At 42.9% G+C, this 288,358-nt stretch overlaps 2 protein-coding genes and 2 long non-coding RNA genes across 23 annotated transcripts in view; 2 read left to right on the top strand and 2 right to left on the bottom strand.

Moving 5' to 3' along the window:
* Nucleotides 1–12,140, bottom strand: part of tcf12 (transcription factor 12) — a 295,499-nt gene extending 283,359 nt beyond the window's left edge. For 2 of the 11 annotated variants that reach the window (XM_085968737.1, XM_085968728.1), the window contains exons 1-3: nt 6,821–6,914; nt 6,034–6,126; nt 5,298–5,370 (exon numbers count right to left, since the gene is read on the bottom strand). In XM_085968737.1, coding sequence (XP_085824863.1) covers nt 5,298–5,370; nt 6,034–6,105 — 145 coding nt within the window. In that variant the 5' untranslated portion in view covers nt 6,106–6,126; nt 6,821–6,914. Of the gene's footprint in view, nt 304–5,297; nt 5,371–6,033; nt 6,127–6,281; nt 6,370–6,575; nt 6,668–6,820; nt 6,915–9,005; nt 9,108–11,034; nt 11,197–11,313 lie in introns of those variants that run through there. The other 9 variants (XM_085968731.1, XM_085968732.1, XM_085968729.1 and 6 more) reach the window with 9 other exon arrangements.
* On the top strand, nt 7,150–9,424 carry LOC147100081 (uncharacterized). The gene is made up of 2 exons (XR_015073826.1): nt 7,150–7,436; nt 8,142–9,424. It is a non-coding gene; the product is annotated as an uncharacterized LOC147100081 (long non-coding RNA).
* Nucleotides 12,141–77,772: 65,632 nt separating the features above from the next.
* On the top strand, nt 77,773–196,075 carry LOC147100082 (zinc finger protein 280D-like). 10 transcript variants are annotated; one of them, XM_085968750.1, is made up of 24 exons: nt 77,808–77,895; nt 84,971–85,074; nt 93,047–93,229; nt 97,250–98,297; nt 103,988–104,138; nt 116,600–116,695; nt 117,041–117,180; nt 118,289–118,418; nt 123,618–123,827; nt 135,797–135,976; nt 142,834–142,934; nt 143,238–143,458; nt 153,608–153,765; nt 163,364–163,464; nt 163,557–163,703; nt 167,698–167,832; nt 169,580–169,836; nt 170,609–170,749; nt 171,905–171,967; nt 173,868–173,989; nt 177,329–177,359; nt 190,285–190,330; nt 192,149–192,210; nt 192,396–196,075. In XM_085968750.1, the coding sequence occupies exons 5-24, from the start codon at nt 104,003–104,005 to the stop codon at nt 193,144–193,146; spliced, it is 3,228 nt and encodes a 1,075-aa protein (XP_085824876.1). In that variant the 5' UTR covers nt 77,808–77,895; nt 84,971–85,074; nt 93,047–93,229; nt 97,250–98,297; nt 103,988–104,002; the 3' UTR covers nt 193,147–196,075. The 10 variants fall into 10 exon arrangements, with proteins under 10 accessions (XP_085824875.1, XP_085824872.1, XP_085824880.1 ...); XM_085968749.1 differs by lacking the exon at nt 84,971–85,074 and having other exon boundaries at nt 77,773–77,895; XM_085968747.1 differs by lacking the exons at nt 77,808–77,895; nt 84,971–85,074 and adding an exon at nt 78,056–78,144.
* A 13,023-nt stretch (nt 196,076–209,098) lies between these two features.
* Nucleotides 209,099–221,288, bottom strand: LOC147100083 (uncharacterized). The gene is made up of 4 exons (XR_015073828.1): nt 220,876–221,288; nt 215,144–215,291; nt 212,955–213,140; nt 209,099–211,528 (listed from the first exon to the last, which is right to left on the bottom strand). It is a non-coding gene; the product is annotated as an uncharacterized LOC147100083 (long non-coding RNA).
* Between the last annotated feature and the right edge of the window lie 67,070 nt (nt 221,289–288,358).

Here is a 288,358-nt window from a genome sequence, read left to right on the forward strand (position 1 = left end):
TTTGCTGACAAGTAAAAAGCATTCAGTCTGAACTGCATATATTTGCACAGAATGTGTTCCACCGTCTGATAAATGCAGATTGAAGCATTTACTGGAATATCTCTGTATTTAGAACATTCATCATCAGCCACATTTTGAAGATTTTTACTTCTGCAAAAGAACAAATTTTTAGTTTGCATCAAGGTCCTCGCTGTGTTATTGTTTAGCCAGTATTTTGTTTGATTGCAGCAAGTCAGCAACTTCATTGAATGTTAACTAGGTATAAATTCTATGATTACATACTTTGCAACTAATGGAAGTACTTCCTGAAGTGTGGAGCATACAAGAGTCTTCAGGACTTCAATATTAGAGGCAATGTCCATTTCCTTTTCTACAACTTATTCACAATGTTCAATTGCTCACAAGCTAACACATACACCCCAATGTGTATAAACAAGTTCTGCTCGCAACTGGAAACACACATGATCTCCAGATTCTTTTGCTTCATTATTTATACAAAAGTCTTCTACCTCACATTTTTGTGTGTCATTGACCTTTACAAACATCTTCCAGAAGCCCAGTCCTCCAAATGTTAGCTAAAATGTTTAAATTGCACTTTGGCAAGTTTGATAGTTGCCCTTTAAATGCCTGATTGTATGCTTTTGTTGTACAAGATTCATAAGGAATAAAAGCACTAATGTTATCATGCATTCACAATGTTCTAATGCAACTTACCTGTCAAGTTTACGAATTACAAGATGCACAAAACATGTTGATTCTATCCACCTGTTGACCCATCTAATTTGTATGTTTGTCATAAATGTGTTGGTCAATTAAATACTTTCTCAAAATGTCCATTGTGATAATACAGGCTGTGTCTTAGAACTTACCCTGCTGGAATGAAGCATCCCATTGGGTAGTGCATTCCACAATCTACAGCTGACTTATTTTCTGCTTTAAATCAAAAAGTTCAAAAAGATCCATGACTGGCGACAGTGGTGCTCTGACAAGATCTGGTTGGACTATTCACCTGAAGCACTACACCTCATGCCCATGCTTCAGATGCGAGACGTCACCTCGACCACCCCTCCAATGCTAGTAAGCAAAACCTATTAACACACAACTCCTAAAGTGTGATTTTATTAATGTGAACACAAATTACATTTCAGATTCATACAGAATTCAGTTTTCTCAACACTGACGAGTTCCAATCCATGGAAAATATTCCCATAATCCCAGTAACACAAGAACCATCATTTTCCATGGAGTAGCTGATCATTTATATCTTAACTTTATTACAACCCTCATTGCCAGCTCCGTGTCTCAGGTGAGGATGTGTACTGCACGGTGTAGTACCGAGCCTCGCAGAAAAGAAATGATTTTAATTTCTACAATACCTTATTGTGTGGTTAGGATGTTCCAAAGCACTTCACGTGAATTAAATATTTTTTTAAGTGTAGTCACTGTTGTTATGTAGGCAATTATGGCAGTAAATATGCACACAGCCAAGACCCACAAACAGCAAATTAAATGAATGACCAGTTAAATCTGCTTTTGATTGTGTTGGTTATAGGAAGAATTCCCTTATGCTGATAGGGTTCAATGAAGTAGGGAGGGAAGAGGCTCCAGTGGAACATAAATTACTGGTTGGGCCGAATGGCCTGTTTCTGTGCTGTAAATTCTATGTAATTTCAGCAAGAACATTGGGAGAACTCCCTGCTCAGCGGCATGTCATCAATAACAGCTAGATGGAGCCTTGCTTTACAATCTCATCCAAAAGATATTTCCAACTGAAGTGTTAGTCTGAATTATGGGATGAAGTCCTGGAGTGGGGCTTAAACCCACAACCCGACTCAGGTGAGGATGCCACCAACTGAGCCAAGTTTACACTTGGGAATGTCTCCGGTTTGACCACTGATCTCAAGGCAAAGCAGCAAAGGGGCACAATTGGCCAGTCCAATCTTTGAGGGCCGTTACAGAAGATCACTTCCTAACTTTATTATTGAAATGGCTTCCTGTTAAAGAGTATCACTGGAAGAAAAAAATTAAATCAAAATAATTTATGAACCAGTTATTTCAAGGAAAACTGCTCAGTTTTTAAGGCTGTCTTTCAGTTTAAAATCAAAAGTGCTATAGCCCTGAAGAACATTTTGTCAACACAGCAATTCATCCCGTCAGGGGGAGAAAGAATACATATCAATAGTGTACAAGGCAGCATGGTGACCTAGACATTTGAAATGTAGCAAAAATCCCTCAGCCTTTTATTAGAAGCACAACTGTAAAAATGCCTCCCGTACCTTTCGTTGTAACAAAAATTTAAATTCCAATATATGAGATGACAGTGGAAAAAAGCACCAACCAATACAGTTCTGTTACTGCTAATTTAATATCCTATCATGGACCAAAATACATACATTGAAAGATACTAAATTAACAATTTAATCCAGCATTCAATATCCGATCTAAACATCCCAGCCAGTTGAACTATATGATTAGATAGTATTTGTTATCCAAACAGATAAAGTTAAGTGGCTTAGGATACATCTTAAATAACAGTACTGGCAAAAATGTATTTGGTTTTGAACATGCTGCATTCAGCTCATACATGACAAATGCCGTTTTTAAGACTGATCCCATTTCTTTTCCTTAAAATGGATGTCGAGTTCGTTGGCTGGAGACTGGTTAACTAAAGTTTATTTTGATCTCGTGTGTAAATTACACTGTATTTTAAATGGTTGTGAACAACTATTTTTATGCAGCCCTAGGCCTACAGCGAGGCATACCAGCATCGCCTGGCTTGCAGTTAACACAGTATTACGCCAGCTAAGATTCCATACAGCATGTATTTACTCACTCATGATCATTTTATGGGCTACATCTCTAACTGTATCTTAGTCTCAAGATATTCAGACGGTTTATGTGCAACTGTCAAACTAGAAGTATTGCTTTTATCACAATGGAAAATCACATCTTCAAAGAAAATGTGGGTTTATAAACTGGAAGTTTCTGTCGTTCAGGAGCACGAGCTCATCTACGAACCTGCGAAAAACTCAAGTTTGTGCAAATTATCACTACAGCTCCAAAAAAATTAATTATCACCGAAAGCATTCATGAACGGTGAAGTCATGACCTTGTGTACAGGAAAAAAGCTGGAAAAGCATCTGGATGTTTAATTGTACCTATAGCAGTATATGTATTCTAAAAGTACTGCCTTAAGCCATGTGGTATCTAGCCTTGCTCTGATCCATAATTATTTAAATTTCTACAAAAACACAGTAACTTTAGCCAACATATAAAGTCTGGTGTGACCTGCAGCATTTACATGCTCAAATTGATAGTAATTATGGCAATTCTACATAAATTCTAGTGCGGTGTTACTGAAACATAGGGTAACTGTGTAACTTATGCAACCCAAGACATACACTCTCAGATTACAAAGGGCATCGCTTCCTCACAGGGAGTCTGCTACAACTGTTGAAAGAGAAAAAGCTGTTTAATAACCCAAAATACAATTGATATCTCAGTAACCAGTACTAAACACACAAATCAGATACAAATTTTGTGGTGGGGAAGGATGATAAGATTCTATGTAAACACTCAATAAGCACAATCTTATGCCTTCAACAGATTCATTCAGCATTATCATACTGGCCTGTGAAAGGTTGCTCATGTGGAGAATGCTTCTGAGCTTTTATTGGGTAGTATCTAATCAAGTTTAGATGTCATACACGAGGAAAGTGAAGACATTTAAACAGCTAAACTGCAAGAATTAAATTGCTCCCTTATACACAGATATCCACTATTTTACATATTTATCATTTCTATTTTACATTGAGGGTAAAGGTTTTTGTTAAAAGCTTTCAATTTTCTCCACATCCTTGATACAGCATGACATGTAAACCAAAGGATTAACTAATGGGACATTACCCTAGAATTAATTGAAAGATAAATCTATAATTTACTAGTTTCTTATTACTACAAGCACAATAAAAAGGCAAAACATTCCCTTAAATAACTGGTCAATAATCCTGTTTAAGGTTTGTCAAAACTAGTGCAAGTATCTAAACAAGCAGCAACGCTATCCGACATATCATGAAAAAAGTCTCTTCAGTCAGAATGAAACATTTAACAAGGAAGCTGACAAATTAAAAAGCCTTCAAAGTCAATATATATATGTCCCTAGCTACCAAACATGTAAGGAGACACAGAACTGTGCAACTAGTATTTTCAACTAACTTTAAATAGTGTGCAGAAAATGGTCACCAAGGATGCACATTCCATTGAACAAAATGTAAGCAAATGGAAATATACAAACAATAAGTGAATTCCTGATAGACACAATTTACCTGGTCCAAAACTGCTCTGAGTTTTTCCATAATGTTATGCTCATTTACATTATGACTCAAGTCTGGTTAGAAGTAACTTTTTATTGATCCAAACTCACTACATAAAGTAGCATTATGATTCTGACCTAGTAAGAAGTTCCTCCCAAAAGCTCAGGTCATAAAAACAGCAATATAACCTCCAAGTATCAGAAATAGGCTCAATTTCAAATACTGAGCTTTAGATCTATATTACAGTTAATTAATTCTAATGCTTTATGAGATGTAAGTCCACTGCACAGCCTCTTCTATTAGTACGGTCACAAAGTGGAACACTCAACACCACTTTACTACTGTAGAAAATACAGTAAGTTACTACAAACAGAAAACCTAAATTAGTAACCATTATTACTCCTTGCAAGTTACAACACAAAATGCTACAAATTAAGTAACCCTGTACAAAATTGCAAATTATTCAGAAAGTAATTTCTTAAATGGATTAACCAAACTAAACATTTGCCAGATTAAACCCAGCTTGAAATACCACTAACCCCAGAACTAAAATTCAATATCCAATTTATAAAAAACAGAATTAAGCCTTTTAAACAGTTTTATTTTCACAATTGTCAGCAAAAACCCTTTACAGGATTCTATTTCAAAACATGAATCTTACTACAGTAGCTAATGCAGAACACAACACTAATCCTTAGAACCTCCAAATTAAGATTCAAGCGCTACCCATAAGAGGTTTAAGATATCCTAGTAATCTCAAACAATTGCTGGCACGACAACATGCAGACAAGAAAATTAGCACTTTTTAGACAGCACATCTGATGCGCGCATTCAGAACATTCCTACACTAAATGCACAAAGAAATCCCCCAAAAATGTTGATACATATCTGCTGTACAATTAGCATAATATTAATTTGCACAATATTAATAAAGCCATCAAAAAATGTCTATTGTAGCAACTTCAGTTTGTATTTTAGCCTTACCTGAGCCACCAAATTGACTGCTTGCAAGCGTGGTTGGTCCGTTTTTCCCACTATTAACAGGAGGAGAAAACATCTAAAAAAAAGAGTGCATCAAGATTAATAATTAATCTATACAGTTTTAGACCATGATATTCAACACATCTGAACCTATTTAATGGCAGACTCTATTGATAATAGAATATGTATCCTTCGTGACAGAGTAGTCAAAAAACAGGCTCAATGTGTCATAATGTAATAACACTACTTTTTAAATATTTCTAACACCAATTCAAAACAATATTGTAAACAGGCAACTGAATTTACTTTATTATATTATAGCTTTTACGGATTGTCCAGACTGCAAGTTGCGTAATCATCAAAAGGAGTAATTTCTATTAAAAACATAATACTGGACGATTATATATACTTGCCACTACCATTTATCTGACAACACCGATCAGTAGAAAACTGAAGGTAGTCAGAATGTCCACGGGTAACTTCAGGGAATGCACGAATTCTGAAATAATTCAATGCTGACCTGAAAATTAAGCTAGTGCTAAACGCCGTATTACTTCAAACTGTTGTCAGTAATTTCCCAGTGAACCTGCCCCTTAAAATCTACTGGACTTAAATCTAGACATAACATCAAACTTCAGGTGACTCCTTTTGACGAAGCTGGACGCAGGCAACGCCACACGCTTTTTACAGAGTGATGGGCAAACCGTGTTATTAATAATAAAGCCTCCAAGCATCATACCGCACTAAAATCCAGCAGATCGCTCAATTCCTTGTCCGTTCCAATAGCGGCCATCCGTTGCTGTGGATTCATCTTGATTTACTCTCCCTAAACCTAAGAACAAAACATAGTTACACGCATTACTCAAAAGAACAGTTTATTGATTTCCCTTTTCTTTTGTTAAATCCTCAGCGTTCAAAGTTTGCTGGGGGGGGGGGGGGGGGGGGGGGGAGAGAGAGGGATTAAATCCAAGGAAGGCTCCGACTCACTTAACAAATAAAAGACTCTAGAAAAACTTGCCGTGCAAGTTAAAGTCTACAGCAGGTTCCAAAAATACCCTACCGCAGACAGACAGCGCGGGTCCCTTCCGAAACACAAAAGTACAGGAGTTACTGTACAAGAAATGACAAGCTAACATTACTCCACATAAAGACCTCGAGTGGCAAAAAGCAAGGTAAATAAAAACAAACCAGCTCAATCGTCAGCATTAAGTTTTGTACAGAAGTTTTTTTTAAATAAAAAGAGTGGCAGTTCCCTTTCGTTTAAAATAAATCCTTGACTACCTGCCTTGGGAGTTTAAAGGCGGCTGCTGCGGGCGGGGGTTGTGACCGGCGGGGGGTTGTGACCAGCGAGTGTTTTCCCCCGCCACCACCTCCCTCCCGCTTCCTTAACCTGGGGTCCCGCCAGGCCCGGCCCCCACTATCAGCGCCTCCTCTCGACACTAAACTCGCCCCCCTTCCCTCACAGCCCAACTTTAGGCAGCGTGTGCCGGGGGCCGAGGCCCAGCTCCTCTCTCTCTCTCACTCACCCTCCACCAAACATCCAACCGCCGCCAGCGGGTAGCGCTTCAGGCCGGGGGTGAGGTGTTTTTTTTAATTAAAAAATCCTCCCACCCCCCTCCTCCTCTCCTTCTTTCCCCAACCCGCTTCCTCCCCCTCCCCGCCGCCGAGCACTGAGTGAGTGAGTGTGACAGGCGAGCGGCTGCCCCTCTCTCCGCGACCCCGCGGCTCCTTCAGGCGGACATTTTTTGGGGGGCGCTGAACCGCGTCACCACGCTGAACCAAGACGCGGTATCCCTCCGACCTGTGCAAAGAAATGGCGGGGAGGCAAAAAATCAACAAATATTAACGCTGGAAACCCCAACACCCCCCTTTCTCTCTCCAAGGTCCGAAGAGGAGAATTGCCCGTGCAATGCGCAATTTAATCTTTAAACACGTTTTTAGTCGTTGCATCTTGGCGATTGTAAGGAATGAATGACAATGAGTTAAAAGGATCCTTTGTTTGCGCGGCAGGGAGCGGTGAGGCGGTCTATGTTTTGCTCTGTCTTTGATTGACAACAGATCAGTTGATGGAATCGAATTACACCCATGGCCAATCAGATGTTACCTTTCTCCAGTGTACTGAGGCCAATATATATCCTAGGGGTAAGGTTTGCTGAATATATAACGTTTCAGAATAACTGACACAAGTGAAACAGAAAAGAACCATGTCTCCAAATAGATAGCAATGGTGCTTGCCAATGTTGTGGTTGTTTAAAAACTGAGTAACTCCCATCAAATGGTGATAAAGGACCATGACTTGTAGGTTATGCGTATATAGTTTTAAAACTTACCATCATTTTTTTTTAAATCATGAGTTAAAGTTTCATTATCGTTGCAAGATAAAATTGTGGTTTGCTGCGTGAAACTATTTCATTGTCATAAAAAGCTGTGCCACAGGAAGATCAAAATTACTCATCTAAAATTAAAACGAAATCTAATCTTTAGAATTCGATTTATGTCATGGGAATGGAAATCAGTTTATTGTACCAGCAACTATAAATCATGCATTGAATTAATAAGTATTAATTGTGTTTAATGAACATTTTTTTCTATTTATGCATAGGTGTGAACACGAGACAAAATAAATTGTACTTTCAAATTGATATGATACTCAAACACAGTATCTGTGTTAGTTAGCACCATTATAACCAATAGACGCATGGCTCTCCCCTAAAAGTTGAAAGAATTTCTGCATAAATGTGTGTTGTCAAAAAGGGAGCGAGTTAATATAAATGCTAAATGTAGAAACTAGCGCCAATGTTTTGAGTGCGAATTTTCCTGATTGTCAGTAATCTGTTTTTAATCCAGGTTCTTTCTTTTTAAAAAGAGGGTTTTACGAGTTTGCTTGTCCGGACTCTTTCTTTAAATGGTTATTTGTTTATCACCGGACGCAGCAATCCCCACGCGATCGAAAGGCAGCGGAAGAGGAGGCGATCGATCGGAATGAAGTTCTGAAGATTTATGGAGGACCATCACATCTGATGATGCGAAACGCAACATGTGACATTTGGAGAAACGGACAACTGGCCAGATTGTTTAGTTGACCCAGCGAAGGTTAAAACGTTACAAAAATCGGACAAATGCCTTCCTGTTGTATTTGCACATTGTTCTTTTCTTGCTTATTGCACTGCACCACATTCGTGTTGAAACAGTGATGACAAACAGGGAGAAAAAAAACGGAAGTTAGGGCACCAGCCAGTCTATCCCAAGATCCGCTGCTCTTTAAACCCATAAAAGAGCTTTGGAGTGACAGCGAGAGCGAGAGATGCACCGCCGAGGTCCCGACCCCGAGAGGCAGCGTCGCCGCATGATCGGTGTCGGTAACTTTGCTCTGTGAGACTGGGTCTCGACACAAAGCTCCCGTTTCAAGCGGCACGGCGGAATAAAAAGCCACTCGTTCTGCTCATCAGATTAAGACAGTTGTTGAAACCGCGGTCTCAAAGCTAGCTATTTTACGTTAAAAAAAAGCAATTTTTAAAATCAATTACGATTTTTTTTTAAAAAGTGGACCAGTTTTTTTTTAAATAGCCAATTTCCCTTCACATTAAACTCCCCAGCTTTCAGCTCCAGATTTAAAGATGGTCTACACAGGCAAAGGCTAGTTCGTTTACTCAGCTAGTTAAACCTTTGCAGATTTCAACCACTGAAATAAGTAAATGCAAAGATATCAACCTGTGACAGATAACGATCGTTTCCACCGGACTCATGCTGGAATGAGCTGAAAGACGCGTACGGTTTACTGTAGCGTCATTTTACAGACGAATGTCAAGCAGTTACCAAATTGTAAACACTTTTGAAGATCAGTTTCGGCTGGATGATCCCTCTATACAATGCAGTCAGTTACACTACAACAGCATATCGTTGATCTAAAGTGCTCCCTTTCATATGTCATACCAAATCACATCGAACAATAATAAAAAGCCTGATAACAAGTACTCCATTGGCTGTGAACCCTTTGGGACGCTCCCAGGTCGTGACAGGTGCTACATAAATGCATGTTCTTTCTTTCCTGCCCGAAAGAGGTTTGTATACTAAATTGAAGACATTGGTATGTGGGTGTATATGTAATAAATGGTATCAGTTTTTGGTTAGCTTCTGACTAGTTTAAATTAGCCCAAATTGAAAAGCATCTCGTATTATAGCGTCTATACAGAATTATAGAATCATTCAGCACAGAAGGCGGCCATTCGGCCCATCGTGCGGGTCTTTCTAAATTCTGTGTAAACAATAGAGCGATCAGGCATTATCTAAGTGCAAGTTTCATTTATTATATTTAACAGAAAAGGGAATCCATCCACCATAGATTGCCTAAAGAACGTAAAGCACCTTCTTGTATTGTTTCGGTGCACTCGTTTGGCTCATGTAGCTCGTAAACAGAGTAACGCCAGTGTCACGTGCAGATGGACAACTTGGGCGCTCCAGGTTAGGCACAAGGCGTCCGAATATATGACATTTCTCCGTTTATCGTTCGTCTCGAAATTTGTGTTTCAGAAATAACACTGAGATTGTCTATTGCTAAATAACTGAATAGACAGTGTACAAACACCGCATTTATTAACCCACTGAGTGGATTTAATCAATAACCTGCCCATTTTTTTTTAGCGACACAAAAGTTGGAATTTCAAGCGATTTATTTCATTAATAATCACACACACAAAAAAAAATCGGCTATTAAGTCCAGTTTAGTTATTCCGACAAGTTTGTCAAGAAATATGTGTACTTCAATAATGAGTCATACTAGCTCACATCTGGAAGAAATGTTGTAAATGCAAATGAAGAAATCCAATTTGCAGATGGTTGTACTACATCTCGTTTACTTATCCATTTATTCTAAACAACGATAAATATAAAACATGTATTTTACGTAAAAAGTGATTAGAGTTCCAAAATGTGCTGTTGCCTCTAGGTGCCATTTGTTAGTGAATTGACTATACGCTTTGCATTCAAATCTGATAATTTTGAACGTCATTTTCTGCTTAGATTTCAACTTTCAGGTGAAATATTTCCCAGGGTGTACACTGTCATAATAAAATAGTCAACCTCACTTGTACCCGAACATCAGAAATCCAAGCAAATGGGTGGCGCAATCCTCATGCATGTATTCACATGTTTGTGTGTCTTACTAACCGTTAATTTACTATTGCCATAGCCTGGTTATCAGAAGCATCTTTTGGGGGTTTCTGCGGATCTATTTCATGTCACAGGATTCCTCATTCATCACATTTGTTTTACACCAGAGATGCAACATACCAGGACAGTCCCGTTATTCCCAGATTTAATTAGTGGGTTGGAACTGGTTCCACGCTGGTGTATTTTTGTAAGCCTGCAGGATCACAAAATAACCAGGAAACATCAACATTTTTCATTTGTACTCGAAACGAACACTGTAGTCAGCAGATTTAAAACCAGTGTCTGTGGACTCGAGCAAAAAAACACTGTAGCCTTTTTCATGCTACACAGTATCAGTGTTGTTTTCTGTTGAAAAAAAACTGGCTGACGTTATTTTAAAAAAAAAATCATAATCCTACCGTTTGCATACCGTCAGATCATTGCGTGGGGCTTGATAGCAGACGTTTACTGTAATATATAACTCAGACTGGCCGTGTTGCTAAAAGTTGATGCCTGGCACCCGTTGCCTTTATATGAGAAGACAAAATAACGACAGCAAAGGAACATTACAAATGGAAAGTCACGCACGTACCTCTGTATTTAGAGTATTACCGCAGCGTCAGGAGGAACACTTTGTAAAGTTCTTGTCTGGCCGTGATGCAAGACGGTTTCTGCCACCAGCATCTAGTGTCACTGTATTGTTGACTGAACAAAGGTGCTCGCAGCTCATGGAGGGCGATGAGACAGGAGTGATCTGCAGGGAATCCATGCAAAATACCACACTGAAAAATGGCTGATAAGTGAAACAGGGATGTAGAATGATTAAATATATATATAAGTCTATTTGAAAAACGTATACTTCAAACATTACCTTTATAACGGAGCAACTCAAGTAACCAGTCGCTTTTTATCACTGCAGAAGGGATGTGAAGGTTAATAGTAGGATGCAGGAGTGATTTTGGTCCATACATGATTTTATTGCAAAACACGAAAGCTGTGGTTTTGTTTTATTACCTCACAAGTTATCCGCAGATGGGGAGATTTGTCCAGGATAACTCTTTTAGAAATTCAATCAAATTCTGCTCATATCTGTGGGAGGTAGACCAATTTTGTACTTCAGAATTGTTATCAGGGTGTAATTCGGTTTTCTTCTGTTCAATTGCCACAGATTTGAAATCATGCAATTAGCGTCACCTGTTGGCAGTGGGGAAAGTGGAATTTGTTGAATCAGCTCAGCCCCGCGTTGTTTTTGACCCATCTCCAGGCACCGAGTCTTTGTAGAATAGGTGTTCATTTCTCCCGCACTATTCTAAAGAGCGGCAACTTTTTTAGATTTTAGTCCAGCTTTTTAGTCTACTTGAACTTTCCTAAGTCCCGAGGAGCTTTTTCTAGTTGAATGAAAACTTGTACACTGTCTTTCATAGTTTTGGAAAGAAAAAAAGAGAGGACGTGCACTTTACGCCTTTCACGATCCCAGGACTTCCCAAAGTGTCTTACAACCAATGAAGTACTTTTGAAGTGTTGCAATGTCGGAAAGGTGGCAGCCAATTTACGCACAGCAAGCTCCCAGAAACAGCAATGAGGAGATCAGTCCTTCAGCCTGATCTTTTGAGCCTTGTCATTTCCGCGTCCTAATAGAACAGTTGACGTGGAAATACAATAGAAATCGCAGCTGAACGATCTCCTAACCCCATCTGTGTTTCAGTAGATCGAAAGACTCCGCTTTTCTACCTGCCAGCATAGCTTAAAATTCTAACCAAGAATCACCTCCGTGTGTATTCCCCAGAGTTCCTGAATTTCTCAACATTGCTGGTTGAGTAAGATACTGGTAGATTAAGGAGATCATTGTGTCACAACCAGAGCTGACTGTGAACTCCCTAATCTACCAGCCAGCTAGATTTTAATCAGCTGTGAGCGCTGAAGAAGAGTGAATTAAAGTAAAAGCTATTGGTGGCTCCAACTGTTATCCACCACTGACCAGGATCAGCCCAACAACAAGAAGCAATCATATCAAGTGCCCCAGGAAGTAAGAGCCAGAATGTGATACTGGACCATTCGAACCCATTTGAAACGCCACCTGTTGTTTGCTGAGCCACCGTACAACTAAAGTGGATAGCGACCAAGAACAGCCATGACACCAGGTGCAGTTGGCAGAGACACTGCATCTGAGATTGTTACTAACTAGCGATATACGGGTTGATTTTCAGCTCTTCACTTATCTTTTAATGAAAGCAACACTTCACAATTAAGATTTTACTGTATTTAAAAACATATCGATTTTATTCTTTGGATGTTCTTAATGCAGCGTTTGTGATGAGGGTACCCCAACAGACCAATGGGCATCAGTAGTGATGTGTGGAGTGCCACATACATAGCCAATTGGTACACATCTCCACAGAAGTTCTGTGCCACCACATAGCCTGGCCTCTGAAAACAATGACTCCAAAAATAACTACAGCAAAGGAGACCATTGGCACAAATGCAGCTGCAGCAGTGCAATGTCCGAATCAAACACACCCAACATGCACAAAGCAAAACCTTCTTTATGCTGAGCCATCATTGCGTCTTAACCCCAAGAAAAATGCCTTTCTACTCACGAGGTTCATTCTACAAGTTAGTACTTTCAGAAGAGAGCTTTGCACCAGGGGAGTGCACATCAGGGATTTGGGCACAGGAAATTCCGGATGGAAAATCATGTGGGCCACAAGTTGGTTATGCTGACCTGCTTGCCAGAATTTTTGACATGCAAAGCTCTTTGTCAGGAGCTCATAAAATGTACCTGTTTGTGATCTCTCTGAGCAAGATTGCAAATGAAATGCTGAATTGTGTATGGTTTGTGTCAATTCTCTGTTATTGGCACAGACTGAGTCAGGCGCACTGTCATTAATTGCTTAAAGATGTTTTGGTTGTACTTCCTTTGCCATATTAATTACAAAGTCATTATTTCCTTCTATTGGCACAGTGTACAAGTTCTGTTTGTGCTGTCATCCAAATCATAATCATTCCAAGGTACACGTCTGGATTAATGGGAGACCCACGTTCCACATGTCTAATACACCAAAGGGTGCCTCTAGATTTCAGCACCTGGACCCAGCTAATTGATCTGCTCCTCCAATAAGACATCCAGAGGGGTTCTGACTGGCACAGCCCCACTATGCCAGGGAGAAAAGAATTATATTATTTGTAGGTCGTGAACAAGGGTACTTCTGAAGCTGAAGAAGGACTGCAAAATGCACCTGCATAAGTAAATTTATAACCATAAAGATCCCTTAAGTTGCCCTCTAAAGGTTAAAGGCCCTATTATTAAACTTAAGGTTGTCGCAGTGAGAAATGTTACTGCACAAAGAGACTAAAACTGTTATCTATTTTTTTTAAAGTTGTTTCAACTTATAATTATGTATAAGTACAATATCACGCTATAGCTCAGCTCCTGAGTGGGAAAGACTTCAACTGTCCATGGAAACTTGCCATGTGGGAAAGCACATTGTTCCAAAATTCTGCTGTGTAACATAGTAGTGAATGATGCACTATGGCACTGAGCCACTTATTTGTGGCAGTTTAGTACAACGTTTAACAGAAATGTACATTGAACATTGAGAAATATTGAATAGTAAACTTTAAAGCAACCGTGCAAATATTATCATTGCATTTGACTTAATTTTTTTTTAAATCTTGGCTTCTGATGCTTGATAGAATATTTGCACGTTATCAGTCAACTGTACAATGGATATTATCAAAAATGATAAAGGCCAGTATTTGAGACAAAATAGAAATTTCTGGCTTTATTTTACTTCCTTTAAAGTAGTTCATTGTTAGGTTTAAAATGAAGGCTGCATGGAGGCTTCACTGAAAAAGAAATGCAAGATAGAGGCATTCATCTTAAAGGAACAACATAGCTGAAAAAAACCTCTTTGATGTCTTGTTAAAGTGCTAATGTATGCAGCATGACAGACAGATGCAAATCATGTTGTACTTCTCGCATGAATACTGCCTAGTTTAAAAAAAATAATTCTTGGGATGTGGGCTGGATTTTATTGCCCATCTCCAATTGCCCTAAAGAAGGTGGTGGTGGGCCGCCACAGGTCCTCCCAGAATGCTGTTGGGTAGGGAGTTCCAGCATTTTGACCCAACAACAATTAAGAAAAGGCGATATATGTCTAAGTCAGGATGGTGTGTGACTTGGCGGGGAGCTGGGAGGTGATGGGGATCCCATGGACCTGCTGCCCTTTTCCTTCTGGGTGGTGGAGGTTCTGCCGAAAAAGTGTTGGTGAGCTGCTGCAGTTCATCCTGTAGATAGTACATAGTGCAGCCATGGTACGCTGGGGTGAATGTTTAGGCTAGTGGGTGAAGTGCCGATCAAGTGGACCTGGATGGTGTTGAGCTTCTTGAGTGTTGTTGCAACTTCAAAGGGAAAAAGTCATTATAACACTAAAAAATTTCTAGTGTTCTTCACCAGACAGGGATGAATAAAAGTCTGCAAACAAAGAGAAGAACATGGATTTATTATAGCGCCTTTCATGACCTCAGGATGCACAAAACGTTTCACAGGTTCTCAAGTGTCAATGCCAGCTGCTGCGAGATGTATAACTTTACTCTGTAAAGAGGCCTCATCATGTAGCAAGAATAGTGGAATCATGAAACCATGCCAAAGCAGAACGTGACAGCAACAATGAGGAATTAGTTGGTGAATTATCAGTGCAGCCTGGAAGATTGATGCTTCTAGTCCAGACCTGGCACTGTTGTGCATTATTCTAAGCAATTATACATTAATACTCAACACAAGGTTTAAATCAAGCACACTGAATTAATTTCATCCACTGTGTGGTGTGAATGTTGTCAGTCTGATTTGCCATGTTCTTTCCCCTTGGTGCTTCTGATATGTTTTTGATGTGTGACACTAACTCACTACATTTTCTACATGATTTCTCTTGTGGAAGGACTAAGTGTAAAGGCTGGCTGCTGGGTTTCACCGACAGTCTGGTAGCCCAAGGCCTCCTTGTGTCATACAGTATGGTAACCCTACATCCAAATCACCCACATCCACTCCTGTTGTGGCTGGCTGGTCCTGCTCACTTTCTGACACACCAACTGTTACTTAAGCAGGGATGCTTGATGAGCTGGATATGCATCACCTTGAGAGACAGCTATCTGATTCATTCTTACCACAGTCATGCCACTGCTTCTGGTTACTCTTATTAACATGTTCACTGATCTGTGTGAGAGCAGGACTTTAGGCTATGATTTCAGCCCAAGGACTCTGTAGCAGTAGTGTGAGCATTCATGGGAGATGCTCTCAATGACCTCCAGCCCCGAGAGCTCTATTGCAGATGCCACAGGAGTTGCCACATGCTCCATTGTGGACTGCAGTGCAGATAACTGTTTGCCCATGACTGCACAGAACCAGCTACCTTTTGCCAGACCTTGCAGTATATTCTGCATGGACACAAGTGGTTCTTCGACAACCCTGCATAAATAACAATTTCCATTTGTAAGCAGACCCTTGATTATCACACCAACAATTTCTAGGTTAAAGTGGCATGACAGGATCCAACCAGAGGCAAATAAATAAGTGTAGGTATGACCCTGTTGGTTGCTTGAGGCAGAAAACAACTTGAAGAAATTGTACTGACATACAATAGACAAGTCATTTTCAAGGGCTTAATCAATGATACAACAATGTTGAATTGGCACGACAGGAGTCAGCGTCACACATCTATTGAATCCCCATGAGTGCACTGGCGATGGAGGTAGCTAGCTTTACAGTAGGTATTTATCGACTGCTGTAGTGTGTGCTTCAGGAGGAAACTAGTTAGCTTCATGGCAGCTGCGCGTCCCTTCAATCAAACAGTATTTTGGTAGATTGTAAACTGGTCTTGCACACAAAAATATTATTTACCCTTACACTGTTTGAAGATAAGAAAATAAAACAGCAAAAAGTGATATATGATGAGGCATATGAGGGAAGGAAAGCAGCAGGGAGTTTAAGGTAGAAGATATGAAGGAGAGAGCGAGTGTGCAAGAGATAAACAATGGAATGAAAGAATCACATGGGAGCTGTAAGTTCAAGTACTTTTCTCACACTAAGGATAAAGCAATAATATAAATCTTACTTACAAGATGTAGCTGGGTTTCTTTGAGTGAACAAAAATTCCTTTCTGTTATAACAGGCATTTTTTTTAAACTGGAAAACCCATGATTTTTTTAATGAATACATTTCTTGAGCTTGCGTGCGTTCTGGAGCTGCTTGAGCTCTGAGGGAAGGTATTTCTGGTTGCCTGGAAAATAATAAGTAAAGTATGCATTTCATACAAGAAGATAACTTGTATGTCTTTAGAGAACACATGCTGTATAAGATGCATTTGTTTTCTTTGCATTCTGTAATTAAGAGTTTTATAATAGAGTGCAATATGTGTTATTGCAAGAACATAACAGTTAGGATTATTCAGCCAGTTGAAGCTTCCCCCTTAGGGCCCTAACTTTCCCAGCCTCAGAACCAACTGTATTGTGAATGCTCCTAATGTCTTTGTCTTTATGACCTTTTCTGACAGTTTATTCAATACATTTAGCATTCTTTTGAGTAAATAAGTTCTTCCTAGTATTTCATTTTCACTAATTTAAGTTTATGTTCCTTGATCCTTTAACCCTGAATTTATTGAAGTAATATTCTGAGTTTAACAATGCTATTTAATATTTTAAATGTTAACCATAACCACCTTCTCTCTAGACTGCAGAGTTCCAGCTTCTCTAATATTTCCTCATGGTTCATTCTCCTTCAGACTTGGGATTGTTCCTGTTGCTCTTCTCTGCAACCTCTCAATTTTCACCCTTTTCGTTGCACAGTGACCAGAAATGAACAAATGTTGTTCAACCAATGCATTGCAAAGCCTTAACATCACCTTTAAACACTTATAATCTACTGTTCTGGCTTTACACTGTCATTTTTACACTGTATTTTTTTGCTCTGTCACATTATACAGATGTGGAAAGTGACAAATCTACTGTAACTCCCAGATCCTTAACTAAGTCTCCCTGTCCCAATTCTATTCCATTCTTTGTATACTTATGACACCTATATTTTCCCCAATATGTAGCTGTCTATTAAATTTCATTTGATATTTGTCAGACCAATTGCATAACTGATCTAAGTCTGTGCTTTTGCTTTTTACCTGCTGCTTTCCCCAATTTAGTGTGTCTGCAAATTTGATAATCTTTCAAAAGCAAAATACTGTGGATGCTGGAAATCTGAAATAAAAACAGAAAATGCTGGAAATACTCAGCAGGTCAGGCAGCATCTGTAGAGAGAGAAACAGAGCTAACGTTTCAGGTCGATGACCCTTCGTCAGAACTGGAAAATCTTACAATTGGTTTGGGAATTCAGGCCCTTTATGTAAATTCAAAGCAACAGAGGTCAAGCACTGAACCCTACCGAACTCCACTCAAGACCTTGACCCAATCTAACATTACACCTTACATTTTCCAAAAGGCATTATTTTAACACTGGCAGTCCACATCAGCATTAAAATAACACCACTGGGATACTGGCAGCAGCGTTCCGGGTGAGCTCAAATTTATGAAGGATGGAAGCTAGCCAACTTCATATGCAATTCCATTTTACACCCTGGCTTTTAGTTTAATTAAAAGTTTTTCATGTGGAACTTAAACAAACAACAACACCATATGTAAATCCAAACAAGCCATATCATAGGGAGCTCCAACAATTAATTTATTTGTAATGTTCTGAGAAAAGTGCAGGACATTTGTCATTTATATGCTTCCCCTTCTGAATCCATGTAGGCTGTTTCTTATCAAGCTATGGTGATACATGTGTTCCTCCACTCTACTCCTTAGAATGGTTACTATTATTTTATCTGTTCTTGATGTTATACTAATGGACCTATAGTTGACTGCATCAGGTCTGTCACCATTTTTAAATATAGGTACTACCTGTGCTTGCTTTCAATACTGTGGTTCCTTCATGATGATAGCCACTGCCCCACAAATTTTCTGCTTAATCTCCTTCAGCAACCTAGGATATATGAAATCTGACCCACAGATTGTGTTAGTTCTCGGTCCCTTTAATCTGTCAAGTACCACTGTCACATTGACTTCAGAATTCTCTATAATATTTAAAGAACTACAAAAGGTGGATAGTGTATAATTTTGAAAACTTAAATTTCCACTTTAAAACAAAACATAAATTCCATTATGAACAACCAAATTAGAAGGCAGCTATACTTTACAAATATCATGGAGGTAACAGCCCATTCTCTTTATGTTCCTCAGTATAATTTAATTCAGTTATGAAGTTAGGTGGCCTACGGTTTTCTCCACCTTTATAAAAATAATGGAAAAACTGGCCGCATCTTTTACATGGAGCTCACGTTGTACAACAGCAGATGCTCAAAGTGTGTGACTGTGCATGATACTAGGCTATGTATTTACTGTAAAAAAACCGACATGTCGTTTAAGTCTTCTCAAATCTCTCCATCAGAACTTATTTTCTAGTTTATCCATTTTTCTATTGAAGTTGGTGACTTATTCTCTCCAAAATGACCATTCTTCATGTTTGATCATAGATAGTAAGTACAGGCAGATTATTCAAATATTGGGGTGGGGCAGCTACTGCAGCTGAGCTCAATTCGGTTCTCACACAACGTCCACACATACACATTTCCCAGCAGTAACCGGATAGTGATCAGAAGCAAGAATCCTGGCTCAATCCTTCTCTTCTGTAGACCAATGGCACTATGGCCAATTTTTTGTGTACCAAATGGCCACCATTTCGCAAGATAAGAACACAAGAATTAGGAGCAGGAGTAGGCCATACGGCCCCTCGAGCCTGCTCTGCCATTCAATAAGATCATGGCTGATCTTCGACCTCAACTCCACTTTCCCGCCCAATCCTCATATCCCTTGATTCCCCTAGAGTCCAAAAATCTATCTCTCTCAGCCTTGAATATACTCAATGAAAATAATTACGTATAAGAAGGCCATTCGGTTCACCTTAGTTCATCCATTCCGAATGACAGTAAAGACTCCCTATTGTAGCATTCAATTGTTAAAATGATTCAGGTTTTTTGCTTCCACTGCTCGCTCTGGGAGTCCATTCCATGTATTTATCACTCTGTGAAGAAGAAATTCCTGATATCAGTCCTAAATTTGGCTTTTACCAGTTTGAACTGATAACACTTTGTCCTACTCTTGCAATTAAATTTAAAGCAGTTTCTTGATTTACCTTTTCCATATAATTTGCGATCTTGTATGCTTCTATAAGGTCACCACTCAGGCACCTCCCTTCAAGGCTTAAGAGTCTAAGGGGGTTAAATTAGATAACCCCAGAAAATGGTTGCGGGGATCGCGATGCACGATTAACCCACGCCCGTTCAATGCGATGCAGGCAGCACATCAAATTCATGGTGCCTGTTGTTTCAAATGATTGCTGCGTGCAGCCAACGCTCTCTGCACGCATCAGCAGGGGGCGATATCGCGAGTGCCTATGAATGCTGATAGGCAGCCTGTACCTCTTAAAGGGGAGGTGCATTGTGGCTGGAATAGGTGCTGGGAGTCGTTTCTGAAGTGAATCTGTCCTGTGAAAGAGTGAAGAATGGCTGTCTATGTTAGAGATCGTGCATCAAGGTTTTCTGATAATGCGCTAGAGGCCTTGGTGGAAGAGGTGGAACAGAGGAGAGATGTCCTGTAGCCTAAGGGGGGCAGGAGGCCCTCCAGACACATGCTCAGGAGGCAGTAGGAAGAAATAGCAGCGAATGTCAATGTCAGGAGTGGCGTTACTCAAACATGGATGGAGTGCAGGACCTCACATGAGTTTAATGACCTCACATGAGTTATCAAGGTGAGTGAGCTCATCTTCAAATTGCATATCCCACCAACTGCACCACAAGCCTCATCCACTGCTCAATCCCCTACACACCCATCACCCACCTACCAATAATCTCTATGAATCAGGACTCAACCCTACCATTCATAGGCTTTACCTCACCCTCACACACTTAACACTGTTGCAAGCCTTGCACTCACAACTCACAGCTCGCACACAGGGGCAACGATTCAACCATGACAGCCACATCACCCAAACATATTGCAGGACACTCACTGACACACTTCTATTACGTCCGTGAATGATTGAGACACGGACAGCAGGAGTGGAACAAAATAAGTCTTTACTGATGGAAGTCAATAGTGAAACTGAAACAACAGAGGCTCACTAGCGCCTTTTATACATGGGTGGTCACTGCCGGTACTGCAGTCTGAGACCAGTTATTCTCTTAAAGGTACATACACAACAATTCCTCCCCTTTTAGATAAACAGTACATAACATTCATTTAACAACTAAATGATAACTAATTACAATCACAATTACTGTTGCTAGATACATTGGTTAAGTTTAAGCAATTATAAGTTCAGTCTTTGAGGAGGCTTCCTGATTCTGTCTGGATAACGCCTCTTTGGGGTATCAGGTTCTTCTGGCAATGTTGAGTCGGGATCAATGTCGTTGTTTGGTTCATCTGCTTCCAATATTACCGGTTCTGCGGTAGCTGCAATTGGAACGTCGATTTCATTACCAGGTGTATCAGATCGTGGTGTGGAGTTGATGTTTTCCAGTGACTCTAGAATCTGGTCAGCATGGCGTCTTACAATGCTCTCCCCAACGTCCACGGTATACATGAGAGGTCCTTGTCGTGTACAAATCGTTCTTGGCTGCCATTTCTCAGTGCGGTTGTCCCGGGCCAAAACTGGTTGACCTATCTTAAAACTCCTGGTCGGCCTTTCATTCATATTCTGAAACTGCCTGTTCGCCACATCTCTTCGGACGTTTGGCTTAACCAAATCCAAGCGGCATCGTAGTCTTCGATTGAAGAACATCATGGCTGGAGTTTGGTTGGTAACCGCATGTGTCGCATTCCGGTAGGCAAACAAGAAGTTGTCCACCTTGTGTTGTAGGGGTATATCTTCATTACATACTGCCTTGATAGCCTTCTTGAATGTTTGGACAAACCTCTCGGCCAATCCATTAGTGGCTGGATGATATGGGGCAGATGTGTAATGCTTAACACCATTGTTCTTTAAGAACCTCCGGAACTCTTCAGACACAAACTGTGGACCATTGTCAGAGCAAATCTGTTCAGGCAGCCCATTCCTGGCGAATATGGTTCGTAAAACTGTGATAGTTTTTTCCGTGGTGGTTGAGGACATTTTTATTACCTCTGGCCACTTTGAATGTGCATCCACTGCAATTAAAAACATCGAGTCCATGAAGGGACCAGCAAAATCAATGTGCACCCTTTGCCATGGAGATGAGGGCCACTCCCATGGATGCAGAGGAGCTTGTGGTGGGGCGTTTTGGACCTTCTGGCATCCTGCACAGCTCTTGGTCATCTCTTCGATTTCTCTATCGATTCCCGGCCACCACACAAACGCTCTGGCTAAGTTCTTCATTTTTACCCCACCCAGATGACCCTCATGAAGCTCATTGAGCACTCTATCCGTCAACTTAGGTGGAATTACTACTCTGGATCCACACATCAAGGTTCCTCTGCACACTGACAGCTGTTCTCTTCTCGGCGAGAATGCTGGCAGCAGTGGTTCGCCATGTGCTGGCCATCCCTTCACCGTTAAATCATAGACCCGTGATAGTGTCGGGTCATTCCGTGTTTCCTTTTCTATGTTTGCATTCGTCACAGGGAGACATTCGACTATGGTCGAGTGGAATAACTCCATTGGATCCACTGCAAGGTCTTCTTCTTCCACCGTCGGCAACGGTAGGCGTGACAATCCATCAGCATTTCCATGCTGCTTAGTTCCTTTGTACTCGATGTCATATTGGTGTGCCCCTAGGAAAAGGGACCATCTCTGCAGCCGTTGTGCTGTCATTATCGGTACGCCCTTCTGAGGGTTGAAAATGCAGACAAGAGGTTGATGATCGGTTAGTAGAGTAAATTTTTGACCGTGCAGGTAGCAATTGAACTTCTTCACCCCCCACACTAGGCTGAGGGCCTCTCTGTCAATCTGGGCGTAGTTACGCTCGGCAGAAGTTAACGAGCGTGACGCAAAAGCTATCGACCTCTCTAAACCATCAAGGAATTTATGTGACAGTACCGCCCCAATGCCGTAGGGAGACGCATCACACGCCAGTCTGATCGGCAGTGCTGGGTTGTAGTGAGCCAATACTTCCCTTGAAGTGATTAAGTCCTTACTCTTCTGAAAAGCACGCTTACAATCATCGCTCCATTTCCATGCTACCCCCATTCGTAGCAGGGCGTTCAGTGGGTGCAGAATTGTCGACAAATTCGGCAAAAACTTATGATAGTAATTCACCAATCCGAGGATTGACCTCAGTTGCGACACATTTTCAGGCGCTGGGGCCTTAACAACCGCTTCAATTTTGTCAGGGGACTTATGTAACCCCTCATCATCAATCACGTGGCCACAATACGATATCTGTTTCTTAAAAAATTCGCACTTGGGGCGGTTGGTTCGCAGCCCATGTTCCCGTAGTCTAGTGAGCACCTGTTCTAGGTTGTTAAGGTGTTCACTGTCATCTTCACCTGTTACAAGGATGTCGTCCAAGTAACACTGAGTCCCCGGAATCCCTTGCAGGACTTGTTCCATCGCTCTTTGCCATATCGCCGGAGCCGATGCTACTCCGAATACCAATCGATGATACTGGTAAAGACCTTTGTGAGTGTTTATCGTGAGATACTTCCTGGAGGACTCTTCAACCTCCATCTGCAAATATGCTTGTGCTAGGTCAATTTTTGTGAAACGCTTCCCTCCAGACAGTGAGGCGAAGATGTCTTCTATCCTTGGAAGAGGATATTGTACTGTGTGAAGGACTGGGTTCACCGTCACCTTGAAATCCCCACAGATGCGAATCTTCTTTGGCTCCCCGGACTTATTGCTTAACGTTTTCTTCATGACAGGAACGGTGGGTGTCGCCCACTCGCTCCAGTCGACCTTAGACAACACGCCCGCCTTCTCCAGATTCTCCAGCTCTGCCTCGACGGCTGGGCGAATTGCATATGGTACCGGTCTTGCTTTGAAAAACTTGGGAACTGCATTCTCTTCTATTTTTATCGAGGCGGTTACGCCTTTAAGCGTGCCCAGTTCTTGTTGAAATACCTCTTTGGCGTTAGCTAAGATTGTTGACAATCGTCCAGGAGTGACGTCTTCATCTTTTTTACCGTCCACCGTCATTGCATGAATGGAGTGCCAATCTAAGTTTATCTTCCTGATCCATTCCCGTCCCAATAACGGTGGTCCACCATTTGGCAGTATGTAGAGATACAATTTCCGTATTTTCTTGCCGTTGTATTCGACAGGCACCCTTATTTTTCCTCTGGGGTATACTTTTTGCCCCGTATACGTCGTCAAGACGATGGATGTCTCTCTCAAGGGTATGTGTGAAAATAGCCGCTCGTAGTCTCGTCGATTCATGATGGTTAGCGCTGATCCTGTATCCAATTCCATTTTAACTTGGGATCCTGCTATCGTGAGGGTGACCCAAATGGTTCGGTGATCCTCTTTTGCGATTACATTGTGAAGTTTGAGACAGCTTAGTCTCCTGTTCCCGGATTCACTATCGCTCATCTGGTATTCGGAACTACTGTCCGTCATCTTTTGTACTTTCTTGTACGGTTCCTTAGTAGCCTTTTTGTTGTCGCTGGTCTTCTTCCCAGACCTGCAAACTCGTGCAATGTGTTCCATCTTCCCGCATTGCCTGCATATTTTGTCTTTGGACCAGCAGTCCTTCTGGTCATGGTTAGTTCTGCCGCAGCGATAACATTTTGCAAATCCCCGTGTCATTTCATGGGTGCCGTATTCCTGTGGTTTTTGTTGAATTTCTGCAGCTCCCCTGGCTGCTGCTTCATACGATACTGCCACGCTGAAAGCCTTATCTAGCGTCAGCTCTTTCTCTGAGAGTAACTTCTTCTGTGTTCCTTCACTCAGGAGTCCACAGACAAATTTGTCCCGTAGGGTATCTGCCAGTCCTGCTCCGAACTGGCAGAGCTTTGATAGCTTGCGTAGTTCCGTAAGATACTCAGTATTGCTCTCATCTTTGTGCTGAGTGCTCCTGTGGAATTTAAATCTTTCTGCTATCAACAGCGGTGCAGGGTTTAGGTGTTCCTGTAGGACAGCAACAATTTCGTTAAAACTCTTCGCCTTCGGTTTGGCTGGAGTAATCAGGTCCCGCAATAGGCCGTACATTCTAGCGCCCATTAAGTTTAGCAATATCGATGCCTTTTTCTCCTCCGCTATTTTGTTTGCCTCGAAATATACCTCGACTCTTTCCACATACGTGGTCCAGTCCTCTATTGTATTATCAAAAGCAGTGATACAGCCAGTCTTCGGCATCTTGCAAATCTAAAATGGCGCCTCCCGCGCTTTGCCTTCTTCCCCGCTGTTGTTAGCGCTGCTTTCCACGGTTTCTTGCGCGTTTAATATTTTTTTTAAATTATTTTCCCGTCGTAGAACAACCCTGTGGGACTCTTGCCTCCCTCTTCGCGGGTCTATACGCAGCCCGGCTTAAGGATCAGTGCACTACCTGCCACCAGCCCGATTAGCTGAAGAACCGTCGACAGGAACCAGGCCCCGCATCCGACAGCTTCTCCAGCAATCTTAAACTCTGCAACACAGGGCGGATGCCCACGGTCGACGCCCGTTTCTACTGTCTCTTACTTTCTTTTCTTTCTGGCCTCGACCTCTGCTCACTTCGCTGTAGGAATGGATCCCAGGAGGTGGTGCAGACTGTAGGTAGGTTCGTATCTGCTCGTCGCCAGTATTACGTCCGTGAATGATTGAGACACGGACAGCAGGAGTGGAACAAAATAAGTCTTTACTGATGGAAGTCAATAGTGAAACTGAAACAACAGAGGCTCACTAGCGCCTTTTATACAGGGGTGGTCACTGCCGGTACTGCAGTCTGAGACCAGTTATTCTCTTAAAGGTACATACACAACAATTTCCCTCTCTCTTGCAGGAGAAGGTGGCACTCAACAGGATGCAGACAGGAAAGAGTTGGATGGGGACAAGCACACCCGCATGTTTTAATCCCCATGGAGGAGACAGTGCCGGCTATCGTGGGAAGGGGCATTGCTGACGGTGAGACCATGGCCACTGGCAGCGCTGAAGTGATTGATGATGAAGTAATCTAATCCTCGCATACCTAATCCTCCTTCTCTCATTCCACTTCTCCCTCATCCCTCAATCTCTTCTGACTGAGAAGCTGCAGAGGGTGTAAGCACGCAATTCTTACTTCCTCCTCTCCCTTCACCACAACCCAACCCTTGTCCCTTTTTCATTTCAGATACCCAAGAACTGGAACCTACCCAGTCAGTGGAGGAAGAGGAAGAAGGCAGTTAAGATGAACAGACACCATCACTCGATCTCACAGTCGCAGCCAGCAGCTCAGATACTGACACTGCGCGTATTTTAGAGGCTAGGATAGTGACGGGATCTGCAAGTGCGCAGGAGCAAGGGCTGGGGGAAAGGATAGCGCAGGTGCCAGCTCGCCAGAAGGCAAGGTCACACACTAGTTCTGCTGCATAGGACTCAGATGAGGACTTCGATGGGCCAGACTACAGAAGAAGGCTGAAATAACAACAGAAAATGCTGGAAAAACTCAGCAGGTCAGGCAACATCCGTGGAGAGAAATTTGAGTTGACGTTTCGGGTCGAAAACAAAACCAAATACTTGGTGCACTGGAAAGCCTGCCAGAAAGCATGTACACAATGTCAAGGAGCACGGAGGAGTCCAGCACCAACTTGGCACAGGGCTTTGCCCAGAGATTGGAGCCCATCCTTCCCAACATGGAGCGGATGGTCACATCCATCAGCACACCTGCGGAACCCAGCATGATGCAGCGTCTGATGGCTGATGTCTCAGCTTCCATTGCAGCACAAGTAACTTCCGCTAAAGCTGCCATGCAAGCTCAGACTTCTGTCATTGAAGCTCAGAGTGCTACTATCATGGTTCTGGATACCAGTTTTCAAAGAGTGTCACAGCAGTCCATCAATATGTTATCTAACAGATTACTAGGAATGCCGAGTTGCTGCCCTGGGAGAGTGGCAGTGGCTCTGTGGAGCACGAACTTGCGGTCCTCCCTCAGGGTGACAGCATTCGTGCTCCCACCTCTGCCACTTCGCCAGTGCCCTTGCTGTTGGCCATCAGCGAGCCAGCCCAACCTGCCAGGCCAAAATGGCAGCATCTAAAGCTGGGCCTTCTAGGCCCAGAGCAGCTCGAGGTTGCCCTCCAAGGCCATCTGCAGTCTCAATTGAAGATCAGCAGCCTTCCACCACTGGGGAAGCACCTCGTAGGAGCACTAGGAGAGGTAAAGGCACACGGAAGCGGCACTAAGGGAATGCACAAGGGTGATTAGTTTGTTTTTGTGCGCATTATGTCATGATATAATTTATAAATTTGGATTGAAATGTGCTCTTTGTCAGCTTTTATTTTTGATTTGTTGGTAAGAGGACGATGTGATGGTCAGTGATAGAGGAAAGGTAAGGAGAACATAAGAAATAGGAGCAGGAGTAGGCCATCTATCATCCAGATTATCATATCTGGTCTGCATGTCTATGTAACTTGTGCTCATAATAAAATAAGGTCAAACACCCAGCAGTATAAATGTTAATGTTGAGCCTGGACTGCAGCCTGAATCTCAACATTAACAAGCTAATAGACTTTACAAAGAGCTATCGGGCATGAAACTGGGCTCAGTAGCAACCGTTGTTTGAGCATGGTGGTGAGCCGCCTTCTTGAACCACTGCAGTCCGTGTGGTGAAGGTACTCCCACAGTGCTGTTAGGGAGGGAGTTCCAGGATTTTGACTCAGCGACGATGAAGGAACAGCCAATATAATTCTAAGTTAGGATGGTGTGTGACTTGGAGGGGAACTTGGAGGTGGTGGTGTTCCCATGCACCTGCTGCCCTTGTCCTTCTAGGTGATAGAGGTCGCAAGTTTGGGAGGTGCTGCCGAAGAAGCATTGGCGAGTTGCTGCAGTGCATCTTGTAGTTGGTACACACTGCAGCCACGGTGTGCCAGTGGTGGAGGGAGTGAATGTTTAAGGTGGTGGATGGGGTGCCAATCAAGCGGGCTGCTTTGTCCTGGATGGTGTCAAGCTTCTTGAGTGTTGTTGCAGCTGCACTCATCCAGGCAAGTGGAGAGTATTCCATCACACTCCTGACTTGTGCCTTGTAGATAGTGGAAAGGCTTTGGGGAGTCAGGAGGTGAGACACTCGCCACAGAATACCTAGCCTCTGACCTGCTCTTGTTGTCACCGTATTTATGTGGCTGGTCCAGTTAAGTTTCTGGTCAATGGTGACCCCCAGGATGTTGATGGTGGGGGATTCAGCGATGGTAATGCCGTTGAATGTCAAGGGGCGGTGGTTAGACTCTCGCTTGTTGGAGATAGTCATTGCCTGGCACTTCTGTGGCGCGAATGTTACCTGCCACTTATCAACCCAAGCCTGAACGTTGTCCAAGTCTCGTTGCATGGACTGCTTCATTATCTGAGGCGTTGTGAATGGCACTGAACACATTAGTGCTTCATGCTCCTTGACATTGCACGCAGGCTTGCTGGCAGCCTTCCCAATGCACCAAGCATTTCGTTGTGTATGCCCATCAGCCTTCTTCTGTAGCCTGCCCCATTGAAATCCTCATCTGAGTCCTCTGCAGCAGAACTTGTATGAAATCACACCCTCCATCGAGCTAGCACCTGCACTATCCTTGCCCCCTGCCCTGGCTACAGCGCACTCGTGCCCGGTGCCTCTATGCTATCCTCTAAAATATGCGCAGTCTCAGTGTCTGAGCTGGTGGCTGCGAGTGTGAAATCAAGTGACGGTGCGTCTTCATCATCACTGTCTTTTTGGTGTTCCTCCACTGCCTGGTCAGGTTGCAGTTCTTGGGTACCTGAAAGGTAAAAAGCACCAGGGTAATGTTGTTGTAAGTGATGGGGGCGTGGGGAGAAATAAGAGGTGCACGCTTACACCATCTGCAGTTTGTAAATCAGAAGAGATTGTGGGATGAGGGGGAACTGGGATGTGAGAAGGAGGTTTAGATATGAGGATACCGTCATCATCAATGGATTCAGCCCCACTGCTGGCTACGGCTTCAACAATGGCAGTTCCAATAATGGCCAGCACCGTCTCCTCCAAGGTGGTTCGGAGATGCAGACGTGCCTATAACCCTCCGGTTAGTTCCTGCTGCCTCAAGTTGTATTCCACCTTGTCATGCAAGAGAGAGGGAAGTGTGTCAGTGAGTGTGGTGGAATCTGCTTGGGTGATGTGGCTGCTGACATGAATCAGTCATTCATGAAAGAAAGACTTATGAAATAATACTGAGCGGCCTTCGGGTGGCGCTGTCCAGGGAGAGTATAAATACTCGGGCACGGGCCCAGCTTGCGCAGGACATTTTTAACAGGAACTAGTGAAGGACACAACTAGACCTCCATGTTGTAAAACAGTTGATTAAAGCTTTGTTTAACGCTTAGACCAAGTGCCTAGTAGTTTTCTTATATCAGCTGCAATGACTGAATAGCTGGCAGTGTGTGCAAGCTGTGAGATGTGGGTGTGAGGTTTGCAGCAGTGCTAAGTGTGTGAGGGTGTGGTGGAGCATATGAATGTTAGGTATGAGTCCTGATTGATAGAGATTGTTGGTAGGTGAGTGATGGGGATGTGATGAATTGAGCAGTGGCTGAGGCTAGTGGTGCAGTTGGTAGGATATGGCATTTGAAGATGCATTCACTGACCATGACCACTCGTGTGAGGTAACTGAACTTCTTGCGCCACTGCATCCAGATCCTCAGGGCTGGACTCCTGGCATTGACCTCCACGGCTATCTGCTCCCACTGCCTTTCGACCGTGTGTCTGGAGGACCTCCTGCGGATACAGGACATCGCTCTGCCTTTCCACCTCCTCCACTAAGACCTCTAGTGCAGCGGCGGAAAACCTTGCGGCTCGCTCTCTCCCATGTTGTACCATTCTTCACTGTTTCCCAGGTCAGATTCACTTGCTGCGCGACTCCCAGCACCTGCTCCAATCACAAAGCATCTTCCCTTTAAGAGGTGCAGGCTAGCTTTAGGCAGTGCAGACGAGCTTTAAAAAGTGCTTGGAAGTTACAATTTTGGGCCCCCTGCTGATGCGTGCAGCCAATGAACAGTGCTGGCTGCACGCAGAAATCATTCTAATGAGCAGGCAGTACGAAGTTGGCATGCTGCCTGCACTTCAATCAACGGGCACGGGTTAATCACTCATCATGATCCCCGCGCCCGTTTTGGGGGTTATGCAATTTAGCTCCCATCATGTCTATATGGAAGCTGCTGCTAAAAGGGTGAATGTTCATCCTGGCATGAGAGGAGTCCAAACCACTTGACTGCAGTTTGAACCTGGCAGTAGAAATCAACCAGTAAATTGTTAAATAATGGACACAAATAATCAATATCTGTCACAATGAACTAAATTGCCACAATAAACCAACTGGAACTCTCAACTGTTATACTGCTATGGTCTGCTATTAGGGTCTTAAAAAGCACTACAGTAATTTCATAAATAATCAGAAATGCAATTTCCTTACATCAATCTAACAAATTGTGAGTTTAAAAAATGTCGCTGGGAAGAGAATTTAGCATGTGCAAGATATTTTAAAAACTGTTGCTTTTTGGTGTTTTCATTATGTAAAGCATAATTTGTAGTATTATTGCACACATTTTAATTTGTTTTATTGAAACTAATAGATGTACATTAATTCACAATTTCTCAATACTAATGTAGTTAAAATGTGCAACTTTAATAATGGATTCCAAACAGAGAGATTGTAACAACCTTGAACACCTTCTCAAAATGTGGTTAATGGGTACAAAGAAAAAGCTGTTTAGTAGACTACTCCAAATGGATATTAGACTGAGATGCTAAGTACCTCTGCTGGGACAGAAATGATTATACTTGGACAGTAGAACAGCTGCTGTCTGTAAAAAGCTGGAAATCAGCATCATGTTACTGATACAGGATATCTTCCAGAGCCCAAATGGAATTCAGATGAGTGATTTAAAAGAGGACAAACAGAATCAATGAATTAGAACAATCACAACAGCAAAAGAAAGCAGCAATGGAATCATTCTGTGCAAAAAATATTTACTAGAATGAGACCAGAACTGAGAGGTTATACCCATCAGGTAAGATTGAACAGGCTGGGGCTCGTCCTCTAGAAAAGAGAAGACTGAGGGGTGACCTGATAGAGGTGTTCAAGATTATGAAAGTGTTTGATAGGGGAGACGTAGAGAAGATGTTTCCACTTGCCGGCGAGACCAGAACTAGGGCCTATGAATATAAGATAGTCACTAATAAATCCAGTAGGGAATTCAGGAGAAACTTCTTTACCCAGAGTATGGTTAGAATGTGGAACTCGCTACCACAAGGAGTAGTTGAGGCGAATAGCAGAGATCCATTTAAGGGGAAGCTAGATAAGCACATGAGGGAGAAAAGAATAGAAGGATATGTTGATGTGGTTAGATGAAAAAGGGAGGAAGCTCGTGTGGAGCGCAAACACCGGCATGGGCCTGTTGGGCTGAATGGCCTGTTTCTGTGCTGTAAATAATTTGTAATACTTTGTAAATCACCAAACATGGGAGTACTGCACTTACAGTTCTACTGACTCTTATTCTCTCTTACTGTGCATACTTAAAGGCACACATGAAAAATGATTCCACCTAAAATATTTTAGAAAAGTGAAAAACAAAACTCTATTGCTTCAAAAAATAGGTATGTGCATCTCAAAACTTCATATTTCTGTATCTAGGTCTTCTAGAAAAGCAACTTCCAAGCACCTCAGTGGGAACACGCACTACATAATGTGTTGCTGAACCATATAGTCCAAAAGATCTCAGGTTCGATTCTTGGTCTGGGCTGAACTAACTGATCTCAGCTAGCCTCAGTGTCCGACACCAGAAGGAAAGGGAGAAAGTTGCGGGGAAAAAGGCATCTGATAATATAAACTGAAAAGTATGGTTTATTTTTAATACAATTACAATATGTGTTAGGTAAAGTATTACTTTTAAAACAAGTGTCCAAATCACTTTATGAAGTAAAGCCAAGTTACAGTTAATTATTCTTTAGTGCAAGAAGGCTTTTCCAACAAAAACTTGCTCCAAACACAAATTTTGCTTGCCTGGATTTTATGATCCAGGTATTTTACTCCTGCTTGGCACTCAAGTCATTTTGACAGTAAATCAGCCAATCTGTTCTCAAAATGCCAACTTGGTATTCTCTTCTTGCACTATTGTGATAAATCCTCTAGCCGCAAATTTAATTGTCTAGTCAAAAGCAAGTTACTACTATGCAAATTAATAACCGCATTTATGCAGAAATTGGTGATCTGTCCCTTGTAAATTAATCTGTAGTGTATGTACCTTTAAGGGGAGAACTACTTTTTGACAGCTCCTGTATACTGTAGTACCGGCAGTGACCACACCTGTATATAAACCCTGAGTAGGGATCTGTACTGTTAGTTTAGAGTAACCCTCATCCAGTAAACACCTGTTGATTGTTCCTCTGCAGTCTCTGTCTATTTATTGAAGGACACCATACATCAAGATTCACGGATTTAACATTGGCGACAAGTGGATTCAAACCTACCTGCAACTCTGCATCACCTCCCAGGGATTCGCTCCTGGAGAGCAGTGAAAGGGGAAGGCCAAGTCCAGAAGAGGACTTGAACATCGCAGAGGAGGCTGTGGAGAGCTGGGCTTGGTTCTCCAGTCGCGACGATCCAGCGCAGCAGGCTGGCAGCAGGTACGGCGCAGACCCTTCCCGGACAGCGGCGGCTGGAGCCGACCGACGGCACAGAAAAAGGCCGAGCAGCGTCGACGGGGTAAGAGAGAGGGTAAAGCGCACAGGGCGCAGCCGGGGTTGAAGACCGAGCAGTGTCAACGAGAGAGGGTAAAGTGCACAGGGCGCAGCCGGGGTTGAAGACTGAGCGGCGTCGACAAAAAAAAAGAGGGTGAAGCGCACAGGGCGCAGCCGGGGTTCAGGACCGAGCGGCGTCAACGAGAGAGGCACACAGGAAAACGCGCAGAGCGCAGCCAGTGTTCAAGGGCCGAGCAGCGTCCGCGGAGAAGAAGGGAGACGCCATTTTTTTTAGCCGCAGCGGAGAAGAAGGGAGAGCGCGGGAAGAAAGGAAAGCGCGGGAGACGCCATTTTGAGCCAGCGGAGAAGAAGGGAGAGCGCGGGAGATGCCATTTTTAGCCAGTCTAACCACACCCAGGGATGCCGAAGAGTGGCAGTGTCACAGCGTTCGACAATGAAGTCGAAGATTGGGCGACATATGTAGAACGCATAGAAGTGTACTGCAAGGCGAATGAAGTGCCAGATGCCAGGAAAGCACTGGTATTGTTGAATTCCATGGGTGCAAAAACGTATGGCTTACTGCGAAACCTAGTAACCCCAGAGAAGCCAGGGGAAAAGGATTTTGAAAGCATAGTGTCAATCCTACAGGACCACTTAAACCCCACACCGCTGCTGATAGCAGAAAGATTTAAGTTTCACAAAAGGAACCAGCATAAAGACGAAAGTAATGCTGAGTATTTAACGGAACTGCGCAAGCTATCGAAACACTGCCAGTTTGGAACGGGACTAGCAGATACTTTAAGGGACAAGTTTGTGTGTGGGCTTCAAAGTGAAGGAACCCAGAAACGGCTTCTATCAGAAAAGGATCTTACGCTGGACAAGGCTTTCAGCATGGCAGTATCACACGAAGCAGCAGCACGGGGTGCGGCTGAGATACAATGGAGACCACAAGAATATGGCACAAATGAAATGGCATATGGAATAGTGAAGTGCTATCGCTGCGGCAGAACAACACACGACCATATGGATTGCTGGTTCAAGGACCAAGTGTGCAGACAGTGTGGAAAAGTAGGACACATAGCAAGAGTCTGCAGGTTGGAAAAGGAAACCAGCAGCAAGAAATCTCCACAGGAGAAGTACAAGAAGGTACATAAGGTGACGGAGAATAGTTCGGACGAACAGGAAAGGGATACAGACTCCGGAAGCAAGGAGCTGGGTTGTCTGAAACTACATAATGTGATCAAAATGGAGGATCACCAAACTATCTGGGTCACGCTCAAGATAGTCGGAGTCCAAGTGAAAATGGAATTGGACACAGGATCAGCCCTAACAGTCATAAACCAAAGGGACTACAAGCGGCTATTCTCACATATACCCTTGAGAGATACAGAGATCGTCTTGAAGACGTACACGGGGCAAAAAGTCTACCCCAAAGGAAAAATAAGGGTGAACGTTATATATAACGGCAAGGAAACACCAAAAATGGACCTATATGTATTGCCAGAGGGAGGACCACCACTGCTAGGACGTGAATGGATCTGGAAGGTACAGCTAGATTGGCATTCCATACAGGCACTGATGGTAGAGGCCAAAAAGGATGACGACGTCACACCTGGACGACTGTCAAAAATGCTAACTGACGCACAAGAAGTGTTCCAGGAGGAACTCGGAACACTAAAAGGCATAACAGCGACGATCAAAATAGAGGAAAATGCAAGCCCAAAGTTTTTTTTAAGGCCAGACCGGTGCCTTATGCGATCCGCCCAGCCGTCGAAGCAGAGCTGGAAGGTTTGGAACATTCAGGAGTACTGTCCAAAGTGGACTGGAGCGAGTGGGCTACACCCATCGTTTCTGTAATGAAGAGGTCATTGAGTAATACGCCTGGGGAACCAAAGAAGGTTCGCATCTGTGGGGGCATTAAGGTGACAGTGAACCCAGTCCTTCACATGGTACAATATCCGCTTCCGCGGATTGAAGATATTTTCGCCTCGCTATCTGGAGGGAAACGCTTCACTAAGATTGATCTGGCCCAGGTGTACCTGCAAATGGAGGTAGAAGAAGCCTCGAAACAGTACCTCATGATCAACACTCATAAAGGTCTCTACCAATACAACCGGCTGGTGTTCGGGGTAGCATCAGCTCCGGCTATTTGGCAAAGGGCAATGGATCAAGTCCTGCAAGGGATTCCAGGGACCCAGTGTTATTTGGATGACATCCTGGTCACGGGCGAAAATGACAGTGATCACCTCGCCAACCTGGAGCAGGTGCTCACTAGATTGAAGGAATATGGGCTCCAAGCTAATCGCCACAAATGCGAGTTTTTCCAGAAGCAGATCTCGTATTGTGGCCACGTTATTGATGAAGAGGGGTTACATAAGTCCCCTGAAAAGATTGAGGCAGTAGTCAAGGCTCCAGCACCGGAAAATGTGTCACAACTGAGGTCGTTCCTCGGGCTGGTGAACTACTAACATAAGTTCTTGCCAAATTTGTCTACCGTACTACACCCACTGAACACCCTACTGCAAACGGGGGTACCATGGAAGTGGAATGACGAATGTAAACGAGCTTTCCAGAAGAGCAAAGAGTTGATCACATCAAAAGAGGTGTTGGCTCATTTCAACCCAGCACTACCAATTCGGTTGGCGTGTTGAGGATATAGAATGCAAAATCTGGTAACAACTCGCTTCGCATAGCCAAGGACCCTGTCAATCTAAAATGGAGGATCCTGTCAGCATAAAATGGTGGTGAAATGTTGACATCGCTGAGTCACTTGCATATTGTAAGAAATGATCATGTTAACTCAAGAAACTGTGAAGGCAGCAGGAAGTAAAATAAAAGAAGCTAAACTGATCTGTGGCTGCTAATATGGCTGGCACCCACGATGTCACACCTTGCTGGTGGAAACAGTGTAGGGCGGAGTGCAGAGGTTATACAGACAATAGGCGATCAGAAAACACATTACCATGATTGCAAACGCATTACCATAATGATTAGGTGATCCTGAAACCATTACCAGGATATTTACTTAACTATAAACCATTCAGTGAAATGTGACTTCTTTGTTTCATACTGCCAGGCCAGGAAATCAAATTAAATGTATACGTGTACAGCTCGGGATTGGTGCAGACTGTACGATGTGTTAATGTCTTCTCAAATGCAAGTATAATAATGTGGCACACTGTATGAAAGATTGCTTGCTCTGGTTTAACCTGTCGGACTCTTCTGGAGTCAGGACTGTGCTGTATCAGAGTAAGTCTCCCGGGATGACGGAATAAAAACTGTTGAACTCAACCAGTATTCGACTCAGTGTTTGTACTGAACCAGATTGAGGACCAAAAGAATCCGTTTCAACAGTGTGACGCATCACCCTATGGCACTGGAGCGGTGCTGTCGCACAAATTCTCGGACGGCTCAGAGAGGCCAATAGCCGTTGCGTTACGATCACTAACCTCAGCCAAGCGTAACTACGCCCAGATTGACAGGGAGGCCCTCAGCCTAGTGTGGGGAGTGAAAAAGTTTAACCACTATCTGCACGGGCAGTAGTTCACCTTGCTGACTGACCACCAACCACTTGTCTCCATCTTTAATCCAAAGAAGGGCGTTCCGGTGATGACTGCGCAACGGCTACAAAGATGGTCCCTTTTTCTAGGGGCGAACCAATATGAAATCGAGTATAAGGGCACGAAACAGCATGGAAACGCTGATGGGCTATCACGCCTGCCACTGCCTACTGCGGAGGAAGCACCAGCAGTGGACCCTGTCGAAATATTTCATTCGACTATAATTGAACGCTTGCCTGTAACTAACACTGATATAGAGAAGGAGACCCGAAATGACCCGACACTGTCTCGGGTATATGACTTGACGGTGAAGGGATGGCCAACACATGGCGACTCACTGTTGCCAGCATTCTCATCCAGAAGAGAACAGCTGTCAGTATGCCAGGGGACCTTGATGTGTGGATCCCGAGTGGTAATTCCACCCAAGTTAACAGAGAGAGTGCTCAATGAGCTTCACGAAGGCCATCTGGGAGGGGTGAAAATGAAAAGCCTTGCTAGGGCTTATGTGTGGTGGCCGGGGATCGATCAGCAAATCGAGGACCTGACAAAGAGCTGCTCAGGATGCCAGAAGGTCCAAAATGCACCACCACATGCCCCTCTACACCCATGGGAGTGGCCCTCATCTCCATGGCAACGGGTGCATATTGATTTTGCTGGTCCATTCATGGACTCAATGTTTTTAATAGCCGTGGATGTGCACTCGAAATGGCCTGAGGTGATCAAAATGTCCTCCACCACCACGGAGAAAACTATTGCAGTCCTACGGACCACATTTGCCAGGAACGGCTTGCCAGAACAGATTTGCTTTGATAACGGACCACAGTTTGTATCCGAGGAGTTTCGAAGATTTATGAAGAGGAATGGGGAAAGCATTACACATCCGCCCCGTATCATCCAGCCACAAATGGATTGGCTGAGAGGTTCGTACAAACCTTTAAGAAAGCAGTAAGGGCCATGTGCGATGACGACATTCCACTGCAGCATAAGGTGGACAATTTCCTGTTAGCCTACAGAAATGCGACACATGCAGTCACCAACCAGACCCCGGCCATGATGTTCTTTAACCGAAGGTTGAGATCTCGTATGGATTTGCTCAGACCAAATGTACGAAGAGATGTTGAGAATAAGCAATTCCAGCACATCAATGAGAAGCCGACAAGGAGCTTCAATGTAGGGCAACCAGTCTTGGCCCGCGACTACCGAACAGAGAAATGGCAACCAGGAACGATATGCACACGGCAGGGGCCACTAATGTACACAGTGGATGTTGGGGAGAACATTGTGAGACGCCATGTCGACCAGATCCTAGAGTCATAGGAACGAGTCAACCCCATGTCTCGCGTACCTGGTGATGAACCCAACATACAGGTAGCATCTACCCCAGAAACAGTAGCATCGGAAGCTGATGAACCAACCGACGACAGGGGGCCAGAATCGCCTCTGCACCAACAGCAAGACACTCAGGAAAGGCGCTATCCAGAAAGGATCAGGAAGCCGCCCCAAAGACTGAATTTATAAATGGACTATTTTCAGTTAATGTTGCATGTTAAAAGTGTTAATTGTTAAATGAATGTTATGGTACTGTTAATCTAAAAGGGGAGGAATTGTAGTGTATGTACCTTTAAGGGAAGAACTACTTTTTGACAGCTCCTGTACACTGTAGTACCGGCAGTGACCACACCTGTATATAAACCCTGAGTAGGGATCTGTACTGTTAGTTTAGAGTAACCCTCATCCAGTAAACACCTGTTGATTGTTCCTCTGCAGTCTCTGTCTATTTATTGAAGGACACCATACATCAAGATTCATGGATTTAACAAATCTACCATCATTTCTGCTGACTGTGGAGGCTAAGAATGGTGACCGTAAATAGGTAACAATTTAGAGCTGCTGAAAAGAATCCTACAGTACACAAATTCTTCAAAGTACTCAGAGGTGTATTTTGCTGATATAAACTTACTTGCTCTTCAATCAAGTATCGTGTAGCTTTGGCAGAAAATGATGCTAGTATCAATGCAGTCTCGTGCACCAAAAATGGAATGGAGGGCAAAATCATCTTAAGAATATAAAGTGGGCTGCCAGAGAAGTGAATGGGAAAAGCGTGACATAAAATTGTGACCTGCTGCTGGAGGAGGGGAGGGTGGAGGGGAGGATGGGATGGGACATGACATCAGTTTGGGATCACACCTGTAATATCAGTGAAATAGAACATAAGGAAGAAAAGACCATTTAACCCTTCAAACCTGTTTATTCCTACATCTTGAGCAGTTTATCCGTTCTTTGACATGTGGGTATGGTAGCCTAATAGTTATGGTGCTGGACTAGCAACTCAGTTCAAATCCCGCCATAGCAATTTGTCACACTGAATTCAATAAACCCGGTAATTTGTGGGTTAGCACCAGAAAATGACCATTAAAAAAATTGCAGATTATCATAAAAACTCAACTGAGAGGGGTGAAATTGCATAGTGCTGAAAAATGGGCGCGGGCGCCGCGATGGGCGATATGCCCGCACCTATTCAAGGAGCTCAGGCAGGACGTCAAATTCGTGCTGCCTGTTAATTATAATGGTTGTAGCGCACAGCCCAGTGCTGAATGTGCTGCTGAATACGCTGCTGACAGGCTGTGCGCTCAGCAGGGGGTTCAAGTTCTCGATATTCAGGCGAGGCTAGCTTTACTTAAAGGCAGTCTGCACCTCTTAAAGGTGAGCTGCCTTCTGTTGACTAACCCAAATGGCTCAACAGGCCAGGAAAAGGGCACCCAGGGTTTCGGAAGCAGCACTCGAACTTCATGCAGGGGTGAACACTGGAAGAGGGGGCCTCGACCCACAGTGGGCCAGGAGGCCCTCCAGAAAGAAGGAAGTGGGACCAGATCGCCGAGGCAGTCACTGCCAGCAGTGTCGCCCCCAGGATCTGGCTCCAGTGCCCAAAGAAGTTTCATGACCTCAGGCAACTGGTCAAGGTCAGTGAATGCATCTTCAAATGCCATCTCCTACCAACTGCACCACCAGCTTCACACACTGCTCAATGCACAACCGCCGCGCCCCCCCCCCCCCGCCCCACCCATCACTCACCAACAACAATCTCTACCAAACATGAGGCACACCTCGCATTCCTAGCTTCACCTCACCGCTGTGGAGGAGACGGTGCTGGCCATTCTTGGCAGGGGCATGGCTGAGCCCTTGGCCAATGGCGGGGCTGAAAGAATACAAGATGCCGGTATCCTCATATGTTATCCTCCTTTTCACATCCCATTTCCCCCTCATCCCACAATATCTTCTGATTTATAAGCTGCACATGGTGTAAGCATGCAGCTCTTGCTTTACCTACTTACCCACACCACAACCCTACCCTTGTGTCTTCCTCATTTCAGACCCCCAAAAAATCCAGCCAGTTGACCAAAAAGAGGAAGAGGAGAGTGAAGAAGAAGAAGAAACACTTTCACTTGATTTCACTCTCCCAGCCACCAACTCCTTGAGGTCGTCGTGCAAGGCCATCTGCAGTCTTCCCACTGAAAGTTAGCAGCCTTCCACCAGCCATGCTGCAGCCACTGGGGTAGCACTGCACAAGAGCACTAGGATAGGCAAAGGCACTCACTAAGGGAATGCACAAGGATGATTAGTTGATTTTTTGATATAATATTGGATGCAAACATGGATAAAGTTGGATTGGAAAGTTTGCTTTGTGGTGGCTTTTATTTCAGCATTGTGGCCAAGAGGACGCTGTGATGGTCAGTAACAGAGGGAAGGTAAGGTGTGGGACAAATGTTGAAAGGGGATTTGGGGTTGTGTTCACTGGTACTGCAGGCGGATGATTTGATCCCTGATATCCTGGCCAGAAGGGGGCTGTCTGGGTTGCCTCCTTCCTTCCGCTTCCTCCTCTTTTGCTTCCACCTCTTCTGCTCCTTCCCCTTCTGCTTCTTCCTCTTCCTCCTTCTGCTTTTTCCTCTTCTTCCTCCTCCCTCTACAAGCAGCTTGTCCCCTTTGCTGCCTGTGTTCCATCACCATGTCATGCTGCAGCCCAAGGGGGACTGCACCTAGCGCCCGCAGGACTGGGAGCAAGTGATTATCTCAGAGGCCTTCCTTTAAGAGCCAAAGCCTTGCAAACGTCCAGCAGCACTCCCTCCACTCCCTTCACACTTTAACAACTTTTTAAATGTCTTGCACTAAGCCACTACTCAAATAAAATGTAAAGAAACCAGTACAAAAGCAAAAATCTGGACTTACCTGAAAGTTGCATGTGTCCCTTTTAGAAGTGCTGATCTGGGGTCTGTGCGTGCTTTGGAGAGGGCGTTAAAAGGAGCAGCGACGTCCAAAATAGCAGGTCATGTGTCAATTCAGCGTTGCACGCTGATTGACGTCATGATCTGACTAATTTCCATATTTTCAGCGTGCACAGGCAACGGCAGCGCTGCCAACCTGCCCAGAATGGTTGCCGCCACATTCTGCGCCAGAAGTGGGCGGCTGCCATTTTTTTCACCGAAACCCTCATCAGCCGGCGCTAACAGGCCGAATTTCACGGCCTGAATGTCCTTCAGGGATGGAAACCTGCCACCCCTATCTGGTCCAGTGCCACACCATGTGGTGAACTCAATACCACCAGGGATTCGCAATAAATGTGGCCTTGCCAGTGTTGCTCGCATCCCAAGGACAAATTAAAAAGAATAATCTCCTGAGGAGAAGCTCTGCCATATTTCTCCTTAAGTGGACCTTTGGAATATTTATCTAACCTTATTCAAGCCTGACTAGTTGCTTTTCCCAGAAGTCATTACCATGGTTGCAGGCAGCAGTACAAGGTCCATTGTGCTCCACAGGCTGTTTGATCATCACTGTCTATATTTATTCTTATAACCTTCAATCTTGTTGTGAATCTCATATTTATCCAGTTCTTTTCTTTAAAAAAAGTTAATCAGCATGGTGTTAACTACTGTTCTTGGGGCTCTGTGCCACAGACATTACGCTGTAGGAAAAGAAACTCTAACCTTATGTCTCTTGAAGCTTGCTAATTTTGTACTCATGTCCTCCAGTTCTGTGCTCACAGGTCCATAATAAATTAGCTGTTCATAACTATATTATCCATGCATCTCAACATCTTTAAAATCAAAATCACATCCCCTCTTCATTTTTTTCTTCAATACAAACAAATTCAGCTCTTCACGTCTCTAAGCTCCAGAATCATCCTTGAAATTCAAGGTTCTTTTGAAATTATATTGTTCACAACTGTACACAACATTTCAAGTGTGGCCTCACCAATGATCTATACAAGGTTATAACAGCTTGATTCATTTAATTATCAAATGCCCTTGAGATATATCCTGGAACTTGATTAGTCTTGATAACAATGCCTTCACAATAACTGAATCATTTCAATAAATAGTTGATACATTATTTTCCTTTCCAACGTTTTTATTGATAACTCTTTTGTTGTGACAATTTTAATTTAATTTGTTACTTTAGCTAAATTGTTTTAAAATCAATTTGAGTGGGCCAACCCCTCCCTGGGAATTTTAGTTGTGTCATAGAAACATAGAAACATAGACGATAGGAGCAGGAGTAGGCCATTCAGCCCCTCGAGCCTGCTCTGCCATTCAATGCGATCATGGCTGATCATCCAAATTCAGTACCCTGTCCCTGCTTTCTCCCCATATCCCTTGATTCCCTTAGCCTTAAGAAATATAGAAACATTCCTAAAGGAAAGTTTGATGGGCCAAATACCCCTCCCCGTGCTTTGAGTGGTGCTCCCCTTTTGAGGGAAGGCAATTGATGTATCCCCACAGGGTTAGGTTTTGCCCAATGCCACAATTTCCACTGGGCTACCTGACATAGGACACCTTCATTGTGATGTTTTGTGAAGGGTGATCCTTGAAGATCAACATCCAGTGTCCACCTCAATGCAGAAACATCATCACCTCCAAATTCCTGTTCAGGTCATACACCATCCTGACTTGGACATATACCATTATTCCTTCATTGTTGCTGGGTTAATATCTAAGAATTCCCTACCGAACACCATCATGGGTGCACTATCATCACACAAGGACTGCAGCAGTTCCAGAAAGCCCATCATCACCTTCTTAGGATAACTCAGGATGGGCAATACATGTGACCTAACCAGCATTACCTACATCCTGAGTAACAAATAAGGAAAAAAATGCCATCCATGACATGTGAGTATTGTATGGAATGTTTCTGTTGGTTATTGCCAACCATACTGGGTTAATTTAATTTTGTTATGTTAGTCATTTATTCTTAAACGAAAATTAACTAACACTTGATTATTCCCAGTATGATCAGCTAACATAATGCCACAATTCTCATTAGCCTACTTTAAAATAGGGCCCATCATTGTACTTTGGTTTAAAATCAGTTCTAGTGGGCAACACCTGCCTGAAACTTTAATAGAGGTGCCGTCTTTCGGATGAGATGTTAAACTGAGGCCGTCTCTCCTCTCAAGTGGACGTAACATATCACACGTCACTATTTTGAAGAAGAGCAGGGGAGTTATCCATGGTGTTCTGACCAATATTTATCCCTCAATCAACATCACAAAAACAGATTATCCGGCCATTATCACACTGCTGTTTGTGGGATCTTGCTGTGCACAAATTGGCTGCTGCGTTTCCTACTTTACAACAGTGACTGTACTTCAAAAGTACTTAATTGGCTGTAAAGCGTTTTGGGATGTCCGGAGTTTGTGAAAGGTGCTATATAAATGCAATTCTTTCTTTCTTTAAAGGGACAAAATTTACATCACAGTCAGGATGGGTTTAGTCCAATCCCACAATTCCCAATGGCCGATCATAAAAAGGAGCTCCTTCTCTCTGTTGTATGTGTATTTGAGTTTAGCCTAATATCACAATTCCATTGCACTGTCCAAAATGGGACCCTTGGTGATATAGCCTAATCGGGTTGAGTTTTGCCTAACCCTGCAATCCACAGGCCTCCGTGCTTTTCGTGATCAGTGGGCAACACACAGCATCGTTGTTTTGACTCCTTCGAATTTTATTGTTTTGACGTGATTTTTAAATTCTGCTTACTTTTATTGGTTTTACATTAAAACCCATTAAACATTTGTTTGCTCTTCTATTTTGTTTACATGCATTCCTTTAAATATTATTAGTCTTCCCTACACCAGTCATTTGGCCGCATCATTTAATGTCATTTGGCCACATCATTTAATGTCATTAATATTTTTTTATATATACAAGTAAACAGCAGTAAGGCCCCTATGGAACTGTTCATAGATGTAGCCTTGACCATTTATCAGTACTAGCTAATTTGTCATTAATTCTTTGCACCATTATCTTCTTCAAAAGCCTAAGGTATGGAACTTACACATTGCTGCTGTTTGACAATGTGATGGTAGTCTCTTCCTCCCTGTAACAATATTTGCATAATACTCAGATTAGAGTCGACAAACACCTGGGATCATTACGTTCTGTGCAGCTTCTGGAGTTCAAGAGGTCACCACATAAATTAGTTAAGCACACAACTGGATTGAAGCAGTTCTCAAGACACTGCACTGAGATTGTGTGTTCTGTTGAAGCAGAAATAAAGAAGCCACTGGTTAGAAACGAAGAAGATATCATTTAATGCCTCTTACATGCCATAGAATTGCCTGCCTAACGCTTTTGTTATAAAATATGTGAAAGAGTCTTAGGGCAGCACTCTCAAATAGCAGAGAACTCCCTCAACAAACATTATCTGGAGAATAAATGATGTCTGGGAGTATAGTACAAGGAAGTAATACAGTCAATATGTTTGAATTATATTATACAGGAGAGTGAAACTTGAGCAGTAACAGTCATCAAGTTTTTGGGCTGTGTTATTGCCTTGAGCGGTCAGATATTGTTTATCTTAAGAACACGTACAGTTGGTATAACAGGCCTAAACTGGTTATACTTGCTAGCAATTGGTCCAATCTAAACTTGTGGTTAGTCAAATGTTATGCTTTTATCACAAATATTGATTTGATAAAAAATATTATCTCCACGCCGATTGAATAATTTTAGTGATGCAATCTGCCGCATTAATGCTATTTACCAGGCATAAACTAAGTGTTATATTTTAATCCTCTTTAATAGCATTGCAGGATTTCTGCATGTGGCATGAATGAGGGGTAGGGACAGGCAAATTCCTGTTAACACAGTGTGGCAAGTGCCAGCAATAACATTTTTTGATGTTTTTGATGGTGCCAGGCCAAAGATGGTGCACTATTGATAATTTATATTGTATTTTATTATTACAAAGATTTTAATTATGAGCTTTTGTCCCTAAAGAGTTGGGTGTCCAGGTGGCCTTTTGCCAGTTTAGGGTATTAAAAAAATTATATATTTTCTGGTTTGTGCATTTGGTGCAATTAGGCACTTTAACTCCTGGCACAGCATGCGGCCTTTCCTTTAGACTGATCCAACAAAAATCTGAATGCATCGTGGAAGACAGGAACTAGACCAAGACTGCTTAAACTAATCTTGTTTAGGACGCATACAATAGGCTGACCATACGTCCCCATAGGCCTTTCTTACCTCTAGACTTGACTATTCCAACACACTCCTGGCTGGCCTCCCACATTCCACCCTACATAAACTTGAGGTCATCCAAAACTCTGCTGCCCCGTGTCCTAACTCGCACCAAGTCCTGTTCGCCCATCACTCCTGTGCTCGCTGACCTACATTGGCTCCCGGTTAAGCAACGCCTCGATTTCAAAATTCTCATCCTGGTTTTCAAATCCCTCCATGGCCTCGCCCCTCCCTATCTCTATAATCTCCTCCAGCCCTACAACCTCCTGAGATATCTGCGCTCCTCTGATTCTGCCCTCTTGAGCATCCCTGATTATAATCGCTCAACCATTGGTGGCCGTGCCTTCTGTTGCCTTGGCCCTAAGCTCTGGAATTCCCTGCCTAAACCTCTCCGCCTCGCTACCTCTCTTTCCTCCTTTAAGACGCTCCTTAAAACCTACCTCATTGACCAAGCTCCTGCCCTAATTTATCCTTATGTGACTCTGGGTCAAATTTTGTTTTATAACACCTTGTGCAGCACCTTGGAACGTTTTACTATGTTAAAGGCACTATATAAATACAAGTTGTTGTTGTTGACAGTCCCTGAATGAGGTACTGTGTTCCCAGGCAAACAATGTCCCCGGAAGAGTCCCCGGTTCAGAAAACTGGTCCCCCGTATAGAGTCTTTTTTTTTTTAAACGCGAAGGTACAGAAATCCTGGTGGGAGATTCTTGGCCGTTCCTGCCCGGTTTGAGCTCAGGAACGGATTCCAGGAGCCGGTTGAACAGAGGCGACGATGGCGGCCCTGCCTTACCACAATGCAGCGCGGCGGAGAAGAGGCCCCATCGCTAGCTCGGGCCACACTGAGCTGGACTGAGTCACTTGACTCCGTGTTTTGACCAATAGTGACTGTCCGGAGTGTGGAACCTTTAAAATGCGTGGGAGAAGCCGAGGGCGCAGTGAGAGCTGGTGCGAAAGTGGATTTACTTTACCTCAGATTAGTATGGTGACGTAAGAAAACTACTAGGCACTTGGTCTAAGCGTTAAACAAAGCTTTAATCAACTGTTTTACAACATGGAGGTCTAGTTGTGTCCTTCACTAGTTCCTGTTAAGAATGTCCTGCGCAAGCTGGGCCCGTGCCTGAGTATTTATACTCTCCCTGGACAGCGCCACCCGCAGGCCGCTCAGTATTATTTCATAAGTCTTTCTTTCATGAATGACTGATTCATGTCATATGGTGCATCGTGTTTTTTTTTTACTGAAAAGGCAAGCTCTAAATTCTCCCACCAGGTAGAGATTTCTGAATCCTTCTGAGACAGAGGGTGTTTCTGCGAAATTAAAAGTTAGGGTATTCGGGGATGAGTACAAATGGTACTATTGCCAGAACACACGCAAGATTCGAGATTCGGTGTAAAGTGAAAATGTCTACGTGTATTTCACCAGCAGAAGCAACAAAGTCGTCATGCCCGTTTTCTTGAAACATGTCCTGGCTACTTTGCTGTGCTCCCACCCTGTGTGTCCACGGATTCGGTTTAGAGAATATGGTCACCCAACTTTAGTGCTGGCAGCAGTTTGGATTGTGTTCTAGCTAAGCTCCTGGAGTGGGGGTAGATGTGGGGCAGGGAGGTGAAAGGACTGTGCAGTACCCCACTGAAATACTTAGTCCCCAGAAATGGGAAGTTTCCAATTCACTGCATAAGAATCTTGTTTGGAAATGGGAAGTTTGGTTTTATGATTATAATTACGCTGTAGGCTAGTTGCTATCTGTAAATAAAGTCATAAGGTTGTTTTTAACGTTCAGAACAAAGATTCCGTTTGAAATGATGAAACAAACTGCATAATATTATGTATAAATATTGATTAGTTTACACACTGATTAAAATGGAAATACAGTTATTGTGGGATCCAGCACTCCATAAACTTGACCTCATATTCATAACAGCAATTGGAAGGAGCACAAATCTAATAAAATAAAAGCTCCATTCTAGTTTTTAAAAGTTTTAGACATGTGGTTTCATTAGTCAAACTCCAAATACAAAGAATTCTAACACTGACCAAAAGGAGAACACACAAGGCTTGGTTATGTTTTCACCCATACACAAGATGTACAAGGGATGTTAATCTCTTCGGGAAGTTAAAAAAAATAAAATGAATCACGGACTTAAACTGGCCAGAAAACAATGTAATTGTAATATTTCTGTGGAGCCCTCCCGGCTCCACAAAAATACCACCGGCAACTGCCAGCCCGGACGCCCCTCTTCGGCTTTGCCTCTCTCTCTAGGGAGGCGGCCGGAATTGGTCAAGCTGCATCAGGACAACTGATTGGTGTCCGCAACTCACCTGATTAATACTAAAAACGGCCCAAGGCCCAGCTTTGATTGAGACTCAGGGGGCCGGGGACCGGGGTGCAAAGCAGTTGCTTTGCTGACCAGCCACAGGACGCAAGTCCAATTTCTCAGCCAATATCTGCAAAATCAATTAATTTGTGCTCAGCAGATGTTTTCGGGATATCACTGACGCTTTGTTCAGCAGGGCAAACACCTTGATCACTTTCTCCATGGAAAAGTCAACAGCAGAATGAGAGGGCACTTCAATTCTTACTGTTTGCTGCATTCTCCAAATTCCAGGGGTTCATTAATGACACATATGTGGCCTCCAAGCTTTTAGATTTAGATAATCCTTTGTGCCTAAATTATTTGATGGAGAAGGCAAATATGAAGGATGGCTTCTAGAGAACCCTGAGTAATGATACCACTGCAAGACCTACCGTCAGAAGCTGAACGCAGATGCAACAAGGTCCATTCATCTACCAGGGTAATCATAGAATAAATTATTTGCAACTTGATTGAGCACTTTAGACAGCTGACCAGAGCTTGCAGTATGCTAGGTTGCTAAAGTCATCATTGTCTGCGGCATTTTCCATGACTTTACCATCCGAAGAGCCAAACTATTCAGGAGGTACAGGAGGAGGTCTGTCTGCAGGCAAGGCTGGAGAACAATACCACAATATTCCTTGAGAAGGTTACCACAAAAAGACCATTGTTGCTAGCGCAGGAGAGGAACAACACACCCCAGGGACCCAGAGCAGGAGAGGAACAGCACACCACAGGCACCCAGAGCAGGAGAGGAACAGCACACCACAGGGATCCAGAGCAGGAGAGGAACAGCTAACCAATGGGATTCAGAGCAGGAGAGGAACAGCACACCACAGGGACCCAGAGCAGGAGAGGAATAGCACACCACAGGGACCCAGAGCAGGAGAGGAATAGCACACCATTGGGGCCCAGAGCAGGAGAGGAACAGCACACCATTGGGACCCAGGGCAGGAGAGGAATAGCACACCACAGGGACCCAGAGCAGGAGAGGAATAGCACACCACAGGGACCCAGAGCAGGAGAGGAACAGCACACCACAGGGACCCAGAGCAGGAGAGGAATAGCACACCATTGGGGCCCAGAGCAGGAGAGGAACAGCACACCATTGGGACCCAGGGCAGGAGAGGAATAGCACACCACAGGGACCCAGAGCAGGAGAGGAATAGCACACCACAGGGACCCAGAGCAGGAGAGGAATAGCACACCACAGGGACCCAGAGCAGGAGAGGAATAGCACACCACAGGGACCCAGAGCAGGAGAGGAACAGCTAACCAATGGGATTCAGAGCAGGAGAGGAACAGCACACCACAGGGACCCAGAGCAGGAGAGGAGCAGCACACCCCAGGGACCCAGAGCAGGAGAGGAATAGCACACCATTGGGGCCCAGAGCAGGAGAGGAACAGCACACCATTGGGACCCAGGGCAGGAGAGGAATAGCACACCACAGGGACCCAGAGCAGGAGAGGAATAGCACACCACAGGGACCCAGAGCAGGAGAGGAATAGCACACCATTGGGACCCAGAGCAGGAGAGGAATAGCACACCATTGGGACCCAGGGCAGGAGAGCAACAGCTAACCAATGGGATTCAGAGCAGGAGAGGAACAGCACACCACAGGGACCCAGAGCAGGAGAGGAGCAGCACACCACAGGGACCCAGAGCAGGAGAGGAGCAGCACACCACAGGGACCCAGAGCAGGAGAGGAGCAGCACACCATTGGGGCCCAGGGCAGGAGAGCAGCAGCCACCACAGGGAACCAGGGCAGGAAAAGAACAGCATATCATAGGGACCCAGGGCAGGAGAGGAATAGCACACCACAGGGACCCAGAGCAGGAGAGGAACAGCACACCATTGAGACCGAGGGCAGGAGAGCAACAGCTAACCAATGGGACCCAGAGCAGGAGAGGAACAGCACACCACAGGGACCCAGAGCAGGAGAGGAACAGCACACCATTGAGACCGAGGGCAGGAGAGCAACAGCTAACCAATGGGACCCAGAGCAGGAGATGAACAGCACACCACAGGGACCCAGAGCAGGAGAGGAACAGCACACCACAGGGACCCAGAGCAGGAGAGGAGCAGTGGGGGGGGAGGTTCCTAGAGAGCAAATAATAAAAATGACAACAGAGAAGGTCAAAGACTTAGGTAGCAGTGGGGAAATTAAAAACCAGAGCGTGTCAGGAAGGGGTAGAAGGTGTGGAGTAAAAGGTAAAGTAATAAAAAGGGCAATAGCAGGAACTAAGTGTCACAAAACATATTTGAAAGTTCTCTATCTGAATGCACGTAGCATTCGTAACAAAATAGACGAGTTAAAGGCACAAATAGCTACATATGGGTATGATCTTGTGGCCATTACAGAAACATGGCTGCAGGGTGACAATGCCTGGGAATTAAACATACCAGGTTATTTAACGATCAGGAAGGACAGGCAGGAAGGAAGGGGAGGTGGGGTGGCTATGTTAATAAAGGAAGGAATCACTGTAATACAGAGAAATGATATTGGGTCAAAGGATCAGGATAATGAAAGAGTTTGGGTGGAGATAAGGAATAATAAGGGGAAAAAAACACTAGTGGGTGTAGTATATAGGCCTCCGAACAGTCGCAACTCGGTTGGACGGAGTATCAATCAGGAAATAGTTGAGGCTTGTAATAAGGGAACATCTATAATTATGGGGGATTTTAACTATCATATAAATTGGACGAATCAAATTGGGCAGGGCTGCCTTGAGGATGAGTTCATTGAGTGTATTAGGGATGGGTTTCTTGAGCAGTATGTAACTGAACCAACCAGGGGGCAAGCAACTTTAGATCTGGTCCTGTGTAACGAGACAGGATTAATTAAAAATGTCCTAGTAAAGGATCCCCTTGGAATGAGTGACCATAACATGGTTGAATTCCATATTCAGTTAGAGGGTGAGGAGGCTGTATCTCAAACAAGCGTGCTAAGCTTGAATAAAGGAGACTATGAAGGTATGAGAGCGGAATTGAGTAAAGTGGATTGGGAAAATAGGTTAAAGGATAAGACGATACATGATCAGTGGTGTACATTTAAGGAGTTATTTTACAAATTCCAAAAAAAGTATATTCCACTGAGAAAAAAAGGGTGTAAAAGAAAAGACAGCCATCCGTGGCTAAGTAAAGAAATTAAGGATAGTATTCGACTAAAAACAAGGGCATATAAGGTAGCCAAATCTAGTGGGAGGATAGAGGATTGGGAAAACTTTAAAAGACAGCAAAAAATAACAAAAAGATTGATTAAGAAAGGGAAGATAGATTATGAAAGTAAATTTGCAAAAAATATAAAGACAGATAGTAAGAGTTTTTATAGTTATATAAAAAGAAAAAGGGTGGCTAAAGTAAATGTTGGTCCCTTAGAGGATGAGACCGGGAAATTAATGGTGGGAAATATGGAGATGGCAAAAACACTGAATGAATATTTTGTATCAGTCTTTACAGTAGAGGACACCAAGAATATCCCAACACTTGACAAGCAGGGGGCTATAGGGGGGGAGGAGCTAAATACGATTAAAATCACTAAGGAAGTAGTACTTGGTAAAATAATGGGACTCAAGACGAATAAATCACCTGGACCTGATGGCTTACATCCCAGGGTTTTGAGGGAAGTGGCGGTAGGGATTGTGGATGCATTGGTAATAATCTTCCAAAACTCCCTGGACTCGGCAAAGGTCCCGGCAGACTGGAAAACTGCTAATGTAACACCCTTATTTAAAAAGGGCAGTAGACAGAAGGCTGGAAACTATAGACCGGTTAGCCTAACATCTGTGGTAGGTAAAATTTTGGAGTCCATTATTAAGGAGACAGTAACAGGACATTTGGATAATCATAATTTAATAAGACAAAGTCAGCATGGTTTTATGAAGGGGAAGTCATGTTTGACAAATTTGCTGGAGTTCTTTGAGGAAGTAACATATAGGGTGGATAAAGGTGAACCAGTGGACGTAGTGTATTTAGACTTCCAAAAGGCATTTGACAAGGTGCCACACAAAAGATTATTGCTTAAGATAAAAAATCACGGGATTGGGGGTAATATTCTGGCATGGATAGAGGATTGGCTATCTAACAGAAGGCAGAGAGTTGGGATAAATGGTTCATATTCAGACTGGCAATCAGTAACCAGTGGTGTTCCGCAGGGGTCAGTGCTGGGTCCCCAACTCTTTACAATCTATATTAACGATTTGGAGGAGGGGACCGAGTGTAGCACATCAAAGTTTGCAGATGATACTAAGATGGGAGGGAAAGTAGTGAGTGAGGAGGACATAAAAAACCTGCAAGGGGACATAGACAGGCTAAGTAAGTGGGCAGAGATTTGGCAGATGGAATACAATACTGGAAAGTGTGAGGTTATGCACTTTGGCAGGAAAAATCGTAGAGCAAGTTATTATCTTAATGGCAAGAAACTTGAAAGTACTGAAGTACAAAGGGATCTGGGGGTCCTGGTGCACGAAACTCAAAAGGTTAGTATGCAGGTGCAGCAAGTGATTAAGAAGGCCAATGGAATGTTGGCTTTCATTGCTAGGGGGATAGAATATAAAAATAGGGAGGTATTGCTTCAGTTGTACAAGGTATTGGTGAGACCGCACCTGGAATACTGCGTACAGTTTTGGTGTCCATACTTAAGAAAGGACATACTTGCTCTCGAGTCAGTACAAAGAAGGTTCACTCGATTAATCCCGGGGATGAGGGGATGGACATATGAGGAGAGGTTGAGTAGATTGGGACTCTACTCATTGGAGTTCAGAAGAATGAGAGGCGATCTTATTGAAACATATAAGATTATGAAGGGGTTGGATCGGGTGGATGCAGGGAGGATGTTCCAGATGATGGGTGAAACTAGAACTAGGGGGCATAGTCTTAGAATAAGGGGCTGCTCTTTCAAAACTGAGATGAGGAGGAACTACTTCACTCAGAGGGTGGTAGGTCCATGGAATATGCTGCCCCAAAAAGCTGTCGAAGCTACATCATTACATAAATTTAAAACAGAAATAGACAGTTTCCTAGTAGAAAAGGGAATTAAGGGTTACGGGGAGCGGGCAGGAATTTGGACATGAGTCTAGATTCGGATAGGTCATGGCCCTGTGGATAGCGGAGCGGGCCCAGGGGCCGTGTAGCCTGATCCTGCTCCTGTTTTCGTGTGTCTAATGCTGTTAGATTCAGGAGATAGTCCTGTCATAGTGGATTGGCGGTTAGGATCAGATCAGCCATGATCTTATTGAATGGCGGAGCAGGCTCGAGGGGCCAATTGGCCTACTCCTGCTCCTATTTCTTATGTTCTTATACCATTGGGGCCCAGGGCAGGAGAGGAACAGCACACCACAGGGACCCAGAGCAGGAGAGGAACAGCACACCATTGGGGCCCAGGGCAGGAGAGGAACAGCACACCACAGGGACCCAGAGCAGGAGAGGAATAGCACACCATTGGGGCCCAGGGCAGGAGAGCAGCAGCCACCACAGGGAACCAGGGCAGGCAAAGAACAGCATATCATAGGGACCCAGGGCAGGAGAGGAGCAAAAAAACACTAGAATCTAAACCAACAGAGGGGCAACAATAACAACAACAATTTGCTTTTATCTGGTGCTTTTAATGTAGAAACATCTCCGAAGGTACTTTACAGAGGCACATGGAAACAATTAGACAATGAGCCAGAGAAGGAATTAAGGAGGATTGGCCAAACTTTTGGTCAAAGAAGCAATGTTTAGCTGGAAGAAATAGTGCCTCATTCAAAACTGGATGTCAGACAAGCAGGCTGACAGCACAGAAGCAGTGGAGGGGTTGAGAGAGGTGGTGGACTGGTTGAGCTGGATGTCAAAGGTGTGTATGTGGAAGCTGACATCATGTCTGTGGACGACGTTGCCAAGGGGCATTGGAACCCAGGGCAGGAGAGGAGCTGCAGAATATTGGGAGTAGCTCCTGAAGAATAAAACTGTATGTCATGGCACATATGACATATGCCTGCCTGTGACAATGATTAAGAGCTAATTAATTAACATAATGGAGAGTAAAAATGGTCAATTACAATCTTAGTCATAAATTCCAGAGTTAACCACTCATGGTATTTAATCCAAGTTACAGTTGAATTTAATACCACCAGAGTGCTATAAAACCGCTCACAGAAACATAATCCTCTCGAACACACATACAGAAAATGCTGAACAGCAGCATAATAATGATCAACTCATGAGAAAAATGAATGAAGTACAATTTATAAGGCCTCCATGAAATACCTATCCTTTTAGTCAGTTTCCTCGCCCTTTCTTCAGAAGCCATTGAATGTTGCAGGAAATCAGTCTCATGATTGCCGCTCAGCCTCTGGTAGAATGCCCAAGTGACCATTCTTCATGTCTGTATCTGGACAGTGATGTGTTGGAGGACTATTTTACCATTGGAGGCGTCACAGTCCAATCTGACCCTGGTGTCACCCAACCATCACACAATTGCATTTTCCAACTGGGGTCACTCAAGAGCAGGAACGTTGATATTTCCCCTCCCAAGCACACGGCGTCGGGGCCAGTTGTGGTGCCCCTACTTCCACCCATGCTGAGATCAGTCAACTCTGCATGGACTGTAAAACTAAATGGAAATTCTGGTCTATACTGCTTAGTTAGTTGCTGATATTACTTATTGAGCCATCATGGGAGCTAAAACCTGTTTTTTCCCCCCAAACACAGTGCTTAAGGTGTACCCCCATGAGGAAAATTCATGTTTCTATTTTGTATGGCAAAAATAGGGACAAATGATGAAAGATAAGAATAGGAACACCAAAAATGATTGGCTGTAGGAGAACATCCTGCTGCCATCTAAACTGTGGTTACAGTAGATACAACTTTCAAATGCAAAATTAAATAAAATGTTACAAGGTACATTATATATTAACGATTTGGAGGAAGGGACCGAATGCAACATATCCAAGTTTGCCGACGATACAAAGATGGGCGGGAAAGCAGTGAGTGAGGAGGACATGAAAAACCTGCAAAAGGACATAGACAGGCTAAGTGAGTGGGCAGAGATTTGGCAGATGGAATATAATATTGGAAAGTGTGAGGTTATGCACTTTGGCAGAAAAAAATCAAAGAGCAAGTTATTATCTAAATGGAGAGAAACTGCAAAGTGCTACAGTACAAAGGGATCTGGGGGTCCTGGTGCATGAAACACAGAAGGTTAGTATGCAGGTGCAGCAGGTGATCAGGAAGGCCAATGGAATCTTGGCTTTTATTGCAAGGGGGATGGAGTATAAAAACAGGGAAGTCTTGCTGCAGTTATACAGGGTATTGGTGAGGCCACACCTGGAATACTGCGTGCAGTTTTGGTTTCCATATTTAAGAAAAGATATACTTGCTCTCGAGGCGGTTCACAGAAGGTTCACTCGGTTGATTCCGGAGATGAGGGGGTTGACGTATGAGGAAAGGTTTGAGTAGGTTGGGCCTCTACTCATTGGAGTTCAGAAGAATGAGAGGTGATCTTATCGAAACATATAAGATTGTGAGGGAGCTTGATCGGGTGGATGCGGTGAGGATGTTTCCACTGATGGGTGAGACTAGAACTAGGGGGCATAATCTTAGAATAAGGGGCTGCCCTTTCAAAACTGAGATGAGGAGAAACTTCTTCACTCAGAGGGTAGTAAATCTATGGAATTTGCTACCCCAGAGAGCTGTGGAAGCTGCAACATTAAATAAATTTAAAACGGAGATAGACAGTTTCCTAGCAGATAAGGGAATTAGGGGTTACGGGGAGAGGGCAGGGAAGTGGACGTGAGTCTAGATTCGGATCAGCCATGATACTATTGAATGGCGGAGCAGGCCCGAGGAGCCGTATGGCCTACTCCTGCTCCTACTTCTTATGTTCTTATTGATGTGCCTCAATAATTCCGAGACTCGATGTTAGCGAAACAAAACAAGGCTTTTATTAACTTAGAAGGTAACACGTAGTGGAGAGAGGTATCTTCCATCCGGAGGGCTGCAGTACTGGATATGAGGCCAGACTGAGCTTGCTTACATAGGGGCCAGGTATGGGCGGAGCCCTACACACAACACATTCCAATATACAATACAATGGTGAGGAAACGGAACTGGGGGAAGGGAAATGAAACTGAAACCGACCACAGTCACAGGCAGTGATGAATGGAATATTTCATCACATTCACCCCTTCTATAGATTTAGTCTGTTCGGGGGTTTGATAGTCCTCTGCGACCGACATGGCTGTTGCGGTGCCGCGGGTGTCGGCTGGGTGTCCCCGGTAGCCTCCTGGGTCTCTGCCGGGGGTGCCGCCAGGGTTGTTGAAGGGGTAGTTGGTGGGGGTGCCGTTGGTCGATGTTCTTCCGGGGGTGATGAAAGAGTAGTGGGTGGGTAAGAGTTGCTGCGATCGTTGTCGCTGCTATCGCCGTGGTTGTTGTCGTTACCGGCTGGGGCGACGTCTTTTATGGACACGGTGTCCTCCCTTCCGTCGGCGTGCCGGACATATGCGTATTGGGGGTTGGCGTGGAGTAGGTACACTGGCTCCACGAGAGGGTCCGTCTTGTGGCCCCTCACATGCCTTCGCACGAATACCGGACCTGGGGTGGAGAGCCATGACGGCATGGATACGCCTGAGGTGGATTTCCGGGGAAAGACAAACATTCGTTCATGAGGCGTGGCATTAGTGGCAGTACACAATAGCGACCGTATCGAATGGAGCACATCCGAGAGGACTTCCTGCCAGCGGGAGATAGGGAGGCCCTTGGTCCTTAGAGCTAGAGTGACTGCTTTCCATACTGTCCCGTTCTCTCGCTCCACTTGGCCGTTACCCCGGGGGTTGTAGCTGGTGGTACGGCTCGTGGCGATCCCCCTGGACAGCATGTACTGGCGTAGCTCTTCACTCATGAAGGACGCCCCCCTATCCGTATGGATGTAGCTCGGCATACCGAACAGGCAGAACAGGCTGTTGAGGCATTTAATGACCGTGGCGCTGGTCATGTCTGGGCAGGGGAAGGCGAATGGGAACCGGGAGTATTCGTCCACAATGTTCAGGAAGTAAACATTGCGGTCGACGGACGGGAGGGGGCCCTTGAAATCTAAGCTGAGCCGCTCAAAGGGCCGTGTAGCTTTGATTAAGTGGGCTCTATCTGGGCGGTAGAACCGAGGCTTGCACTCAGCGCAAGTGCGGCAGTTCCTGGTCAGAGACCGAACTTCCTCAATCGAGTAGGGTAAGTTACGGGACTTTATGAAGTGGAACAGCCACGTGACCCCTGGGTGGCAGAGGTCGTTCTGGAGGGTCTGTAGCCGATCCCCGGTGGCGCTGGCACACGTCCCTCGTGAGAGGGCGTCAGGGGATTCGTTAAGGGCCCCTGGCCGGTAAATGATGTCATACTCGAAGGTGGAGAGCTCGATCCGCCACCTAAGAATCTTATCATTTTTAATCTTCCCCCTCTGTTTATTATTGAACATAAACGCTACCGACCGCTGGTCGGTAAGTAGGGTGAAGCGTTTGCCGGCTAGGTAGTGGCGCCAGTGGCGCACTGCCTCCACGATGGCTTGGGCCTCCTTTTCCACGGAGGAGTGTCTGATCTCGGGCCCTTGGAGGGTCCTCGAGAAGAAAGCTACGGGCCGCTCCGCCTGGTTGAGGGTGGCCGTCAAGGCGAAGTCAGACGCATCACTTTCCACTTGAAATGGAGTGTTCTCGTCCACTGCCTGTAGCGTGGCCCGCTCAATATCCTGCTTAATGCTTTTGAAGGTGGCGTGGGCCTCAGCAGAGAGCGGAAAAGAGGATGCTTTCAAGAGGGGGCGGGCATTGTCGGAGTAGTTGGGGACCCATTGGGAATAATAAGAAAATAACCCCAGGCACCTTTTCAGGGCTTTGGGAGTGTTGGGCAGGGGCAGCTCCCGTAGGGGGCGCAATCGGTCGGGGTCTGGTCCGATTTCCCCATTCTCCACCACGCTGCCTAGTATGCAGAGGCGCGTGGTGTTGAAAACGCACTTGTCCTCGTTGTAGGTGAGGTTGAGTTTTTGTGCGGTTTCCAGGAACCCCTCGAGGTTCGAGTCGTGATCCTGCTGGTTGTGACCGCAGATGGTGACGTTGTCGAGGTAGGGGAAGGTTGCCTGCAAGTGGTGGTCATCGACCATGCGGTCCATCTCCCTCTGGAAGACCGAGACCCCATTCGTCACCCCAAAGGGGACTCTGAGGAATTGGTAGAGGCGTCCGTTCGCCTCGAAGGCGGTGTACGGGCGGTCCTCTGGTCTGATAGGGAGCTGGTGGTACGCTGACTTAAGGTCGATGGTGGAGAACACCCGGTATTGGGCGATTTGGTTCACCATTTCTGATATGCGGGGTAGCGGGTAGGCGTCTAGTTGGGTGTACCTGTTGATCGTTTGGCTATAGTCGATCACCATCCGTTTCTTCTCGCTACCCCTTACCACTACCACTTGGGCGCGCCACGGGCTGTTGCTGTGTTCAATAATGCGCTCTTTCAGGAGCCTGTCTACCTCGGTCGCGATAAACCGCCTGTCCTCCCAGCTGTACCTCCTGCTTTTGGTCGCTATTGGCCGGCAGTTAGGGGTAAGGTTCGCGAATAGCGAAGGCGGCTTTACCTTCAGGGTAGCCAGACCGCACACTGTGAGGGGCGGCTGGGACCCACCGTACTTGAGCGTGATGCTTTGGTGGTTGCACTGGAAATCCAGGCCCAAGATCACGCTCGCACATAGATTCTTCATGATTAATACTTTAAAATTATCATATACAGTTCCGTTAACGGACAATTGTACCGTGCAGTAACCCAGAATGGTCGATGTCTGGGTTTTATCAGCCATAGAGATGGTACCCTGAGTAGGGACCACCTTTAGGGAGAGTTGTTGTGCCAGTTCAGGGTGGATAAAACTCTCCGTGCTTCCACTGTCAATTAAACATTTAACCCTGCACCCGTTTACCTCGATGTCCACCATTGATTTGGATAGCGGGTGCGGCCTGGTCTGGTCCACTGTGACTGATGCCACTGTAGGGCCCTGATCGAGACAAGATGGCGTCCACGCTGTCTGCTCATAAGATGGCGGACCCCACGAGGTCGGGCAAGATGGCGTCCAAGATGGCCGCTCCCACGGCGCGCACGCGGCGGTGGCGGGTTTTCCGGCGGTTGGTTTTCCGGCGGGGTTCCCTCTGCACACCTTCCTGAAGTGCCCCTTCTTACCGCACTTAAAGCAGGTGGTGCCTTTCGCCGGGCACAGGTTTCTGGTGTGCTTTGGCTGCCCGCAGAAGTAGCAGTTGGGTCCCCGACGCGTCGCGGCTGTCGTAGGGCTTCTGGGGGGAGAGCGGGGCCCCGACGGTGTCGGGCTGCCGGGCGGGGAAGATGCCTTCCAAGATGGCGGCGCCCTTGGTGCACACGTGGCGGCGTGGACGGCGCGGGCTGAAGAGTAGGCGTCCGAGTTTCTCTGGGCCACATCCAGGGATCGCGCGGTGTCCGCAGCCTGTTTCAGGTCCAATCCCGTTTTTTCCAGCAGTCTTTGCCGGATGTAAGTGGAGCTGAGGCCTGTGATAAAGGCATCGCAAACAAGCTCATCAGTGTACACTGCGGCTTTTACATCTCGGCACTTGCAGTCTTTGCCAAGCATTTTCAGGGTGCCTAGGAACTCCTCCACCGATTCCCCAGGTCGCTGTGCGCGAGTAGCGAGCAGATGCCTAGCATACACCTCGTTCGTAGGCTGCTGGTAATGCGCCTTTAAGATGTCGCAGGCGGCCAGGTACGTGTCGGCATCTTGGATGAGGGGGTAAACCCGGTGGCTTACCCAATTCCGCAGAATTCCGAGTTTCATACTCGCAGCGTCCGTAGCGTCTTTGACGGCTGCGGAATTGTCCAGGAAGAATTCCATACACATAAACCAGTGTCCGAAGCGTGCTGATGCGTCCGGAGCATGCTGATCCAAATCCAAACGTTCGGGTTTCAGGAGTTGATCCATTGTGTTGAAAAATAAGTTAATAAAATTGATGTGCCTCAATAATTCCGAGACTCGATGTTAGCGAAACAAAACAAGGCTTTTATTAACTTAGAAGGTAACACGTAGTGGAGAGAGGTATCTTCCATCCGGAGGGCTGCAGTACTGGATATGAGGCCAGACTGAGCTTGCTTACATAGGGGCCAGGTATGGGCGGAGCCCTACACACAACACATTCCAATATACAATACAATGGTGAGGAAACGGAACTGGGGGAAGGGAAATGAAACTGAAACCGACCACAGTCACAGGCAGTGATGAATGGAATATTTCATCACACTTATATGGATGAGCAAGGTCATTCAGCTCATCTTAACTCATCCAGTCAGAATGACCCTACTTCAATGCTGCATCTAATTGTTTCTTAAATGATTCCACCACTGCCCAGAAGTCGATTCCAAGTGTTGATTACTCTCTGTGTGCAGAAGAACTTTCTCATATCAGTTCTAAAGTTTTCTTTTATTGGTTTGAACCTTTGGCCCCTTGCCCTGCTCCCACAGTTTAATTTAAAAGTAGTATTTCAATAAACCTTTCTCGTACTGTTTATTGGCCTGGATTTTGCGGTGGTAATGACGGCAAAACTGCCAGCGTTCGCCGTCATTACTCCTCTGAAACTGACAGCAACTTCTGGAGTCAGCGTATGCGCATTTAAACGTGGAAATCCAGAAGTTGCTGTCAGTCATTCCCTGCCTCTCCACAGGTTGTGCTGTGAACTCCATGGAGCTGGCAATCACTTCAAATCACATTGAAATGTAGTTCCTGACAAAAACCTTCCCTATTATGCTGGAATATCGCTGTTAACAACCCCCCGAAAAAGTTAAGCCTTGTTGAAAGAGATGTAACCGGGTTTTTAATGGCGTATTGACTGCTGAACAATTGTTCTGGCCCTGAAAAACTAATTTTATATTTGTGGAATGTCAAGTTTTTCCACTAATAAAAGAATGACATCAGCCCTGAATTTGCGATCAGAGGTGTACTTCCGGAGTACACCTCCGACCCGCGAATCATCTACGATCTTACCTCCTGGCTCCTAAGCTATGGAAAGTTTGGGTCTCAGGCCTCCTGGAGTATGCCTGTGTAAAGTCTCATGGATCCCAGGGATGCAGGCGCTTCGGAAGCGTCCCTGGGATCACGTGGGCTCGGTCCTCCAATGAGAAAGGATTTTCAAATTTAATTAAAAGTCTCTACGTTACACCAAATACAATAAAAATTTGATTTTTTGAAAAATAATTTTAAACATTTTAATCCAGGCCAGTATTTGCATAAACTCATTTTAAGTGTTTGTGCATCATTTTTTATTCAAACATTTTAAATTTAAGATTTATAATAACCTTTACACTGGTGAAAGCAGGCCCTACACCTGCTTTTACCAGCCGTAAGAGTTTTGTGGGCAATTGCTGGGCAGCAGTTGGGAAAATAGCCAGCAAACTGATTTTCCAGTCGGTTCGCAAGTTCTGGGTTATCGCGCATGTGCAGTGCATGCGGAAACCTGGAATTTGCGGGGCCTTTCTGAAGGATTACAATGGTGTACGCTGAGCATACACCATCGAAGACACCATAAATTCTAGCCCATCATTTTAAATATTTTTTTTAAAAGATTGTTTATGATATTTCAGCTTCTACCTTAATCCAATGTGTATGTCCCAATTTTTATTTCGCTCTCTGTAAAATTTATAAAAAGTAAATTAGAATCTGTGCATTTTACTTCCTGGTTTGCTGTCTGTGAGAATTCTTCAATGTGATTGGCTGCTTAGCCAACTTGATGACATAACTGTTGCTGGACACTGGAGATTCATTTGATTTGGCGCTAGATACAAACTAACGTCAGGAAAGGTGAAATTCATGCCACAGACATTATGCAAGCGTCATTGCTTCGCCGCTGACCGCAATTCCGGGCCAATATCTGATCTACCTCTAAGATCACCTCTCTGATGTCCCGTTGGCTGGGAATGTATTCAGGGTTGTAATATAACTGTAGAATTTTGATGACTGTATAAAACCACTTAAGCTTTACTATCATAGTTTATGGCATCATCAAAACGTTGTGGTGTTTTGTTTTTGTACATTAGATGGCATAACAACAGAGTGCAGGCAACACCTCCAACACCCCCGATCTCTACCACCTAGAAGGACAAGGGCAGCAGATACATGGGAACACCATCAACTGCAAGTTCCGCTCCAAGTCACACACCATCCTGACTTGGAAATATATTGTCGTTCCTTCATCGTTGCTGGGTCAAAATCCTGGAACTCCCTACCTAACAGCACTGTGGGAGTACCTTCACCGCACGGGCTGCAGCGGTTCAAGAAGGCGACTCACTACCACCATCTCAAGGGCAACTAGGGATGGGCAATAAATGCTGGCCTTGCCAGCGACGCCCACATCCCATTAAAAAAAAAGTAACAAAGAGAGATGCCTCACAAATTTGATTGTAGTTTCTAAGAGCACGGACCATTTTTGCTTTTGTTACAAATCTAGTAGCACTATAGAGTGCCAGCACAGTGGAAGTGAAGTGGCGTTAAACAACTCCACTCCACTCATTTCTAAATCATATCATACTTTTGCCGCTCTAATTTCCTCCAAATCTTGGAGCACTATGGCATGGGGCTTGTGAATATGTGGTGGGGCTTCAGGGTTTTGGATTAAATCAAGGCACCCTGTGTGTACAACAACAAATAATGTCCCAGTGTTTCACGGAGGGGTAAGTAAAAAAAGGGAGCTAAACCAAAGAAAGAGATATTAGGTGGGGTGTCCAAAAACTTGGTGGAATACTTTTTTTAAATTCATTGATGGGATGTGGGCGTCGCTGGCTGGCTAGGCCTGCATTTAGTGCCCATCCCTAATTGCCCTTGAGAAGATGGTGGTGAGCCGCCTTCTTGAACCGCTGCAGTCCATATGGTGTAGGTGCACCCACAATGCTGTTAGGAAGGGAGTTCCAGGATTTTGGCCCAGCGACAGTGAAGGAATGGCGATACAGGTCCAAGTCAGGATGGTGTGTGGCTTGGAGGGGAACTTGTAGGTGGTGATGTTCCCAGGGTCTTAAAGGAGGTCAGGGAGGTGCAGGGAGTGTGGGACCTGTTACTGATGAAGGCACAGCCGCCAATGGTGGGACAAAGGGAGGGGGGAGGCACAAGAGGCCAAGGTCGGAAGAACGGGGAGTTCAGGGGCTGGTTGTAGGGCTGCCGGACGTTACAGAGATGGGGAGGGGAGTGGCATTTTAGGGATTTAACACAAGGATGAGAATCTTTAAATTTGCGGCACTGGGGGACCAGGACTCAATGTAAGTCAGCAAAGAGAGGGGTAATGGCAATGGGTGAGCAGGGCTTTGCGTGGGATAGGCTACAAAGTTTGGATGAGCTGGAGGATGGGAGGCCGGCCAGAAGAGCATTGGAGTAGTCGAGTCTGGAGGTGACAAAGGCATGGATGAGGGTATCAGCAGCAGATGGGCTGAAGCAGGGGTGCAGGTGGGTGATGTTACGAAGCTGAAAGTAGGCGGTCTTTGTGATGGAGAGGATATGGGGTCGGAAGCTCAGCTTACGGTCATGTATTCTTCCCCTATAGACATATGGGCCAGAACTTTGGGTCCCCATGGGTGAGTACACGCTGGGTGCTCACGCGTAGGCCCAACGAAAGTGCCGCTTTCGTGCATGCACTGCGCATGCGTGGGAAACCGCAACTTCTATTCCCTCAAAGGAAGGGGTTCACAGGTCGAATGCGTGCGCCGGAGAGGCAGCGCGTATGCCTGGAACTTGCGTTTTTTTTTGCAGGTTTCTCCGGGAGGGTAAGTCTCCAGGAGCTATGCCTTTAAAAAGCAGTCGCAAGGCCTGCTTTTAACAAGGTAAGTGGTGAATTAAGTAAAATAAAAACATTTTTTCCACAGGTTTATTATTTTTAAATACTTTAAAGAAAGGTAAGTTTATTTTTAGCCCCGTTAGAAATGGTAATTAATTTTTTCAAAAATTTAAATTATTGTTTAAAATAGTTATTTTATGTGATTTATAGTTATTTTTAAAATGTGATTAAAAAAAAATTTTATTTAAAGTTTTAGTTATGTTTTGGGGCTGAATTGTATTCATAGATTTGACAGGTCTTCCCACGTGATCCCAGGGGACGCTTCGAACTAACTGCGCCCCTGGGATACGCAAGCACTGCGCGCCGGCAGTTGAAGCAGGCCCAGGATCGGAATCCCACGCGGGCCCACAGCACAATGGCCGGTGCACTAGGTAAGTGCAGGTTGGAGGCTTGCACCCGCGGGAAGCCTCCGACCCGAATTTCTGGGCCATAATATTAAACTTTGATATTAGCCAGTCTACCACTTGAAAAGTGTCAGACTCATGCTAGCATCTAGGTTGACTGGAGTTTGTTTATGTGTTGGCTCCAAGAGCTGGCAAACTATCAATGTGCTCTCAGAACCCTGTTTTTGGAGGTTTTAACAGTAAACACAAGGGATGTTGTACTATGAACTTAATGTCAAACGTGTGCTATTCTGGTGTAATTCTGGCATGAAATTGGTAGCAAAACAACATTTGATTAATTGTACTGGAGTGTCAAAAGGCAAGGCACAGCCTCCCTTAACCTAATGCATGCTCCAACAACTCTAGGTGAGCAAGAGATGGCTGAGAGATGGTGAGAGAGTGGGAAATGTTGGTGTTCAGAGGAACCTGGGTGTCCTTGTACACGAATCACTTAAAATTAACATGCAGGTAGTGCAACAATTAGGAAAGCAAATGGTATGTTGCCCTTTACTACAAGAGGATTTTAGTATAAGAGTAAAGACGTCTTACTGCAATTATATTGGACCCTGGTGAGACCACACCTGGAGTATTGTGTACAGTTTTGGTCTCCTTACCTAAGGAAAGATATACATGCCATAGAGGGAGTGCAACGAAGGTTCACCAGACTCATTCCTGGGATGGGAGGATTGTCCTATGAGGAGAGATTGAGCAGACTAGGCCTATATTCTCTTGAGTTTAGAAGAATGAGAGGTGATCTCATTGAAACATACAAAATTCTTACAGGGCTTGACAGGGTAGATGAAGGGAGGATGTTTCCCCTGGCTGGGGAGTCTAGAACCAGCGGTCACAGTCTCAGAATAAGGGGTCGGCCATTTAGGACTGAGATGAGGAGAAATTTCTTCACTCAGAGGGTGGTGAATCTTTAGAATTCTCTACCCCAGAGGGCTGTGGAGGCTCAGTCGTTGAGTATATTCAAGACAGAGATCGATAGATTTTTGGATATTAAGGGAATCAAGAGATATGGGGATAGTGCAGGAAAGTGGAGTTGAGGTAGATGGTCAGCCTTGATCTTATTGAATGGCGGAGCAGGCTCAAGGGGCCAAATGGTCTACTCCTGCTCCTATTTTTTATGTTCTTATGTTCTAATGCTCCATTTAGACTGGCGCAGTGAATAACACATTAGTCACACCTCTGGAGCCTTGGTTCAAATACATCTCAGATGAAAGAGGTGAAAATCTCCACAGTCTGCTGTTGGCTGTAAGGACACTATATGGAATTAATTTGAGCAGTTTTATTAGTTCCTAAGAGGCGTGCACTCACAACACAAAACTTCCCCTAATTTGGCACTATTCGGCACTAAATTAACAATGTTACTCACAAAGGCCACATGATGACTGGCGTGGGAAATGAAAAACTGTTAATCTGAGGCTGGAGCTGAGGCATATTTGGGGAATAGAGTAGAAAGAGCTAACCATAGTGTATCTTTAATTTGGAGTTGCTTCATCCTGACACTGGCTGCCCGAAATGGAAAATGTTTCATTGTCCATCACTACCATCCCCCTTGTTGATGAGTACAGAATTTGCAAAACAAAACTGTGCACATAATGGACAAAATCCAAGGTGATGGTAGAGTCTGGGAGAAAGTTCCACAGGTAGAAGTTACAATATTCTCTGAACAGCTCTTATTCTCTCAGGGTATTTAGACTTTTAAAAAATCTGTTTGTTTGGCTCCTACTTATTTGATTTGATTCTGAAAGCGAGATGAGATGACAAAGAAAATAACTGATGCACACACAAGCTACAGTCATTACGTAGTGGCCATGTTTTCAATCATTTCTGAATCAAATTTGCACAACTGGTTGAACTAATAAAAGAAGCACATACGTGAATATTAAATTTGATTATAAGTTCATCAATAGCAAACATATAAATTTATGATTTATAGTTTTAACTTATTTGAATTAATATCATGTTACCCAATTTTGCTCTTTTTGATCCTGACTGGTGCTATTATACTCCTTCAGTCAAAACAGTAGGACTATATAGATCATATGTCACTTGCTAATTTGCTTATAGCAAGTCTGCTTCTATACAGCAGAAATGGTCATCTCACTTTTCCCATCCTGTATTGGAGCACAGTACCACTAAAAAACATTCAGCCTTGAGTTCTGGTCAAGAATTGGTGAAATTCTTCCACAGAGGTCAATGAATTTGTATGTCAGTCAAAAATGCACTGTCTGAAAGGGTGGTGGAAGCAGATTCAATAGTAACTTTCTAAAGGGAACTGGATAAATATTTGAAGGGAAAAAAATTACAGGGCTACGGGGAAAGAGTCAGGGAGTGGGACTAATTGGATAGCTCTACCAAAGAGCCGGCACAGACACGATGGGCCGAATGGCCTCCTTCTGTGTTGTATTATTCTATGATTCTATTAATTCAAAATTCTGGCCCGCACAGTCCAGTGATCTACTGCTGGTTCCAAAGCGATTTCAGATTTGTGCCAATGACTTCTCATTTCAAAGCTTGTTCCACTTAAAAGAAACGCTGCTTAAGTCCTTATGTTCCTTGATGTAACACTGTATCATATTTAATGTTGAAGTTTTATTTTTGAAAATTTTATAAGATAGCATTTTGCCATTCTGCAAAAAAAATCACAAACTGATAAAGTGAAACTCATTTGCCATCTGACACATTTATTATGTCACATGCAAGAATGCACTCATGCTCACATGTTGATCAGTAGTAAGACAAATATATTAGGCTAGGTAATTCAGAACTGTCAAAGAATGAACCATTTTGATTTGCGTTTATCCATTTTGTCTGCTACACTGTGTTGTGCCCTTGGTGAAGAACCGCTTGTAAGCAAAGTGCTCAGCCTAACTGGGATATCCTGCATAAATGTTCCTAATAAAATACATATTTAACTAGTCTCCAAGGTCAGTGGTGAACTAGATAGATGACTGTAGTTTCGATTCCATATAACAAATAAATAGCTGTGATACACCTGGGACTGCTTAAACAGTGTTTAACCATTTGTGCACAGTATAGAATCATAGAAGCATAGAATGGTTACAGCACGGAAGGCGGCCATTCCAGCCCGTGCCGACTCTCAGCTAGTCCCACTCCCCTGCCCTTTCCTCGTAGCCCTGCAAACATTTTTCCTTCAGATACTTATCCAATTCCCTTCTGAAAGATAAGATTGAGTCTGCCTCCGCCACCCTTTCAGGCAGTGCATTCCAGATCTTAACCACTCGCTGTGTAAAAAAAAAAATTCTTACGTCGCCTTTGGTTCTTTTGCCAATCACCTTAAATCTGTGTGCTCTGGTTCTCGACCCTTCTGCCAATGGGAACAGTTTCTCTCTCTCTACTCTGTCCAGACCCCTCATGGTTTTGAACACCTCTATCAAATCACCTCTCAATCTTCTCTGCTCCAAGGAGAACAACCCCAGCTTCTCCAGTCTATCAACGTAACTGAAGTCCCTCATTCCTGGAATCATATATTTTTGGTTCGGTTTCAGATGAATATTAGAAATTAAAGGAGCAAAAAAAAAAAGTTTTGTACCGCAAGAGTACAACCAAAATACAAATTGTGGGTGTTTTACATTCTGCATTCAGACTGTGCCCTATAAAACGGCTAGCTGGCTTGGAATCACTCGGTCTTCAACTAGCACTGAGGCAAAAGAGGTTAGGATGAAGAAGGTCCTTCAACCCATTGAATTTCATCTTTCCAGATCACCAATCCTACCAATATCGCACTAGAGCTTTAACACCCACTTGGACAGGACCTCATTTGAAGTACGCCATCTCTTATCATGATACTGCACTAGAGTGCCAGCCTAGATTACGCGCTCAAGTCCTGATGTGAGTTTTCAACCCACAACCTTTTGACTCATAAGTGAGAGTGCTGCCAATTGAGTCCAGCTGGCACATTCGCAACTGAACCAAGATGAACAATACCAATTGAACAAAGCTGTCATGCTACCAGTTGAGCCAAGTTGGCACACTGTCAAGCAAAACAAATATTACCAACTTGGATTCAGTTGTTCTACTGAATTGAAACAATATTCTCGCTGGAAAGGATGTTAGCAGTGGGAACACATCCTGACCTCTGTTTAGCAGGATATTGTGATGGAATGATGCATGGTAATGAAACATTCTGTTTCACCAGATCTTCTCATTGGTGTCTGTGCCCTTTAGATGCTGATTACTTATTTATGCCTTCCATCATTCAAATCTATTCATTCTGATTTCTGCTTATATTATTTACTGTAATAATACCCATTATGGGTCATCTTTTAAAGCATTTTAAGAAAATATTTGTGTAGATATCAAATCCCTCAATTTTCCTCTAGTCAGCCATGCATCAGTACATTTCCTGACCGGAGAAGGTGGGTGGGAAACTTGTTCTCGGGTCTTTACTGACGCTGTACCGTGCCAGCCACCAAGAGGCACAACGAACACCCTCTCTTTGATTTTCGTCCTCCCTGTCCAAAGTTGCTTAGCCTCTGTTCAGCACATTCTCACTTTAACACGGGCAAAATTTGTGAACTCGTTAGCATGGGGGAATCAAACCTGCATGCCATGTGCCACTAAACTGCCCACCACAGGTCGTCAATCTGGGGGATATCATGGGAATAAAAAAGAATCTTGTGTAACATAATTGTGCAGCTTTTGTTGTTAGATCCTATTCCACGGATTCTACTTTGCACTCTTTGGGTCCAAGTACATGGGCTGGTAAAACTTCTCTTTTGTAATAAGTAAAATTTACATCACTCCAAAGACCATTATGCTAAGATTCTTTCATCTTCTTTCATTTCATTTGGTAGTATTCTCGCTTCTGAGTCAGAAAGATGTAGGGTCAAGTCCCACTCCAGAGACTTGACCCCATAATCCAGGCTGACACTCCAGTGCAGTGCTGAGGGAGTGCTGCACTGTCGGAGGTACCGTCTTTCAGATGAGACGTTAAAGACCTGCCAGGATGTCCTGCGGTCGTGAAAGGTGTTATATTTCTCTCTCCACGGATGCTGCCTGGCCTGCTGAGTATTTCCAGCATTTTCTGTTGATTTTTCAGATTTCCAGCATCCGCAGTATTTTGCTATTGTCTGCTATATTATTTTCTTTCTTGTCTGCCTAGTTACCAATAGCTCTAACACATCACTGTCATCTTACCAATCCATTCTGATGACTTCTCAAGATGTAAAATGACTTTCAACTACTTTATACAGCCGTGTATATCAGTGGGTACTAGGATAAAGCATCTAAAAGCTCACGACCCTTCCATGTTCACTGTTAAATGGTAAAATTGCATTATTTCAGACTAACACATGCATTTCTGATAGTCACAGAAAACCGTGATCTGACAGGACAATGAAAAACTGTGCGCCTTCACTTACATTCTATTAAGCGGCATCAGCTTTGTACATCAGTTAAGCTTGAGCAAAATTTAAACGTTGATATTTAGATTATGCTATTTGATAATAGCATGCATTGGCTCACATGAAGAGAGTGAAAATGGACACCAATAATATTAAAGATATCAGCTTTTAATTAAAAAACAGGTCGATTTGTTTTAATATTAAAAATGGCTGGTCTTGCTCACCCAAAGGCTCGGTAGGTGAATGTAGTGAGTATTGTACTGCGCAGTAGAGATCAGCAAGCTCCCAGGTTTCTGCTGAGTTAGCTGAACGTCAAAACTATACTGAAGTTGTTGCAAAGGTCTCACAAGAAGTTTGTTTCTTTCAGCCGTGGCTCAGTGGTAGCACTCTCATCTCTGAGTCAAAAGGTTGTGGGTTCAAGTCCCACTCCAGAGACTTGAGCACAAAAATCTAGGCTGACACGCCAGTGCAGTACTGAGGGAGTGCTGCACTATTGGCGATGCTGTCTTTCGGATGAGATGTTAAACTCGGATGGACGTAAAACATTCTATGGCACTATTTCGAAGAAGAGCAGGGGAGTTATCCCCTGGCCTGGCCAATATTTATCCCTCAACCAACATCACTAAAAAACAGATTATCTGGTCATTATCACATTGCTGTTTGTGGGAGCTTGCTGTGCGCAAATTGGCTGCCGTGTTTCCTACATTGCAACAGTGACTACACTTCAAAAAAGTATTTCATTGGCTGTAAAGCACTTTGGGGCATCCGGTGATCATGAAAGGTGCTATATAAATGCAAGTCTTTCTTTTCTTTTAATAATATATATACCCCAGTAAAGCAGGCATTTACTAACGTAACTCCAACCATTGTTCAAAATGGTGCAATAGCATTTTTATTACTTGTTGCTCAGATATCAGCCCAGAAATTTAAATGAACAAGAGTACGGTGACTCGGTGAGATTCCGTTTTAAAACATACTGATGCCCTAACTCAGTTTTTATATCATTGTGCAATCGAGGCTAGACCATTATTAGTAAGCTTATCATTCATAATCTATTGAACAAGACACACTAGGATAGATTTTGTTATTCGTTATTCCCAATAAACAGGTATTTAGGTCAGTGTAACCAATCAGGAAAATATGCAGTGAACCATTATGTTAACTCCTGGCTATTTAGCGCCCCATATCTGGTGAGACTATATGCCAACAGTGTGCAAGTCTTTCTGACTCGACAAAATTAGTTGGGCAGGTACTAATAACGCCTTGTTCAAATAACACTAGTTCATTGGCCAGATCACGAAATCAGCCCCAATAAGTTTACTTTCATCATTTTGTGCTGATACTGGTAACATTTTCACGTGTCAGCACCTGCTGTTTTGCACAAAATGGCTTGCACCCCAGTAAATGTTAATTTTTAATTCTTCTTGTGCGACTGCCACAAGGGACGTAAAGTTTGTTTGATACAGCATGCCAGCCAGAATCTACTCTTCCAGAGCCCTCTGCAACTACAGTATTTTAAGGGCTGAAGACTACTTTAAATTACCAATTTAAAAAAAGCACTAGATTTTCCACGGCCGTTCTCATGGGTTTCCCAGAACCTGGAGCATGGCTTCTGATTCTAATTGCAATCCCTCAGCAGCCTAAGTGCGACAGTGGTTTGCCCAGCAAAAATCTACTGAGGCAATATATAACATGACTGACACAAGATAAAAATATTACATATGCTCCTGATACTGAAAGATACAGGGCTCACATATTATTTACCCACAACTTTACAAAACATACAACATTCTTTGTTCCTCCCAAAAACCTTTTATTCTCAGTTGTTATACAATATAAAATCTATATTTTTGCCCTATTACCCATAATAGTTTTGCAGCTTAAGATGACCACCAGGCAGAATTTTTTATAAATAACTGTGAGGCATAGAGAAAGAAAAGGCTTACATTTATATAGCACCTTTCACGACCTCAGCACATCACAAAGCACTTTACAACCAATGAAGTACTTTTGAAGTGTAGTCACTATTGTAATGTAGGAAACGTGGCAGCCAATTTGCGCAAAGCAAGCTCCCACAAACAGCAGTGTGATAATGACCAGGTAATCTGTTTTAGTGATGTTGATTGAGGGATAAATATTGGCCAGGACACCGGAGATAACTCCCCTGCTCCTCTTTGAAATGGTGCCATGGGATATTATACGTCCACCTGAGGGCGTAGACGGAGTCTCAGTTTACCGTCTCAGCCGAAAGACGGCACCTCCGACAATGCAGCACTCCCTCAGTATTGCACTGGATTGTCAGCCCAGATTTTTATGCTCATGTCTCTGGAGTGGGTCTTGAACCCACAATCCTCTGACTCAGAGGCAAGTGTCCTGCCAACTGAGCCACAGCTGACACGGACTAAAAACAAATGATCCAAATATTCTTATTCTTTCCTTCTACTTCCTGAAAACCTTATTTCTCAGATACTTGCATGATTATTAAAGAGTGTTTTTTCACCTCTACAGGAAACTTTCGATTTACCGGCACCTAAATAACCAGAAATCTCGGTTAACCGGCAAAATTCAGGAGTAGGTTTTACTTCATATTGTACTTGCGTTCCTCCATCTGTTGCTGTGCAAGGGTGTGGCTGCAGCTGTTGCTAAGCTACAGAGACGCTTGGAACTTGTGGCCATTGTTCTGAACTTGTTGCTAAGCAACAGGGTTTGTTGCTTTATATGGAGCTGTCAGCTCTCCGTATCTTTTACTATAGCGTTCGGTTTTCCGGAATTTTTGTTGAACCGGCACCACGTCGGTCCCGTCCGTGCCGGATAAAAAAGTTTCCTGTACTTCCCACTGTGGATTTGCAGTTCGAGTGTAGCACTGCACCCGGGAGGTTTTTCCTACTGTCAAGTCTCCAATGGCCAGCCCCTCAAAACAGATGGCCATTCGCCATGGTTGGGACCTGACTGACTGAGTCTGTTTGAACTCAGCATCAAAGGACCTCCGCAATATATGAAAAACTCTTCCAGTGCAACATTTTGGCTCAGATTTCATTTAACATTTTAAAATATGGTAAAATGCTGCAAAATTGCAATATTTTTTGTTGCTGATGTTTCTACCCACCTTTTGTGCCTGATGATTGTTCTTTATAAATTTTCTGCTTGGTGGTCATCTGTTGTAGATTGTTGTGATCCCTTATGGGAGCAATAGTTCCACGGGAGGGGATTAAACCTTCTATTCCACGATGCATCACTGTTTCACAAACAGCATTTCTCAGCAGGAACTAGAACTCCCCACCCCACTTGCAGAATTCAAGCTTTGGGAACACAGCAGAACCCAAAGACAGGGGCATGTTGTGGAGAGCCTCCTGTAGGTAGAATCCACGAATGGTCAGGTGCAGGTACAAGATGATCGGAACATTAATGATGAGGAGGAAAGCCTACTTTAAAACTCTTGACAGCTGCAATGTTCATGAGGCACTGATTCATCTATGTGCTGATGTCCTACCGGACTGGGACTTAGGGTGCAGTTATATTGCCACTTTTGCATCGCTATGAACAGTTTTCACTTCACAGTAACCCAAAAATATTAGTATAATAACTCTAGAGAGAGGTTCTAACCTGTCATCAGACCAGGCTGGTATAGGCCCCTGGAAAAGGCTAGTCTACAACTCCAATGCTGCATTATCCTGGATTAAAGAGTGCTCGTGAGAAGGGGTTCCTTCGGATCGTCTGGACACTTTATAAACTTGAGCTGAGTATTTTGTAATGATTTGAGAGAGTGTAGAAACTGCTGTCAATGCTCTAAAACATTTAAGATTTACTGACCAGGAGCAGAGCTCTGTGCAAGCATGTAAGCCTACCTGCACAGAGCTGAAGTAAGAAAGACTTACATTTATATAGCGCCTTTCATGACCTCAGGATGTCCCAAAGCCCTTTACAGCCAATGAAGTACTTTTGAAGTGTAATCACTGTTGTTGTAATGCAGGAAACGTGGCAGCCAATTTGCGCACAGCTAACTCCCACATACAGCAATGTGATAATGACCAGATAATCTGTTTTAGTGATGTTCACAGAAACCCCACAGTGCAGATAGAGACCATCTCGGCCCATCGAGCCTGCACCGACACATATCCCACCCGATCCCCGTAACCCCACGTATTTAATCCCCCTAACACCAAGGGTCAATTTATCATAGCCAATCAACCTAACCCGCACATCTTTGGACTGTGGGAGGAAACCGGAGCACCCGGAGGAAACCCACGCAAACACAGGGAGAATGTGCAAACTCCACACAGTCACCCGAGGCCGGATTTGAACCCGGGTCCCTGGCGCTGTGAGGCAACAGTGCTAACCACTATGCCACCGTGATTGAGGGATAGATATTAGCCAGGACACCGGGGATAATTCCACTGCTGCTCTTCGAAAAAATGTCATGGGATCTTTTACACTCACCTGATAGAAAGATGGAGCCTCAGTTGAACGTCTCATCCGAAAGACACACCTCTGACAGTGCAGCACTCCCTCAGTACTGCACTGGAGTGTCAGCCTAGATTTTTGTGCTCAAGGCTCTGGAGTGGGACTTGAACCCACAACCTTCTGACTAAGAGGCGAAGAGTGCTACCCACTGAGCCATAACTGAGTTCCCAAGGAACTTGAGTGGCAGCCAGGCAGCATAAGTCAGTTTCTGCTTGTTGCGAATCAATTATGTAGCGGTGCACCTCTCCCTCCTGTGCACCTCACATCGCTGCCATGGATGGCGAGTGTCTTCCTCAGCCGATGTACTGTCAAAAACATCCATCCTGCTGGTGTCCATTTGAAAGCCTCCGAACATCTCAAAAACCTCTATGCTGACAAGACTTCTCAGCGAAATGTTTGCTAGTGGGAACTGACAAAGCAGCTGGAAGCACTGAGCCTTTGTTGTGATTGGGCAATCTGAACTTTAAACACCCCCATGAAGTGCAGCTCAAATTCGCGTATTATTCACTGGTGAGTTTCGCGAACCCTGGGAAACCCGTGCTGGAGGCATTAAATTCAACAGACTGTTTAATTCCATTGAAAATAGCCTCATTACCATATGCTAATGATGCCAACGGCTGTGCTAATTGCCGACCCGCCTGTCCTAATGATCGTGCCGACTCCAGTGAGCATGTTACACCGCACACAGCCAAATGCGCACCTGTTAAACCCAGAAGTGGGCGCGTTGGAACTGGGTTGCGGTCGTGCCCACCCAACCTAACCCACCCATTCTCGGGGCTTAAAGTTCCCCCCAAGGAATCCAACAGCTAGATGAAGGAGCATCAACCCGAGTCATAACCGTGACTTAAAACTGCCACAGTGCTTGAATTTAAGTTGTAAAATTTGCCGCCTGGACTCAATTGTCATCTACTTTAATGGAAAAGCTTTTTGAGACTAATTTTCTCTTCTGCATTCCCACCTCTCTCACCAAATAAATCCCCTGCCCCTTGTTGCCTAATACCTATTCATGCTCAGAGCTACATCCTGCACAAGGCTCTGACCATTCAGTGGCACTGTGCCCCGTTGTTGAAACTGCCGTTTAAACTGTGGGCAGTTTCATCAACAGGATGAAAAAAAAAAACAACCATCAATGGCAGAAAAACAAACATAACTGCTGCCAACCAGCTGGCTGACACAGTCGTCCCGTTTCTTCTTTCACCACTATTTTCAGCTCACATTTAAACTGCCAAATTCAGGTAAAAAGTTAAAATCTATATGAGGGAATTCAGGGCTGTTACAGGGCATCAAGCAGGCAAGTTGGCACCCGCCATCCTTTTTAGTTCCGCTAATTCAGTATTTGAAGTCTGCAAGTATTATACTGAACTGTGAAAATTCCTCTGATTGGTTGTAAACATTCAGTCATGTCTTTTCGCTTTTATTCTCTTCAATTTTCTCTTCTCCTCTCCAGAAGATGTTGAATCATGTCAGCGATTAGTTCCATGAACACAAAGTACTGAATAACGATCAGCAACAGGAACCCTGGCCCATTCTTCCCCTCAAGAGCTCTTAGCACCATTACCATTGCTGAAATCAACTAACTCAGCAGACTGGTGGGGGGGCGGGGAAAGAGGGTTGAACCTGGGATTTTGTGGTCGGTGTGGCTCAATGCCAATCCTAGATGCCATTTTGTATTGAATCCTTTCAGACCCTTCAAAAACATGAAATCCACTTGCCCGAAAGTCATTTTACATTCAGTGTTTCTGTAGTTTAGATCATAGCATAGCAATGTCTGTGTGACAGCTCCCATTGTTTAGATTCCTAAAACTGCCTCCTTTATACTGATGGCAGACTAGTAGACCCATATCTATACCAGCATACAGACATTACTCCACCATAATTTGAACTACAGAAGCACTACATGTAAAAGTGTCTTAAAATTTGTTATGTTAACAGTGGGAAATGGGATCCGAGTTGCCCAACTTTTTCAATAGTTTCGGTGTCAGCTGTGGCTCAGTTGGTAGCACTCTCGCCTTTGAGTCAGAAGGTTGTGGGTTCATAGTCCCACTCCAGGGCCTTGAACACAAAAATCTAGGCCGACACTCCAGTGCAGTACTGAGGGAGTGCTGCGTTGTCGGAGGTGCTGTCTTTCGGATAAGATGTTAAACGGAGGCCCTGTTTGCCTTTTCAGCTGGACGTAAAAGATCCCATGGCACTATTTCGAAGAAGGGCAGGGGAGTGATCCCCGGTGTCCTGGGGCCAATATTTATCCCTCAATCAACATCACAAAAACAGATTATCTGGTCATTTTCACATTGCTGTTTGTGGGAGCTTGCTGCACGCAATTTGGCTGCTGCGTTTCCTACATTACAACAGTGACTACACTTCAAAAGTACTTCATTGGCTGTAAATGGCTTTGGGATGTCCGATAGTCGTGAAAGGTGCTATAGAAATGCAAGTCTTTCTTTTTTCATTTGCCACTACAAATCAGGATTAAATGAACAAATATTGTTGTTCCTTTTTCCTCCGTACATATGAACTTTATAGAACAAGGAGATCACATTCCACATACAGTATTACAGATTCCAAAGATTTTCCTCATATCTTTGAACTGAAGACACCATCTGTAAAATTTGCATAGCTGATAGATGTGTTTCTACACTTTTAACATGTTTCATTATATTTGTAATGCTCAACTGAGAACTATTTAACATAACAATAGAAGGGTGGCTGTTCAAAATGTTTACAACCACTGACTGGCGCAGGAGTAGTTGTGATAAGATACTGACGTCTCTCTCTCATTCAGTATTAGAACTCAAGGAAAATACACCACTGTAACACTATCCTTTACCGGACAAAGCAATTAATACATTAAACATTAATCAAGGAAGTGACGGTTAGAGAAATTCTTCTTGTAATTAAAACTAATTTTCTAGTAGTTATTAATAATAAAATCAAGAATTTAGTGGCATTGAATTTAAATGAACCAGTAATGAAATGATGAGAAGAAAATGACAGCAGAGGATACCCTCTGTAGCCCAGATGTGTGTATATTTACAATACAGTGGAAAATGTATTTTGTCTCAGTGCTGACTGGGATTAAATTGTGATGTAGGCAAAGCAAGCCCCATGTTATGGAGTCATCTAGCTGACCAACTGACAAATTAAAATTAACACTGAACTCAAAAACCTCTCCGTTATTATCCTGTTGGACGATGGAATTTATTTCATCTCATTTATTTTCCTGGCAAGGACAAATAATGACCCACACAATCCAATTAACATAGGAGATTGATTTTGAATGCTTGTCGGTGGAAAGAAGCAAACAATGCTCAAAGATATCACATCTTAAAACAATATTGAATTCATTACGGTTCCTAAAGAAGTTAGTATATATTTCCAGCTGCATAGCTTCACTCTATTATATCAGATAAATATGATGGGGAAACCATTATCTATTTCAGGAAACAGGACTAATCTGTTTACAACTATATAGCCATTAACAATTTAAAACATCAGCCACCATCTGAACTTTATTTTAAACTGACAAGCAAACACAGATATTTCTACCGTAAATGTTTTTGTTTTCTGGTCAAACAGAATGTGATAATGCAATTGCATTGAAATGTTTCAATAAAAGATCAGTATATATGATCATGACAAAAGTACATTTTTTTCTCTCCAGTTCCTTAAGACAATGGAAAAGTTCTTAATTATAGAGGGTGTGGAAGGATACAAGCTTGGCACTAGAGATGAAGCAAATGAGAAAATATGGCTTAGCAATCTAGGTGGGGCAAAGATTGTTCTTCTGTTTTCCACTTCTCTTTTCGTTGACTTGCATTTCTGTTGATTAATTTGCCAACAGACAGCTCAGGTTAGCACAAATTGGGCCTGGGGATAGGACACGCTCCCTGAGATGTCATGAGGTGTGGCCCAATACTAACCCCACAAATTCCTGCAGCTAGGGGACGGGCTCTGCAAGTGGCACGGTTGCAAGACAAAGATCGAGACTGATACACCAAAGGAAAGATCCCAGATTGAAAACGAACAGAAGGAATCTGAAAGACAAAGAGGCACAAAAAGAATGGCAGGGCAAGAATGAATGCACCACAGAAAAAACAGGTGCAGGTGAATAAAGACACTAGTCTCTTGGTCCTTGGAGAAGCAGCCCTGCAAATATTTGTAGTCAAATTTACCACTCCAAATATTTAGAGTGAAACAAATTGAAAAACAAGCCGGAGCAACAGATAGTTTTCTTTTAAAAAGTGGAGGGGTTATTAGGGTTTGGTTTGGCTTTGCAGTGTGTTGCTCTGTGAAGAGACTCATTCTCTGCTGCAGGCTGGCTGGCATGTTACTTTGCTGCCAACTTGGGCAAAAGGAAAAAAAGACTTACATTTATATCGCACCTTTCACGATCACCGGACGTCCCAAAGCACTTCACAGCTAATAAAGTACTTTTTGAAGTGCAGTCACTGTTGTAATGTAGGAAACGCAGCCGCCAATTTGCGCACAGCCACAAACAGCAACGTGATAATGACCAGATAATCTGTTTTGTTTTAGACGTCCATTGAGTGATAAATATTGGCCTGGGCACTGGGGATACCTCCCCTACTCTTCTTCGAAATAGTGCCGAGGGATCTTTTACGTCCTCATGGGAGGGCAGGCGAACGGGGAGGGTAGGGGGGTGGGGTGTAGGGGAGTCGGGGGGATCCCTCGGTTCAACGTCTGGTCCGAAAGACAGCGCCTCCGACAGTGCGGCACTCCCTCAGCGCGGCGCCAAAGGAACAATCGCAGAGTTACATTAAAAAAAAATATATATATATAATAGCTAGGCAAGGATGGGAGGAGGAATTTAGGGGAAGGGTTTAAAGAGGTTATTGGCGGGTCTGAGTGGGGTTGTTTGGCCTGAGTTGCACTGTGTGACTCTAGCCTCATGTCCTGCTGCAGGCTGGCAGGCTGCAGAGCGACACGCTTGGCGCGCCGACCATCGCTCTCTTACCCATGATCCTCGGGCGGGTTCACGCCAACTCCCCAGTGCGCACAAGCAGCCAGCGAGAAGAGAAAAAAAAATTATATATATATAAAAAATGCTGGCGGATTACTGGGGCCACACTTTGCGTCTTTAGCCCGGGATAAAGCAGGCGGTGAGTCACACTTTGTTTTTTTTCCCCTGCCGGTTATTCGCTGTCGAGGTGTCACGGCGCTCTGGGGGCGGCGAGCGGTGTCCGAGCGCCGGCTGCAGGGCCCGGGCCTGGGCCTGCGGAGCTGATCGCGGCCGCCATCTTTGGCTGTTGTTGCTTCACCGAAAAAAAACAACCGGACGGCCAGATTAAAGCGGAGCAGCGCGCCGTCGGCGACTGGCTCACAACTAATTAGCTCTCCTTGTCTTTATGGTGTGTAATCTCTCTCTCCGTGTGTGGGCTGGTTTTGGCGGGCTGGTTGTGGATTATATTTTATTTTAATTTTTTTGTGTGCGCGCGCCAAGGTTATTGATGTAAAGTCGTCAGCCGCTGCACCACTGGTAGAAAATAGAAATGGCCAAGAGCGCGGGGATGGGCGAGCTGTGCTGGATCGGCCGCCTGGGGTGTTTTGCCCGCCTACCTCGCTGTTTTCTAACATAGCGAGCGCTAAAAAAAACACACACACACTCGCGCTCTCTCTCTCTCTCTCTCCCTCAGTTGTTTGCCATATCCTAATGCAACTTGCACGATACAAAGGAGCGAAAAAAAAACACGTGCATTTTTTTTCGCTTGACAGTCACGCCGTGTTGTTGGACGTGGCTTTTATTTCTCCCAAATAATGAAGGTGAAGTTAAGAGTAACTAACGGTGGCAGCTCGCTTTCGCCGAAAACGTAGGTCAACAATAGTTGTAAAAACCTTTAACTCAACATCATACGGAACTACATTTGATTACTTGTCATTCGAATACTGCTGCGTTTTTGTATTGGTTTCGCGATTGATTGTTTGTTTGTTTGTTTGTTTATTTATTTTGTTGACGTATGTGCCGACGCTTCATGCTCTTAATCTGGTTTATTTCCACTTTAGTGAGCTGCTCTACATCTCAGTAAATTAACGAGTAGCCTATCGAACTGTTGGGACGGAGCACCTGATTTTATTAGAGATTTTGGCGCTTTTCTTTGTGTTTTTGAAAGGATTAACATCAACAACACTTGCCTTCTCGCCCATTATTTAAACTGCCTAATAAATATCGAAGTAATTTAAATGAGACTACTTTTGAATTAATCCAGAAATAGGTCTATAATAATTTTTTCCTAAAAGGCAACAGATTGCTAAAAAAATAAGCTAGCGTTTTAATTTTTGGGGAGGGTAGATATTACTCCCAATAAGATTTATACTCCAAATATGGACTAACAATTTGGGTTAGTTATTATTGATCAATATTCCAGAGCTGGGACAGAAAAGAATCAACATAATTCGGTCCTAACCTGGTAAACTTTTTATCAATTTTAAAAAGTATTGTAATTAAGAGTTGCAGGTTGTGATTTTTTATATTTCATCCTGATGAGTCAGAAAATGAGTAGCTGAGCCATATAAACTAGTAAAGGCATTGGTTTGTGCTTAGTTAACTGACCTTTATGGCTAGATGTCAAATTTTGTTTGATAACACTCCTGTGAAGCGTCTTGGATGTTTTACTACGTAATGCAAGTTGTTGTTGTTTGCTGGACAACAGTGGGGCAGTATGGGTAAGTGAATTGAAAATTGTCCAAGGTTCCTGCTTTGATTGCTATCCAGCAACCGCTCCTTGAAGAGCCTAATTGTGGCTGGTTAAATATTTGGCTGTTTTGACATTTACACATGAGCAATGATGAACTGAATAAAGTACATACCTCAGCAAAGAGTTAGCACCTTCAGGAGAAGCTGGGGAGTGGGGGGGAAGGAAAAGTTGATGAGAAAAGAGAGGAAAAAACAAAACCACCTTTTTTGATAGTTTTTTTTTCTCCAAAAATGGGAACAAATGAACTAACTGTTAAATATAGGAAGTAAACGTAAACAGCTGACTAGCCAAGATTAGAAGGCAATTCTACCAGTAATTTAGGGGTAAAAATCTTAGTTTCTTTAAAAATCCAAATACAACCAGACTGAAGGTAACATTGAGTCAGAAGGTTGTGGCTTCAAGTCCCACTCCAGGGACTTGAGCAGAATAAAGCTAGGCTGACACTCCAGTGCAGTGCTGAGGGAGTGCTGCATTGTCGGAGGTGCCGTCTTTTAGATGAGACGTTAAACCGAGGCCCCATCTGCTCTCTCGGGTGGATGTAAAAGATCGCATGGCACTATTTCAAAAGAGATGGGGAGTTATCCCCAGTGTCCTGACCAATACTTATCCCTCAACCAACATAACAAAACAGATTAGCTGGTCATTATCACATTGCTGTTTGTGGGAACTTGCTGTGTGCAAATTGGCTGAGAGTAAATTGAGACGTCCGGTGGTCGTGAAAGGCGCTATATAAATGCAAGTCTTCCTTTTTCTTTGGTTATAGCAACTAATTAAGCCCTAGTTTATGTAGACAAATTGTCAATATGATTTTCTTTCTGCTGGTAAAGATACTAATGAGTAGAGTCACATAACCCACATGTAGAAATGCAGTAACTTCTGGTAGTCAAAATCATGTATGAGTCTCAAAGTTTAGATCTGCTGTTGAAGTTCAGAATTGGTTAGGGATTTGTTTCAAAGTAGGAAGGGCCGTTGAGACGTCTGAGGAGATGTTGACATTTGTTGAGAATCCCAGAGGTTATAACATTTTTTTAAGTGACATGTACTTGTTATAATTTTGTTTTAATTGTATTTTAATAAATAATTGATTTCATCAAATTTGAAAGTGTTAGAATTGGTTGATGTCAGAATATTTGTTGAATAAAATTTGGTTAAGGCTGATTCTAGATATGGTTAATGTTAAAAAAAATATTCACATTCTAAATTGGTGAGACTGGTTATTGAGTTAACTTTTTTTTAGTGAGTTCTAAGGTTAACATTGTATCCACTTTCAGTTTGATATTTCCAGTCCGAGAGTACACTTTGTACCCACTTTATTGCAAAGCTTCTCAAAAGAAAAAAAGGTTGTGAAAAGAAAACAAAAGTGGCAGCTGAACAAAAGTTGGTTATTGTAGAAGGTGATGCTTGAAGTTTATTATGATCCACAATTGAACACTTTGTGCTTGGATTTACAACCGTGTATATATTTAGGACACACATTGTACTGTTGTTTGGCTTTTAAATGTCATTTCCACTACCCTCCCCCCCCCCCCCCCCCCCCGCCCCCAGGTTTTCTTTCTCTCATTCTTCATTGTCTGCCATTACTCTTTTTTTGGTCCTGCTCAGAATTTTGTTTCAATTTTTAATCGTTCTGTTTTATCAGCTGCTTTTTACACTGCAATGGTATTAACTTGGATCAAGTAAACTTTTTGCCATTTACCTGACTTCATTTGTAGTGGAATCTCTGCTGTCTAATGATATAGAATTTTAAGATATTAACAGCTGTTCTGCAACATGAGTGTAAAAAAAAAAGAGGTAAGGGTGCTCATTTTCTTGACTTTTGCCCCAGGGAACACCCATTTCCCAAGCACAAAAGTCAAGAAAAAGGGGCCGGAGATTTGTTCTTTCAAATCTCTGTCCCCTTTACGGTGTCCTGAAATGTCTGGGGCTGCCTGGGGCAGGAGGACAGAGCTGGATCAATGATGATATCAGTGCAAGGCATGTAAATAAGGGGGGAGGTAGCTTTTCTAGCACTCGTGCCTTCGTTTCCTGTTCTCTCGGTTGGGCATCTGTTTTCAGGGCCACCTGAAAGTGATAATACGATGTCTTGGGCTGATGACCCAAGCATCCAACAAAAGGGGCCCAGGAAACTCAGTCCTGAGAACTTCTATGCATCATTTTCTGTTGTGTTTGATTCTGAACATAAAGCAGGCCAATTAAGGGACAAGGTAGCAAGTTTGTAGAATTTCAGTGAAGTGTACTTCCCCAGGAGAATACGAAACAACAGGGCACCCAGGTCAATTGTAGTACCCCAGCTCGCTCTGCTGACATCAGTTCATTCAGTGCAGACCAGGGACTGAACCTGGGACCTATCTAGTCTTTTTGATTCATTGGGCAACGAATGTACCAACTGAATCATCAGGGCAGCCTTCATGGTTTTTTATTAAGATACGAGATACCAAGCAATTCAGAAATGACTAGAGTTTGTGGACCCACTAATGTCATATATCCATTGTAATAAAGTTGCACAAGGCATACTGAATCTCTTTTATACTTACTGAGCGAACAAATTCAAGCAAACTTAGTGTTCACTAATCCTTTTACATTACATGGTTTATGCTCCTTTCGATGGCCAAAGCATCGTTGGAGACAACCCGTAGTATAAACATTCAGATACTACTGTGACTGACAGCAAGAGCAATCTTCGACTATAATCTTTACACTCATTGCCTTCAGGCCATACTACTGGCGGTGGTAAATATAACGTGTTGGTGGCATATAGGTCAGGCTTGACCACATAGGGTGTCTACTAGTGGGCGGAGCTGTCAGCTTGCCTAAGGAGGCCAGCAGTGCCCTTTTGACGTTGCTTATCCAAAATGACCTTCCTTGCATTAGAAAACAACTCTTTACCATCTGCACATATGAAATTCATGCATGTAGATTAGTGCTGGTGACATTTGTGACTAAGGAGAAATAGTGTCTGCTCCACACATTATAAGTAATACAACAGCACAACAGAAATGGCACATATAAAAGACAACACCAACCTTCTCCCTGTGCCATCTACATTGACCAGCTCCATGGGACTACTGTTGCTTGGTTCCTCTCTTAACTATCCGATCGCAGCCAGAGCATCTCTAGCTATGGATTCTCTTCCCATTCCCATATCGTCACTTTCGGAGCTCCCCTAAGATCTATCCCTGGTTCTCCTATTCTGCATCTACATGCTACCCATTGGCAAAATCATCTGTGTACATTGGGTTTGCTTCCACACATACAGCAGTGACGCCCAGCTCTACCTCTCCACCAGCTCTGTCGACTCTCCACTGACTCTGTGCTGCTGATTACAGCTCATCCAAGACTGGATGTGAGACAACTTCCTCCAGCGAAACGACCATTGTCTCAGGCTGAATATGAATGTTCACAACCTCAGTAACCTGTCTGACCCTGAGCTGAGTTTGCAACTACATATCCTTTCTGTCACAAGGACCATCTATTTTCCTCCGTAACATTGCCTGTCTCTGCTCCAACCTCAGCCCATCTGCCACTGAAACCCTTCTACATGCTTTTGTCACCTCCAGACTGGATTATTCCAATGTGTTCTGAGACAACCTCCTATGCTTCGCCCTGCATAAACTTCAGCTCATCCAAAATTCTGCTGCCCATATCCTATCTTGCCCCAAGGTCTACTGCACCCCCAACCCCCCACACACACCATCCTCACTGTCCTTGATTGACCCTAACACTTCAGATTTAAAATTCTCATCCTTGTGTTTAAATCCCTCATCGCCTTGCCCCTCTTTATCCCTGTAACCTTCTGTAGCCCCATAACGCGCCCAAACTTTCCGTCGCTCTGACTCTCTGTTGTACATTCTCCCCTCCCTTTGCTCCACTGTTGCTGGCCGTGCCTTCAGCTGCCTGGGTCCCACTCTCTGGATTCCCTCCCAAAAGTTCTCTGCCTCTCTATTCTCTCTTTTCTCCATTTAAGACCCTCCTTAAAACTCAATTATTTGACAAAGCGTTTGTTTACCCATACCAATCTCTCCTTTGGCTTGGCGTCGGTTTCTTTTTCCTCCTACCTCTGTGAAATGGCGTGCACATTTTTCTACATTGAAGCTGCCAAATAAATACAAGTAGTTGTTGTTGTGTTAGATTGTAGTCCTGAACAAGTAGAACATGTTTTTGTAGTGATGCAATGGGCTAGTAGCTGTACAAATTGATTCTGGCTGGAGAATAAACTTTGAAAAGTTTTTAAGTGGATTCAATTTTGACCGAGATTAGTTTTGATTTAAATAACTAGAAAATTTAAATAAAACAAATAGTGTAGAATCTGTAAAGCAAACTAGAGAAAAAAGATGTAAGGAAAGGACATGCTAAATGCAGGAATTCACATAGCTATAACAAAATTTGTATGTTTTTTTGAGATTGTTTCTGGGTAAGACTATGCATTGCTGATCCCAGGCCAGTAGGCAAGAAAAGTCATTTGCAATTGCTGAATGTAACTTTTTTTTTAAAGCTTTAATTATTCAGTATTTAATATTTAGGGTATTTAATAAACTTATAATCTTACTTAAGTAATGACAAGCTTGAAATCTTGAAAATGACCTGTGTTGAATAAACTGACAACTTGGCATATGCTTGTCATTTTCTTATTCAGAATTGCATATTCTTGACATTTGAGCCTTTCTAACTGTCAGTATGTTTTTATTTGACCACCATATCTCATTAGCTAGTAAAACCTATGATGCAAAGCTCTAGTATCTGAGATTTGCTTTGGATAAAATATCTTGTAATTGACGACTTTTTGTAATTTCATATCCAATTGGTGACTGACATTATTCCGCTCAACTTTGTTTAGAATACGCATGAAGCAGTTATTTATCTAAATAGATTGGTAATTTATTAAAAAAAACTTTTAAAATACATTTAAAAATGGTTACTTTATATGGAATTAATTTTTGGAAGGCAAGCTTCACTTTGTAAGTTTTATCCTTCAAGCAGCTAACTGGTTTACCCTGCTTAATTAACAGATCGGAGTATGTGAACAGTATTTGTGGAATGTTGTCCTGTACCAAGGACAAGTGCAATGAAGGATAATCTAAAAATGTTTTTGAAACTGTAAATTCTATATTCATAGGTCAAAATTATAAACTTCGAAGCACTTGGGAAGAAATTGGGTGCAACCTCTTGTACCACCTGTATTTATATGATTTGCATTGTAAGTAGCGACAATTACTGGATGGGTAGGCTTAGCTTAATCTTTTAGGAAAGGTCACCTTTGATGCTTAATTTTCCATATCTAAGTATAGTGCCTCTATTTTTTCCATGCATTCTGCTACCACAGAAAAGCTAGTATTGCTATAGTAGTTAGTGTACCTTTTTAGGTCTGCCATCAATCTTGCCTGTTACTGATCTGGTATAGGTTAAAAAACAGTTTGGAGAGAGATACACTGAAGAATATGTATTGCTACAACTATTTCTTGTACTTTGTAAAAACAAATATTAGGTAATGATGGATGGCAGGAAGATGTGACAGTACTTGACATGCAGGATTCTGATGATGTAATGAACTGCAGCCACAGCTTTAAACATCAGAACTACTCAATTCAGGTAATTTATTGGCTGGCCATCTGTTATTTTGGGGAAAGGTTTCCTCTGAACTATTTATAATGAAATCCTAAGCCTGTTCTTTAGAAACCAGTTCACACAGGAAACCTTCCCCCTTTAATGCTTCAATTCAATTCAATTTTATTTGTGCAGTACACAGTCTGCTGCATATATGACAATGAAATGTTGATTTTTAATGTTGGGTTTTAAAAGTAGAGGAGAAATAGTTTAAGTACCCATGTAAATAAGGCCAGGGCAGTGTATTCCTTAACTAAGTACACATTGGAGTCACTTTATTTATTAGGAAATGCTGAAGAATTGGCATGACGTGAATTTCTTGTGAAATTATTGTGTTGATTTATACTTGGTTTCAACTTGGAGGCAGACGTGCCTCTTGATGGCACTATGCAAATTCTTGACATTCCAGGACACAGCCAGCATTTTGGAACTAGCCATACTTAAATGGCTAAAGTGGAGTGAGAAATATCCCACCAATATACTTGAGAATACTAAAACTGCTTTTATATTGCATTAAATGGAGTGCTAGGATTGGTCTTGCCCAACATGTGGGCCTCGTAACCCCGCAGTTAACTTGCTGATCTTGCTAAGGCTGGCTGCTGGGAAGACTTAGTTTAGAAAACTGCTTTTCTCAGGGGTTGGCCTTACTGAAACAGGCTCGTTTCATTGGTGCCAGATGCTGGGCCATCTCTAACACCCACATGTTGGGAGCTGACAGCCCTAGTGCCCCAATAGACACAACATAAAAGCAGTTATAAATCCCATGACCGTCCAAATGACAGAGTGGTTGTTATAAATCTCATCATCATAAAGAAACTACTCATGAAATAACGCTGGACGGCCAGCTGGTGGCGCCGTCCAAGGAGTATAAATACTCGGGCGTGGGCCCAGCTTGCTCTGGGACATTTTGTAAGACAGGAACTAGTGAAGTACAACTAGACCTCCATGTTCTGAAACAAGTTGATTAAAGCCTTGCTTTATACTCAAACCAAGTGCGTAGTGAGTTTTATTACGTCAGTGGTCATCTATGCAACTGATAATGGCATCTTCAGTGGAAACCTCCTCTTTTAGAAATCTGAATCTTTAATGAACCTTGCTAGAACATTAGGAAGTGCTGTACTGTTGAGGGGCGAAGTGGAGAGTAGAAACTGGACCCAGTAATTTATGGCTGGATTTGAAATGGAGGAGGCCTCAATATTTTCAATAGAATATTTCAGAATCGAGCAAAGTCACATCAATACCAAACAAAATAATGGAATTCATTTATCAGGAGTAAAGTTAAGGATTACCAGTATGACACTAACCTAGTAAATAGCAGCAAGCATAGATTTAGAAGGGCAAGATCCTGTTTAACAATCTTCCTTATATTTGAAGAAGGGATTTCCCAAGTCCATAATGGAAAGCCCTACAATGTGGTCTATTTAGACTTCCAAAAAGCTTTTCACAAAGTTATGCACAAAAAACTGAAGCAAGCTTAAAGCAGTGAGGTTTCAAAGTAAAGCCTGGAACAGATAAGAAATTGCCTGAATGATGGGAAGCAGTGGTACTTGTTAGGGGATTGATGTCAGGGTGGGGAAAATGTGAAGTGGAGCACTTCAAGGATTAATGAAGGATCCCTTCTGTTTCTAATTTACTGTGACAACTTTGATTGATTTGGAAGCCTAAAGTAACCAGTCAGATTCACATATGATGCCAAACTGGTGTGGGTGTAGGGGCGGATGGGGGTTGGCAGCCAGACGGGAGAACAGTTAAACCTGAGGAGGTGGCCAGGGACATTCAGAATGAATTCGGTGAAATGTGTAAGTGGGCAGAACATTAACAGCTAAAAATTAATATGGATAAATATAAAATATTATGAATAAGATTATTACTGAGTCAGAAGGTTGTGGGTTCAAGTCCCACTCCAGGGATTTGAGCACAAAAATCTAGGTTGACACTCCAGTGCAGTGCTGAGGGAGTGCTGCACTGTCGGAGGTGCCGTCTTTCGGATGAGACGTTAAACCGAGGCCCTGTCTGCTTGCTCAGGTGGACGTCAAAGATCCCATGGCACTATTTCAAAGAAGAGAAGGGGAGTTCTCCCCGGTGTCCTGGCCAATATTTATCCCTCAATCAACATCACTAAAACAGATTACCTGGTCATTATCACATTGCTGTTCGTGGAAGCTTGCTATGCACAAATTAGCTGCCACATTTCCTACATTACTACAGTGACTATACTTCAAAAAGTACTTCATTGGCTGTAAAGCGCTTTGGAACGTCCAGTGGACGTGAAAGTTGCTATACTAATGCAAGTCTTAATTTAAGATGTTATTAAGGGAAGAATTCAGGGTTATAGTAAAATAGGTGTTAATAATCAATGTGCAGTAACAATTAACAGGGTGAGTAGAATAAAACACTATATAGACAAAAAAGTAGAGTACAAGTCAGGACATTATGCTTAAAAGTGTAAAATGTCAGATCACACCTTGGTCACCAAGACGCTAGAGACATTTAAGTCTGGAGGCAGTGCACAGAAAAGCCAGGGTACTGATCTCTAGTCTTAAATTTATTGATCATCAGGAAAGACTGAAGAAACTTGGTGAGAAAGAGGAGATCTCATAAAAGTACATGATAGTTAAACAGTATAGGAAAGGTAAATCTGGATCATTGTTTCAAATTTAATAGGCAGTAGAACAAGGGTCATAAGGTAAAACTGGCAAAAGGTAAATCTTGGACTGATGTCATTAAGTTTTTTGTATGGTGATTAACACTTAGATTGGTTTTATGGATAGAGATTAGAGGCAAAAACCCTGGAATTGTTGAGAAATGCTGGATGCTGTGAAGGGCGGGGGGGACTAGTTTTTTCTGGATGGATGAGAGTTAGAATGGGCTCAATGGCTTTCCTCATTTGTATATGCTTCTGCGGTCTGTAGTTGCATTGGGTGGTACTATAAGCTCACTCTGGGTGAATATACTCAGCAGATACTGGCCTGATCTCTCTCCTGTCTGTCCTATACTCTTCATTGCTGCTCTTTTACATTCATTCACAACATTGTGCACAACAATTTCATTAATGCTAACTGTTCCACAGTGATATCGGTGAACGGAACAAGTCAGTACGCGAGTAGGAGACCAGTGCTAGTGAGGCCAGGACAGACATGAACTGGATTGCGACAGGTTTGGATCATCCTAACTAGTCATTCTCTCCAGTTGAGACTTGGTATACCAAGCACTTGATTACAGGAAACTTTCGTTTAACTGGAGGTTAAAAGTCTGGAAAGCTCTTATCTACCGGCAAAATTCAGGAGCCGTTTTCTATAAGTTTTTTTACTTCTCGTTGCTTTTTTTCCCCCAGTCAGGCTCTGCAAGGTCTGTAGCTAAGCAACAGCTTCAGCTAGAGACGCTTGCAGCTGCAGCCGACTGTTTTGAAGCTGTTGCTAAGCAACAGGGTTTGTTGATTCACACGGAGCTGAAAAGCTCTGTATGTTTTAACATTGCAGCTGGTTTATACGGCAGTTTTGATCTAACGGCACCAGCTCGGTCCTGCCACTGCCGGATACCAGAAAGTTTCCTGTATAAAGCTCATTTGCTTAGTCCCATAGAATGGTATTAACCACCCTACCTCTGCAGCCTTCTCCAGACTTATTTTCTCTCTCGCACCCTTTCATCTTCTGACTCTGGCCAACTGTGTGTCCTCTGCCCTAGTAGAGGCCGAAGTTTAAGCTGCCGTAACCCAGATCTCTGGAACACCTATCTGAAACCTCCCTGCCTCTCTATCTCTTTTTTTTTTTTAAAAAGCCTTCTCAAAACCCATATTTTTCTCCAGCCTTCAGTTACCTGCTAAACTCTCGTCCCAACTCGATGTCCCATTCTTTTCCTACTACTTTGTAAATAGCCGTGAGACATATTTTGTACATTAAAGGTGCTGTATAAGTGCTTATTTTGTAAAGCGTAGACAGTGCTAAACTTTGCACATCCACATAATATTTTATTGCTTATTTTTTAAGTGTATTTAATTTTAACTGTAGATGGATCTTTGCTGTGTCCAACAAACTTTCTGATTAAAAACGTAGCAGTTTTCTTTTAAATTAATTGCCAAAAATTGTGAACTTTACTGTAACTGCAAACGATCAGATCTGAATTCACCAAAGAGTGATGAAAATATAGTTTGAATATAGAAAAACAGCCCAATTTCTCATTATTAAAATGCTGGAAATTGTGGCTACTGCTTTTAAGTATAGGCTTAAAACTAATGATTGTACCTGTAGTTGTAATTTTCCTTCATGGTGACCTCTGGATGGAAACTTGCTCAATGAATGAAAATTGCTGTTCTCTTATAGTTAATGAGTGGGTGTTTATAATATGCATAACTAACATCGGCAAGCTTCAAGCTCCTCCAAACCTCTTGTGATGCCTCTTTAATCATATAATCTAGTTTCTAAGACCTTTTGAGAACAATGCAGGTGCAGATGGTTCCAAGCATGGAACTTAACTATCTGCAGTTTTGATCAGTTTGCTATTTTTATTTTCCCTTGCTTTCCCTGATTCCATTGTCTCTCTTTCCCTTCTCCCCACTCCACCTCCAAGAATGCTTCAAACTCTTAGGATGCTAACAAAAAAGCATAAGGTGCAGATGTACATATCTGGAATATGTGTACATCGTAAGGCAAAATGACACATTGCAACAGCACATCAGGAAATTTTGCAGTGAATTTACTTGAGCTAAAGCTTCCAGTATCATTGAATAGATTTCGAGTCTCACCGAAAGGTCATCGACCTGAAATGTTAACTCTGTTTCTCCATCCACAGATGCTGCCTGACCTGAGTATTTCCAGCATTTTCTGTTTTCATCTTGCCTTATTTCAGTCTTGAGGATCAGACGACCATGTTTATTTGGGTTTCAAGGAATAGTGATTTGTAGACTTTCATCTGATACTCGGGGGCATTTTGAATTATTTTGTGTGGTTGTAAACAGACATATTAAGTTTCTCATTTGCTATCCTGTATTTTGTGTAATAAACATTTAATTGTCTTGATTATTGTATTGCGAGGCATACATGTTGTACATGTGTTTTTCCTTGTTCCTTTTATGCTGGAAAAAAATTAAATCCAGTTTTTCAAAAGTTAGTTGATAAAAGCTTTAAAATGCAGCATCTTGTATCAGTCTTAGAGTACTGTAACGATTCATGTTCTTTTTATGTGGGCTAACATAGTGGGTGTCATCAGGCCATTCAACTGCTGGCACACCACAGCTGAGCCTGTTTATGTTCTTGCCTGACATCTCCTACTCTGGAAGCCAGGTGAATACACTTGAGTGGTATTTTCAAATCTTAATCCTTTTTATATAAACTAAAAAAAATGAGCAGCACAATAATTTAACAAGTCTACACAACAATGGTGGTTGAATCTTTGCTGTAATCTTTCAAGCTGATCACCAGCATGTGTCAACTTTATTTTCATATTGCGAAGATACTAGGAATTTTGATGTTGGAAGTTGGCAGTAAAGTCTTTTGTAAGTGATTTTTATTTTCAAACTTTAACAGAAACTTGGAAGTCCTAAGAAATTTGTAGAATGGGGCATGAAGGTTTTGCCTTCAAGGAGAAATGCACAGGATAAGATTAGGAAGAAATTAAATCGCCAACAGCAACAATTCTTGATCACTTTCATGCTTTCCAACAATTTGGTTCTGCAGGTTTTAACAAGTTTTACTTTTCAATTTCTCATGGTGATTGATTTGGCAGTCCAGATACCTGCTTATGCTGTGACATGAATAGTACTTGTCCTGGAAATTGCTGAGTCTCTTCATAATTGGGGTTGGTTCAGTGAGATTGTATTCTAAATAGGAAAAATACCTGTACAGCATTGAGAAAAGGCTGTTGTGGTCCTATTTTAGAACTTGACCATTTTTGTTTTCTGACCATAAACTGGTATCTCTGGACTTAGCGCTGAACTGGAAACCAACACAGTTCTTTTAACAATGCTTCATCTGCGTCAGTATTTACTGAGTTATACCCATTATTATAGTTTTGAAGATTTTGAAATGGAAGGAAAGTCTAGCTGAGGCAGGAAAGGAAGTACTTTTTGTTCCAAGTAGATTTGTTCTGTTCAGAAACACAATGGCTTAGCATTTATAATATTTGGTGTTTTCTCTAAAACATCAGTTTTACAGCTGGTATGGGGACCAGTGGATTTTGTATCCTTCACTCCTAAGCTGCTCTCGTGATGGCATTGCGAAGGAGTACCATGTGAGTCCTGGAGTGGCTGCATTGCAAGTGGCGGGGGTCAATCTGCCTGAGAGCCATTCCCGAGCAGCCTGAGGGAAACCTTGTGCACACAACTTGCGCTTAGGCTTTGTCAATCCTGCTGTGGTGTCACTTCATGTTTTGTTCTTGTTACAGTGGTTTACAGTATGTTGCAAAACTACTAGTTAAAAGCACCCTTGGATTCATTTTTTCTGTAGACCTATTTCCACTGTGGCATTCTATAGTTCTTAAGTGACGTGAATAGGAATGGTGGTTTTTGTAATGTCAATGAAGTAGAACATTATGGTGTAACACCTAGGGAGGAATCTGCATAGAAAGTCTATTCCCAGGGCACCTTTAAACATAACTTTAACAGCATAACACTATGATAAAGGTTTAGTAAGACCACTCTCTTTACATTTAAAATAACAACAGAAAATGCTGGAAAAACTCAGCAGGCCAGGGCAGCATCCGTGGAGAGAGAAACAGAGTTAACGTTTCAGGTCAAAGACCCTTCGTCAGAACTGGAAAAAAGCAGGAAATTAAACAGATTTTAAAGCCAGTTTCAGGTTTACAGTTAATGTGGAATGCAGCGAAATGGATTGTGATCAATTTCAACTGTTTTAACCTGAAACGTTAACTCTGTTTCTCTCTCCACGGATTTTCCAGCATTTTCTGTTGTTATCTCGGATTTCCAGCATCCGCAGTATTTTGCTATCTCTTTACATTTAATATGGTTATTGTTTGATAGCATACACTTCTCTTTTTAAGAACTATGCTTGATATTGAAATGTCTTATGCATTAACATTATGTACTGAGTAAAAATGATTACTGGATCTACCCCGATGATTGTGTGTGGATTACAATTTATCATATTACTCAAGCACTTAACATAAAACAGTTGTTGATGGCACAGTTTTTGGGCCCACATAGTACCCTCTCCCAATAGTGTCCTTTGTACAGAAGTGGTAATGCTCTTTACAACACTGTACAATTGAGGATTTTAATATGCTTATGGAATACGTTACACATAATGTGTTCTAGAAGTGATAAAAAGTCAGTGTAGTTGCAGAGGGTGCCACCACAATATGTAATTGCGTAGCATGAACCTAAAAAAAATGATTTGAACATACTTAAGTTGCAATGCAACAATTTTGATTGCTTATAACAAATCGAGGTGGAAAATTCACACATTTTTAACCAAAACACCAGAAGTTAACTGCAATATGAAGTATTTATATATTGGGCCAGATTTTGCTGTGAAAAATAACAGTGTGGCTAACCGTGCTGACTGTTATTATGTGCAAATTGGACAGCAACATCCGGCGAGTGCACATACCAATCAGGAAGTTGCTGCCCAAGATGCACTCCAATGCTGCAATCTGCACGAAATGACACCTGACTCCACATTCAAATGTATTGAACGGCGTGAAGTTTCTGTACTGACGTCGTAGATGCACTAAACTCACCACATTCCAGTCTATGTAACCTTTTTACGGCATAAGTCTTAATTGCTGTCAAACAACCTCTGTCACTGAAAATTAACTTTTACAAATGTGACATCTCATTCCTTCAGCTTTTAATTATTGTTGATTTAAAAAAAAATACTTTTAAAATAACTTTTTTTGAACTTTTTCTTTTTTATCTCTCTCAATCCAGTATTTCTTTCCCTCTTTATCTTGCTTTCTGTATCTAATTTGACATTGAATTCATTATTCTAACTTACACTTCCAGGTTCGGACTTTGTGCTGCTCATTAATGATTCTTCAATCTGATTGGTTGAGATGCACAGTTACTTGCCCTGTTCATACAGGACCCAGATGCCCTGCAGAGGGCACGTGTCGTTTGGATGTCCCGCTGACAGCAACTTGCTGTGCAAAACTCCATGGAAAGTCTATGGGCAAGTGCAAATGAACGGTGGGTGCCGTTCGTTTGCCTCTCATGGCACATACTGTACAATGTGGCCCTATATATACTCTGGCCACCTGTAAAAAGAGAACTGAGGATTGAAAGGACTTGCAGAACTGTAATGTATCAGACCATCATAAATAATAAAGTCCGTCATTGAATAGAAGCTTTTTGAAAATCGGAATGTAATCATTAAAGTGGAAAAGATCCACCTCTAAATGCCAATTCGTTTATATTCTCGTGCTGTTTTGTTGTGGATGGCCTTTGTAGTAGTTGTACACGTAGGCAGTTATGCATTCCCCGCAGTTGTCATTTTCTGAAAATGCCCAAAATACTGTTGCTTCTGGAATGCATTTGTAATGGGGAAGGAGATGGAATTTTCCTCATCTTTCATCTCTAGCCATGGAATTGTTTGACCATTTCGATGAATTTGTTTGGACACTGAAATTTAGAGAGGATTTTCCAGAGACTTTCTCTATTGACAAGTGCCCAATGCTTTTGTCAGCTCAACAAAGACAGAGTAAAGGTCTACATTTTGCTGTCTGCATTTTTCTTGGCGCTGTCTGGCTGCAAAGAACTTATCAGTTACATAGAAACATAGAAGATAGGAGCAGGAGTAGGCCATTCGGCCCCTCGAGCCTGCTCCGCCATTTAATGAGATCATGGCTGATCATCCAAATTCAGTACCATGTCCCTGCTTTCTCCCCATATCCCTTGATCCCTTTAGCCTTAAGAAATATATCTAACTCCTTCTTGAATATATTTAATGAATTGGCCTCAACTGCCTTGTGTGGTAGCAAATTCCACAGGTTCACCACTCTCTGGGTGAAGAAATTCCTCCTCATCTCAGTCCTAAATGGCTTACCCCTTATCCTTAGACTGTGACCCCTGATTCTGAACTCCCCCCGCCATCGGGAACATCCTTCCTGCATCTAGTCTGTCTAGTCCTGTTAGAATTTTATAAGTTTCAATGAGATCCCCTCTCGTTTTTCTAAACTCCAGTGAATATAAGCCTAATCGACACAATCTCTCCTCATACGTCATTCCTGTCATCCCAGGTATTAGTCTGGTGAATCTTCGCTGCACTCCCTCTATGGCAAGAACATCCTTCCTCAGATAAGGCAACCAAAACTGCGCACACTACTCAAGGTGTGGACTCACCAAGGCCCTGTACAACTGCAGCAAGACATCCTTGCTCCTGTACTCGAATCCTCTCTCTATGAAGACCAACATATCATTTGCCTTCTTAACCACCTGCTGCACCTGCATGCTTACCTTCAGTGACTGGTGCACAAGGACACCCAGGTCTCGTTGCACTTCCCCTTCTCCCAATCTATTGCCGTTCAGATAATAATCTGCCTTCCTGTTTTTGCACCAAAGTGGATAACCTCGCATTTATCCACATTATACTGCATCTGCCCAATCACCCAACCTGTCCAAATCATACTGGAGTTTCTCTGCATCCTCTTCACAACACACACTCCCACCCAGCTTTGTGTCATCTGCAAACTTGGAGATATTACATCCAGGTCCCTCGTCTAGATCATTAATATATATTGTGAATAGCTGGGGTCCTAGCACCGGTTCCTGCGGTACCCCACAAGTCACTGCCTGCCACTCGGAAAAAGACCTGTTTATTCCAAGTCTTTGCTTCCTGTCTGCCAACCAGTTCTTTATCCAAGTCAGTACCTTGCCCCCAATCCAACTCTACAAAAGAAAGGGAAATTGTTTTATCTGTGATAATCAACAGGGAATCTCAAAACTTGCCATTGCTGAAAAGATCCTTGCAAGAGTGATGCTCAGTCACTTTATTCAACACGTTGCATGCTAATCTCTTCTGCGGGACCTTATCAAAAGCCTTCTGAAAGTCCAAATGCACCACATCCACTGGTTCTCCCTTATCTATACTACCAGTTACATCCTCAAAAATTCCAGTAGATTAGTCAAGTAGGATTTACCTTTTGTAAATCCATGTTGACTTTGTCCGATCCTGTCGCTGTTTTCCAAGTGCTCTGCTATTACATCTTTTATAATGGACTCTAGCATTTTCCCCACTACCGATGTCAGGCTTACCGGTCTATAATTCCCCGTTTTCTCTCTACCACCTTTTTTAAATAGCGGGGTTACATTAGCTTCCCTCCAATCCATGGGAACTGTGCTAGAGTCTATAGAATTTTGGAAGATGACCAGCAATGCATCATCTATTTCTAGGGCCACTTCCTTGTGCCTTTTCCCTTTCTGAATCTACATTGACTGGGAGGATTTTTTCAGCAATGTGTTGAATAAAGTGACTGAGCATCACTCTTGCAAGGATCTTTTCAGCAATGGTAAGTTTTGAGATTCCCTGTTGATTATCACAGATAAAACAATTTCCCTTTCTCTTGTGGAGGTGGACAATTGAAGAATCTTTGAACTGGGAGATCTTTCCCGTGCACCACATAGATTGAAATAGTTCATTGAGAAATTTGACAGAGTTGTCGCCACCAGCTTTTTATATCTCTGTTGGGATAGCATCAGAACCACATGCCTTCCTCCATATAACACTTCGATACTGGTAGTTACAGATGTGTCACTGGTGGTGCTGTTAGCGATGCTGTTTAAATAATGAATTGACAGTAGCACACATAAACCATATCACAGGATTAAAGTGGAGTACAATTTATATAATTGTGTATTGATATCAATTAACTAAATAAGCGTAGTGACAACATTGCTATAACTTGAACAATTTTCCAATATTGACAGTATTGATAAGTGATCAGGTCATCTACTCACCCCCTCTCTTTCCCCCGCCCCTCAAACAGAGAATAGTATCTCTTAGAGACACCTAAATGTCTGAGAGGAAAAAATTAAATTTTTATTGTTCAGACACTCCCGATTTCAAGGGGTTCCTTTGGTGAGTGTTATTCATTAAAGTCCTTAATGGAATAATTGTTCGTAAAAGCCACATGGCTTCCAGAAAAATGGAATGTAGCGGTTTCAACAGCAACACCATACCATTACATCGAATTTACAGCACGGAAACGGGCCATTTGGCCCAACTGGTATATGCCGGAGTTTATGCTCCACACAAGCCTCCTTCCACCCTACTTCATCTAACCATATCAACTATCAACATAGCCTCCTTCTATTCCTTTCTCCCTCATGTACTTAATGTTGCTGCACCGTAAATGCCTCCATGCTATTTATGTGTGAATTTGAACAGCCTCATCAGAGTTCAGCTGCAGTAATCATAGTTTTACCCTTAATCAGAACAAAATACGCTTCGGACCCTCAAAAATGCAAATTGTTGAATAATCTATTTGTTTTGATTGGAAACTTGTGAAGCGTGGCTGTGGAAAAGTGTGTTTTATGAATATCAAAGTGTTAGGTCATCCAGGAGATACAGTGCATGAGAAATGTAATTTTAAGCACAAGAATGGCCATCTCAATCTATATACCTTGAAAGAAACCGCAAACTGCTTGAACATACATCTCTACTAACCAAACAACCTGGCAGGAGGAAAGGCAAGTGTTTTTGTTGTTGAGACAGCAAACAAAAACAATCACCAGACAAGAAACACACTCGTGGGGGGGCTACAGGAGCTTGGCACTAGTGGACCCAGATAATCTGATTTGTAGTATAATTCCATGACCATGAGAATCTGGAGGGGATGATAGAGGTGGAATCGGCTTCTGCTGGTGAATTTGGTAAGTTATGTTGTCTATCTAACTTTAACTGAAAACCTTAGCCCATGGTAATATTTGCAAAATACACTTACCCATAAATGCATGTTTAGGTGCAACAATGCATAATTTACAAGGCTCTGCTGACAGGACATTCTTTGCTGGATGCAAGCTTGGGGCACAGAATTGGGTCTACGATGCGGTAGTCCTATTTCAGACCAATACTGGCAAAGTTTTGTACCAGTAGGGAGCATCTAATTTTCTGACCTAACATTTGTCTTTTTCAGTAACTACACAGAACCAATACAGCACTTGCTGTGTTATACCACCTCTGTGGTAACATCTAATTGCTTTTGTTCACAGAATAATCTGAACTGTAGAGCATGTGTGCAGCAAAGTACACGTACGCCATCTCCACGACTCTACGAGACACTGATTCACCCCCGGAAATATATATTCACGGAGACAATGTGACATTTTGGAATGCTTGAGGATGTATTGGAGAAACGAATGGAATGTCACAGGTGCCCACACCCCGAGACCCAAACTGAAGGACAGGAAAGCATCAAACCATAGGAGTTTACAGCACAGACAGACCTTTAACCCATTGTGCTTGTGCCTGTGCTGGGTCTCTACTGGAGAAATTCAATGTTAGCCCAACTCCCTTGCTTTTTCCCTACAGATCTGTATCTTCCTCTGATTCAAAAATGTGTCCAATTCTCCCATTAAAATTGTAATGGTCTCTGCCTCAATCACTCTCCGCAGCAAAGCACTCCCATGTTCCAACAGCCTTTTCAGTAATGAAATTTATGCCAACGCCTTTTTATCCAGTGACGAGTTAATGACACCTCATCACTGACTCCCCACCCAAAGGAAATATTTTTTTCCTTGCTTAACCTATCCAACCCTTAATCATTTTAGAAACCTTTATTAAATCGTCTCAGCCATCGTTGTTCCAGTGGAAATAGTCTAATATGTCACATCTCCTATCTTTGTCCTTTTCTGGTATTATTGTGCTGAATCTGCGCTTTACATTGTCTATGACACTAATATTTTATATATAATAGGATGCCCAAAATTATACATAAAGCTTTGTATAAATTTATCATTACTTTATTGAAATAAAAACAAAATGCTGGAAACACACAGCAGATCAGGCGCCATCTTTAAAAAGAAAAGACATTTCAGACTAACTGCTAAGAGATGAACAGATATTTTCGTATGGCTGGAAAGATATGGAAGAAGGTGGAAGGAGAGAACCAACAGATGGTCTCCAGTTGCAGAGAGGGAGTTCGTGTGTTAAATGACCTGCAAACTGCTAATTAGAAAACATAGAATAAAAGATCATGCAAACATATGAAAAAGATGGACGATGCGAATACAGATGGAAAGGACAAAATAATTTTCAAAGGTGTGAAAAGACAAGAGAGACAATAAAAGCACGAGAAATAAAAAGGAAGAAAGCTGCAGATGCTGCAAATATGAAAGTAAAACAGTCAATGCTGGATTTGGACCAGTTGTGAGAAGAGAAAAAGCACGGTTCCCCGCCCCGGGCCCAGACTCCATTCAGGGTTGTGCTCTGATGAAGGTTCCCTGACCTAAATGTCAATGCTGACAGACCTAAAGTGCACACACCCGAAATGTCATAAACTGTCTTTGGTTTTTACAGATATTGACCGACCAGTTGTGTATTTTGCACAATTTTCTGTTTTTATTTCAGATTTCCAGCATATGCAGTTTTTCCTTTTTTTATATTACTTTTTACTCTTGTACTCTATACCCTTATGGGGGTCAATGTGATCAGCTTCAAAGTAAGAATGTTAGAAATCCAAAGATAAACAGTAATGCTTCTGCCACCCACACTGCAATGAATGAGAAACGGGGAAGAATGGAGAGATCCATCCCAGAGATTAATCTCTGACAGACATTATACGCTGGACCTGAATGGCTGCATTAGAGTCCTCAGTGGAGGGTGTGCAAACTAAAATGGTCGCTACTGTGAAACCTGAGTGACCCAGAGACTAAGCAATATAGAGCTAGAGCTGGACAATCATGGAGAAATTGTTATAAAGTTTTTCTGAAATACTCAATGTGCATATCAAGGGTAAGCTTGAGCAGAAGTTGACGACCAGTAGCCTATGGAATGAATGGCTAAATTGAAAGTTCTTCGTGAACAAGTCACCTTCAACTAGAGGTACCAAAAGGGGAAGACAGAGGGCACTTTTAGTTGCAAAGAAGATTTTGCATTTATAGCACGTCTCAAAAATGTCCCAAAGGACTTCACACACAATGAAGTGCAGTCACTATTATGTGTGTAAACGTGTAGCCATTTTCCACACAGCATAGTGGTGCAAGCACCCATGAGATGAATGACAAATTAGTCTATTTTTGGTGATGGTTGAGGGAAGAATATTAGCCAACACACTTGGCGAGCCCTCTGCTCTACTTGGAATAGTGCCTTGTTTGGGGTCTGAACCACTGGAATATGGGACCTTGGTTTAATGTCTCATCTGATGGACACCATCTTTGATCACATTGCACTTTGTTAGTGCTGCACCGAAGTAGCCACAATGAGAAGTAATACATGAGTATATTAAGCACAAATTCAAAGAAGCCAAGAAATTGTTGTGTGTCACTCTTTGCTTTTGTCCCTTTTATTATATGTACTTTTGAATAAGCATAGAGATATCATCAAGTAGTGGAAATGGATCCTGGTGTAATATGAGAAAATGAAGGAAGTCACACAACACCAGGCTATAGTCCAACAGCTTTATTTGAAATCACAAGCTTTCGGAGTGCTGCTCCTTCGTCAGGTGAAGTGAAGAGATGCATATAGACACAGCATATATAGTCACAGAACACTCTGCGTGTTCTGTGACTATATATGCTGTGTCTATATGCATCTCTTCACTTCACCTGACGGAGCAGCGCTCCGAAAGCTTGTGATTTCAAATAAAGCTGTTGGACTATAACCTGGTGTTGTGTGACTTCCTACATTTGTCCACCCCAGTCCAACACCGGCATCTCCACATCAGGAGAAAGTGAAGTAGTCCTGGTGCAGATAATTTATTTTATACTCTGGTTGTTTATATATCTCATGCCTCGTGCGCATCCTTCAAACACAAGTATAAAAAGTATATTTAAAAAAAAAGATTTTTTTTCCTGTTGGTTTTTCTACTTGTTAATCTGGCCTCTGACCAAGGATGCAATTTAAGGTAGCTGCCAATCTACAGAAATTTTCTTTAAGCATTAGCCTCTAATTGACTTCAAGGTGTGCCAATAGGGCCTCTTTTTTTTCTATAAAGTTAACTGAGCAGTGGCCTTTGGGCACAGGTCGAGTTTAATACAACTTCACCTTTTCAACTAAACATTACAACTATGTTCCAGACGCCAGAGTCCCCGTGAGCATTGCTATGGTAGATTGGGCAGTACACGTATATAATTAAATGTCTAGTATTTAGCGCCTCACACATTGAATCTTTGGTTGTGCATTAAATCTGTCTGTAACAATAAAAATCAAGTGTCACATTTACCTCCATTGAAATATTGTTTGGCAAAGGTCCCACAGAAAGACAAGTTAGGTTGCATTTCAAATTGGTTCCAGCTGCCATTTTTATTTCTGGCCCAGCTGAATATTACAGCTGTATAAATAACATTATACAATATTATTTTCTCATACATTTTCATGTGTAATATCTCACATTCCTACATTGGCATTTCTTTCCAAGATCTACTTGTGTCATGGAGGCTTGGGGTTCACTTTTCTTCTTTTCCCACAGTTTTATTTTTCCCCAGTCTTTATTTCCCATTTTTTTTACTTTGTAGTCTGTGCATCGCCATCGTGCATATGAGTTGAGCCTGACCCTGGGCCCTGTGATATTTAAATATACAGTTTGAGCTTCCTTAGTGTGGGGCCCTGGGCCAATCATCTTTCTGTTTTATGTAAAGTAGCTGCATGGTGATGAGTGTATCCGCTGGAGTTTAGAAGAATAAGAGGTGACCTGATTGAAACATATAAGATCCTGAGGGGTCTGGACAGGGTGGATGTGGAGAGGATGATTCCTCTTGTGGGAGAATCTAGAACTAGGGGTCACTGTTTAAAAATAAGGGGTCGCCCATTTAAGACCGATGAGAAATTTTTTCTCAGAGGGTCATGAGTCTTTGGAGTTCTCTTCCTCAGAGGGCAGTGGAAGCAGAGTCTTTGAATATTTTTAAGGCAGAGGTAGTTAGATTCTTGGTAAGCAAGGGGGTGAAAAGTTATCGGGGGTAGGCGGGAATGTGGAGTAATCAGATCAGCCATGATCTTATTGAATGGCGGAGCAGGCTCGAAGGGCCAAGTGGCCTACTCCTGCTCCTAATTCGTATTTGTATGTCAGGCAGGTGGTAAATTGACCAGTTAAAGGTAATGCTGAGAGCAATGAGATGCAGCTTGGGTTACAGATGGAGGCCAACAGGAGACTGTTTTTAGCCCTGCTCTTTGCCTCACCCACATAAGTTAGCCCATTCCAGCCAGCCAGCTTGAGCCTGACCGAGTCCTTTGTGCTTGCAGGTTACAAATAAAACTTTACCTCTTCAGCTCCACAGCCATCCATGTACTTGGTACTTTCAGTGCTGCAATTCCTGCTCTGCCACTTAGTCCTCGCTGCTCACAGCTTTTTGGTGGCACCTTGGTGGGATGCAGTGACAAGTTAGAAACACCTTTTAAGAAACTGAGGCACTTGGTGTTCTCACAACCTCCAAGAAAGAAAGAGCAAATGAACTTGCCTTTATACAGCACCTTTCACATATTCAGGATGTTCCAAAGCCCTTCATAGCCAATTAATTTCTTGGAAATCACTATATAGGCAGGGCAGCCAATTTCTCCACATTAAGATCCCACAAACAGCAGTGAGATAAATGACCAGTCAATGGCTCGTAATTTGTGGTCAGCGGTGAAGCAAAGGCGTTCACTGCTGGCCCCGAAGTAAGCTTCCCACAAAATCTTGTGATCTGTGTGGCAAGTTCGGCTTTTCAGACGTGCAGCTGAAATCAACGTAGTATAGTGGGAATCCCATAGTGCGAGCTGCTATGATGTCAACAAGCTGTGTAAACAGCCAATCACAATGCAGAATTCTCACAGACCGAGAACCAGGAAATAGAAAGCACTAATAAGCAATCACTTCAAAAAAAAATTTACAGAGAAGGAAATAAAGATTTTTTTACGTACATCCTGAACAATCTTTAACATTTTTAAAAAATCTAATAATTTTTAACTTAATGGAGAAATTTGACATTCCACCAATATAAAATTAGTTTTTCAGGGCCAGAACAGTTTATCAGTAGTTATTACTTGGCTCACCATTAAAAACCCAGTTACACCTCATTTGAATGGGTCTAACTTTTTATGGGGTTTCTAACAGTGATAATTGTTCGGAAAAGGGGAAGTTTCCGTCAGGTCAGTGATTTCACCGATTGCCGGCTATGGTGGGGGGTCCGCAGCGCAGCCTGTGGAGGGGCAGTGAATGACTGACCCTAACTTCAGGATTTTTGCTTAAGTTGCGGTCAGTTTCAAAAGCGAAATGATGGCAACCGCTGCCAGTTCGCCATCATCAGGACCGCAAGTTCCGGGCCAATAGGTTTTTTTGGTGATGTTGGTTGAGGAATAGAATTTGGCCAGGACACCAGAAGAACTCCCCTGCTCCTCTTTTAACAGTGCCGTGGGACCTAATATGTCCATACAGACAGGTCCTTGGTTTAATGTCTCATCAAAATGAAGGCACCTCTGACAATACAGCTCTCCCTTAGTACAGCACTGAAGTATCAGCCTAGTGTGCTAAACTCCCTGGAGTAGGGCTGAACCCATGATCACCCAATTTAGAGGTTTGAGTACTACCACTGTTAATCTGGAGGACTGCAGGTCTGGAGTAGGGAAAAGGGCTGTGGAAAGGGAACTTGCCAACCCCCTTAACCTACCAGAGGGAAGGGAGAGAAGAAGAAACAAATGATCAGGTAAACCTTGGATTTGCAACCAAATCAAAACTGTTGCTGGATATGCAGAGCTAATAAGGATAAACTCAGGATTAGTGAAATAATTCAGCAGCTTACTACAGTATTCCACTTGTGTTAATTTACACTAAATATTTGTTAGGTTTTGTTTTCTGCCTTATATGGACATTAACCATTTGTGCATATGCAGTTGCCGACTCCCGTTCTTTCCACCATAGACAATCCCATGGGAGATGGGTGGGAAAGAAAAGCAGATTTTTCATATCCCGAGTGCAGCATTTCTCCTCTCGAAGGTTGATATCCGGGATACTAATCCACAATTTCATGATGCTATCCAGTTGCTGGGTTGCTGAATTTTGTGGCCATTTTCCAGCAGCTCAACTTTTAGTTGAAATGTAACCTCCGTAAGTATTTGGAAATTACGGAATGGCTGCTATGAATTGAATCTTTTTCACCAGTAGCATTCTTAACTTGGTGTTTTGCAACACTTTTTTGAGAAAAAAAAGTGTTTCTCATATTGTTGTTTAAAAACTATTCTGACTATTTCAAACATACAAATCCTGGTTTTCAAAGCCTCATTGGCATTTACATATTTGATTATGATGCACCATTTTTTTTATATTGCTCTCTACCTGTCACTCGGTCAAGTGAGCTTTTATTTAACTGACCTATGGGAGAGGCTCATTATTTATAATACTTAACAACCAAAATCTCAGCTTAAAGGGTTTCATAACATGGCAGACAGACAGCTGGGATTGTGATAAAACTTGTCCCGACCATTATGTTTGTTGTTCTGTAGCTATTTTTGACAGTTGAATTAAATTACACTACTTTGTATTATGGTGAAATAATCTTAATGGACCCAAGTAATTCCTTCCTCGCACCTGACTGACACTACTGAACTGACATCTAATGGTGCATACACACAGAAAAGTACAATTTAAAGGAAGCTATTGTAGAAATATCTTAGATTTTTATTCAGAATTGGTTGACGTTACTAATTTTAGGGATTGAAAATGTACAGATATCTCTTCTAGTTGTAAGGTGATGTAATGATGACTTTAAAACAATCTTTTTTAAGTGAAGCAAACTTTTTCCTTCCCCCTCCAAAATCAGGACTGAAGCATCAGAATGGCAGAACTGTTTATGGAATGTGAAGAAGAGGAGTTGGAGCCTTGGCAAAAAGGGAATAAAGACGATGAAGAGGATGATGATGAGCCCATTTTTGTGGGCGAGATTACAAGCTCCAAAACCTCCAGTTGCCTAAGTATGACACATATTTTGTTTCTTCAGGATTAATTGAGATTCCAGGCCAGAGCAGTCCTTTTAAGTGAATACAAGTTATTTGCCGCAAATGTATGTTCTATGGAATGGAACATAACTTTCCGTTGCTGGGTGAGTGATCATTCACTCAAGTGAATGATCGCTTAAGCAGGTTGGGATCCATTTAGTTCCAACATTGAATTTGTGCCTCTCTAGCATTTTGTACAAGTAATGCTAAGGAGTATGATGAATCACTTTGGAATTATGTAACAACTTTCCCTCAATTTAAAAAAAATACAAGCAGGCAGTATTGGTAGCATTGGGTCACTTTTTATTTTGTTTTAATTGTAGTTCAATCTAAAGCAATTATAATTGGAGCATTTTTGCAGAATGATTAAATAACTTAACGGATAAAGATGTTGTCTGTTTTAGATGCGCGATGATGACTGCGTTTGGTCATTTCAAAATTAAACACGGCCTGATACAGTAACAATTCAGTTATGCTCTAAAGAAGCTATTGAATTGAGAAATTTGCTATGATAACAATAGCAATTTGAGCTCGATGAGATCTGCAAAAGCAGCAGTCTTTTTTTTGTCACTGGATATGAATTATTTTTGTAAAGGTGGAGAAAACTGTAGGCAATCAAACTTCACAACTAATATTAGATTATTCTGTCAAACTTAAAGAATTGGATGCTATCTGCATCTGTTTATCCGTATTATTAAGTATTCGGTCCAGTGTGCATCCATGGTATTGTGTGCCTCCATAGAACAAAAAATGGTGATTGGATCAAATAAATACTGTCTGTTAACTTAGTGATTGACTAAATTAAAATCAGCTACAGAAACCAATGAAAAAATAGTTTAATTCACTAAATCATATGCTTTAAAAGTAGGGTATCCTAGTGTGCCTCATATAGTCATCAAATTTCTGTGTTTGTTCACTTAAATAGTATAGTTTTTTAATATGTAAACTATTAAATAATGCTTTCTGCAATGATACCATTGTTTTCTTCTGGCTAGCAAACATTGTCTTTCAGAAGGTAGGTTTGTGGATCCCTGGAAGTATATCCATATCTGCAGGGATCCCCACAAGCAAAGGTTTGAAAATCAATGTGCTCGATAGGTAGAAAAAACATTTACCAATCAACTAACAGCAACCGCCACAAAACCAACAAATCAATTTGCTTAAATTAAAACAAAATATTTTTTTAAAATCCTGAGAAAGACACTAATTGTAGCCACGAACGTGCTTATTTTACTTTAGAAAGCCATGTAACAACATTCCTGCACACCCTATGGATGCATTGTTTACCTGGGCTTTCTTTCTGAATTTTTTTCCCCCTGCTGAGTTCTGAGCAGGTTCCACCTCCGTTTTCAGCCTGTGACAATGAGGAGACTGGACTTGCAGTTGCAATAAATGAAGTTCAAATCTGACTTCACATGAGAGGAAAAGGAGTGAGCAGGAAAAAAAGTGGCAGACATACAGAGAGAACATGTGAAATACATACAGAGTACTAGATAAACACTGAGAGAGATACAGATACGGAAAGGAAGACAGCAACTGAAAAGCAGACCGTTTTTAGGAGACCTACAGATGAAAGGAATTAAAGATAACCGCAGCCTTAAAGGGACAGAGCGAGTGAGACAGAATTTGGGGCAAACTTAACAATATAGAGAGGACAAAAAAGTGTGAGGCATATAAGGAGCATGACGAAGAGTTGGAAGAAAAGAGAGGGAAGACAAAGCTGGAGACATACACAAAGAATTGGAGAGTGGGAGGCAGATAAGGAAGAGAGACAATTTTTGTTTGTCAGTAACACCATATATGATGTGTTCAATGGTATAATATTTCTTGTTATTAAAAAATATTCTTTGGCTTGTGAATACAGGAGATGTATTTGTTCTGTTTATAAAATACAGCCTTTTTCTGACCTGGGACATTTTTATGCAATTTATTTTTTTTAAAGGAAAGTCTAAAGTTTTTAATGCTATAAACTGTTCCATGTCTGTGTTACATTAAATATCTTAAGAGAATTGTGACGTTATTATGGCAAGTGTAATTGGTAGTTTCCATTTCCTCTAACCGAACAAATCTTTTGGGCCAGATGACATATATTTTAAAGTTTAAAGGAGACTAGAGGCAAAATTACTGGGACATCAGCTATCGTCACGAAGCACTGCCAAGGTTCTCTGACTGGAAACAGCAAACGTCGTTCCTATATTTAAAAAGCATGAAAAATAAGGCTAGGCAACTGCAGGCCCATAAATGTTATATCATCAGATTTCAAGGAGTAGGCAGGAGGAGTACCTGTATAGTAGTAGCTTAATCAGAAGCAGCTAGCATGCAAACCTCCTCAAATTCTTTAAGGATGTTACAAATTAGGTAATTGGAATTCCCTATTGTACAATTCATTAGACTTTCAGAAAGTTTTTAACAAACTGGCACTTCTAATTAAACTAAAAACAGATGAAATTCTCTCTCTCTCTCCCTCTCTCGCATTCGATGGTGAGCATAGGATCACTCTCAAAAGAGTGTTCGACCAGCTGTTCGGCTCTCCCTTCCACAGTCTGTGTGCAAGCCCTTGGGGTGTCACTTTTTATTCTCTTTTTAGGGGTGGGCCTGAGGTTCCTCCAAAACTTCATCAACCAATGACAGCTTCAGTTCTTTGTCTTGGTGTTTGTATGAAAACCCTCCCCAAAAGACGGTCTCATTACTTCATCCTTGTTTTTTTACATTTTGAAGGTTCCTTCATTGGAATCCATCTTATCTCTTTTTACTCTCTTCCCCCTTAACCCAGCAAGTACAAGGCCCCAGTCAGAGCGGTCGCACATTAACCAGTCGCTATCTCACCATTCTGACCTTCACAAGTAAGGTCTATGATTTACTCCCTTTTTCTGCTGTGAACTTTTCTCTCAGAACTTTTACATTCCCATGAATTATGGTTTTGCGCTGCTTTCAGTGTTCAATAGCTGTTGCTTTATACTTTGTTTTCCCTTTCAAAAAGACATAGCAATTTGCAGCTGCTTGGGCTATGTACATTTTTAGGCACCCCTAGTTTCTAACAGAATATCAGTAGTAATAGTAAGCTTATCAGATTTGCAGGTAATACTAAAATAGAACAACAGAGACAGAGGAGGTGATTTCAGCCTAACCCAATTGATGGGATCAGATTTCCATCTATTTTACATCTGTCTCATTTTACTTTGCATTAGCCTCAATGTAAAATCCAACCTAGAAAGATTTAGACCAGTTATACAATTGGGCAAAGAATCATTGAATAGTACAGCACAGAAGGAGGCCAATCGGCCCCTCGAGTCAGCACCGGCTCTTTCGAAGAGCAATCCAGCAACCCCATACCCCTGCAATTTTTTTCTCCTTGTATTTATCCAGTTCCCCTTTGAAGGCTACTATTGAATCTGTACCCACCACCCTATCAGGCAGTGCATTCCAAATCCTAACCACTCATTGCATTGGAAAAAATTCCTCAAAATAGCAAATAAAGTTTAATACTCACAAATGTGACCTATTACATGTCGAGTGAAAAATAGAATATAATTTGGACAGGAAGACTTAGAAGTTTAGTTTAGTTTAGAGTCTCCTATGCCTAGTGGCACTTGAGGCAACCCATTTCTTACACCGTTGTCTGTCCAGAGCAAGATGTTTGACTCCATTGTAAGTTGTTTCCATGATGGCAGAATCCTCTTCGATCATACTGTGAGGTCATTCTTTGTCCTCCCGGCCTTCTCTTCCCTCCAGGTGGAATTTAGTTTAAGACATAACGTACTTCTGCCATGGAGTAGCCTGATGACATGGCCAAACCACCATAACCGTCTGTTTGATTATTGAGCCCATAGTTAGCTGATCTGCGTAGCGCAACACACCAATAACAACAACTTGCATTTATATAGCCCTTTAACATAATAAAACATCCCAGTGCGCTTTGCAGGAGCGTTCCAGACAAAATTTGATAGCGAGCCACATAAGGAGATTTTAGGACATATGATCAAAAGCTTGGTGAAAGAAGTAGATTATAAGGAGTGTCTTAAAGGTTGAGAGAGAGGCGGAGAGGTTTAGGGAAGGAATTCCAGTGCTTGGGGCCTAGATAGCTAAAGGCACGGCCACCAAGGGTGGTTTGAAGGAAATCGGGAATACCCAAGAGGCCAGAATTGGAGAAATACAGAGTTCTTAGAGGGTTGTAGGGCCAGAGGAGGTTACAGATTAGGGAGATTTGAGACCCTGGAGGAATTTTAACAAGGATGAGAATTTTAAATTTGAGGTGTTGCTGTACGGGGAGCCAATATAGGTAAGCAAGCACATGAGTGACGGGAGAACGGGACTTGGTGCTAGTAAGGATAAGGCAGCAGAGTTTTGTCTGAGCTCAAGTTTATGGAGGGTGGAAGGTGGGAGGCCAGCCAGGAAAACATTGGAATAGTTGAGTCTGGAGGTAACCAAGGCATGGATGGGGGCTTCAGCAGTAGATGGTCTGAGGCAGGAGCGGAACCGGGCACTATTACGAAGATGAAAGTAGGTGAGCTTGGTGATACTCCAATGAACTCCCAAGATTCTTCTTAAACAAAGCCGATGGAATGCATTCAGCTTCCTGTTGTGCACTTCCAGCATTTGCCACGTTTCCAAGGTGTGCAGTGGTGCTGGGAGGACAATAGTGTTGTACAATCTGATTTTAGTGTGTAGGTGTATCTTCTTTCTCTTCCAGATGTTTGCCAAATGAGAAGATGACCTACTGGCTTTGCTGAATTTTGCCTTCACTTCTTTCGTGATCTGGCTGTTAGCAGATATTACACTTCCAAAGTAAATTAAGTCGTCGACTCTTTCATACTCTTTTCAGTCAGTTGTACATCTGTCAATGTTGACAACATTCTCCCCTATCTCCATAGTCATGGTCTTCTGCGTACTGAGACAAAGTCACATTTTGGCAGATTCTGCTTTTATGCTCAAAGAATCTTTTCATTCTATCTAATTTGGTACCATTTGCGAAAATCTAGGTCTTTTAGTTCACCTCTTGCCCGAACAATGTCAGTGTTCTCCGCAACAGCCATCGCTCTTCTCATCACAATGCCTATGACACTGCAGAAGTGAAGTGGGGATTGTACGCAGCCTTGCTGAACACTGCTAGCAATATTAAACCATTCCGTGTCTCTGCTCTCTGTCCTGATGCAGCATGCAGATTCATCATACAAAGCTTCTATCAGATTAACAATCTTTGCTGGAATTCCATAGTGTCTCAGGAACTTCCACTCGGCTTCTCTGGACACTTAACTGTTTTGTAAAATCAATGAAATTGAAACATCTTCTGTTAGTATTCTAAGCTTTTCACAAAAAGTGTTCTCAAGGTAAAACTCTTACCAGAACACGACCTACCGGATCGAAATCCAGCCAGTTTTTCTATGAGTGCATGTTGAGCAGTTTTTATCCAATTCAAAATAATGGTGAAAAACACGTTTGCTGGTACAGATAAACCCCTCATCATATATAAACTGGTTCCCCATTTTTAAGGATTTTACCGATGACACCTCTCCTCCTGTCTTTAGGACAAATCTCTTTTTCTCAAGCCATTCTACACAACTTGCACATAATTCTCCAGCTTTTAGCATTTTGTCATATGTCATAATAAGGGATATGTGAGGAATCATAGATTCATCACTTTCTCTTGAAGCCAGCAGTGCATTACAAGCTTCAGTGAGAGCCAACTCCTCTAGAGCTACGCATTCTTAATCCCCAAGCTCCTAAAAAAAAATCTTTACCCTGTACAATGCATCTTCCTCCACGGAGCAAGATCTAGGTCACAAAAGAAGAAGGGAATTTGGGACCAAACACAGCGACCATATCCAAAAAAAGTGTGGGAGTCAAATCAAACTTGTGCCACACCCAACATAAGCTTTGTACATTCTGCCCTTTTCTGTCAGATGAATGTTGGAGAGGATTTGGCCAGAATGGCACACTTGTCCTCACCATCTGGTCTTGTCCCCAAATCCAACCATTTTGGGAAGACATAGAGACTATAACCAGCATTCATGTCCCCCCCAGATCCATCCCCCTGTCTGCTAGGGATGTAACATCAGTTTAAGCTGCAAAGGCTAATACACATGTCACTGCAAGAGCCATGAGGATGCATTTCCCCATTATGGCCTGACTCTACTCCTCCCACTACAAATATTCAAGACATACACCAGCCAGAGTATATGATAGACTTGGCCTGGGGAAGTATCAAGGAGTCTAGACCCCCTTAAAAAGTGACACAACAGGTACCCTTTCACAAATTCTGCAACACACGGCTGCAGAGGGAGGTACATGTTAATGACAGTGAGAATATGCACCATCTCTAGTCCCAGCTGTACAGAAAAAATGAGACACCCCATGATGGGGTTTGTGTCATCCAGCTGTGGTGGCTATCTGTGCTCCTCCCATGTCTCCCTTGGACTTGAAGAATGTTGTTCCTGAATAAATATGTACACTTAGGCCACCATGAGCAAAACTATGGCATATCTGCTGTATTATATAGTGCAACACATAGTAAAATAGAATAATCCTTGGACTCACCAGGATTAGTACTGCAGGAGATCTGCTAGGAATATAGAATAATACACTACTCCGTCAAATAACGCTGCTATTAAAAATAGCCATCATCAAACTCACTGTGAGCCATGCCATGAGGGATCATAGTATATCCGTTTAAATATTTAGTATAAGCACAAAGCCCACAATTAAAAATAAGTCCCAGAAAGAAAAATGCCCATGTTAAAAAATTATTTCCTCATCAAATTCTGGATTTGTTTAACAATGTCCATGTTGGGATTGACCAGTATCTTTCTGTGAACATTAACTTATTATCTATTAATCTTACGTTTTTTATATTGAAACTTAATGCTTAATTTGTTTGGCACACCGGGAATGGGGGAGGTTGTGAGCTGGTGCTTGGGATGGGGAACCCCTATTGGTACATGGCTGGTGGGATGGTCTGCACTCCTGCCTTTTTCTTGTACCATACTCCAGGGCCATGCTTCCCTGTCCCCCCCACCCCCCTTACTATCCTGCTATAACTATTTGCACATCCTCCACCTAATCACAGGCCATTCTTTTTTCCTCCCTATCCCCTTTCCCCTGGCTCTCTTCCTCCTTATAAACTGTTCATCTCTAACATCTCCCGATTCTGACTAACGGTCATTGACCTGAAACGTTAACACTACCTTCCCCTCTCCACAGATGCTGCCCTGACCTGCTGAGTGCTTCCAGCAATTTCTGTTTTTATTTCAGATTTCCAGCATCTGCAGTGTTTTGCTTTTTGCATACAACAGATTTGTCTCAACAAGATGTACAAATTTTAGTATTGTAATATTTAGTTAGACTAAATTCGGACTGATCTACATTGTTAGCCACGCCTATCAATGTATATTCATTTTATTATTGCTGTCCTTTTTTGCTTTTTTGGAGGGAGAAGAGAAAGAACTATAATAACTTGCAATAGAGATAGTGCCTGGGAACATTTTTCTTCCCAGTTATTCATCTGCCCTTAGTTATTTTATTCTGGCAGTTGGAGGTTGAAACCAACCTGACAAAATGTGATTTCCAGCTCACTGTGTAGATGTATGATTTTCTGCTCCGTGTTAGCCCTGTTATGAAGTAAACTCTCTTGTAAGATAGATTTCCTATGGGGACAGATTCAGAGTCAGTGAACTGTAAAGAAAATGTTTGATGCATTGCCAAAATGATAACACTTCCATGTTATCGGGGCCACATTTGACATCAGTGTACACAGAGCTTTACTATTTCCACAGGTACAAAATACAGAATTTCCCTGAGGAGTTGCCAGTAGTATAAGTGAGGCCCCTCTGGAAGTTTTGACATGCTGGATTAGAACAGCCCTTTCATTAAGGCAAGCTCTGAGATGGAGTTGGCGTTTCATGCAGCTTCATTCAGAATTGGAACAATTTAATTTTTGGACTGCTACATTTCTATATTAAGTCTTGGAACAACCAATTTCTGTCAGCACTAGTGTCATTTAAGCTCGCTCTCCCAGTGCGGATTTCTTTTTTAAAATAATAAAGCATTTCTTCTAACTCCAGTCTTTTGTCTTCACTGCAGTTGATGTCCCCTCTGCTGTTTGTATTGCAGTATGGTCATTAAGATTTTATTAAGTCACATAATAGTTGACATGAGATTTTCATTGTTCACTTAATTTGTAAAAAATTGTGAAAACTGTTAACTTTACAATAGATTTTGTCCTTGCGAGTGTGGATTGTTTCTGTTGAGAGTATTTCAAACTATAAAATATTAGGATAAAGTACTGATGCAGGTCTTTACGTGGTTGTGATAGCTGTGGGAACAATTTGAGGTGATGAATATGAGCATCACACAACTTTAAAGGTCTATTGGCTTAAAGCTATGGATAGGGTAGTGGAAACAAAACCTTGGACCCATTTTGGAAACGGTTGGATATTGTGACGGAAGTCTATAATTTTCTTACTGGAGGGATGAGCTAGAATGAGCCAACTGGATTGCCTCATCAAATCTATCTTGTGATGTGTGCCATTATGCACATTTGTTTTCTCCCAGCTAAAAGTTCTTTGCTCCTCACATCAGACTCCTTGAAGCCAAGTTCAGGACAATGCCTTTACCCTGTCTATAAGGAAGTAGACTATTGTTAGACAAAGTATCGAATGTTCAGTAATGTGAACTGATCGGCCTGGGGTTTTGTTTTCTTTTTCCTGTTTCCCAGGTGCCTAAGCTGTTCGCAATAGGCGACGAGTCTCCAGAAAATATCATGCCAGACTGCCTTTTTCAAGGCAAGCATACAAAAGAAAGAAAAGCTGTGCTGTTTAGGTGGTAACCATTGCTATGCTTCCTAAAATAAAGAGAACAAATATATAGAGTAAATAAAGCAGGCAACAACAAGAGCATTAAGTGTAAAAATGGCTAACGCAAAAATAGGAATTTTACACTGCTCAGAACATATTGCTCCACTGCGATTCTACAATGCACCCTTCAGCACTGATCCCTGCAATGCATTATCTGCATCAAAAACAAAGTGCCTCCCAAGCACTTAGCCTCACAGTGCCAGATTTGGCTGAGTTTCCACATAACTGATTGATGGCTAGGTTAGTGGGGGGAGAGAAGGATCAATTTAGAACCCTGCAGTATTATATTCCTCTTCATTTATATAGCTTATTTAAATTCAGAGTTAAATTAAGTACGGTCAGCATATCTAAACCCAAGATCCATTTACAGTGTATAAAATTTAATGGTGACTTGCTAAATTTCTCTTGGGTTCATGAAAAACATCAATAAAGAATGGCTGCACTGTTTAGAAGAAGATACATGAGCATAGTGAGCCTAAGAAATCCAGGCACACTCGGTTGCCAGCTGTTCAAAACACATTGGGCCGTATTTTCCGACCGGAGGCTTCCTGCTTGCGGAGGCCTCCAATCTGGAAAAAATCTACAGACTTAGCTGAGGGCTCCCGAGGTGCATATACTTCTGTTCCTGGGCCTCTCCAACTCGAAATGCGCAGGGCCCACGTATCCCAGAGGCGCATGCAGTTCGCAAGCGTCTCTGAGATCACGTGGGCCATGGGGAGCCAATAGGAGAAGGGAATCTCCCTTCATACACTTGACAGATAGACCTGTCAAATATATGAATGGAGATCACCCCAAAAACACTAAAACATAAAATATATGTTTTTTTAAATCACATTTTTAAAATGAGTTGAAATTACAATAAATTAAATATTTTAAACAAATTTAATTTTTTGAAAAAAATAATTAAAGTTTTTTATGGGGCTAAAAATAAACTTACCTTTTTAAAAAGTATTTTTAAATGATAAATGAGTGAAAAAAATATTTGTTTTTACTTTTTCAACTCTTATGCTGGTAAAAGCAGGCCTTACGCCTGCTTTTACCAGGCGTAAGATTTCTAAGGGTTTTCCGCGGGCAGAGGTTCTCCAGAAAGCAGAACTATCCACCCGCAGAGAGCATTCTTGACAGATTGGAGATGTCGGTTTTCAGCGCATGCACTTGGCATGCCTGAAACCAGCATTTCCGATGTCCCTACGGGTGTGTACACAGCACACCCGTAGGGATCGAAATATCGCCCCATTATCTGGCCAATCAGTGGCAATCAAAAATTTTACTACAGAACCTGCAAAAATTCCTTTCTCCCATGAGAATAGTCATGCTCGGCACCCCTTTCCGCTTTTGGCTCCTACCTAATCCGGTACTTTATTCTTTGGTGACTCGTTCCTCTGAGAGAAGACTGACTAAAGAGGAGGATTCTAAGGAACCAAACCAAATCTGGCACATTTCCTTGTATAGTATGTCACGGATTCACAGAGCATTCTGCATGACCAATTTGACTCCTTGTACAAGACCATGATGTCTTGATGTAATCAGTACAAGTTATGTCCCCATCTTTAGCGAGGGCCTACTTCAGAATGTGTCCATTCACCTACAGGCAATTGGAAATGGGATTCTTTCTTAAGCCCCTTGGTTCCAAGACTTCACAGCCATTTGTGCCTAGATAATTGGCCAATCAGAATTCCAGGCCTAAATTATGCAAGCATTCGATAAAGTGCATAGATTCATAGTCAGTTACAAGAAGTTCTATCTGCAACCCAAGCAGGAGTTAATATTCTTCGGGTATTGTTTTGAGTCCCCCAGCAGAAGTTTCTTTTCCCTTTAAACATTTTAATAGTACTCTGGGAAGTGACATCCACTTTACAGGTAAGGTTGTGAATCCTATTGAAAGGTTATTTAAAAAATGTAGGTTTGATGACAGCAGCCATCATTCTGATACCTGATTTATTTTTTTGTGTAACCATTTCAACTGAACCTCCTGAACCAATGGTTTCCCTGCTGCAGAGCCTACCTTTTTTCTAAACTATTAAGCATTGACAGTACCTCAGTCCTGGACTTCATATGATTGCCTCAGGAGGATATTTTACTATAGGGAAGTCCCTTGCCACTGGTTTCCCCACAGTTGACATGCTGACAAATTGGATGGAGCACTCATCTGCAAGTGGAAAATAGAGCAGTCAATTTGCTATGTCAGTTGATTGGAACTCCGGGCAATGAGGCTACATCTGCAATGCTTCCAGACCATAGTATAGGTAAGCCAGTGTGCCTGAGGCAAAACAACGCTACTGTGTTTGCAACATCAATAAGCAGGGAGGAGAGAAAAGACTTGCTCCTGCTCCATTTGACAAGATGTGAACAGTGGTGTTGGTCTCACAACATTAGTCTCTTGGCTCAGTCTTTAGCTAGGGTAGACAACAGGGCAGCAGTTTCTTTGTCATCTAACATCCCACCCTATGAATGGAAAATCCATTTGAAGGTAGTTTAGGACACTCTCAGGAGTTGTGGATGCCTGGAGAGAGGTCTGTATGCCTTTCTAGACAATCATCTGCCTCCATGCTCTTGTTCGAGGACCGATGCAGTGTCCAGAAAAGAAAAGTTTGTCCTGAAGGCTGTTGGTCTTTTCTTGGACATGAAGATTTCTGCATGTTTTTCCCAATTGGGTTCTTAATTTAATTCTTCACAAATTAATATATCCACCTTTCAAATCTCTTCAAAGGTGAGAATTGTGAGTTTCTTGTATGGATAGCTGCACTGTTATTGGCTTTAGTTTCAGGTTGCAAAGCTACTGAACTGTAAGCTGTTGCTGTATCTCGGCTATATTTGGTTTGGCATTCTGACATGGAAATCCTTAGGACACATCCAGAGTTTTTACCTGTAGCCACTTTTTAGTTTCATCTTGGATGAAGAAATTGTACCATAATTTTATCTACCTACCGTACTCCAGACCCAAGGCAGATCAATCTCTAAGCATCAGATACCTAAAGGATAATTGAGTGCATCTTATAATGCTACCATTTTTCAGTGAAGTAACCTAAAGTATGAGCTAAGGCTCATTCCAATTATTCCACAGCAACTCCCAATAAAGTTCCAATTAATAGCATATGCCAGATGGAGCACTCCTCCCACATTTATTAACAATGGCTAAGTAGATTTAACTGCAGCACACAAAACTACCTTTGTTGCAGCTTTTATGTAGAGGCCTCCCCCTCCTAAATTTGTCCTACAGTGGATGGACAATGTGCAGTGAAGAAGATCGATAGATTAGCAACCCAATAGGGTTGATTTTATTCTTCAAATGATAGGCAACTCTGCAAAAAATGATTCCATTCATCCATTCCCCCCACTCCCCCACAAGCACTGTAGAGGTTAGATATCTGTGAGTTAATGGTAAGTATCTTAGTTCGAATATCTGTGAGTTAGCCATTCAAAACCATCCTTGTTTCTTCCACTTTCTGGAACCTGCTTAGCTTTCAGATCCTGTCAGCAATGTGAGAAAATCAGCAGAGATGCAACAATAAATGTTTAAAGGATAATAATTTGTCATATTTTGAATATTGGAGACCCTTCAAATTTCTCCTTATTTGCTTCTTTAAGGTAATAAAGCAGGAGGCACAACGTTTAATTTGGCACAGCAAGGAGGAATGCAAAATGGTGGACTTAGCAGAGGCATGATGGTTTCCTTTAGCAGTGGTAAGAGATACCAGAATGATTTATTTTTTAGTTTAGTGTCTTCACTAATTATTTCTGCGACAGCATTTGGAATTTTATCTGTTTAATGTTTTTAAAACAGCAGAACCTTTTAATATAGAAAAATGAATGCCACCAATTAAGTAATGATTTTTAAAAACCTTTACCGAATGTTCTCCTTTCCAAGCCCACACAAATCCTACACACAAAACATTCTGAAATAAAAACAGAAAATGCTGGAAATACTCAGCAGGTCAGGCTGCATCTGTGGAAAGAGAAACAGAGTTAACGTTTCAGGTCGATGACCCTTCGTCAGAACATAAAAAATTCTGTTTGTTTCTGTACTAGGTGCATCTTCTACAATTCAGTCAGTCAACCAACAGTCTGTGACTTCTGCTCCATCAAATTCTAGCACAATGACTGTGTATCAGTCAGGATCTCGAACTGTGCCTGCTTCATTAACAACACAGCCTATGGTATTAACACAGGTAACAACAAAGTAATGTAATTTGTTTACTAAAGTACAGTTCACATTCTATTGAATTTGGTGACTTTAGTCTAAATATTGGAACACTATTGTAAAGTTTGTTTTCATTTGTCCTGAAGAAATCTGTTGATTCCTATCGTCATCATCATAACCAGTATGATGGGATGCCTCATGATGATCAAATGTTTTTCTTTGTTACAATTTAGTAAATTTCAGTGTGGAATTCGGACTACAGATAGAATCTACGTAAAAGTAGAAGTTACGACATAGAAGCAGGCCATTTGGCCCAACCAGTCCGTGTCGGCATTTACCCTCCATACAAGCAAAACAACTTTCAGCAAATGTTCAACCAGAGGATTTCAAAATAATTTTTTGATTTTCTTTGATGAAAATTGCAGTTTTATTATTGCAGAAATTGGAATATCTATCCTATTATTATAATACACTAAAAATCTAGCATATGGATTCATCACAGCTATTCTCAATCCTATCAATAAAAAGCTGTTTATTGAGGATAGGTTTGAGAGAAACTGTGATGAAGTATACGTCCAGCAAGGGTCATTGGATAACAATCGAATGGTGAGCTCTGGCTAATGGTTCACCCACCCCCCTTCCACCCTAGACTTTGGGCACCGAGAGCAATTGTAATATCCCACGCTGCCCAACTGAGATTATCTAGGTCAGAGCAAATCAGAAATCGAACTTGGGAATCTAATGTTTTCTGTTGATCAGTGCCACTTGTGTGTTGACCCATGAGGGAGTATGACACCAGGACTTTTTAAGTGCATTAGTTTGTTGATCAACAGATTGTGAATAATAAGTGAGGATTCAGAATACTAATAGAGAGAGAGAGAAGCTTTGGCCAATTAGATCATGGTGCTACACGGACAATTGTGTAACTGGTTCTGTCAGTCAGCTGACCATTTTGAATAGTTTTAGTTGGGTAAAATAATTTGTGTAAGCAAACATGATGGAAACAAACTTCTATGTTTAGCTGTCATGTGTGATGGTTTTTGACCCTAATTTTCTTCCCCATTTTTTTGAATCAATAATTTGTAAAAAAAAAAAAAAATATTGATTTTATTAAAACACCGTTCCTCTTTTTTTAGGGTTTCGTTTTAAAAGATGTGGGTTCGCCAGCGACTGTTTCTCAGAGTTCAGGTGTCGTAAAATACAATGTAAGGCAGAGTCCAAGTCTAACACACTATCAAAGCAGATCACCTGGTCCTGTGATTTCCGGTATGTATATTTTGTGAGGCTATTGCTGCTCAATTCTTGTTATGGTTCAGCAATTTTTATTTAAACACTAAAATAGTAACTGATAAAGAAAACTTAGATATAAGTCAGTACTCTTACAAGAGCATAAGAAAGCATTGGATGAGAAGCACTAATTTGCCTCCTTTCAGCCAGTTCCTTCCACTGACGGTTGCGGATCCACCCTGAGGCAAGGTTACTTGCAGAAGAGGAAAGCCATTTGGTCTTTAAATGCCGAGGGGCATAGAAAACATAGATAAAACAGGCTGTTCTTATTAAAATATGTAGTTGTTATTGATCTAAGCATAGAACTGCGACCCTTTGTGCTCACATAATCCGCATTCTTGATTGTCCACGACAATTTTTGTGCAAGTTGGGAGGCCACCAGGAATTGGAGCTATCGCTACTGGTGAGGAAAAGTTTTTTTTTAAGGGAAGTAGACCTGCATTGAAAACAATAATTGCTCGTCTTAACTGTTTTCTGCTCACATGCTGCTCTGATATTTAGATTCAGTCGAGGGTTCACTGGAAGATCAGCTGTTGTTGAGGGTTAGTTTTACTGTATACAATGAAAATTCCTGGACCGACAACAGCATAAAGATACACAAGTAAAATAGCAATCTTCAGAGGGAAACTTGGTCAAATGATGATTGATCAGCTGGATTCCTACTTGATGTTCTTATGTTTATTAACTCTGTGAGCAGAGGAAACAGTCCTTTTTAAAGATCTTAGTACAGGCTGAGAACTACGTTTCAGGAGGTGGTCTCCCCACAGCTAAGGAGTGTGCAGGCAGTGAGGGAATGGGTGACTGCCAGACAGAAAAGGTAGTGCAGGAATCCCCTGAGTGCATCTCGCTCTTCAACCAGTATTCTGCTCTGAGTACTAGTGAGGGCGATGGTTCCTCTGGGGAGTACAGCCAGAGCCAAGTCCGTGGCACCACGGGTGGCTCAGCTGCACAGGGGGGGAGGAAGAAGAGTGGGAGAGCAATAGTGGTCGGGGATTCGATAATTAGGGGAGCAGACAGGCGTTTCTGTAGCCACAGAAGTGATTCCAGGATGATGGTCTGTTGCCTCCCTGGTGCCAGGGTTAAGGATGTCACTGAGCGGCTGCAGGACACTCTGAGGGGGGAGGGTGAACAGCCAGAGGTCGTGTTCTATATTGGTACCAACGATATAGGTAGGAAGAGGGATGAGGTCCTGCAGGCAAATTTTGGGGAGCTAGGAAAGAGATTAAAAAGCAGGACCTCAAAGGTAGTAATCTCTGGATTACTCCCAGTACCACGAGTGAGTGAGTATAGAAATAGGAGGATAGAGCAGATGAATGTGTGGCTGGAGAGATGGTGCAGGAGGGAGGGCTTCAGATTCCTGGGACCAGTTCTGGGGGAGGTGGGACCTGTACTGGCCAGACAGGTTGCATCTCAACAGGGCTGGAACCAATATCCTAGTGGGAAGGTTTGCTTGTGCTGTTGGGGAGGGTTTAAACTAATTTTGCAGTGGGGTGGGCACCAAGATGTAACATTAGAAAAGGGGAAATAAATTGCTCAAAGGATCACTAAAGTAAGAAATCGTAAGGTATAAGGTGGGGTCCAACTAAGCGAGAATACAAGATGGTCTAAGATGGGTTTACAGTGTATGTATGTGAACGCATGAATCGTAGTAAACAAGGTAAGTGAGCTGCAGGCACAAATAGCCACATGGGAATATGATGTTGTGGCAGTAACTGAGACCTGGCTCAAAAAAGAGCAGGATTGGGTATTAAATATTCCTGGTTATAAGGTGTTCAGGAGAGATAGGAGATGGTGTGGCAGTATTGTTACAGTGCTGGTGAGGGAGGATGTCCTTAAGGGGGTCAAGGACAGAATCTATATGGCTAGAGTTAAGAAATAATAGAGGTGCCATTACACTACTAAGTGTATTCTATAGACCACCAAATAATGGTAAAGATATGGAGGAGCAAATTTGCAGAGAAGTTACAGAGAGGTGCAAGAACTATAGAGTAGTAATAATGGGGGACTTCAACTCTCCTAATATAGACTGGAATTGTAATAGTGTAAACGGCAAAGAGGAAGAATTTCTGAAGTGTGTTCAGGAGAACTTTCTTGATCAGTATGTTTCTGGCCTGATGATGGATGAGGCATTGCTGGATCTGGTTCTGGGGAATGAGCTAGGTCAAGTGGAGCAAGTGTCAGTAAGTGAACATTTAGGGAACAGTGATCATAAATCATAAGGTTTAGATTAGCTATGGAAAAGGACAGGGAGCAATCTAGAGTAAAAATGTCTAACTGGGGGAAGGCCAATTTCAGTGGGATGAGAACGGATCTGGCCTGGGTAAACTGGTGGCAGGCAAAACTGTAGCGGAACAATGGGCTGCCTTTAAAGAGGAAATAGTTCGGGTACGGTCGAGGTACATTCCCACTAGGGAGAAAGGTAGGGCAACTAAAATCAGAGCTCCCTGGATGACGAAACAGATAGAGAGTATGATGAAGCAGAAAAAGAGTGCGTATGACAGATGTCAGGTTGCGAATACATCTGAGAATCAGACTATATATAGAAAGGTCAGAGGAGAAGTGAAAAAGGAAATAAGAGGGACAAAGAGAGGATATGAGAATAGAATGACAGCCAACATAAAAGGTAATCCAAAAGTCTTCTCTAGGCATATAAATAGTAAAAGGGTAGTAAGAGGAGGGGTGGGGCCGATTAGGGACCAAAAAGGAGACCTACGCATGGAGGCAGAGGGTATAGCTGAGGTACTAAATGAGTATTTTGCATCTGTCTTCACCAAGGAAGAGGATGCTGCCAGAGACATAGTGAAGGAGGAGGTAGTAGAGACACTTAATCGGATAAAAATTGATAAAGAAGAGGTATTAGAAAGGCTGGCTGTACTTAAAGTAGATAAATCACCAGGAACGGATGGGATGCACCCTAGGATGCTGCGGAAATTGCGGAGGTACTGCCCTAATATTCCAGTCCTCCATAGATATGGGGGTGGTGCCAGAAAACTGGAGAATTGCAAATGTTACACCATTGTTCAAAAAAGGATGTAAAGATAAACCCAGCAACTATAGGCCAGTCAGTTTAATCTTGGTAGTGGGGAAGCTTTTAGAAACAGTAATCGGGGACAAAATCAACAGTCACTTGGATAGGGTTGGATTAATTAAGGAAAGCCAGCACGGATTTGTTAAAGGCAAATTGTGTTTAACCAACTTGATCGAGTTTTTTGATGAGGTAACCGAGAGGGTTGATGAGGGTAATGTGGTTGACGTAGTGTACATGGATTTCCAAAAGGCGTTCGACAAAGTGCCACATAATAGGCTTGCCAGCAAATTTGAAGCCCATGGAATAAAAGGGACAGTGGCAGCATGGATACGAAATTGGCTAAGTGACAGGAAACAGAGGGTAGTGGTGAACGGTTGTTTTTCGGACTGGAGGAAGGTATACAGTGGTGTTCCCCAGGGGTCGGTTATGGGACCACTGCTTTTCTTGATATATATTAATGACTTGGACGTGGGTGTACAGGGCACAATTTCAAAATTTGCAGATGACACAAAACTTGGAAGTATAGTGAACAGTGAGAAGGAGAGTGATAGACTTCAGGAAGACATAGACGGGCTAGTGAAATGGGTGGACACGTGGCAGATGAAATTTAATGCAGAAAAGTGTGAAGTGATGCATTTTGGTAGAAAGAATGAGGAGAGGACATATAAAGTAAATGGTACAATCCTAAAGGGGGTGCACGAACAGAGAGACCTAGGGGTATATGTGCATAAATCGTTGAAGGTGGCAGGGCAGGTTGAGAAAGCAGTTAAAAAGGCTTACGGGATCCTGGGCTTCATAAATAGAGGTATAGAGTACAAAAGTGTGGAAATTATGATGAACTTGTAAAGAACACTGATTTGGCCCTAACTGAAGTACTGTGTCCAATTCTGGGCACCACACTTAATGAAGGATGTGAAGACCTTAGAGAGGGTGCAGAAAAGATTTACGAGAATTATTCCAGGAATGAGGGACTTCAGTTACGTTGATAGACTGGAGAAGCTGGGGTTGTTCTCCTTTGAGCAGAGAAGATTGAGAGGAGAGTTGACAGAGGTGTTCAAAATCATAAGGGGCCTGGACAGGGTAGATAGAGAGAAACTGTTCTCATTGGCAGAAGGGTCGAGAACCAGAGGACACAGATTTAAGGTGATTGGCAAAAGAACCAAAGGCGACTTAAGAAAAAACATTTTTACACAGTGAGTGGTTAAGCTCTGGAATGCACTGCCTGAAAGGGAGGTGGAGGCAGACTCAATGTTATCTTTCAAAAGGGAGTTGGATAAGTATCTGAAGGAAACAAAATTGCAGGGCTACGGGACAAGGGCAGGGGAGTGAGACTAGCTGAGAGTCGGCACGGGCTCGACGGGCCGAATGGCCTTCTTCCGTGCTGTAACCATTCTATGATTCTAAGCTAATTTATTACCTGTACAGTTGTATAGCATTGCAAGAATGGAGTATATGTTAACCAATGCATCTTCTTTTCCTTGCAACTGAATTGTTACTTTAACTGATTTTTAAAACAGAAATTGCTATGCATATACTAGGAACTTGTTAGATAATCTAAATAAGTTAGTATACAGTCGCACCTTGATTATCTGCCAGTTTCCGATTTTGGCTGGGGCCCCCTACATCATGCAGATAATTGAGCTTCCACTTAATTTAACACCAGGACAACTTGCACTTGTTTAACCCCCACTTAACCCACTAAATGTGCTAATAACATTTTTCAATGTATTTTCATGCAACATATTCAGATGATAAATTTTGAAAGTTTGGAGGGGGGTGGAAGTTATGGGAGATCTTGCATATACTTACATTAGCATTTGATAGTGTGATAGATGCTAACCAATAGTCACTAAAAGTTAGAGTATATTTGGGAAATGTTATTAAAACGCTAAAATGTAAGACAAGCATTTACTTACAGACAGTATCCAGGTGAAAGACCATCAATGAGACAGGGTTTTTTCTGTACATTTGATGTGGAGAGCAGCATTTCAAACGAAAGGGCAAATGGCATTGACGTGAAAATTGAAATTAAAACATTTATATAGAGCATCCTTAATCAAAATTGACAACGTTGCTGTTGTTTGCTGTGTAGAGTTAAATACTTTGTGGTTATTTGGTCCTGAATTAAGAATTTTCTCCTTCATACACAGGAGTCACATCCCAGTTAGGAAGAACAGGACTTCCTCAATTAAGACCAGTTGCTACTGGTAGAGCAATTCCAAATATCAGCTATAATCCCGCTCAGGTGAATTCATCTGTATCGAATGTTTCTACAAGTTCAAGTGGGCAGAAGTTGCTCCAGAGAATCTCTCCAAAACCTCTTCAAACAACTCAGACCCTTAACCATGCCAGTGGAATAGGTAAAAATGAGAAACCTTGAACATCCTCCATGTATTGTTAGAGTGCAGCTCCTAACTGGAGCTATAACACTTTTATGCATGCTTGGTCACTGTGATGCAAATTCATGATCTACATTCAGAAATCAGTAATACAAATGCAGTTGGGATACCTGTTTAGTTCTGCTTGAGCCGTGTTAATCACAAGGTTTAAGCTGCTGATTAAAACTTAACTCTTTGACCACGGGTTTGGTCACCTGTCCTAGCATGTAACAAGGGCAATATGGTAATCATGGAGGACTTTAATCTACATATTGACTGGGCAAATCAAATTACCACTAATGGTGTGGAGGACGAATTCTTGGAATGCATGCAAGATGTTTTCCTGGATCAGTATGGAGGAACCAACCAGGGAACAGGCTATTCTGGATCTGGTACTGTGTAATGAGAAAGGGCTAATCAATAATCTTGTGGTAAAGGGGCCTTTAGGGACAAGTGACCATAATATGATTGCATTTTACAATAAGTTTGAGAGTGATGTAGTCCAATCTGAAACTATGGTCTTCAATCTAAACAGAGGAAACTACAAGGGTATGAGGTACAAGTTGGCCATGGTAGATTGGGAGACTACACTAAAAGGTATGGAGATGGACATACAATGGCTAACATTCAAGGAAATAATGCATAATTTGCAACAAACAAACATTCCTCTAGGACATAAAAACGCAAAAGGAAAAGTGATCCAACCATGGCTAACAAAAGAAATTAAAGCTAGTATTAAGTCAAAGGAGGAAGCTTATAAAGCTGCCAGAAAAAGCGGTCAGTCTGAGGATTGGGATCTTTTTAGAAATCAGCAAAGGGGGACCAAGAAATTGATAAAGAAAGGGAAAATGGAATATGAGCGCAAACTAGTGAAAAATATAAAAACGGATTGTAAAAGCTTCTATAGGTATGTGAAAAGGAAAAGACTGGCGAAGGTAAATGTAGGTCCTTTACAGTCAGAGACGGGAGAATTTATAATGGGGAATGAGGAAATCGCAGAGAAATTAAATAAATACTTTGTTTCTGTCTTCATGGAGGAAGACACAAAAAACCTCCCAGAAATACGAGAAAACCAAGGGCGTGGCGAGAATGAGGAACTTAAAGAAATTATTATTAGTAAAAAAAAAAGTACTGGCAAAATTAATGGGACTAAAAGTCGATAAATCCCAAGGACCGGATGACCTACATCCGAGTGTTTTGAAAGAGGTGGCCATTGGGATAGTGGACGCATTGGTTGTCATCTTCCAAAATTCTATAGATTCTGGAACGATTCCTGCAGATTGGAGGATGGCAAATGTAACCATGCTATTTAAGAAAGGAGGGAGAGAGAAAACGGGGAACTACAGACCTGTTAACCTCGCATCAGTAGTTCGGAAAATGCTGGAATCTATTATAAAGGATGCAATAACTGGGCACTTAGAAACTAATAGCAAGATTGGGCAGAGTCAACATGGATTTATGAAAGGGAAATCCTGTTTGACAAACCTATTGGAGTTCTTTGAGGATGTAACTAGTGGAATAGACAAAGGGGAACCGGTAGATGTGGTGTATCTGGATTTTCAGAAAGCCTTCGATAAGGTCCCACACAAGAGGTTGGTGAACAAAATTAGGGCACATGGAATTGGGGGTAATATACTATCACGGATTGAGAATTGGTGAACAGACAGAAATCCAAGAGCAGGGATAAACGGGTCTTTTTCAGGATGGCAGGCTGTGACTAGTGGGGTACCGCAAGGATCGGTGCTTAGGCCCCAGCTATTCACAATCTATATCAATGATTTGGATGAGGGGACTAAATGTAACATTTCCAAATTTGCTGATGATACAAAGCTAGGTGGCAGTGTCAGTTGTGAAGAGGATGTGAAGAGGCTTCAAGGGGATCTCGACAGGCTCAGTGAGTGGGCGAGAACATGGCAGATGGAATATAATGTGGATAAATGTGAAGTTATCCACTTTGGTAGAAAAAACAGAATGGTGAAAGATTGGGGAATGCAGATGCTCAAAGGGACCTGGGTGTCTTTGTACATGAGTTACTGAATGAGAATGCAGGTGCAGCAAGCCATTAGGAAGGCAAATGGTATGCTGGCCTTCATTACAAGAGGATTTGAGTACAGGAGTAAAGAAGTCTTACTCCAATTATATAGGGCCTTGGCGAGACCACACCTGGAGTACAATTTTGATCTCCTTACCTAAGGAAGGATATACTTGCCATAGAGGGAGTGCAACGAAGGTTCACGAGATTGATTCCTGGGATGGCGGGACTGTCATATGAGAAGAGATTGAGTAAACCAGGCCTATATTCTCTTGAATTCAGAAGAATGAGTGGGGATCTCATTGAAGCATACAAAATTATTACAGGGCTTGATAAGGTGGATGCTGGGAGAATGTTTCCCTTGGCTGGGGAGTCTAGAACCAGGGGCCACAGCCTCAGGATAAAGGGTAGGCCATTCAGGACTGAGATGAGAAGAAATTTCTTCACACAGAGGGTGGTGAATCTTTGGAATTCTCTACCCCAGAGGGCTGTGGAGGCTCAGTCATTGGGTATATTCAAAACAGAAGTCGATAGATTTCTGACTAGTAAGGGCATCAAGGGATATGGCGATAGGGCCGGTGAATGGAGTTGAGGCAGAAGATCAGCCATGATCTCATTGAATGGCGGAGCAGGCTCGAAGGGCCGAATGGCCTACTCCTGCTCCTATTTCTTATGTTCTTAATCTCTCCTTCTTTGGCTCGGTGTCAACTTTTGTCTGATTACACTCCTGTGAATTGCCTTGGGACGTTTTATTACGTTGAAGTCGCTATATAAATTCAAGTTGTTGTATTTCAGTGAAGTGCAATGATGGACAGTGTGAAATTTGCATGCCACGTCCACTTGAACTGCGATAAATTTCTCCAACGTGGTCCTTTTGAAATGTGGATTGTTGCCACAGAGAGTATTTTGAGTTGTAGGGTGAAGTATTGGTTACAGGTCTATCACTCATGATGGTAATTGTGGTAATTTTTCTCCAGAACAGAGAATGCTGAGGCGTGACTGTATAGAGGTCTTTAAGATTATGAAAGGGTTTGAGAGGTTAGAGGTAGAGAAGCTGTTTCCACTTGTGGAGGTGAGCAGAACTAGGGGCCATAAATATAAAATAGTCACCAATAAATCCAATAGGGGATTCAGGAGCAATTTCTTTACCCAGAGAATCCTTAGAATGTGGAATTCTCTACCACAGGGAGTAGTTGAGGCGAACAGCATAGATGAATTAAGGGGAAGCTAGATAAACACATGAGGGAGAAAGGAATAGAAGATTTGTTGATCAGGTTAGATGAAGTATGGTGGGAGGAGACTTGTATGGAGCATAAATACCTGCATGAACCAGTTGGGCCGAATGGCCTATTTGTGCTATACATTCTTTTGTAATATGTAAGAGTATCACAGAAGATGCACATTATACAGCATTAAAGTATATTGGCTAAAGTAATGTACTCGTATTACACTAAGTAAACCTGGTTACAACATGACTGTATCTGCATTATGGAAACACTATTAAAATGAGAAAATCCAGGGTTGTCTTCATTCAAAATGAGTATAAGGAAAGTCAGGGATGCGCAAAAGTCGCTTGGCCCATTGAAAACTCATTCCTCCAAAACAAAATCTCCCCGTAGAGCATGACAACTGTATTTTGAACAACCCTAATGTTTTTACCTCTACTTCCCTGATTAACAGATTATTTTGAGCGTTTATCACTTTGATTTTTAAACATCCTGGGGGGGTCACCATTGACCAGAAACTTAACTGGACCAGCCACATAAATACTGTGGCTACAAGAACAGGTCAGAGGCTAGGTATTCTGCGGCGAGTGACTCACCGCCTGACTCCCGAAAGCCTTTCCACCATCTACAGGAAACTTTGGGGGAGAAATTGGGTGAGTAGCGCCACCTGTTAGCGCCTAAAGAGGCAGTCAGTGGCTGTAGCGCCACTGGCTGCGTCTCCCGCGATATTCAGTAGGGGCGCTAATGGTGGCATTAGGCATTTGCGCTGCGCCGCCACCGATGACATCATCGGTGTGCGCAGCGCCCCATTCGCGATATTTGGCAGCGAACGGCGCAGTTGCGCCGTTCGCTACCCGCGCCCGGTTCACGGGGCCTTACTGTGCCGGCAGCGGCGCAAGTTAAGGTGGAGGTGCGGGGCGGCCGCTTTTTCGGCGGCCGCCTGCCAGCACCTCCGTCCCCGGCCTCCTACCACCGCCCCCCCCCCCGCGGCATTGCCGGCTGTTTCCCGAGAGCCCGGCACTTCTCCTTGGTGCCGGGCTCATTTGCCGGCACTCGCGAGCGGGGATTGCGCTGTTGCAGGCACCTCCCCCTTAACAGTGGGAGGAAGGCCTACAGTACCGCAGCGTGCCGTGCCGCAGCGATAATCAGTTTCAGCGCCCTAAGAGGGACGCGGAGCGCCTCGAGCCTCGCCCCGTGTCCCTCGAGCGGCACTGAAACTGAATTTCTGGCGATCGGTATTACTCCGATCGCTGCGCTAAATCCTGCGCTCAGGCGACTTTTGCGCCACTTTGGCACCCTAACCCAATTTCTAGGCCTTTGTGTTATCCGGAGGCTAAATGTCCGGCAAGCTCGAGCCACCGGCAAAAATCAGGAGCCGTTTTGTTAGGTTTTTTTTTCTTCTCGTGGCTTTTTTTTTCAACAGTCAGGCTCTGCAAAGTCTCTCTGAAGCTGTTGCTAAGCGACAGAGATGCTTCCAAGGTACGGCCGACTGTTTAGAAGCTGTTGCTAAGCAACAGTGTTTGTTGCCAGATACGGAGCTGAAAAGCTCCGTATGCTTCAACATTAACGCTGGTTTGTAGGCAGTTTTGAGGGAACGGCAACAGCTCGGTCCCGTCGGTGCCGGATAGCACAAAGTTTCCTGTAGAAGGCACAAGACAGGAGTGTGATGGAATATTCTCCACTTGCCTGGATGAGTGCAGCTCCAACAACACTCAGGAAGCTTGACGCCATCGAGAACAAAGCAGCCCGCTTGATTGGCACCCCATCCACCACCTTAAACATTCACTCCCTCTACCACCGGTGCACCGTGGCTGCAGTGTGTACCATTTACAAAATGCACTGCAACAACTCACCAAGGCGGCTTCAATAGCACCTGCCAAACCCGCCTAGAAGGACAAGGACAAGGGTAGCAGGCGCATGGGAACGCCATCACCTCCAAGTTGTCCTCCAAGTCACACATCATCGTGACGTGGAAATATATCTGCGTTCCTTCACCATTACTGGTTCAAAATCCTGGAACTCCCTCCCTAACAGCACGGTGGGAGTACCTTCATGACACAGACGGCAGCAGTTCAAGAAGGCGGCTTACCACCACCTTCTCAAGGGCAATTAGGGATGGGCAATAAATGCTGGCCCTGCCAGTGACGCCCACATCCCATGAACAAATTTAAAAAAATCTGCTTTACCTTATCTGTACCTTTTTAATATTGTAATAACTACTTCAGTGAGGTTCCCCCTTTAACTGCCGAGACTATGTAGGATAAGCTTCTCGAATATTTTTCATCAATTTATACTTGAGATCAGTCTGTACCCTTTCCAGTGCAGGTACATTTATGTTGTGACGATGTTGACCAAACTGAAACATTACTGTAAGTGTGATCTGATCAGTGCATTGTAAAGCTGCAACGTTGTTTCTTATGGTCTTGCCTTCTACTGTTCTGGTTGTTATATTGGTATTCTATTGGCTATTTAAATTTCTGCGCCAAATTGCGTACTGTTACATCCATGGCACTTTCTGAGACCCCCCCGTGTTAATTAACTTCCATTCATTGGAGACTTACGATCCACATTTTTTCAATTTATGTGCAATACTTTTTAATTATCAGTGTCAAAAATGTAACGTACCATTGTTCTGTCCAGTTGCAAAACTAATCTAAATCTGTTTTCAAATTTGTAACTACTTTAGTGTCTTTGTGTTGATTTTGTCCTAAATTATGATAGAAGTGGATTCTTTAAGCATCCAGCTGTTTATTTTTTTTGAAAGAACCCAGTCCATTATGTTGTGAAATGTAGCAAAGTTCTTTATGACCAAATTTCCAAAAATACCAACAATCTGTAGATGAATATCTGAGTTCTTTGCAAGGAAGAGGGGTAGACATAGCAGGAAGGGAAGATACTAAAGGCACTGTTTAAGAGATAAATTTGTAAGACATTTTTTAAGGCCAGGAGAGATAAAGTGATGGAGACTTTGAAGGTTGGAGTGTAGTGGCTGAAACATTGGTACCTAATGGTAAAGCAATGGGCGCAGGGAACAGGCAGAAATCCAAAGTCCAAGGAACAGACTGTGAAGCTGAAAAATATTTCTCAGATAAGCTACAGCAAAAGATGGATGGATTTGAAGACAAGGAAAGAGCATCCTGAAATCAGTTCACTGGGGTATAGGTAGCCAGTGGATGAAGGGTGTGCAGGACTTTGTGCAGGAGAAGAATTGGAGCACAAAGTTTTGGATTAGTTAACATTTCTGATCGGTGGAGGCAGGAAGCCTGATATTGCCATTTGTGAAAATGATTCTCAAGGTGAAGAAGACATGGATAAAAGTTTAAGCAGTGATCGAGGTGAGGTAGGGGCTTAAGCGGGCAAAGTTTTGGAGGCAGAATAACCTAGTATTGGTGATGGACTGGTGTTGGCTTTAAAGTTGAGCTAAGGTTCGAACATAACCCAAAGTACTACACCACTAGATTCATCCTAAGTGAGTGGCCTGGGAGTTTGATGGATTTGGAGCCAGTACCACGTAGGTGCGAGCAAGAGACACTGAAGTAATCATGATCTATGTCCAAGTTAGGATGGCATATGACTTAGTGGGGAACTTGGAAGATATTGGCCCGGATTTTGCGGCGAAGTGACAGCACTCGCTGCTGATTGCGAAGAAAGCTACCCACAAAGAGTTAGTGGGCTCTTGAGTGTCGATTTCCCTTAATCCAACGTGACTTTGAATCTGGCACCATCTATAGGGGAACTGTGGCGTCCAGTTAAAGTGCAGTCATCAAGCAGGCTGATCAGCCAATCCAATTGAAGAATTCTGACCGATAGCAAACCAGGAAGTAAAAAGCACGGATTATAATAATTTTACAGAAAGCGAAATAAGGATTGGGACGTACACATGGGATTAAGGTAGAAGCTGAAATATCATTCATAAACTTAAATAAATAAGCATGGAATTTTTAAATGTTACTCTGAGGGAATGACACTCCACACTTTTAAAATTGTTTTTTCAGGGCCAGAGAGGTTGTTCAGCAGTAATTATGACTTAGTACGCAGTTACTTTACAACAGTGACTACACTTTAAATAATTACTTAATTGGCTGTAAAGCACTTTGGGACGTCCTGAGGTCATGAAAGGCGCTATGTAAATGCAATTCTTTCTAAAAATTCAGTTACACCTCATTCAACAAGGCTTAACATTTTCATGGTTTTTATAGTAAGAATAGTGCATATAATGTTGAAGTTCACATAAAATCACTGATTCTGTGTTGATTGCATCTGCAAGATTGTAACAGTGCATGCACCCTGTGGAGGAGCAAGGTATCACCGGCAGCAATTTCCGGATTTAACTGCGCATGTCCGGAGGCTAAAAGTTCCTGTCCGTTTTAAATAGTAATGACGGCAAATGCTGACAGTTTTGCTGTCATTACAACCGCAAATTCCAGGCCATAGTGATCCATGACATTGCTGCTCTTGTCCTTCTCAGTCGTAGAGGTCACAGAGTTGGGAAGTGCCATCAAAGTAAGCTTGATGAGTTGCTGCAGTTGATCGTACGTACCGTTCCATAGTACACTGATGGATAAGGGGCGACTATTGAGTCCAGTGGCAGGGGTACCATTCAGATGGACTACTCCTTTTGGATGGTGTCAGGCTTCTTGTGTGTTGTTGCGGTGGGACCCATCTTGGTGAGTGGTGCATATTCCAGCATACTCATGGCTTGTAAATGGTGGGGGGACTTTGAACGATTAGAATATGAGTCATTGTTTACATAGCATACAGCCTCTGCCCTGCTCTTGTAGGAAGTCACATAACACCAGGTTATAGTCCAACAGTTTTATTTGAAATCACAAGCTTTTGGAGCGCTGCTCCTTCGTCAGGTGAAGTGGAGAGATACATAAAGACACAGCTTATATAGTCAGAGAATAATGTCAGATGATTACAGGTAATCTTTCTAACTGCCATTTATCACACCTCGGCAGAGAGATAATCACAGCAATCAAAGGTGTGAATGGTGTCCAAACAGGTCAGTCAGGAAAACATTACATCAAAGAACAATGAGGTGGGGTCACAAGGGGTCAAATGTTGCAGATGCTAGGGTCTGTATGAAAAACAAAAAACAGACAAACAAACATTTTTTTTTGCTGGAAATCACAGCAGGTCCGGCCGCATCTGTGTAGAAAGAACAAGCCAACGACTCAAGTCTGGATGACCCTACGTCAGGTGGGGTTACATGTAGCGTGACATGAACCCAAGATCCCGGTTGAGGCCGTCCTCATTAGTGCGGAACTTGGCTATCAGTTTCTGCTCTACGATTTTGCGTTGTCATGTGTCTCGAAGGCCGCCTTGGAGAATGCTTACCCGAAGATCGGAGGCTGAATGTCCTTGACTGCTGAAGTGTTCCCCGACTGGGAGGGAACACTCCTGCCTGGCGATTGTTGCGCGGTGTCCGTTCATCCGTTGTCGCAGTGTCTGCATGGTCTCGCCGATGTACCATGCTCCGGGGCATCCTTTCTTGCAACGTATGAGGTAGACAACGTTGGCCGAGTCACATGAGTATGTACCATGTACCTGGTGGGTGGTGTCCTCACGTGTGATGATGGTATTTGTGTTGATGATCTGGCATGTCTTGCAGAGGTTGCCGTGGCAGGGTTGTGTGGTGTCGTGGTCGCTGTTCTCCTGAAAGCTGGGTAATTTGCTGCGAACGATGGTCTGTTTGAGGTTAGGCGGCTGTTTGAAGGCGAGTAGTGGAGGCGTGGTGATGGCCTTAGCGAGGTGTTCGTCGTCATCGATGACATGTTGAAGGCTGCGAAGAACATGGTGTAGTTTCTCCGCTCCGGGGAAGTACTGGACGACGAAGGGTACTCTGTTGGTTGTGTCTCGTGTTTGTCTTCTGAGGAGGTCTATGCGATTTTTTGCTGTGGCCCGTCGGAACTGTCGATCGATGAGTCGAGCGTCATATCCTGTTCTTACGAGGGCGTCTTTCAGCGTCTGTAGGTGTCCATCGCGTTCCTCCTCGTCTGAGAAGATCCTGTGTATTCGCAGGGCTTGTCCATAGGGGATGGCTTCTTTAACGTGGTTAGGGTGGAAGCTGGAGAAGTGGAGCATCCTGAGGTTGTCCGTGGGCTTGCGGTAGAGTGAAGTGCTGAGGTGTCCGCCTTTGATGGAGATTCGTGTGTCCAAGAATGAAACCGATTCTGAGGAGCAGTCCATGGTGAGTTTGATGGTGGGATGGAACTTGTTGATGTTATCGTGTAGTCTTTTCAGTGATTCTTCGCCATGGGTCCATCGGAAGAAAATGTCGTCGATGTATCTGGTGTATATAGCGTTGGTTGGAGGTCCTGTGCAGCGAAGAAGTCTTGCTCGAACTTGTGCATGAAGATGTTGGCGTATTGGGGTGCGAATTTGGTCCCCATGGCTGTTCCGTAATGTTTTCCTGACTGACCTGTTTGGACACCATTCACACCTTTGATTGCTGTGATTATCTCTCTGCCGAGGTGTGATAAATGGCAGTTAGAAAGATTACCTGTAATCATCTGGCATTATTCTCTGACTATATAAGCTGTGTCTTTATGCATCTCTCCACTTCACCTGACGAAGGAGCAGCGCTCCGAAAGCTTGTGATTTCAAATAAAACTGTTGGACTATAACCTGGTGTTGTGTGACTTCTTACATTTGTCCACCCCAGTCCAACACCGGCATTTCCACACCATGCTCTTGTAGCCACAGTGTTGCTATGGATGGTCCAATTAAGCTTCTGGACTTTGACTCCCAAGATGTTGATCATGGGAGACACAGTGATAGTGGTGTCTTGGAGTTCATAGAGAGATGGTTAGGCTTTTTCTTGTTGGATATGATCATTGTCCAGCACTTAGATGGTGCAAATGTTACCTACCATTTGCTAGCCCAAGCCTGGTTGTTGTCCAGGTCCTGCTGTAGGCTGGCATGGGCTGCTTCACTTTCAGCGGAGTTATGAAGGAAATTGAACACTGGAATTGTCAGTAGACAGCTCCGTTCAAGGTGTGCCGTAGATATTTTCTCAGGTTCAATGGCATCAGTCACTCCTGTAAGCGGATCCCATGCCCCTTACGTACTGGACTAAACTCATATTGCCTAACATCTACTTTTACAACTTGTCTTTGTGTAATAATACCAAACAACGAACATTAGTAGGTAGTCTTGCTTAACTTAAACAAATTAACTGTGTTATACCCTCCTACATTGCCTTCTGAGCCTGGCCAAAGCTTGTCCTCACAGCTTTCTTCTAAAAAAAATCTGATGGACTTCAGAGCCTTTGCTGGACCTGATTGACTACTTTTGTCTGTGTGTTCACAACCCAAAAGCAGGATGCCACCTGCTGAGCACCCAGGACCAGCGACTGCCCATCAAAATTGTTATGAGGTGTTTATTAATAATTCAAATAGGCTAACATATTGCTTGGTTTTTTTTAAACAGTTTTTGGGGGGGAAATTGCATTTTTGACCATCTTTCGCCTCTAAACCATTTTTTATTAAACTTGTGTGAATACACTTTGCTTTCAAAACCTAACATTAAAAAGTAACTCTTTCCAAATCCTTTCTGTGGAAAAATAGTCCAAAAAAAATCCTCAAGTGTGACTGCCCCATTTGTCACCTTATGATGAAGCAATTGAAGATGGTTGGGCTGAGGACACTGCCCTGAGGAATTCCTGCAGCGATGTACTGGGGCTGCGATGATTAAGTTCCTGTGTGTCGGGTATGATTCCTGCCACTGGCGGGTTTTCCTCTTGACCCCCATTGACCTCAGTTTTCTTTCTCGCACTCTCCTCTGGTATTCAGCTCTTGCCTCCATTTCTGGATCAAGCCTGTGATGAGGCCTGGAGTTGAGTGGTTCTGGTGAACTCAAACTGAGTATTGGCAAACAAGTTATTGTTGAGTAGGTGCCGCTAGATGGCATTATTGATGACTTCATCACCTTGCTGATGATTAGGAGGAGGCTGATAGGGTGGTAATTGGTCAGGTTAGAGTCATCCTGTTTTTTGTGGCCAAGACATACTTGTGCCATTTTCCATTTTGTTAATATATGCCAGTGTAATGGCTTGAGCGGGGCAATTGTATTCTAGATAACTGCTAGTGAGGAGCGTGGAGGCTGGCAATGTTCCTGCTCCTGAATGTCGATTCTGCTACTGAAATTTACATCAGACTTGATTCTGGTTGGCAAGCTGCCCCACTGGAAACTGCAACTCGGCAGCAGGAACACCAAAGATGTTGATCCTGGCTGTTGGTCGAGCCTCATCAAATAAATCATTCCAAGTTGCTGTCTTCCATTTGGGAGACCAAGAATAAACTGTTTCAACTTATCCAACAATGTAAATGTTTCATTTCAGGGAGGAGATCATTTAACCATCTTTCTTTTCTAAGAACTTAATGTGAAATACTTCCTCCTTCTTCTCCCACCACCCCCCCCCCCCCCCGACCCCTCCATAAGTTCTGTTCCTCTTAAGTAATTATTTTCGAAAGCAATGATAATTTTCTTAACTCTCAAACAATCACATTTATTAATTGTCGAGTGGGACATTTACTGAACCATTTGATCAGGTTATTCAATGCAACTCATTTGTGGTAGAAAAAATATAATGGTATTGTTAAGGAATATTTTTCATTACAGACTCCATGAAATTGCCACTTCAATATATTTTTAACGCTATAATGAGCCATGTATTTTCTTCATCGCAGCAAGTGCAGCCCAGAGCACGAATGTCAGTAACAAGCGCCCAGCAATCTGTGAGACAAACAATATTGCTTCAAAGAAATCAAAAACCATTGAAGTTGGATCTGGAAGCAGTCCATCAATTTTATCATCATCTTCAACCAGTTGTCCTGCGGTGGTGTCTTCGTATAGCAGTGCATCAAAAGGTACCTTTTTTATTCGACATGAGTATTTACATTGAAAGAAAATTTTGTCGTTGGTAAATGCCTAGATACTAATCATTCATCTTCAAATATGTGAGATGCACTTATTTACTTCAATTATACAACCGTAACATAATTTCATATTAATGAATTCAGCCCTTCGCTTTTGCATCCTCCACATACTGCAGGGGTCAGCCTAGGTTATCTCCATTCTATCACACCATTGGTCAGAGCCAGCTCTTAATTTTCGCTGTTGTTAATAGTAGCCACTTACCATTATTCTTGAGCTAAACACTCAACACTGTTTTATGATCTTAATTACTACTGTGGGCAAGCTATTGTTTTCTCAAAATTGTCAAAACTTTAAGCACTGCTGTGGATGTAGTTAAATATCATATCGCTGGGCAGATGTGTGCAGTAAGTACTTAAGGAGTCTCCCTTGCAACATGGCAAGGTTTTGTATGGCTGGAGGAGGTTACAGAGCTAGGGAGGGGTGAGGCCATGAAGGGACTTAAACATGAGGATGAGAATTTTATATTTGAGGTGTTGGACTGGTCATGGTAAGTTAGGAGCACAGGGGTGACGGGTGAGCAAGACTTGGGTCCAGGATATGGGCAGTGGAGTTTTGGATGAGCTAAAGTTTACGGAGGGTAGAGGATGGAAGACCGGCCAGGAGAGCATTGGAATAGTCATGTATGGAGGTGACTAAGGCGTGGATGAAGTATTTCAGCAGCAGATGGGTGGAGACGGGCGATGTTACGGGGTGGAAGTAGGTGGTCTTTGTAATGGCGAGGATATGGGGTTTGAAGCTCAGTTCACAATCAAATATGGCACCGAGGTTGCGAACAGTGGTTGGGGAGAGAGGATGGAATTGGTGGCAAGAGTACAGAATTTATAACGGGGGCTGGAGACAATGGCTTCAGTCTTCCCAATGTTTAACTGGAGGAAATTGCAGCTCATCCTAGGTTGGATGTCAGACAACACAGAATCTGGACAGGTTGAGACAGGTGGTGGAGTGGTAGAACTCTGTCACGGAACCACCATTAAAATTAGTTCAATTTTTTAAGTGTTTTTATGCATTTTAAGCTAACACTGTTTGGGTTTTTTGTGTTACGGAGAGGGATGGATAATGATGTTTATGCGGCCTAATTCCGATCTGTGGCTGGAGCAGACAGTCAGGCCCTCAGCATGGCAAATGGCCGCCTGTTCAACTTCCTGAGTGTAGCAGTACGTCAACGACGGCTTAAGCAAAAACTACAATACCACCCTGGGAAGTTCAGAAGAAAAAATAATTTTATAATTCTGAAAATCCACTGTGAGTGAATGCAAAAAAAACCTAATTAAATAACTAAGACATATTGGGAAATAAAAACTGTACTTGCATCTTCAAGTTTTATAAAGTCGTAAGTAAATAGTGTTATAAATCTTGTATCTATGAAACCTAGTATGTGCAACTGTTTTACTTTCAGTAATGTGATATATTGCTTCAATAATTTTACTGTATTCCGATAATGCTCAAATCACTGTCATGTTTTGGCTACTGTGGGACCGCATTGAACATTGGAAATAACATTGCAGGTTCTGGAATCTAGACTACCTGTGAGAAACATCACTGGAGATCTTCTAGTGTCTTTTAGTAGTTAGTGGTTTATTTAAGGATTTGGTACGGTTTGCTATAAACTGATTTTTTGTTCCCAGTTACTTATTCTCTGCTCACTTAGACCCCCTTTCAAACACTGATGGCACTTGTGTTTTTATTAAACCCTCAACAATAACACATTGGAACTTGTACTGGTCTTCAAGTGTAAAAAAGAACATTCCTTTCTTGTTCTTCATTTAAATAGGGTGCATCTGTTTCGGTGACTTTTTGAAATAAATATTTAATTTCAAGCAATCAAACATTGCAGATTACAAGTTGAAATGGGAAACCGAGCAAACATTCAGCAATAATTTTTTTTATGCATAGACCTTTTTTTATAGATAGTCCGTTAGTTACTTCTATGACTTAAGTTAATGACATTTAAAGTAGAGGGCAAACTTAAGAAACAGTATATAGGGGATCAAAGGCTACTTTATGTACCTCCAGAATATAAATAGTTGTATGACTGGAATGTAAACTTTGCAAAGTTATTAGGGGAAATCTGAATTTGAAATTTTTATTTAATTGCATGATAGGTTACTGTCGGCCTCATAACACTTTTTTTTCCTTTTCTTCTGATCTCTAATAGACTGAAATTAACTGAGAAATTACATAACCAAGCAGGATATTCCAGGTTTAAATTGGGGCATATCAGCAAAAATCACTCACAAGTGAGACTGTTTCAATATGGTCTTCCCTACCTAAATTACAACTAACACAATGATTGGATGATCCCTGTACTCCTCCTGTCCAAAGTCAGTTGCCTGTAAGAAGTAGGTAACTATAAATTTCAAGTACAGGAAACTTTGGTTTATCCGGAGGTTGTATGTCTGGAATACTCGATCTAACGGCAAAAATTAGGAGCCGTTTTCTGTAAGTTTTTTTTAGATCTCGTTCTTTTTTTTTCCCCAGTCAGGCACTGCAAGGTCTGTAGCTATAGCAACAGCTTCAGCTAGAGACGCTTGCAGCTGCAGCCGACTCTTTAGAAGCTGCAACAGTGTTTGTTGTCAGATACGGAGATGAAAACCTCCGTATGCTTCAACATTAACTTTGTATGTCTGGCAGTTTTGATAGATCGGCAACACGCCGGTCCCGTCGGTGCCGGATATCACAAAGTTTCCTGTACCTGTATCTCTGAAATGAAGATTAAACATATTTAGTCAGCAGCAGAATTTCCTGCTGCTCAAAGGCTCCTGTGATAACTCCGACTTTTTGGTTTTAATGGTTCTTTGATCAGCAAGTGCTGGCACCAATTCTTGCTCCGAGATCAATGACACTTCACCCTCGCAGGACCAATGAGTTATAAGGTACCTGCTCCAGCATAGAATCAGAACACATCTTTGCATCTGCCCTTGAAGACTTGCTCCATTTTCAAGAGAATTAGGTTTGTTGGAAAGCAAGCTTGGAGTTGAAATGGATCACTGAACTGCACTTCCTTGGAGAATGGATGTGGAGTCTCCAGATCTTTTTTGTTGCATTGTGATAGATTGTCACAATTTTATTCCTAAAGACAGGTGCAATACCCTGTATCCTTAGCTTGTAGTTCAGTTAATAAGATTTTGGTTTCAACTCAGCTGGCAACTCTGCCAAGAATGTTGCTTGAAAGAATGTTGGCTTTATCCGCCGTTGTTCCACATGCTGACATGGCAGGTGTTCCCATCTACGTTGAGTACCAAAATGCTTAAAAATTGAAATTAGTTATAGGTTAGTGAGAGTTCCACTTTTCGCATTCCCATGGAGAATAATATTTATAAGACCTGGTCTGAAAGAAACAGAATATTATTGATGGAGTAATTTATGTTTATATGCCAATACTGTAATAAAATGAAAATATGATGCTTGTTTTAGCACTTTACACATCAAAATATCTCAAGAACTTTACACAATGAATTACTTATTGAAGTATAATGAATTTTGTTATGTAGGCAAATGTAGCAGCTATTCTGTGCCAGCAACATTCTGCAGTCATGCAATGAATAATCAGTCAATCTGCAGTTAGCTGGTACTGGGGAGGCTCTCTGCTCTCATTCTCCTTTCCCATGTTTTGCTATTTGTTGTTGATCATCAAAACTTGGGGTGCTGCAACACATAGAATCATAGAATGGTTACAGCACAGAAGGAGGCCATTTGGCCCATCAAGCCCATGCCGGCTCTCTGCAAGAGCACTTCAGCTGGGCCCACTCCCCCGCCCTTTCCCCATAGCCCTGCAAATTTTTTTCCTACAGGTACATATCCAATTCCCTCATCAACCCTCTCTGTTACCTCATCAAAAAACTCAAACGTCAGTTAAATTTGCCTTTAACAAATCCGTTCTGGCTTTTCATAATTAATCCACACTTGTCCAAGGGATTGTTAATTTTGCCGCCGATTATCGTTTCTAAAAGCTTCCCCACTACCCAAGGTTAAACTGACTGGCCTGTAGTTGCTGGGTTTATCCTTACACCCTTTTTTGAACAAGGGTGTAACATTTGCAATTCTCCAGTCCTTTGGCACCACTTCTGTATTTAAGGAAGTTTGGAAGATTATGGCCAGAACCTCTGTGATTTCCACCTTTAACTTCCCTTGGCATCCTAGGATGCATCCCATCCGATCCTGGTGACCAATCTACTTTAAGTATAGACAGCCTTTCTTGTACCTCCTCTTTATCAATTTTTATCCCATTGATAAAGAAGAGGTTTCTTTGTCTTATCAATTGCCAATGCTTCCCATTCATAAATCCCTCTGTTCTACTCCTTGAGGGTTCTCCTTTAAACTATAATTGAAATATATGTCATCTGATGAACAGGAAGGATCGATGAAGGGAATGCAATGGATGTTGTCTACATGGATTTTAGGAAGGTCTTTGACAAAGTACCATATAGAAGGCTGGTTAACAAAATTGAGGCTCACGGAATAGGTGGGTCAGTAGCAGCTTGGATAAGGAATTGGCTTAAGGACAGAAAACAGCGAGTTGTGGTAAATGGCTGTTTTTCAGACTGGAGGATGGTAAACAGTGGTGTTCCCCAAGGGTCAGTGCTGGGGCCACAGCTTTTTGTGATATATATAAATGACCTGGATATTGGAATAAAAGTAGAATTTCTAAATTTGCCGATGACACCAAACTTGGGGGTGTGGCACACAGTGAGGATGATACCAATCAACTGCAACAGGACATAGAAAGGCTAGCAGAATGGGCAGACAAGTGGCAGATGGAATTTAATACAGAGGAGTGTGAGGTGATGCATTTTGGCAGAAGAAACAGGGAGAGGCAATATACACTTAATTAATGGCACAGTTTTAAAAAGTGTGCAGGGACAGAGGGACCTGGGAGTTAATGTGCATAGGTCCCTGAAGGTGGCAGGACATATCGAGAGAGTGGTTAGCAAAGCATATGGGATCTTGGGTTTCATAAGTAGAGGTATTGAGTACAAAAGTAGAGAAGTTATGCTGAACCTTTATAAAGCGCTGGTTAGGCCACAACTGGAGTATTGCGTCCAGTTCTGGTCACCACACTTTAGGAAGGATGTGAAGGCCCTTGAGAGGGTGCAGAGGAGATTTACCAGAATGGTTCTGGGGGTGGGGGATCTTAGCTACAAGGACAAGTTGGAGAAGCTGGATTTGTTTTCATTAGAGCAAAGGAGGTTGAGGGGTGATTTGATAGAGGTGTATAAGATTATGATGGGTTTGGATAGGCTAGATGGGGAAAGGCTGTTCCCACAAGTTGATGGTACAAGGACTAGGGGACACAGATTTAGGGGTTTGGGCAAGAGATATAGGGGGGAGGTGAGGAAAAACTTTTTTACGCAGCGAGTGGTGAGGACCTGGAACTCGCTGCCGACGGAAGTGGTGGAAGCGGAAACGGGGGGGGGCAGGGAATTCGGTATCGCCCATTTTGGGGCGCTAATATTGGTCAGGCGCAAAGTTTAGCGCCTGGTGCTAATTATCACCTCCGACTGCAAAATTCGTCTCTATCACCCCTGGAGGTGATCTGAGCGCTAAATCAGGCGCTACACACCTCTCTTAAGGCGCAAACGTCGGGGAGCGAGCCGCTACCTCAGAACGCTGCTGAAGCTCAGGAAATGCCAATTACCATGGAAGCCAGACAGACTGGCGCCATCCAGTTCTTAAAGAGGAGGGGTCATCTTGCTCGTTGCAGCCTTGAATCTCAGACTGGAGAGACCTCAAAAGCAATTGTGTTGGAAGCACTAATGGATAGGCCCAGGGAAAGAGCTCGGCGCTTAGGAACCTCAAAAGTGGTGCTGAGGGCCAAAACACCTTAGCACAGCGTTAAAACCAAAAATTTTGCCGACAAGAAAAGACAGGAAGCACCCGCCTTTAAATAGTGCTCCCCCAGCCCCTTCCCGACTTGAAAACGTTTCCCTCTACCTGTCGTTCCTAGCGGCAGATGCTAAGGCATGGGGCGTGACATAATATCCGGTCTGGGGCGCTACCGGGGCGTTGCAGGCTCGACTGACGTCACGATCTGCAGGCGCAGGAGATCATGGCAGTAGTGTTTAGCGTCGCCGCAAAATGACTGGTCAATTTCGCGAGTGGCGCTAAGTTCCTAGCGCCTCTCGGAGGCGCTAACCAACCGAATTTTTCCCCCTCAATGTTTTCAAGGGTAGACTGAATAGGCACTTGAGGGAAATAAACTTGCAGTACTACGGGGATAGAGCCGGGGAATGTGACTGACTGGATTGCTCTACAGAGAGCCGGCATGGACTCGATGGGCCGAATGGCCTCCTTCTGTGCCGTTATGACTCTATGCAGGTAACATGCAGAAAGCATGCAACAGTGACTCGTGCTTTAAGAATATTCTCCCCATCTGCAACAATGTGCAACTTAATACAGTAAGAAGATAAACCAGATTTGTCTGTGTATGTCCACTTGTAGTTCTTCTACAGTGTTGCTTCAGTATGCCTCACCATCACACCCTCTGTTAGGTAGCAGAAGTTTACACTTCTACAGGAAGCATTTGGCAGCGCTTTTTTTTATGTCGGTAGGTCCAGTATTGACTTTACCTTCTAGTTTTGGTACACCAAAGTTTTTCATAGTTTATTCAGTCATAGTCTTGCTTTAAGTTAGCATATTGCAATAATTTTTTTAGGACACTAGTAGAATTAGTCATTGTGTTCTTTGATTTTTCTTATACAGTTTAACCTCTGTTACCCACCATAATGGATCTGATCCAACTGAGTATTTCACTTTAGGCTGGTATTTAAATAATACATTATTTTGGCAGGATCACAAAGTAATATTAAAAATGGAGTACCAGTTCCAAGGGCTTGTCCAAAGTGCAACATTCACTTCAATGTCTTGGATTCTTTACGTCAACATATGGTTGTAAGTATTTTGATAATGATTATTATTTAAACAAGGAATAAGAGGAAATGGTCTACTATAATTTGAGATTGCACAATCAAATAATTGAACATAATTAACTTAAAAATATTGCAGTTAAGTAGATAGAACCTTTAAAAAAACTAATAATGGGGTTATGAGCCTTTATTAATCAACATTTTGTTCTAGAGGCATATGTTTGTTTTAATTTGTTATGCACATGCATTAAAACATTGTGATTCTATTAAAAATATTGATCTTGTAAGCACTGATAAATGATACCACTGTTTGTTTGTACTTGTTGAGTTCTGCTGTCCAGATCTGGTGTCCAGCTACTGTCCTGTACCATCAACTGAACAGTCGCCAAACAAGGTATTCGAGATCGAAAAGGGGAAACTTATTATGTTGGTCAATGACTTTTATTATGGAAAAGATGATGGCGATGCCCACCTAAATCAGCAAGATCAGAAGACAAATACAACTTTCAAGTGCTACAGCTGTCTGAAGATCCTTAAGAATAATATAAGGTACTGTAATCTGTTTCTGTATAAATTAACTGCCCAAGTGTAGGGCTTATACCATATTTCTAAAATCGCATGTTATTCAAAATGAGAGAGTTTATTTAATTAGATGTTGGAACATTTATTATTCTGGTAAATCTACACTTAGTTTAAAATTTAGTTTTAAGTTTAAAGCTGTAATGCCCCACAATTACAAAAAGTAACTTCTAAATAACCCTCAATTGAAGCGGAAAGAGAGAAAAAATCAAAATATTTTACTTACTTTGGCCAAGACTGCCTCTGGTCTTTATTGGGTATTGCACCAGCAATGGACTACTGCTGTTTGAACCCTCATCGGTGCTGCTCTGAACTGGGCTTCCTGACAATGGTCTGCCACGATTCTCATTCCACTTGGTGTTTCCATGTGGCTGAGATAGGAACCTTGGGTTTGAGAGATTGTGGGAAGTTCTGTCCCACTATTTCATGGTGTCACTCATTGGCGCTGAATGCGCTGTGCACTGCACCACCATTTTGTGATTGATTGAAGCTCTTGTATGTTTTTATTCTTATGGCTGTGAGTAAATCACATGGGTACAGCCAGGTCCTATGTGTGTAGTGTTTTTAAACCCACTCTGCAATCACATTGCTGTAGTTTACTGAAAATGACCCATAGGTTATATTGAAAAATCTTTGATGTGACCGGTTCTTTCAGGCATAGCATCATCTTTGAGGAAAAGTTTCAATCCTAATTACAGTAAGCAAATGAAAATCCAGGTGAAAGGAAAGTAGCTAATGCAACAAGAAGTTTCTGATTTGGTGATTTTGAGAGAGAGAAAAATAATGTCAAATCTGAAAGACTGAGCTAGAGGTACATTATAATAAAAATAAGAAACTAAGGAATGAGATTGGCCGTGTGGTCAGTGCAAAGTAGGGGTCCTAACAGCATGAAATGGTTACTTCATGACATTACAGAAAATATTTACAGGAAATCGCAAAACTTATTTTTCGAAAGGGTGTTTAGTGTATATAGATCATGTCCTCATTTCAACTAAAATTTTGAGTTTGGCATTCCAGAAACAGTAGTACATTTTTAGATATGAAATAGGAGCAGGAGTAGGCCATTTGGCCCCTCCAGCATGCTCCGCCATTCAATAAGATCACGGCTGATCTTCTACCTCAACTCCACTTTCCTGCACTATCCCCATATCCCTTAATATCCAAACATCTATTGATCTCTCTCTCTCTTGAATATACTCAACGACTGAGCCTCCACAACCCCCTCAGGTAGAGAATTCCAAAGATTCACCACCCTCTGAGTGAAGAAATTTCTCCTCATCTCAGTCCTAAATGGCCGACCCCTTATTCTGAGACTGACCCCTGGTTCTAGACTCCCCAGCCAGGGGAAAGATCCTCCCTGCATCTACCCTGTCAAGCCCTGGAAGAATTTTGTATGTTTCAATGAAATCACCTCTCATTCTTCTAAACTCTAGAGAATATAGGACAAGTCACCTCGATCTCTCCTCATAGGACAATCTCCCCATCCCAGGAATCAGTCTGGTGAACCTTCGTTGCACTCCCTCTATGAGAAGTATATCCTTCCTTAGATAAGGAGACCAAAACTGTACACAATACTCCAGGTGTGGTCTCACCAGGGCCCTATATAATTGCAGTAAGATGTCTGCACTCTTATAATCAAATCCTCTTGTAATAAAGGCCAACATACCATTTGCTTTCCTAATTGCTTGCTGTACCTGTGTGTTAACTTCCAGTGATTCATGTAGAAGGACTCCCAGGTCCCTCTGAACACCAACATTTCCCAATCTCTCACTATTTAAAAAGTACTTTGCTTTTCTATTTTTCCTACCAAAGTGGATAACTTCACATTTCTCAACATTATATTCCATTTGCCATGTTCTTGCCCACTCACTTAGCCTGTCTATATCCCCTTGAAGCCTCTGCATCCTCCTCACAACTTACATTCCCACCCAGCTTTGTATCATCAGCAAACTTGGATATATTACATTTGGTCCCCTCATCCAAATCATTGATTGTGAATAGCTGATGCCTAAGCACTGATCCTTGCAGTACCCCACTAGTTACAGCCTGCCAACCTGAAAATGACCCGTTTATTCCTACTCTCTGTTTTGTCCGTTAACCAATCCTCAATCCATGCTAGCATATTATCCCCAGTCCCATGAGCCCTAATTTTGTTTAATAACCTCTTGTGTGGCACCTTATCGAACGCCTTCTGAAGATGCAAATACACCACCGCCACTGGTTCCCCCTTATCTATTCTACTAGTTACAACTTCAAAGAATTCTAACAGATTTGTCAAACATGATTTCCCTTTCATAAATCTGTGTTGACTTTGCCCAATTATTATTTTCTAAGTGCTCCATTACCACGTCCTTAATAATAGGTTCTAGCATTTTCCCTACTACTGATGTCAGACTAACTGGTCTGTAGTTCCCCGTTTTCTCTCTCCCTCCTTTCTTAAATAGTGGGGTTACATTTGCTACCTTCCAATCCGCAGGAACCGTTCCAGAATCTATGGAATTTTATAAAATGACAACCAATGCATCCTCCATCTCTATAGCCACCTCTTTCAAAACCTGAGGATGTAGGCCATCAGGTCCAGGGGATTTATCGGTTTTCAGTCCCATTAATTTCTCCAGTTTTTTTTTACTAATACAAATTTCTTTCAGTTCCTCATTATCACTAGACCCTTGGTTCTCCACTATTTCCGGGAAGTGTTTTGCGTCTTCTTCCGTGAAGACGGACACAAAGGGCAGGATTTTCATTGGGCCATGGAGGCGGGATTGGAGGCGTGTGGGGGGTTAAAATCCCGAAATCGGAGGGCATGAACCCATCCCGCCCCCAACCTGCCTCCATGCCAGTTTCAAAGGAGGCGGGTACCCGACCCACACTGGGACCCGTCTCCCCGAGGCGGGAAGGGGATTAGTGCCAATTAACTGCCTGTTAACAGGTAGTTAACGGGCAGTTTTTAGCCTAATCCCTATTTTCATTGGTGAAATGTGGGATTCCCGACGGCTCCAAACCACGGCAAGTTAGCGAGGCAGGCCGTCGAGATAAAGGCTTGGAGGGGTCGAGGTGTCCGGTGTTCAGGTGAGTGATGGGTGCATGAGTGCAGAGGTAAGTGTGTTTGGTGTGTGTAAAGTGTTTAAAGAAGTTTTACTTACATGTACTTACCTTTACAGCCTTCCTTCCTTCAGGTCTCGGGAGTCCCTCATCTCACCGGCACAGAAAGCAGAATGGTCGCGATCTGTCAAAAATTGCAGCATTCAGCTTTCTGTTCTGGGGAGATTTCTAAATCATCCTGAGAGTAAGGAATTAACCTGGAGTACAGATTGTCAGTGTTTGACAGCTTCAAACAGCTGTGAAACGCTGATATTTATTTCATCTGTCAAAAGGTCTTGACAGATGAAATAGCAATCTGTGACGTCACCTGTTGCTGTGTTGTCCTTAATTGTCGTGCTGATCCCGCTGGGCGGGCTCAACAAGGTCAATCAAGTCAAAATCGCGTGGGTTGGCTGGAACTCGATGGAGGCGGGACTACAACCCCGAAAGTTGTAGTCCCGCCTCCTCAATGAAAATCCAGCCCAAACTATTTGTTTAATTTCTCTGCCATTTCCTTATTCCTCATTATAATTTCTCGTGTCTCAGCCTGTAAGGGACCCACATTTACTTTCGCTAATCATTTCCTTTTTACATACCTATAGAAGCTTTTACAGTCTGTTTTTATGTCCCTCGCTAGTTTACTCTCATTCTATTTTCCCTTTCGTTATCAATTTCTTGGTCCTCCTTTGCTGAATTCTAAAATCCTCCCAATCCTCAGGCTTACTACTCTTTTTGGCAACATTATAAGCCTCTTCATTTGATCTAATACTATCTTTAATTTCTCTTGTTAGCCACGGTTGGACCACTTTTCCTGTGGGGTTTTTGTACCTTAAAGGAATGTATATTTGTTGTAAATTATGTAATCTTTAAATGCTAGCCATTGCTTCTCTACCATCATACCTTTTGATGCAGTTTCCCAATCTACCTGAGCCAACTCACCCCTCATACCTACGCAGTTTGCTTTGTTTAGATTAAGACCCTAGTTTCAGATTTAACTGAATCACTTTCAAACTCAATATAAAATTCTGTCACATTATGGTCACTCTTCCCTAAAGGCCCCTTTACTACAAGGTTATTAATTAACTCTTTCTTGTTGCACAATATTAGATCTAAAATAGCCTGTTCTCCAGTTGGTTCCTCAAATTACTGACCTAGAAAACTATCTTGCATACATTCCATGAATTCGTCCTCCACACTATTACTACAAATTTGGTTTGCCCAGTCTATATGTAGATTAAAGTCCTTTATGGTTACTGTATTACCCATGTTACATGCGCTTCTAATTTCCTGATTTATACTCTGTCCTACATTACAACTACTGTTTGGGGGCCTATAAACAACTCCCACCAATGTTTTTTGCCCCTTGCTGTTTCTTAGCTCCACCCAAACTGATTCTACTTCTTGATTTTCGGAGCTAAGATCCTTTCTCTTTACTGTCTTTATCCCATCCTTTATTATCGGGGCTACCCCTCCTCCTTTTCCATTTCGCCTATCTCTTCTAAAAGTTAAGTATCCTGGAATATTTAGTTCTCAACCATGGCCACTTTGCAACCATGTCTCCATAATGGCTATTAGATCAAACCTATTAATTTCTATCTGCGCTATTCATCTATTTTGTTGCGAATGCATCGCGCATTCAGATATAGTGCCTTTAGCTTTGACTTATTTCTATTTTTCTCTGATGTCACTTTAGTCATTGATGCCTTATTACCTTTGTTACGCTCTCTGTCCCTTCCTGACCCACTCTGCTTATTTTTACCCAAAACTACTCTGCTCGAGAGCCTTGACATTTCTCTCGCAGCTTTTAAATTTACTCTTTCCTGATTCCACCCACCGCCCCCCCGCCCTTCATTAGTTTAAAGCCCTGTCTACTGCCCTAGCTATTCGGTTTGCCAGGACACTGGTCCCAGCCTGATTTAAGTGGAGCCCATCCCAACGGAACAGCTCCCCCTTTCCCCAGTACTGGTGCCAGTGCCCCATGAACTGAAACCCCTTCCTCCCACACCACTCTTTGAGCCACGCATCTAAACCTCTAATCTGTTTGTCCCTATGCCAATTTGCACGTGGCTCAGGTAACAATCCAGAGATTATTACTTTTGAGGTTCTGCTTTTTAGTTTGGATCGTAGCTCTTCAAACTCCCTCAGCAGAACCTCATTCCTAGATCTACCAATGTTGCTGGTTCCTACATGGACCACGACAACTGGATCCTCCCCCTCCCACTCCAATTTCTCCTCCAGCTGCAAGGAGATGTCTTTAATCCTGGCACCGGGCAGGCAACACAACCTTCGGAACTCTCGGTCGCAGCTGCAGAGAACAGTATCTATCCCGCTGACTATACTGTCCCCTACCACAACTACATTCCCTTTCACTCCCCCCCCACTTGAATGGCCTCCTGCACCGTGGTGCCATGGTCAGCTTGCTCATTCATCCTGCAGGCTTTTCCCTCATCCACACAGACAGCAAGAACCTCATACCTGTTGGACAAGGGCAAAGGCTGAGGCTGCTCCAGCACTGTACCTGGGGTCCCCTTACCTGCCTGAGTTGCAGTCATACCCTCCTGTCCCTGACCACTAACCAGAACTGTACCACTACCTAACCTAAGGGGTGTGACTGCCTCCTGGATCAAGGTGTCCAGGTAACTTTCCCCGTCCCTGATGCCCTGCACTTTTGAGCTGGAGACTGTACCTCAGACTCCAGCTCAAAAACTCTGAACTGAAGTTCCTCTAGATGCAGGCACTTACTGCAAACGTGGTTGTCCGGGATCACAATGCTCTGCACAAACTCCCACATGCTGCAGTTGTGGCACACCAACTGCATGTGCAAATTGGCATCGGGACAAACGGATTAGAGGTTTATGACCTTTAACATAGTGTCGTTTCTTGACTACTTACTTGATCTAGATTAAGTTATGGGTACTGAAATTAAACATCTACCTGTAACACAAAGCACTACAAGTAGTGTAGGCAAAAAGCAGCAACTCCTTTCCACTCTTTCCAAATTCCCAAATAAAACACTCTGTTTAAGTACACTCGATTTTAATCCCGCTCTGTGCAGACTGCCAACAAAAACGTCTTTTAAAAGTGTAAAAGGAAGCCTGTTCCAAATGTCATGATGTAAGCTACCATATTCTTTTTAGTAACATGCTTAACCTCATCTTTATAACGCTCAGTTTTTGACATCACTCTTAGTACATCAACACACATTATTACTTAGTACAGCATTACCTTCTCTCTCGCTATTTTTTGCAGTTATCATAGGGAGCGCTATATTGCGGGGTTATTGTAACTCAGTGCATTTCCCTCTTCTCTGTTGTATCTTATTTTTGTCACTTTCCTCCTTCTCCGCCTCCCCCCCTCTCCCTTTCCCCTAGGTGCCCCCCAAAAATAACTGCACAAGTCAATTAACATTGTTTATCTGCGTAATGACCATTGTAAAAGGTCATAATTCATTTTGCATTATAGAGAAAAATGGCAGCATTTCTTCAGTAGATTTCTGAAACTGGGTAAATGGGAGGGAGAGTGCTTTCATCATTTTAAAATGTAACTTTTTCCCTGTTACGCATTGGATAAAATTTAAACACACTTTTATAGTAAATAGCTATTGGATGTTTGAGGATGTCTTATGATTAAAAAGGATAAGTAGCAAATGGTTAACATTAACCTCGTAGTGGTAGAATTCAGCTTTGTGTCCACAATTTTCAACATGGGACCTTCCCCATTTTGTTTATCACAGAATGTTGAGTAAAATTGAGGTACTGTATTTCCCTCTAAGATGGAAGAATCTGTAAGTGGGTTACCCTGGGTCATTGTTGAATACCTCCAAATGGCCACTTACAGAATGGCTAACTGGAGAGCCCTGGATACTTGTTAGCCCCCTTCTTCACCCCTCGTGAAATGTAGATTGAGGGAAAACGGAGGGAGAATTTTTTTTTTAATACTGTTTTAAATATATTGCACAGTGGTTTTTTCATATTCATGGAAGTAATTGCTAAATTAATTTTCTAAGTGGTTATATCAATAGTATATGTGAGTGAACCCAGTTGTTCAAAATGTGTTTTAGTTTTTACTCCAATTACCACGTGTGGTGATATTTGCATTTTAGCAGTACATTATATACTATTACAATGCAAAGAAATAAAATAGTCTCAGTTCTATTGAAAGGAAATTAAAACTGAAAATTTGGCGCGTGTGCTTGCAAGAACCCTAGAGGATGATTATGCTGCACCATGAGTATATGGTACAGTACTCCACAGCCTTCATTACCCTTTTTTTGTACAGATTGATGGCATTATCAGCAGATTTCAGTGGAATTCCCTTCAGGGATGTATAGTGAAAAATAGTTGGTAGTTTATACAGTGCAAGAACTGTTCTTTTGATTGAATAACTTTACTTTAAAACGCAGCAAAAAAGCTTCTGTAAGCTGTTTTAACAGCCAGACCCGTTTGTATCACAGTCACTTGCTGGCAGTTAAGGTCATAGTTGCCCTGAATAAGAATCCTTTAAGGGAAGCTGAAATAGCAAAATGTAAAAATTGAATTATGGGCATGGCTTTTGAGAGCACAGCCGGCATGATAAAATGAGCCGAGTAGTAGTAATAGGTGAGGTGAACTTTCTTAAATAAAGCAAAAGCTACATATAACTGAGGGTATTTTAATCGCTATTATATGTACTTGGAAGCAGAGACCTAAGTACATGTGCTAGTGATTTGTCTTGAGAGCAGCTCAAATCTAATGCATACTTTTAAAGAGTTTTATGACTGGGAAATGATAAATATGAAAGTAAATCTTCTGTAGGAACATACACTCATTTTAGTTATAAATAAAGTAAGAATTAACACTTATCACTTCCCCCTTCCTGTCATTTTCACTGTATTTGCTCATGGCCATTTATATTTATTTAAAACCATGACTGCCATTTTTGGAAAAACAGTGATGTGTTCACAGTTACCAACATCATACCTATCCTTTCAATCCAAAGCAGCAAACTATAAAGTATCAAATACCAAAAAACTACCTTTTTTAAACCAGCTCCTATTTCCATGGTTTAACCCACCAACGGCAGTACAGAGCTCCAAGGTGATGTGCAGTGTACACCACACATGAGACTGAGGATTACTCATTGGCTAGTCACTATATATTACTTGACATATAAATAAGTACATGTATTAAAATAGAAAACACTGAAAACTTGCAGTAGAATATGATGTGCATATTGCTTGTGACTCAAGCCTGTACATCTCTATTTGTAACATTGCTATTTTCTGGTGATGTAGTTAATCCAAGATTAATCTTGACCTTGAAACTACTTAAGGTATTGAAACTGCACTGTCATGGGGGTTGGAATTCTTCCCACTCTGGCTCTAGATAACTCTAAGCTACTGGCCTTAACTGATGGGGTGTCCTACCTGGACAAGCATTACCAATGCCCTGTGCTGGGAGGCTGTGTGGTTTTAGTTGATTAACACTCATAGTGCCCTGTGCATGTTTGAGATTCACTAAGCTTGTGACCTGCCAAACTAAGCTCACAGGACATGGGTAAATAAGTTGTTCCCCAATGGGGGTGGAGAATGTTCACTCTATCAGGCAAATAGAAACTTTACCCGTGTGGATTTCTTCGTAACTTAATTTGGAGAGTCGTAAGCATGGTGATGTGTTTCCATGTATATCAAATGCCTGGCTGACAAAAAAAACTAAATTCAGTAAATATTCAAATTAAATTAATAATTGTATGAAAAAGACTTATTGATGGTATCATTTGTAGAGGAGCATTTTTTAAGACATATAGGTGGTAATTTTAACCCCCTAAAGATGGGTGGGTTTGAGAGGGGTGGGATGATAAAATGTAAAAAGCCTGAAACTCGAACCCGTCCACTTCCGCTTTTAATGAAGGCGGGACAGGGGGCGGGCAACCACCCTGCTCCCAGGAGGTGGGTCGCCAATTTAAGTATTTTAATGAGGCTGTGCGCCTCAGATTTTATCTCTCTCCCAGCTGTAATATTGGCCAGCCCGGTTTCCCCGGCCTCGGGAAACCTGTCGCCTAAAGGGAGGTGAGGATTGCTGCGTGGAAGAGGTAAATGCTTTTCCAGCACCACTTGCGGGCCAGAATGTTCCCCCCGGCCTCCAACACACTATCACTGACATCACTTCCCACCACTGGCACACACCCAATCACTCCATCAATCGCCGACCCCTACCCCGCAATCAACCGCCCCCCCCCCCCCCCCCCGAACTCTCCCCGATCACTCCAAGGCCATCCGTGCTATACCCCTCTTCCTCCCACCGCCCTCCCGCGATCTCTACCCCAATCAGCAGGAACTTGCATGTTCCTGGGCTGCGGCCTCTTCTGGAGTGTGCACCACCCAACTGAGCCAGGCCTGTCAATCAGGCTGGCTTCCAGGCGAGGAAGCTGTTTTAAAAAAAAAAAAAAAAAAATTACACACACTGTGGAGTTGAATGTGCCGGGTTTCCTGACAAGAACTCCTTTCCCCTCCCCACTTGGAAATTCAGTAAATATCGGGGCCATAGTGATCTGGATTCATGAAGCATTATGTGTTACTTTGCTATTTTGTTTTCTTCATGTAATGTATTATTGGTTATTCACAGCGGATTTAGTTAATGTGCATTTTTCTGCATTCACTGTGCATGTGACTCTTAAAATATAAACTATCGGGTAAATTCTGCATGTACTCATAAAAGTTAAGGTAATAACGCTATGGGCAGAATCTCTGTTCGGTACCCTTTTATTTATCAAGGCTTTGTGATCAGAGTGGAGCCTCTCTGAACTGAACTTTATATCTTTATAAATAAAGATTGATTATAAATTTTAAAATAAAATGAATGATTATGCTGACTTAATTTTGTGTGGTTTTTACAGTTAAAATTCAAAAAAACTGCATTTAAAAAGTATGCTGTGCATTTGCAAAGTCAGATTTACTCTCTGGTTGTTACTTACATACAGTTTATTTCACCTTGTAATATAATGTTTAAAGCCACGCGTTGGAGATGATTAGTATTTTAGCAGTTGCCTCGTCGTTGTTAGGTTTATGAACCACATGAAGCATCACATGGAACTAGAGAAGCAGAGCAGTGAAAGCTGGGAAAACCACACCACGTGTCAGCACTGTCATCGGCAGTTCCCTACACCTTTCCAGTTACAGTGCCACATTGAAACTGCGCACAGTCCATATGAGTCAACAAGTAAGTGTTTAGCAGTCTTTTGTGTGCTTTTAAATGGCAAAATTGCTTGACATCACCTCTTCATTCCAATTGTAAGTTTGATAAAATGCATAGGATATTTCACACTTCAGGATTTTATGCTGCTTTCTGTTTAAAACAATTGAATAAGAATAACAACAAGGTTTCTGCCTGCGTTTAGGAGATCCTGCCTTGAAACTTGATTTTCCTTAAGTGGCTGCTAAGTGTGAAATCCTACATTAATCCTAGGCTGGAGGAGAACCTGGACAAGAACCCATTGTGGTCATGTTCAGGGAAGAATTGGCATGTCCTTCACAAGTCTGAATCTGGGCATCTGTAACTGCAGATGGTGCTGAAATTCCCATTAATTGAAAATGAGCCACGTGCTTCCTTGAATGTGGTAATTCTTTCTCTCACTCAGCTATTCGTGATTTTAGTTCATAGAGGTTGGCATAGATTATGCAACTCTCAAATGTAGAAGTTGCTCGCAGGATATTGCATGTTGTTTGGATGAACAGTATAAATTCATCCTACCTTTTCATGGCAGATTTCTTTTCCTGCACAGCACTGAATGAAAGAGAGCAGTTTTCTTTTCTGAAAGTGACTGCTATAATCCAGTTACCACAAAATTTTCATTATCCTGCTTTGTCTGGTCTATTATCTATGATAATTATGTTTTCACCATCCAGTGGAATAATACTTCACCCAAGTAAAAGGATTTATAAATGTACAATGGGTGTCTTTCTGTGTTCTTTTGTTAAATTGGGTTTTCATTTTATTCTTCTTTGCAGTACTGCAGGGCATTCTTTCAGTATGCTTTTTAATTTATTTTCTTTTAAGGCCGTACTTTTGTGGCTCGTTGGCATGTTTCCTTCTCCAGCAGGATGAGCTGCACTACATGATTAGTCGACACAGTTCCGCAGAATGAGACGGCCCTGCCAGTTTTTCTCCTCCTCATCTGAGGCACTTCACTATTGACCCATTATCTATATAATTACCTGATAAAATCCACTGTGAGGTTAGGTGAGCTCAAATGTGGAAGGTGCAATTTGAACTCGACTCTGTTTTAAGTCCAATATCATAAAAGCATATTTCTCTGCTATTAATCTGTTAGTACTAGGCTTATGGGATAAGATTCTCTCTTTCTAACAACTTTCTCTCTTCCCCCCTCTCTCCTTCCCCCCAATACTTAAGAAATGAATGTGCAACCTTTCAGAATAGCTGTGGAGAATTTATTTTCTAGAGCAGAGGTGCACACAATACTGGCACCTCTCTCTTCCCTTCACTCTTCCAAATTGATAAGTAAAATTAATGAGCTGAGATGAAGATTTAATTATGATTATGAGGCTTATTAGTGGGTTTGGTTGAGAAAACTTCATATTTTTGCCAGTTTCGCCATTGAAGAATTAAAATTCTTGCCTAGTTTTAATGGTACTTGATTGGACGTATCCAAATGCTACTTTAGGTCTGTGATAAATAAGAATATTTTTGAATTCCCCCACCCTGAAAACAGACACAGTTTTACCCTGAGTCATCAGATGATGGATTCAGTTCCAGATAAAATGTTAAGATGTATTAGGTTTTGTTTAATACTTGTGACTGGGCCAATTTATGTTTGGAATTGAAAATTAACTTTTTTTAAAGCAATATTTATCCAGTATTTTATAATGCATTGCTATTTTTTTCTTGTACTGGGGGAGAGTGCAAGGGTAGCTAAGAAATGTAGTGACTTTAATAAATTACTTCAAACTATCTGGGCATGAGAGTTGTTTATGTTGTGGGAGGGGTGGAAATTAGTATTAGAGTAACTGGAAAGGGTGAATGGGAAAAATATTTTTAAAAACTAGTCCACAATTAAAGGTTCCCTACTAGTTTTCCCTGTTGTCGTTACAGAGGCTGTCCAACTGGGCACTGCAACAACTTGATGAGTATTTTTGTGATCTGTATCGTATTTCCAAATAGTCCAGGTGCTGGGGAAGTTCATATAATGTAGGACATTTTTTCCAAGATGTAACTTATTGTGGTGGAAATGTGAATAGATCCCGATGAGTAGATCATACCATTTTGCAACTAAAAATATTTCACTAAAATATACGAAGCCTTTTCCAATTACAGTAGGTTGCCCTATGATCTTTTTAAAAACTGTTTTGCCAGTGCATTGTACTGAAACTTTGTAAGTCATCTGTTTTTTTAGGAATGGTGTAGAGTTTAGAATAATCATTATTTTAAGCTGCAGTTCATAAGAACATAGGAGCAGGAGTTGGCCATACGTCCCCTTGAGCCTGCTCCGCCATTCAATAAGATTATGGCTGAATTTCTACCTCAACTCCACTTTCCCGCACTATCCCCATATCCCCTGATTCCCTTGGTGCCCAAAAATCTATTAATCTCAGTCTTGAATATACTCAACGATTCAGCATCCACAGCCCTCTGGAGTGGAGAATTCCAAAGATTCACAACACTCTTGAGTGAAGAAATTTCTCCTCATCTCAATCCTAAATGGCCAACCCCTTATCCTGAGACTATGACCCCTCGTTCCAGACTCTCCAGCCAAGGGAAACAGCCTCTCAGTATCTACCCTGTCAAGCCCTCTTGAGAATTTTGTACTTTTCAATTAAGATTTCTGCTCATCAGTAAAATGGAACCATAATTGTATTTATATTGGAGCCACTGCAGCTCTTGTTATTTTCTTCTCCATACAGCCTGAACAGAACACAGAATTATTTTTGTGATTCCCATAAAACAGCTTTACCTGTACAGCAGAATTATTTTACTTTATTCTTTCTATTTGGATTTTAATCTTTCCAAAAGTGGCCAACTGGTTCTTTGGGGTTTCTGAGGTTGCATTGCATTAAATGTGATACAATAGTGCACTTTAATTAGCAACATTATAATCACTATTAAATAGAATATTATTTAAGTGCACCGCAAGTCTTTGACGCGATAGTTTTTCTTAGGTAAGGGTATCAAGGGATATGGAGCAAAGGCAGGTAAATGGGGTTGAGGTAGAGATCAACAATAATCTAATTGAATGGCGGAAGAGGCTCAATGGGCTGAATGGCCTACTCCTGTTTCTATGTTCCTCTATTTTGTTCTCTTACTGTTCTGGTTTAATTGTTCATTCTTTGCTTTTTTGCCCAGTATTTTCGCAAATAGTTCTTGTACAATTTTATTTGTTACAAAATACAAAGATAAAGGGGGAGAAATTTGGTTGATAGCGCCACTGATTAATGCCTAAAGAGGCCGAGAAGTGGGGCGCGAGCCAATTTCCGGCCGGGCGCAGGGAGCCTAGCGCCTCGCCCCATTTTGAGCATGCATTTAGCGCCGGCGCAAAACCTTAGCGTCCGCTCATGGGCGCAGGCAGATTATGACATCATTTAAGTGTGCAACGCCTTTTGGGCGCCCCGGACCGGAAATTCAGTGGCGCCTCCCTCCGTAGCGCCTGGCGCTAATAGTGACGGCTTACATGGAACCTTACCCAATCGCTCTCAGCCTGGGGGGGCGTTATTTAAAGGGGACTGGTGTGGTTTAAAAGCGGCAGCCATTTCTGGAGCACAACTTCTTCGTGAGTTACAAAGAGTTGCTGAGCTGCACACAGAGAGCCTTTTGACCACTGAGCCCGCGCAGGCAGAGGAACTTCAGCTTTCTGACCATCGCCTTGCTGTTGGTGAGCATTTACAACGGGAAAACTTCCTGTGCGCACTTATTATGGGGGCTGCATTGGAGGGGAACGAACGTCCTGCTGCTGAATCATCTGGAAAGGGCACTGAGACGCAGGGAGAGGGGGGCGGCCATGGCCAGACGGAGGAGGGCCAACAGACGTCGCCACACCAGACCTTACGCTGGCAGGGTTTTCCGACAGCAGTTTTCCTACATGACCATGTCGGAGGAGCAGTGTGTCAGAAGGCTGCGATTTAGAAAGGAGGTGGTGACTGAGCTGTGCCACCTGCTTCGGACAGATCTGCAGCCTCAGATAAGGTGCAGGACATCTCTGTCGGTGGCTGTGAAGATGACTGTTGCCCTGAACTTCTACGCGAGCGACTCTCTTCAGGCCACATCTGGGGACATAGCCAGCATCTCGCAGTTTGCGGTGCATTGCTGCATCCGTCAAGTGACTGATGCCCTGTTTAAAAGGAGGCGGCAGTACATCTCCTTCCCAATGACCCCGGACAAGCAACTGGAGCGCGTAGAGGGCTTCGCCGCAATAGCGGACTTCCCCATGGTGCAGGGTGCCATTGACTGCACGCACGTGGCTTTGCGGGCACCTGTTTTCAATCCGGAGGAGTTCCGCAACCGCAAGGGGTTCCATTCCTTGAATGTCCAGCTGGTCTGTGACCACCGGCAGCAGATCCTCGCAGTGAATGCGCAGTTCCCAGGCAGCAGCCACGACGCCTTCATCCTGCGCCAGACTTCTGTTGCAGACCTTTTCGAGGCCCGGCTCACCCAGAAGGCTTTTTTCTCAGGGACAAGGGCTATCCTCTGTGCCCGTGGCTGATGACCCCACTCCGGATGCCCAGTACCCCTGCTGAAGAACGCTACAATGCGAGCCATCAGGTGATGAGGAACATTGTGGAACACACAATCGGCGTGCTGAAGCAGCGGTTCCGCTGTCTGGACCATTCCGGGGGAGCACTGCAGTACTCGCCTGAGCGAGTCTCGCACTTCGTCGTTGTTTGCTGCATGCTCCATAACCTCGCTATCCTACGTACCCAGCCAATGCCACCAGACATTGAGGCACCAGCAGAGGAGAAGGAGGAGGAGGACCAAGATGGGAGGGAGGTACTAACTGGAAGGGCCGTGCGTCAGAGGCTGATCAGCAGTCGCTTCTAGGCCCCTCTCACGGAATGCTTGTAGCCATTCCATGAACAGGAATGGAACCGCCCTCATACCCCCAAGCCTGGTGAAGGGCAATATGCATGTAAATAGCAGACATGGCCTTTGTAAATGAATAAAGTCTTTTATTACAAAAAATGTGCTTCCTTCCAACATGAAAAACCAATAGGAACAGAAAGCTAAAATAACACACACACACATTATTGCCTCTCCCTCCCGTGAGACTGGCCAAAACATTAAGTACAATCATGGCATCCTCCTTGGCCTTGATTCCACCTCAGCAGAGGCTTCATCACCACCCTTTACTCTTTGCCCCCTGATGGGGATCTTGGTCTCTTTCGGCTCTGGCCCCTTCCCTCCCTGCAGCTCCTCCTTAATGTGACCCCAGTGGCTGCAGCAAGGCTGGGGGAGGCCTGCTGACTGTCCTTGAGCGCAGATGCCCCTGAGGTGCGGCTGGACGACCTCTGGGCCTAGAGGGCCCAAGCTGCTGACTGCTTCACCTGTGCATGGGTGGAAGCAGTCTGTGCTGCAGGTGGTGGCAGCTGCAGTGGAGAAGTGCCAGTGGTGGCAGCAGGAATGCTGTCATCTTGAGAAAGGACAGCACCTCCCTGCTCCAACAACACACTGGCACTCCCACGGGGCAGCACTTCAGCATCCGGAGCAATCTGCTGGAGCACAGATTGCTGGCCTGCTGTGGTGCCGTGAGGGCCCCGGGTAATCCTGGCTGAGCCATCGAGGGTGGCAGCAGTCACTGGTCGCGTGGCCTCAATCTGCATATGCAGGAGACCAGCGAGTGACTGCGTGGCAGCACTCAGCACTTGCGTGGCAGGTGCTAGTGCTTCGGTGAAGCCCTGGACACTCCTTTCCATTGCTTCGCCGAAGCCCTGGACACTCCTTTCCATTGCTTCGCCGAAGCCCTGGACACCCCTTTCCATTGTTTCGCCGAAGCCCTGGACAGACCTTTCCATGGCTTCGCCGAAGCCCTGGACAGACCTTTCCAATGCTGACCCGAAGTCCACCGCACTCCGGGCCTGTGCTGCGCCGATGTCTTGGACACTCCTCGCCAGTGTCTCAATGGTTTCAGCCAACCTTGCCACTGCAGCCATGAGCTCAGTGTGCCTCCGGCCAGCCTGGGCGCTCATTTCACTGAGGGCACGCACCTCCTCTGCGCTCTGTGCGGCAGCACTGGCGGCCTGACTCGCCCTCCGGGGAGACGGCACCCGAGCTTCCCTTCCCCCCGCCCCCCCCCCCCCCCGCGTTGCTGCAGCCCGCTGGTGCCTGGAGCTGCCTCCTCCTCAGAGCTGTCCCCCCCGCCCCCCTCCAGGGAAGCTAAGCCCCCAGTCTGCCGTTGGGCTGGCTCGCCTGGGTGCTTGGGATGTTCCAGCTTCCTCCTGGTCGTCGCCTCCAGAGTCACTCATAGTGGCAGCTTGAGGGCCCGCCTCCTCACCTGGCGAATCAGCATCTGAAAGCAGGGAGGTACAGGAGTGGCTTTAGCGTGAGGACAGGGTGGCAGCGAGGGAGGCATAAGTGCTGCAATGTACTGTAGTGGCTCGGCAGTGAGAAATCATGCTGGTGGGGGGAACAAGTGGTAGGAGAGAGATCAAAAAGGTGGCCGCCTTACCATCGCTGGCCACCCTGGGGCCGGCAGCTCCAGAGGCGACAGGACCAGTCAGCCGGTTTCCCATTATCCTATGCACTCTCTCCTCCAGGTCGCTGAGGATGTGCAGGTCAGGCCGGCCTCCTCTGGTGGCCATCTGCTCGTGCCGGTTCCTGGCCAGCTTCGCCTGCAGAAGAAAGGACGGGAAGTGTTGAAACATGCTGCACTGAGCAGACATCACCTGCCCCCCATGGTTGAATAGCCCTTGCATCATGCACTGAGCAGCATGTGCGTGTGTGTTTCCTGAAAGGGCCATGGGTGCTGGCTGACAGATGGCCTTTGGGGGTTCAGGCACCCTCTAGCCATAAAGTCAGGTGCAGATGGAGGGATGAAAATGATCGTGGAAAAGGCACTCACCCTGACGACCCGAGTGAGGTCGTTGAACTTCTTCCTGCACTGTACTGCACTCCTGGGCACCACGCTTCTGCAGGCCACTCTGGTGGCCACATTCCTCCAAGCTCGCCGGTAATCAGCATGTTGAGCCCTCCTCCCATCCTCAGGGTACAGAATATCGCGCCTGCGCTCCACAGCGCCAACCAAAGCTTCCAGGGCCACATCTGTGAAGCGCTCCGCCCTCTGCCTCACCCTCTCCATGTCTTGACAGGCTGGAGCGCCTCAGGTAAGTTAGCGCCGAATTTAAGGCCTGCCAGGAAGTGCTGTGTCTGGTGATCCTAATTGACCCGCCCCTTTAAGAGCTGTCCGGTGCCAGTGTGTCTCGGGGTAAGTGATTATTGAGAGCACCTGCGCTGCGCCCCGCCGCTGCGAAATTGGGTTGTGCCGCCGGGTTAGCACCTTAGGAGTCTCGTGCAGCGCCTGATTTAGCGCCGCAATCACCTTCGGGCGCAACGACCCAATATTGCGCTAGGTGGCGCGAAAGTGCTCCTGGCGCCCCAAACGTGGCTATACCGAATTTCTAGCCCTTTAAAATGTCATACCTGCCACAAATATCTGTGTACATCGAGTTCAGATGTTAAATGTATCTCGTTTTTTTTCTTCAAAATTATTCTTTGCTTTCCTCATAACTCTAAAGCATGCTGGTCCCTTTAAATCCTTGTCCACTTTTCCCTGTTGCCAAAAGCTGTATAATCTGATGTTTTTTCTTTTTAATGGAACCTTCATTCTGGAAAAGTCTGCATCCTGCACCACATTTAAAATATTTATGTAGGAAACAGATATATTTTTGTCACAGCACAATCCTGGGTGTTGTCTTCAAAATCTCTTTGTCACTTTGCTATTATTTGAATCAATTTTAGGAGTAAGCTAGTTTTTTTTTAACATTTTGTTATTTTTCCATTGTGGAAAGGAGCAAATGTGATGATGCCAGAATAGTTTGGCTAAAATAACTGCCATAAACCAGTGTCACTTGAACGTACAATTTTGGGGAGGATGTCTTGAATGGGTTCAATAATCTTCATTGTAGATCGTAATTTGTTTGTGTCAAGCCATTTTTCATTAACACAAACTTTATTTTGTACTGAGGTTGATTTCTATTCTATTATCTGGAGGTTTAACCAAGACTAAATAGAAAGTTAATTGTAACATGGCATTCTTAACAAAGCTCCACAGCAATCTTATTAGTGCTACTTATGCTTATCAAGGTGAGGCATGTGAATACTGGGAGGTGGAACACTTCTCCACTTCGGACATCCGGTGCCAACATTGAATTTTCTTTGCTGTCCTCCAAAAAGGTTCCTTCATCTTGAACTTGCTGCACCAGTATGAATATTTTCGTTTCACATACCTTGCTGAGTGAGATTTGTGGTAAATTAATGGGCAGTTTTGTTTTATGGGCACAGTCGCATCAGGAACTTGGTTGAGGCTACCTAAACTCCTTTCATTTGAGGCCCTGACAGTCAACAGAGAAGGTAGATTTTCATCTCAACAGTCTCTGCTAGATTCAGACCCAGATGCCAGAAGTGAAAGGATAGTGTTCCAGCCCACTCTACTGCCTGGTCTTATATAAAATCATAGTGCCACTGATTAGTAAAGTGTTAGTAAAGAAAATTGGTAGCACTAATGGGATATACACACAGTTTTATTAAGTGCTAAGTGGAGGTTAGATTGGAATCCACCAGTATCTGCCAAGATCTTCACTCCAGCTGACTATATAAATAGTGTAATTTCTATGGTTTGAATTAATGATTCTAAAGTAAACCCATTTCAGGGGTAGGGTTCAGGCAGAGACTGATTTCAGAGGCAGTGCAATGTAACCTGATGATGGATTTAGTGCTCAGCTTATTCCTGCACATCAGGATGTGTGCAGTGATGCTGTTTTGCAAAATGTAAATTTGGCTGCAGAGAGTCAGCTGCATGAACACTTCCACTCAATCTGACCTCGTGCATTGGGAAATATGTCTGTATTGAGGTAACTGTGTTTAGTGTAAATCAGATATTGCTGAGAGGAAGAGGATTATAAATAAGGTAAAGTTTAGTGTAGATAAGCCATTAGTCACACTAAATGAGCAAAAACTGCACGGTGAAGTGACAGAGGAAACATTAAAAATGTATTGGAGAAATAAATTGTGGGGAATCAAATGTGAATCAGAGAAACGAATCATATCAGAAAACATGTTGGAAATACAAAAGGAAATGGTATTCATATCTAAGCATAGTACCTCTGGAGTACTGAAATCATAAAATTATTTCAGACCAAGTTGTTTGGTTTTGTTAAGAAAGAGCAGTAGTAAAAAAAATCTAAATATTTTTGAAAAGCAAAAAAGTCTCTTTATATACCTCAAATATGAGAAGGCAGAATCAGACCAGGAGTAAAAGGCATTTGTCAGGAATAGTTTAAGCTTTAATGGGAGTAAGGATGCTGCTTGTCCCGATTTCCCCTCTCTTCCATCAAGAGGTCAGGTACCTTAACTTTATTCCTAAAATGCTGGAGCAGAAAAGAATGTTACAACTTTCAGGAAAATGCATGACATTGATAACATTTAAAAAATAATTACCCTGTTCCTTTCTCATTGTTAAACAACACAGCCGAGCTTGGTAGCACAAGCTACCTTTTTGTTCTATTTTGATTTACAGCAATATTTAGAGGATGGAAAGTATCCGCAGAAGCAAATCTTGTGCAATTTGTTGTAATCTTGTTCTTTGGTTGCTTTCTAGCAATTTGCAAAATTTGTGAGTTATCCTATGAATCTGAGCAAGTACTTCTACAGCATATGAAAGACAATCATAAACCAGGGGAAATGCCATATGTTTGTCAGGTAATTTTCAATTGCTATTCATAAACAAAGATTTGTTTTAAAAGTTTTTGTTAAAAAATTACAGTTTCCCCCCCTGCTTTTTTTCCTTTTAGGTGTGCAGCTACCGGTCATCGGTGTATTCAGATGTTGATAACCATTTCCGCATCGTTCATGAAAATACCAAACAGTTGCTCTGCCCTTTTTGCCTTAAGGTCATTAAAAGTGGAAATGCTTATGTTCAACATTACATGAGGCATCAGGTACAGTATTAGTATTGATGTGTGTTGAGTTCATTTGTAATTTTATAAATGGCTTTCTGTAGTAATACTGCAGAATGCTAAATTTCTGGATAGTTACTGATAATTGAAAATTGCAGTAATTGTTTTTACATGTATAATTGGCTTGCTGAATACTTGGAAAAGTATGACTCTAGTGAATGGGTCAGTTAAGTGAATTAGCTCAGAAAAAACCCACTATTTTCATTCGATTTTGAAATGCATGAGATACGGGCAAGTACTTGCACTTACCGTAAGGGAAAAAGTAGGTCAATAATCACTTACAGCATTATTGTTGTTTTTGACATTTGTTGTTAGGTGTATTGAACATCTCAGTTTGTCACTGTCAGTGGAGAAATCTATTTGTGGCTCATAGCTGAACAATTTGAACAGTCAGCATAACCAGAAACCCACATATAGACTACTGTGTTCAGCTATTTACTTCCCTGAATTGATTAGACTTTATAACTTGGCACCATTGAGACGTATGTAGTAGTTGCTTGACCACACACAAAGTTTCAACAAATGCTGCTTGTTTTATTGTTTGAAAACCAAAGTGCAAATCAGAATCGGGGGGGTGGGGGAAACAATTTTTTTATTTAAGTTGTACTGACTAATATATTGCATGCTAATGAGAATAAAAAGTTAAAGTAAACCACCACAGCTTCTCTGTAAGGAAATCTTTAGAAGGATGCACAAAGCATGTAATAACAAAGAACCTGCTGAAAAGATGGAATAACATGTAGCGTCTCTGATAGGGAGCTATAAGTAATGTGTTCTACATTGAGCAACCTTTTAGTCAAGGACAAATATATTTTATTATAATCACCATTTGTAGATTTGCAGAATTCTGTGACCTGAAATATCTGTATAGGAGACAAAATAAAGTCGTAAAGCTATGTCCAGAATTTTCTGGGGGGGTCAGCGGGCGGGATCGGTGGCAGGTCGGGTGATTTTATTTTGACAGCAGGTCGGGACCCCGCCGCAACGCACCTTTCCCAATGTCTGCTCTGTCAGCACTGAGCAGACCTGACGGGCAGTGGCGGGCAACCCAATTAAACTCATTAGCATCTACATGACAGATCATTAACCGGCTTTTTTAACTTACCTTTTCACTTTAACTTCATGGCCGCGGGAACCCCACTGTTCGCGGACCACGGCTGTCAGCCTGAGGCAGGATTTCAGTGGCCATTGCTCCAACTGATTGCTTGACAGCTTCAAATGTACAGTGAATGCTCCCACCTGACAGATTGTCACTTTCCTCAGCCACAAGTTGTTTCTCAGTCCATTTCCAGCACAGATTCTGCAGGCTTTCCACTTTCCACTCTCCATCCACTCTTACCTCATTGGAAGAACTCTCTCACCATTGACAGAGTGGGAGTACCTTCACCACATAGACTGCAGCGGTTCAAGAAGGCGGCTCACCACCACCTTCTCAAGGGCAATTAGGGCTGGGCAATAAATGCTGGCTTTGCCAGCAACGCCTACATCCCATAAACAAATTTTTAAAAAAAAGAACGCTTCTGTCATCTCTACTTCACCTGCCATCTATTCCATCAACATGGGTGCCCTTTATGCTGTCTCACCTTGGTCCTCAGAATCTGACCATGATCAGCCCCAACACCAGCAGCACCAGGCACACCAGCAGCACCAACAACAACACCAACCTTCTCTGCAATAACCTAATGCTGCACAGGACACAGGGCATCTGCACCCGAGCACGCTGCTGCATGGGAGGCCAGGGATGGCCTCACCATTGCCAGATTTACTTCACTTGACGCTGTACACCCTTGCTGCCACATGATGCACCAGGTTGGCACCACCCCACACCAACACCATAAAGCATCCCTACAATGTCCAAGCCATTCCTTTCACACTCACCACCATTGCAGGGGATACTCACTAAGCCACTTCCAAAGGTGCACACAAACCTGTCCAAGAATGGAAAGTGTTGAAAATAAAGGTTTCAATGTTTGACAGCACATTAACATAAACTATACATAAACATTGGATTAAAGACCCAAGTGACTACCCTTGTGTTGGTATGATGGCACTAGGATGAGGGTGAATATGAGGGGTGCGAATGAGATGGGGATGTGATAATGTAGATAAAGAGAGAGGGATAGGTGGAGGTGCAAGGTAAGTTGGTGTGAGTAAGGACATGCAGCAGTAGGGTAGGGAAGGTAGAGTGATGGGGATGTGATGAGAGGCACAGCAGGATGAGACTGAGTGTGGTTTTGTACTAACGTTTCCTGATCTAATGAGATCATTGAAAGGTTTGCGGTACTGCACCCAGGTCCTCCTGACAACATCCCTGCTTGTGACCTCTGCAGTGTGCAACCAGGCTGTGTTGGGCTCCTGGGGAGGTGTCTTCCGCCCATCAGAAGGGAAGAGGACCACCCTGCATGCTCTGACTCCCTCCATGAGCATATGGAGGAAGTCATGGGAGAACCTGGGTGCAGCCCTGCACCTCTGTGTAGTCATTGTCAGTGCTTGCAGTACTTCAGTGCTATAGAACACTGACAGCACAAATGTTAAAAGAAAGTTGGTCATGGTCCCTCTAAGGAAACCGGCTGATGACGCATCATGAATGACATCACCAGACCCGCTTCCTCTAATTGGCTTGGGAAATGCGCTGGGTTGGCTTAACGAGCCCCATCAATGGAAAATCATTTTCCAGTGCAGGATGGAGCCAGCAGCAGGGTTGGGACCCACCTGTGTTTTTCTCTAAAGCTATATTTGATGAGCGCAATTATTTCTGTCAGATGGAAGGATGGAGGGCATCCAGTGCACACATATGATTAAGCCTTTTCTCCCCATGTGAATTGTGCTTTTCAGTTCCTCATTTAGCTGGGAAATAAATTCATTGAGCTTTTAAACCAAGTTGAAAAGCCAAGGCCCAGAGGGTAGAGCATTATCTAGGTTGTAAAGAAGAAAAATATGAGAGAATTTGGAAAATGGTTATTAAATGATGCCAGGTTTTGGTTTTAAAAGTCTGCTAATTGTAGGAGCACCAGAGTGAGGTTAAGAGTTCCACAGTTTTGACATGCTTGGAAAAAATTATTGGTAGCAGCAAATTATGATAAGACTCAACCAAGTGGAATATTTGGAGGATGTAGAATTTACAAGAAATCCATAGAATCATTGACCACGTTAATATCAAATAAGATAACAAAAGACAAGAAAAGTTCTAATAGTAAGAGGTTAGGGTTAGTGGTGAGAAAGATCGCATGTCAGACAACAAATCTATTCGGGAATGTGAAAAGGTGTGGAGAGTGATTGTAGGCGGGTTTATAGTAGGCAGGATAATGTGGATGTGAGGGAAACGAGGAAGTGATCAGAGATGGCTTTTTTGAAGATTGTATTCTCAACACTGGCAAGAGCTCGCAAGTTGACATGGTCCAGGGGACGGGTCTTATGTACAGAGTGGAGTTGAGTAAGAACAGGATTCCACCTCCACTTTTCTTCTCCTTTACCTATCGGGGGATGAAGCATACATTGTAAAATACTGAGTCCCACAACCTTAACTTCAAAAAGGAAACCCTTTGAACGTTATGGTGTGTTCACAGCTGCTCTGTTTAATTGTAACACCATGAAATGATAGGATCGAACTGAGCAGCTGTGAACTCAACTTGTGCACAATTGCAATTCACTGTCAGTGAATCATCGAATAAAGGTCTGGCACTTCTTTGCATCATTCTTCTTCTGAGAGCAAGTAGCTTGCTAAACCTCTTGGACTGGGAATGGTGTTGTTTAAGAGAAGTAGATGGAATGAAGTTTTGTTCTAGGTAAGGATGTGAAACGCATAAGCAAGTAAATATTTTAGATTAAAAGCATCCCCCGCCGCAATCAGTTACCTTCTCCTGTCAAGCACTAGTCACATTTTTATTATACTAACCAGCACTGCGTGGATTAGGTAAATTATACCCCGTTATTATAATTTCAAAGAAGTTACTTAAAATTTTAATTGCTTGTGCAGAAAAAAGGAGTTTACCGCTGCAGCAAGTGTAAGCTTCAGTTCTTGACCTGTAAAGAAAAAGTGGATCACAAGACTCAACACCATAGGACATTTCGAAAACCTATGCAGTTAGAAGGTCTACCTCCTGGAACAAAGGTAGGGTTACTATACTTTTTATATGCATTTTGCCTTTTCTGAAAGTGTTAGTACAGTATGGAGCAGCTGTTTAATATTGAATTACGTGGTAGCTTATTGGCTGTTTTCAATGCAGCATTCAATTTTGAATTTAAAAGATGTAATTGGTTTGTAATTTGTAAAGACATGGAAGATAGACTGAAATAACAACAGAAAATGCTGGAAAAACTCAGCAGGCCAGGCAACAAAGGGTCTGACCCGAAACGTTGACTCTATTTTCTCTCCACGGATGTTGCCTGGCCTGCTGAGTTTTTCCAGCATTTTCTGTTGTTGTTTTGGATTTCCAGCATCTGCAGTATTTTGCTATCATGGAAGATAGACTAATAGTGCAGGCACTTAATTGTAATGTATAGCGAGCATATACCCTGTTCTTTTATTTAATTGCAAAAATACTTGAGTTTAAAGTGGGAGGTTAAATTGTTTTCACCCTCTTCTCCCCTCCTGGAAGGAACCCTGGGTCAGAGATCGGGCTACAGCACTGCTGCCCTAGTTCGCTAATCCATGTACCCTATGAGTGCAGCTGAAATCTGGGAATGATGATCCTACCCTAATGTCTTGTGTTTGTCCTTTTCAACAGTTGAACTTTGAGTTTTAAAAATGTTTGCAGAGAATCTTTTTTTTCCCCCCCCAGCATGATATTTTCACCGTTGGTGTTGAGTCTGTCACCCTCTGCACCAATTCATCTGCTGATGGGAATGATTGATACAAGATGGTGCTTATAGTCAGTTTTGATAATGCCATTGTATAGTTGTCATCTTCCATAACTGCTTTACCCATCCACAAGAATAATTTCATTTGAAATGGAAAAATCTGGATCGTAAAGTTTAGTGAAAGTGAAATTGCAGAGATCCTTTGGTCAGTTGCAGGTTATTTTTTTAGTTTTTGTAATGTAACCCTTCATGTGTAGCATTCCAGAGTGGTGGGATATGGATTCAATCCCTAATTTCCCCCCACACATTGAGTTATAATTCTCAGCAATTCCATTGTGGAGAGGTTTCAAGTGGACACTGGATGTTTACCCAACATGGAAGAAGAAAGAGAGAATTGAAAGTAGAATTAACTTCAGGCAGCTGTCATGCACACCTGACAGCTGGTCGCAATGTTATTTACCAAACCTTGGTAGCAGGTCATACACCCTTTTGGCTGGAGATGTGTTAAAAACCTTTTGAGTCCTTGTGTGCTGCCACCCTCACAGTATTTGAAATATGTTGAATGGTGTCTTTTGCAAGATTTTGTAATAAAAGTGTATGTAATGCCATTGTGTTATTTAAAAGTAAATCTGTAAGTGACAGAAATGCAATATATACAAGACTGTCACTTCACATTTTATTACAGATCAAAATAATCTTTTTTAAAGAGAAAGCCGGTATTGCTGGTTTTTGACCTTGCGGTGAATTTGCAAGCAACCACCAATTAGCAGAGAAACAATTGCCCTTTAATTGACCTCTGGGTATGCCTAACAGTAATTAGCCTCTAACTGATCAGAGGATGTACCGATTGGACCGCGTGGCCATATAGGGAGAGGCCAGTTACACACAGATGCACATTAGCAGCAGAATAACTATTAAAAGTTACAAAGTTCTGATAAAACAACGGGTATGGTAATGCAGCAGTTATGTTACTGGACTAGTAATCCAGACTAAAACCATGGCAGTTTGTGAACTTGAACCCTACAATCTTCTGATTGAAGTCTCTTTTAATCTAACAGGTTACTATTCGAGCTTCCATGACACCTTATCAGGCGGGATCATCTTCCACGGCCTCAATTAACACTGCAACTAGTTCCACACTCCAGTGCTCATCATCAGTAACAGTGAACAGTAAATTGTACTCCTCCACTATAAACCAAGTTAATACTGAAGGAAGGTCGCTGCCAGCTCCGTACTTTAAGCAACAGGAAAAGAAAAAAAGTCCAGCCAACAAAAAAATAACCAAATCTTTTAACATTGTGCTGCAGTCTTTCAGGTAAATTATGCCAAGTTATTGCACAGCATCTTAATTCCAATGTCTAAATAAAAAGCCATAAAGAAGGATGTGTAAAGCTAAAAGAATAACTGCATAGCTAGATTGTGTCAGCTAGCATTTTTCATGTTAACTTTATTGAAAATTGTGACTCCTGAATGAGTTCACTTCCTAAATCCATTTGATCTCTGTTTCAATGTTTTAGTGAAATTTTGTATTAAGAAAGACTTGCATTTATATACCACTTTTTCATGTCATGGCTCAAATACACACAGTGAATTACTTTAAAGAAAAATAAAAGTTATGTAGGAAAACGTAGCAGCTATTTTTCACACAGTAAGATCCCGCAAACAAAATTGCGAAGAATGGCTAGTTAATCTATTTTGGGTAGTGTTGGTTGAGGGGCAGAGTATTGGCCAGAACACCAGTCAACCTCCCTGATCTTCAAATAGTGCAACAGGATATTTAACATCCATCCAAAACACCTGAATAGACAAGTCAAGTCTTGATTTAACAAGTCATCCAAATAATGGCATTGTGACAGGTTAGAGACCTGTCTTGTTCTGAATCATAAAAAATTCCATTTTGTATATTTTTAAAATTAACTTTATTAAATAATCCAATGTCTTTTTCTAAAGTGGATTCCTGGGGAAGCTGTTGCCACGCAAGTGTCAGTACATATTGTGGAAAAGGCAGGATAGTTATTTTCTTTTGTAATTGAACTTTTACTTTTGGAATCCCAGCTCTAACTATGATTTTTCTCGGTTACTTACAGGACCGGATGTGGTCTTCACAAATGTATTGAGTGTGACACGGAAATTAAAGAATTTGCCAGTCACTTCGCCACTTATGTCCATTGTTCCCTTTGTCGATTCAGAAGTAGCTGCAACAAATCTTATGTGGCCCATATGATGAGGTAGGATGAATGTTTGGTATTTTTTTTGGTAAAATTCCACCCCAAACTGAGTGCTATGTTATCCTTGGCCTTCAGGGATCATTAAATGTGTTTTTATTGATTTCCACTAATACGTTGCCACATTAAATGGCGAATTGGTTAAACAAAATCCTCACAAATTTGCTAACCTTCCTTCTCCCCCATTATTTTCTTATCAGAAATCAGGTCCAAGACGTGTATACATTGCAGCTTGTGAGCATACGTGTTGCGTGGTTACTTTTTGTGCTCATATCATGGATTTGATGCATATGCATCTCTAGACTTAGTATTTGGCAAGAAAAGGAATAAAGGCTGTGCAATTTAGACTTTGTAAGTGGATCTGGATCTTCTTTAAGTAGTGATGTGAGGACGATATGCTGTATACTGCAGCAGATGTCAGCCTTTCATTCCTGATTGGATATGGAACAAGGATAGTGCACTGACACAGTTATCACATTGATAGCCCTCTGCAGATTGAGGTCATCAATCAAAGTCTAACTCAGGTCACACACACCAAGACATTGTTTACTAAACGCAAGATCGCAACTGTTCTTCTGTGCATAATTTCCAACAATTTTTACAATCTCATCATAGTGGCAGGTAAGTAGCCAGAGCCACAGCAATGAATATAGGTTCTTCAATTTTACTTTTAATTAAAAAAATATATATTTTGTGGTTAAATGAAAGTCTGGCCGCATAAAAGTGGTGTTCATGAACTTTTCTAATAATTGTGTGTTATTTACAGTAGCTTGATTGTACCTTCTTTTATGTCCCCTGTAGATTGTTTTTACTAACGCCTTCAGTTTTTTGGGGGCCCAATTTTCCTGCTGACTTTCACCCATTTTCTACACTAAAAATCAAATCAAAAACAAACTGACTTTAATGATTCTTACCTATATTAGGAGTCTACTGTTGATAAATTGAAAATGTCCTATAATATGTTAATTTCTGTGTTCATATATATGTTTATTAAAAATTATTACTATGTACTTGTGTAACATTTACTTTATTAAAATATATCAAGTTCTTTTTATAATTTCACTAATGTACAATTGGAAAAAAAATCAAAGCAGTGGATTATCATCTGGACGTGTACACATATTATTGCTGTCTTTCAATATTCATTGTGTTTTGCAGCTTTCATACTGTCCCAAGCAAAAAGAAATTTTGGATGTTCAGAGAATATTCAAACAAATTGAGGTAGGAAATACAGTACAACTTTAAGCCTAAATATATCACTGAGAAAATGTTACTTGTATTAACCCACCATTTGCCACACTTAGAGACTGGTAGTTTGCTTCCGAAGAATAAAGCTTGTGTAAAGGCTAATCTCAGGGTGATCCTATTAGTTCAGTGAGCCTATAAAAGTGATGCTACCTCTGCATAAAAATTGGCGATCACCCCATCCGGAAAAAAAAATAGTAACTGAATTAATGCAGCTAAATATAAGCAAAATGGGAAAGTGAGTGGACAAATGCTGTGTTAACTTGCACAGAGAAGACCAAATGAGTAACTCTGACAAGAAAGATTGATTGTGATATTGTCCACTGACTTCTGTGTAAGGGTCACAACATTTCTTCAGTTCAAAACACAGCTCATTGGTTTAGTAATTGCTTCTGTTTTATGCAGAAACAAACAAGTGGCAAAGATGGCTGAAGTTGTTAGCAGAGATCAGCATGGGGAAGTCTTCAATTAATTTCACTCCCATTTGTCATTGACAGCTTCAGTGTACAATAAGCTTGGTTCCACTCTGTTATGGAATATTGCAATCTTGTTTGGCAGATTTTTGCAAAAATGTATCTTGTGCTTCTGGACTCGGTACAGTCTAAAGCCATGCAGAGCGTAAGGATAGTCCCGTCCCACTCGCCCCAGCATCCAAGAAAGGTGACCCGTCAGTTCTTCACAAAATTCTGTTTACAGCAGCATTAGAGCTATTCGCACAAGACACACCTCCATGTTTACACGACAAGCACAAGAACTACTGCAGCTGTTGCTCAGCATTCAGAATCAGTCCCAAACGCTTGCCGAGAGTATTAGTGGTGAGTTTCAGCTCATAACTTCTGTCAGTAGAATTCTCTTGGCAAGCAGCGTTGTTGCTTGGAACTCTGTCCCTTATGTGCAGTTGTTTAATGCTGAGTTAATGGTCATGTTGTGCACTAAAGTTGCTGGAGCATGCATCTGGCTATGAAAAATCTGAGCTGCCCAATGGCACCCAGTTTGATTTCTCTTCAGTCTTTTTGTATCTCCGTCCATTACTAGATTCAAATTTGTGAGATCTACCCTTGCTATAATTCTCTCTGGCTTCATTCTATCTCATTGAAACTTATAAAATTCTGACAGGACTAGACAGACTAGATACAGGAAGGCTGTTCCTGATGGCGGGGGAGTCCAGAACCAGAGGTCACAGTCTAAGAATAAGGGGTAAGCCATTTAGGACTGAGATGAGGAGGAATTTCTTCACCCAGAGAGTGGGAACCTGTGGAATTCTCTACCACAGAAGGCAGTTGAGGCCAATTCATTAAATATATTCAAGAAGGAGTTAGATATATTTCTTAAGGCTAAGGGGATCAAGGGATATGGGGAGAAAGCAGGGACGGTACTGAATTTGGATGATCAGCCAGGATCTCATTAAATGGTGGAGCAGGCTCGAGGGGCCGAATGGCCTACTCCTGCTCCTATCTTCTATGTTTCTATTGTCATGTCACCTTTAATAGAATGAAAACAAAAGCTGAGAACTTGATTCACATGTAGAATCTGACAAGTGCAAGACAAACCCAGGGTTGCTAATATAAAAACAGAAAATGCTGGAAATACTCAGCAGGTCAGGCAGCATCTGTGGAGAGAGAAACAGTTAACGTTTCAGGTCGATGACCCTTAGTCAGAACTAAATTAGGTACTACATGCGAACAAGTGCCCAGTTGTAAACTCAAACTGCCCTATTGAAATTATATATTCTGTTAGCTAGTCCATGCTGTTAAGAGGCTGTACAAAAGCGAATGTCCTAGACAATCCCAACTGCCAAATGTTGTGCGCTGACGAGTGTGTCAGAATTAAAAACTTGTTTTCACAGAGTAATCAACTGTACTTTATATTGTTGCAGAGATATCAAGCTGGTGTGTGCTAGCTGTCCATTTGAAACTGATGTTACTGGCTCAGATAATATGGCAAAGCATCTTGATCGAAACAAGTTCCATGGCTGTCGTATTGTTTCAAAGTCCAGTGGTAAGTGAAAAAGCTATGAATAAATGAAGTCAAATTGCCTGTCACTTTTTTTCTTTGTTTAAAGAGCTGTTTTTACCATCAGTACCTGTTTTCCCAAAACCGAATGTTTACAGTGTTACCTTCAGCACTTTTTGGTTAGGCCTTTCTGTTCAATTTGCTTTTTTTTAAATTGTATTTTGTTTTAACGGTAATTGTCTGACATACTGGGATAGATTTTGTCTTTATGCGATAATGTAAAATGGGTGATAGTAAATCGGCAGCCCATTTTACATCTCTCCTGATTTTTATTTCCATTGACTTGAATGGAAATAAAAATCGCATCAGGAGAGATGTAAAACGGGCTTCTGATTCGCTATCAGCCGTTTTACATTAATGCACAAAGACAAAATCTACCCCACTGTCTTGGATGAGTTACCGACCCAGATAATATAAGGGAGCTGAAATCACATCAGAGAAAATCATTAACCCAATGTTACTTCAGCTTCAACCATGTATGTTAGTTTAGTGCTTTCACAACGTTAAGGTCAGTAACTCTCACAAGCCAATGTCCATTTATGTCATCAGCCTTTGCTTTTAAACAAAAATATTGAAGAAACACAACAGATTAATATGCAGAAGTATATTAAAGTTAATTATGTTTGTAACTCATTTTAAAGCGATAGTGATACTAAATCTGTATGCTGTAAATGTATTTTCCTTTTTGGAAAGGTATGTCTATTGAAAGTGATGTGCCTGCTACTGACATCATACGTTTGTCATGTTTATATTTATCTTTTGTTGTGACGAGTTCTGTGCAGAATTCTTGTAGTGGCAGCTGTGATTCTGTTATTTTTCACTGCTAAAATAAAATCTCACCCTACGATCCTCAGTGAAATAGCCTATATTCTCTTTATAGAATAAAACCTATTCAATTAATTATGTATTCAAGTGGGCCTATATAATTTTTTAATAAAAAAAAAGTCACAAGGAACATTTTGATATTCAGTTCTAGAATTACACCCTTGCATTTCTTTGTGCTGATCACACCGACAGTTGCATAATAGTACTTTTCCAGTTTTCTCCAGCCCTCTCCTGAAAACAATAACTTGTGCAGGCATACGGTCCTCCAGCAGCCCACGGTTATCCCATTTAAGTGACTGTACTTGTTACGCAAACTAGACAGTGAGTGTCAGCAAGCTTTTTAACCGTGGGGTGCATTGCATTGCATTTGAGCTCAATCACCGACATCCACTCATACAGTTGCCACATGGGTCACTGGATATCGATGAGTTAGAACCCTGGCTTTTTTCCCCTCTTCCGGTGCTGGGGACAGTGAGTCACCCTGTCTGAAATCAGCTAACTCAGCAGAGACCCGGGACATTTCTTATTTGTATGGTTCAGTATCATGGCATGTAGTGCATTTGTTCATTAGCCCATCATGGAACTCCAAGCAAATAGTATTTATTTTATTTTTTCATAATTTAAAAAACTTGCAATTTCTCCTAGTTGTACCCTCCAGTTAGCTAGGGTAAACAAGCTGATTGTGAACACAGTTTCAGGTGGAGAGGGAGAAAGCAAAGTAGGGTACAAATAGAGACTGAAAATATACGTAAGACTAGGGCCGCGAATTTAATAGCGCTGAGGGGGCGGGTTTGGAGGTAGGTCCGCTGTCAAAATAGCAAAGGTTGACCGGGTAGGAAACCCGCTGTCAACCCACCTCCACGCGAGTCTCCCAGGTGTTGGGTCTGTCAGCGGAGAACTGACCCGACACCAAGCGGCGGGGGATACAATTCAGCTACTTAAATGGCTTGTTAAGAGCCAATTTAAGACTATTTTGAGGCTTACTTCTAATTTTACCTTCTACCCCACGGGGAACACGCCAGCGTGTTTTGAATCTGCTCTGATGTTTGTGAAAAGCTGACAGCTGCAGAAGTGGTGTAAAGGATGCCATGTTGCAGATGGTGAGTTTCAGAGCTCAGAAAATGTTGGTTACTGCATTTTTAATAGATATAGAGATTTCTTTAGCTTACAAGTTTTTAGATCCAACTGTATGTCCAGTGCCACCTCATTGGGAGAACCTCTCTCACCAGTGACAGATCGCTTCTTTCATCTCACCTGCAGCTGCCATCTATTGCAGCAACATCAGAGCCAATGAAACAATCAGACCATGGTCCTCCGAATCCTTCCACGATCAGACCCAACATCGCCAGGCATGCCAACATCACCAACCTCATCACCAGCCTTCTCCGCCATCACCTGATGCTGCACCGGACACAGGGCACCAGCCCCTGACAAAATTGCTGGCCGGGAGGCATCACCATGGCCAGATTTTCTTCACTTGACGCTGTAAACCCTGGCTGCCACATGATGCACCAGGTTGACACCATCCCACACCAGCACTGTGAAGCATCCCTTTAGTGTCCAAGCCATTCCATGCACACTCATCACTATAGCGTGGGGGTGCGGTTATGACTGAACAATCACTGGAACTCAGGAAGGCACTTCTCAAGGTGCGCTCAGATCTGTCCAATAAGGGGCACTTTTGGAAAAAGAAATTTCACTGTATGACAACACATTACCAGAAACTTCACATGGATATTGGCTAAACCTCTCAAGTGCCTACCCTTGTGTGTTGTTAGTTGGTATGCTCGCAGTAGGATGCGGGTGAGTGTGAGGGGTGGCTAGTGAGATAGGGAAGTGATAAAGTAGATAGAGAGGGTTGGGTGGAGGTGCAAGGTAAATTGGTGTCCTGGGGCGGTCTCTTCCACCCTTGGAAAGGAAGAGAACCTCCCTGTGTGCTGAGACTCCCTCCATAAGCATATGGAGGGAGTCATTGGAGAACCTGGGTGTAAGCGTTCACCTTTGTGCAGTGATTGTCAGTGTTTGCAGCACCTCAAAGCTGTCAAACACTGACAGAACAACTGTCAAACTCCATGTGGACATGGTCCCTTTAAAGAAACCATCAAATGACGTCATCAGACCCACTTCCTGTTAATTGGCCGGAAAGCCCGCCTGTGGGCTTAACAAGGCCAATCAAGGGAAAATCACGTCTGCAGAGTGGATGCAGCTGGGAGCGGGACCGGAACTTTGAAACCAGCTCTCCCGCCCACATCCTGCCTCCTCCATTAAATTTGCGGCCTAGGAAAGACAGGACACCTGGTGAAACGTTTAAAAATACTGTCTATCTAGCAAGCTAAAAAACATTGAGAGAGAAGCGATTACTATATTGGGATTGATGATCAATTGTGAACTTGACCAGCCTTGTTCAGTAATTGTCTTATATCCAAGTCCACTTGTTGATAGTTCTTCACAGGATTTAGAGGAATACTCTTTTTATAATTCTGATTCTTTTTCTTACAGCTTCCTGTGCTATTGACAATAATATGTTCAAGTAAGTATGCTTTTTCTTCAACATTCTTTGGAAACCTCAAATAATTTTGGAGATATATTCACTGGAGTTGCATATTAAATAGTTGGGATGTTCCCTTCCTTTATCCCTGTTGAGTAGCTATTTATCACTCATGGCTTCTAAAGAATTTTGTGAAGTAGATATGCAACTGAAATCCTTCTGTTTAATTTTCTGTGATTTAAAAATTCTTTCTCCCCATTTTTTCTAATGATTTGGAACCATTATTGCTTTTTGTACTGTTGCAGTTTGTAGGTATATTTTTAATGCAGTTGTGCTGCCTTTTCATTACATTTGTAACCGATTGCCTAGTTATCAGAATTAAATACTTCCTCTTTTCCCCCATGTTGAACAAAATTATCCAGCTTAGAAAGCTTAGCTGGAGACCTGTATGCAAGTACTCTATAACTGGCTGCTAAGATTGCATAAATGTGACGTGGATTACCTCCCCATATGACTCATTATATAGAGTAATTATATTTTGCATACAACAAACATTTGCCTCATAGATCAGTGTTGTTTGACAGTTTGTTTTGCATATTTATTTTTCACAGTTGCATATCTAGCATTCACAAGCTTGACTCGTGGAATATGTATTAGTATGCAAAATTCATGATATTTTCTTTATGATCGGAAGCAACAGGGCTTCCATTTTCTCTAGGGAAATCTTTTGCAGAGTTGATGCACTGGATCACAAACCGGTGGTATATATCCAATGTAAATTCATTTTTAGCACTTATTATATGGTGCAGTCTAATTTGATCAGATTATTGCATTGTTTTATAAACCTTGTAAGGTTGAAGAAGTTTCAGGAATGATTCAAGATAGCATTTCAGTGTGGAGAGATGCTTTCCTTTTTCTTTATAAACTATTCCCCTGTGTGGTTTTTACATAAATGTAAATCAGTCTCCAACTTGTAGCAGGTATCTTTGAGTTAGTGAATCAATTCCCCTTCCCAGAGGTCTGCACTTTCCGGTATCCATTTGTACCCAGAGCAGACCTATGCGATGGGCCAACATATAGGTGCCTGAGCATGAAGAGTTAATATCAGCTGACAACACGCAGTTCATTTCTTTTCAGATCCATTAAAAGTATTGTAGAAATAGTTATATTTATGCAGTGAAAATTTTGCGGGAGTGGTGGGGGCTGCAACATCTGCAGGAAAATTAAAGTTGTACCATATGTTCTGAGTCCCATGTATTTGAGAGTCAACATTATTCACAATAAAAGTATTTTCCCAGTTGGGCACTCCTGTGAAAAGTGCAAAAATATTTTTCTTGTTAGTATAATAATTGCCAAATTTTAATGATTGTGTTTAATTTCATGTTGCTAAGCTGCAGTTGTAATTTGTTATTTGATACAGATGAGTCTGTATGGATTTTTTCTAAAAAGTTAGAAAAATGCTTGAGTAGAGCTTGACTGTTGGTACTGCTATGGTCTCTCTATCTTTCAGTTGGAATAAACTATGCTTAAGCAGGAAAGAAGGTGGAGAAGGAAAGATTAAAAAGACAGGGAAAGAACCGTTTGGTTGTCCCTTGCAGCCTAATAATGGGTGCAGTCGCACCTTTTACTCACAGTTACTGTTTTGGCATGATACATCTCCTCAAGGTATACAGCTTGCAACTGAAAATCTCACATTTAGGATTTGGCCGATGTTGACAGCTGTGATACTGCATAACTGGCAATTCGAAGCATGTTAAATACAGGCATCCACTTTGTAAAGATTTAAGTTATAATTGTTTCACAGCATCTACCAGTTCAATTCCATTTTTAGCTAAATTTCTGGAAACCGCGTCAGTCGTTAGAAAATAACACATCAGTTCTTGAGAGGAGCCAACCAGATAACATTTGTAACAAAATTGTGGATGTGTTGTCCAGTTAGGTTGAAGAGCTGTTGCACTTTAGTGGTTTATTTTTACAATGCTACCTGATGTGAGCTTTTTTATATAAAAAAAGGTCTAAAGGAAGGAGAATTTATGGAGGACTACAGTTGTTGTGCACATTGATTAAACTATTACGCCAGTGGGGCCTCCTTGGTATATGTAAATTCCGGAGATTGTACAGGAGTATGGGCCTTCATCATTGGGCTGTAAGTTCAGCTGACAATCAATCTATTGTCACTGAGAGCTTGAGATACTTTTGATGCCCCACGTGTCTTTATGTGGAGTATTTTGCTTCTCTCCAGAGGAGTTTTATCTACATCTTGATGAACATCTTGCTGACAGAGACTGAAGCTAAAAATTATGGGCAGCTGTAGCCTCACCAGTTGTTTACTTTTTCCTCAACTTATTATTGAGCTATCTTAAATTTATAGAATTGTGACTCTAAATATTACAGCAATATATTTAAATTCTTTCTGTGCAAGCAGGTGACCTAATGCTAAGTTCAGGTAATAGAGCCATGCTTCTGGCTTTACCAACAACATCTTGCATTTATATAGTTAAAAAGAGGAGAAATTGGAAAGGCAAATGCTCGGGATGGTCTTAGATAACCCTTTGTGGCAGTGTTCATTGACCCTTCAATTAGCTGTGCAATGAGCTTCAATTAGGTCACTGCCTTTGTGCAAAAATGTAAGTGATCACTACAAGCCATAATTTTCAAGCTCCGACTATAGTGTAAATGCTGCATAAAATGATAATATAGAAACATAGAAGATAGGAGTAGGCCATTCGGTCCCTCGAGCCTGCTCCGCCATTCAATGCGATCATGGCTGATCATCCAAATTCAGTACCCTGTCCCTGCCTTCTCCCCATATCCCTTGATCCCTTTAGCCTTAAGAAATATATCTAACTCCTTCTTGAATATATTTAATGAATTGGTCTCTACTGCCTTCTGTGGCAGAGAATTCCACAGGTTCACCACTCTGGGTGAAGAAATTCCTCCATCTCTGTCCTCATCTATCTCCTCCATGAGTCAATCACACTAACTAAGTGCCAATTTTAATCCAGTTTTGCAAAGAAAGCAAGTTGCAAATATTACGTAAACTAAGCTGAACAATGTACCATTTTTTAAAGATTTTAAACGGACTAATAGAAACCTTTATTGAAATATATTAGTATTAGAAATAAGTCATTTAGGCCATAACGATTAATAATGGTGAGGCTGTGATGATAATATACATGGCTATTTCATTCTGTCTTGGTATTTAACATTTAGGAAGGCTATGCTCATGATTAAGTGCATGTGGGGATTCTAATTCCCTGACCTGAAAATGGCTTGAAAGTATCATTTATTGTGTTTTGATTTTGTTTTTCCTCATTATTTTGCTGATATTAATGATTTGTACTGCTAATTACCTGTAGGATATGATAATCTACCTGATAATAAAAGCAGCATTTATAACAACAGATGTGGTTTGAGTAATTTTTAAATTTTATTATACAGCTTTGTGTCATAAATCAGGCCATTTTAAAGTAGCTAATGGGAATGGATTATGAAGTAGTACCAATAGGACTGCTGTTTGGTGTAAATGTAGTGAAATCATTAATGAAAGTTAACTTTATTATTCATCCATAGAGATGGCTTAAAATAAATTGCAGAGGTAGGGTTGGTTAGAACTATTTTTCTTAGACTAGACACCCTACTGGAAAACCAATTTGTTACTAAATTAGTAATCCATACATCATGTTTGAATGGGCATTACCCAAGTACTCTTCTCGTAGATAAAATCAATGTATCTGTTTATTATGCTTAATGTAACATGTAGTGGCAGGAAAGAGCCAAAATTTAAGCTCACAGGGTCATGAATCATGTAATAAATGATTAATAACTAGGTTTCATACTATAGAAGTGCTCTTCTTCTGTAGATAAAAATTGACACTAATGCAGCCTTTGCCAAGAAGATGCAATCACCAGCCATTTCCTTATACAAAAAAGACTTGCATAGAATGCATTACTGTTGAAGCAAGTGTTGATCTGTTTGTTACATACACTTAATGTGTAATACTTATCTGTTGAATTAATATACAAGAAATCTGTTATTTTCATTGCAATCATTAGAACCTGTAACCATTAGAACCATTGTAATCATTAGAACTCTATAATGTGACTGTATTTGTCTCAGATATATAGTTACAGTGAATTATTTGCCTATAGGCAGCAACTATATGTATTACCATAACAATGACCAGCAATTTGAAACTGAAAATATCTAAATGAGTAATAGATTTTTACAGTAATGCTTACAAATTTTGTTACGTTTTATGCTTGGTGCTTTCAACAATCTCAGACATGCAACTCGTCTTAGAAATTAATAGAAACAGCGGTGACTGTTAATGTTGTGTATATTATAGAAACACCAAATAGGTAAACCAGTAAGCAATAACAGAAATGTAAGTTGATTTTTTTAATACTAAGACATTATATTAAGAGTGTTGCACATAAACTGCATTGCATTACAAAATATGTTAAGCCTAGGGATATTGCCATAGATTTCAGTAGTTATGATTTTTTTATTTGATCAAAATAATTTCAGAGCCACTTGAACAGATTTTGTATTACCGGTTTAATTTTATTTTTGCTTTTGTTCAGGTGAGTGTCTTGCTTTGTGGAACTGTACCAATGGAAAAGACTTTGAAACACTTCTAAATTATAAATGTCTGACCCCCCCCACCCCCCCCCCCCCCAATTTGGCAAAATGTTGATTCACTACTTAATAGCGAGGAGGAAGCAACTTGCCTTATAAATGGAATGTGGAAGCTGGCAAAGTGTTTTAGATTAATTTTCTGAGAATAACGAGAAAGAAGTTGATGATCTTTTATGGGAGTAAATATAACTTCAGACAACAGATGGAAACGGGCCAAACCATTCTGGTGTGATGCTTCTGTAACTACAGTAGTTATTCGTTTCACATCAATCCATCTAGGGTTCTTTTTTTCTCTCAACCTTTTGTGTTCATTTTGACACACTCACCGAGAGTCCGTACAAATATTGACAGACCCCCCCCCCCCCCCCCCAGATCATCTGGTCTAACCAGGGCTGTCGGCAGCAAAATTAAAACTGTACATACTCCTTCTAAAAGCTGCTTCAGTGCATCCCTATGTATGTTGATGCTGCATTCCTGGGGACCTGCTCTTTTGGAAAATGTTGAACTTTACTATTTATTCTGGTTAATTTTAAACACTTTTTTACTTCATGATATATTTTTAATAATAAAAATTATAGGAAAAATAAGTGACATTTCGATTTCTGCATCTATTTAATAGTGCAACCAGACCGTCACTTCCTCGAAATATAACCTGAACACTTTTCCTCCTGTCTCCTTCACAGAGGCACTCTATCCCATTCACTGACATTGTGTTCCTGTAACCCCCTCTTCCCAGTTCGCAGAGGCATTCTCATCCTGAAATAGCTCCCCAAACCTATTCAGAGATACTCTTTCCTCCCAATCCCCCTCTTAGTTCACAGAGGCCTTCCCCACCCCACCTCTGGCTCACAAGAGATATGCTCTGCCTTGAACTGCCTCATCTCCCTGGTTCAAAAAGACACTCTTTCTCCTGCTCTCTCATCCAAATCACAGACGATGCTCTGCTTCCTTGATGTGTTCCTTAATTCTGGTCTTGGCTGCGGCTCCTATGTGAGTTGGCTGCCTGGTTATGAGATCAAAATTTAGTATAAGCAGAAATTTTGATCAATAGCAAGAGTAGGAATTCCTTCTTGCAGAACAAAATCCAGTCCAGGAAATAAGCAGCAGCATGTTGCCGGAAAACGTGATGCTCAAGCCTCCTGAACTCAACTTGAGTGCCTCAGCACCTCTACACTATATGTTCTGAACTGAGGGGTGCTCTTTGTACCCCAGATGCCAATATCCATGCTGCAGTCTTGAGTCAGCGCCTGGTACAAAGGCATGTGGGATTTTCTAGCCGACAGGCTAGGAAAACATTTGGATTTGGAAGGGAGGAGATAGTATTTTCATAATGTTGGGGTGTCACACTGCCGCGTTACAGCTCAGTTGAAACACTGGCCATGCCCTATCTTGAGAGATCTTGCACTCTTGTCTCAACAGCTGCTTTGCCACCCCAGGATATAAAAGTGTATGTGTTTGTGTATATTGTGTGCACCTGCCTATGCCAGGGGCCCTGACTTCTGAAAGATTTAGTTAATTACCTGAAAAGAAAACCATGCTGCAATGCAGATGATGTTTTTTAATCTTGTAAACCCCCCCCCCGCCGAGGGACCAGTTTAAAAATCTGATCTAAAGAGGGCCTACAGCAAAGGAGGTATTTTGTTTGAAATCGGGGAGAATAGAAAATTATCATGTTGAATGTAAAGAAAATCTTGTTATTGAATGTGAGGAAGAAGAGGCCTTTAGCTAGATTTAAGTATTTTTGTCTGAATATAGTAATGCAAAAAAGAAGGCTGTGCCAAATGTACTCTGTAACATTCTCATCAATGAGTGCATTTATATGCAATAGATCCGAAGATTCATCATATGTGTTGCATCCAAGTCGTAGCGCCTAAAGAGGGTACTATATATTTGTCAATTCCATAGGATAGTTATTCAACTTTATAGTGGCCCCTTAGGGCAGCTCGGGTGTTGATTAGGTGATCATTGTGCATGTCAGATTAGTTTAGTGGGAAGCCATTTCTGTAGATGAGGTGAGAAATTATTATAGCAGGAAATTTTGCATTGGTGGGGGAGCATTGGATGGAACCTCCAGCTGGGTGGAATTTGTGTTTTTGGATTTGTCATCCTAGAAATGGCATCATATTTTCCCCGTAAGAAACTATAGAAATAAAACCATCATTTTTCCTTCATCCTGAAAACATGATTCCTTTTCTAGAAAAGCAAACACACTAGCACAAATTGTCCATGTCTGGAAGTTTTGCATTCTATTAGGTGCTATATTTGTGCTTATCCTGTATTCACAACATAGATGTGGATGCTGGTTAATTCTCAGTGGGTTCTTTGCTGCTGGAATTACCTATGAAGTAGCCATAAGATGGTTTGCCATCAGCTAATCAAAGACCCCTACGCCACTGTGGTGATTATTCTTTATGTTTAGTAAGAAGTATTGTGATTGGTTGTTTGTTTCCTGCCTTGGGATATATGCTGTAATCTCATTGGTAGTTGATGTCATGTGATTTGTGGTGGCCATCTTAAATTCAGTTCTTTCCAGCCTTTAGTTGGGACTGGGTGTTGAAGATTTTTAAGTTAATAAAGCCTAGATTAGAAAGGCAAATCTATTCTTTATTTCAATTTATTAACTTTATGTCAGAATGGAGCGATATCTTCAACCAGAACGATTCAATGCTGACCCTAATTCTGCAGGAGTGGATGATAAATGGAAACATTGGTATTGTATATTTAAAAACTTTTTGGGCGTGTTGGATCAAGAGTCTCTAAATAAGCTGAATATGCTGATCAACTACATTGCTCCGGATGTGTATAAGTATATTTTGGACTGTAAAACTTACGAAGTGACTATTTCTACATTGGAAAAGATTTTTGTTAAACCAAAGAATGAGGTATTTGCACGTCACCTTCTATCTGCCCGTAGGCAGCAGGTGGGAGAATCTTTGGATACTTATTTACAAGCACGTCGGTGCCTTAGTGTTAACTGTAATTATAAGGCCGTGACGGCTGAAGAATATAAGGAAGAATCGGTACGGGATGCTTTTATTAATGGATTACTGTCTAGATCAATTCGTCAGCGGTTGTTAGAAAATAAGACTTTGGATCTTAAGAGTGCTTTTGAGCAAGCTTCTACATTGGATGTGGCTCAGAGAAGTTCGGATTCTTATGCCCTTTTTAATCAGCCTGTGACTGTGGTTTCGGCAGTTCCGGATGAAAAGGAATTATGTGGACTTAATAGGAGTGGTTTACTAGATTCTGAAACAGTTTCTACTTCAGCGGCTGTTGCCTCTAGGATTCAGAAGTGTTATTTTTGTGGAAACGTCCGGTACCCTCGTCTGAAGTGTCCTGCTCGGGAGGCTGTGTGTAGTAAATGCGGCAAGAGAGGTCATTACGCACGTGTGTGTAAATCATCAGGTTCAATTACCTCCTCTGTGACTATTCAGCCTTTAGATAGGGCGTTTATTGCATCAATTTCTGCTGCATTTGCTCATGGCCTAAACAAAGCTATAGTTACGGCCCAAGTTAATGGGTTGGAAGTGAAGGCCCTTATAGATACGGGCAGTACCGAGAGTTTTATAAGTCTTCAGTTTGCAAAGGAGAAGCATTTGAAAATTTTGCCTGTTTCCTATCAGGTGTGTATGGCTCAGACGACTCTCACTTCACAAGTAGCTGGTTGTTGCCTTGTGAAATTGATTCTTCTAGGTAATATGTATACTGATATACGCCTATCTGTTTTGCCTAATCTCTGTGCGGATATTTTGATTGGTCATGATGTGCTTCAGTTACACGAGAGTCTCAGTCTTTCATTTGGAGGAACTAAGCCACCTTTATCTATTTGTGGATTAACCTCTTTATCCATTTCTCCATTATCACTTTTTTCCAATTTGATGCCGGATTGTAAGCCAATTGCTACCAAGTCAAGAAGGTATAGCGGTCAGGATAGAGAATTTATTAATTCTGAAGTTCAACGTCTCTTATTGGAAGGAATCATTGAACCTAGTTGTTCGCCTTGGCGGGCACAGGTAGTTGTCACGACTAACGAGAGACATAAACGAATGGTGATAGACTATTCCCAAACTATTAATAGGTATACTCAATTAGATGCGTACCCTTTGCCTAAGATTGATGAGCTTATCAATAAAGTATCTCAGTATAAGGTTTTTAGCACTATTGACCTAAAGAGTGCTTATCATCAGATTCCTATTGTTAAGAAGGATCAACCATATACGGCCTTTGAGGCTGGTCCTCTCTTAACTCAATGTCCATACACATTCACTTCCAACAGGGGTCTCTGAGTTCCATTCAGGAGTGGGAACTCTGTGATTTTTACATCCACAATTCAGTCCTTCATTTTTTTACTTCAAAAAATGCAGCCCATATGCAAGTTAATTGGTACTACATTTTGCAACCAGGCAACTGATCCAAATTTAATACCAATCCTATTGTACAAAACCATTTTGCACTCTCTTGTTTGTTGCATCTAGTTCAACTACAGACTGCATACTTTAAAATTCGTAATCTTGCATAGAATATTACTTGTTAAAAGTGTAGGTACATACTGCTTGATATTACCAACAAGTACTTGTCGATATATCTTTGCATTGGATTGAGGATGAGTTTTGGTCAACCTTTCTGGAGGTGTGGGGGTACTTTTCACAATAATACTAAAAGTTATGTAGCTCACTTGATGGTTCAGTTACTAAGTGTACCGCTAAGTATGGAATTGAACTATACGGACCAAGAAAATCCCAGGGTTGATCCTTTGTTTCTGCTGAGCCACCTGATCTTCCCAGCATGGGTAGTAGCGACTCTATGATTGGCTTTCGTGTCCCTGTGCTAAGGAGGAGAAAACTTAGCCAGGACTGCCACCACGATCACTATCCTGGTGGAAAATACATGTGTGTAGACATCTGATGAGGCAGCAAAGGCTCACCAACCATGCTCATGTGGCAAGGACCTGTGCGCATAGAACCATATTCCCAGCATGGATCCATGCCTTCAGGAGCAAAGATGAGAAAATTAGAGCAGGGATTTTTATTTTTTAGAAAAGCATAAAGTAATTTTAGGACCTTGCCTAGAATTTTCCCTCAAGTGTTTCATTAAATTGAATTACTGAATGAACGGGTTATGGTATAACAATTTGCAAGCTGACTATTTTGATCTGACATTCATAGATTTCAGACAGCCTTTTAAATGGCTTGACATGCTGTAATGTAATTCAGCTGTTTGACAGTAGTGATATAAAATTAGCTTAAATAATTACTCTGCTCCCGCATATTTAAGTAGAGGCAAAGATTAGGCAACCTTAAATGTTTGTTTTTATTGGATATTTGTTGAACGTATTGCTTCTCTAACAATGGTACATTGGTCGATTTTGTTATTTTTGACAGAATTGAAGTAGCGCATGGGGCTTGAATGGTTCAGAACATTAACATATGACAGTATTCAAATGCGTTATATTTACAATCTTAAGATGTACAAAATGACCCATGCATACTGAAGACTTGCCATTTCAGCAGTATCTAGTTTAGAGATACCTGTAGTAACTTGGTGCCAAACTGAAATCCGTGTCACAGAATCACAGAAACCCCACAGTGCAGATAGAGGCCATTTCGGCCCATCGAGCCTGCACCGACACATATCCCACCCGATCCGCGTAACCCCTACACCAACACGTATCCCACCCTATCCCTGTAACCCCACGTATTTAATCCCCCTAACACTAAGGGTCAATTTATCATAGCCAATCAACCTAACCCGCACATCTTTGGACTGTGGGAGGAAACCGGAGCACCCGGAGAAAACCCACGCAAACACGGGGAGAATGTGCAAACTCCACACAGACAGTCACCCGAGGCCGGATTCGAACCCGGGTCTCTGGTGCTGTGAGGCAACAGTGCTAACCACTATGCCACCGTGCTGCCATGAAACAGTTAGTAATGCAGTGCAAATTCTATTTCCAAGTGGACATTATTTTTGGGCATGAAGGTGTGTTGAAGTGTTTAGGATTAACCATTTGGATCTTGATGACTTTCAGAGCCAAATAATGCAGAATGTTTACAGAATATTTTTCAAAATGTGTAACTTACTAGGATTCTTTATCAAAGGTGTGTGTCCATACAATGGGCTATTGAAAAAATTGATACTGTAAACTTCTGAAAATGAACCCCGTGAAACTCCATTTTTTCCATCAAGTAAACATCAGCTTTCAGCTGAAAGTTTAACATTGGAAGCACGCCTCAGGCTTCCCTTTCCCTTTTCTCTTCAGTTTGGATCCATTTGTCTTTCCAAAACTCTTTCAATCTAGTTTTTTTTAGATTGTCTTGTTAAACAAGGGCTTTGTGAAGAAACGGAATCTTTATTTCCTCTGGTGAATAATGATTCATCTCAAGTGGAAAAAATCAAGCAGGCTCCATGGAGTGAGGGTAGTCCCACTGAGCTGGCCAATGGAGGAGAGTTGTTCAGTTAGGAAGGTGTAGTCAACCATTTCAAGCTACAGAGAGATCAAGGAGGGATAATGCACCGTGGTTACAGTCATTTGTGACTTTGCTTCGGCCTCTCTGGTGCTGGGGCAGAAACCTGATCGGACAGATTCAAATGTAGCTGTGGGATTGATCGGCACAGATTTGGGAGGTGAGAACATGTTCAAGGGTTTGGGAGAGGAAAGGGAGACTGAAGAACGAGGTGGGCAGTAGTTTACAAGAGCAGAGGGGTGATGGTAGTTTTGAAAGGGAACCATTTACAATGTCAGCTAGCATGGGGATCAAGAAGAGAAGTTGGTTGGTCAGCAGTTTAGTTGGATTAGGGTCAAGGGTGCAAGAGATGGGTCTCGTGGAGGAGATGAGCTCTGAGAGCACAAGCTGGGAGAGAAACTAGAGAGAGACGGGGTCCAGGATATCTGGTGATGCATGGCTAAACCACTTGTGTGCCAGATAAGCTCAAGTCTGAATCCCTTGGACTTGAGGGAGCGAAGGGAATGACCAGGATGGGATCAAATAAAGGTTTTGCTGGGGACAAGGGTATCAAAGCTGAAGCTGAGGAAGTGGTTGTGTAAATCGACAGCTGCAGAAACATTGTGACTGGAAGGCCAAAGGCTATGTACCTGGAAGTTTGAATATGCTTGGGGGAGAGTTTTTTCCAAGGACAGGTGCAGAAGAAAGTGGGATTGGCAGCAGGGGTAGGGGGATGTGATTGGTGAGGGATAGAAGGAAGTGGTCAGAGATTACTTTTTCAGGGATTGAGAGCATGGGAATAGAGACGCCTTGAGAGATGACACGGTTGAAGAGGTAGCCGTGAAAAGGGTAGGTGGGTTTATAACAATAGAAAGCTTTAGGGAGAACTGGAGGGCAGTGAATTCAGAGGAGAGAGGGGAAAGGTGCTGCGATGGAGTTTGAAATCACCCAGAAGGAGTCGCCGCTCAGTGCAGAGGCTGAGGCAGGAATAGTGGGTTGATATATTGGGGAGAAACTTGGGGTGGGGCATGTGATTTTAAAGAAGCAGTGAGGGATGGAACAACGTAAGGTGTTCAAAGGAGTAGCAGCTGTCAGAGGAGAGACCAAGGTACGAGTTGGTGGTAGTGTGGGTGAGGCAGATGGTGCGAGTTGGTGGTAGTGTGGGTGAGGCAGATGGTGCGAGTTGGTGGTAGTGTGGGTGAGGCAGATGGTGCGAGTTGGTGGTAGTGTGGGTGAGGCAGATGGTGCGAGTTGGTGGTAGTGTGGGTGAGGCAGATGGTGCAAGTTGGTGGTAGTGTGGGTGAGGCAGATGGTGCGAGTTGGTGGTAGTGTGGGTGAGGCAGATGGTGCGAGTTGGTGGTAGTGTGGGTGAGGCAGATGGTGCGAGTTGGTGGTAGTGTGGGTGAGGCAGATGGTGGAAGGTATAGCCGGGTGGGGAGGCAAGGTACCAGCACCCATCTACTAAGTTTCAGTCAAAGCCAGAAACGCCGATTTTAACTTGGGGCCAAGTGCAGCATGGGCGGGGGATTTGGGTGGGGCAACAAGTTTGCACGGCTGCACTGGCGAGAGGCCTGGGCCCTTTTAACTCTCTTGACAAGAGGGGAGAATTGAAAGGTGGCACAACTGGGCAACAGGAAGGGGGAGAAGGACCCGAGAGAGGGCAAGAGGGCAAAAAAGGAGATAGAAGTAAAGAGCTCAGGTCTGGAGCAGCAGGCAAAATGCACAATGATTTGTAGTCTATATGCCACTAGAATTATCTATCTTACAACATGCTTGCCACTGCCATGGATGCCTTTCTTTAAACTATCAATTTCCTGTACAGTTTTTCAGCTATATCGCTTAAAAGGATTTCAGAGCTAACAATGTTTTTTTCACCCAACAGGGGAAATGAGGATATTTCAACAACTGATGAAATGGAGAAATCTGAGGTAATTTCAATCACTTTGTAGCCATTACCGTGTATGATCAGAACGGTTTATGCTGCTGAGCAGAATTTTACTTTGTGCCAAATATATTGTAAGTGGCTATATTACAGCTAATTTCCCCATTATTAGTAAGAAAATCCAAAATAAGGGTTCTTTGGAGGATTAAATGCAATTATTGACTTAAGAGTATTGGAAAAATTGCAGGAAGTTGCAGTGATTCAGTGCAGTTGCCTGTTCCTTAAATGTATAACTGACTTTTAATCTTACAGCATCCTGGGTGGATTTATTTTTCTGGGTGCAGTCAGAGACAGTGGATCCACTGATAAATGTGCTCATTCTCCAGCGATCCCCTTCCTGTTTGACATGATTTTACACACCAACGGTTAACTCAGTCATGCCTGTGATTCAACCATGTCAATTGTATGGCATGGTCCTTCTGATTAACTGGAAAATTAACCTGAAACCAAGACAAAACTTTTGGAATTTGCTCCACCTCCAAAATAGATGGAAAGAGCAGAAGGAAGAAGAAAATAGCTAAAGAGGTTACATTAGATTGGGGTTATGGGCAAAGTAAAATTAAAGCTTACATATAAGAGAGAGTTTGGGGAAGAGAATGATCAGCTGAGCAGAAGTATTTTGAAACATTGGCCCGTATTTTCCGATCCCCACAGGTGGGTACGCGCTGTGTACACACATGTAGGGACATCGGAAATGCCGGTTTCAGGCATGCCAAGCACATGCACTGAAAACCAGCATTTCCGATCTGTCAAGAATCCTCTTGACAGATCGGACGCCTGCCCTGGAGAAGGGCCTCTGCGGGCGGAGAGTTCCGCTTTCTGCAGAACCTCCGCCCGCTGAAAACACTTAGAAATCTTACGCCTGGTAAAAGCGTATGGCCTGCTTTTACCAGCATAAGAGTTGAAAGAAAGTTTTTTTTAAATGTCACTCATTTATAATTTAAAAATACTTTTTAAAAAGGTAAGTTTATTTTTAGCCCTGTAAAAAAAACTTTAATTTTTTTCAAAAAATTAATTTTTGCTTAAAATATTAAATTTATTGTCATTTTAACTCATTTTAAAAATGTGATTTTTTAAAAAAAAACTTACTTAATGTTTTGATGTGTTTTTGGGGTGATCGCCATTCATATATTTGACGGATCTGTCAGAAGTATGAAAGGAGATTCCCTTCTCCTATTGGCTGGCCTGGCCCATGTGATCCCAGGGACGCTTGTGAATCGCCGGCACCCCTGGGATACCGGGGCCTTGCGCATTTCGACAGTGGAGAGGCCCAGGAGCAGAAGTGTCCAGACCTCGGGTAAGTCCGTAGATTTTTTTTCCGATAGGAGGCATCTGCACGCAGGAAGCCTCCGATCGGAAGTTACGGGCCAATTATTTACGATGTTTATTTTGTATCTTAGGGTTAGTAATAAAGCAAGAGCTGGCATTTGAGTACCTTAATTCCTGTAATATTAGAGTTCTGCTGTTGTTCCGTGTTTCAGAGTCACACTGTTTAAGCAACCGATTGTCAGAGTGATGGGTCTATTGGAAACTAAGTTAATAATACACAATAAATCCTTGTGACTTCTGCTGAGATTATACTGTTCAGTTGGTTAATTGGATTACCTGATGATTCATTTTTTTGGTATTAATTTCCCCCTTTGCTGTATTTATATTGTTTAATTCAAATTATTGAATAATTCAGTTTTTGTCAGATAAAAATGACTGAATTATCAGGAGTAGATTGTAATTATAGGCAGAAAGATATTAGTCGTTTCTTTTGTTTAAAGTTCTTAAACGTCTCCTTTTCTATTCTATCTTTAAGGAGAAACCATCTTCCACCTTACCTGATGCAGAAAGTTTGGAAATTGATTTATCTTCTGATGGGTAATTGAGATTTTCTTTTTAAATTAGATGGATTAACAGATTGTCTGTATGTGGATAATTTACATTTTGAAAATCCATCATTTTACAATATTCTAAATCGAAATGGAAACTATGTAACTTGAAAGTAAGCTTCCTGGTTGTACTATTGAAAATATGGAATGTCAGTTTTGTTTTCTCTTTAACAGAAGCCAGGAGCAGACTGATCAGCCTTTAAAAGCTGAGGTTGAATGTCCATCTGTGGAAGCTGTGCCTTCACCAAATTGTGACAAATTAAGTGATCATCAAGACAAAATAAGCTCCAATGAAAATATAGAAAGTAACGAAAGCACTGAGAAAACAACAGATGGTCTACCGCCTGAATTGACTACGGAGAAGGAAGGCGACACTGGAGAGACAGTGCAGGATGAATCCTCAGACAGAGAACCTGCAGCTCCAAACACTGCTCAAGAACAAGGTTTCAATTCAGTTGATAATGATGTAGAAATAATACCCGATGAATTTGAGGGAAACGCTGCTTCTGATGAAACAAAAGATTGCGAAACCCTTGAGGATACCATGCAGAAATGTAAACCGACAGAGGACGAGGGATTGGATGAAGAAAAATGTACTCAAGACAAGGGGGATGATGCAAATGTGGAACAGGATAAGGATCCCAAAGAAGATGTTTCTTTTGAACAGTTTTTTAGGAGCAAAGATGAACCAGAGGCTGTTGGTTCTGATGTGAGTGAGCAGGGCAGCATCCAGTTGGAGCCACTCACTCCTTCTGAGGTTTTAGAGCATGAAGCTACTGAGATTCTACAGAAAGGGAGTGTGGTGACTTCCACTAAGAAAAAGGGAACAACTGCTTCCGAGTACGTGGAGGAAAATACTAAAGAGACCAGCCCTGGTGCAATACTCATGAGCTCAGAGCATCTAGAAGAAAATGAGAAGAGCTGAAGTCTTGTGTGGGACATTTGATTATCTTATTGGACTTTATTCATACAGACACATACACACCAAGCACACAAACACTTGTTAAAGGCTTTGATATTCTTATCCTGTTCCAACTAGAGTTCACATTCCTGTCTTTGTCAAAAAAGGAAAAAAATAGCATGTGAATAGAAAAGACTTACAATTCTGTAGAATTCTGTATAAAATTAAGCACCTTTGTATAGGTGCAATCTTGCCAGGCTCTTAGCTTACCTAAGTAAACTTTCAGTGAAAGTGGAATCATTACAAAATATGTGTGATTATGTCAGTGTGCAGTTGTGCAGGAAAATCTGACTTCAGTCATGTACAAGATGACATAATCCTGCTGTTGCTGTAACCCAGTGCTTATTATTTTAATAGTCTTTGCAGTAGAGGTAGAGCATTTAGGATGGGTTACATGGTAAACCAAAGTGCAGTTCATCCTTTCCTTTTTACTGTAGAAAATAGGATATGTTGTGTTAAGTAATGCTTTCTTTGTATTGGCATGTATGTTTTGTGGTTCAGCAGTTAATTCTGCTTACAGAGGTAGACGTAAAAGGCAAGGGCTGCAGAATACGTAACAATGAATTGTTTTTAAAAAAACTGCAGTACTTTATAGTGCCAAGCTAACTGTGTATGAGGAAGAATAAAGCTGCTTAAAATGATACTGAATATTTTTTGCTACATATTTGGTAAATAGCTTCAGACATGTACTTTGCTAGTGACTGACAGTGGCTTGCTTTGATGGACAAACAGTTTGTGCAGAAAACAACAAAACCCTATTTAAGTATCAAAACTTTAGACTTGAGTCTTTTAGATGTGTCTAATTTTACTTTGTTATAAAGGTTGTTTTATTTTAGTTGAGTACCAGAAGGTACATCATAGTTACCAGAATTTGGAAGTGATGTGGATGGAAGAGCACCCTGATGCTGATGGCTGTTTATTTCTGCTGAGTGCATTTTGCTAGAGACTAGTTGAGTAAAGGAATATAAAATAGCATGCATCAAAATTTTGATAAATATAATTTACCGATTTTGCTGTCTCATATTTTCATATGGGATAATTACTTTTTCAAGTACCCTTCTAAATATAGTGCTCCAAAAAAAATATACACCACCTGAAAATATTTTTTCTTTGTCCATCTGTCAATAAACAGAATTTTTAATATCTCATTATATAGAACCGTTTTTCTTAAAAAGACCTGCAGATTCTAAGCCACAAAGCAATATATAAATCATTTACTAAAAATGTAATTCCTTATTGTAACAAACACAAATTGAACAGTTGCACTTTCCACTTCTGAGAAATGTAGTTAATAAAATGTGAACATTTTTTATTTATGTTCTTTGATTAAGATGGAATCTTCCATATTTTCTTTCATTAATATGCATTTGAGAACCCACCTAAAGTGACTATTGTATAACTGTCATAGTATTCTGGTTTTGTTTCTAAAATTATAATCCACAAATGTGATATACTTTTTGACTTTTTCTGCAGACTTTCTAACACATCTCCCATGCCATTTGCCTCCATACATCCTCCTTCCATTGGGAGCCCAGTGATTTCCATCTTGCAGGCTTCCCCTTGACTGCCATCAATGCCTTTCCGCAATTGTGTACCTGAACATGTCCTTGCTGATGATATTGGTTGTTTGTAGCTGTCCCCTTTCCTCCCCTAAAAAAAACTTCTTAATAGCTATTGGCTTTTACCCTGGCTAGTTTAAGTTTAAAGCAGCTTTGGGATTTGAGCCCCTAACTGCTGGAATATATAATTGCTTCACAGACAGACAGCTGCTTTTAACTATCAATTCCAATTGTAGTTACAAGAATAAACCTCTTGCAAGTATATGCTTAATAAGTTGTGATACCAACAGTATATGGTAAACTGTCATGCCCAGTTCTATTGACTCATTTAATTGTGCTTTTAGTTTTGAAGTCTCTGCTTACCAATACTATCCCAATTCAAAATTAGAGCCCAGTCACTGATGGTGTAAACGCTGATCTAGTGTGGTTAACACTTAATTACACTTTTTCAAACTGGTAAATGCAATCAAGGGCAAATGTTCCCATGCCGTTTGTGCAGGCTCATTTTTTTCTTTCGAAAATTTTTATACAACCTTACTGGCTGTGGCATCAGATACTCGGCTGTGTTTTTATTTCATGTGGACACCACTCAAGATTTGTTTGACTGGTTGTTCTCCAGGTCCTTGTGGTTTAGCATATGCAGTCTACCTTGTAGGGGAAATGAGAGCTGAAATGCAGCCCCATCTAATTATAATTTCCTTTACACAGTTAATTTATAGCAGGGTTGTAAATACTTTTGTTATGTGTTTTAAAAGGATTAATTTAGGAATTATTAGTATTTTACTTTTAAGAATAATCTTCATATTTGTATGTTGGAGTTATGTTGATCTTTTTATTGCTGTTATACCTCTGAAGTGTAAATTTACTTGTTCCACTCCAGGATACTTGCACTTGAGTTCATGATCTACTCATGAATGTTTGGTATACAAAGCAATGTGCAACTGAATAAATGTTATAGATGCCTGTGCTTGCAAATGTTGGCAAATGGACAGATTAGGCAAATTTACATTATTGGACTAAGCTATAGTTGTTAAAACAGTTTGGACCTCTGAAATATATAAAAGTAATAACATTGGTAGTGCACAGTGCAAAGGCTTTTCCTTATAACTTTCAGTGTGACTGTATTTAATGCTGGTTAACTTGGATGAGGAAATATGTTTCCATTGCTGCCATTGCCACTTTTAGTTCTGGAACTGAATTGATTCCTTTTCAGAGTAAAGTTACTGTACACAGGGAGGGGTGGAAATAATGGTTTGTATACTTTTCTTCTTGTAGAAGTTAAATGTAACTTTAATGCCAGTGCCTGCAAGCTCCAATAAAGAAAATGCATCTAATGACTTGTAACTGTGTACTTTTTTGTGTGTGTATGTATTCTTTTACCTCTCTCTGTACCGTTTTCCTAAAGGCAGTGAATCATGGCTGCTGGCGGCCCTCCAATACCTCACCCAAGTGACTATTCTTCATGTGTGAACCTGAATTTTGGCAAGTTACTTGACTGTAGGAGTGGGGGGGGGGGGGGGGGGGCGGCATTTCGACTAAGCCTAATCCTGCCCTAATGTGACATCTCCACATATCTAGTGACCCCTGCTTAGGAAATGGTTAATAATCAGAGGCACGAGCCCTGGCAGATTTTATTTTCTCCTCTTACCCAACCCCTGCCCCCACTCTCCCTGCAGTCCAGAAACACTGAAGCAAATTCTAACGCCCCAAATCAGAATGCCAGCAGTGATCACTTACTGAACCCGACACCGTCCTGGTCACTTATCCACTGGAACATTTGGGCAGTCCTGTGGCACAACATAATGATTGTATTTAGGTTTATTGGTTTTTGAAACTTGAATTATATTGAGTTATAATTAAGCTTGCTATAAATGAGACAAACTGAGTATTGTACTTAAGTTTGTTCTGTATTTTTCTGCCATCTTGGTAGCATGTTTCGTGATTAACATTATTAGTAATGGCCAAGTATGTTTTTCGGATCAGCTGGTTGGCTCACTGCTCTTCGAAAGAGTCTCGCAGAATGGCCTCCTTCTGTACTACAGTCATTGAACTAATGTTGAAATGAATTGTGCAGTTTTGTCAGAATTTAGAGGAACTCGCATTATGCATTGAGAGTCATTTACTTGCTTTGTGCTTGTGGGATGCTTAGAATATTCATTCTGATGAGTGCTGACTGATGCACTTTAGTGGAAACATAAAAGTGCGCACAAATTAAAATTTTGTTGATTGTTTACAACTATAAGTAATCAATACCTTATCTGATATTATGGGCTTCATGTGAAGGTGGCTATCAGTCAATCCCTTCTGTAACTGGCCACCAATAGCGCTGCAAAAGCAATCCAGGTTGACTCCTGCCATTTTCATTTCCTGTAGGGCCAAACTTCTCGCTTCACCTCAACTGGATAGTTCAGTGGAGATCAGAAATTGTGGGTGCAAATTGTAATGCCATTCAGAGGCTCAATTTATTCGCACACCCAATAGTCTGAACCACTCAGCTGTCCCCTTATTGGTAAGTTTCTGTAAGATATTTGTGATTACATTTCAGTACAAAACTGCCCAATTTTTAGAACAGAAAATGGACGGACATATCACATGGGCCGCGATTTTTCCCTACCGTGGAGGGCAAGGTTGGTGGCGGGTTGCAGCCTCGCTGCTGTCTCCATCCCGGCCTCCGATGTGACTTTCCCCTGATCGGGCTTGTTAAGCCCGCCCAACGAGTTTTGCGGCCAATTGAAGGAAGCAGGTCTGATGATGCCATTTGATAACGTGACATCAGATGGTTTCCTTAAAGGGACCATGTGCAAATTCACTTCATTTGTGTCGTCAGTGTTCTACAGCATTGAGGTGCTGCAAACACTGACGAGGAATGCACGGCTGCACTCAGACTCTCCCATGACTCCCAGCACACACGGAGGTTCTCTTCCCTTCCAATGGGCGGAAGAGACCTCCCCAGAAGACCAACGCAGTCTGGTTGCACATTGCATAGGAGGGCACAAACAGGGATGTCGTCAGGAGGACCAGGCTGCAGTGGTGCAAACTCCTCAATGATCTCAATTGATCACGAAACGTTACTGCAAAGCCACACTCATCCTGTTGTGCCACTCATCACATCCCCATCACTGCCTTCCCTACCCTACTCCTGCACATCCTTACTCACACCAACTTACCTTGCACCTCCACCCATCCCTCTCTATCTACATTATCACTTCCCCATCTCACTAGCCACCCCTCACCCTCATCCTAGTCCAGTCATACCAAGTAACAACACACAAGGGTAGGCACTTGAGTGTTTTAGCCAATGTTCATGTGAAGTTTCTGTTAATGTGCTGTCAAACATTGAAACCTTTATTTTCAACACTGCGTTCTTGGACAGATTTGTGTGCGCCTTTTGAAGTGGTTTAGTGAGTTGCAGTGAATAGTGAGACATAACGGCAGCCCCCTGTAATGGTGATGAATGTGTAAGAAATGGCTTGGGCATTGTAGGGATGCTTTATGTTGTTGGTGTGGGGTGGTGTCAACCTGGCACATCATGTGGCAGCCACGGTGTGCAGCATCAAGTGAAGTAAATGTGGCCATGGTGAGGCCATCTCTGGTGTCCTGGACAGCAATGTGGTCGGGTGCTGATGCCCTCTGTCTTGTGCAGCATCAGGTGATTGCGGAGAAGGTTGGTGATGCTGGTGTTGCAGCTGATCATGGTCAGATTCTGAGGACCAAGGTGAGAGTATAAACTGTACCCATGCTGATGGAATAGATGGCAGGTGAACTTGAGATGACAAGCAATCTGTCAATGGTGAGAGAGGTTGTTTCAATGAGGTGACACTGGATAGAGAGTTTGCTCCAAACACTTGCAACCGGCACAAAGCTCAATCTGTCTTCCAAATGCAGTAAGCAACAGCTTCTGAGCTTGGAAAGTAAACCACTGTGAGATGGGAGCTTTTATAGCACATTTCAAGCTGTCAAGTAATGATTCAACTCCTGCCCAGCTTAACAGACGTGATTCCCAAGCAGCGTGGACCCCATTGACGAGCTGGTAAATTCTAAAGGTGAGCTCAAAATTGTTGTTAATCCTCTGTTAACAAGGTCATAATTACAGGAAACTTTGGTTTATGCAGAGGTTAACTGTCCGGAATGCTCGAGCCACCGGCAAAAATCAGGAGCCGTTTTCGTTAGGTTTTTTTTCTTTTCGTTGCTTTTTTTTCACCAGTCAGGCTCTGCAAGGTCTCGCTGAAGCTGTTGCTAAGCTACAGAGACGCTTGCAAGGTACGGCCGACTGTTTAGAAGCAACAGGGTTTGTTGGCAGATACGGAGCTCAAAATCTCTATATTTCAACATTAGCGCTGGTTTGTCCGGCAGTTTTGATGGGACGGCAACAGCTGGGTCCCGTCGGTGCCGGATAGCACAGAGTTTCCTGTACCTGAATTGCCTCCCCTGACAGACCTGACATTTGGTAAAGACGTGTGGCGGCGGGCTGACAGCGGGGTCCCAACCCGACTCGCCACCGATCGCGCCCGCTGACCAGCCCCCCCCCTAGAAAATTCCCCCCATGGTGTCTCTAATCTGTGCTGAAGGGAGCTTTTAGTATTACCAGTGACAACCTTGTGTATTGATGCTCTGAGACTGGGCAGTTTATTGTTTTTCCAGCAATCATAGGTCCCATTTAAAATTTCATTAACTTTTTTTTTCACTGTTGAATAGACATCCACCTGGATGAGTTAATATCTTGTAATGAATGAAATACTTTACAATAAGAAAACAACTACTTGCATTGATGGAGCACCTTTTAACTTAGAAGAGCAACCCAGGTGTTTCACAGAGGTGCAAGGAAAACCAGAAAGTGAACCAAAGAAGGAATGATTAGGAGGGAAGACCAAAAGCTTGGTCAAAGCAATGGATCTTAAAGAGGATATGGTGGTAGTGTCGAAATCTCGACTCCGAGTAAGACTCTAAAACACAAGCAGTACCGTCAGATTGTTAGTTTAATTTTTACTTGCACAAGGAGAGAGCTGCCTGGACAAAGGCTAGGCCAACATCTCTAAAGGACATCAGCGAATGCAGCATATTTATACACTCAAACAAGCAAGCGTTCCATAAATCACGTGTAATGGTATTGTATCATTTTAAACAAATTAAGAGTTTGCACAAGGACAACCAAAAGGTCAGGACAGAAATATCTCCAGACAAGGTTAGTTAATCATATATTCTGTCAGGAGGTTCTGTCTGAATCTTGTTACCAAAATGATTTACTTACTCATGTCTGATCATCTTGTTACCAAGATGATTAGCTTACTCAATAGTTTTGCTTCTTTGTCTAGCGACAATCATTAATAGTTTATTCTATAGCCTTATGCCTCCCTTGTGCTAGTGAGTCAATTATAGCTGTTATCACATCCTCAATGTGGGTGGGTATTATGAAAGATCTCTTGGTCCTGGACACGTTGTGACATTTACTTTTTCTTGCTTTAGCTACAACCTAAGCAAGTTTGTTCTTTTACTTGGCCATTTTATTCTACCCAGCATGCTAAGTATAATGTCAATTTCCACATTCCCTCCTTTTGTCCTAACTAGGACAATAATCTAATCAGATCTGGATTCTTCGGAGCCTTTCTAACTCCATGGCTTCTGCCTTTTCTGAATTTTGTTGAAACAGCCAATATGCCATTTTATTGGAATTATAAAGGGGATAGGTCTTAATGGAATTCCTCCCTTGGTACGGATGGGCACCTGTGTGCATACCCAACAACTGGAGGCATTAGTTCCCCTAGCATAAGTGTAAGACATATACAAAAAGGTGTTTACATGCAATTTGGGCATTACAGGTATAAGTGTCACGAGGAAACATAGTCCTAATGTCCATTTCCATTTACTGATGAGGTTGGCGATTCCTCTTCCTCGGGTTCTGGGGCTCTTTTGCAGTGTGAGGTGTGGATCCATGTTGGTCTCTCTTTCACCTTTACAGCAGTGTTGGTGGTTAACAGGATCTGGGACGGACCCTCAAATCTTGGGTGAAGGCTACTCTTTCTCTTGAACACCTTGACGTAGACGAACTCGCCGGGCTCCAAGCTATGGCATCTTCCTTCGGCAGGGTCAACTTGGGCTTCTTTTACCTGTGAATGGAAACTAGAAATACAATGGATCTTAAGGAGGATGTGGTGGTAGAGAGGCAGAGGGGCTTATTGAGGCAATTCCAGAGTGGACAATGATGAGAAGGGGATGCACAAAAAGTCAGAGGAAGAGAGTTTGTGGGAGGGGAGGGGAGGGGTTTGTGAGGTTGGAGGAGGTTACAGAGATACAAAAAGGCAAAGCCATGGAGGAATTTAAACACAATTATGTGAATTTTAAATTTGATCTGCTGGGGGAGTGGGAGCCAATGTAGGGGAGTGAGGATATGGGGTGATGGGCCAGCGGGTCTTGATGCAAGTTAGGATTCGGGCAGCAGAGCTTTAGATAAGCTGAAGTTTACAAAGGATGGAAAGATGGCCAAAGGGGTCATTGGAATAATTGAGTCTGGAGGTGACGGTCATAAATAAGGTTTCAGTGCAGGTTGGCTGAGGTAAAGATGGAGATAGAAGTGATGGCAAGGATATGTGTCACAAATTCATCTTGGGGTTGAACAGACCGCTAAGGTTGTAAGCAGTCTGATTCAGCCTGAAACTGCTCAAGAGGAGGATGTAATTGGGGCTGAGGGTACAGAGTTTGTGCTGGGAGCTAAAAACGGTAGCTTCGGTCTGCTAAAAGAGGAAATTACAGCTCATCTAAGACTGGATCTCAGACAAGCAGTTTGGCAACAGAGACAGTCGAGGGGTAAAGCTTGCATATGAAAGCTGACCCCATGTCTGCAGTTGATATTGCTAAGAGACAGAAAGTAGAGGAAGCCAAGAACAGATCCTTGGGAGAATTCAGAGGTGACGGTGGGAAGGCATACCATTAGTAGAGATGCTCTGGCTACAACTGGATAGGTATGAGTGGAACCAAGTGAGGGCAATCATACAGAGCTGGACAATGGAGGAGAAGCATTGGTGGAGGATGCTGCGATCAACTATAGAAGACTGCAGAGTGGGCAGGAAGAGATAATGCACCAGTCTCGGAGAATATCGTTTCTGACTTTGTTTAGGACCATTTCAGTACTCTGGATGGGGCAGAAATCAGATTAGAGGGATTCAACGCGTAAGAATGATAGCCACAGATTTGGGATGCGGAACAAGTTCAAGGATCTTGGAAAGGAAGGTTGGCCCATTAATTTCTGGTGGCGTTTTCAGCGTAGCCTAAATTATCACTGCTTTCTCATGCTTCCTCTGATGGCTGTTCAATCCAGGTTGCTGCTCCAGCTGACATTGATGCTGTTTCTTTAAAGCGCTTGTTGACCCTATCTTGGATGCTCTGGGCCTCCTTCCCAATTCTAGTGGTAAAGGTTTGAGCATGCACTCCTTAAGCTTTCTTCTACACATGATTACAGCTTGAAAGTTGCACTGAAAACACTCTGCTACTCAATGTTTACTATTCCAGACTTAGGACGTTCAGCTGTTTGTGTTTTGGTTCTCTTGACTTCACTGTTTTCACCGTTGTATTGCTTAAAACTTTTGGCTTTAAAAAAATCTCTCAAACCAAGTGTATTACTGGGGGAGGGATTTAGAAAAGATTGATGAAGAACTGTGTAATTAATTCCATAACCCTCCCTTGGTACTCACGTTATCCATGGAGGATATATGATGGGATTTCGTGGTACACTGAAAAATAAATCACTAACAGGTTTATTTTTCAAGAAACCATGTCCTGTCATATATGGGTGCAGTTGACTAGTTTTAATTGTGTTTTTAAATACACACTCTCTAATATCTAATATCTCCCTGAGTTCCCAACCAACAGCACCCTCCCCCCACCCCCACACCAGTAATCAAGCGCAATCTTCAGATGTCAATTTGATCTTACACTCTGTGCTATTCAAACCTGACTAGTTGCATTCCATAAATTGTATACGTCCATGATTCTCGGGGCACAATGCTTTACAGAATACTCATCAGCTATGTTTATTCTTTTAACTTCAATCGCATTCAACCAGTATTTTAATCCATAGCTTTAAACACAAAGTGGTCAAAATTGGGTCCCAATTATAGTAGATGTAATCTTCCAGAAATTGATGATTTAACAATGATTAAACAATTCAACCTAGTATAAAATGTTGTCCTGAATGGAGTAGAGCATCAAGTATGTGGGTTCATGTGTTGCACTTTCTTGAAGTCAAATGTGACCGTTTCAGAACTAATCCACCACAAATAAATCATTATTGTACATGTGATATAAAGTGTAACACCCCTCTATTCCTACTTGTCCAGTACATTTACTGAAACAGTTTTAATCCCCGAATGTGTTTTCTGACCCCTGCACGCATGCAATGGAATGTTATTAAATATTTTGCAACTAAATACTTCATATTTTGTTATTTATGCTCCCGAATAGAGTACATATATGTCGAGTGTAGGGCTGTTGTATTAGGACAGTGTCTTTGACTTGAGCAGTATACACTTTTTATACTATAGACATAGAGTAATAAAAATCCACAGCTCTTCAGTCACTCAACAGTTTTCCTTGAAATCCAGTTCAGTCCACTCATACTTTAATACTGCAATATTTTTCTGCTCAGTAAAGCAAAGAATGATATAGCACACTAGGAGGCCATTCGGCTTATTGTGCCTGTGCCAGCTCTTTGAAAGAGCTACCTGTTAAATCCGTGAATTTTGATGTATGGTGTCCTTCAATAAATCGACAGAGACTGCAGAGGAACAATCAACAGGTGTTTACTGGATGAGGGTTACTCTAAAGCTAAAAGTACAGATCCCTACTCAGGGTTTATATACAGGTGTGGTCACTGCCGGTACTACAGTATACAGGAGCTGTAAAAAGTAGTTCTCCCCTTAAAGGTACATACACTACAATTCCTCCCCTTTTAGATTAACAGTACCATAACATTCATTTAACAGTTAACACTTTTAACATGCAACATTAACTGAAAATAGTCCATTTATAAATTCAGTCTTTGGGGCGGCTTCCTGATCCTTTCTGGATAGCGCCTTTCCTGAGTGTCTTGCTCTTGGTGCGGAGGCGATTCTGCCCCCCTGTCGTCGGTTGGTTCATCAGCTTCCGATGCTACTGTTTCTGGGGTAGATGCTACCTGTATGTCGGGTTCATCACCAGATACGCGAGACATGGGGTTGACTCATTCCTGTGACGCTAGGATCTGGTCGACATGGCGTCTCACAATGTTCTCCCCAACATCCACGGTGTACATTAGTGGCCCCTGCCGTGTGCATATCGTTCCTGGTTGCCATTTCTCTGTTCGGTAGTCGCGGGCCAAGACTGGTTGCCCTACATTGAAGCTCCTTGTCGGCTTCTCATTGATGTGCTGGAATTGCTTATTCTCAACATTTCTTCGTACATTTGGTCTGAGCAAATCCAGACGAGATCTCAACCTTCAGTTAAAGAACATCATGGCCGGGGTCTGGTTGGTAACTGCATGTGTCGCATTTCTGTAGGCTAACAGGAAATTGTCCACCTTATGCTGCAGTGGAATGTCGTCATCGCACATGGCCCTTACTGCCTTTTTAAAGGTTTGTACGAACCTCTCAGCCAATCCATTTGCGGCTGGATGATACGGGGCGGATGTGTAATGCCTTACCCCATTCCTTCTCTCAAATTTCCGAAACTCTTCGGACACAAACTGTGGCCCGTTATCAGAGCAAATCTGCTCTGGCAAGCCGTTCCTGGCAAATATGGTCCGTAGGACTGCAATCATTTTCTCCGTGGTGGTGGAGGACATTTTGATCACCTCAGGCCATTTCGAGTGCGCATCCACGGCTATTAAGAACATTGAGTCCATTTTTGGTGTTTCCCTGCCGTTGTATATAACGTTCACCCTTATTTTTCCTTTGGGGTAGACTTTTTGCCCCGTGTACGTCTTCAAGACAATCTCTGTATCTCTCAGGGGTATATGTGAGAATAGCCGCTTGTAGTCCCTTCGGTTTATGACTGTTAGGGCTGATCCTGTGTCCAATTCCATTTTCACTTGGACTCCATCTATCTTGAGCGTGACCCAGATAGTTTGGTGATCCTCCATTTTGATTACACTATGTAGTTTCAGACAACCCAGCTCCTTGCTTCCGGAGTCTGTATCACTTTTCTGTTCGTCTGAACTACTCTCCGTCACCTTATGTACCTTTTTGTACTTCTCCTGTGGAGATTTCTTGCTGCTGGTTTTCTTTCCCGACCTGCAGACTCTTGCTATGTGTCCTACTTTTCCACACTGTCTGCACACTTGGTCCTTGAACCAACAATCCTTATGGTCATGTGTTGTTCTGCTGCAGCGATAACATTTCACTGCTCCATATGACATTTCATTTGTGCCATATTCTTGCGGCCTCCATTGTATCTCTGCAGCGCCCCGTGCGGCTGCTTCGTGTGATACTGCCATGCTGAAAGCCTTGTCCAGCGTAAGATCCTTTTTTGATAGAAGCCGTTTCTGGGTTCCTTCACTTTGAAGCCCACACACAAACTTGTCCCTTAAAGTATCTGCTAGTCCCGTTCCAAACTGGCAGTGTTTCGATAGCTTGTGCAGTTCCGTTAAATACTCAGCATTACTTTCGTCTTTATGCTGGTTCCTTTTGTGAAACTTAAATCATTCTGCTATCAGCAGCGGTGTGGGGTTTAAGTGGTCCTGTAGGATTGACACTATGCTTTCAAAATCCTTTTCCACTGGCTTCTCTGGGGTTACTAGGTTTCGCAGTAAGCCATACGTTTTTGCACCCATGGAATTCAACAATACCAGTGCTTTCCTGGCATCTGGCACTTCATTCGCCTTGCAGTACACTTCTATGCGTTCTATATATGTCGCCCAATCTTCGACTTCATTGTCGAACGCTGTGACACTGCCACTCTTCGGCATCCCTGGGTGTGGTTAGACTGGCTAAAAATGGCGTCTCCCTTCTTCTCCGCTGGCTCAAAATGGCGTCTCCCGCGTTTTCCTTCTTCTCCGCTGCGGCTCAAATGGCATCTCCCATGCTTCCTTTCTTCCCCCGCGGACGCTGCTCAGCCCTTGAACACCGGCCGCGCTCTGCGCGTTTTCCTGTGCGCCTCTCTCGTTGACGCCACTCGGTCCTGAACCCTGGCTGCGCCCTGTGCACTTTACCCTCTCTCGTTGACGCCGCTCGGTCTTCAACCCCGGCTGCGCCCTGTGCGCTTTACCCTCTCTCTTACCCCGTCGACGCTGCTCGGCCTTTTTCTGTGCCGTCGGTCGGCTCCAGCCGCCGCCGTCCGGGAAGGGTCTGCGCCATACCTGCTGCCAGCCCACTGCACTGGATCGTCACGACTGGAGAACCAAGCCCAGCTCTCCACAGCCTCCTCTGCGATGCTCAAGTCCTCTCTGGATGGTCGACGCCCGCACTGGTGAAATCGGCCTCCTTCTGCAGAGTTGCAGGTAGGTTCGAATCGCGTCGTCGCCAATGTTAAATCCGTGAATTTTGATGTATGGTGTCCTTCAATAAATCGACAGAGACTGCAGAGGAACAATCAACAGGTGTTTACTGGATGAGGTTTACTCTAAAACTAAAAGTACAGATCCTTACTCAGGGTTTATATACAGGTGTGGTCACTGCCGGTACTACAGTATACAGGAGCTGTAAAAAGTAGTTCTTCCCTTAAAGGTACATACACTACACTACCCAATTCGTTCCACTCCCCTACCCTTTCCCCATAGCCCTGTAAATGTTTTCCTTTTCATGTATTTAACCAGTTCCCTTTTGAAAGTTGTTATTGAATCTGCTTCCACCAGCCTTTCAGGCAGTGCATTCCAGATCATAACTACTCACTGCATTAAAAAATTGACGTTGTATACATCAACATTCCCCTGAACTAAGAATATATCGAAGTAATTAGAGATGTGTAAAGAACACCTCTGTGCTGCAATTCAGTTGTAGTCAATGCTCCCCCTAAGATGCGCGGGCTCGCGGCTGGGTATCGACCGGGAGGTCCCAGCTGTTGCCACTGAAAAAAGATACTGCGCAGCAAATTTAAAGGGACTGCACACGAAAAAAAAATTAGAGGGAACATTGGTTGTAGTGGATCGAGCATTAATTAGCACACAAACTACTGAATGCAGTAGCAAAGTAAAAGGACTGCTGTTTTGATCATTGTTTTCAATTTGATTAGCCAGGCGATACACATTGCGACCCATTCCCATGTTTGAGTCTCTAACCAATCTGCTGATCAATCTACACATGTACAGGCTGTTTGCCTGATATGGAGTACACATTTTCCCCCTATAGGAATACATTCCACGTACCTAAATTCAGAGCCCAGTGACCTCCAATGTGCACGGGAGTACTCCATTGTTTAACCAGCTACAACCATGTAACCAACTGCACAAAACACCGGTAAGCATCCAGGTGCATTTTCAGCCACAACCCCACCAAAGGCTTGGAGCATTACCGTGAATCTTCTGGGGAAAATTCAAGCCCCAGTGATACAGTTACCCCTTCAGCTTCCATTAGTGAGCCCAGCTGGCTAGTCATACATCAACAATGCCCTCACATACTGTGGACCCGCGTGACTCGGGTATCCGATTACCAAAGCAGCCACCAAGGGGTTTTCTCAATTGTCAACATCAAGCATGTCATCTTGGAGCCATTTTTGGCTTCAAAGGGAGCCAGCTTCCCTTTACCTTCTCCACCAGGATAGTCATTGATTGATTGTTAGACAACTGTCAAGTATGGTTTTGAGCCCTTGCTTGATGGACAGAAGGCACCACGATTCCTCAAAAGCAAACGATTATGTTTGTGAGTGCAGTGTCACCATCCTCCTGACTACAAATAGCAATGAGATGAATGACGAATTGATCTGTTTTTGGTGGTGTTGGTTGATGGATAAATGTTGGTGCGGGCACCAGGAGAAATCCCATTTTCCGTGGGATGGGGTGCATCTTTATTAGGAGTGATTAGTCGTCAAGCACCAAGCCATTGTACTGAGAAATAGTTCTGCTTGATTTCTTGTAACTCCCATTCCTCACCCCAACCCCCGCCACAGTACAAACGTTGATTCTGCAATGGAAGTATATTTGTGCCCTTGACCAAATTATTATTTATACAGTTACATAGCCGGCCCTCTGCTTATTTAATCATTCTATGCAGTGAATTATTCCACGTACATTGCTGGCATTATAACAACTTATTTCATCTGGAGGTTTTTTCTGGCCTCACATAAATCCCTTCTGTCTGTGAATTTAAAGAGGAAAAAAGTTAATTTAGGGAAAGAAAAACTTCAACACATGTAAATTGAAGGTAATGCTTTAATACCTAACTGTGAATAATTTAATATTGGCCTATAATTAGTCCCTATGAGTGTACGAAAATGGATTACTGATAAATGCACAATCAGTTTCTCAACAATTAATTAGATTTAATGAAGATTGACTGCTTATAGAGCAAAATAAAATAAAAATCTTTAATTTAAGCCATTTTATTGATCATTGTCGCATGTTTGTGCATGTTCTCTTCACAGCCTTTCCTGATAGCCCTGAGACAGAGCTGAAGTGCTTGTCCTTTAGAAAAGGGGTCAGGAGTTGTTCAACCTACTCTTGTCCATTGAGACCCTTATACCTGCTTCGTTCTGTTGCTGTATTCTTGTGTCATGGAATGTTTACATTGGACGATGTGAGTTGTAAGTGGTTTGCTTCTGCTTTTATCCCTGTTGTGATTAATCATTTATATATATGTTGTTCCTGATTATCCTTGTTGCAAAGGTCTTTAGCTGAAAATAAATAAATAATAACGACCAATTTGTAATGTTTACACATCGGCCCAGCTGATTATTCATGCTGTGCCTGAATCTAGACTAAAACACTTTGCTCTGCAAAATGTATCTTTTACAAAAATGCTACCAGTGTACAAAAGGCAGAGATGTGCTGAAGCAACAACATTCAGTGAGCTGAGTAATAAAAAAAAATGAATAATTGGAGTGTTTTATAATTGAATTGAGATTATGCATGTAATTGTTATGCGTGGATCAGGATTTCCAGATATTAGGAGTAAACAGGAAGCATTTTTAAACTATTGGAACCATGTGCTTGGATGGTGTATGTATTTTATACTGTACCGACAAGTTTAAGTTATATTTCTGCACCGACCTGCTATCCTTATCCCTTCTGTTGATATCTTATTGATACAAGTGATACTGAACACAAGGAAGTGCAGAGAGTTGCAACTGAACTAATCGAGTGTGGTAAAGGAACAGCTCCTCCTTATGGAACTCTCAAACACAGCCATTCTGAGATCACCACAGGTTTTGATGCATAAATTAAATATACAGTAAACTTAATGGGTTTTGTTTTGAGTAAAGGGAAAACTTTTTTCCCCAGCCCTATACTGGGCCAAACTTAAGGTTAAAGATGACAAACTTTTGGTTCCATTCCTGCCCATTTAATTGAATCTGATTTCAAAACAATAAACAGACTTCTGAGGGATTTACACGTTGCTGGAACCATAATTTTATTAATGAGAATTAATAATCTCTCACGTTTTCTAGTACACTATTTTTTGGTCTGGTGGTACAAGATGGATATTTACACATACATCATCAAGCTGCTGCTTGGTTAACCCAACAGGTGAAGAGGATCCCTTCAAGCACAGCTTCCTACTGGAAGTGTAGAATTAATTAATTTACCTTTTTAATGCAGCAAAGACTGATTGTATGAACGTTCCCTCTCTCTGCAAGCTATAGGGGTCAAATATGAAATGAGTTTGGGCAGCCTCAATACAGGTGATAGTGCCTATGGATCTTCTCTCACGGCCAGCTGGAAGGGTCCCACTTGAAATGAATTTGAGGCATCATAATCCAGGTGTGAGTTGTTATGGGCTACAAGCACAAAATGGCCCACAATTTGGCAGCCCTGTAGGAAGTGGTTGTTCAGCTCATGAGATGGCAATGGTGTAAAAAGGCTTTCATCACTCAACATGAATTCCACCAAGCGCAGGATCCTGAAATCTGGGTACCAAAGCAACCTCTTTTGATATCGCTGGGAACTTTCCTACCCTCCCTCAAAGACATACCAAAACTTGCCTCAATCTTTATTGCCATTCAACCAGAAAATACAAACAAAGCATGAGAAAGAGAACATGGAAGAACTCTTATCTGATGATGAGTGGAAATCCATCAGAGAGACAGCACATTTTCCATCTGCAACTCACTGAAAGAGGGACATGCCCCTCTCCTGCATGCACATTTGTAACTCTGAAGCCTTAGAGCAGTGATGAGAAGGTGATTGAGTTCTACTGGAATCTATAGGGGAAAAAACAATTACCAGATCTCCACTGAGCTAAAACCAGCATGTTTCTTTCTGACACTTTCATAGTAACCTCAATAGATCTGCAAAACGGGCAAACTTCCAAGCTGTCTCCAAATCATCTGTAGTTTGGCAGTCAGAACTGGTGGCAGATAATGGCCCGGAATTTGCAGTTGTAATGATGGCAAAATGTCAGCGCTCGCCGTCATTACTGTGTAAAACTGACAGCAGTTTCTGATGTCCGCACATGCAAAGTTAAACACGGAAATGTGGAAGTTGCTGTGGGTGATACCCTACTCCTCAATAGGGTGCACTGTTGCAGTCTTTACAGATGCAGTCAACACAGAATCAGTGACTTGATGTGAACTTCAACTTTTTACGCACTATTCTCGCTGTAAAAAACATTGAAAAAGTTAAGCCTTGAATGAGGTGCAACTGAGTTTTTAACAACGTACTAAGTCATAATTACGGCTGAACAACCTCTCTGACCCTGAAAAACTAATTTTATTTGTGGACTGTCATTCCCTCCATTCCATGATAAAAATTCCATAGATTTTTTAAATAATTGTTTTTTTAAGTTTGTTTATGTTATTTAAGTTTCTACCTTAATCCTATGTGTATGTCCCAATCTTTATTTCACTGTCTGTAAAATTATTAAAAAGTGAATGATCAAACCTGCTTTTTACTTGCTGGTTTGCTATCTGTGAGAATTCTTCAAGCTGATTGGTTACGCAGCCTGCTTGATGACTTCACTGTTGCTAGACACCACAGACCCCCAATAGATGGCGCCAGATGAAAAGTCACGTCGGAAAAAGGGAAACCGACGCCACAGAGCCTACTGAAACTCTGTGGGCAGCTTCCTTCGAGGTAGGCAGCAACACCGTCACTTCGCTGCTGACCGCTAAATCAGGACCAATGTTTCACTGACTAACCAAAGTGTTTGAGGCGGTGTGGAACATGGCCAAGTTGGGGGAAAAAAATAACTTTACCATTGGACAGAAGATTGTCCACAATTCTCCACACCACAGTCTTGTATATTGGTTCTCTCCAGGTGTGGTGACACTAGCAAGGCTACATTTATTGCCTATCCTAGTTGCCAAGAATGTTGCTGGTGGTGGGCATTCTCGACATTCTCATAACATTTTTTTTGTAACAGCTGAATGGCTTGCTAGACTACTTCAGTGACGTAGGGCCCAATTTTAGCTCCGGGTCAGTTTTCGGCAGGTAAATCCTGCAATTCTGCTCCTCCTGGCACCACAAGGAAAGTTACCATTTTGGGCCTCTTGTCCCAATCCACTTTGCCGTTAGGTTAGCCTGATGGGAAACTCACTGCGGCTTCTCGCTCCAGTCGGCGAGTTGAAATTTCACGCATATGTAAGAAAGGCCCCTGCTGGCCTTGGCTGTGTGTCCTTGTCATCTGCTCAGTTGAGCGGGTTAAATTGCGATGGGCCAGCTTCCGACAGATCTAGGGTGGGCAAGTAATAAGAACATAAGAAATAAGAAATCTGGGCAATTTTAACTGCCCACAAGCTCAGTTTCTGTGGGCAGGGTTAAAATCGACCCATGGGTGGCATTTTAACTTGTGACCTCTGGGCTGCTAGTCAAGTACCATAATCACAATGCTACCACAACCTTTGTTTTTGCCCTTAGCCAGGCAGATTCCCAGGAGAAAGAAGGGAAATCATAGGGACAAAAATCACAGGGAAAGAAGCTAAGATATATGGGGTTTTTTTAATTCATATATATGATCATTTTTTGTTTTGTACATTACGTCGTAGAAAACTTTACTACTTTAAAAAAAGATCAGTTAAGTTCTGAGGCAATAACTTGTCAACTGCTCTCTTATCTAAAGCTCGTGTGCACTGTGAAATAAGGCAGTGTGAAATGGGAGCATCACCTTTTTAATGCAAATATTACTATGTTTTATTGGTTACAAGCATGCAGGCAAGTGTGTTTCATCATCTGTAAAGGGAAGCCCAGAAGTGCACAGTGCTTCAAATTGAACTGCAAACTCAAGGGTATATTGTGCAGTAAACTGCTACAGCTGAATTATACAATCATATATTTTAACCAGCAGGGTGGGGAGAGTTACCATCAGTGACTGTAATACTTGACTGTGCTACTCTAAGAAAGCACAAAGCATGCATGTCAGCATGTAATATTAGATAATGTAGGTGTCCTTTGGAACATAATTGCTTTTAGTCAAATGCTGCCTGTTGTGCTCAGTGATTTGACACATGGATGCAGATTTATGTGAAGAGGATTCTATCTAGGGACATATTTATCAGTACCAGGCATTCATGTAACCTGCAGCTTATGGAAACTCATTAAGTGACTGAAGCTGAAAGTCTGCTGCTCAAAACAACCAAAATCACAAAGGGAATAGTGAAAATAGCTGACACAAGATGGACTAAACACATTTTTAAGGGTAATGCATTCTGCTGCTCTGTAATCAGAGATCTGGGTTTTCAAGCATGATGCCAAGGTATTTGGTGTATTAAGAATCAGCAAATATGATTTATAATTACACTAAACCTCTTGATAATTGTGCTTCAGAGAGACAATTAGGCTTTTGCAGTTGAGGGAAACTAAAGACAGAATACAAAATGAAGACATTACATTGCTAATTGCTGACAATGCCTCTACTCTTCAGCACTGCTTTTCGAAACAAATGATTTCTTCATTCCTTGGGATGTTGGAATTTAATTTTGGTGAACAAACTTGTAGTTAGGTTAACTGCACCATGATGGATATTTACCATAATGACGATGATGATCTAAAGGGCTCTCTTATTATAAAACCCTCTGAAGTCGGCATGTATAAAGTATTCATATGAAACGGACTCAAAAACACATTTTCTATGGTCTATGTATGTAGAAAAACGAACACACCTGTCTACATAAGATGACAGGTGGGCTATTCCATTGATTCAGCGGATAAGGTCATCACAGGAAGTGGCAGAGTTACACAGACAAGGAAGTTTCGATCCCTAGTTTTGATCCCTGGCCTGGGTTGAGTTAGCAGATCTCAGCAGGGCAGCAGTGTCGATGCTATAATTGACTTCAGCAGATCACGGGCTAGGAAGAGGAAATATATTAGCCAGGGGTTCCTACTCTGGATTGCTAACCAGTGCCTCCTACTGGAAAGTGAACGTGTGGACAAAGGCTAAGGAGAGGGGTGGCTTTGGCGGAGCTATTCCGTGTTTGAACACCCTGCCAGCATTGAAACACGTAGAACGGCTATTTGGGTGAGATACCTTAGGGTTGAACATAAGAACATAAGAACATAAGAAATAGGAGCAGGAGTAGGCCAATTGGCCCCTCGAGCCTGCTCCGCCATTCATTAAGATCATGGCTGATCTGATCCTAACTGCCAATCCACTATGACAGGACTATCTCCTGAATCTAACAGAATTAGACGCACGAAACAGGAGCAGGATCAGGCTACACGGCCCCTGGGCCCGCTCCGCTACCCACAGGGCCATGACCGATCCGAACCTAGACTCATGTCCAAATTCCTGCCCGCTCCCCGTAACCCTTAATTCCCTTTTCTTCTAGGAAACTGTCTATTTCTGTTTTAAATTTATGTAATGATGTAGCTTCGACAGCTTTTTGGGGCAGCATATTCCATGGGCCTACCACCCTCTGAGTGAAGTAGTTCCTCCTCATCTCAGTTTTGAGCAGGTTGCTAGCAATGTTTGCCCTAAGTTTTTTTTCCGTGCGCGGTCCCTTTAAATTTGCTGCGCAGCCGCGCACGCGCGGTATTTCCAGCAGTAACAGCTTGTGAGCAGCCTGCATGGGACCTCCCGATTGATGCACGGCTGCGTGCCCGCGCACCTTAGGGGGAACACTGGTTGCTGGTGCCCATGGAACCATACCTCAGTATAGTCACTGCCTTCAAGATAGGAAAAAACTATAAACCTGTTTTATGCGATAGGACAAACAAATAAAGTTTCATATAAAGATTTAGCAAGCCAATGATACCAATACTGATTATGTAAGATGCAAGATTGGCTTGATAACAATTTATGCTAATCCGAACATTATTACCTATTTGCTTTTCAGAGGATTATATATGAGTTACTATGTATGCACTTTGTTACTATGTGTGGAATTAGTTGCTAAAAGCAATCACATTTTATTTAGTTAATCTATATATATAAATGAATCGTTCTGTCTGTCTGTCTATCTGTCTGTCTGTCCTCGGGTGTGCGTCTGTCCGGCTATGCGCTCGAAAGTTATACGGCGTACCTATGCGCGCGTTACCTCCGAAGAAAGCTTACACTTCCGGGACGCTCGTAAGCATATTTACTTTTCGGTCGGACGAAAATTGTTCGCGCCTTATGCAAAAAACCTTCAAAATTAAACTCATTATCTGCTAGCATTGATTGACTGACGTCAAGGTTCGACCAATCCTGTGCCATCAGGATTGACCAATCCTACAGTACGGTCCCCTGATGGTTGGCCAATCGGTGTGTGTGTGTGTGGGCGGGACTAATTGTTTTCATCTCAGGGATCTGGCAGCCATTGTTTCACTGCCATTACTTCAGCTTCCAGCTCAAACTACTTTGATCATCCAGCTTTGAAAAAGTTAGTATCTCTTTTAAAAATAACATAAGATTTACCAAAAATGTTTTATAAGTACTTTCACTTTCATCTTTCAAGGTATTAAAGGGTAGAAATGTTGCCCGGCAGCAGATTCACAAAGGGACACAGACAGGGCCCTAAAGCCTGGGACTCGATTTAAAATGTTGCCTGGCAGCAGATTCACAGAGGGACACAGAAAGGCCCCAAAGCCTCGCACTCGATTTAAACCGCCCGGCCCAAAACAGCCCTGGCAAAGCCGGGCTCCCCCCAGCTAGTACTTTATAAAAGAGGTACTTATTAAAACTGGTGAAGTTGCAGTGCTGTCTTTTATCAAGCCCAATATGAACAAGAACATAAACAAATTTCAATGTTTCAATATTTGAATAAAGTGAAAAATCTGAAAAGTCCTGATATATTCGATGTTTTAGGTTTTCTAATCCCTTAATTTCCCTCTGGTTTCCACAATCGTCACCTTGTAAAATTGCATCTTTCACCTGGGAAAGTGGAATGAATTAGCCCGGGGGCGTTCCTGGGATTATCTTTTTGTTTAATTTCTTCGCTCCTCCCCTCTTCTCCTATTCATGTTGGTCTTTGATTCAACGGGCACTGGCAATCCTCCAGTATCTTGTCCAAGTGGCAACTCTTCATGAAAATAAGATATAGAAAATAAAACACAATTTTCTAACTTTAGTCTTATCAATAAATTACACAGGATTAAGCTGATCGGTTTCACATTGCCATCAAATGCCCTCAGAATGCCTACTGCCACTTGTTTAGCCTTGTTGATAACAGTTTTATATTGTATGGATCCTTTAATGAATGGTCAGTAATTACACCCATTCTACATACCCATATTTTCTACTTATTCCACGACTCATTACCTTGCATTTATCCACATTAAAATCTATCTTCAATTCCTTAGCCCGCTCTCTCGTGTTGTCCAGATCCCTTTGAATGCCTAATATCTTTCTTACAGAAGTTCTCAAAGGGTTCTTATTACTGGGGAGCATTTGCTGTTAAAGGGAATGTCAGACAAAACCGATCAATGTATTTGTAATCCAGAGAAAGCGACCTTTGGTTAAGATAAGCTGATAAATTACATGCTAGTCATTGTAACTTGTTCCTCATTTTTCTCCTCCTTTGAATAGTGCAGTAGACATTCGATGTGAGTCTCAATCAACACTAATACTAGAGGATGTGAGATAATCTTATCAACAGTAATGCTCAGAAGCAATCTTAGACACACAGAAGCAGTTAGAAGGGAAAGCACTAATTGTGTCCAAATGCTATTTGACAGCTCCTTTTGTTGACAAAATCAATAGTTTCTACTATAAAAAAACTGACAACAGATTATATGTGAACCTTTATCACAAATCACTGGTATGCAGTGGGAGTGGTATAAATAGATTTATTTGGAAATTGCTACATACTATGAGATGGGGACCTTTACAATGGTTAATAATGGGAAATCTTTGGATCCTGCTTTAATAGAGAGTATATTTACCTCAGTCTGATAATTTAAGAAACAAATGTCACTCATACCAACTTTTTGCTAAAATTAGTGAATGGATCACAATAATGCTTTATTAGATTAGGTTATGATGGCATAAATATCAGCCCTGAATATTTGCAGTGGTTCGCATTTACAAGAGCTTTTTCAGTACAGAGATTCAGATAATAATCTAGATGGTAATATATTGCAACACTTTATAAAGCACATAATTATATATCTGTAGCTCCGTCTGCAAGTTCATGGGCCAGCTACAAATTCAAACCAGCACGTGATGGAGACAGTGCTTCATTCTCAATTCTGTCGTACACCGCGCGCACAGTACATTTTTTTACCCCTTTTATTTATTGAGCTGGTTAACGTGTAGTGGAACAGGCAGGAAGAGGGAAAAAAATCAGTTGTGCAGCAGAGTCCACAAGAGACAAGAAAACCTTAACTAATGATGAGAACGGGTAGTAGCAGCCATTTTTATCAGACATGCCAGATTCAGGTGGTGATGATGTGTTTTAATCCTTGAGCCTTCAATTCATTCCAGAGGCTGCGGTTTGCCCAGCCCAGTTCCGAGACTGGGATTCTGCCAGTTTGCTATATAGAACAGATGTTGGGTTAGTTAGAATTCACATATGAATCTGATCTCGTTTTTGCATAATAAATAAGGTAATGGTATAAACTGCACTCCTACACACCGCAGCTGTCCTCTAATAAGAATGAATTCAGGTCTAGCTGCAATGATACATTGTCCCATGTTACCATGTACCAACTGTCCTACAAGCAGCATCCCAGGATCAACCTTTAGGTGACCCTCTGCTTTTGTAGCTTTGACCTTTGAGCACGCTTTTTCTCTGGCGTTGACACTGTGAGCCCTTTCACAAACTACGTCTCCTGCTTTATATCAAACAGTAAAAAAAAGTCCTATCTCTGGTTGCCAGTTTGGTTGAAAAGCAATCACCTGCTGAAGGCAAACGGCAAACCCAAAGCAGCAATAAAGTTTTGCTACCCCAAAACACAATTGATATTGGATTATTTTCATATCTGAAAAATTTCACATTCGTGTCAAAACACCATATTATAGTTCTCTTCTTATTGGTTTATCACTGCAGCTTTCAAAATAAATGGATCACCGCTTCTTAAAATATTATTTATTTCAACCTTATCAATTTTTTATTAAAATAAATAGACATTGATCAGATCCATCAAAAAAAAATGCCTGAATAGAACAACATTGTAAACTGTCATTAGGTTCCAATTCAATTGTCACAGTCATGATCTGCCTTGGGATTCCTGGGCAGGCTGATTGATAGTTTAGTGCTAAAGCACTTCTGGCTTCTTTGAACTTTATATCTATTTTTGTCACATTAGTTTTCAGATAATTAAAGGAGAAAGAGGTTTGGGGGCAATACCTCCCATTAAAAGTACTCTCCCAATATCTATCGGGGGAAAAATATGATCAGCAAATATATTTGTACCGACAGTAAATCATTAACATTTGCTACCCAATGGGTTTCTGCACTTTCACTTCCAGTCCAGTGACATTACTTGTGTCCCAGTGCAACTGGGAGCTGATCCAGAGCCAACTGATCCCAGAACAAAACACGCAATTAGTTTTGTGCGTAACTTTAATTTTTTTTTCATGTATTGTTTTGTCCCTCGCCCCATTATGGTTTGCCATCCTTGGCTGACAGAATGGGCAGGATGTCTACTCTCAGACCTCTGCTCATACTGGCTTTCACAGCCTTCAACCAATCTAACTTCAACTTTACTTTTACTTGGCATTGGTAATGTGTCTGTTTTATTGAGGCTATGTGATTTTTAATTTATTATTTATTATTATGGCATAACTTACTGATACATAGTGAGCATAAGACTGCAACTTCATCTTAGGTTCAAATTACATCTATAAACCTATCAAGCTTCACCATTCACGGTTAATAAGGTTATCTGACTTCTTGGAATTAATTATTGTCCTATTAGTCACTCCATGTCATCCTATATAAAGAGAATGGAGAAGCAGGGGCCATTTACAAAGATGATTGGTACATGAACACGAGAAGAACTGGTTTCAAATCTGGCTAATTGAATTGACTCAGTAATAGAGCCCAAAAAGGAGACAGTGCAAAAATAACCCACTATGTGTGGCACGTCACATTGTATCTCTAATGCCATTAATCTAACTTCATGTTAGCTTGGTCACATTATTAGTTTTTCTCAGCTGCATCCAATATTCCAAATCAAACCTAACCAGTGACCTTTACTAGGATTGCATTGACTTAATATCAAATGCCCTTGAGATGTAACCCAGTACAGGATTAGCTTTATTTATGAAACCTTCATATTGATGGGATGTTTCCAGTGAATGATCAATAATCACACCCAAATCCTTTTGCTTTTCCACTTTTGCTAATGGACATCCCTTCATCTTGTATAAGTATCTCATGTTCCAGTGAACATAACTGTACATTTGTCTACATTAAATGCATCTGTCATTCCCCTATCTATCTATTTTATTTGATCCAGATCTCTGAAGGCATCAACTTCGCTTCTACTGGTCCCCAGACCATATAGCTGGATTTCACGAGGAAATGTTGTAATATTACACGGCATATCCTTTTCTGTATCAGTCTATTATAATATAAATAGAGGGGCCCAGAGCAGATGTCTGCAGATCTCTAGTAATCAAAACATATTACTGATTTTGCTTTACAATATTCATAATTAGAGCTGTGCAGAAAATGAACATTGCAGTTATCTGACAGAAAAAATGTGTGTGTTATAAAGTGAAACTGTTGGATTCAGTGACTAAAGAATAAACATGCATCAGAGCTCAGAAAATAGTAGGTGGGAGAAATGCCTGAAGGACAGGATAAAGAGAATCAAGCTTTAGGGCAAGGGATGAGATCTGTTGAGGTTTGAGAAGACTTCCTGCCAGTCCAATGTACCGTGGAGAACATTATTTTGTTAGGCAGACCAATGACTGAACATGAACTCACTGCCTGAAAGGGTGGGAGAGGCAGAAACCCTCATCACATTTAAAAAGTGCTTGGATATGCACATGAAGTGCCGTAACCGACAGGGCAACGGACCAAGAGCTGGAAAGTGGGATTAGGCTGGATCGCTCTTTTTCGGCCAGCACAGACACGATGGACCAAATGGCCTCCTTCTGTGCCGTAAATTTCTATGATTCTGTGGAAAATTTGGTCAGATTGTGAGAGACTTGTCAAATTAATGGACAGTGCGTTAGTTCAAACTCCAGCTCAGCATTCAGGATTGGCATATTTTATGAGTTTGCATCCAGTTTACTACCCTAAGCACTTCATAAAGAAAAAAAAGAAAGACTTGCATTTATATAGCGCCTTTCACGAACTCCGGACATCCCAAAGTGCTTTTCAGCCAATGAAATACTTTTGAAGTGTAGTCACTGTTGAAATGTAGGAAACGCAGCAGCCAATTTACGCACAGCAAGCTCCCACAAAGCAATGCAATAATGATCAAATAACCCCTTTTCCAATATGTAACAGAAATGTTAACAACAATAAAAACAGTGGCTCAATGCAGCATTAGCATTTTATCAGTAGTTTAATTGCCTTGTTAAAGTCTTTCAGTCGGTTTTTTCTAATTAATACTTTGATTTAATGTAGAAATGTTATTCTATTTGTATTTTCATTTAATAAATTATTCAATGATGACGTCTTTACAAGAGATTCATCACCAGAATTGTGGAATTATATTGTACACATTTTTAATGCCTGTTGGAGGTGGATGATGCACGATATGCACTGTTGTAATTAAATCTGTTTTTCATTTGGTCTTTTCATCAAAGGGAAGAATGTCAGCCTTGGTAACAGAAAACATTTCTACTTGTGCTCCATATCGGCACCAAGCAATCCAGAACTTGGTTTAGCAAGGTACAGAGCAAACCATTCTCTAAACTCTGTTAACAATGCCTGTGTTTCCACACACGCCATCCGAGGGGCCTGTTGGAAGCTGCCAATTCTGTGTCAAATTACAAGCAGTTCTTAATTTGCTGAAATATCATTTTCTGAGGTGGGCACATTTCTAGATCCTTGTTTCTCAGTCGTTTCAAAGCTCTGCACAGAACTGACGATGCACCTAAATTCCTGGCATCACTCCAATGCTCCACCAGCACTGTATACTGTGTGCATTATAAATAGAATGTAGAGCTTGGTAAAGTCATATATGGAGCACTCTGTGAATTATGCAGTGCAGTGTTACTCACTGGAGTATTTCTGTTTGTTGTTGGTCCCCGTTATAAATTCTTTATCTGCTATCTACACAGTTTTCCCTTGATATTTCTTAGCATCTTTAATGCTATTTGAGTTTTGAAAATCCTTGTTGCTTCATATTTTCAGGGCTGCTAAACCCAATAATACTTAAATACATAAATTCCTCATGTCAATATTTCTGAAATACGTTTCCTGTTCATTGTTTTCTTGCTTCCCAATTGAACAGCACAGCGTTTAAATTTCAAGTGAACTATTTCAATGACAAAATGGGAAAACCAAGGTGGCGGAGATATTCTAAACAATTTCTATAAAGCAGTCCATTTTTGCATTCTATTTCTAAATGGAAATCATAGCATAAACATCTTCAGAAATATATTTCCCTTGATCTTTACCATTAAGCTTCATCACTTAATATTATATCCTTGAGTCACAGGGTACTCAGTATTAATCCCTGCACAGACTGTTGAAAACAAACCTGCTTTGGGAAACAGCGTCGATATCTGCTCTCATCACCTTATTAAAACAGTGACAGACTATGTAGGGCCTCAGGGACAAGTCATCCTTCTTGGTTAGAGCCAGTGGTGTTGTCCACAGGGACTGTGAAGGCTCAGTCATTCCTATCTTCAATATCTCCAAGACATGTTGTCAGATTAAGGCTGTATTTCTTTTCCAGGGCAGAAGAGCAGGGATGCTCTCTCTTGGGTGCTGCAACCCTGGCATCAATCATATGGCACAGAGTTGTAATCCCTGCATCTTTTAGCTGTCAGTGCCTTGGAACCTTGCCAGCAAATCACAACTCAGGACAGTAGTCCAGGCAGCTCAAGATCGTCTCTTAATATCCCGAACAATTACGTACACAGTAGCTTTTGGTGCTACTCTCCTTTGGCAACAGGACACACCATTCACTTCCTACCATGGACTAAACCCTGCTGTATGATTGTATCCTTATTATTTGGGGTTTCTCTTATTGTTATTCAGGTAGAATTCAAAGAATGCTCTTTTTGGGTAGCTTGGTATCCCACATGTTTGATGAAAGATCTTGTGGGTGTAGGATTGCTATAACAATCAAGAGTTTTGGAGGAGTCTATGACTTGCCTGTTGGAACCTCATTACAATTGCTCCAAATTTCCACGTGCTCTAAGCAGCTGCCTGGGTCAACCTCAGAAGACATATGTCCTTGGTACAGCTGCCTCCAGTTGTATTTGTTGTGCCCCCAAACATATAACGACAAGCCCTCTCCTGGGCAGATGGTGATGAGTTTGTGTCCTAGAGCTGCCTGTCACCTGAAATCATTTGCCTCCAGATGGGTTTCATCAGTTCTCAGTTAGACTGCTGGATGGACTGACAGAGGCATTTCACTTTAGGAGCTGGAGGAAAACTGACAGAATCAGCCCTGCCCTTCTGACATCGCTCCTCCTGTTAGCCAATTACAGACCAGCACTGGCAGCAGGTCCAAATGTCTAAAGTTTAATGCTATAAGTCTAAGACAACAAAGGTGGAAAGAGTCATGTCAGGTCCTATTTTTTGAGAATACCGAAACATGGAAAGAAGAATACATGGTTTGTTTTGTATTAAGTTACTTATAAAGAACAATTATCACTTTGTTAGAAGATAACATTTACTTTAATCTGATGCAAGTTATGTATATTGTGAGTTTAAAAAGTTTACTCCAGGAACATGACGAGCTTGTAAAGACCAATTATTCAAAATGTCTTACTTGTACAGATTTTGTACAGCAATTTGTGTGGATATTATATTATAATGATACAGAGTTTTAATTCAAGTTTACTGAGCACTGGGACTAGTGTAAATAAATGCACTGTTGACTGTTAAACTGTAGCTTATGCAAACAACCTGATGGCTCCAATCCAAATATGGCACCGGGTGCAATCACTTTCCTCTTTTAGAACAAAATGCCAGTCAGAGATGTTTGCCATCAAGCTGAAAAGGCCTGTTTTCCAAAATCCTTTTCTCAAACCACATTAGAACAATGAATACAGTAATGGGCAAATTCACAATATTGACTTCTGATTGTTTGCACTGTGATATGAAAGGACTTGAATTGACATTTCTAGGGTTTCTGTTTCTTCCTACTTTTTAAATACATTTTGCTCCCTCCCCATAAATCTCAGCCAAATATGGCCCCCAGTTCAGAGGACATGGAAGGTAACCTATTTCTAGGCGTCTGTCAATATTGCTTTTGAGCAGGCTCCTAGATGTGCATGATACATCTTGGGGATACCTCATCTTCAATTTTGTTCTGCCTTCCCATTGAAATGTAGCTGGCCTCTACTCAGCATCTCTCTAAAAGCACAGAGAAGATCAGGTTCTCACCAATGTGGGGTATTGCAGATGTTGACCTGCAATCTACCTCTTCTGGTTTTGGTCTCCTTATTTAAGGAAGGGTATACTTGCACTGGAGACAATTCAGAGAAGGTTCACGAGGTTGATTCCGGAGATGAAGGGGTTGCCTTATGAGGAAAGGTTGAGCAGGTTGGGCCTATACTCATTGGAGTTTAGAAGAATGAGAGGGGATCTTATTGAAACATATAAGATTCTGAAGGGGCTTGACAGAGTAGATGCTGAGGATGTTTCCCCTCGTGGAGGAATCTAGAACTAGGGGGCATCATTTCAGAATAAGGGGGCACCCATTTAAAATGGAAATGAGGAGGAATTTCTTCCCTGAGGGTCGTGAATCTTTGGAATTCTCTTCCCCAGAGAGCTGTGGAGGCTGGGTCATTGAATATATTTAAGGTGGAGAGAGAGAGATTTTTGAAAGGTAAGGGAGTCGAGGGTTATGGGGAGCGGGCAGGGAAGTGGAGTTGAGGCCAAGATCAGATCAGCCATGATCTTATTGAATGGTGGAGCAGGCTCAAGGGGCCAAATGGCCTGCTCCTACATCTTATGTTCTTAGAAGGGCTCCTCTAAGATAGTGCATGTTCTTCCATGTTTTTCTATTTCCAGTATCTTTTTCATATTTTAAAATGTATTAAAATATTTGAGAAAGAATAATGAAAAAACTTGCATGTCTATTGTGCCTTCACAAACTCATGAAGTCCCAAAGCATTTTACAGCCAATAAATTACTTTTGAAGTGTAGTCATGGTTGTTATGTAAGCAATAGTATAACGTCTGAACATGGAGAACTAGTTGTGACAGTGGTCAACCCAGAATACAGTCCTTTGCTGCACTGGTGGCCAATATACCCTGGTGATCATCACAGTGTATACTTAGGTCTATCTTGCATATTAAATCCTATTGCAGTAGAAGCGATATTCTGTTAGTTATTTATTACATGAGGCTTAAAACGGAGAAGTTAACTAAGAGGCTTTTGTGGCTCAAGGTCAAATTTTGTTTGATAGCACTCCGTGATGCACCGTGGGATGTTTTACTACATTAATGGTGCTTTAGAAATGCAAGTTGTTGTTGTTGTCTAACCCTAGCAGCTGTGATACTGAATCCACTGGGATGTGTGAAGGACTTGACCTCCGAGTAACTCTTTCTACCACTTTCTGACGATATATTTCTGAAAACAATTTGGAGATACCAGGAGATAAGATGGATTGTCTTTGTTGTACAGTGAGCTATAAGACAGTTGGTACACAACCACTAACTTATATTTGCATATGATGAACTGTGTAACCTTTTAACATATGAAATTGACTTTGTAAATAAATTAGTCATTGGCACATGAAATAAATTTGCATCATAGTTCATCCTGCTATTTTGGTCAGAGGATAACAATTGGTGAGGGAACAATTTTGCTTTTTGTATGGAAACTGATAATCATACCTTGCATCAACATGCATCAATGCTACGTATTTGTTAGTAGACCTTCCTGGTGGCATCTGTGAGTGCAGGGCGAATTTTGACTCCTTCCTCCAAAATGCAACTTGTGCGAGCCCAAGTACAAGCCCAATTTGCATTCCATTCTACCTTTTTTTTTGTTAAGTTGAAGCAGAGTTCGTGATTTTCTGATAGTTAGAATTCTAGCGTGTTTGACTCCTGACAGGAGGGAACAGTAGCAGAGTGGTAATGTTACTGGACTAATAATCCAGGCAGAAGAGTTCAAATCCAGCATTTATTGCCCATCCCTAATTGCCCTCGAGTGGCTCGCTAGGCCATTTCAGAGGGCATTTAAGAATCAACCACATTGCTGTGGGTCTGGTGTCACACATAGGCCAGACCAAGTAAGGAAAGCAGATTTCCTTCCCTAAAGGACATTAGTGAACCAGATGTTTTTTTTTACAACAATCTGGCACAGGAAACTTTCGATTAACTGGCCACTAAATAACCGGAACGTTCTATCCACCGGCAAAATTCAGGAGTCGGTTCAGATAACTTTTTTTACTTTTAGTTACTTTTTTTACTCATTTGTGGCTGTGCAAGCGTGTAGCTGAAGCTGTTGCTAAGCTACAGAGACGCTTGCAAGTTGTGCCGATTGTTTTGAAGCTGTTGAAGCAACAGGGTTTGTTGCTTTAGACGGAGCTCTGAGCTCCGTATCTTTTAACTATAGCGTTCGGTTATCCGGCATTGTTGATGGACCGGCACCAGGTCGGTCCCGTTCGTGCCGGATACCAGAAAGTTTCCTGTAGTTTCATTCCAGATTTATTTAATTAATTGAATTTAAATTCTCCAGTGGCCGGGGTGGGATTTGAACTCTTCTGCCTGGATTATTAGTCTGGTAACATTACCACCCTGTTCAGGAGTCAAACACCCTAGAGTTCTAACTATCAGACAATCACTAACTCTGCTTCAACTTAACAAAAGGCTGCTCTTAAGCCATTCATTTCATAAACATTTTGTAATGGTTTAAAAATGTTGATGAGGAACTAACTATTTTCATTAAGAGCTTGATTTTATTTTTGTTCAGAAAGAGTACAACAAATAAAATACCAAGACAAGTACATGAAGGATAAGAAAGGATCAGAGAGGAGCACTGTTGTCTCAACCCTCAATGTATGTATAACACTGTGAAACTGACATCAAAGTAGATACAATACAACATTTGTATCGAACCTTTAATGTAGTAAACGGCCCAAGGTGCTTCACAGAGGAGACACAGACACAGTGCAGTTGTAGGAGAGTTAGATGACCCAAAACATGGTTGAAAAGACGGGTTTTGAAGAGGCTTTTAAAGACAGGTAGTGAATAACAAGGTTGAGGGGTTTGGGAGGAGGAGATTCAGATTATGTTTGAGATGGCTGAGACTCTACCACTGATAGTGGAGCGGTGGAACTGGGGGAGTGTAGAGGAGGCCAGAGGCAAAGGGCGTAGGCTGGGGTATAGATTTGCAGGAGATTGAAGGGGTAGGATGAACAAGGCCACTGAGGGATTTGTAAGTAGGGATGAGGATTTTAATCTCATGTGTTGAATGCATTGAGGGGCAGCGAGTCAGTGGAGGTCTGCTAGAAGAGGCGGTGGAGTTTGGGATGAATTGGAGTTAGTGTAAGGTGGAGCTCAGGAGGTGGGCATTAGAAAAATTGAGTGTAGAGGAAATGGAAGTGTGGATAAAGGGTTTGGGGCAGTGGGGTGAAGTAAAGATGGAGACAAGTGATGCAGAAATGAAAGTAAGTGGCCTTGGTGGTGGATAGGATAGGAATTTTGAAGTTCAGCTCAAAGTGAAACAAGATATTAAGGTTGTGGACTGTCTGATTCAGCCTGATGAGTAGCTGGGGAGGAAGATGTTGAGAGTAAGCTTTTGTTGGGAGCAAAATAAAATGGTTTTGCAATGTTTGATTGGAGAAAGTTTTATTTGCAATGGGTAATCAGTATTACTGGTCTCCCATTGCAAATAGAATGATTAACTGACCCAGTGACAAAAATGAGGAGCAGGTGAGTTGATGTATCATCAAAAAAGCACAGGAGGAACTTGGTAATTATGTCGGTCAAGATCTAAAGTGAGTAATGACCATCTGCCACTTGACCTGGAAAGTAAGAGGTCCTGGTTAAGATTCCTTTACTGCCACTAGAGCTACTGAAATCTACATATTTATTGGAGGGAGTCCCTTTCTTCCCACTGCTGGAGGATCAATTTGTTAGCTAAGGTGAGAAAGGTCTGGATCAATCGCTCATTGCGACTGGGACACTGGAGCTGCCCAGCATCAGAAATGCAGAACTAATTACGACAAGCTGTTCAGTGATTTCAATAATGGGATGGAACCAGTTTTCTGAAAAATGATTCAGCTTTGTGCACTCCCAAAGCAGCACAGTGTTCTACTCCACAGCCACAATGATCATTCCAGACAAGCTCTCTCCTGCTTTCTAATCAGTTTCCAGGACCTGGATGGCCAAGCCACTACCTGGGAGAACTGATCCAGTGGTCCAGATGCTGATCCAGTGGAGAAGGTAGTTGTAATGTATATACCTTTTAAGTGGGGAACTATCTTTTACAGCTCATGTATACTGCAGTACTGGCAGTGACCACACCTGTATATAGCCCTGAGTAGTAATCTGTACAGATCAGTTCCACTGTGAGCCACGTTGAGTAAACACCTGTTGTAGCGTTCTCCGCAGTCTGTGTCTTATTATACTCGGACACAACATTGGCGACGAGGCAAGTTCGAACCTACCTGCAACTCTGCATCACCTCCCGGGGATTCGTTCCTGGAGATCAGTGGATTGGAGGTCAAGGCCAGAGACTCGGGCGTCGACCACGGGCAACCGCCCAGTCATCCAGCAGAGACTTGAGAATTGCGGGGGAGGCTGTCGAGAGCCAGGCTTGGCTTTCCAGTCGAGGTGGTCCAGCGAAACGGGCTGGCAACAGGTAGTGCGCAGACCTTTCCCGACAGTGGCGGGCTTGAGCCCGACCGAGCGGCACAGCAAAGGGCCGAGCAGCGGCGACCGGGGAGAGAGAGAGAGGGCAGAGCGCACAGGGCGCAGCCGGTGTTCAGGGGCCGAGCAGCGTTGGAGAGAGGGAGAGACGCGCAGAAACCCGCGAGGCGCCACCATTGCCACGAGGACCGCCGAGAGCGGCATTGGCAGCAGCGCAGGAGAAGCACGCGAAACCTACAGGGCGCCGCCATTGCCACGAGAACCGCTGGGAGCGGCGTTGGCAGCAGCGGGGGAGGAAGGAAAGCCCGGGAGACGCCATTTTAAGCCATTGGGAGACGCCATTTTAAATCACACCCAAAATGCCGAAGAGTGGCAGTATCACCGCATTTGACAATGAAGTCGAAGATTGGACTACATATGTCGAACGAATAGAGGTGTACTGCAAGGCAAATGAGGTGTCAGATGACAAGAAAGCGTTGGTATTATTACATTTAATGGGTGCAAAGACGTATGGTTTCTTACGAAATCTAGTAACCCCAATGAAGCCAATGGAAAAGAGTTTTGAAGACATAGTAACGATACTAAAGGAACATTTAAACCCCACACCGCTGCTGATAGCAGAAAGATTCAAGTTTCACAAACGGAACCAGCATAAGGATGAAAGCAATGCTGATTATTTAACAGAACTGCGCAAACTATCGAAACACTGCCAGTTTGGAGCGGGACTGGCAGATACCTCAAGGGACAAGTTTGTGTGTGGGCTTCAAAGTGAAGGAACCCAGAAACGGCTTTTATCTGAAAAGGACCTTACGCTGGAAAAGGCTTTCAGCATTGTGGTATCATATGAAGCAGCAGCACGGGGCGCTGCAGAGATACAACAGAGACCGCAAGAATATGGCACAAACGAAATGTCATATGGAACAGAGAAGCGTTATTGCTGCGGCAGAACAACACATGACCAGAATGATTGCTGGTTCAAAGACAAAGTGTGCAGACAGTGTGGAAAAGTAGGACACATAGCACGAGTCTGCAGGTCAGGAAAGAAAACCAGCAATAAGAAACCTACCAAAGAAAAGTACAAGAAGGTACATAAGATGACGGAGAATAGTTCAGACGAACAAAAGAGTGATAACGACTCCGAAAGCAGGGAACTGAGTTGTCTGAAACTACATAATGTGATCACAACGGAGGATCACCGAACCATTTGGGTCACTCTCAAGATAGCAGGAGTCCAGGTAAAGATGGAATTGGACACAGGATCAGCCCTAACAGTCATAAACCGACGGGACTACGAGCGGCTATTCTCACACATACCCTTGAGAGACACAAAAATTATTTTGAAGACGTACACGGGGCAAAAAGTCTACCCCAAAGGAAAAATAAGGGTGACCGTTATATATAACGGTAAGGAAACACCAAAACTAGACCTGTATGTATTACAAGATGGAGGACCACCATTACTGGGACGTGAATGGATCCAGAAAATACAACTGGATTGGCATTCCATACAGGCACTGACTGTGGCTGACAAAAAGGATGACGACGTCACACCTGGACGACTGTCAAAGATCCTAACTGACGCAAAAGAAGTGTTCCAGCAAGGACTCGGAACACTAAAAGGCATGACAGCGATGATTAAAATTGAAGAAAACGCAAGCCCAAAATTTTTTAAGGCCAGACCGGTACCTTATGCGATCCGCCCAGCCGTCGAAGCAGAGCTGGAGAGTCTGGAACATTCAGGTGTACTGTCCAAAGTAGACTGGAGCGAGTGGGCTACACCCATCGTCCCTGTGATGAAAAAGTCGTTGAGCAGCATGCCTGGGGAACCAAGGAAGGTTCGCATCTGTGGGGACTTTAAGGTAACAGTGAACCCGGTCCTTCACACCGTACAATATCCACTTCCGCGGATTGAAGATATTTTCGCCTCGCTATCTGGAGGGAAACGCTTCACTAAGATTGATCTGGCCCAGGCGTATCTGCAAATGGAGGTAGAAGAAGCATCAAAAAAATACCTCACAATCAACACCCATAAAGGTCTCTACCAATACAACCGGCTGGTATTCGGGGTAGCATCAGCTCCGGCTATTTGGCAGAGGGCAATGGAACAAGTCCTGCAAGGGATCCCAGGGACCCAGTGTTATTTGGACGACATCCTGGTTACGGGCGAAAATGACAGTGATCACCTTGCCAACCTGGAGCAGGTGCTCACTAGATTGCAGGAATATGGGCTCCGAGCTAACCGCCCCAAATGCGAGTTTTTTAGAAAACAGATCTCGTATTGTGGCCACGTTATCGATAAAGAGGGGTTACATAAGTCCCCAGAGAAGATTGAGGCAGTAGTCAAGGCTCCAGCACCGGAAAATGTGTCACAACTGAGGTCGTTCCTCGGGCTGGTAAACTACTACCATAAGTTCTTGCCAAATTTGTCTACAATACTACACCCACTGAACACCCTACTGCAAACTGGGGTGCCATGGAAGTGGAGTGACGAATGTAGACGAGCTTTCCAGAAGAGCAAAACACTAATCACATCGAAAGAGGTATTGGCCCATTACAACCCAGCATTATCAATTCAGTTGGCATGTGATGCGTCACCCTACGGCATTGGAGCGGTGCTGTCGCACAAATTCTCGGACGGCTCAGAGAGGCCAATAGCCTTTGCGTCACGATCACTAACCTCAGCCGAGCGTAACTACGCCCAGATTGACAGGGAGGCCCTCAGCCTAGTGTGGGGAGTGAAAAAGTTCAATCAGTATCTGCACGGGCAGAAATTCACCTTGCTGACTGATCACCAGCCTCTTGTCTCCATTTTTAATCTGAAGAAGGGCGTTCCGGTGATGACTGTGCAACGACTACAAAGATGGTCACTTTTTCTAGGGGCGCACCACTATGAGATTGAATATAAGGGCACGAAACAGCATGGAAATGCTGATGGGCTATCACGCCTGCCACTGCCTACTGCGGAGGAAGCACCAGCAGTGGATCCTGTCGAAATATTCCATTCGACTATAGTTGAATACCTACTGGTAACTAACGCTTGTATCGAAAAGGAAACCTGAAATGACCCGACACTGTCTCGGGTATATGATTTGACGGTGAAGGAATGGCCAGCACATGGCGACTCACTCTTGCCAGCATTCTCGACAAGGAGAGAACAGCTGTCAGTGTGCCGGGGGACCTTGATGTGTGGATCCCGAGTGGTAATTCCACCCAAGTTAAGGGATAGAGTGCTCAATGAGCTTCATGAGGGTCATCTGGGAGGGGTAAAAATGAAAAGCCTAGCCAGGGCTTATGTGTGGTGGCCGGGAATCGATAAACAAATCGAGGACCTGACCAAGAGTTGCTCAGGATGCCAGAAAGTCCAAAATACACCACCACAGGCCCCTCTACACCCATGGGAGTGGCCCTCATCTCCATGGCAACGGGTGCATATTGATTTTGCTGGTCCATTCATGGACTCAATGTTTTTAATAGCCGTGGATGCGCACTCGAAATGGCCTGAGGTCATCAAAATGTCCTCCACCACCACGGAGAAAACTATTGCAGTCCTACGGACCATTTTTGCCAGGAATGGCTTGCCAGAACAGATTTGCTCCGACAACGGACCACAGTTTGTGTCCGAAGAGTTCCGGAGGTTCTTGAAAAAGAATGGGGTAAGGCATTACACATCCGCCCCGTATCATCCAGCCACAAATGGATTGGCTGAGAGGTTCGTACAAACCTTTAAGAAGGCAATAAAGGCTATGTACAATGACAACATTCCGCTGCAGCACAAGGTGGACAATTTCCTGTTCGCCTACAGAAATGCGACACATGCAGTCACCAACCAGGCCCCAGCCATGATGTTCTTTAACCGAAGGTTAAGATCTCGCCTGGATTTGCTCAGACCAAATGTACGAAGAGATGTTGAGAGTAAGCAATTCCAGCACATCCATGAGAAGCCAACAAGAAGCTTCAATGTAGGGCAACCAGTCTTGGCCCGTGACTACCGAACAGAAAAATGGCAGCCAGGAACGATATGCACACAGCAGGGCTCACTAATGTACACAGTGGACATTGGGGAGAGCATCGTGAGACGCCATGCTGACCAGATCCTAGAGTCACAGGAACAAGTCAGCCCCATGCCTCGCCCATACGTACCTGGTGATGAACCTGACGTACAGGTCGCATCTACCCCAGAAACAGTAGCATCGGAAGCTGATGAACCAACCGACAACAGGGGGCCAGAATCGCCTCCGCACCAAGAGCAAGACATTCGGGAAAGGCATTATCCAGAAAGGATCAGGAAGCCTCCCCAAAGACTGAATATATAAATAGACTATTTTCAGCTAATGTTGCATGTTAAAAGTGTTAATTGTAATTAGTTTGATATTTAATTGTTAAATGAGTGTTATGGTACTGTTAATCTAAAAGGGGAGGAATTGTAATGTATATACCTTTAAGTGGGGAACTATCTTTTACAGCTCATGTATACTGCAGTACCGGCAGTGACCACACCTGTATATAGCCCTGAGTAGTAATCTGTACAGATCAGTTCCACTGTGAGCCACGTTGAGTAAACACCTGTTGTACCGTTCTCCGCAGTCTGTGTCTTATTATACCCGGACACAACAGTAGTCAGATAGAAGACTGGGCTGAGAAGAAGGAGGCCATTCAGCCCATTTGATCTCATCCTTCCAGAATACCATCTCTACCGCCTTCCCTTTACCAAATCTCTTAACTGAGTCCTCGGCCACTCTGTCAGGCAACTCATTTGAATTGACAGTATTGAACCCAATATGTAACTGTTATGGTGTCACCTGCCCCATAACCTGCATGAAATTCTCCTCACCAGGATAAGCCAAACTAGGGCAGAACCACAGAAGAAGTGAGGAGATGAATTCTTAGTGACTTAGTGACAGTGACTTAATAACCATCGTATGTCACCCAAGTGTACAATGTGTCAATATTACTATTCAATGCACCAGTAATTATTGCCAGGGTATCTGAATCTAGTAAAATACATTGAGGTATTAAAAAGATTGGACAGTTGAGCCCAACAGATGGCACAGGTGAACCAGATTTTCTAATCTAAGGAGAGTAAGTAAGTCATCATATCAAATATCAAATAATGAAGCAGGTGTATTCAGGCCATGAGGAATGGCACAGACACTGTACACGCAGCCATTCAGACATGATGCCACAGCATGGACCATTGGATGATCAGGGCATGGATGACAGCTCTGTAAGGCTGCAACTGTCTACCACTCATAGTCTGTCCCAACATACCTTTCGGTCTCCCAGAACCCTTGACTTCCCAATATGATTTTTAATTATCTGGAGCAGGGTGAATCTCCCTGGTCTGACAGCACTATAGTCAAAGGATGTAGCTTCTGTTTTACTTGCATTCGAGGCATGTGACAGCAGGCAGTGCCTCCAAAGTAGTCTAGATAGATCCAGATGTCCTGAAAATAACTTAATTGAAAAAGGACAAGCGTGTTCTCCTATTTTGCATGTTTTTAATGCTGAAGGTTCTTTCGCCCTCTTGTGGTCAAAATATTGTACGAAATCCTGAGAAAGAATGATTTGAATTAGTCACAGTTGTTCAACCTAACATTTTCTTGAAGTCTGAGCTCTGGTTTATAGTTATTCAGTTGTGAAATTTTCAGTGAATTCAGTTATCAAACAAAATTAAACGGAATGAAAGTCATTTTCTCTAAATTCTTCAATATATGTGGTGCACAGCAATAAAATGCACTATGCGCAAACCAATCAATCAAATGACAGTGTATTTACATTATCAGCAATACAAAAATGAACATATGGCATTATGGACAGATCATTCAATGATTTTTCATGTCATTATAAAGTAACCAAATGGCAGTAATACTAAAGCAAAGCAAAAGTGAATCATTTAATGGAACAAAGTTAGTTTCAGGTAGTACACAGGTTGCAATTATAATGCTCACTGGATTTGGAACCTGCAGAAATTGTACAGTTGGTAAACAAGCTTACGTATATATGTCCTATTTCTCACAGTTGGGGGAATGCAAGCTGAAGATCCAGCAGTGAAGAACACAGTAATAAATCACACTTGACAAGGATGGGTATTTTGCATAATATTGACTGTAGAAATAACAGTGCAATACTGTTTGAGGAGATAACTAAGCAAATCTACAAGATGCACTGCAGCAACTCGCCAAGGCTTCTTCGGCAGCACCTCCCAAATCCGTGACCTCTACCATCTAGAAGGACAAGGGCAGCAGGCGCATAGGAACACCATCACCTGCAAGTTCCCCTCCAAGTCACACACCATCCTGACTTGGAAATATATCACCGTTACTTCACCGTTGCTGGGTCAAAATCCTGGAACTCCCTCCCTAACAGCACTGTGGGAGTACCTTCACCACACGGACTGCAGCGGTTCAAGAAGGCGGCTCACCACCACCTTCTCAGGGGCAACTAGGGATGGGCAATAAATGCTGGTCTTGCCAGCGACGCCCACATCCCAGGAACGAATAAAAAGAAAAGAAACTCCTCCAACGAGGCCTAGGCAACAAAGTGGACAGGTATCTGAACTTACTTTGGAATCCAGTGCGCTGTCACTAGAGCCAATGATTGTACAGGTTTAAATATTGTATTCGGCACTCTATTTAAATTGTACACTTTTGTTTAGAAAAAAAAAGCCTTTTTGAAAAACTGCACCCCCTGTCCTCGGAAACCTCCATTGGCAAGTCCCAGGCTTCAGCTTGGCCCACTCAGTCAGAGTGGACAGGAGTAGCAACTAGAGGCCAGTTGTGTCTCAGGGGAGAAAGCAAAACTGGAGAGAAAAGCAAACCATATTGCTCTTACACACCTACTAGTGGCCAGCTCTAGAGGTACATTGGCCTACACCTGGGAACAGTTTGCTTGCTCACCCTGCTAGCTGAAGAATAGCATCAGGTAAATTTTCAGAAATGGGTGAAGACCATGGATCATTGAGCCTAGTGCTCACTGATACCACGCTGGTCTGACCTCCCAGTATTTTCCACGGCCTCGTTAACTATTCGTAATAAGATCCCTGCCCAGCTTAGCTCGCTTGCAGGAGCTTGGTGTCAGCAGGAGATGGGAAATCTATCTTAATGGCTTCTATTTAAAGGGGAAAGAATCTTTACTGGACAAAAAGGGGAAGAGCACCGTGACTTTCAGATGGAGTTTGGAGGCGTTCATGGAAAAAAGCGCAGCAGAGGAGAATGGACTGCTTTGACACCCTCCTCATAGGCTGTTTGGCAGCAGATGGCTACCAGAGTGAATCCAGTCACAAATATCCAGAGGATGTGGGAGTAGATAAGGACAAAGGTTAATAGCCTCAAGAAGTCTGCCACGATAAGGCTGGCTAACATTGCACTGTGACAGATAGGTATGCAGGCCCCTAAGTTTCCTCTTGCCTTGCAACACTTGAGCGAATCCCTCATAAAGCAGCTTTTTTCAATCTTCACATGCACGTCCATACTACAGTTGGACATACTTTATTACTGTCATTTCAAACAGATACTGTTATTGCATGACCACAGCATGGAAAGATGTTCCCACAAAGCAAGTTTACAATACAACTACGCTGCTAGATGCATGTTTGCTTACACACTCGCAACCTGTGATGCAATGTGGCCAACTGACTGTCACTCATTTATGAGCCCTTTAAACTCCCACCATCCCAGCAATACTTCTTTGCTTGCAAGACAAAGTGTCACATAACAAGAGGGAACAAACCACAACTGGAGGAGATCCCTACATTTGAGACTCATCAGTCAACATAAACCAGGTATGGGGGGAGTTTGGAACGTGGGAGTGGGCCATGGTAAAGCTGGAGATATCTCTGAAGGTTGGTAGCATTTTTTCTTTTTATTCTTCCTCCCTCTTACCCTTTCACTCTCCCGCACATGCATTGCAGCAAACCACTATGACGTACTTCGCTGTGTATGCTTTATTTGAAGGGCATATTTCAACTTCTGTTCTAACATGTCTTCTTGTTTTGTTTGTAACGATGTCCCTGAAGATGAAGCCGCAGATCCCAGTGGTGCCCACAAAGTCAGTAACTCACACTACTCCGGGCCACTTGCCCCATCCATAGCAAGCAGCAACACAGATAACTCCACTCAGAGAATTTGGGTAATCAGTATGAGCTGGGTGAATTGGGTGAATCAATGCACATGTGTGAGCAGTAGCAGGTGAAGGCACAGGAAGAGCAGTAAACCTGCTCGCCAAAAGCTCAGTTCACGTACTTTCTCAACTGTAGCGCCTTGGGATCCAGACCACACAGAACCTGCATTTAAAAGAAGTTGAATGGGCATCTCATAAACCAGCACAGATAACCTGCAAGTTGCTGGAGTGGAAACGCCAGTGTTCATGAAGGATTTGAGATTGTGTGCAGGGATCCATAGAGCCCCTTGGGGTGCTGCCAATAGTGCCATGGACTTTGGGAAATCTTGCCAGGCAAAGCAAATTGTACAGTTCTGTCATTCTGCTGGGGGAAGTGATGAAATTGTTTGCCCCTGGTGAACAATTCGTCAGTCAGCCGCTTGATACACCAGTGAGGTACAGATTGACTGATAGTGCTGGTGTTCCATGTGACAGCTTACAATGAGCCAGACACACAAAAGTTTAGAAATAAAAACAGTAAATGCTGGAGATACTCAGCAGGTCAGGCAGCATCTGTGGAGAGGGAAACAGAGTTAACGTTTCAGGTCGATGACCCTTCGTCAGAACTGGAAAAAGTTGGAGATGGGACAGGTTTTTAAGCAGGTGTAGGGGCAGGGAGAGGGGGAGGGGAGGAAAGAACAAAAGGGAAGGTCTGTGATAGGCTGGAAGGCAGGAGAGATTAAGAGACAAAAGGGATGATGGTGCAGGGAAAAGGATTATTTCCTAGAATCTGGTCTTCAGCCAAAGTCCACTGCAGAGACAGTATGGCCAATAGGTGTCAAGGTCACTACAGCTTTTCCTTTTGCCTTATTTAATTGGTCTGCCATTTCTTTGTTCCCCATTATAAATTTCCCTGATTCTGATTGCAAGGGACCTATGCTTGACTTCACCAATCTTTTTCTCTTCACATATCTATAGAAGCTTTTACAGTCAGTTTTTATGTTCCCTGAAAGCTTACTCTCATATTCTATTTCCCCCTCTTAATTAATCCCTTTGTCCTCCTTTGCTGAATCCTAAACTGCTCCCAATCCTTAGGTTTGCTGCTTTTTTTGGCCAATTTACATGTCCTCTCCTTGAATCTTACCTAATTTCCCTTGTTAGCCACGGTTGAGTTACCTTTTCTGTTTTATTTTTATGCCAAACAGGGATGAACAAATTCTGTAGTTCATCCATGCGATCTTTAAATGTTTGCCATTGCCTATCCACCATCAACCCTTTAAGTAACATTCCCCAATCCATCCTAGCCAACTCGCGCCTCAGACCATCGTAGTTTCCTTTATTTAAATTCAGGACCCTAGTCTCTGAGTCAACTACTTCACTCTCCACCTTAATGAAGAATTCTAACATATTATGATCGCTCCTCCCCAAGGGGCCTCGCACAACAACATTGCTAATTAATCCTTTCTCATTACATAATACCCAGTCTAAGATGGCCTGATCTCTAGTTGGTTCCTTGACATATTAGTCCAGGAAACCATCCCCTATACACTCTAGGAATTCCTCCTCCACAGTATTGTTACTAATTTGGTTAGCCCAATCTATATGTAGATTAAAGTCACCCATGATAACTGCTGTGCCCTTATTGCACGCGTCTCTAATTTCCCATTTAATGCCATCCCCAACCTCAGCATTACTGTTTGGGGTCTGTATACAACTCCCACTAACATTTTCTGGCCCTTGGTATTTCTCAGCTCTACCCATACAGATTCCACATCATCAGAGCTAATATCCTTCCTTACTATTGTGTTAATCTCTTTAACCAGCAATGCTACCCCACCTCCTTTTCCTTTTTGCCTGTTCTTCCTGAATATTGAATACCCCTGGATGTTGAATTCCCAGCCTTGGTCACCCTGGAGCCATGTCTCCGTAATTCCAATTACATCATATCTGTTTACATCTATTTGCACAGCTAATTCATCCACCTTATTACGAATGCTCCTCGCATTAAGACACAAAGCCTTCAGGCTTGTTTTTTTTAACACCCTTAGTCCTTTTAGAATTATTGGCCCAGAAATTCGGGTCAGGGGCTTCCCGCGGGTGCAAACCCCCGACCTGCACTTACCTAACGCGCCGGCCATTGAGTTATGGGCCCGCGTGGGATTCCAATCCTGAGCCGCCCCCAACTGCCGGTGCACAGCGCTTGCATATCCCAGGGGTGCAGTTAGTTCGAAGCGTCCCCTGGGATCACGTGGGCCGGAGAAACCTGCAAAAAAAATGTAAGTTCAATGCGCACGCGCTGCCTCTCCGGCGCATGCGTTCCACCCGTCAACCCCTTCTTTCAAGGGAATGGAAGTGCCGGTTTCCCGCGCATGCGCAGTGCATGCACAAAACCGGCACTTTCGTTGGGCCTACGGGTGAGTACCCCGTGCGTACTCACGCGTTGGGACCCGAATTTCTGGGCCATTATTTACTGTACCCCTGTTTGATTTACACCCTTGATTTCTCTGCCTTCCACTTTTGCTTTTCTCCTTCCTGTCTTTTGTTTCTATCCTTGCTTCCCTTTCCTTTGTCTCCCTGCACAGGTTCCCAACCCCCTGCCATTTTAGTTTAAACCCTCCCCAACAGCACTAGCAAACACTCCCCCTAGGACATCGGTCCCGGTCCCGCCCAGGTGCAAACCGTCCAGTTTGTACTGGACACACCTCCCCCAGAACTGGTTCCAATGTCCCAGGAATTTGAATCCCTTCCCCTTGCACCATTCCTCTAGCCACGTATTCATCTGAAATAGCCTTCTAATTCTACTCTGACTAGCACGTGGCACTGGTAGCAATCCTGAGATTACTACCTTTTGAGGTCCTATTTTTAAATTTATCTCCTAACTCCCTATATTCAGCTTTTAGAATCTCATCCTGTTTTTTTACCTATATCGTTGGTACCTATATGCACCACGACAACTGGCTGTTCACCCTCCCCCTCCAGAATGCCCTGCAGCCGCCCCGAGACATCCTTGACCATTGCACCAGGGAGGCAACATACCATCCTGGAGTCTTGTTTGCGGCTGCAGAAACGCCTATCTATTCCCCTTACAATAGAATCCCCTATCACTATAGCTCTCCCACTCTTTTTCCTCCCATCCTGTGCAGCAGAACCACCCATGGTGCCAGGAAGTTGGCTGCTGCTGCCTTCCCCCGATAAGCCATCTCCCTCAACAATATCCAAAGTGGCATATCTGTTTGAGAGGGGATGACCACAGGGGACCCCTGCATTACCTGCTTGTGCCTACTACTCTGCCTGGTGGTCACCTATTCCCTTCCTGCCTGTGCAGCCTTTACTTGCGGTGTGACCAACTCCCTAAACGTGTTATCCATGATGTCCTCAACATCGCGAATGCTCCAGTATGTATCCATTCGCAGCTCCAGTGCTGCAATGCGGTCTGTCAGTAGCTGCAGCTGGATGCACTTCCCGCACACATGGTCGTCAGTGTAACGGCTGCAGCGGCACTTCCCTCTGCTCGCCGCCTGAGGGCGGTTTTTGAGGCCTCGGTGCACTGCTGCCGTGCCTTTTTGGGCCCCTCTCCTCACCTGTTTCTCGAGTAATTGGTCTCATCAGAGTAATCAGGCTAGTTAATAAAGTTGTTCGGTTTTGTCCCTGTTTTGTCTCTATGCCTCTGGCCTCACCTGTGTCTTGGTAATGTATTTGTCTCCTGTCTCATTTGATTAATTATGTCACGTGACCACTCTGGCCTGTATTTAAGCTTCCTGTTTCCTGTCCTCTTGGCTCAGTCCTGGGTTCGCCTGCCTGCAGGTAGCAGCTCTCTCGAGTCTCTCTGTGTTTTCGAGGTTCAAGGAATCGCCTTTCGAGTGTTACTATGTCTCTGTGTTTTCGAGTCTCAAGTGAATCTCTTTTCGAGTGTTACCCTGTTTCTATGTTCTCGAGTCTCAAGGAAGCATCTTTCAAGTTCTACCTGGTCTCGAGTCCTTGGATAGGTTTCCTGCACTTGGGTCCACCATTACCGAAAACCCTAGCAAAACGGCCCCATGAATGCACGGCCCCGTGACAGTCAGGGACACAGGAAGTGTCCCTGATTTCCCACATTGCGCAGGAGCAGCATGCCACGGGGCTGAGCTGTCCTGCCATGACTTACCCTTTAATTAATTTAAATTAAATTAAATCAAATCAATACTACTAATTACACTACAATTAAATGATATACTCAAGGGCCCTTGGTTACTAGCACTCCCCGATACACAACAGAGACCTTAGAAACTATGGGCTAAAAATTGAGTAGCGCCCCAATTGAGGCGCTAACTTTGCCGGGGCGCTAAAAGGAAAAATTAGCGCCCCCGTGCCGGAAATTGAGTGGTTGCACCCCAAGAGGGAAGCGGGGCACTACTGGAAGCGCCCCGCCTCCCTCTTGGGGCGCTGCGAGTGAATATCGTGGCACTACGTGCCGCACCGCCACACGCTGCGGCACGTCGCAGACCTTCCTCCCCTTCTTAAAGGGGAGGTGCCTTGTGTAGCGTGACCTGGGGCCCAGCTGGGCCCCCGGGGATCGGGAGTGCAGGAAAAAGAGCCCGGCACCCAAGAGAAGTGCCGGGCTCTTGGAGTGCAACCGGCACTCCGTGGGGGGGTTGTTCAGGAGGCCGGGGACGGGAGCGCAGGCAGGTGCTGGCAGGCGGCCAGCAACAAAAATAGCCGCCCCGCACCTTGCCTTTAAATTGCGCCTCCCCAGCCGCAAGTACGCCCCCCTGACCCTGTCGGACATAGCGTCCGGCGGTAAATCAGGGGGCGCTCCCGAATATCATGGCCGGGGCATGAGCGGGGCACTGCGCACACCAATGATGTCATCGCTGCAGGGCGCTACCGGTTAGCGCCACCACTAACCTCCCGCTGAATTTTGCGGGAGGCGTGGGCAGTGCCACACCCGGGCGTTAGTTGGTTTGCATCCCACTTAGCGCCCTCTTAAGGCACTAACGGGTGGCGCTACCAACTGAATTTTTCCCCCTATAACCACAAAAATTTAAGACCTTCTAAATTTTATAAACTTATAATCTTAACTGTCAAACTATAGAGTAGTATAAATACTAACCTGGCCGTACTCGCCCAATCAGCTGCTTCCTCTTGCCCGCGTCACTTTTTGAATCGTGACGTGGCTCCGGAATGCCGCCGCCAGTCTGTGAGATTGGTAAGCCTCTGTAAAAAAGCCCGCGAAAGTGAGTTTAAGTGCTCACCGTACCACCGCTCTCTGCTCCTCCCGACACTGGCCTCTGTAAAAAAAAAAAGCCCGCGAAAGTGAGTTTAAGTACTCACTGGACCACCGCTCTCTGCTCCTCCCGACACTGGCCTCTGTAAAAAAAAAAAAAGCCCGCGAAAGTGAGTTTAAGTACTCACTGGACCACCGCTCTCTGCTCCTCCCGACACTGGCCTCTGTAAAAAAAAAGCCTGCGAAAGTGAGTTTAAGTGCTCACTGTACCACCGCTCTCTGCTCCTCCCGACACTGCTTACCAGTGATGGCAATTGGAAAATATACCCTATGGTGTTTGGGGTGGGGGGCAGACTTTAAGAAAAATAATGAACTATAATTAATGCTTAGGCTTCCTTACATATTAGAATATTTTATAATAGCTTTTTATGGAAAGTATGAAAACAAAAATTCCACAATTTAAACCTTTTTTTCTTGGTTGCAGATAGCTCACAACATTAACAAATAAACAAACAGGAGGTGCACTTTCAAATTCCAACTGTTAGGCAAAAGTGCTGGAAGGCATAAATATTGGTGCTGTCTATGAAGCAATGCCTTACTGTATACTCAGTTCAACCATGATGAGTACATCATCATTAATCACTTAGGACAGTTTTCTCTTACAATAATTACAATTATCTATATGCTGAAATGTCATTCTAGCCCCATATGGAGTTGGAGATACATTCAGCTAATTGTAGTTGTTTATTGTTGTCACATAGGGTTCGGAAAGCCACCAACATAAAACGTATGTATTTATTTTCTGCCTGTGCTGTGCAAACATGGCGTCAATAGAATTGCCAATTTGTGAGCAGCGCAATACTGGAAAATAATTTAACCCATGACACTAGGTATGTGACCTGCTCATCCTTCATGCTTCTTAATTGCATCTTCCTGACATTGCACAGTGATTTATTTCCTGTGTCCCACAACTCAGTGTCTGCATTTGTGATCTTAGAGTTGTTATTGGTGTCTGAGTAAAGCTGGCATGTCAGAGCTCACACAGGTCCTTAGACACACAAAAACATTTAATTTTGTCCTCCTTCTTCATGGATATGGCTCGGAAATAATGTCTTTTTGGAGTGAAAAATCTGTAATTTTTTAATTTAAATTTTGTGTGAATTTAGAAGTACAGGTTACTATAGTTTAAATTGTGTGATTTTGTAAGTGTAGTTTGCTATGATTAATTGTGAACCGAGCAAATGTTTGTAAGAGAATCTTTTGGTGACAGAAGGGAATGCTCAAAAATAAAATTCCTGGCACAGCTCTGAAGAGCTACAATAAAATGGGTTCCTCCCTTTGCATATAGATCAAGGGCGCTGCTTGTAATTTCTGGCGCTGTGCGTTTGCTCGATTGGATGCAAACAAAAAATTCACTCCTTTTAATAGTCCTTTGTGTCGTGTTAAATAATCCAAATGCAGATTACATTAGCAAAATAAAACTGAAAAAAGCTTAAACCAAAAGACAATTCACCAGTTTTAACCTATACCCTTTGTTCTAACACCTTGAAGAATTAACTTTATCCGTGGCATATAATATCTTGTTTATGCCTCTAAGGTGTTCTCTGCCACCTCAATTCAAGGCTTCTGGACTTGACTATTCCAACGCTTTCCTGGCCGCCCTCCCATCTTCCACCCTACATAAACTTGAGCTCACCCAAAACTCTGCTGTCTGTATCCTAACTCTCACCAAATACCATTCACTCATCATCCCTGTGCTTGCTTACCTACATTAGCTCCCGGTCTGGCAACCCGTCAATTTTAAAAATTCTCATCCTTGTTTTCCAATCCATCCATGGTCTCACCCCTCCCTATCTCTGTAACCTCCTCCAGCCCTGCAACCCTCTGAAATCTCTGCACACCTCCAATTCTGGCCTCTTGTGCATCCCCAATTTTAATTGCTCTACCATTGGTGGCCGTGCCTTCAGCAACCAAGGTCCTAGGCTCTGGAATTCCCTCCCTAAACCTCTCCGCCCCTCTACCTCTTTTTCCTCCTTTAAGACGTTCCTTAAAATCTACCTCTTTGACCCCATTTGCCCTAATATCTCTTTATGTGGCTCGGTGTCAAATTTTGTTTGATAACACTCCTGTGAAGCACCTTGGGACGTTTTACTATGTTAAAGGTGCTATATAAATGCAAGTTGTTGTTGTTGTTGAATCGATAAAGGTGTCAGATTTCACGTGTGAGCTTTCTGTTTTTAAATAAATATATTATCTGTCTTGTACTTGGAGAGTGGTTAGAATGTGGAACTCGCTACCACATGGAGTAGTTGAGGTTAATAGCATAGATGCCTTTTACGGAGAAGCTAGATAAACACGAGGGAGAAAGGAATAGATGGATATAATGATTGGGTTCGAAGAAGAGGGGTGGGAGGATGCTCATGTGGAGCATAAACACCGGCATAGACCAGTTGGGCCGAATGGCCTGTTTCTATGCTGTAAGTTCTATGGCCGGAATTTTGTCTACCTGGGCGGGTCCAGTGTGGGCATTGTCCGTGGTGGGTCGCGACCCCGCTGCTGGCTCCATCCCACTGCTGAAAATGACTTTCCCTTAATAGGGCCTATTAAGCCTGCCCTGCGCGTTACCCGGCCCAATTAAATGCTGCGGTTCTGGTGACGTCATCGATGATGCATTTTCAGCCAGGATCTTTAAAGGGGCCTTGGCCACATTGGATTTGAATGCCAATGTAACATAGTGCTGTCAGTGCACTACAGCATTGGAGTGCTGCAAACAATGACAATGACTGCACACAGGCAGAGGGCTGCACCCAGGTTCTCTGATGACTCCCTCCATATGCTTATGGAGGGAGTCAGAGCACGCAGGGAGGTCCTCTTCCCTTCCAATGGGTGGAAGAGACCTCCCCAGGAGACCAAAACAGCCTGGTTGGAGATTGCAGGGGAGGTCATCAGCAGGGATGTGGTCAGGAGGACCTGGGTGTAGTGCTGCAAATGTTTCAATGATCTCATTTGATCAGAAAATGTGACTACAAAGCCACACTCAACTTTCATCACATCCCCATCACTCTGCCTTCCCAACCCTACTCCTGCACATCCTTACTCACACCAACATACCTTGCACCTCCACCTATTCCTCTCTCTCTATCTACATTATCACATCCCCATCTCACTAGCCATCCCTCACACTCACCGTCATCCCTAGTGCAATCATACCAACTAACAACACACAAGGAAGCCACTTGGGTGTTTTATCCAATGTTTATGTTAAGTTTCCGTTAATGTGCTGTCAAACATGAAAATCTTGGACAGATTTGTGTGCATCTTTGTAAGTGGCTTAGTGAGTTTGTTAGAAATTAGGGATACCTAAAAAATATATGGTTATGCGAACAAAATTGTGACGTAAATAATACTGTTTAGATGATTGTATTAGAACTTGAGATAAAGCGCCTTCAGACTAGTATTAGAATAGCTGGATAGAGCCTTAGAATTTGCCTATGTTTTTGGTTCCCTGCGGATGTTATAACATTTCACACAGTGGCAGTCACATATGACCTTGCTTCCCAGGCTAGCTGTCTGCTGTTTGTGTGCAAGGAAGGCTGTTGACTGTATCTTTAATTTGGCCAACCAAGGCCCAATGCTTATGTTTCTTCCATTACTGCTAAAAACCATATTATAATGCTAAGTTAGGATTGTGACTCTGTTTAACAAATCTGCTTGCTAAAATGCTGCTTGCTAAAATGCATATGTTAACCAGTGTGTGAGAATAGAATAGATACCCCTGTATCTTTGGGAATTTAATGATTCATTCCATGGTACAATAGTTTGATAATGGAATTAAATAGTTAGTTTGCACAGCTAAGCTACATGAACAACTTTGAACATAAATAACTGATAACAAGCAGCTATGAACATCTGAAGGTCGAGAATGACATGTCTGACTCCAAACTTGGGAGGACAGGGCCGGATGAGATAAGGGGAAAACTGTTCTCAGCATATTCTACCCCAGGACCACCTCTAAAAAGGGTATAAAAGAAAGACCTGAAAAGCCCCCAGCGCAGGCGGTGGAGTGGAGAGCTCTCGAGGGTGGATCCATGCTGACTTCATTCTAACACTTTTGGGTAGTTCAGAGACAGAGAGGAGCTGTTTGCACACGCCAGCCGTCTGTCCAATTGAGACCGGTACCAGCTGCTTGTCACGGTCGGATGTTTTTGCTGTATAACTAGTGTGTTATATTCCGTCTTAAACTCCGATTAAACACAATATACATGCCATATTGGTTGCAGTCGATCCTGATTATTCGAAAGACCAGAGATAAGCTAATACCAGCAAATTGGCTAATCTCAACAAGTTGCAGTGAACTTTGAGACATAACTGTACCTCCAGCAATGGTGGTGAGTGTGAAAGGAATGGTTTGGTCATTGCAAGGATGCTTTATGGCATTGCTGTGGGGTGCTGCCAACCTGGCACATCAGGTGGCAGCCATATGGGTGTACAGCATCAAGTGAAGTAAATCTGACCATGATGAAGCCATCCTGGCCTCCCAGGCAGCAATGTGCTCGGGTGCTGATGCCCTGTGTCCTGTGCAGCATCAGGTGATTGCAGAGAAGGTTGGTGGTGTTTTTTTAAAAATTATATTCGTTTATGGGATGTGGGTATCGCTGGCAAGGTCAGCATTTATTGCCCATCCCTAATTGCCCTTGAGAAGATGGTGGTGAGCCACCTTCTTGAACCGCTGCAGTCTGTGTGATGAAGGTACTCCAACAGTGCTGATAGGGAGGAAGTTTCAGGATTTTGACCCAGCAATGATGAAGGATCGGCGATATACTTCTAAGTCAGGATGGTGTTTGACTTGAAGGGGAACTTGGAGGTGGTGGTATCCAATGCGCCTACTGCCCTTGTCCTTCTAGGTGGAAGAGGTCACGGGTTTGGGAGGTGCTGCCAAAGAAGCCTTGGCGAGTCGCTGCAGTGCATCTTGTAGATGGTACACAATGCAGCCACGGTACGCCGGTGGTGGAGGGAGTGAATGTTTAAGGTGGTGGATGGGCTGCCAATCAAGTGGGCTGCTTTGTCCTCGATGGTGTCGAGCTTCTTGAGTGTTGTTGGAGCTGCACTCATCCAGGCAAGTGGAGAGTATTCCATCACACTCCTGACTTGTGCCTTGTAGATGGTGGAAAGGCTTTGGGGAGTCAGGAGGTGAGACACTCGCCACAGAATACCTAGCCTCTGACCTGCTCTTGTTGCCACAGTATTTATGTGGCTGATCCAGTTAAGTTTCTGGTCAATGGTGACCCCCAGGATGTTAATGGTGGCGGATTCAGCGATGGTAATGCTGTTGAATGTCATGGGGCGGTGGTTAGATTCTCGCTTGTTGGAGATAGTCATTGCCTGGCACTTCTGTGGTGCGAATGTTACCTGCCACCTATCAGCCCAAGCCTGAACGTTGTCCAGATCTTGTTGCATGCGGGCATGGGCTGCTTCATTATCTGAGGATTTGTGAATGGTGCAGAACATTGTGCAGTTTGCATATCCCCATTTCTGACATTATGTTGGAGAAAAGGTCATTGATGAAGCAGCAAAGATGGTTGGGCCTAGGACACTGCCCTGACAAACTCCTGCAGTGATGTCCTGGGGTTGTGATAATTGACCGTCAACCACCACAACTATCTTCCTTTATGCTAGGTATGATTCCAGCCAGTGGAGAATTTTCCCCACGATTCCCATTGACTTCTGTTTTACTAGGGCTCCTTGATGCCACATTTGGTCAAATGCTGCCTTGATGTCAAGGGTAGTCATCTGACCTCACCACTGGAATTCAGCTCCTTTGTCCATGTTTGGACCAAGGCTGTAATGAGGTCGGGAACCAAGTGGTCTTGGTGGAACCCAAACTGGGCATCAGTGAGCAGTGTTGTTGTTGGTGCTGCTGGTGCGCCTGGTGCTGCTGGTGTTGGGGTTCATCGTGGTCAGATTCTGAGGACCAAGGTGAGATAGTATAAATGACATCCATTGTAATGGAATAGATGGCAGGTGAAGTAGAGATGACAGAAGCAATCTGTCAATGGTGGGGGAGGTTCTTCCAAAGGGGTGACACTGGATGGTGACGTAGCTGGAAAGACTGCAGCCTGCAGAATCTGTGCTGGGAATGCAGTGAGAAACATCTTCTGCTGAGGAAAGTGATCATCTGTCATGTGGGAGCTTTTATAGTACACTTGATGCTGTGAACTAATCAGCTGGAGCAATGGCCACTGAGCTCCCGCCTCAGGTTGACAGACGTGGTTCCCGAGCAGCATGTTTCCCGTGGCCATGCAATTAATTTTAAAAGGTAAGGTTAAAACCACTCTTAAGGGTCTGACAACTAGCTACTAATAATTTAAATTGGGTCGCCTGCCTCTGCTGGTCAGGTTGGGTCCGCACTGACAGACGCGCCTGGGGGAAAGGGGCATGGGAGCTGGATGATAGTGGGTTCCCGATCCGCTCCCAAAAATAACAACTTTGCCACCCGACCCACCTCCGATTGCGCCCGCTACCACCCCGGAAAATTCAGGCCTTTGTAATTCTATGTAAAGAATAACTGCTAGTCCACTGGCCAGGTCTTATTATTCAAAATGATGCTGAGTGAAGTACCTTACAATGGTTCTGGCTACTAATTCTTAAGAACTAACTTTCAATTTTAATGACTTTTTCAATTGCATCCATTTAGTCTGTTCAAACCTCAGTAAAGGTTTGTGTTGATAAAAGAGTCTAATTACTTCATCCTCACTTTCACCTACTGCATTGAAAGTGACAAGCAACATCATATTGTGTTTTATGTACTATCTGTGAAGTATAGGCTAAAGAATTATTGACATTATTTGGATAGTACTGATTTTTGAACAAAAGTATTATGTAATCAAGTGCTGACATTCTTTACAACCTGTGGGTGTTTTGCCCTTGATAGAGATGGATATTCACACAAGGATGCAGAGATGATGCACTCATTAGGATTTCTTTTGCAATTTTTATTACTCTAATTAGGCAAATTTGGAATTAGAATCAATTCACAACATGTCCACAGCTTCAACGATAGAGTCTCACTCTGTGCCTAGTGCAGAATGTAAATTTCCCTCACTCTGAGGTGTTGACAACAATATTAACTATGTCACTGCTGAATTTCATTAGCAGCTTGTCCTCTTGAGGGTATTTCTTGTCACCCATTGCTTATAACAGTCATATTTTATTTGACGAGGAACAGCTCGAGGAACAGCACCTCATCTTTCGATTAGGCACTTTACAGCCTTCTGGACTCAACATAGAGTTCAACAATTTCAGATCATAACCCCAGCCCCTATTGTACTGGCCACGCTAGATGTGCTCCTATCTAGTTATCCAGCAAGTTAAACACTTATTCAAAATAATTCTTCGTGAAGCCGTTTGCTGTTTGAAGCCTTTACTTGAACAAATTTGTGAAACTGTAAACAAAGATAAAGTATGTTTTATACATAAACTGAGTACTATACATTCGATATTACATAAGATATAAACATATTTACAACAGTAGAATAGACTAATTGTATAACTAACTAACATTTGGACTCACTTCTGTAACGATCAAATATTAACCTTTTATAAACATATTATTGTCAAAATACTACTCTGACAACGTTGCTATTATGCTAACAAACAAAGATACTCACAGATATTGCGCTTGGCCTAACATATGAAATCAGATTACATTGGATTGTGAAACCCTTATGGAATCCTCCATTACTGCCAGGTTCTTCCTGGAATTCTACTTCCTGGGATTCTACTTCCTGGGTTACACAGGAAGAAAGGTACGAAGGTCAAATGACCTCTCACAGGAAGAAAGGAACAAAGGTCAAATGACCTCTCACAGGAAGAAAGGAACAAAGGTCAAATGACCTCTCACAGGTAGAAAGGAACAAAGGTCAAATGACCTCTCACAGGAAGAAAGGAACAAAGGTCAAATGACCTCTCACAGGAAGAAAGGAACAAAGGTCAAATGACCTCTCACAGGTAGAAAGGAACAAAGGTCAAATGACCTCTCACAGGAAGAAAGGAACAAAGGTCAAATGACCTCACACAGGAAGAAAGGAACAAAGGTCAAATGACCTCTGTTTCATACAAACACACTGCTAACACATAACCACCACCAGAGGGTGCTATCTGCACACATAAAATAGTCCATCGGTCCAGAACACTCCCCATCTGGGGTGGTTAACTACTCCACATAGTCCGAACTCTACTTGTCACTGGAGTCCTCTGGCGACAAAAGAAGAACCACCTCAGAGACGGCCCGTTGGTGTCAATGATAGGATACAGCTTCATTAGACTGCTGTGAGGGGGTAGGTTGCGTTCTGCTATGCACAGTTCGAATCTGGGTATGGTGAGGTCTGGCTGGGGTGCCAACTTGCCTCTATCAAAGACGAAGCCGATTTTGCTTTGTCCTTCTTGAGTGGTGACCTTCAGATAAGCCACGCTTGCAATGGCCTTAGCGGATGCGTCTGCAAAGACACAAAGCTCTTTGAATTGAGCATTTGAGGGAGAGAAAGACGAATAGCAGCGAGGTATTCGGATTTCCTGTAAGTCTTGGAGTGAGTCTCTCCATCTGTCCCACTCTGCTTCCATCTCTTTAGGGAGAGGTGAATCCCACTCTTCAGCGCGTGTGGAGAGTTCCCTGAGGAGCAGCCTGCCTTGTATAGTGACAGGGGCTAAGAAGCCGAGAGGGTCGTATAGGCTGTTGACTGTAGAGAGCACTCCTCTACGTGTGAAGGGTTTCTTGGCATCTAAGACTTGGAACGTGAACGTGTCTGTTGCTATGTTCCACGACACCCCTAGGCTACGCTGTAGGGGGAGGTCATCAGTGAAGAGGTCTAGGTCTTTGACGTACTTAGCACGATCTTCAGGGGGGAATGCCTTCATCACTGCTGGTCTGTTAGAGGCTATCTTATGCAGCCTGAGGTTGGATAGTGCAAGTAGTTCCTGGGCTTGTCCGAGGGTACTAATGGCCTCTGCTTCGGTCGGGAATGACGTCAGTGCGTCGTCGACATAGAACTCTCGTTCGATGAACCCTCTCACATCACTGCCAAAGTCATCATCTTCTTCCTTGGCAGCCCTCCTTAGTCCGTATATGGCGACAGCAGGGGATTGGCTATTCCCAAAGACATGGACACGCATTCTGTAGTCCACAATGTCTCTATTGGGGTCATTGTCCCGATACCACAGGAAGCGGAGGAAGTCTCTGTGGTCTTCTCTCACCACGAAGCAATGAAACATGTGCTGGATATCGGCAGTGATGGCGACGGGCTCTTTCCTGAATCTCATGAGCACTCCCAAGAGGCTGTTGTTAAGATCGGGCCCTGTGAGGAGTACGTCGTTGTGAGAGACTCCCTGATATGGTGCACTGGAGTCAAACACCACGCGGATCTATTCCGGCTTTTTGGGGTGATAGACTCCGAAGGAAGGGAGGTACCAACACTCTTGGCCTTCCTGGAGTGGAGGAGCTATCTCTGCATGATTGTTGACAAGCATTTTCTTGACAAATTCTAGGAAGTGTGCTTTCATCTTTTCAGATTCCTGGCGACATCCTGCAGGGTACACATTAACGAGGCATATCTTGGAGCATGCTCTTGCGCTCACTCCTTCTCCACACACCTCGGTGCACCTGGATGTAATCTCCGGACCAGCAGCTCCCTCTCTCTCCCCGCCGTGCTCTGAAGCAGGAGGAGGCGTCTCTGACTTCCAAGGAGCTGGGCCTGGGTGTAGTGCTGAAATGTGCCGATCACTTTCACATTCAGTGCATTTTGCATCTACCTTGCAGTTCTTGGCGAGATGGCTCGTGGAAGAGCAGCACTTGAAACATATAGAGTTCTCTTTAAGATATTGTTTCCAATCTTCCAGGGACATCTCCCTGAAGCCTCTGCACTTCTTTAAAGGATGGGGCTTGTTGTGGCTAGGGCATTGTTTGCTCATATCCTCAGGTTTCTTCTGAATCTTTGTGTGCTCAATTGAGGACACTTGCATTTTGTGGACAGATATTGGTGTCTTTCCATGTCTGTCGAACTTGTCTCTTCTGGCAAGTGCTGGGTGGGCGGAGAAGAAGTTGAAGCTGGGGTCGTTCCTGGCTTTGGCTTCTTTACGGATGAATTTAACGAACGCAGAGAATGGTGGGAACGCCACGTTGTGCTTTAGCTTGAACTTTGATCCAAATGTTATCCACTTCTCCTGCAGGTTAAATGGAAGCTTCTCAATGATGGGACTTACCCCTCTGGAAGTGTCTAAGTATGATAGACCGGGTAGGTAGCCGTCCTGCTTTGCGGCTTCGAGTTCCGACAGCAGATCTCCAAGGTCGCGAAGCTTCTGGGGTTCCTTACTCGTCAACCTCGGAAAGTTCTCCAACCTGTCAAAGAGAGCCCTTTCAATGGCTTCGGGCGAGCCGTAGCTTTCTTCCAGCCTCGCCCAAGCCTTCTTCAACCCCTCTGGCAGCTTTTATCCTGCAGGCCTGTCCGGCGGACTCTGGGCCGAGCCATTTGATAAGAAGGCCGAGATCTTCTCCTGTCGACAGGTCTAAGCCCGATATGGCATCGTGGAAGCAGGACTTCCAAGCCCGATAATTCTCCGGCCTGTCATCAAACTTGATTAACCCCGAAGTCACCAGCTGGGTGCGTGCAAGGTATTTGGCGAGGTCGTAGGTGCTGGGACCTGTGCCAGGGTTGCCTTGGCTAGGGGCTCTGTTGGGGGTCTCAAGGAACCGAGAGGGGATTTGCCTCTGACTTTCTCTATTCGGCGTCCTATTCCTCTGCACCGTGTCTTCCAAAGATGTGCGGGTTAGGTTGATTGGCCATGATAAAAAATTGACCCTTAGTGTTAGGGGGGATTAAATACGTGGGGTTACGGGGATAGGGCTTGGGTGGGATGGCTGTCGGTGTAGGGACCGGGTGCTAGGGTTTGGATGATCAGCCATGATCTCGTTGAATGGTGGAGCAGGCTCGAAGGGCCGAATGGCCTACTCCTGCTCCTATCTTCTATGTTTCTATGTTTCTATGTTTCCGTTCTGCTGCTATGCACTTCAACTCTTCTGAATAACACTCGTGTCTCGGCTAATGCAGCATCTATCTCTTTTTGTTGCTGCAGAGCGTCTAATGTGGCTTGGAGACGGGCCTGTTTAGCCTGGCGTTCCACTTGGTGACGGGTCTGTTCTGCTTGGAGTCGGGCCTGTTCTGCTTGGAATCGGGCCTGTTCTGCTTCGGGTTCAGCCTGGAGACGGGCCTCTCTTACTTTTATTTCTATTTCACTGTTCGCATGCGCAGCTCTGGCTTGACCTGCCACTAGCTTAGCCCGTGCTCTGGCGATAGTCACGCTTATTCTAGAACCACCTGATGCCCGTGAACCAGCTTGCGATCTGACGTAACCGGAGCTTATAGACCGATTGTCACCTTCTACAGTTTCGTCTGCCTGTTTAAGGTCTTCTCCTCACTGCAAAGCATTTTCGTTATTATCTTCTGGCATGTTGATGTGAGGTAGATGTGCTCTACAAGGTTAAGGCTTACACTGGGTTCCTCCTGCTCCGCTCTTCACAGCTAGCCATATTGCTATCTTTTCACTGATATCTTTTCACTGTACTGGCCATGCTAGATGTGCTCCTATCTAGTTATCCAGCAAGTTAAACACTTATACAAAATAATTCTTCGTGAAGCCGTTTGCTGTTTGAAGCCTTTACTTGAACAAATTTGTGAAACTGTAAACAAAGATAAAGTATGTTTTATACATAAACTGAGTACTATACATTCGATATTACATAAGATATAAACATATTTACAACAGTAGAATAGACTAATTGTATAACTAACTAACATTTGGACTCACTTCTGTAACGATCAAATATTAACCTTTTATAAACATATTATTGTCAAAATACTACTCTGACAATGTTGCTATTATGCTAACAAACAAAGATACTCACAGATATTGCGCTTGGCCTAACATATGAAATCAGATTACATTGGATTGTGGAACCCTTATGGAATCCTCCATTACTGCCAGGTTCTTCCTGGAATTCTACTTCCTGGGATTCTACTTCCTGGGTTACACAGGAAGAAAGGTACGAAGGTCAAATGACCTCTCACAGGAAGAAAGGAACAAAGGTCAAATGACCTCACACAGGAAGGTCTTGTTCTCTCTACACAGATGCGGCCAGACCTGCTGTGATTTCCAGCAAAAAAAATGTTTTGCGGTCTGTTTTTTGTTTTTCATATAGACCCCAGCATCTGCAACATTTGACCCCTTGTGACCCCACCTCATTGTTCTTTGATGTAATGTTTTCCTGAGTAACCTGTTTGGACACCATTCACACCTTTGATCGCTGTGATTATCTCTCTGCCGAGGTGCGACAAATGGCAGTTAGAAAGATTACCTGTAATCATCTGGCATTATTCTCTGACTATATAAGCTGTGTCTTTATGCATCTCTCCACTTCACCTGACGAAGGAGCAGCGCTCCGAAAGCTTGTGATTTCAAATAAAACTGTTGGACTATAACCTGGTGTTGTGTGACTTCTTACATTTGTCCACCCCAGTCCAACTCCGGCATCTCCACACCAGGAAGAAAGGAACAAAGGTCAAATGACCTCTGTTTCATACAAACACACTGCTAACACATAACCACCACCAGAGGGTGCTATCTGCACACATAAAATAGTCCATCGGTCCAGAACACCTATCATATATATATTTTTTATCCACACTTTTGTTCTGTTCTTCTCTCCCACATGGCAGCTGTCTTCCATTCTGCCAGCACAATTCACACTTCATCTAGAGCCATCCTTTGTTTCTTAACCTGTTCCATTACCACCTCCCTTTGCCTTGAATATCTCTTAATGTCTCTCTATGTCTCTTAATCTCTCCTGCCTTCTATCCTACCATAGGCCTTCCCTTTTGTTCTTTCATCCCCTCCCCCCTTTCCCAGCCACTACACTTGCTTAAAAATCTGTTCCACTTCCTACTTTTTTCCAGTACTGATGAAAGGTCATCGACCTGAAACGTTCACTCTGTTTCTCTCTTCACAGATGCTGCCTGACCTGCTGAGTTTCTCCAGCATTTTCTGTTTTTATTTCAGATTTCCAGCATCTGCAGTACTTTCTTTTTGTACATTTTATTTGAGTGCCGACGTAAGAGAAAGCATGAAGCAGATGGCAAAGAGCAGTTGCTTTTTACTGGTAATTTTTTTGAAAACTAACCTTGGTTCATTCAAAGAAATTGAAACAAAATGAGTAAGAATACAGTTGAACATCACTAATCTGAACACTGCCAGTCCATGCAGATTAGTAATCCAATTAGGAATGATAGTTTGAAAAGACTGTTGGCAAAATGATCATTTCATAATGGCTGGAAGTGTTGGGCAATCTTTTGTCTGCTTGAGTAGTTTATTTTGTAGACTATATAAAATGTATATTAGCCTTGAGTGTTGATTTAATGTTATTGGCCAGAAATTCGGGTCGGGGGCTTCCTGCGGGTGCAAGCCCCCGACCTGCACTTACCTTGCGCGCCTGCTGTTGTGCTGTGGGCCCGCGTGGGATTCCGATCCTGGGCCTCCTCCAACTGCCGGCGCACGGTGCTCGCATATCCCAGGGGCGCAGTTAGTTCGAAGCGTCCCCTGGGATCACGTGGGCCATGGAGAGCCAATGGTAGCAGGGAATGCTTCATTCATAAGTTTGACAGAAAGAGCTGTCAAACCTATAAATACTATAAGCCCCAAAACATCACTAAAACTTCAAATAATTTTTTTTTTTAAATCACATTTTTAAAATAACTATAAATTACATGAAATAACTTTTAAACAATAATTTAAATTTTTGAAAAAATTAATTACATTTTCTAATGGGGCTAAAAATAAACTTACCTTTCTTGAAAGTATTTAAAAATAATAAACCTGTGTAAAAAATGTTTTAATTTTAATTAATTCACCACTTATCTTGTTAAAAGCAGGCCTTGCACCTGCTTTTTAAAAGTGTAACTGCTGGAGACTTACCCTCCCGGAGAAACCTGCAAAAAAAACGTAAGTTCGATGCGCACGCGCTGCCTCTCCGGCGCACGCGTTTCACCTGTCAACCCCTTCTTTCAGGGGAACAGAAGTGCACATGCGCAGTGCATGCATGAAACTGGCACTTTCGTTGGGCCTACACGCGAGTACCCAGTGCGTACTCACGCGTTGGGACCCGAATTTCTGGGCCAATATCTTTTTAGGACTTGAAAATTAGCACTAGTCCACAGACCAGGACGAATGTTTCATTATGGATCGGTGATGATGGGAATGTGACTGATCTCACCACTCATATGGCAGCAGGGAAACTCTCCAACTCATGCCTAGAGCAGGAACTGTGACTAAAGTTGGGAAGGAGAGTTACCATTTAAATATTTCTTCTTCTTAGGCAGTCCCTCGGAACCGAAAATGACTTGCTTCCACATTAAAAATGAGTTCTCAGGTGACTGATGAGTCCAATGCGTGACCTGCAGTCCCTGTCATTTAAATATCACAGTGTAGGAGTCTGTGCACTCCTAACAAAAACACTGTGAACTAAACTGGTAGTTAACAAACTTAGTTTAATGCACTGAAAGTATTACAAAACAAAAACGCAGGAGAAACTCCAAACAGGTCTGTACACTGGCTCACTCCACGAGGACTAACTAGAAACACCCTCCAACCCTGACATCATGATGTCATCACGTTTCCCGCCGTTGGGAGCATCACGTGACCCACGTGATGATGTCATTGCGTCAGATCGCGATTTTATCGATCCCGCGCTGTTTAAACAGGGCAAACATTAAAAGGTAACAATAATGATTAAAGACAATTGTACAAGTTACTGTGAGAGTCTCTTTGATGGCTTTGCCACAACAGCATTGAAGAGTGAGGTGTCTTCCTTTCAGCTGATGCTTTCAACTGTTGATCTGTTCCACTTCTCCAGTGCTGTGTACTTTGGCATATTTAAATAGTGATCACGCCCCCTCACCCCACCATACCCCCAACTTAAGGGGCTCCTTCAACATATCCTCCATTTTCTTTGAAAGCCCTGGAATCTCATACGTCAAATTCTGAGCAATAGATCGCCAGACTGAAACTGGTCAGAACTGCGATTGGTCCCAACCAGTTTGGATTATTTGATTGAACTTGACTCATTTTTGAACATTCTGCAGTACATTAATTACATAACCATGTGTATGCCTATTGTAGCATATAAAATAAATAGGTTACCACAGCCACTAAAACAGAGAGAGGAATTTCAGCCAGGTGCTCATACACTAGTAATTTCAGGGCTAATATGTTGAGTTAAAAAAAAAAGAAACAATTCACAATAAAATATTGGAAGAGAATTCCTTCATATTAGAACTTCTAGTTATCAGATTTATGTATGGATCATTTGTTTATTGAATCAATATTAATTTTTGCACTACTGTGTTTTTATTGACCACTTTATTCAGCTTCAAACCCCAAATGGTACTGAAACAACATCAAGTTTGGTGTGGGATTCTGCAGAGGAGCTGCAATATCCACTTTCTATTAACTAGCTGAACAAGTGAGTTTGATGTAGTTATGAAACATGCGATTTAATTTCAGTTTATAAAGACCTTTTATTGATATTTTCATTTTGTCTTACCATTTTGTTGCCTCCCTTCTGGCAACTGTGCCACCTACAGTTCCCAACCAGCGTTACTGGATGTTTTGCCTCGTCACTACGGGAATGTTAAAACTGCTCCTGGTTTGGCTATTTGGAAAGTCCGAGGTGGGCCAGGAGTCCTCCCACCCTCTGGAGCATTGGGCTGGATTTTACGAACCCCGGCAGGTCTGTGGCGGGCGACATTGGTGGTGGGTCCCGGCCCCGCTGTTGGCTCCATCCCGCTCTATGAAATGAATTTCCCGTGATTTTTAAAAATTCATTTATGGGATGCGGGCGTCGCTGGCAAGGCCAGCATTTATTGCCCATCCCTAATTGCCCTTGAGAAGGTGGTGGTGAGCCGCCTTCTTGAACCACTGCAGTGCGTGTGGTGAAGGTACTCCCACAGTGCTGTTAGGGAGGGAGTTCCAGGATTTTAACCCAGCGATGAAGGAACAGCAATATATGTCCAAGTCAGGATGGTGTGTGACTTGGAGGGGAACTTGGAGGTGGTGGTATTCCCATGCGCCTGCTGCCCTTGTCCTTCTCGGTGGAAAAGGTCGTGGGTTTGGGAGGTGCTGCCGAAGAAGCCTTGGCAACTTGCTGCAGTGCATCTTGTAGACGGTACACACTGCAGCCACGGTACGCCAGTGGTGGAGAGGGTGGATGGTTAAGGTGGTGGATGGGGTGCCAATCAAACGGGCTGCTTTGTCCTGGATAGCGTTGAGCTTCTTGAGTGTTGTTGGAGCTGCACTCATCCAGGCAAGTGGCGTGTATTCCATCACATTCCTTACTTGTGCCTTGTAGATGGTGGAAAGGCTTTGGGGAGTCAGGAAGTGAGACACTCACCACAGAATACCCAGCCTCTGACCTGCTCTTGTTGCCACAGTATTTATGTGGCTGGTCCAGTTAAGTTTCTGGTCAATGGTGACCCCCAGGATGTTGATTGTGAGAGATTTGGTGATGGTAATGCCGTTGAATGTCATGGGGCAGTGGTTAGACTCTCACTTGTTGGAGATAGTCATTCCCTGGCACTTCTGTGGGGCGAATGTTACCTGCCACTTATCAGCCCAAGCCTTGATTGGGCTTATTAAGCCCGCCCAGTGTGTTTCCAGGCCAATTAGAGGAAGCAGGTCTGGTGACATCATTTGATGACGCGTCATCAGCCGGTTTGCTTAAAGAGATCTTGGCCAACTTTGTTTTGACATTTGTGCCGTCAGTGTTCTACAGCATTGAGGTGCCACAAACACTGACAAGCACGGCACAGAGGTGCAGGGCTGCACCCAGGCTCTCCCATGACTCCCTCCATATGGTTATAGAGGGAGTCACAGCACATAGGGAGGTCCTCTTCTCTTCCCATGGGCGCAAGAGACCTCCCTAGGAGATCAACATAGCCTGGTTGCACATTGCAGAGGAGGGCACAAGCAGGGATGTGGTCAGGAGGATCTGGGTGCAGTGCCGCAAATGATTCAATGATCTCAGTAGATCACGAAACAGTACGAAGCCACACTCAACCTCATCCTGCTGTGCCTCTCATCACATCCCCATCACTCTGCCTTCCCTACCCTGCTCCTGCACATCCTTACTCACACCAACTTACCTTGCACCTCCACCCATCCCTCTCTATCTACATTATCACATCCCCATTTCACTAGCCACCCCTCACACTTACCCTCATCCTGGTGCAATCATACCAACTAACAACACACAAGGGTAAGCACTTGGGTGTTCATGTAAAGTTTCTGTTAATATGGTGTCAAACATTGAAACCTTTATTTTCAACACTTTGTGTTCTTGGACAGTTTTGTGTGCAACTTTGGAAGTGGCTTAGTGAGTTGCAGTGAATGGTGAGACATAATGGGACCCCATGCAATGGTGATGGGTGTGAAAGGAATGGCTTGGGCATTGTAGGAATGCTTTATGGTGTTGGTGTGGTGTGGTGCCAACCTGGCACATTATGTTGCAGCCAGTGTGTACAGCATCAAGTGAAGTAAATCTGGCCATGGTGAGGCCATCCCTGGCCTCCCGGGCAGCAATGTGGTCCGGTGCTGATGCCCTCTGTCCTGTGCAGCATCAATTGATTGCAGAGAAGGTTGGTATTGTTATTGGTGCTGTTGGTGTGCCTGGTGCTGCTGGTGTTGGGGCTGATCATAGTGGGATTCTGATGACCAAGGTGAGAGAGTTTCAAGGGCACCCATGCTGATGAAATAGATGGCAGGTGGAATAGAGATGACAGAAGTGATCTGTCAATGGTGGGAGAGGTAATGAGGTCAGACTGGATGGAGACTTGTGTAAAGACTTGAAGCATCCTGAATCTGTAGTGGAAATGCAGTTTAGAGAAGCTTGTGGTTAAGGGAACATTTCTCAATCAGTTGGGAGCTTTGACTTGACATTTGAAGCTGTCAATTCATCAGCTGATTCAATGGCCACTGACCTCCCACCTCAGCTTCACTGACGAGGTCTAGGAACAGTGGGAAACTGGTGGGCAACCTGTCAAATTCCAAAAGCTGGGAAAAAACCATTGTTAAGTGGCTGTGAACAAGCCATTAATGATTTTAATTGCCTCCCCCGCCGCTGCGTGTCGGGTCTGCGCAGCACTGACAGACCCAACATTTGGTAAAGGTGGGTTCACAGTGGGGTCCCGACACGCTGGGGGAGAAAAAACATTTCCCACCCGACCCGCCACCGATCGCGCCTGCTGACCCCCTGCAAAATCCAACCCTTTATCTCTCCCTTTTAACCTCTTTTAAGCACAGTCTAACATCCTAATTCAATCTGCAGAAGAAGCTTGGGGCCAAATGTTGGCAGAAGCTAAGATCTGAATCCCTACCTGTTAGACCCGTGTATCTTGATGTTGTGTTTCCTTCAATAATGAGACAAGAGACTGCAGGGAACAATCAACAGGTGTTTACTGGATGAGGGTTACTCTAAAACTAACTGTACAGATCCCTACTCAGGGTTTATATACAGGTGTGGTTACTGCCGGTACTACAGTATACAGGAGCTGTAAAAAGTAGTTCTCCCCTTAAAGGTACATACACTACAATTCCTCCCCTTTTAGATTAACAGTACCATAACATTCATTTAACAATTAAATATCAACTAATTACAATTAACACTTTTAACATGCAACATTAACTGAAAATAGTCTATTTATAAATTCAGTCTTTGGGGAGGCTTCCTGATCCTTTCTGGATAGCGCCTTTCCTGAGTGTCTTGCTCTAGGTGCGGAGGCGATTCTGGCCCCCTGTCGTCGGTTGGTTCATCAGCTTCCGATGCTACTGTTTCTGGGGTAGATGCTACCGGTATGTCGGGTTCATCACCAGGTACGTATGGGCGAGACATGGGGTTGACTCGTTCCTGTGACTCTAGGATCTGGTCAACATGGCGTCTCACAATGTTCTCCCCAACATCCACTGTGTACATTAGTGGCCCCTGCCGTGTGCATATCGTTCCTGGTTGCCATTTCTCTGTTCGGTAGTCGTGGGCCAAGACTGGTTGCCCTACATTGAAGCTCCTTGTCGGCTTCTCATTGATGTGCTGGCAAAATGGCGGCGCGCACGGATGCAGCGGCTTTGTCTCTCCCGAGACTGAACGGTTTCACCCTCCTCCTGAGTCTCTTCTGGACTCTGCTGATCCAGGAATTAAAGGCTGACCTACTGTACAGCCGGCAGACGCTCCTAGACATCGGGGCCGACTGCGTGAAGCTTGAATTCGGCGACATCGATCTGCCTCCCGACATCGCTCGACCCCCGGGACCAGCGTGGCGTCCTTCCCCAGCCGGAAGTCAGCGCAGACCGCGCAGGGAACACAAGCAGAAGCGGGGTAAGAGAGCAGGGATCCAAAACAGGCTGAAGAGGTCCCCACACAAACCCTCCCTCCCAAGTATTTTCCTGGCCAACGTCAGGTCACTGGAGAACAAAATGGATGAGATCAAACTGGATCTCACCACACAGAAAAGGACAAAGGAATGCTGCGCCATGATCTTCACAGAAACCTGGCTGAACAATGGCATCCCTGACACCACCATACAACTAGAAGGACGCACGGTCTTCCGCGCCGACAGAACTGCAGACTCCGGAAAGAGCAAGGGAGGCGGTTTGTGCATTTACACCAACAATGCCTGGTGCACCAACAGTGATATAATTGATAGATCCTGCTCGGCTGATTTGGAATTCCTTATGGTAAGGTGCAGACCCTTCTACCTGCCTCGGGAATTCACGAATGTTATCATCACTGCGGTCTACATCCCACCACACGCTAATGCCAAACTAGCACTGAAGGACCTCTACAGGACCATCAGCGAACAACAAACTGCGCACCCAGACGGAGCTTTTATCGTCGCGGGGGACTTCAATCACACAAACCTAAAAACTGTACTACCGAAATTCCACCAGAATGTCTCCTGCCCCACAAGAGGGGAGAACACACTGGATCAAGTCTACACGAGCATTGTAGACGCTTACAAGGCCATTCCCTGCCCCCACCTTGGGAAGTCTGACCACCTCTCCCTGTTTCTAGCCCTGGCATACAAACCGCTCATCAAAAGAGAGAGAACATCAATGAGAGCAGTGAAAGTATGGCCAGAGGGGACAGTATCGGAGCTTCAGGATTGCTTCGAACGCACTGATTGGGGCATGTTTGCCCACAATGACATCGAGGAATACGCATCCACAGTGCTATTCTACATCAACAGCTGCGTCGAGGTCGTCACGACCCACAAAAATATCAGGTCATACCCCAACCAGAAACCCTGGATGAACGGAGAGGTCCGCTCACTGTTGAAAGCACGCGACGCAGCATTTAAATCTGGCGACACGGCGGCTTACAGAGCAGCTAGGACCAACCTAAAAAAGGGTATCAGGACTGCCAAATGGAAACAGACACTGCGGATAGAGGACCACTTCCGCAACAACTCGGACCCCCGGCGCATGTGGCAAGGCATCCAGGCCATCACTGACTACAAGGGCAAAAACACCAGTCCCCCGGTCAGCGACGCCTCCCTCCCGGAGGAGCTTAACAACTTCTACGCTCGCTTCGACAGGGACAACAAGGAGCCGGCTACCAAAGCCTTGCCACCCCCGGAAGACCAGGTGCTCACTCTGTCGACCTCCGACGTAAGGGGCGCTTTACGCAGAGTGAACACACGAAAGGCTACTGGACCGGATAGCATCCCTGGACGGGTACTCAAGGAATGTGCTGATCAGCTGGCTGATGTCTTCACCGCCATCTTCAACCTGTCATTGGCCCAGGCAGTAGTCCCTACATGCTTCAAGACCGCCACCATCATTCCTGTGCCTAAACAAGCGGCTGTGACGTGTCTGAACGACTATCGACCTGTCGCACTCACACCCATCATAATGAAGTGTTTTGAGAGACTGGTCTTAGCCCACATCAAAGCCAGTGTTCCTGCCTCCCTTGACCAACACCAGTTTGCCTATCGGGCAAACAGATCAACGGAGGATGCAATCACTACTGCTCTACACTCGGCACTGAATCACCTAGATGGTAAGGAGACCTACATCAGAATGTTGTTTATAGACTACAGCTCAGCATTCAACACTATCGTCCCCAATAAGCTGGCCACCAAACTCCAAACTCTTGGCCTGAACACTTCCCTCTGCAACTGGACCCTGGACTTCCTAACAAACAGACCCCAGTCTGTCAAATTAGGCAACCACACCTCCCCCCCCCTGACCCTGAACACGGGGGCCCCACAAGGATGTGTGCTGAGCCCCCTCCTCTACTCCCTCTTCACCCACGACTGTGTGGCTGTTAATGGTTCCAACACCACAATGACAATAAAAGTTGATTTGATTTGATTTGATTTGATTTGATTTTGATTTGAATTGCTTATTCTCAACATCTCTTCGTACATTTGGTCTGAGCAAATCCAGACGAGATCTCAACCTTCGGTTAAAGAACATCATGGCCGGGGTCTGGTTGGTGACTGCATGTGTCGCATTTCTGTAGGCTAACAGGAAATTGTCCACCTTATGCTGCAGTGGAATGTCGTCATCACACATGGCCCTTACTGCTTTCTTAAAGGTTTGTACGAACTTCTCAGCCAATCCATTTGTGGCTGGATGATACGGGGCGGATGTGTAATGCTTTACCCCATTCCTCTTCATAAATCTTCGAAACTCCTCGGACACAAACTGTGGTCCGTTATCAGAGCAAATCTGCTCTGGCAAGTCGTTCCTGGCAAATATGGTCCGTAGGACTGCAATAGTTTTCTCCGTGGTGGTGGAGGACATTTTGATCACCTCAGGCCATTTCGAGTGCACATCCACAGCTATTAAAAACATTGAGTCCATGAATGGACCAGCAAAATCAATATGCACCCGTTGCCATGGAGATGAGGGCCACTCCCATGGGTGTAGAGGGGCATGTGGTGGTGCATTTTGGACCTTCTGGCATCCTGAGCAGCTCTTTGTCAGGTCCTCGATTTGCTGATTGATCCCCGGCCACCACACATAAGCCCTAGCAAGACTTTTCATTTTCACCCCTCCCAGATGGCCTTCGTGAAGCTCATTGAGCACTCTCTCCCTTAACTTGGGTGGAATTACCACTCGGGATCCACACATCAAGGTCCCCTGGCATACTGACAGCTGTTCTCTTCTGGATGAGAATGCTGGCAACAGTGAGTCGCCATGTGTTGGCCATCCCTTCACCGTCAAGTCATATACCCGAGACAGTGTCGGGTCATTTCAGGTCTCCTTCTCTATATCAGCATTAGTTACAGGCAAGCGTTCAATTATAGTCGAATGAAATATTTCGACAGGGTCCACTGCTGGTGTTTCCTCCGCAGTAGGCAGTGGCAGGCGTGACAGCCCATCAGCGTTTCCATGCTGTTTCGTGCCCTTATACTCGATTTCATATTGGTTCGCCCCTAGAAAAAGGGACCATCTTTGTAGCCGTTGCGCAGTCATCACCGGAACGCCCTTCTTTGGATTAAAGATGGAGACAAGTGGTTGGTGGTCAGTCAGCAAGGTGAACTTCTGCCCGTGCAGATAGTGGTTGAACTTTTTCACTCCCCACACTAGGCTGAGGGCCTCCCTGTCAATCTGGGCGTAGTTACGCTCGGCTGAGGTTAGTGATCGTGACGCAAAGGCTATTGGCCTCTCTGAGCCGTCCGAGAATTTGTGCGACAGCACCGCTCCAATGCCATAGGGTGATGCATCACATGCCAACCGAATTGGTCGTGCTGGGTTGAAATGAGCCAACACCTCTTTTGATGTGATCAATTCTTTGCTCTTCTGGAAAGCTCGTTTACATTCGTCATTCCACTTCCATTTGCAGTAGGGTGTTCAGTGGGTGTATTACGGTAGACAAATTTGGCAAGAACTTATGGTAGTAGTTCACCAGCCCGAGGAGCGACTTCAGTTGTGACACATTTTCCGGTGCTGGAGCCTTGACTACTGCCTCAATCTTTTCAGGGGACTTATGTAACCCCTCTTCATCAATAATGTGGCCACAATACGAGATCTGCTTCTGGAAAAACTCGCATTTGTGGCGACTAGCTCGGAGCCCATATTCCTTCAATCTAGTGAGCACCTGCTCCAGGTTGGCGAGGTGATCACTGTCATTTTTGCCCGTGACCAGGACGTCATCCAAATAACACTGGGTCCCTGGAATCCCTTGCAGGAGTTGATCCATTGCCCTTTGCCAAATAGCCGGAGTTGATGCTACCCCAAACACCAGCCGGTTGTATTGGTAGAGACCTTTATGAGTGTTGATCGTGAGGTACTGTTTCGAGGCTTCTTCTACCTGCATTTGCAGGTACGCCTGGGCCAGATCAATCTTAGTGAAGCGTTTCCCTCCAGCTAGCGAGGCGAAAATATCTTCAATCCGCGGAAGCGGATATTGTACCGTGTGAAGGACTGGGTTCACTGTCACCTTAAAGTCCCCACAGATGCGAACCTTCTTTGGTTCCCCAGGCGTATTACTCAATGACCTCTTCATTACAGAAACGATGGGTGTAGCCCACTTGCTCCAGTCCACTTTGGACAGTACTCCTGAATGTTCCAAACCTTCCAGCTCTGCTTCGACGGCTTGGTGGATCGCATAAGGCACCGGTCTGGCCTTAAAAAACTTTGGGCTTGCATTTTCCTCTATTTTGATCGTCGCTGTTATGCCTTTTAGTGTTCCGAGTTCCTCCTGGAACACTTCTTGTGCGTCAGTTAGCATTTTTGACAGTCGTCCAGGTGTGACGTCGTCATCCTTTTTGGCATCTACAGTCAGTGCTTGTATGGAATGCCAATCTAGCTGTATCTTCCGGATCCATTCACGTCCTAGTAGTGGTGGTCCTCCCTCTGGCAATACATATAGGTCCATTTTTGGTGTTTCCTTGCCGTTATATATAACGTTCACCCTTATTTTTCCTTTGGGGTAGACTTTTTGCCCCGTGTACGTCTTCAAGACGATCTTTGTATCTCTCAAGGGCATATGTGAGAATAGCCGCTTGTAGTCCCTTCGGTTTATGACTGTTAGGGCTGATCCTGTGTCCAATTCCATTTTCACTTGGACTCCGGCTATCTTGAGCGTGACCCAGATAGTTTGGTGATCCTCCGTTTTGATCACATTATGTAGTTTCAGACAATCCAACTCCTTGCTTTCGGAGTCTGTATCACTTTTCTGTTCGTCTGAACTACTCTCCGTCACCTTATGTACCTTCTTGTACTTCTCCTGTGGAGATTTCTTGCTGCTGGTTTTCTTTTCCAACCTGCAGACTCTTGCTATGTGTTCTACTTTTCCACACTGTCTGCACACTTGGTCCTTGAACCAGCAATCCTTATGGTCGTGTGTTGTTCTGCCGCAGCGATAGCACTTCACTGTTCCGTATGACATTTCATTTGTGCCATATTCTTGCGGTCTCCGTTGTATCTCTGCCGCGCCCCGTGCTGCTGCTTCGTGTGATACTGCCATGCTGAAAGCCTTGTCCAGCGTAAGATCCTTTTCTGATAGAAGCCGTTTCTGGGTTCCTTCACTTTGTAGCCCACACACGAACTTGTCCCTTAAAGTATCTGCTAGTCCCGTTCCAAACTGGCAGTGTTTCGATAGCTTGCGCAGTTCCGTTAAATACTCAGCATTACTTTCATCTTTATGCTGGTTCCTTTTGTGAAACTTAAATCTTTCTGCTATCAGCAGCGGTGTGGGGTTTAAGTGGTCCTGTAGGATTGACACTATGTTTTCAAAGTTCTTTTCCACTGGTTTCTCTGGGGTTACTAGGTTTCGCAGTAAGCCATACATTTTTGCACCCATTGAATTCAACAATACCAGCGCTTTCTTGTCATCTGGCACTTCATTCGCCTTGCAGTATACTTCAATGCGTTCGACATATGTCGTCCAATCTTCGACTTCATTGTCGAACGCTGTGATACTGCCACTTTTCGGCATTTTTGGCTCCCGCGCTCTCCCTTCTTCTCTGCTGCGGCTCAAAATGGCGTCTCCCGCGCTCTCCCTTCTTCTCCGCTGTGGCTCAAAATGGCGTCTCCCGCGCTCTCCCTTCTTAATGGCGTCTCCTGCGCTCTCCCTTCTTCTCCGCTGCGGCTCGGCCCTTGAACACCGGCTGCGCTCTGCGCATTTTCCTGCACGCCTCTCTCTCTCGTTGCCGCTGCTCGGCCCTTGAACACCGGCTGCGCTCTGTGCGCTCTACCCTCTCTCTTCTCCTGTCGACGCTGCTCGGCCTTTTCTGTGCCGTCGGTCGGCTCTAGCCGCCGCTGCCCGGGAAGGGTCTGCGCCGTGCCTGTTGCCAGCCCGTTTAGCTGGACCACCGTGACTGGAGAACCAAGCCCAGCTCTCAACAGCCTCCCCTGCGATGCTCAAATCTCCGCTGGATGGTCGATGCCCGTGCTTCTGGACTCGGCCTTCTTCTTTCACTGTTCTCCAGGAGCAAATCCCTGGGAGGTGATGCAGAGTTGCAGGTAGGTTTGAATCGTCTCGTCGCCACTGTTAGATCCGTGTATCTTGATGTTGTGTTTCCTTCAATAATGAGACAAGAGACTGCAGGGAACAATCAACAGGTGTTTACTGGATGAGGGTTACTCTAAAACTAACTATACAGATCCCTACTCAGGGTTTATATACAGGTGTGGTCACTGCCGGTACTACAGTATACAGGAGCTGTAAAAAGTAGTTCTCCCCTTAAAGGTACATACACTACACTACCTATCGGTACATACACTGTGACATGAATCTTGTCATTCATGTGGAAATGACTTATGAAGTAATACTGGGCGGCCTGCTGGTGGCGCTGTCCAGGGAGAGTATAAATACTCGGGCATGGGCCCAGCTTGCTCAGGACATTCTTTAACAGGAACTAGTGAAGGACACAACTAGATCTCCATGTTGAAAAACATTTGATTAAAACCTTGTTTAATACTTAGACCAAGTGCCTAGTAGTTTTCTTACGTCACACTGCTTGATGGAGCATGGTAGAAGGGTCTTTGTTTGGAGTCTATCCAGTGTCTGGGAGTGCTCGACACTGCCTCTTGATGCACAAAATAAAAAACATTGTTTCAGTCCCCAGGTTTAACACCTTTTACTTTATAATGAACAAAAAAAATTACTAGATTTTAAAAAATGCATGTGCCAAAGTAGGAAGGTTTCACTTGGGGAAAAAAATATGAATGTATTTTGACATCTTTCAAGAGGTGCAACACATTTACTGTTTTAAATATGCTGCTTCTCCTGTGTCATGAAAGATTAGATTTAACAATCAAGGGACAGACCTGTTGTCTCATCCAACAGTACTTCCCCTGTGATTGCATCATTGAAATGAAATCTCCTGTGGTTGTGTGTCCTGGCCAATATTTATCCCTCAACGAACAACAGGTTATCTGGTCATTTATGTTTGTGGGAGCTAGCTGTGTGCAAATTGGCTGTCGCGTTTCCCTACATTACAACAGTAACCACACTTCAAAAGTACTTAATCGACTGTGAAGCACTTTGGGACGTCCTGAGGTCCTGAAAGGTGCTATATAAATGCAAATTCTTTCTTTTCTTTAAATGCTCTGTGCGCAGTGGTACTGAGCCACTTAGACCAGGGGTTCCCAGGTTCGATTAATTTTCACACTGTATTACCTGCTTCCAGACAAGCTAGTGTGGAGACATTACAATTGGTTTCAGTGTCCCCGGGACTAGGCAGGAGAAAAATCAGCCAGTTGTGGTATTTGCCCTGAAGACCAGTCTGGCTGTACTGATACTTTAGCATCCAAGTGTGGCTGGTCCTGATTACTATCCAGCGACCAACCACTACTGGAAAGTGTGTGAGTGGACATGGATAGGGATAGGATTAGGCTCGACTGCATTGCTCTCTCCTCCTATGCGTAAATAGTCTCCTGACATTGATGGGCAAATGATCCTCTTGAGTTCGGTATTGGAGGCCTACTGCTGCCAGTGGGGCTGAACCTCTAGCATGAGATCACCTTCCGAGAGGAGAAAAGGGGAGCAAATTGTATCTATTATTCTATGTGGAATAGTGAGAAAGATTCCAGTTAAATTGTACCTGGAATTTCTGTAGGGCTAGTAGATTCATAGTCTGGGAGGATAAAGGACTTATCTTTAATTATGCACTCAGAGCAGCTCAAAGAAAATAACTTCAACCTAGCTGGTTTAGATTCCTGAACATGCACCATTTCCTCTGTCACACATGTATTATTACGCAGAAAGCTCAGGTTCTAACTGGGGTCAGTCACACATGAAATATGAAGTGTCACATACACAGGAACACAAAATGGCTCCTGTGCTGGCAGCTCCCTAGGAAGCTCCTTTGCCATCCTTGACCATCCATTGCCATCCTTTGCTCTCTTTCCCCCCAGTCTCCTCTCTTCTGCTGTTTAAGTTCCCCTGGCTCTAATATAGTGGGTGCATTTTTATCCCTAACTGCAAGTTCAAGCTGCAAGGTTAAAGTTACCTGAGCCCATTGCCCATTCCTCGACCATGCTTGTTCTTTGTTCTCAGTGAGCACTGGCTCTTCACTTAAACTTAGCTCCCAAATTCCCAGACCTCTCTGCCATCAAGACTACGCTTCTCCACTAGACTAGTGATCTAGTGACTAGTGGATCGCGAGTGGAGCTCGGGACCAGGGATCGTGAGAATATCAGTGGTAATTTGATCCTGTGAGAGACAACATAATTCATGTCCGAGGCCGGGACCCAGGAGCGAGGACGAGCCCAGCAGTGGGGTCAAGGCCCAGGAGTGGCGCAGCATGGACCAGCAGCGGGGTCGGGGCCCAGGGAAGGTGCGGCTAGGGCCAACAGCGAGGTCGAGAGGACCACAATGCATCCTACGAAACCCAGGAAGAGAGGACCTGCGGGAAGGAGGGAGGAGGACAGTTGGAGTATGTTTGTGTGTGTGTGCTAGGCCGTTGTAGCAGAGCCTGGTCTCCAATCGTCTTGGATCCCCTTGCCATTGGACCAAGACCTTGCTCTGTCAAGCCCGTGTGGTAGCTGGTATGCAACGGCCACCCCACGTTAAAAGAATTCACGCACAGGCATCTTCCACCCTTTAAGTCATCCTCAGTTCCGAGGGACTGCCTAAGACGCCAGATAAAGCGTTGACACACCGCCAACTGATCTTCAGAGTAAATAACAAAACAAGATTAAAGCAAAATTTTCTGAACTACTCTCTTTTTGATTGACAAAAAAATATATATTGATAGGGTCGCAGGTGACAATAGACCCTTTCTTGGGTCAATTATCTGCTTATCACCTGTTCATTTGTTCATGTCATCATATTGCACAACTAGGCAGCCCAATATTATACCTTAATATGATTCCTTGGGGGGAAAATGTGGTTGGTTTGTGCCTCCCGTTAGCACCTTAAGAGGGCGCTAATGGGGCGCAAAGCAACTAGCGCCCGGACGTGGCGATGTTTGTACCGCTCACGAAATTGACCAGATATTTTGCGGCGGTGCTAAACACTACAGCCACGATCTCCTGCACCCGCAGATCATGACGTCAGTCGAGCGTGCAACGCCCCGGACCGCATATTGAGTGGCGCCCCCTGTCTTACCGCCTGCCGCTAGCAACAACAGGTTGAGGGGAGCGTTTTGCAGTTGGGAAGGGACTGGGAGAGCACTATTTAAAGGCAACCGCTTCCTGCCTTTTTCTGTCGGCGACATTTTTGCACCACGCATTCTGAGTGAGAGAGAGAAAGACTTCTGGAGATATTCAACGCTGTGTTGAGGAGTTTTGGGTACTGAGCAGCACTTTGCAGGTTCATTTTGATTTGATCTTCTTTGCATCGATTTAGAAGAGACTATAGGGGCTGCACTCTGAGCTCTTTCCCTGGGCCTCTCCATTGTTCTTTCCAGCAGGTTTGATGTACAGGTCTCTCCAGGCCAAGATTCAAGGCTGCAATGAGCAGGGTGTGGATGGAGAGCAAGATCGACCCTCCCCTTTAAGAACTGGCCAGCGCCAGTGTGTCTGTGTTCCATTGCTGACTGACATCACATGAGCTTCGCCAGTGCTCTGAGGTAGCACCTCGCTCCTCGGCGTTAGCGCCTTAAGAGAGGTGTGTAGCGCCTGATTTCAGGGGCGATAGAAGTCATGTTTGCAGTCGGAGGCGATAATTAGCGCCAGGCGCTAAACTTTGTGCCCGGCCGATAATTGCGCCCCAAACGGGGAGACACCAAATTTCTCCCCCCTTGTCTGTGGAAAATCACAAGGACGCAAAACCAATGCCGAGCATTTACAAAACGTTCATTAAGCTGTTTAAGAAGTATTTTGGGCAGACTCATGGAGCCTTGCAACAGGGTTTAGCACAATTTTTCTTGGACATTGAGATACTAAGATCTGAGCTTCAGTGTACACCATCGTTATATGCAGCAGAACTTAGCAATAATTAAAGTTACTCCACAATGTCTCTATTATTACCAATATACAATGAGTTATTCAGATTAAGTTTCCTCCAAGAACTTTGCGTTGCTCCAATTCTGGACACTTCTGCATCTCCGATTTCCTCCTCCCCACCATTGGCAGGCATGCCTTCAGCTGTCTAGGCCGTAAACTCTGGAATTCTCGACCTACCTCTCTCTCCTCCTTTTAAGACGCACCTTAAAACCTACCTCTTTGACCAAGCTTTTGTGATTTGTCCTAATATCTCCTTATGTGGCTCAGTGTCAAATTTTGTCTGATAACGCTCCTGTGAAGCGCCTTGGGACGTTGTACTACATTAAAGGTGCTATATAAATGCAAGTTGTTGTACTAATTCAGATTTCTGCCTACTGGGTTGCCTGTCTGTGATCATTAATAGTTTTGCAGTTAGGAAACTAGCCAGCATTTGGCTTCTCCCAACTCGTGTCCTTCTATGTCAGCTTGGATCAGTGGTCGCAGTCTCGCCTCTGAATGAGAAGATTGTGGGTTCATAATCCCACTACAGAGACTTGTGCACAAAATCTAGGCTGACAGTGCAGTACTGAGGGAGTACTGCATTGTCAGATGCGCTGCCTTTCAGATGAGATATTAAACCGAGGCCCCGTCTGCCCTCTTAGGTGGACCTAAAAGATCCCATGGCACTGTTACGAAGAGCAGGGGAGTTCTTCCAATATCCTGGCCAACATCCTGTGGTTCTGAAAGGCACAATATAAATGCAAGGCTTTCCTTTTTTCTACACTACAAGGACTTGTAGTTTTGAAGTATCTTTCCATTCTGCAAATCAGAAATTATTTATGCATAGTGGCCGCAGACATTATGCTAATCATAAATCAAATAAATGTGGTGTAAAGTGATACATCTGATACTTCACATATTTTTATGCATGTATGTTTATGTATTTTTAGTGCATAAATCACAAACATTTTATCATCGTAAGAAGAGACCTTCGAGGTTTCTAAAGCTTGAGCCCTCTATAAATTACCTTATAATAACAATCTATACTATTTGTAATTTGTTTCATTTGATGCAAGAATGTCTGCAGTTCTTTATTTAATGTGTTCTACATAAGCCATTGCAGGTTCCCAACAGCTGGGCGCTACATTTTTTTCTGCTCTGCACCTGCATGTGTAAGTACATACATAAACAAAAAGAAATTAAATCTTATGCAGAGCAGTAGAAAAGCCAACCAGCCATGAACCACAGGGGAACAGTATGACAAGTGCTTAGCTGTAAACAAGCTTTAAAGGGATTTAATTCTTTTGACAAGTGCCAGTGGTGGCATCTCACATGGAGTCAGCATATGCAGAGATTTGAGAACAGGAATCACAGAGGAGTTTATTTTCAAGGCTCAAAGTGAATCAGCTTCAGCATTTCCCAAACCATACGAGTGATATAATTACCCTCTTTTGCAAGATTTCTGACCCTGACTTCTAATGGTGCTGACATTAACTTTCTGAGCACAAGACTGATATGATGGAAGTGGAAGTCATATTGTGGGATGAAAATTACAAAATCAAATACAGTTCAAATCCAACATAACTAGTCATGGGGATATAACATTACAGGCTCAAGTGCAGCTATTGAAATAAAATGTCATATTTTTAATACTGAACCTTTTTTCCCACAAAGGCATAAAAGAAATGCATCTCTTTGGCCTACTTGCTTAGTTAGAGATTTTTTTGGGAGCATACATTGGAGGATATCATACTGCAAGATTTTAAATATTTATACCAACAAATATCAGAGGAGTTAATCTTAATTAATCAGAACATTAATGTAGTAGCAAGCAGAAATAAATTGATGGGCCCTGGCCCCTCTCTATGAAGAGATTTGCCTTTATTAAGACTGAAAGGAAGCAGAAACTAATCAAATTGGACACGCAATCATCAGAAGAAAAACCCATTAACTCTGAAACAATATTAGAAGAATTTAAACCTCACTCCATTAATTTTAATGCTTTGTGGAGCATTTGCCTTCTCTCTGTCTTGTAGCAGTAACCTATGAGATTTGTCAAAATCTTTCCTTCACTCTTTCCCAAATGGACATTTAATGCTGACAGCTGGTGAAATTCTCAAGGTGCAGCTTCACATCTAAACAGCCTTCATCTCTCAGACACCTGTGATGTATTTCCTCCTCTTTTACCTACCGTTCCCTGGGCTTGTTTCAAAGTGATTTGCGCGCCTGTCCATAAGAGGAACCGACCAGTAGCTGCCACTCATGCCTCGTGCAGTCGCGGCTGTTACCATGCGAGTCCTCTAATGGGCACAGACACCAACAAAGCCTTTAACCCTGGCCAACTATTACTTAGGTCTCTTCCATATGGGTCCGACCAATGCTATCAGGCAGTTGTTCAGCTTGGGTCTCAATGTTAAAACAAGCAAAAGAAACAGTATAAACAAATATTGCATAACTCAAACAATTAATAACAGATATTATCTATTTCCCTCTTTACTCTTTAAAAAAAAATTGTCTTCACGCTGCAGCCTTGTAATGAAGGCCCAGGTCTAAACTAAAGGCTTTCAGAATCCCAAATTCGAGCAGAAATGGGGGCCACCTGAAATGAACTTTGTCTAGAAAATTGGAAAGAGGATTGCTCCAAAGCCCTTTCTCACTAATGATGTGCTTGGTTAGATGATATTTTGGAATCAAATTCCGAAATCTCCAAAGCTGTTACAGGCTGGGGAAAAAATAAATCATAGGCTTGGGTTTTGCTCTCAGTTGCGGAGGATCGGTGCTCGCAGTTCACCTCACGGACAGTTGCCACAGAGTTTACGCGGGCTTGCCAGCGGAGATTTCCCCTAATCCGCGTCGTTTCCAGCGCAGCGCCCTCTGCAGGGGATCTGTGACGCAGTGAACAGGACAAGGAACAGCGAAGCTCCTCAACCAATCAGACTGAAGAATCCGCACTGAGACACGCAGGCCGGAATTTTGCCGGTCCTCAGAGTGCAGGATTGGAGGTGGGTCCGCTGTCAAAATGGCAAAGATTGACAGCGGGCAGGAAACCTGCTGTCAACCCGCCTCCAATCAATCTTCCCAAGTGTCGGGTCCCCGATTTGCGCATGGACCCGACACCTAGTGGCGGGAAGAGGATTATAGCCACTTACCTGGCTGTTAGCAGGTACTTGATACTTGTTAACAGGCTCTTTTTCAATTTTGCCACTTCTGCCTCGGGTTCCCCGACGTCTGGACACCTCGCCAGGTAAGTGTGGCGTGTTGTGAGTCTGCTGTAATGTTTCTGCATTGATGACAGCTGCAGAAGTGGTGTGAAGGATCCAATGGTACACTGGTGAGTTTCAGAGGTAAAAAAATGTTGGGGAAATCATTTTTAATGTATTTATTCTTTTCTGTAGGTAACAAGTTTTGAATTGGCTGTCTAGTCCCACCTCATTGGGAGAACCTCTCTCACCAGTGACAGATCGTTTCTGTTACCTCACCTGCAGCTGCCATCTGTTCTAGCCTAAGGAGGGAGTCACTGGAGAGCCTGGGTGCAAGAGCTCACCTGTGAACAGTCATGGTCAGTGTTTGCAGCACCTCAATGCTGTCAAACACTGAGAAATGAGCTGTGAAAGAAAAATTGTGTGTGGTCCCTTTAAGAAAATCGGCAGATGACGCGTCATCAAATGATGTCATCTGACCAGCTTCTTCTTAATTGGCCGGCAAGCCTGTAGGGCGGGCTTAACAAGGCCAATTGACATAAAATCACGTCCATTGGCTAGATGCAGTTGGGGGCAGGACTGGAACCCAGAAACCAGCTGACCCGCTCCCAAGCCGCATCCATGTGCAAAATCGCAGCTGCAGAGTCCAAACCAGGAAGTATAATGCAGGAAATATAAATTAGATTTAAATGATGTACAGAAAGAGATATAAAGATTGGGAAATACAAATACAGAGGGGGAGAGATAAAAGAGACAGTCAGAAATACTAAAAAAAAATGTAAATTTTTAAAAAATCTCCAACATTAATTTTCTTCGAAGGGAATGAGACTCCACACTTGTAGAATTAATTTTTCAGGGCCAGAGAGATTGTTCAGCAGTAATTATCACTTATTACACCATTAAAAACTCACCTACTCCTGAATACAACAGCCCTAACTTTTTCAGCCATTTTTAGTGCGGAACGAGTGGACTATTTCGAAGAAGAGCAGGGGAGTTATCCCCAGTGTCCTGACCAATATTTATCCCTCAATCAACATAACAAAAAAAAGGTTATCTGGTCATTATCACATTGCCGTTTGTGAGAGCTTGCTGTGCGCAAATTGGCTGCCGTGTTTCCCTCATTACAACAGTGACTGCACTCCAAATGTAGGGTAGGGAAGGCAAAGTAATGGGGATGTGATGAGTGGCACAGCAGGATCAGGTTGAGTGTGGCTTTGCAGTAACGTTTTATGATCTACTGAGATCATTGAAAGGTTTGTGCCACTGCAGCCTGGTCCTCCTTACGACATCTTTGCTTGCGTCCTCCTGTGCAATGTGCAACCAGGCTGCGTTGATCTCATGTGGAGGTCTTTTCCACCCAAAGAAAGGGACGAGAACCTCCCTGCATGCTGTGACTCCCTCCATAAGCATATGGAGGGAGTCATGGGAGAGCCTGGGTGCAGCCGTGCACCTTTGTGCAGTGCTTGTCTGTGTTTGCAGCCCCTCAATGCTGTAGAACACTGACAGCACAACTGTCAAAATCAATTTGCGTATGGTCCCTCTAAGGAAACCAGCTGATGATGCGTCATCAAATGACGTCATCAGACCCACTTCCTTCAATTGGCCGGGAAACACGCTGGGCAGGCTTAACAAGCCCAATCAGCGCAAGATCACTTTGGACAATGGGCTAGAGCCAGCAGCGGCGTCGCACCCCGCCACCGACCCTGGCTGCACCAGACCCACCGAGGATGGGGAAATCGCGGCCTTTGTGTCAGCTGGCTATTCAATGGTGGTGGCACATGGGTGGGGCAGTTCAGTTGTTCAGTTGGGTTTTTTTCCATTATCCCATTCAGATAAACTTTTTCTTTTCCATTTTATGTTTTCTTCTTCCACCTCATTGTTGACATATAAACTATGCCACAGATTTTCACCCAGCTTCAGGGGGAGTAGGTATTGCAAAGATTACCCTGTCCATAGCTCATAATAATGAGGGCATGAATTTTATTCTTCAACGTGATTCAATTGAGATGGAACAGACTTTTCTCCTCTGCTGTGCTCGTTCACATCATCACTCTGAGAACTTGTTTTTAATATCAGTTATTCTCTGGTTACAATATACTCCTAGATTTCACTGTTACTTCTTTAAAGATGCTTTGTCCCCTTTTCTCCCTTCCTATATGAAGTCACTGACTCGTGCTGGGGTATAGTTCCATGGGTGCTGGTAACTCTCCAGTACATCAGCTAAGTGACCAGTTTTCAAGTGTGAGCCTGGTGAGTGGGTATCAGTAAGGATATTCAACTGCATGGGGCATCACCGCCAAACCTCATTGACGTAATAAAGACTCACGATACACTTGGTTGTACATAAAGCAAGGCTTTAATCGACTTGTAACAAAACATGGCGGTCTACTTAGTAGTCACTAGCTTCCTGTTTCCAGACTGTCTCTGGCCAAGGTGGGCCCACGCCCGAGTATTTATACTCCTCGGGCGGCACCCTCAGCTGGCCGTTCAGTAGTACTTCTTGTAGAAGTTGCGGTTTATGACACTCATCTTGTCCAAACACACTCAAATTGCAATAGAGGGCACATAGCAATCAGTAGTAAACTTGTCTAATTTCTCCCTGTTCCCTGCATAGAGGCATTGCAGCCAATTGGAGTCCTCTATCTCAACATGGTTGAAATTAGCAGGTGGATCTGGAAGTCCTGGGCTTAGTGTCAATTGAGGTGGTCCACTTACCCACTGAATCTATACAGTGCTCTTTTTAAAGATTACGCTCATGTTTGACATGCAGACTTGAAAGTAATGACAATGCAATGCATGCTCCATCCCACTCTATAATTGCCTTTTTAAAAGTCAGCTAAAATGCATTTGGTCAGCGAGAGTTAGTGAGGATCCAATTTACATAATGGGTGGGGAGGTAGACGGGTAAGCTGGTTCTGGTTTTCTGATACTATGGCATATCGCAAGGTTGGTAATGTATCCAGTGCTTGTGATATTTTCTTGTAAATCAATTTAATCAGGACTATGACAATGGCTTCTGTCTAAAATTACTCTTATTGTATCAAGCAACTGGCAGATAAAAGATTCAAATTACAAATGCTTCTAGAGTTTGTATAGGTATATGTGTGTGTTCCATGTACCAATAATTCTATTATTGTTCTTGGGCTTCAGTACATATGGTGGGATTAACCAGGATGCCCCTATGCAGAATTCGTGTTCTTTTTATTTGAGATCCTAAAAGATTCAGTAGGTTCTGATAGACAAACTTTTGAATATATTAATTTCACTTTTGTGGATTCTGTTCCTCAAGTATTAGCAAATGTTATGAATTATTCTTGAAAAGATATTTCCATCACTGAACTGAGCAATTTATTTGTTTAACAACTTGTTCAGAGAAGAATGGCGATGAACCTGACACAGGTTATCTTGCAGACTCTTTCTTAGCCTAGTGGAGCATGCCAAAGTTGTACATTCATGAGGTACAGTATTAGCAGCAAATGGTGTTATATACCAGTCACACTGATATTTGCCCTCAGTCCTTCCCAAAATCTGGTTCGGCTTCTGGGTCACATCTGGAGGTTGGGAAGCTGCCATGCCAACCATCCTATGTGCACCATCTGGTGGTCAACTTATACAAAGGAACTGCAATTGAGACTCAAGAATAATTCTGTTACCTGTCTCCTCCCGCTCGGAGCTGAAGGAAATTACTGTACATACAAAAAATATGTTTGTGAGGGACAGGAGTAAAACTGGCCCATTTTAGGCCATTGTATATGGTTTAAATTCCCTCTACAGTGGGACTCTGCCCATGAACCACCTTGTCTAATGACAAGCAAACAGAAGGAGTTTACATTTTATTGTCTGCAAGAGGTTTGCTTGATAATAAAATGGAAAAATGAACCAAAGCAGTTAATTTGCACTTGCTGAAAATGAATTATGCAATCTAGTGGTATTAATCTGGTTAGAGAGAGCATTTTGTTATAAAGAAGTTCATAAATCAGAGGAGCAGCAGGTTTAATTTTTTCCCCCCCAAGGACTGTGCAGAAATATGGCCAATCACTGAGGAGCGATAGCTAAATGCATTCATAAAGCAGAGACAGGCATCAGCTGCACAGTCTGGCTCCAATTTTCTAGAGGAAGGTGAAGTAAAAACTTGTCAGCCCACTATGCAACCTCTTAATCTCACTGTTTATTCCAGGCTTCATTAAAATCAATCTCTACTGGTTGGGCTGTCACTCAGGCTGTGCTCAGTGTCCTGCTGTCTACTTTCCCCTGAGAGCATCCTTCATTCTGATAAATGGTCTGTTACTTGCACTGAGGCTGAGAGGAGAATGGTCTTGTATCTGAGGAGATGGAAGGGGACAGCTTCCCTCAAAAGTCCCTGAGTAGAATACAATAACAGTTTGTGAAAAAGACCTGTCAGGCAGAAAATAAGTTTGGTAGCAACAGGAAAATGAAATAATTGAGTTCTTTACTACAGAACAGAACGAGAAGCAGGATGGCAAGTTCGCTGGCTGGGTGCCAAGTTTGGTCTCACTAGCACAGGTCAATCAAAAGCTAAAGTACAAGAGATTTTCCACATTTACAATTAAATCATAAACTAACTAAAGCTCTGAAACAGAAGTTGTCCTTCCCTAGGAGTTGCATACTATGATTTAAAAAGCTAGCTTGATTCTACTTTAAGAATTGTACTTTTCAATACTTCATTCACAAACAAAAATGAGTCCTTTCCTGCATAGTATGAACGTTGATTGTGCACAAAACCAGCCAGAATAGTTTAATGTTTAGCCCCTCTGGGTGCCCTTGCGTTCCCACCATATATTGCATTTTGGATGCTATTGCTATGTGACTCTCCACGGAACATGTGCTCATAAATAAGACTGATATTTGAGAACTTTGTTACAAAATGTAGTGCAACAACAGCAACCACCGGCTACAGTGATATTGCTTCATCAAAAGTGCAACTGCACTGCTGGGTCCACCTATGAAAGGTGGTTTAGTTGACACCTGATAAATATTTTATGATGAGATTAAAAAGAATAAAGCCAGAAATCTGAACTAAAATCAGAAACTGCTGGAAATACACAGTGTCTGAAAAGAGAGGAAAATGTGATTCTCGTGTCAACCCTTTGTTTGGTACTCTGAACCACCCGAACTTCAGCACAAAAGTGTATGCGAAAACTGGAATGCAAGTGTGGTGGTGGATCTTCCTTTTCTTGATACAGATATAATAAACTGAGACTATAATCTCAAAGTAAGACAGGGAAATAGGATCAGAGGACACAGATTTAAATGAGTGAAAAGCTCATTTGAAATAGATGTTAGGGGGAACTTGGTTACTTGAAGAGTAACAAAGAGTTTGGCATAATCTATCAAGCAATGTGGTAGAGAAAAAAAAATTAGGATGTTTAAAATGGAGTTGGATGTTAAGATGTTGAGCCGAATTTTGTGTGGCAAGTTGCTGAAAGTATGAGTTGCTAACGGCGCAGCGAGTGAAATGGGGCATCTGGGACCTGAGTGAACAGGGCAAGCAACTGTGTATCTCCTTAACCAATCAGATTTGAAGGATTGTGAAATTAACAGCGCAAGGACTGAGACAGAAGTGTAAATTATAATGGGTGAATTCAATGTTAAATCAGCTACGGAAAGAAAAGGAAAGAAAGACTGGATTAAGAGAGAGAGAAAAAAAAGGAACATAAAATAATTCTTTTAAATTTTATATTTTTAAAATCTCCAACAACAATTAAAACCTGAAGGAATGAGACTCCACACTTGTAACAGTTCATTTTCAGTAGCAGAGAGGCTGACTGGCAGTAATTAACACTTGTCACGTAGTTAAAAGGGTACTTAGGCTGAAATGGAGAAGACTTCACTTTCTGTGGTGAGTTTAGTTCATATCTACCGCGCAAATAGAGCAATTTCACGCCATTCAATGCATTTCAATGATGAGGCAGACAGCGAGATGCTGTTATCACGAAGCTAATGGCAGAGCAGTGCAACTCAGACAGCAACTTTTGGATATCTGCATTTAACCACGCATCTGCCCCTGACCTGAAATTGCTGTACCAGTTGCACGTAAAAAACAGCAAGCACCATTAGCTTATTTTGATCGCAAATTCTGGCCCAATGTACTAGAGGGATGAGCTTCAGTGGAGCAAACAGCCTTTTCGCATCCCTGATTTTTCTTATGTTCTTAAAAATTGCCTTTTTTCCTAACTTGTTAATCTATTTTGGATGGGTAGGAATCCTGAGGGCACTAAACACAGATGAATATCCCCGTGTGTTTTCTATCAACAGTATAACAACTTTTTACTCATGCCTACTTATTTGCTAAAATTAGTGAACACATTTATGCAGAGCTCTCTGTCACAGCCTTCCTTGTCACTCTCTATCCTTCTTTGTGCTTTATTAATACTGCTATGGTTAATCATTAAGCTCATGGTCTACAGAGCAGCAGTGATACCCGCCCTGCTGTATGCCTCAGAGACATGGACCATGTACAGCAGGCACCTCAAAGCACTGGAGAGGTACCACCAACGCTGCCTCCGCAAGATCCTGCAAATCCATTGGCAGGATAGGCGCACCAACGTCGGTGTTCTTGCTCAGGCCAACATCCCCAGCATCGAAGCTTTGACCACGCTCGATCAGCTCCGATGGGCGGGTCACATTGTCTGCATGCCCAATACGAGACTCCCAAAACAAGCGCTCTACTCAGAGCTCCGGCAGGCAAGAGAGCCCCAGGTGGACAGAGGAAACGCTTCAAGGACACCCTCAAATCCCCACCGACACCTGGGAATCCCTGGCCCAAGACCGCACAAAGTGGAGAAGCATCCGGGAAGGCGCCGAACACCTTGAGTCTCTTCGCCGGGAGCAAGCGGAAGCCAAGCGCAGGCAGCGCAAGTCAACCCAAGCACCCCACCCACCCGCCCCTTCAACCACCGTCTGCCCCACCTGTGACAGAGACTGCAGGTCCCGCATTGGACTCATCAGTCACCTGAGAACTCATTTTTAATGTGGAAGCAAGTCATCCTCGGTTCCGAGGGACTGCCTAAGAAGACAAGTATGGTTAATGCTCTTCTGAATGTTCTGCCTAATTTATAAACATGGCATCCTATATGGTCTTCTACCTCTTTGCATCCTCACTGTGTTGAAATCAAGACTCACCTAACTGTCATTTATTCTTTCCCAGGTTCTCCAAAACTATACCTTACCTTACCTCCTTCAAGTTTTCCTTTCTCCTACGAACCAAAGCTTAGCATTGCCTAATCGTACTTACTGACTTATCCAGTCTTGTAGATGTCCTGTAGATGGGTCTTAGCCCTTCAGTTCAGTTTCTGAATATAGAAAGAACAGTTTGCTGCAGAACACAGTATCGTGCTGAAGACATTCTGCTCCTGGGATTGTGTTCAATGAGCCTTCGACTGTCTGCCCACACAGCTGAGTATAGGAAATTTTGCCATGAATTCCCTGAATTTTCTAATAAACCCTTTGACCTTCAGAATATTCATGGTGGAAGCAGCCAGGGTAATCTTGATCAGACCATATTGTTTGGGCAGCTTATAAATGTCAGGCCTTTCCCCCTCCACCCCTCCCTTCTGAAGACCTTGTCCTTTGCCCTACCAGGCCGAAAGTACCTGTTCTTTCTAGCATCCTACAATATTTGGTCTATGACTTGGCTATTGATAGAGACGGACTCAAAATTCAGGTACAACATTACAAGCTGATTGACATTACTGTATCATCTAGAAGGATACTCAAAGGCATATAATAGCAAGTTTACATTTGCTCTGTGATACCAGAATAGAGACAGAAGTTTCACCATCCTCAAATTCTACTGCATTGACTTTTATATGTTGCTATCGAGAGTATGGAGAGGTATAATGGGCTACAATATCTCCTAGGCTGTGACCAGCCACATGGACCACAATTCTTTTTTGGTTTTGTACATTCCATCGTATCAAAAATGTCCTTGCACTACATCCATGACAAAAATGCATTTTATAGAAATGCAATTTTTTTAACTTATTCTTTCTCTCCCAATTGCCAGCACATCTTCTTTCTAGGGTGCCATGAGAAAAGGCCAAGCTTTTTTAACCTTTCCTCATAACTCAGTCCTCTGACACTTGTCTCATTACCCTTCTCCACAGCATATCCAGGCCTTGGATGTTTCCCTTGAGCCTCACTGATGAGGCTGATCCCTACCATTATGGGACTGCATTATGAGGAAAGGCTAGAAAAACTTAGACTAAATGCAGCATGCAAGGTGTGGCCTGACCAGGGCACTATACAGCTTCAGCATTTTGCTTTGCTTTGCTCATTGTTGCTCTGTACTGACTACACATGGCCAATGTAGAGTCTACTTTCACTCCTAGACCTCTTTTACCCTCTCCCTGAGCTAACACACCATTCATTAAGTATGTTCCTAATTTATTTCTTCCAATGTGTAAGATGTTGAACTTATCTGCATAGTTCTGCCTGCTTATAAGTATTGCTTGGGTTCTTCTGTAATTCTTCAGTCGCTTCTTATACTCTACTGCACCTCCCAAATTCAGTGTCATCTAGAAATACGGCCAACTTGCATTGCATTTCTACAACCAGGTTATTTATATAGATTAAAAACAATAGGAGACAGCCCCGATCCCTGGGCACTGCACTTAGTACATCTCCTCATCACTCCCCTAATATATACCCACTGGTTTTGCTTTATCAACCAATTTCTTATTCACTTCCACTATGTCACAGGGCTTTCTAATGTTCAATTTAGATGTCATGTCCTCAGAAAAGTCAAGGAGATTGGTTGGGCAGGATCTGTCCTTTCTGAAATTGTGGTGGCTGTCACTTACTAGATTACTTTCACTTACTAGATCACTTTCACAAAGATGCTCCTTAACTTTGGACCTAATCAATTTTGTTATTTTTCCTGTTACTGATGTAAAATTGGGCTGGTTTTATCATCTTTTTTGAAAGATGTTGGATTTGTTTCAATCCAGTCACATCTATGTGTTCATTGACTCGCTCAAGGAGACTGCCAGCACTTTGTACATTTAATCCTTATTTTCAGGAAGATACTCAGAGTATCTTGAGGTATGACTTCCTAAGTATCTATAAGTTTCTGTGCTGGTTGACTTTTAAACCCATTAGCCACAGTTATAATGATTTTTGTCATTACTCTGCCAGGCTGCTTGATGGTACACATCATAGCAATAATGCACTACCCTACAGGAGGAAAATACGTACATGGGCCATCTTTATCTGCAGTGAGCACAGCTACCCTTGAGTGAATGTGGAGCGCTATTCACATTAAAACCATAGGGGGAAAAATTATGTTGTTTGCACCTCCCGTTAGCGCCTTAAGAGGGCGCTAATGGGGCGCAAAGCAACTAGCGCCCGGGCGCGGCGATGTTTGCGCTGCTTGCGAAATTAACTAGATATTTTGCGGCGGCACTAAACACTACCGCCACGATCTCCTGCGCCGGCAGATTGTGACGTCAGTCGAGTGCGCAATGCCCCGTTAGCGCCCTGGACCGGATATTGAGTGGCGCCCCCTGCCTTACCGCCTGCTGCTAGCAATGACAGGTTGAGGGGAGTGTTATGCTGTCAGAAAGGGACTGGGGGAGCGCTATTTAAAGGCGACCGCTTCCTGCCTTTTTTTGTTGGTGATATTTTTGCACCACGCATTCTGAGAGAGAGAGAGAGAGAGAGAGACTTCTGGAGAGATTCAACGCTGTGAGAAGGAGTTTTGAGTATTGAGCAGCACTTTGCAGGTTTATTTTGATTTGCTCTTCCTTGCTTTGCCAGCGCTCTGAGGTAGCGCCTCGCTCCTCGGCCTTTGCGCCTTAAGACAGGTGTGATGCGCCTGATTTAGCGCTCCAATCACCTCCAGGGGCGATAAAAGCCAAGTTTGCTGTCGGAGGCGATAATTAGCGCCAGGCGCTAAACTTTGCGCACGGCCGATAATGGCGCCCCAAACGGGGCGATACCGAATTTTTCCCCCCATAGAGTTGCAAGTTAGCTTGCTGAAGCAGAAGTAGGATTTTGGGAATGGGGAGCTGGTAAAATGTCATCTGCTGTTTTCATTGTGGAAAATTTATGGAGAAAGCTTCAGCTTTAGTGAAGTTAAATAAGAGCCTCCAGATTCTGTGGATCTTGAATGCAGCACTTTTATCATGACTGCTTCTAGTGATTGTAATTCCTTCCTGAATATCATGTACCATTGTTAGAACAGCACAAAATTCCATAAGGACATAAAACAACTCGAGGATCAGTGCAGATTTAATAATGGACTGTTTCTGGCACACTGAACAATACCCTGGAGCATTTCATGGCTTTGTCCCTACTTGAAGGACAACACAAGAGTCTCCTGCTTCCTCTAATTGTATAGTTTCCAACTAATACTTCTTTTGTTTCTACTTGGGTATTAATCAACAGAAAAACACCTTCAGCAACAAAAGGCAAGATTTTTGTACTGGAATGCACAAGGATACATCCATTTATATTTTCAGTCCAGATATATGCCTGATTCAAGTTTTGTGGAATGTCTATATTAATAGGCAAAGCATATTATAAACTACATAAAATAAAAAAGGGACATTTTACAGCTTCTGCCAAATTTTCCTCCAACAGATATGGATGTTGTATGTAATTCTGACTTGGCTGAACCCAGTCTAAACTGTGCAAACTGGCAAAGCATTTTTAAAGGAAATTGTGGCAACAGCTCATGTCTCAGAGAAAAAATTGGGTTAAATATTTTGTGGTGTGAGAAATGATGGTACATTTGTTCCAGTTTTGTACCGATGTTTCCATTTTCTGTGATGACATATAACAAGTATGGGTTTTACTTTGTATAAACACATCAGTTTAATACATGAAATATTTTGAATAAAAGTATGCAAGACCAGGATGAAACTCATTGGTTTCAAGCTATATACAGACGACAAAACTCCTTCATATGTTGTTCCAAGATCTTACCCTGGAAAATTATTTTGGCCCAGATTTATGGTAATAATGACGGTGAGGCTGTCAGCGGTCACCATTATTATGGAATAAATCGGACAGTAACTTCTGACATCAACACATGCGCAGTAAAAAGCGGAAATACAGAAGTTGCTGTCCAATTTACTCTGCTCTTCCACAAGCTTCACTACACCGGTACCTCGCCAATAGACTCAGCATTGAAATACATGCAAGGTGTGAAGTTGCTGTACTTACCCACAAAACACGCCAGAAAAAGTTAGGTCTTGTCCACTCAAGTGTAAGTGAATTTTTAACGGCGTGATAAGTCTTAATTCCTGCCAAACAACCTCTCTGGCACTGAAAATTAACTTTTACAACCGTGGCATCTCATTCCTTCAGATTATAATTATTGTTGGAGTTTTTTTTTAATTAAAAATTTAAAGTTTTTTAAAAACTTTTTTTGTCTCTTTTCTCTCTCTCTTAATCCCATCTTTCTTTCCCTCTCTTTATTTTGCTTTCTGTACATGATTTTACATTGAATTAAATATTCTAAGTTATACTTCCTGGTTTAAACTCTGCATGTCTCAATGAGGATTCTTCAATTTGATTGGTTGAAGAGACATACTGTTGCTTATCCGGTTCACACAGGTCCCAGATCTCTTGTAGAGGGTGCCGTGCTCTATCGGGCTCCCGATGACTCTAAGTTGCCACTCAAAAGCCCACGAAAAGTCTGTGGGTAACTGTAAGCGTAATGAACAGAGAGTGCCGTTCATTCGCCGCTGACTGCAAAATCCGGGCCTTTGATTTCCTTTGGCCCCCCTTCCTGCAACATGATGCAATTATACAGTTAGGCATCCAGCCAACAATGGTAGGATGTGAAGAGGCATTTCTGTGGTGAATTAATGAGCACCCCAAGCCCAGTAGTCAAGAAGGTGCCTGCCATGTATTTAGCACCTTCCTATGTGGTTGAGTTTGGGAACTCAGTGACAGAGGGGATCAAAACTGCATCCCACTACACCATGGTGCTGCATTTTGGAACTCCAGTGTGCTTTACTTTTATGTTGCAGGGGAATATGTATTGTTATGCTGGTAAGGCAACTGTTGGATCCCATGTAGAATAGTTCCAAGTATAATGATGATTTGAAGTCTGATACTGTCTAGATTCATTTTAATGTTTTATGTAGAAGTAACCTTGTATCACAAAAACATTTAACAAAAATCTACAGTATACTTTTATTAGGCAAAAAAATTCATTTGATCCAGCCTTGTTCCATATTACCAAAAGGTTATTTTTAAATGGTATAAGGTTATGAATTTTAGAATATTGCACAAAATGTTTTATGAAACTCTAATATAAGCCACTGTCCATTTCACAAGTTACAATTCAGCACAATGGGCATAAACTAATAAGATTAATTGACTTTACTTTAATTTGTTGAGTGTTGTTTTGTGATAATAATGCTCCTTTAAGCATCAATTAGTTTAAATCAAAAGAGTGATGTAGTGTGATCATTCATTTGCTGGAAACATTAAGACTTATTAACATAACTATGCCCCTTGGGACTAGATGTTACACAAGTGAAAAATTGCCATTATTAATGTTAAAAAAAGCAAAGTTTATTGTAATAATTCAACTTATTCTGCCGGCTTCATTGTACATAGGCCTGTTTTACAATCTAGAAAACAATGTGAGTGACTAATTGCTTTGTGAGCATTACATGTTCTCTATATTACGCACGGATATTTAAACATTACAGAAGAGATATCCACCCACTGTGCTTATCATTATTGTATATACTTAAACCAATATTGTGTTACTAAGTAAGAGTTTCTTGGAGACTCAAAAGCAATTCTGTCAGATTATTACATGGACATAATTCATCACATCACTAGCATATGTTTGCTGGTCCCAAGTGATGTAATAATATAAAACATTAAGTAAATAATATTAATGAATTATTTGCTGTTAAACAGGCATTAATGACTATTAAATTACAGAATCCACAAAGCGTAAATTAAATTTCAAAAGCAGAAATCTAGACTGCTTTTTTTAAAAATCTTCTACTCTGTCTGCTTTAAGTTAATTTCTCCTTCCTAGTTCCCCATCTACTATGCATTATTCTGTATCTGAGATGACAAGCACTAAACCAGCTCCCAGGCCTTCAATATGCCGCTCTCTGACTATTTTTTTTTAGAAGGTGATTGCGAATGACGGGCAGGGACTCGCTTGCAAATTTTTCCTCCACTTCTCTCCCCCACCATTTCCTCAGTATTTACCCCTGAACCCTGACTACTTGAACAACTTTGGCAACTTGGCATGGGAAGAATCATAGACAAGAATCGGTCTCTGGCACGCTGTGCATTGTTGTATGGCTGGGAGATGGAAATTCGTACGAGTGATTTACACTTTTTCTTTAAATTGAGAAACTAAGATGAATGATTCCCACAGTGCAGGACACCACCAAGGTTGGAAAGATTAAAAGAGAAGATGTGGGAAGTAATGATTAGATGACACCAAGCTTGGATTTAGAAGCTGTTAGATTATAGGAGGAAAGAAAGGTGAAGGGAATAAAAAGCACCACAGTTTGATGTTTTGGGATTGAGTTGGAGTAGTGGACTATGTCATTATTTTTTATTTCAGCACAGTGGAGTCATGTGGAGAAGCAGGAATGTGTAGGATAGTGTATTTGGAGCTCAGAAGGAACAAGAAAATAAACTTCAGAGGTGTTGATAAAATAGAGAAAGACAAGAAAGAGTTAAGCTGACACTCACTATCAAGGCTCACACATGAAATAATGGCCACTTGGGTGAGCAACCAGAGGGTTCCTGGTGTCTGTTGAATCATTTCCCAGCAGGAAGTCAGTGTCTTCATGAGCGAATGTGGTGGTGGGATATGGTGGGAGGTGGTGGTGGGATGTGGTGAGGTGGGAGGTGGGATGTGGTGGGGTGGGGTGTGGTGAGGTGGGAGGTGGGATGTGGCGGGATGTGGTGAGGTGGGATGTGGTGGGGTGGGAGGTGGGATGTGGTGAGGTGGGAGGTGGGATGTGGTGAGGTGGTTGTGGTGGGAGGTGGGGGTGGGATGTGGTGAGGTGGTGGTGGTGGGATGTGGTGGGATGTGGTGGGGTGGGAGGTGGTGGGCGGGGCGGGTGGCAGTAGATAGGAAAAAGAATTAAGAACTGTTGAAGGGAAAATAAATGTTTGACACAAATGAGGAAATTAAGGTTCTTGGAAGCAGTTTTAGAAATGGAAGAGTTCCACTGAGGTCAGAGGAGACAGTGTTGCTAGGAATGTTCATAGATGAAGGAAGACGAAGAATGAAGTCAGCAAGGGTAAGACATGGTAGCTGTCGGTTAAACTAATGAGAGCCATGAAGAAACTGTACCTTTGAAGAATTGTAAGAAAAAAGATTTGTATTGCTCACAGAGAGGACTGGAGCCTGTGAGCATTGAGGGTTTGGAATCTGAAGGAACTAGTAGAAATCAATAAATTTTATTGGGTATAAAGTATTTAGCTGAAAATGTTACAGCTCTAAAATGATGTGAAACCTCTGATGTCAGGAAATTTTACTGGAGTATTATGGTTAAAAAAAATTACCAGAGCAAAACAATTGCTGTGTCAATGAGTTTAAAAATATATTTTAGCACGAAATAATACTTTATTCTACGGGTGGATCTTCTGTGGTGTTACTCTACTGTGAGTTGGATGATATACTCGGATTAATTATGCACCCCTATGTTTCCATTAGGGAAGCCATGTTCAGAGGGAACATGGGCCAAAAATGGAGCAACAATTGGCAGGAGGGTAACTCCATGTAATACACAATGTACTGTTCTGCTGCTAAGGTGAAATTATATCCATTTAAGGCTGCAACATCTAATTGCTATTAAATGAATACAGGTGAGGTCAACATTTAATTGTAGATTGGAAAGTATTGCAAATTTCAGGCTCCAGGTCAGCACATGGCTTTTTTTTAAAAGATTGTTTTGCATCTGGAACGAAGTGTGACACTTTAAAATGTGATGTCTGACATCCTGGGGGTGAAGGCCAGTAGCATATAACATGCTGATAGCAAAATTGGCAGTCTGTTTTACACCATGCCAAATTTTATTTTCCATTGACTTCAATGAAAAAGAAAATCGGGCGCAGTGATAAATATGTTTCCAATTCACTACCAGTCCATTTTGTGCTACTGACACTGAGCTGTTTCACTCCCCCCCCCCCCCTAGTGTATGATGTATGACATCTGGAGTATGATGGATGAACATTAGGCACAAGATT

This window comes from Somniosus microcephalus, chromosome 27 (genome assembly GCF_052327205.1).
Source record: "Somniosus microcephalus isolate GS21.2 chromosome 27, FLI_Smic_1.0, whole genome shotgun sequence".
NCBI lineage: Eukaryota > Metazoa > Chordata > Chondrichthyes > Squaliformes > Somniosidae > Somniosus > Somniosus microcephalus.

Excerpts from the sequence above, each read along its gene's own strand:
- LOC147100082 (XM_085968749.1), top strand. The coding sequence starts at position 104,003 with ATGGCAGAACTGTTTATGGAATGTGAAGAAGAGGAGTTGGAGCCTTGG. Across the intron at positions 167,833-169,579 it reads GTCTACCTCCTGGAACAAAG|GTTACTATTCGAGCTTCCAT; the intron begins GTAGGGTTACTA and ends TTAATCTAACAG. Across the intron at positions 173,990-177,328 it reads TATTGTTTCAAAGTCCAGTG|CTTCCTGTGCTATTGACAAT; the intron begins GTAAGTGAAAAA and ends TTTTTCTTACAG.